At 38.5% G+C, this 222848-nt stretch overlaps 2 protein-coding genes across 11 annotated transcripts; one reads left to right on the top strand and one right to left on the bottom strand.

Moving 5' to 3' along the window:
- The first annotated feature begins 1451 nt into the window (after nt 1-1451).
- HELZ (helicase with zinc finger) lies at nt 1452-162041 on the top strand. Of its 10 annotated transcripts, XM_088138277.1 has the most exons (32): nt 1480-1524; nt 1939-2115; nt 31021-31248; nt 33398-33434; nt 35269-35393; nt 39764-39823; nt 43135-43186; nt 44300-44375; nt 50261-50459; nt 52358-52465; nt 53601-53898; nt 56386-56653; nt 61249-61582; nt 72923-73053; nt 77768-77947; nt 78741-78845; nt 88598-88776; nt 92979-93097; nt 98896-99041; nt 100917-101064; nt 105894-106077; nt 107252-107480; nt 113057-113261; nt 117332-117383; nt 122432-122634; nt 128071-128278; nt 135323-135399; nt 138081-138651; nt 139556-139790; nt 141350-141860; nt 153184-153436; nt 155513-162041. In XM_088138277.1, the coding sequence occupies exons 3-32, from the start codon at nt 31039-31041 to the stop codon at nt 155842-155844; spliced, it is 5835 nt and encodes a 1944-aa protein (XP_087994403.1). In that variant the 5' UTR covers nt 1480-1524; nt 1939-2115; nt 31021-31038; the 3' UTR covers nt 155845-162041. The 10 variants fall into 10 exon arrangements, with proteins under 10 accessions (XP_087994408.1, XP_087994402.1, XP_087994404.1 ...); XM_088138276.1 differs by lacking the exon at nt 1939-2115 and having other exon boundaries at nt 1456-1524; XM_088138278.1 differs by lacking the exon at nt 1939-2115 and having other exon boundaries at nt 1456-1524; nt 78744-78845.
- Nucleotides 162042-168686: 6645 nt separating this feature from the next.
- Nucleotides 168687-191620, bottom strand: CACNG1 (calcium voltage-gated channel auxiliary subunit gamma 1). Its single transcript, XM_007439023.2, has 4 exons — nt 191377-191620; nt 173727-173801; nt 170547-170684; nt 168687-168913 (listed from the first exon to the last, which is right to left on the bottom strand). Exons 1-4 carry the CDS (start codon nt 191618-191620, stop codon nt 168687-168689), a joined length of 684 nt encoding a protein of 227 aa, XP_007439085.1.
- Between the last annotated feature and the right edge of the window lie 31228 nt (nt 191621-222848).

Consider the following 222848-nt stretch of genomic DNA (forward strand, 5'->3'; position numbering starts at 1 on the left):
AGTTCAAGGTGGCACTCCAAAAGTGGATTGGGCCATGGTCCCTTTTGAAAGGGAATTTCAGGAGTTTAATGAGGTGACATGGGCGCCTCAAGTAAGGTACCCATTTTGGTCCTGAAAACCCCCACAACACCCCCTCCCAAATGCAGGAAAATTAGGGGGACAATTTAATTCCCTCACCCTCTTTTGGGAAAGGCTTTCAAGTCCACAGAAAGGATGCTGGGAACAAAGGATGTTTTGTACACCCCACACTAGCTCAATGGAATAAAAATAAATATGTTAATTAAAATCAATACACATTAAACAAACAAAAGTCTTGCAACAACCACATTTGCTAGTTAACTCCAGAGGCTACAATATACAATCATTTTAAGTAACTCTTTAAAATCTATCCTGTGTTTGTTCCGGATACTGATGGCTTCAAGATAATGATCTTAGTGACTGTTGCACTACCAGCTGTAGAATTCAGTAAAAATTTGAAGAAATATAAACGTATTCAGAAACCTCAGAAAATGCGTACCATGAGAGAAAATAAAAGGAAATGACAGCAGATACTCTCCCTGATTTTATTTATGTAAAATCATAAATGTAAAAAATAAACCATAAATTTATGTGAAACCATAAATAAGTAAACAAATGCACCAACTCTTCACTTGCATGAAACTGTATGACATCTAACAGATTAAGTGATAAGTCTAACATGCTGTTTGCCTTTAAAATTTGTTACTCATCCTTGGAAAGCTGGAGGAAAATAGCTGGAGGTGAGTTTTTCAGAGAATGGCAGGTATTTGCTACTCAGTTGTATTATTTGATATACGACTTGACTAAAATTATTTTTATTACCATCAACTAGAACTACTTCTAACTCCTACATGCAGTATAGCACAATAAAATTTTATAAATAGAAAAACCGCATCTAAGACAGATTCCGGATGGCAGAAAGACTTAATTGCTATCTACAATTTATACTGTACGAATAAATCACAAGATAGTACCAATTTTGAGTCTGCCCAAATTTCTCAGAATTGTCTACATTTAAAAAAAATAATTTTATTAATGTGCAAATCTCTGTTCTAAGAGTTATCTCTTCCTGGTCCTATCTAGACAAGGTAGGTCAAGATTGATTTTTGAGCGGTTCTGTAGCCACTTTTTGCTCGATAGGCTGCTCAGGAGTTGGTCCGAACCCATTAACTCTTTCTGCCCAGATAAACGGAAACAGTAATTTTAAAAACCGTGTAGAAACCGCCAGTTCCTGAGCCTACCAACCATCTTGCCTTCCCTCTCATTTTCCGACCGCTCCAGCAACAAACCGATCTCCAGCTGCCTTTCGCTCTTGCAAAAGAGATCCGCGCGCAACTCCCCCGCTTAGTCGCCTAAGTTTCTCTTAGCTCTGATCCGGGTGCGCGAGAAAGACCCGGGGGGCGGGGGCGGAGGAGGGTGGTGGTGGGGAAGAAGACACTTTTTACCCACAATGCTTTGTGAGGACGTTGACAAGTGGATCCAAGATGGCGTAGAAAGTAATGACAGGTAAGTCAGGACTTCCCTATTTTCCCGCTAGGAAGGCGAAGGACAAGGGGTCTCTGCCGGGGCAGGGACGGGCGAGAAGCCCCGGAGGCCACCGGAGAAGCGCAGGGTCCTGCGGGATTGGGGGAGGCTTCTGTCCCCGGGAGAGCGTGAACGGTGCTGGCTGGAGAGGGCCCTGTGCCTGCGGAGGGGCCTGCAGAAGTCGCAGCCTGGGGACTGTTTACACGGAGGCTCCGCCGGGGTCCTGGGGACGAAACTGCTGCGGGGGGTGAGCAGGTCAGTCGGTTGCGAATTAAGACGGATTCGGGTCCTAAGTTGGCAGGCGAGCGATGCTTTCAACGATTTGGAGGGAAGAGGCAAAACCCACCCTGGAGGCTGGGATGTGTGTTTCTGATTTTTTTTTTTTTTTTTTTGAAGCGAAGTCTAAGACTTGCCTCATGCGAGGCGAGCGAAGGAGGAAGCTTTAAAGGGCGGGGGTAGTAAAACGAATTCCTCGAGAATCGTCTGGGCTTTGTGAGGCTGCGAAACGAACAACTCTTAACGTTTAAATTGAAAGATCCCCTCCCCTCTCGCCACTAAGAAGCAGGCACGTAGGTATGCCCATTCTATGAAGCAGCACTTATTGGGTCCTGAAGTTGGAATTAAATAATAGAGGAATAGAGATTTTTTTTTTTTTTAGATCGAACATTTTGGAGACACAGCTGAGTTGTGAAGGAAATGCTTAGATTGATGACCACAGCTTTAATATGAATTCCTTTTTAGGATATTAACAAAGATATCTAATAAAAGAGAATATATGTATCTCACAGTTGAACTGTGGAGTCCTTGGTGCTCTCTGAGCTTGGTTGTTACAACCAAGCTCAGAGAGCACCAAGGACTCCACAAAGACATCTGAAAAAGTTAATATTTAAAAGCAGTTGCAAAACATGATAGTTAATTGCATAGGGAATAAGAAAAGAATCTATCCTGTCTGTATATCAAAGTTACTGTTTTTATATATTATTAATATATCAGTATATTAAATATGTTGATGAAAATACATGTGCAAAGAAAATTTCCTAAATGAAAAAAATACCAGTTTTTTAAAATTGGAATTTGTCTTTTGGGCATGGTTTTAAAAGCAAATAGTTTCACAATATGCAGAAACTTTTTGCAAACATAACTTTTTCTGCAAAACAATTTATGACTAGTGATTAATTTTCATTAAAATGAGATTATAACTTGTAGAACCAAAGCTTGAGAGAACAGACATCCACTATTACAATCAAATAGGAGGAGATGACCTTAATGTTTGAAACTCAACATCTTCAGTGATATGATTGATACCATTTAGTCTTTTGCAGCAGAAGACCAGCAAATGTATTACTGTGTAAACTTTCATGGATCATAACCCATGTCATCAGATTCATGAATTGATTGAAACCTGCATTACAGAAACAGTGTAAAGGATTTAAACATTACCTTTTCAACTTGTTCAATTTTGATTTAAATCAGAAGATTCTCCAGACTTTTTTACAGCATAAAATCAAAATAAAGGAAATATATTTAACGTTTTTCTTAAGGCTGCAGCTCACACCTAACTGAGAGTATATAACATTAAATTAGTTTGATCTTTTGAGTAAACATGTTTAGGATTATAGTGTAATTATTGTTTTGTAATTAAAAGGAAATGTAGAGACATAGCAAAAAGTATATGATGTTATTCCATTAGTACAATTTAAAATTATAAGAAATTTGTGGGTAGTGTTATGTGAGGGTGGGAAATGGAGTATTGACTACCTATTCAACTGTTTTGGAAGTGGAAAACTTCTCTTTTGACATCTAATCTTTAATTGTAAGGGGCAAACCTAATTTCTAGTAGATATAACTAGTATTTTTAAAATAGGTATCTTGTATTAGAAAAAAGAAAAGGCTTAAAACATTAGTTAATTTGAATTTGCTCATAATAGGTAATAGAATTTTAAGAAGAAGCAGAAAAATTCTTGCAGAAATTCCCAAATTTAAAACTGAGGAGACTAATAGTGGGATTACTTTTTTATGGTAAATGATGGTCTGTTTTCAGGACATTTAGTGCAATACAGCTTTTTCCTTTGTTATTTATAGATGGTGACCAACCCATAATCTTCTGTGATCTTTTCCAACTTTTGATGATGATTGTACTACTGCTTATATGTTTTATGAATCTAAAGCCCTTACATTGGTTGTATAAACAATATCTTATTTGCAATTTACCTGCACACAAATTTTGATAAATTTATGGATAAAACATGCAACAGTGCAACAAATGCAAATATATTATAATGAAAGAAAATTATTGTCATATAGTTGTAGAACTTTAAATTGTCTAGAGGGTACCAGATTACCTAAGCGACACTAGATGATCTTGGCAAGTTAATGTCACATCTATAGTCTCTACCTCCAGTTGGGGCTGAATATATTAATATTGATCTAATTCAGAGAACTGGTGTAAGGATTTTGAGAGAATATATAACATTCTTTCAAAATGTTATAGTTATATTATAATAACTATATATATAACTATAATTCTAAATTCTAAATTATAACTAAATTATAATTCTAAAATAAGTATAATTCTCTCAAAAATATATAACATTCTGTCATTCTCAAGCAGAAAACAATCAAGGAACTACCAAGGAGACAAACAAGCAGACAAACAATCAAGCAGAAAACAATACCCTAATCAAAACCACAGCCCCGCCAACACTGGCAGGGCAAGCTACTATATATAAACAGGGAGCAAACCTCACACTCGCTAGCACTAATGATGTTATCTAGCCAGGTAATGAAACATCTGCAATCAAACAACCAAGCTCAGAGAGCACCAAGGACTCCACAGTTCAGCCCTGAGCTATGTATATTCTTTTCTATTGATATATAACATTCATTCTTTATGAGGTTTTTTGAACACACAGAAGTACTTTGCAAGTGCTAAATATTTTATTGCCTGTTGTTTTCTTCAGCATAAGAAAATGCAGGACCATTTTAAGAGATACCACTTCTGCTATCTATCTATCTATCTATCTATCTATCTATCTATCTATCTATCTATCTATCTATCTATCTATCTATTTACTTACTTACTTACTTACTTACTATCTCAAGCTCTGCCTTCTCACTCCCCCACCCCTGCCACAGCAGCAAGAATGTGAGGTAGGTTGGGCTGAGAGAGAGTAATTGGCCTGCAGTCACCCAGTGAACTTACCAGGCAGCTTTCTTGTTTGCTTTGTGATAAAAATAAGTTCTGAATACATCTTAAAGAAAAGAATAAATTGAGGCCCAAACATTTTATGGCCCAAATATTTTTACTTTGAAAAAATTAAAAAGTACTAAATGCCCAGCTTATTTTAACTTGTAAACTCCCACAGAGAGAATGTGTTCTGTTTATTACAAAGAGCAGTTTATGAAGAAGAATGTTTTTTAAGCTGTTATCCCTTGAATACTAACTTTCTGAGGGGGTTTCTGAGTAAACTAAAGCTACGGTTTTAAACCTACTTATTGGCTATGGTCACATAGTTAGGTTCACACATGATCCTCAGCAATAAATCACAGTTGAAAAACCACAGAATCTGGGTTAAGATAGGATACTAGGCCAAAATCAAACAAATCATATCTGTGATCCCTGCTAGTAAGAAGTAAACCCAGTATATACAGCAAGACTTCTGTTTAAGTGTGCACAGTGTTGTATTGCAAGAAATCCTTTTTTTAAAGAAAGGAGTATTTAATCTCATTATGACTGGGGAAGATTTTCAGTTAAAATCATTCAGGCATATGATGGTCATCACTCAGCTTGAATAAAACTTAACTTACTAAGTCCCTGTTTGAGATTTATTTTGAATTGAGAGTGATTAATACATAATATGAAAGATTAAAAGTATTCCTCAAGTATAATAATTTTCAAAGTTCATACATATTTTTCTAGTTTTATAAATGTTAAAACTGAAACAAAATACAGCTCTTTTGCTGAAAAGATTGTTTTCATCAGTCAAGAGAGCTCCATTTTTAAAATTACATACAGCATCTCCATTCATTATGACACAAGTGACTGTGCTAGAACCACAAACAAATTGGTCCGTGGCAAATATTTTATCCTGAAATGTTACTAGTAAAGAGTGTATCTTGCTCAACCTATCAGAATTAATTGAGTTAATAACATTGTGAATCATCAGTGAAAAATACATACTGTAGAGTGGAGTGTTGCAAAACCCACACATTCTATATAAGTTTCTAGTATCCATGTTTCTTCAGTTCCTTCCTGACATAAAAATGTTTATACTGTTAGTGTATGTGTCCACTTTTACTTATAAGTATGCTTATCCTATGGAGTTTTTCAGCCAGATATTTTTAAGAACTGTAGTTACGTGCTTTTTTGGGGTGGGGTGACTTTGGGCCAGTCACACTCTTTCAGCCCCTGATGTCAGGCTCAGGTGACAAGCTGGTCGGTCAATTCCTGTTGCAACTAATGGATCAACATTTATTTGATCCGAAAAAAGTGGACCCTGCACCTGCGGGAAAAATGCTAGGAAGAAAAAAATAATTATGTGCTTTTGCCAAGTCTTATTGTAAATCTCTTATGGAGGAATCTGATTGTGTGCCATAGCCCAGCCAAACCTCTTTTGCTTATGTTGCCTTTTATTGTGTTGCCAGGCAATATCCCTCCTAATATATAGTTCTTGTATTCGGCACCTCACAATAACAAACTCATCTAACTTTTTTGGTTGGGAAATACAGCTGTCTTATCATCAGTGTATTTTTCTTCCCACTTCATTTAAGTGAGTGCAGTAAGGAGGAGGAGAAAATACAGTTTTTGGGTGTACAGTTCTCACTTTTGTACCCCCAGAGTAACATATAGGAAGCTCTGTTGGCTATAAAATTAATAGTCAATAATTTACTTCACCTACTCTTGACTAGTGACTCATGGTGTGTCTGCACTTGAATAGGCTTTTATGGAAAAGCCTCAGAAGGGGTATTCCAATTTTAATGTTTTCCCAATTGCTGTTTTCTCCTAGAATGTTATTACTTCGTATTATTTAAGGAAACAATGTGTTCAACTGCTGTGCTTTAATCACAATCTATAAGTGTGGATTGTTTAGTGATTATTTTACCCAGATCATGGTCCAGATGTTATCTGAGCCTGGACTGGTGACTAATGTACATTTAGGCAGCAGTTATTTTTTCAGGAGAAAAAGGTAAGGAGCAGAAGTGGCAGAAAGAGGCGGTTGTACAGCAGTGACATCACTGCGCCTGTTCTATGGGATTTTGTTTTGAAAAGATAAAGGCTGGGGAAAGGATTATTCTCTGTTTTACATTGTGTGGATCTGATTCCCCCTGGCCATTTTTTTTTTTAAATGTTTTTTTGAAGAATAATTCTAAAAATCCAGGAATTGCTTACCAATTGGGATACTAAGCAGAAGGAGGGAGGCTGGCAAGCCAAAGCCTGCCTTGATTTGCTGTGTTATCTGAGGCATGTTTGCTCATTTAATCCCTTAACCATAGTTAATGTTAAACCATGTAAGAGTGATCTTAGAATGGTAGGAACATGAACTTTACTAAGGCATGACAGAGTATATCCTGAGTTTCTTATGTACATAATAACTTTTTTTTTCCTTTTAAAAAACTCAGCATCTTTATCTATTTTAGGTAGAAATTGCTCAAAGAAAACTTGCCATTTCAAAATTAACAATGCACTTAGTTTTAGAATAAAATCATAACTCATACTTATTCTCCTAACATATATAAAAACCATGATAAGCATTTACCTTTGACCATCTCCTACTGACAGACATTCTGGAGTAATGGAGGGGTTTCCCCCTAATGTTTAGAGTAAAATGTAATGGCTGGTCTCTGTCCGATAATTGGATATTCAAGGCTGGAATTTCTTGCTGATCATGGAAGAGCATGAATTACAGTAATTTCTTTGAGAATTAATTTCTGCAAAAACAATCATCAGTAGGTTGCTCAGTATTATTGGAGTAGGAAAATGTTTGTGAACAAATGGATGGTCTCATGGACATATTCTAACATACTTTCATGCTTCATTTTGACTATTCTGGAAATAATGAATATAAGAAGAGTCCTCCTGGAGCAAGCCAAAGGACTATTTAGTCCAGCCTTTTATGTCCTATAGTGACCAACTAAGATGAATTCAGAGAGCTCACAGAAAGTAACAGGAGAACAATATTCCATTGTTGTTCCCAACAGTATTTAAGGTATGATGCATTTGATCAAGGAGATATGGAGACTAGCTTAAATTATCACTGAGAAATGTCTTACTTCAGTAAATATGTATGATCACAAATTACATATTTTCTGTTGTAAATGTCACACTACCACTTTTCAGATAGTGCAGCTTATGGTTATCCTCCTCTCTAGTAAATTGTTAAGTTGGAAAGAACTTTGCCAGTATCTTTGTTTTAATTATTATTGTGTGCATTGACTACAGTGGATATTACTTCTTTCTCTGGTTACCTTGAAGTAGTAACAGTAAAGGCAGCAGGGAAAATGGAGCATTGCATGTTTTTTTTAACATTGGTGAAATTAATGTCTTTCTGTTGACCATAATAAGCAGATAATAGATCTACAGAAAAGGAAGGGGAAGAAACCTACGCACAAACCCATAATTACTTAAATGGAATGTGTATGTGTCTGCACTACAGCGGGTTTAAACCTATTGGGTTAGAAAGGAAAGCTGTATATTTAGTAAGTGAATAAGTAAATAGATTCATAGGTAGCCAAAAAATTACCATTGAACACCTATGCTTTTATGGCACTGGGTTGATTAAAAAACATAACACAAATGCTTTTAAAACTGCATTATTTCATTTTACAAATAAGGGAGAAAGGCTCAAGTCAAAATTTCCCTAAGTAGTACCAGTAAAAATGGTTATCACTGCTGTTTATGTGCTTGGTTCATATCACCCACATGTGGTACATCTGATACCTGAGTTTGGGGTAGGGCTTTCCCCTCCGCCTCTTTTTTTTTTAAGAAATGGATGTGCTGTACCCACTCTGTACAAATCATAATTGTTCAAGAATAAATGAATATGGTTAATGTATGAATGGCTGAATAACTCTGTGATGTGTGAATGGCTGAATAACAGATAATTTCCTTCAGCAGGCTTATTAATATGTGTCTGTGTGTTCTTGCAGTGTTTTAAATATTAATTATTAACTTTTTTGGGTAAAACAATCCTTATATTTCTGCTAATTTATTCAATTGAAACCCACCTCATCTACAGCTGTTGTTCTCATCAACAAGTTTATCCTGTTAAACTCAATGTGGATTGTATGTAGCTGGGGGGAAAGGGTATTTAGTACAGCCCTGTGGATTGTCTTTGCTTTGCGCCAATTCCTAATAACCTGCACTGGCCACCACTCTCCTGCAGCATTGTAACCTTTACTAAATGCCACCATACTTCCTCTCCATCTTCTAGCTGGCTGTTTCCCCTCCACCGTTTATTGCCTCTCTTGACATTTTCTCTTTAATGCCTGTTTGTGCTTGCAGTTGCTGCTTTCTCCCAGTCCACCATAGTGTTCCTCCTCCTTTTCCTCCTCTTCTGTGCCATTTACCCTTTTTTTCTGCTTTCTCTCATGCCATCTGATTCATCCCATGCAGGTGAATAAAACAACAATAAATATTAAAAAGACTCTCAGAGTACAACCTTCAACACAGTGCACAAAGCTTGGTGCAGCTTTTAAGTAGATGGAAGTTACTATCCCCTGCTGTAGAGTTTTTCAGAATTCTTGATGACTATAATAGAATATTTATTTATAAGATTTGTAGATATAGTCTGAACACTGTGAATGGACAGTATCTGAAACCACTATTGGGGTTTGTACTCGTTTGTCCCTGGAGAGTCTTTTCTTGGGTGAGGAAGAATGGGAAAGTCCCTTTCTTTAGCTCTCTTCTACTTGTGATTTTCAGAGTCCAAACCTTAAACTTTCTGTGAAAAATGATCAGAGTAATGAACAACAAAAACCAGTTTAACAGTAAGTAAAAACAGCACACAACAAAAATTCTAGAAAGCAGGTATTACTTTCCATAATGGAAACTTTTTGCTTCTTTCTGAGAATTTCAGTTTGCATTGTAACTTTTTAAAGCATTTATATTCCCCAAGACATGTTTAAACACTTCTTAATAGATTTAATTAAAACAATGTGGTGTAATTGCTTAATAAAAAGGTTTTGACTTTAGAATTTGTGAGTAATGACTAGTGTAAAAATTGGACAAGCAACCATACTGATAAATTTTTGTTCCTACCTGCATAATTCCAGTTCTACACATTGGATGAAATTTTATGTACTAACTAATATTAAATGGAGATAACTTCCTAATAAATTTTTTGGATTAAAAGTTACGAATTTAATCCGTTCCGTGACTCTGGTTGCACCTCGAATTGGTCGCAACACGAGGCAAATTTTCTCATAAGGTTCAATGTAATTACCGTTAATCCATTCCGACGTCCGTGGACCATGCGTCAGGGGCGGAAAAACGGCCGCGGACCACGCAGCAGGGCGGAAAAATGGCTGCAGACCACGTGTCAGGGGTGGAAAATGGCCGTGGACCATGTGGAACGGATAGAAAAATGGCCACGGACCACGTGGAACGGGCAGAAAATGGCCGCGGACCACGTGGCATGGGCAGGAAAATGGCCGCGGACCATGTGGAACGGGCGGAAAATGGCCGAGGATCACGTGGCACGGGCGGAAAAATGGCCGCGGACCATGTGGAACCGGCGGAAAATGGCCATGGACCACATGGCATGGGCGGGAAAATGGCCGCGGACCACATGGAACCAGTGGAAAATGGCCGCGGATCCGATTCGTAAGTTGAGGCGAGTTCGCAAGTCGAGGTAAATTTTTGGGGCCGGAGCTGGTCGTATCTCGAAAAATTCGTAAGGAGGGGCGTTCGTAACTAGAGGTACCACTGTACTTGCTCTTTCACTAATATAAGAGTGTCTTCTGTTTGCAGAAGGGTCTTTGATTCAGCATTTAGAAGGTGACTCTAATTTTTCAGCAGCACCTTTGCTCTGTTCAGAGGGCCTCCAGTCTTGCAGAGGGATTTTCAGAGGATTGTTAAGGGGCTCATGTACTGAAGGGTAGGGTACTTGTGCTATAAGTCTTATTAGCTCCAAGAGTAGTCTTTCCTGTTTTAATACAGAAGCCTCTTGATTAACCATCCAACAAATATAACTTAAAGTGATCGAAGTATCAAATCCTGTTGCAAATGTTTCCAATGCAGTTTTCAGAAATGCTTCTTAAATTAAAAATAAATTGAACTGGCTGACTGTTATGTAATGTTTGTTTTTACGTGGTCTTGCCTGTTTATGTAAGGATAATGATTTCTAGCAGATAAAGTTTAACTGAAAAGAATAATTACAGATGTTTGCATGTCCAAAGGTACTAAGCCAGAAATTTGCTCCAGATTTATGAAAATAGGTATTACTCAGTAATCAACTTGCATACCACATTTTGTGTGCTGTTGAGATGAAATAGCATAATTCCAATTTTTTTAGGTACTGGTAGTTTTATGATAAGATGGTAGCATGCAAGCTTCCCAGGTATATTTATTAACCATGGACGCAAGGAATGAGAGGGACTTTGTGTTTCATCCTTCATGTCCAGAAATTCTTGGGTTTGTGGCTGCTTGTCAATTGTTGTTTTCTGAGATTTGATGTTCCTCCTGCAATGTTTCTTGAGGGAACTCCGGTGTTTTGCCTTTATTGTACTGTTGTGCTCATAGGCATTTTGTTGCTGATTTTGTTTCCCATTCCATTTGGTTCTAAAACTTTAGGAGGCTCTTCCACCTTAGTGGCTTAAGACTTTGGGACCTTGAGATTAAAAAATTTCTCTCCAGATAGTATGCTTATTAAATAAATAAAATAAAAACAAATGGTTAAAAATGAAATAGTTCATAACTTTTGGTTTGAAGAAATAGAAAAATGAAGAGTTGCTCAGCTAAATAGCTGCTTCTCCTTTGTCATCTTAGGTTTTCCCCTAAAATAGTTTCAAAATAGATAAAGCAATTAAATGCTTTCCCTGCTTTGCACTTCGAAGCAGACACAAGAAGTTTGGATGTATAGATTTCCTGCAGAGAAATAGAAAGCCATACATATGAAGAAATATTCTGTCAAACACTATCCTGGAATCATGCTGTCTATATATGCTACTCCCCTGGTTTAATTCTGGATCTCTTCTTCTCACCTTTTTGAATCAACTGCTGTGTAACTGCTCACTTCTCAGTTCTGAGGGTTTCTGCCCTCTATCCCTTGTTTACAGTATGGGTTTCTCAGGCATGAGAATCAGAGATTCCTGCCTCACTGGCTTCAATTCTTACACCATCTCTCTCTTTCTCTTTGTCCTTTTCTTGACTGAGCAATCACACAGTAGCAAGTTGCAACTAGTTTAATAATGGGATTGTGATTCAGACAACTAAGAAGACAGGTAGAATGCTCAGATGAGCAGTCACGCACAAACTTCTGGGAAGGTGAGATCTTGTCTGGTAGCCAGGGTATTGCACCAGCCATGGCAATGCAGCTTGAAGCAGAGAATCCAGGGATTAAGGGCCAGAAATTTACAGAGTGCAGCCCAGAGTTGTAGCCATAAGATACAAGAGGCAGAGCTAAGAGGCTGGCAGCCAGTGGCAATCAGGTCCAGGAAAATGGGGAGAGGCAGTGGCAAAGAAACAAGAGTGGTCTGTATCAGCCCAAGATTCAAACACAAGGGAGTTCCACAAGCCAGTCTGAGTCATATCAGAGACAACAGAATAAGAATACAGTTCTCAGGTCTGACATTGGGGACTTGTTTACAATGGAGCTGACTACTGCTAAATAGCTCCAGCTATGGACACTGTTCAGTTAGGGGCATTGTCATCCTTGCTTCCTGAGTAGCCAAGCAGATTGCCTAGCTCTGTCATTCAGGGTTGCTGGCATGCCCTTTGGCTAGGTGACCTGCCAGGACATGGCTCCTCATTTGAGTCTGCCATCATCTGCTCCTGCTCATTGCCTCTGTGATCTGCTTCAGATAATTGATTGCCTCCTGACTTTTGAGCCTGATGTCAGATCAAGCCCTTCAGCCACAACTTCAGAAGAACAGGAGCAGACCATAACGATCTTTACCACCTCCCCCAGTGGAACATCTGCCTCCTACTCCTTCCCATCGTGGGAGACTGGGAGATGTTGTGTCCTTCCTTCCATTTCCATTGTTTCATCAGTTGGAGCTATCCCTTCAGCCTTCCTTCTGAGGATCTGAAGGGTGTGTATGTGTGAATTTCCATTTATTTCTTCAGTTGGAGTTGGAAATAATTTCTTCTTTTGCCCTTTTTAACTCCCCTTTCAGCTGGAGAGCTCAATAGGGAGTGAATGTCCATTCATTTTTTTGAAGTTGGAAATTATTTCCCTTGTATGATCTAACTCGCCTGGAACTCTCACTATCCTAGAACTCTTCCTCTCCTTTCCTGCTGGGGTAGATATTGTATTGTCACCCTTTCCCTCCATAAACCAGTCCTCTTCCTCAAAAATCAGCATTGCTGGAAGGTACTGAGGTTGGGATATGAGACCAGTCAGGAAATTTATGCAAGTGTTTCAGATGGGATTTTTCCATTTCTGGGCAGCCCTTCCCGAAGAATCAGATACTCCAGATGGCCCTTCCTGTGTTGGGAGTCCAAAATGTACCAGTTGACTGTTAAGGAAGTGTGAATGGCTCCACACAGTGGAAGACAATTTATCTGACAAACATCTTTCCCAGCCTACTGATTATTGATAATGATCTTCTCCAGCTCTTTAAGGCATATTGGTATATTCTAAGAATCTAAGGTAATCCTATCAGACTTGGCTTGCTCTATGATTAATTGTGCAGTGGAGAACACATTCTGAGAATATTCTTTAATATTTAGAAGTTCCTCTGAAGGCAAGCCCATTGGAAAGGGTTCCATGAAGGTAGAAATCTTTAAAAAATTTGTGTTAAGATTTCTTATAAGTTTAAAGTTGACTGAGTATAGTAATTTCATAACACATTAACTTGTTTAAGCATTTCCTTGGCTTTTATATTATCTGGTTACTGAATAAATTGGCACTGGACATTTCAAGGTTTTACAATTTTACGTTTATATTATATTTCTTCTCCCCTTTAGAATCAGACATTAATTCTTTTTTTTAGGCCTGGTGGATATTTTTTAATTAAAAAAATGCTTTTCTAAATTAATTTTTAGAGTTTCAGATTTTAAATCAAAGAATAAATAAATATGTTGAAAATAAATATGTTGGTTTTAGAGTATGGTTTTTAAATATTAATTTAATTTGAAAACATTTGTACCCAGCCTTATCTTCAAGAACTTCTTTTAGGCAGCTTTTAGGATAATCACAATAAAATCATTTTTCATATTTATGACATAACATAAATATACAAAGAGAAAACCTCTCCCCCCGAAAAACAACAATTATAATATTTATAAGACTCAGAAAGTGCAGATACTTTCCTTTAAAATATGGTATTTTCCAGGTTAATGGGGAGATAAAATTGGCCTCCTTTGAATGGAAGCTCCAGAATCTAGAAGGAATGTCCTACCTATCCTGCTCTCCCAGTCTAAACTGGGAACCTACTGGTGGGACATAGAAAAAGAACTGATATCAAATGCCAGGCTTGTTCATACAGAAGGCTGCAGTTCTTCAAATATCTTGGCCTCAGCGGCATCTGCAGAGGAGATAAAAACAGGAAGTTGATGGTCACCATTGTATAGTCTAGGCCCTCCCCTTTTGCATATGTATCAACATCAACACATATACAAAAGGGCAGGGCTTGCATTGCACTGCAGCAAATGCAATCTTGCCCATTTTTTGCCTTTACCTGCAGACAATTTAAGGCTTTAAATATTTTAAGGCTTTAAATATTTTCAGCAGGACTTTCTTTGTGCCCAACAGCAAATTGGAAACCAGTATAACTATTTCAACAGTAAAATACTTTTAAAAACTAGCCTGTCCAGTGCATTCCATATCTTATACTCAGGGTACTGGAGGTCATTCATAAATTAATCAAAGCTGTCTTAATCCTGAAACCAGATTTAATGCTAGTTTGAAATAGATAAATTCAGAAAAACGTAGAGCTAAAGAGCTTCCACATATTAGAGCACTTTTCCCAAATATAGAAGTTTAGAGATTAAGCAGAAATTCTACAGTATGATGGCAACTGTTTGCTTTCATATTTTATCTAGGGTTCCCAACCTCTTTGGGGCAATGGAATAATTTGTAATTTTGAAAGCATTTTATGAACACTTTCACAAAATTATTGGCCATATCCATTGTAGCAATTGCAAAACAGGACTGGGCTGTAGCTACTTGCCACTAATTTTTTAAGCAGTGCCAGAGGCAGTGATGGAAATACAATTTATGCTTGAGGCTGATGCTTTGCAGCATGTTAGATTCCCATTCTGTGAATTAGGGAGGTGTATTAAATGACTGTAGAGTCTCTTACAATTGCTTGCATCTATGTTGTGGCTTCTTTGAATAACGTGTAGAGGCCATTTCATACCATCTTGTATGAAATGTAACTAGCTACTAGTAGAATTGTTTCTGTCATCTCTCTCCCCCCCCCCCTTTTCTAGAGATTTGAGGGAGTTTCTCAAAGCTGGCTGTGGGAGGAGGTGAGAGAATGTAGTGGAGGAAAAGTTCCATTATAGAAGTTGGACAGAAGTGTTGAAGATACTGGTGTAGAAGAAAGTTTTTCATATCTTGCTGGTGCAAGAACCTTGATAGTAAAAGAGCAAACAATGTCTTTGCTAGCAAATACTATTTGTGTCTTCACTGGTGAGATCGTGCAGTAGAGAGGAATATAATATCCCTCCTTCCTTTATGTCAGCCATCACATACATGTTTACCAGGTGAGTACTGTAGAATGCTGGAAGATGAAAGTCAGAATACTTACAGCACATTTCCCATTTTATCAAAAAGAGTGGGGCAAAAATTGAAGTGAAAATAGGAAAGCAGGAAAGACAGGCTAATTTCTTAAATGGGTTTTGGGAGATAATCATAGAATCCAGTCAAAGCCTGGAGTATATGGTAACCCTAAGTTGAGTTACTCTGTTATCCAGAAAAACATTATTAATGTTTGTTAAATTGATAACAGCAAGTACCCTAAGGCTGAAGTAGAGATGCAACTAAATTTATTCACTCTTTCCCTGGTTGTGCATAAATAACTGGTTAGTCTGTTCATTTCTTTCATTCTTCCAATACATTCTAATTAGCCCCCTACAAATGCAAATTTTCATTTTTATTATATGCTTAAACAAACATATTTGCTTGGTATCCTTGCTTGAGAGCAATTAATTTAATAATTAGAAACAGTGCAGGTCACTTGTGTGTGTGTATATATAGTATATATGACAAATAAATAGTATATAGTATATATAACAAATAAAACTAAGTACTTAGTTCTTTATTGTGTTATCTTAAAATATTGTAGTATTTTATTAAGGCCCATATCTGTATTTACATTAATGTTTTGGCTTAAAAATCGAGGGTGTCTGTTGCATGATATATTAAGTATTTTAATTTCTAGTACTTTATTCCTTTTTCCCAGTTTCTAAGATTATGTCACAATGAATTAGCTGTGTGGTTAGTGCTTGTGTTTCAAAACCATAAAGCCTTCAGCTATGAAATACTGAGATTTGTGGAATAACTAAGAAAATCACTGGGTTGTTCCTTCTAGCATTTTTTGTAAGGTAAATATTCTACTCTTGAAAGAAATACAATTTGCTTAGGGATTTCAATGGAAATGCCCTTGCATTTTAAATAAAGAATAAATATGCTGTAGAGATGGCAACAAAAGTATCAGAAACTTGCTTTTTATCTATTCATAATTTGATTTATTAATTTTAAAAATGTTAATTGGATTTATTACACTTTGTACGTAATGTGCTGCTATCTGGCCCATAGTTAAATTACAGATCTATTTTTATTTCTGTTTTGTGTTGTACGCATCCCAGTGAAATAATATAGGTGTTAAAGTGTACTTTGAAACTGTCTCTGTCATCCCCCCCCCCATTAAAATGTTGTGTATTAAAACAAGGTGGGGAGAGTTAATGGACAATTGATGGCCATTTTCCAGAAGTAGCCTAATGTAAATTCTGGAGTTTTCAGTTAATTAATTTATAGAAAAGAGATTGAAAGAGGAGATTCTTAAGTTATTTTTAAAAAGCCCTTGATGGTATGCCTAAAATTACCTAGAAGTAGCAAATAATTTTTCTGTGGAGTAGCCAGAAACTGCACCATATAAAACAAAATTGTTGCAATATATCAAAAGTCCTGCCTCTGCGGGACCAAAAAGCATGTAGTGGACTGTATGTGTGGGAGTAGGTATTCTTGCAAGCAACATTAGGTAGTCTTGCAAGCAACTTTGGCCAAAGTCCCGTAAAACTTTGCATATCAAAGTGAGCATATTTGGGATTCAGAAACAACAGGCAACTAGTATAGTTGTTTCAGTACAAGATTGATATGGTATGTCCAAGTAGTACAACTCACCACCTGGGCTGTCACATTGTGGGCTAGTTGCAATTTCCAGTATGTCATCAATGACTGCCCCACAAAGAACACCTTGCAAAAATCAAACCTTGAGATTATGAGCTCATCAGTCACTAGTACCAGGTTCTTCAGGGACAGACAGAGCTGGTTTATATTCGTCATGCTATAATTCTGTCTCACCAACAGAATTTGAAACTGCTTTGTTTTGTCTGAATTCAGCTTTGGGTTGTTGTCCCATAGCAAGTCTCTCACAGTTTGGAAACATGTGGAGACTCTCAATACATCTAACTCTGAGTTGCAGGAAAGGAAAAGTGTGGCTGAATATCATTAGCATATGGCCAACTGGCTCCAAACCCAGTTTGGATTATTCTTTCCAGCAGTTTCATATTTGTATTAAGTAGCAAAACCTTTTGGGACTCCCAAGGATCTTTTTGATTGTGGCAGATATAAATTCAATAAATAAATCAATAAAATCCCAAGTGGTCAAGTAGATGTCTCTCAATCAAGAAATCTAGGAATATTAATACAATTGCCCTCTGTGTGTCTTCCAATAGAGATCATCCATCTGATTGTGATCAAGGCCATCTCTGCACCAAATCCAGACTGCAAAGGATGTATGTAGGTGCAGTCTGGAAGGAAACCTATCATTTATTCTCTCATTGCCAAATTGCTCAAGCCCCTGTCCTCAAGCTTCATTGCTTGTGTCAGGACACAGAGTGGGGCACTTAAAAAAACAAAACGTGTATCAGGTGACTGGAGAGTTTGTTATTCCATGTCTCAACCAGATTGTTAATATGGTGGTCATTCAGGCTTTAGAAGTCATTCACCAGAATTGTCTGGAATCTGATTGGATCCATTAAATTTCAGAGGTGGAGCTGCCTATTTTAGTTTCTAGCCCTGTAGGTGAGAATTTGCTGTGACAGCATAACTTTCAGCAAGTAGTTATTTGTCCATATCAAGGATACCAATACCACTATATGCAATTATTTCCCTCTAATGTAAGAACCAGATTGAGGGTATGGGCCATCTCCATAGGTAGGTCCTGAAACTAAAGCCGAAGGAAACAGTGGAGGCCTTGAAATTTGGAATTGTGCCTGTCAAGATATCCTTACCATGGATATTGAAATCTCCCAAGGCCAAAAGCCTTGAGGTCTCCAGACACGTGATCCAGACCACTTAAGTCCACTTGTCTTCTTACGTATTTAAAATCTCTCTCCAGTCCATATAATGTATAGTCAGTGGTGTTCCTGCTTTTTCACTCAGGTTAGATGTTGTTAATTTTTAATAGTCACAAAATGAATATTTATTTCCTAGAGTTAAAGAATGTCAATCAAGCTTCATTCCCTCCTTTCTGGATTTCCAATAGATTAGAAGTGTAAGTGCAGCCACATGGCTCGATTTCTATTTTGCTTTTAATGAGCCAGGAATAGTTTACAGAGCGAGTAAGAAGCTGTGGAAAACAAGCTGGGTATACATATTCAAGTTATATGTTTGTGAATGTGTTGTACATAAGTAAATATAATTTTGAAGACCTACAGACTTTTTTAGTGATTCATTGCATCATTATTAAAAAAAATAGAAACAAAATATGTTTCCAATTAAACATTATGCTAGAAGCATACCAAATAGGAAATACTAAGGGATGAAAATATGTCCTGGTAAATCTTAATTAACAGCAGGGCATAGCAGGAGGCCAAACAGACTGCAGGGTGCATAAATATTAAATGGTATTTATCATTTCTGTAGCAGGGTAGATTGCTGTGTAGTTAACATTGGCGATCTAAATACCTACAAAAGGTAAACTATTTCTATTGCTCTTATGACTTTCCTTTGATTTTGTTCGATTTTAAATTTAGTTAAGTGTCTGAAGTATACCATGCCTGGGTATAAATTATATAAACAACATTAGTTACTTTTGAAGGTAGGTCAGTATCATCATTTTAATATACACATAGGGCAGAGACTGTAAACTCAAATAATGCCAAGCCCTGCGAGACTGGCAGACTTTCAAATAAGGACCCCTTGGGTTTCTGGAAAGACTTTTATTGCTAGTAGGGGAATGTAACAGAATCTTGAGAGCCTGTCAGAGCAATTCTCCCGCTCAATTTATACCTAGAGTGATTAGGGTGGAATTGCTCTGAATTTTTTTTACATGCGCCCTCCCCCCCCCGGGCTGAAGCATTCTTTTGCAAGTCCTGTTTCCTGCTTCACTTTCCCAGGGTCTGTTCAACATTCCATCACAAATAGTCACAAGTATTGTATGAGGACTACTTCATTAGCCCAAGAATTGCAATACTGAAATTTTTTCATACATTAATTCAAAAGGCTTTAATGAGTCAAAAATGAAGAATATAAATATTCTGTTAAACATAATTTTTTTTTAAATAAAAGAACTACTGCAAAACATGTAATTTTCACTATTGATTTGATTTGATTTGATTTGTATGGCCACCAATCTCACCTAAGTGACTCTTAGATATCATTGTTTCACTTAGCTGTCATTGTTTTTCATTTATTAGAACTCCAATATTTAGTTTGAGACAAAGAGAACTTTAGTGTTGCTTGCAAATGTTCCTCAGTCAGTCTTGACCTCAATACAGATTTGTTAATGTTCATAAAAAAGAAAAACTGTTCACATATATATGTACCCACAAAGAAATTTGTGGAAATATCAAATTCTAGCATTTATATACTTATATTTCACAAAAATGGAGCTCAACTAACTGCACTTGTGTTTCCTCTTCAGCATTGTCAATTTCCACAGCAAAGGATGTAGAAAAAAGTTGAAGTTGTGGTTTAAGTGCTATAAAATCATTAAACTGTAGAGCAAAACTGTTTTACTAATGTAAGAATGATATCTGTAAACTTTTTCAAAGATTTGCATTGAGCTTTACTTAAGGAATTCCAAGTGTCAAGGTCTTGGCAACAAAAAACAAGATTCTCATAAAATCTTTAATTGGATAAGTTGAAATGGAGAAATAATTAAGTTACAGAAATCTTGATAATTAGATACTTTCATTTTAGCACTCAAGTTATCTCTGTGTTGGCTATGGCAGGAGCTCCCTAATTTTCTTGCTTGCAACTGTTTCATGGACAGGGGAAGTGGCTTACCTTTTTCCTGATGTTGAAGGAATGCAGATGTTCTGAGCTAGTAATGTTTTGCAAATTGTTATCTGCTTACTCAAACTCTGAGAAGTCCATAAGAAAGTTGGGAGATGGATCAAATTGTCAGCTGTTCTCCCCCCCTAAAGTAAAAGCTTCACTTTGAATGATTTAACACTTAATATATCTATGCAATTTACCTGTTACCCTGAAATTTTAATTCAGTGCATTCAGGTGTTAGATATGTCTACTAGAAAAACAAGATTGCCAATAGAATTATTATTATTGTATACACAACAACGTGAAATCACAGCTGCCAGTTCTTTACCTGGTGTTGGCCTTCATTTGCATTGAGTTCTTCCCAAGTACCTAGGCTGTCGTAACGTATTGGCGTAGTATATGTGCGGATCCAAGCAGTGTGGCCTTTTGTAATTGACAGATGGAAATTTTGTCAATGCGCAGATTTTCTACGTGCTGTCCAAGGTTGTTGGTATGGCACCCAGTGTGCTGATAACCATTGGGACTACCACTGCTGGTTTATGCCATAGTCTTTCACCTTCAGTTTTCAGATCTTGATACTTTATGATCTTCAATTCTTTGTCTTCTATTCCACTATCCCCTGGTATTGCCACATCAATTATCCACACTTTCTTCTTTTCAACCACAGTTAAATCTGGTGTGTTATGCACCAAAACTTTATCAGTTTGTATTCAGAAATCCTACAGTATTTTAACCTGCTCATTTTCGACTACTTTTTCACTATGTGTTCCCATCAATTTTTCATTACTGGTAGATGATATTTTTACAGAAGTTCCAGTGAATCATTTTGGTGACTGTGTTATGTCATTGTTTATAGTCAGTTTGTGTGATCTTCTTGCACAAGCTGAGTATATGATCTACTGTGTCTTCTGCTTCTTTGCACAATCTGCACTTTGAATCATTAGATGATTTTTCAGTTCTGGCCTTGATTGCATTAGTTCCAATAGCTTGCTCTTGAGCAGCCAACATCAAGCTTTCAGTTTCTTTTTTAATGTTCCAGTTGTAAGCCATTGCCAGGTTTTATCTTTATCCACTTTATCCTCGATCTTTTGTAGAAATTGACGATGTAATGCTTTTCCTTGCCAGCATTCTGTTCGTGTATTACATTATTTCAATATTCATGTTTTGTTTCCTGTACAATAATAGTAGCATGTTAAGGAACCTCTTTGTTTTTCATTTTCATGAAGGAATTATTTTCTTTCTAAAGGCAAGTACCTTCAGGACATATCTCCAACTCAGCCATCTTATTTTGGTGTAATGTAGAACTTTGCCATACTTGTAGTTCGTACTTGCTAGGAAAAAAGTGAACTGCTTATGACTCAGCACTCATGCATCTATGAAATTAACAGTTTTAATAACTCTGTGTCTGGGATGCAAAAAGAGAAGTGGCACCCCAATGGCTACTCCCCCCTCCTCTTCCCAGACATAAAGAGGCTGGCCTGGAAATCATGTGGGTTTATTGTTAGGTAGGGGGGGAAAGGCAAATGTAGGTAGGCAGAAAGTGGGATGTTGGTTTTTTTGCAGACTTGTTCTCACCAGTCAAGCTGATTTTCCCTGCTCAGGGCTCTAGGATGAGAGAGGCAGTGAGGACTGCCATCAAAACACAAAGACTTGTGGGACTGTGCAGTTGTCTCTGACAAATTGTGCTGTCAGGATGTAAATATAGAGAGCCAGGGAAATGGCCTTGAAGTAAATATTCAGAACCCATTACGTAAACAAAAAGGACAGAAGCATTCCTTCAGTCCTGGGAAGGAAAATAGTATTACGAAGAGGCTCAGGCTGACTCCTCCCTGCTCACTGGGGAATAAGAGAGAAAAGCCCTAAATAAAGGATAGTCAGACTTGAAAGATTCTGTTATTATAGCCTGTCTTGATAAAGTATAGTTCTAGTCTTCCTGTGGATATGGTTTCCTGATCAAGTCTGCCTTGTAGGGCTGACAGTAAGAAATGAAACTGGCAAGGAGAAAACCTGCATTGCTCAGATCAGGCATGTAAATGCATAATGTAAATGTGGACAGGCACATTCCATTCTCAAAGCTGGAGAAGACCAAAAGGTCAAGAAGAAAATATTTGAGGTTTAAGCATGCTGATGGAGAAAGAAAGTGAGAGCCTGATTGATTTCTGTGTTCTACATCAGATAGATCTTCTGTCTATATGTTACTTTGTTCTTGTTTGCAATAAAGCATCTTATCTAACAGTATCAAGTATTGAACTTTCTTCTGTTATCCAGTTCCTGGATGTGGGTTGGAATTTCTGGAAGAATACAGATTTACAGTAGTGCCTGTCCTGAAACCTAATGCAAAAATTGTCATTTTGCTACTAAAATTTGGCAGTTTGATTCTGCAGGGTTTTACAGAATGCAGAAATTCAGGCCCATTTTGAGAGAGGAGTTCCAAAGTTTTAAAGGTTAAAATCTAAAAAATTCATTTTGCCACTTAAAACTGGTAAATTAAAAATTTACGGACCACCATAAATGCATAAAAAGGCTCACAGTTTAGTTCCAGCCATGTTAGGAGCGCTCTGGAGCTACAAAAAGGCACTGCACATTTTTTCCCCTTGTGCTATGATATCTATTTGTAATTTTTACCAGCCCTGCTTGCCTGTCCATGTGAAACAGACAAGCAGGGTGGATAATGAGTTCATTAGGCAGTTAGACATCATGATCTATAACTGAGGTCTTCAATTTTTGAGAAAGTATTTCATGGAACTCTCACAAAAAGGTTCCTACCAGTCACAACACTTATTTGCCAGAAGGCAACTTGGTGAGATTGCTCCCCCCTACTCTGCAACCCCACAATGCTCTCTACTCTTTAGGTGACCATTGTTTTTTCTCAGGATAATTTTTGAATAAAACAACTGGCCTTAGGTATCCACCATTTTTATTTCGTAAGAGTACTATGAAGCCTGTATTTTTAAAAGAAGGTGATGTTAGAGATGGTATTTTGCTTTAGAGTATGCTTGGGTCCCATTTAATTTTTGAAAGAAAAATAATTAAATGATTATGGAGTCCAGCAGACACCAAGGATATATCCATTGGCACTATGGGCATCCAGTGTCAGTTTGCAGAGTTCTGTCCCCCATTAGGAACAAATACATCAAAGACTCAAGAACTTTAGAGAAAGTGATCAAAGGAGAGGAAGAGTGTTCTGAACTACAAAACAATGAGCAGATGTGAATGCTTTTCTTTTAGTTCAGTAGTGGCTTAACATATGTTATTTAAATGGGAATCCTTCAGAACATTAATTGCCAATCTCATTGTGGTTCTTTCAGAGACATTTCTAATTTAATATGGAAACACTGGTATTGCTTTTAACTTTATAGTTAAAACTATTCAGGGGCACTATTTGAATGAACCAAATATTTCAATGAAACATGCTTTTTTCACCCTACCCTCTTCTATGAATTATGGTCAGTCAAAGAGACAATAAGTCAGCAAATATTAATGAATATTGAATAGGCAAATTAATACTTCTGAACTCTAGAACTACACTGGATTTAATACAGTAAAGGTTGCATTAAGGTATTGTTAAATTGTTACATTATGACAGTCTGTGAATGTCTTCTAATATTTTTTTATAAACAATAGAGATTAGTTTCCAAGCATTTTCACAAATTATTTTCATAATAGGAGTTTAGCTATTGATTTTAGTAAATCAGTAACTGAACTGTAAATATTGGTTGAAATATGCATTTTCATGACTTTTGCTGAGAACATTCAAGTAACTCTTTTAAAGCTGATTATGAATTCCAATAAAATAAGGACTTAGAATTATGAATCATTCATTGCCATTTTCAGATAAGCAAAATATTTAATGAATGACTGTGGCTTTAATAAGGCACAGTAAAGTATTAACATGGTATATGTATAATAGAAGCTTTTAAAAATGACATAATTGAGGATTATACTGCACAATGCTTTTGAGAAGTAAATGCAGTATCTCTCTGCCACATTAAAGCAGCCATTTCGTATTTTAAGATCTCACAGCTGCAGTGGAAACCTCTCTTGAATAACTGTGCAATCTTGGAAACTAGAACTGACTGCTTTAATGAGTCATAGACAGTTACTGTATTCACATTCCTGCACATTCTGAAATTTGTTTTTCCAATTGAGTCCAAAACATTTGTGGACATATAAGAAACAGATTTGTTAGCTAGGTGGTTGCAGCTTAGGGCCTGAGTGTCTGACTGAGTGCCTCTCCTATAATGAACCTACTTTGTTACACAGATCAGCAGTTGAGACTCTGTTGAAGATGCTCCCACTACTAGAAGCTCAGCTATCTGGTAAAGAAGAGAAAGCCACCTCCTGTGTAGTTCTCAGTTTGCAGAATTTGGTTCATTTGGTTCCCCCTCTTTAGAAAAATAAGCTTTTCCAAGTTTTCCCTCTTAATAGTTTTTAATTGTATTGATTTTATTATAATTCTATATTGTATAGAATGATATAAAATTGGATTGATTGTATTATAGTTTTATATTTTCTGTTTTGTTTTAATTGAGGGAAGTGCCTTAATGCTTATATTAGCAGAAGAGTGGGGTAAAAAAAATAATAAATAAATAGAAATAAATTAAGCTTGTTTGCATTTCATTGCAATAAAAAGTATGTGAGAAAATCTGTTAGAATGAATACACACACACGCAACTGTAAATAATTACACTGTATTTTTCAGTTCCTTCTGTAGTGATTATTTCTGTATTTTAGTTTTTTTAGAATGGAAAATTTTCAAGTGAGGTAATTATAGATGTCATTGACATATATGTCAGTGACAAAATAATTACTATGTGAGAGATATAAATATGTTTTTATTATTAAGTATTAAGTAATTTATTATTAAGTAACCCCCCTCCTCCTGCCATGTTGTTATTTTTTTATTCTGCCTTTTTTATAAATGACTCAAGGTGGTAAACATACCTAATACTCCTTCCTCCTCCTCCTATTTTCCCCACAACCACAACCCTGTTAGGTGAGGTGGGCTGAGAGAGAGGGACTGGCCCAAAGTCAGGCCTAGAACTCACATTCCCCTGCTTTCTAGGCTTGCACTTTAACCACTACACTAAACTGTGTCTCACTGGAAAGCTGGAAAGCTTCAGATCTTTCAAAAGATCTATGGCTCTTCTACTGTAGGTTTATATAGTTGCTTCTCCTTGAACCATACTAAGAATTACTCTGTTAAATTTTTTTTTAATCCTGATAACCATGATTTACACTGCAATCTTATGCATCCCTATTCATAAGTGAACCTCAATGGACATAATAAGAACGTATGTATGTATGTATGTATGTATGTATGTATGTATTTATTTAGAAAGTTTACATGTCAGCCTGTCTTATGTATTATAAGGCCTAGGCGGCTTACAATGATATTCAATAAAAACAGAATAAATATGTTTTTATTCTGTTATTTGTTTTATTCAAACCAAATCCCATATATATCCCAGTCACAGAACAACATCATCCCACTAATTCTACATTTGTATTTTCATTTCCTGGGATCACTTCTACCTTAGCGAAGAGCCAGGTCTTCCCAACACTCTGGAAGACTGATAGGTGGGGGTCTTCAGAATCTCAGGAAGGAGGCTGTTCCAAAGGGTCAGGGCACCCACGGAAATATGCACAGTGTTGCACTGTTAGGCTAGAAGAAGAGAAGTAGGGATAGTATGGGACACCTGTGATTTAAACCTGATCCACTATACTTGGTTGACATCAGAAATGTGTAAAGATTTACACGATCTGAAGAAAAAACAGCGTATGTGAAGGTTGTAATCTGCTAAGCTCATAGAGATCAGGATATATTTTCCACCACACTGTTGCTTTTCAAGATAATCAGTGTTATGCAGAGAAATTAGTAATAAGCCAAAGAAATTAAAGGCATGGGTTAAGAAAGGGAAAGATAATTAAAGTTAATTTATACAACACCATTCCTTATATCTGTCATTACTTTTCTAACCTTACAAACTGTCCTTGCTTCTACTACATCCATACACGACTTCATATATTGACTTTTGTTCTTTAAATTTATCACCTCTCTCTTTTTCAGGATCTCATTATCTCCATCCAGCCACAGCATTTTCAGCCTTCCCCTTCCTCTTGTTCCATCATATAATCTGTCTAACATAGGCTGCAAATCATTTGAGTTCTCAAAGAACAATACAACATCATTGGTATACAAAAGTACATCCATGTCCCCAATCAACCCACTTCTGACATCACCACAAGGATTCTTTATACATTTATCTATAAAAACATTAAACAACCAAGATGTCATCGCACAACTTTACTTCTTGCTGTATATTGAACCATTCACTAAACCTTCCAGTTATTCACATGCATACTCCTTTTATCACATTCAGCAACCAAATTTTAACTTCTTATTTGAGTAAAATATTCCATAATTCAAGCCTGTTCACTTTATCATAAGCTTTACAATTTCTCAGTGACCTGTTGAAGAACAAAATTTTTGTTTGCACATTTAGTGCCCAGCATAAATTCACACTGCTCTTCCAAAATATTGTTGATTGTCATGTTGTGTTCCTTTTCAGTCAGAACTTTGCTGAGCACCTTCCCAGAAAAACTTAACAAATTAATTTTTGCATTTCTTCTTGCTACCTTTCCCCTTATATTGGGGAACAGTAGTGACATTCTTCCAATCAGACACAGATACAGTTTTTTCACATGTACTAAACAAGTTGCACAGCCACTCCATAAATAAATGAGATCCATATTCTAACACTGGTTCCATTACACCATGTATATCTTCAGCATCCTCATAGCATTTATAACTTTTCTTTTTTTGCATAGTAACATTTATAGTTTGTTTCATTTTCACTCTTTGGTATATCACAGTCATTCCCATACAGATTTCTAAGATAATTCTAGCATTCCCTCACTTCAGTTTCATCCCAAATCATTTCATCACTGGTATTTTTAATTCTGTTCATTCTGTTGAAGGATCCTTGTTTATCTCTCTTCATTTTCATTGTTCCTTGAGTCCTCTGACTACATTCTTTGCAATTATGTTTTTCACTCTATACATATTATAAAATATATTTCTTTCATCCTCATCTTTACACCACTCACTTATGTGCATTATTCTCCTTTACCGCCCTTTTTACTTCATCATTTCATCAAGCATCCTTTTTCATACTTTCAATTAATGCAATTTCACACATTTCCAATGCACTCCATAATACAATTCTTTTTGCTCTGCTCCACACAGCTTCCTCTTTCCTTACATCCACTTTCCATTCATTCTGCTGGGAGCATATCTGTCTTAAAATACGTTTTCATAAAGAACTCATAGTTTCTTTTCCTGAAGTTGTTCCATTTTCAGTCTAGTTTCTTTCATTTCTTTCTGCCAGGTCCATATTTTGATGAGATCTCCTCTTGACATTATCAAAAAATTGTCTTTCCTGCATTCAGAACTTCATACCACCCTTGTATCTTTCACTAATTCTCTCAGTATTTCCTCATAAGCAAAGAAATCAATTATACTGTACATTAATTCCATATATATGGTTTATCCTTAAACCACATATTCAAAAGCAAACAACAAACCCCCAGAACTTTTTCTAAACATTATGGACAAAGAAATCATTGTTCTCATTTCTTCAGGCCACAAAATCCATATGGCACATTTGGGTCTGAATAGCCATATCTCTTTTTTCTGTACTTTCTCCTCTCATTTCCACACATCCATTCATGTAACTTAACAAAATATTTTTTCCTCTGGGTAGCATTCAGAACAGTTTTTCTTGAAACTCAATCTGTAGTTTTTCCATTTTTACCATTCACTAGCTCAACTATCATCAACCTGTGGATTCCTACTTTTATAGACACTCATAGCAACCTAGGTGACATATTTTAGCCCTTTCATTCTTTATTAAACCTACACTTTTACTTCCCCACATATATTCATCAGCTCTATTCTACAAGATCAGATCACCTTAATTTAAATCTATAACTTTCTCCCCTTTTACAGTGTGGAGGGTTAATGTCATGTATGATAATTTGTACATGGCATAAATATGAGGAAAAACACAGAAATAAAAAGGAGCAGGCAAACTGAAACTGCTTGATGACCCTGGAGGGAGAAGAAACAAATAATAGAAACCAGACTGTTGTTTTTCCTTTGGCTTAAAGGGAGGTAGTATATGGGCACAATAAATGCCATTGTTTATGGTACAAAGTGTTAGTATCTGTAATTAGGGCGGGTATAAAGTCCCACTAGCAGAATGTAGAGGTGCTTGGATAGTCCAAGTAAGGTCATCCCATAGTATTATCAGTTACTACATCTGATTGTAAAGGTCACAGTACGATTTACACTGTTTTCTTTATTATTTCTATGTAACGTTTCAGACAGCATATAACCTGTAACCTTGTTTAGTTTTGGACTATTTTGCATTCATTTGGCCAGGAACCTAGTGATCATTGTAGTTGTGCATGCCAATAAATAATATTTTGTTTCATCTGTCTCCAATCACTTGGTTCCTTATTTAAGTGGGCATTTTTCCCACAACAGCCTGGCATAGTCAGCAGGATTGGAAAGTTAAGAGCTGGGGCAGTCTGCCGCATTCAGAGCGACCCTGTTGTCTTCCCAGATTCGCGGTCCCTGCCTGTGCCCATAGTCCTCTCTGATCCAGAACCAGTTTGGAGACAGTTGGAGTGAGTGTTAGGCTGCAGGGAAGTGTTTTAGGAACTCTGCATGACCGAGTCTGGGGACTCTCTAGGAGCAAGTCTGGGTGAATCACCAGACACACAGATGTTGATTTCCCTTACTTTCATCTCATTGTTAATTCTCTTTCACATTTATTCCTCTTACATTGCAATCTGCAGTCTTCTACTGTATATGCTGTGGTCTTCAGCAGGTGGGCCAGTAGATATTGATCTCCCCTTCCCATCATAGCCTTGGTCAATTGAGGCTTTCATGTAATGCTTTTTAGAAAGATATATAATATGTAGACTAGGTTATCTATCCCACATGGATATGTTATGGCACATTGTGGTCAATATATGCCACAAGTGTAGCAGCCTAGGTTTACCCAATCTTGCTCACACTATTCTTTGTGAGGTAGGATCTCTACAGTAGAGACTAACTTGCAAGCCAAAATACTGTTGCTGCAGTGGTATGTGGGAATGACCTTAGGAGACAGGAGGGAGAGCTGCAGACAGGACAACCAGCATGTAAAAGATATCTTCACCCACAGAAGGGAGGATGGTGTGGGAAATGTTTCAGAAGGGACCCCCCAGTTTTCCAGAAAGTTAAAGGAAAGGAGGCGAGAAATACTTTCAGTCTTGCAAGATTCTGTTAATGTAACCGAACAATAAAGATAGAACTCGTGCTCCTGGATGTGCTTCTTGTCTAGACTTTCTTGCAGTGATGATGGTTGCCCACATCCCACCACCAAGAAAATATGCAATATACTGACATACTCAAGATTTAAGAAGGTCATTATAACAGGGTATTTCTATGAGTTACAGAAATCAAAATTACAGGCAAGCCAAAAGTATTGGTACTCCTTCACTTTTCCCCAAAGAATCCCAATTTGCCATGAAATGAGTTGAAACTGACACAAGTCATACATCAAAGGCCAAGTGTCTGCTCTATGACTATGGAATAAAGAATGGTGGATGCCATTTACTTGTGTCAGTTTCAACTTGTTTCACAGCAAATTGGGATCCTTTGGGAAAAACTGGAGGGGTACCAATACTTTTGGCTGTGTCTGTAAACACAGAGTTTAATGGATAGATTAATTGATTAATTTTTTAAACTTATAATGTAATTAATAATTCAAAATTAGCTTTTGAAGATGACAATAAAAAACATACATTGTTTCTTTGCCCATTTCTTGTGTGCCTATTTCAGTTTCTGATGTGTTACTAGAGTAGAAGATAAAATACTTCTGATTAGGAAAGTTTGGTATATGGTATTTATAGATTGCACCACTTTTTCAGAATACCAAAAGGACCTATATCCAGTTGATAACATTTATTTCATTTAATTGTTTAATAGTCACATCAACAGAAATGTTTAACTTCACCAACAATTTATTCAGACAGTATAATATGTTGCTTGTTCAAAGAATGATAATAGGTTTTAGAAGTGTAAACTCCTTGGCTTTATTGACATTGGTTAATAATATCAAGCAGTTTCTCAGATCAGTATCAGTTCATTTCTGTGGTGCAGACTCCTGTCCAGGTCTGGAAGCCCCAATTCTTTTCTGTTTTAGTCCAAATTACTTTTCCCCTTCTCCTACCATTGGCTGTTACTGCAGAGCGTCTGTTTCAAAACTCCCAGAAGCCCTAATTAGTTACGAAGATGTTAGTGACATGAATGCTCCTAGCAACAGTTCCTCAGCTCTCCTTGATGAACAATATGTAGGATTTCACTGAATCAAAGCTGGCATATAACGTATTAGGCCATTAGCTGTGTATTTTAATGGCAGCAGTTGTGGACTGTTTTTAACAATCTCAACAGACTTTGCAATTAGATCATTGCCTAAGTGGATTATGCCCAATCATATTTTACAATGGCATGAGAAGGATGGAGAAAACAGCTACATGAAAGTGATTGTGATTTTCAATTACTGCATCAATTGCAGATTCCAACAGCATCTTCTGTTGTAAAAAAAATAGGTACTTCCTTTCCCTAAACGGGAAAATAAAAAGAGAATCCCTTCAGTGGATTGGGAGAGGAATTTATTGAAGATGAACACAGAAAAGTACAATTACTTAACGTGCAAAACGGTGGGGCCAGATCCATGTGTGTGTATGTGTGTGTGTGGGAGTGTAGGTATTAAAGCTAACCTGCATTTGAAATGCTCCTGATTCATATTAGGATTTCTGTCGCTGAGTCATGGCAGACAGAAGACCAGAGAAGTCATGTGACCAAGCATGTGAATCACTCAAACAGCAGGAATACGAAGTGGCGGTGAAGCACTGTACAGAAGCCCTTTTTTCCCTCAGCCAGTACCCTCCCACTCACTTCTCAGAAGCATGTCAGGCTGAAATCGACTGCATCAAAATTGAAAGTCTTCTCTATAGAATCGCTTCTTCTTTACAACTCGTGAGTGTGATGCTTACAACAGAATCAAGTGAAATAGTTTAATTTGGTTGTATAAGCAGGAATTGAATTAAAGCCTTTCTTGACATCACACTCGTATGCTGCTTCTAGCAAACAGTTCTTTGTGGATTAATATGTTTGATCTGCTTGGCTGTATAACTGTAGTGTTGCCAGTCTTGTCTCCTGTGCTTGTAGGTTTCATAAGCATGTGCTTCCTAATATACTGCTTTCTTCCATATGAGATAAAATATAATATTTGAACTTCTAAAGACAGAAAAATGACATTAACAGAGGAAGTTGGAATTGGGGGAAATAAATGAATTAATCACTGGTAGAGTAATTCTTTAAGCAGAGATGATGGGGAAGCAAATCAGCATGGGTATCCAGTGGAAGCATTAGAAGTTACTGGACTGAGGTAATAGATCTGATACCGAGTGAATTTAAACATGATCTGCACTGAATAGCTTTTGAGATTTGGTCTACCCTTAGACTGAAATTTGAAGCAATTATGTAATATGCTTCAGAAAAGTGTGGGAAGATTTTAAGAGTATGAAACTTACTGGACAGCTTTTAAACAAAATTATCATCTTTAAATAGTTATTTAAAATAAGAGACATTTTATAAATTAGTTGCTGACCAGCAGGGATGTAAAACAGCTCTCAAATACCAATTATGTAAGTTTTGTTTGCCCTACTTTTTTTTTTCATCTGTCTTGTGTGGTCTCTGGGTAGAAAGACAAGCTATAGGTTGAATAAATTGGATCTCTGATTTTGATTTGTGACATTCTTGCTATTTCTTTTATTGGTGGTGCCTATAAGTATTCAAATTTAAAAACTGAAAACAGTTTAGAAAAAGATTTTCTTAGGTATTACATTTAAAATGTAAAACTCTTGATGCAGATTTTATGCATCAGTTTTGATGTTAGAATTCTGGCTATACCTAAGTTTGGGCTTTTCCATGTGATGTGTTTGTGCCACTCCCAGATCATCTTTGCCTTCCATTGTTTCCTTGTTGCTGTCTTTTTGGTATCTGAATTCACTCACTTTTGGTTCACCTGCAGTTCCAAGGGAGCTGCTCTGAAGCTCATCTTCAGCTGGAAATCTGAAGAGCTAGAAACTATGCCATTTTCTCATTGAGGGGAACTCTTGCCTTACTTCTGAGTTACAGTTACCCAAGAGGGCTGGTAAAGAAAATGCTGGCCTGACAGCTTCCTATCTTCCTTTCGGCAACCAAGGCAAAGTGAGGTGGCAGGAGATTGACAAGTTGTCATCAGTTTTCCCCTTCTCTTCACATCTGTAAAGAAAGAGGCCGCTTGGACTTTTTTTTTCTTGCTTTGAGTTTGGTTGCTATAGGAGCTGGAGCAGCTTGGGGTCTTATTCTTAATGTTAAAATAATAACAATCTTGGATCATCTTCAAATGATTATGAGGGATTTGAGTTGAGATGATGGAAGTGTAGGAGGAACCATAGTGATAAGACTGTGAGACTCATCAAATCAGTTTGATGAGATATTAGTCAGTTTACATTTTAGTTCTTATAGATTTTGGCAACATATTAATCCACAGTAAATTAATATTTTTTATTATTTTCAGAAATGATACAAAAAGCTGGTTTTTATTTTTGTTTTAGATTCAAATGAAACCTGCAAGAAATATGTGTGAAATGTTCCTATTTACTGTTCCTGTCACTCAATTATACCCTCCTTGGAACTCCAGTCTGTCCCCTCAGTTAATGTCATTTTATGGTCACTCAGCATGCTTAATCCTCATGGACTATTTTACGATGCCCCTCCCCCCTTTTTCTTAAAACTCTTACATACTTCTATAAATCTTGGTGTTTTCCCAAACCTGCTGATACCCACTTCTTGTGTGTGCCTGGTGCCATTTTAGCTATATTAGGTTGCATGTTTGAAGAATGAGTTTGTATGAGTAAATTTGATCTTCAGTTTAACAATCAGCAATACTCCAGTGCATTATATGTATATAATGTTCTCCTGAAACCACTGAAGCTTTTGTACTCTTAACACTTGACTATATTTATGTTTATAGGCTATGAAACTCTGAATAAATAAAAATGTCTGATGAAATTAATTTAAAAGCACAGATCTATTGGTTATAATTTTATGGCTAACCATTATTTTTTCTTTTTTACAGAAAAACTATGGAAAGGCAGATGAAGACTGTAGGCATGGTATGAATATTAAATTGTTTCTTACAGTTTCTAAACATTAAGAAATGATTTTGCACTTAATTTGCTAGTGAAATAGAATTGTCCAATTGTGGCTCTCGTCTGAGATGCTTGTTTGGATTACAGTTCTGCCTTGGACTCAAATTCTTTTGTCTGGCCATTGTCTTGGTAGTGGCTCTTCCTCCTGTTCCTCAAGCTTATTCTTTCTACCCATTACAATAAATGGTATTTGCACAGATGGAGGTAATCTATTAGGAATAACTTTGTTAATAGAATGAAATAAAAGTGGAAACTAAATATGAGACTAAATCTGGCAGTTAAAGACTGTTCTTGCTTTAATGTGCTATTTCCTTTACCATTAATCCAAAGAAAATATTATTGTAAAATAATTAATAAGTGATATTATACTCTGTTGGATTGCCCATTTTTTCTAAGATTTATAAAACAGTGCAACTTAACAAATTAATTAGTTTTTGTTATTAGCTGCTAGAAAGGAGACAAATCTGAGATATAATCTGTCTCTGTGTTCAAATCTGTGTTTTTAGACTGGTAAAAAAAGTCTTTGTTTCTTATTTCAGAATCCTATATGTAATTGATATCTGTACTATCTGTTAGTTGCTTATTCAAGAACTGTATTTACACAAGGTAGTCCTTCAGGTATACAGTTTTTCTAAGCTAAAGGCTACACTTGGCCTTTGAGTAGTGTATCTGGACCCACACTCCCTCAAAATGGTGGATGGATAAGTGACATGGGCTCTGTTTCTGGAACTGAGAATTGGGGAAGGTCAGATTGAGAGATGAATAGACTAGCTGTTGTTTTTGAGAGGAAGAATGTTGATACATGGAAGGAAGACTGGAGCCGTGGAGCCATTTGGAGGCAGAGAGCTCAGAACAGAGGCCAGGCCGTGGCTTCAGCTTGGATGTCTGCAGTGAGAGGAAAGAGCGTGTGGATAACACATGTATTTCAGCACATTCTTTACATTCATTTAGTTGTTAATTCTCTCTTCCTCTTATGCCCTTACATGTACATACATGCTGCAATTAGGCCTGGAAAAAGTCTTCTATTAGATTCAGTACAAGGTTTCCCTTTGAGACTGATTGTAGTGGGAAAAAGAGGTCTAAACTAGTCAGCTTCAAAGGCAACTCTGATAATGTTCCCCTTCCAGCTTTAGAGTTTCAAAAAGTCTCTATTCTCATAATGAACATTAGCAGTCAAGACTGTGCCACAGGCCATATTAAGTGCTGCAGTTGAATTTAAATGCTTATATTTGTTGATAGCACTTGTTCTGAAATGCATAGCTGTGTAACAGTATTTTGATTCTAAATTGGTTATCTTCATTCATTTGAATGAATAATGGATAGTGAACTGTGTGAATGCAGCCATGGACTGAAAAGAAGAACTGATTAATGTAATCCAGGATCCACATCTCCATTGTAAACATTGGGTTTTCATGTTTAACAACTCTTCATATATATCATTAGATTAGCTATGAAAAAGCGTGTGTAAATATTTGTATCACTTCTTTTTTTTTCCTGAAACATGTAACTGGAAAAAACTCAGTGGTCTTCGTGTACTCAGTGGTCAGTAGTGACCTCAGATGCACCATAACATTTGTGGACACCTATTTGTTTGTGGGTAGGTAAATTCATGAGAGTCAGGTAAAGTCAGCTACCATATATATTTCCAAAATATAAGGAGAATTGCCTAAGCAGAATTAAATTGTATATAATTAATAGGATTACAGTACTCTGCAAATTGTATTGCAGATTGTGACTTCTGTTGGCTGAGTGTTGTCTGTATAGTATGGCAAATAATGGTATCTGCTTTTGATTGCAGTATTGGGAGAAGGACTGGACAGGGAAGGGGACACTTTCCGTGCAGTGCTTGGCTGCGTGCATCTTAAAGGGAAGCTACAGGCTGTTTCTAACGCTCTTTCTAACTCACTGATGGGTGAATCACTGGTAAGTGGCATTGATTCTCACTACAGTTATCAGAATAATATACTTTAGATACATGGTAAGACGACTTGTGTCAACCTTCTACTGCTTTGTATTAAAATATTAAAATATTTTCATCTTTATAGATGAAGAGACAGGAACCCCAGTTTCGTCCATGACTTTGAGCTAGCAGGCTGGCAGTTGTTTCATGTGATAAAGGCATGGATTTTAAACACTATCAAGTAATTTTCTCAGTGTGCTGACTAATAGAACAGAGACACATGCTTTTCTGTTTTTATTACTGTATTTTTGTCTTTGAGATCTTGGTGGAAATAGGTTGAGAATTTTTCTTGAGTTTATTATTAGAAAAAAATGACTTAACTATCAATTTGCATTTATTGTGGTCACTAGAGTAGGGAAGCCATGTCAAGGCTGCTTAATCTGACTGATTACTAGGTGCCAGCAAAAACATATAGAGCCTCTGGCCCTTTGCTGCCATCTAGTGGTTGGCCAGAGTTTTGCAGCTGAGATATGATAGATCTAGGCTAGAATATGATTCATTTATAGCATCAATTCCTCACAATTTCTTACCTCACCCCACTCACCTCACCTCACCTCACCTCACCTCACCTCACCTCACCTCACCTCACCTCACCTCACCTTGTTACAATAACAACTTTGGAAGATTGGCTTGCTGCAATCTGAAGTGCTAAAATCCAGCATTAACTTATTTTCAAAAATGGTTCTTAACCCCCCTATAGACGTCAGAATCTTCTTATAAAACAAGACTGATCAGTAGTTGAAGCCCACAACTTTGTTCTGAAGGAGGCCAACAAACTAGGGCAATGGCAGGGAATATTTTGGAGTGGCTGGAGGGAATGAGGGGGCTGTTGACTCTTTTCGTTCAATGTGTAAGCTTCCTTTCTTTTGATGTATATGGATTACCTGAGTTCTATTTTTTGGTTTGCTATTTTTCTGGTTCTTTGGGATGTGTGTGTGTGTGTGTTTCTGTGTGTGTCTTTTCCTGAATAGTATTAGTTTGCATTCTGTGCAATTGCGAATATGGGCTTCATACTTTGTCTTGTATGCAGTTTCTTGGCAACATGCCTTTCAATTTGCATCTTTGAATGCAAGCAGAAATATACTTTCTCTTGTGCAGTGTAGTTGATTTCTCTTGATTTGCCCCAAGTTTCTTTTAATCCATTCCAGAGGGTTTCTCAATCTTCCAAAACAACTTTGTATTGAATTGAAGGAGGCAAAAGATATCATAATGGAAGAAAAGATATGAAAGAACTCTTGTCTGAGTGAAGTACTACTTTACTGACTCTAGATTTCTAACTGCAGTTCAGGATTTAAATGAAATTACCTGAGTTCTATTTTATGTATTTTATCTTATTCATTTGGGCCTATTTATATTAAAAACCTAAAGAAGTATATCCAAAGGTGATATTAAGCATGTCTGAATTTCTGCTTATATGGTCAGAATCTTATATTTGAACAGATTATATCAGTTTGTGCATTAGGGATAAGGGAACAAAACATTTGCTAATGGAAAAAACAGATTTAGAACTCATTTTTTCCCCAAAATGTTTAATGGTAAAGTTAATTGCGTTTTATATAATAAAAGAGTTAAACTAATCTTATAATTGAACATAGTTGTGGAGAATCTATTGATATCAACAAATATTGCATAATTGTGCTGTTGTGTAATATATTACATAAAAATTAGGTTGCAAGAGAATGCTAAAATGCCACCTGAATTGTAGTCTGTTGGATTGATTGGAAAGTATATTGGTTGTATTGATCCCATTGCTTTTTAGTTAGTTTTCCATTTAAAAAATTACCTGACACTAATCACATTCACACAGACAGAAGCCACTTTGATTATTTCTGAGAGAAGTGACTAGGAATGCATGGGGCAGCAGTAGACCATATTTGTCACTTAGCTGTTTTATAAAGCATTAAGACTATATGAATCATCCAAACTTCAATTCAAGTCATTGATTTGATTCAACAAGTTGATTTCATTTGAACTGTTAATTTAGTAAGTCAAATTGATTCAATTTGGAAAAACATGTATATTCAGCAAAACATGAATCACTAAGTTGATTCAGAAGTATGATTCAGTCATATTACCCTTTAATCAAATTCCTGCTCAGCTCTATTAAGCATGATATATTGGCTGTGCTGATTAAAATTGAAGCCAAAATTTGGCAAGTAATGTTATTATTATGGCTGAAGATCCATCTAGTTCCAGCTGGACTGCATTCGTTTTTGATATCTGGTAATCATAGGTCTCAATGATGGAAGAGCATCATCAGTAAATTATAATTGTGTGGTCTGTCCCCTGAATGTCTGTTATTTTCAGGGTTAGATAATACTGGAAAGGTCATCAAGCAGTGGATTTGACACATAAAGTGATAAAATAACTGAAGACAAACTACAGGGATTTACTGATCTCTTGGGGAAACTCAGAGCATTTTCCCTGCAATGTATTTGTCTTCAGTTGCATATTTGAAATACCTGTGGGCATTTTCTGGAACTTACTTTAATGTCCTCCCTTTGGCATTTTTAGAGGGTAAATAAAATAAATCCCAGTATCTCAGAGATTATGTCCCTGAAACAAAGAAGACCCTAATAAACATATCCTTTAATGCCAGAGGTTTTATGCTGATTCTCAGTTAAGGCTTATCCAGACTTTATTAACCAGTTTTCCAGGTCATACAGATGATTTTTTTATTAGTTGTTAAGGACCAGAGAGCTACTCAGTTGCAAAATATTGCCTTTTTGCACCTAAAACCTGGCATCCTTCAATATCCCTCAGGGAAGCAGATTGCTAATTATATTGCCTGGGATATAGAAGCTGATATTTACTAAATTTATTAATGTTACTATGTTTTTGCTGTTTGTAACATTGTGTTTGTTCTGGTTTAAGATTGTAATAAAATTATGTTGTATTGAATTAGTCATAGATAGATGATCTGGTTTACATCATAATGAGAGTTTGCTTGGTTTAGTATACGTGAATCCAGTAACTCCAGTTTGTCAACTTTTTTTTTCTTGGCCAGTTTTCACAGCACATTCAGTAAAATCAGATTATGGGATAGTATTTTATTGATATAGGCTATAATAACACAATGTTGAAAGCCTGACAGCATTTTCCTTTCCTCTCTCATATACCCCAGAGAGTTAGGATGCAGCCAGAGTTATACATGTTGCTAAAACTGTCTCTGCATAGTTTCTCCGTGGTCATCTCTGTGGCTCTCTATGTTTCATTAGATATTGGAAACAGCTACAGAAAACTTACCTATGATATGTGCCTCTTATGATATGGTAAACTTTGCCAGAAGCTGTTTGCAAGTCTCCTTCCTCCCCTAATACACATCAGAAATCAGGCCTCAGCTCTAGATTAAAAAAAATAAAATAAAAATACAAGTGGATAGTGGCCCAATCTCAGTTAGCACCAACATGCATGGGCTGGAGAAAAGCTGTTTAGTGAGTGATTTCTTAATTTTCGGAGACAGGTTTTCTGAGTGGAGATAAAACAGATTTGGAGCAATAGGCAAATTGCTACAGCATGGTTCTTCTACTTCATGGAGTAGTTTAAGTCTGAAGGGCTGCCAGTAGAGTTAACCATTTGTTTACCTGTTTGTTTGAATGGTACAGAGTCATGGTCAAGACAGATTAATTCGATGCAGGCTTCTGGTTCAAATTTTAGCTAAGGTTCTCTGCCTTAACCAAAATTTTGTCTGTAGTTCATATTTGTATCTGTGCTATACCTTAAGTTTTCTTCAGCAGTAAATGTTCAGATTAGTATGTACTTGTATTAGAAATTGTGGACAATTGCAGAAGGCTTAATCATAGTGCAAACCCTATATGACATGGCAGACCACAGTTGGCAGTGGTTTGCAGGCCTTTGCCCCCTCCTCAGTGAGCATGTAAGTGAATTCATTATGGTGTACTGCATAATAAGCAAAAAGGGACTACAGAAAGCAAAGTTAAGTTGCATAATTTATCCTTGGAATCTTATCCACTAAGATGGCCCATGCAGACTTCCAATCTGAAATATTAATGTAATGTTATTGCTAGTTTTTTAGGTTGCCACTGCAATGTCATGTTTGGAAGAAGCATTTTATCAAGCAAAAGGGGGAGGTAGTTTCAGCAAAATAGAAAAAGTACCCTCTTTAATTGAATTGATGGGTCATATTTCAAACTGTTCTATAGTAATACCAGTATTCAGCCAAATGCTGCGATAAAAATAACATTAAAAATTGTGTGCATCTCTCAGAACTAAATTTACATTAACCATGAAAAAATCTGATACAAAAAATGTTTCAGTTTTTATTTTCATAATAGATGACAAATAAGCAAAATGTGATTATATTCTTTCTTAGCAGAATGGGATGGTAACTAAAGATCTGACAAGGCTGAAAAACCTTCTTGTTGAAACAGAGGTAAGAATATGCCTGTTCCTGAAATAAAGAAATTTTTTTACCAGACAGTTTTGGTCTTCCCAGTTTGAAGGTGACTGCCATAATTTAACTAGCATTTTTAATATCCTCTTTTATCTGTTGTTTGGTAGCAATTATCCACTGTAGCCTATCTTATGTTACACAGTGCAATTATCATTATTAACAGTATTGCTAATTTGGGTTTACATTTTAAATATGTTTAAATATTGCAGAAACAAACCTATATTGGCCTTAGACTCATCTGCTCCCTTCTTTCCTACCTTTGCAGCAATAATGTTATTGGCAACATATATTTTTTGTAAATAAGAGCTCCCTGTAATGTTTTAATTGAGGATTTAAATTATTGTTACTAAATAAGCCAGCATCATAAAATATGATTTAAACATTGCTTGTTGGAAGTAACCATAGTTGAAATTAAAAGGGAGATGCAAGATAAGAAGCTTTAGCTAGTGAAACTTGATTTCTTTCTTGTGGTTGCATTAGCTTTGTTTACAGGTAGTCCTTGGTTTACGACTACAATTGGGACTGGAACTTCTATCACTAAGCAATGCAGTCGTTAAGTGAGTCATGTCCAATTTTATGACCTTTTTTGCCATGGTCATTAAGCAAATCACAGTGGTTGCTAAGCAAATCACATGATAGTTAAGTGAATCCAGCTTCCCCCTTTGTCTTTGCTTGTTGGAAGCTCCCTGGGAAGGTCGCAAATGGCGACCACATGACTCCGGGACGCTGCAACTGTTGTAAATACATGCTGGTTGCCAAGTGCCTGAATTTTGGTCACGTGATCACGGGGATGCTGCAATGATCGTAAGTGTGAGGACCAGTCATAAATCACTTCTTTCAGTGCCTTTGTAACTTCAAACAGTCATTAAATGAATGGTTGTAAGTTGACTACCTGTATATGATGCCAAGGTATAGTTTAGTATTATCCAAAAAGCCTTAAGAAAATGAGTTGCCTTTTCCTGGACATGCTTACTTGGAAGTAAGTTCTAGTGAGTCCAGGGAGTCTTATTCTCAAGTAAGTGTTCATAGATTTACTAGAAGGATGGGATTCATACAGCTGGACTATAATTCTTTAAATTAGACCAAATCTCAGCATCTTGCAAGATTTTATCATTCTTGTCCAAGATCTTACAAAATTTAAAATGGGAATACCATGATCATATGAGATTTGACCCTCTTACACAATTGACCCTCTTACACTTTTGACTGTTTTAATTTTAACTTATTTTTGAGGTCCCACAGATGCCATCTTGGGGAATTATGTATTTGATGGTGCTTGAAAAAACCATATAGCTGGTTCCTAGTTTACATTGATAATGATATAGTAAACTGCTTAAATTTAAATTTTGGGGACCACTGAATTAAGACTAATTCAGCATCAGACTAATTTGGGACATGTTTGATTTGAAGTATGTCTCTTCCAAAGGAGATTTAATTAAAGCCTGCTTTGTTAATAATTGGTATGGAAATGGAGATACAGACAGCCTTCCATTAAATATAAATAAATAAAATTCTTAATGTAACAAAAATGCTTGAATAGTGAGAGGAATAATTGAGGGGAGTATAGGTACTTTTGTGAATAACTTTAACTTCTAGAACAATTTAAGCAGTATCTTTAATCACAAAAATGTATCATAATATTGAAGTATTTAATATTTGCTGATTCTCTCGCAAGAGCAGAAGTGATAAAAAAAAAAGTATGTGAGATTAGAAGACGGTGCAGCATTAGTTGTTTGGTTTAAAAAGAAGATGTACCAGTTCTGTCTTGAGTCATTGTATGCTCTTCCAGAATCCATTTCTGTTTTATAACACTTTTTGTGATTTTGGCTTCAGTTTTGCAAAACAAATACACAAAGCTTTAAACTGTATTTTATTATAATTCCTCAGTTCCTTCAACTATCTTTCTGACATTTTTGAGAAATTTCAGGTTGCTTGCCTAAGGCCACTTCTCTGAAGTATGCCAGAAAAATCATAGCGAGAATACATTATTTTATTCACCCACATTTAAAATTTCCCATTCCACAAAATGCAACACCTATTCTTATAAAATTTCCATGAATCCAAGATAAAACTGCCTGTTACATTGTGTGTCTATTCATTACAACCGTCCACAAAAGTTTTAGGAGAATAAAGCATACTGTATATACATACATACATACATACATACATACATACATACATACATACATACATATTAGCCCATCTGCAAATAAGCCGACCCTCAAATTTTTAACCAAAATACCATGAAAAATGTGCCGCCCACAGATAAGCTGACCCTTGAAATTTTTGTATGTTTTAATTTTCATAATTGGCTTATCTGCAGGTGGCACATTTTTCATGGTATTTTGATTAAAAACTTGAGGATTGGCTTATCCATGGATGGGCTTATACTTGAGTATATTCGGGATATAGGATATACGAGTACTTTAAAAAAGCATTACCATATATACTCACTGATAAGCTAGACCCAATTTTTGGGGTGTATTTTGGCACCTAAAATTTTTGGCTTATCTGTGGTATTCTGAACACCATATCTTATATGGTATTCTGAAATGTAAAGACTCCTCTTCTATGTTCCTCTGAAATCTGGTAGATTTGATTCCCTTGGAAGGGGCAGTTATGCCTGAAATTATTGTCCATTTCTGCCAAGAAATAAAAAGATTATCATCAGTTTCCTTAAAAACAAACAAAATTCAAAGGTATCTGATAGAAAAGCTACTGTGCTGAGTTTTGGTGCTCTTCATGTTTTCATAAGAGACTACTACTATTAACTGCCAAATAGGCTTCATTTATTTGTAATTTCTAATGGAAGGCAAAAAGTGGAAGGCAGAAAGCCTCACCTTTCTGCATCAGGCTTATGTATTTGGGCTCCAAATGAAATTGGGCAGCCTGCAGATTATTACAGTGTGAATTCAACTTTTCCAAATTGACAGCTTTGAAGTCTTAGTTGAAATCTGTGATTGTTGGATGCCCATAGTAGAGAATATTGCTTAAATTACCTAAGGGCACACCTTCTATATAAAATTGTCTGTGGAGAATTTTATTCTGATATCTGCATTCTATGATTAGATAGGTAGCAACAAAGGCCACCAGGCCTTGAAATGCCAGGTTAATTCTTCAGGGACCTCTAGTCTAGTGCTCTTTTAGGGATGTCTAGTCCACTATAGATCCTCACCCGGAAGCCTAATATTTTACTTATTTTTATATTTTTAATTTTTATATACATAGTATTCAGAAGCATATTTGAAACTGATTTTGATCTATGCCAAATGTATTCTTTATGATTGCAGGCAGCAGTTTGTAAAATACCCTCAGTACATCATGTGGAAGAGGTGGAAGAAGGTACACTCCAAAATATTAATGTCTTAATTTAAGTAAAGACTGGAATTGCTAGTTAATATGTAGAAAAAGCATATTTCTCCTACCATTCTGTATCAGTCGAGTGAAAAAAAAAATTAATAGGATTAGGAAAGAAATTAACATTGACAGAGGCTTCAGTTCCGAATCACACTCATAGCTGGGGGATCCTCTGACTCTGAGGGAGGGCTTTCAGAGGTTTCAGGCAACTGGAAGGGATGGAGACATCAGGAAAGTTAATCTCCCACTGGGGCTTCTTAGGATCCCAAACTTAAGGTTTGAAATGTTACCATTAGATGGGATTTTCCATATGTTAAAAATAGTAATAGTAGAACAGTTTCCTCATTTGTTGGTTTATTTGCATATTTGCCTTTTCTGTATGGGATGAGTTCAAATATGTTTATTTAAAAATTAATCAAATGCATCAAATCTAACAGAAATGTTAACATGACAGCATATATTTCTTCTGACATTTCACAATTAATTTCATCTCATTTAATATAGTATTAATGTTTAATGCATATACAGAATATATGAAGCTGGAACAATATCTCTACTGTTGATTGAAAAAAAGGAATGTAGTTTTTAATATGGCTTCCAATCCAGAGCAATTAACTGGTAATCTTCCCTGCTTCTGGAATTGGGTTCTGGTGACAAAGGATTGCACCCAATAAAAATTTTCTATTTGTGGAAGTTGTGTCCTCTTCTGAAGTGCAACTCACCTTTTGGAAATAAGCTCCAGGAAAGGTAATGGTGGTAAAACTGACGTGCCAGGGTCCTTTTTGTGTAAGTGATTTCTGATAATTATAAGAAGATGATGAGCAAATGTTCATGGAAAATAATAGCTCTTGATTTTTGAAACTCCCTCTGGGTCATTTTCCTTTAGATATCACTTGATAGATATTATTGCTAGTGAGGATCACTGCTTTCTCTTTGCTTGGAATACAGCGTAACTTGTTAGTTGGATTGAACTGCCTGCTGTTTAGTTCAATATTTGTAATCAATTATGTGGCTTAGTTCTGGATAACCTATATATATCAGGAATTAAAGAATAGCAGTAAACAGAAAAATAATTTGCATTTTATCATCATGTGGCAGGATGTCAGGATGGCTGGCAGTTTCGCCCCCCACCCCGGGGAGTCACAAGTAGTGAAGAATACACATTATGCAAAAGGTAAAATAATAATTTTTTTTCAATATTTCTCAGTTTGTGTGATTACTGAAAACATCAGTAACAGAGAGAGATGGAGTTCAGATTGGTAGAGAAAACAAATTCCATTTGATATTTGGGAATCTTTTAAAAAATCAGATATTATTTGATGTTTTATTCATTTTCTGATATGTAAAAATCATCCTAGGAAGTAAGATACTATATATATTTATGAATGAATAAAAAAAAATGAGAACAAAAAAAGTGATAATATTGGGGAGGGGTATTCCCATAAATTATAGGATATTGTTTTGGATTAGTTTAATGTATTGTCATTTGTTAATATGTCATAAACCAAAAGCAAAATGTCTGGTCTATGGGCTATGGAATAAAGAATGGTGGATGCCATTTACTTAGATCGGTTTCAACTTATTTCATGGCAGATTGGGATTCTGTGAGGAAAAGTGGAGGGGTACCAATAATTTTGGCTGCATCTGTACTTTGGATTCGTACCAGATTTTTTGTGGATGGCAATATACTCATGAAATACTTTCACTGCAGGAACAGGAGGGGAGAAAGAATTAATGATGATTCTTACCCTTCTGCATCTTGAAAATCTGTTCAGCAGAGTTGAGAGAGTAAGTGGTGGTGGTTGAGATTCTGTCCCAGTGCCTGAAGGCTCTGCGGGTTTGGATGGGGAAGAACCATTTCTGACTCAATCCTAAAAAGACCAAGTTGCTGTGGATGTTGGGGCCACTTCAATCTGTGGATGTTCCATCTTTAATCTTGGATGAGGTAGCATTTTCCCATTCAAGGTTGGTGTGCAATGTGGGAGTCTTTCTGGACTCACAGCTTCTGCTTGATAAGCAGGTGGCAGCTGTGTCAGGTAGGCCTTTGCACAGCCTCATCTAGTGCACCTGTTGCACCCTTGCCTAGATCAGGAGTCCTTTCAGACAGTCAATTTTGCCCTAGTCACCTCACAGCTTGAGTACTGCAACAGCCAGTTTGATCTAGTGATTAAGGCCCCAGGCTAGAAAGGAGGAGACTGAGTTCTAGTCCTGCCTTAGGCATGAAAGCTGGCTGGGTGACTTTGGGCCAATCACGCTCTCTCAGCCCAACTCACCTCACATGGTGGTGGTTGTGGGGAAAATAGGAGGAGGAAGGAGTATTTGGTATGTTTGCTGCCTTGAGTTATTTAAAATGCTCTACATAGAGCTGCCCTTGAAGGCCACGCAGAAGCTTCAACTGGTCCAGAATGCAGTGGCACAGACAGTGATGGGCATTCCTCAGTATGCCCATATGACACCACTGTTTCATGAGCTGCACTGGTTGCCAGTTTGCTTCTGGGTGCAATTCAAGGCGCTGTTTACTTGAGGGTAATACAGAAGGGTGGTACCAGGAATTGGAAACAAAAGAATGTTATTTTTTTGGTACTTGTAGAAGTTGAAAACCAGGTGTTACTATAATTCATTGACAATGCAAATTGTGTATAAGTACAGAATTAACTAATGGCATTCTCCTCTACAGCTTAAGTTCTAAGCTACCCATATTTTAAATAATGGGAAAACTGGATAGATTATAGGGAGTATTCTTAGGTATGTGTCTTGGCTAGCTAAATGAGTAATTATAACATTAATAGAAATTATTAAATGGATGGCCACATTATGCAGTGATTTCAGATGATTTTTCAGTTTCTCTTACGCATAAAATCTTTTACAAATATGTTCAGATGTCACAAAATTTGTGCATTCTAAAACTCTGGCCAGGATTCTTATGCTTTATTAGATCAGTTTGTTACACAACTGGTTTTTCATTGTAAGTCATATAGAAAGCATGCCACAAGCTGATCAGCTGTCTAAAAGTGAGATTCATTTAAGAACCTTAATGTAAGGGATGGCTTTACTACTTTCTCTTACAATGTAAAATGTAATAAGGAAATCGTAATTTCTTTGCTTGTGGTGTTACTCTAAGGACAGAACACTTAAACCTTTAAGTGAAGATATTTTTTTTCCTAACTGTCCTTAACTTAGTGCTATTCAGGATCTTTTTAAGTGACAGAGGATGAAATGGAAAAGAATATTACTAAATTTTGAAGATTATAGCAAGGTGAGGGAATTGGCTAACATCTTAGAAGACAAGATCATGAACTAAAATGACCTTGAACATTGGGCAAAATCCAGTGGATTATGTGAAGATCCCACAATAGGGTAGGAAAAATTAAATGTATAGGAAGGGATTGGGAAGACATGGCTTGGTAGCAGAGCACCTGGAAAGTATTTAGGGTCAAGTGAATAATCAGCTGTGTGTGCAATGGGAATATGATGCAGTCACTAAAACATTTAGTGCAATCTTGGGCTACCTTAACAAAAACATTGGGTTCAGGTAACAGGAGGGAATACTTCCATTTATTCTGCAGTGATTGGGCCACGCTTGGAATATTATGTTCAATCTTGTGCCTGTGCTTTAAAAGTACTGTGGCAATGTTGGAGCAGGTCAGGAGGAGAGCTACCAGGTTAAGAGGTTTGGAAATCAAACCTTATAAGGAATGGTTAAAAGAGCTGGGTGCCTTTCCTTTTCAGAAGAGAAGACTGATGGGAGTTCTGATGGTCTATAAATATCTGAAAAGCTGTTAAGTGCAGGTGGGGTATACCTGTCCCCTATTAAATCGGAGGCCAGGAAAAGGACCAACATCTTGAGGTTAAAAGAAAGGAGGTTACCTCTGAAAATTAGGAGGGCTGTTTGTATGGTAAAAGCCATGAAGTGGTGGAGCAGTCTGCCTAGAACAGTGATCAACTCCCCTCACTGAAGATTTTCAGAGACTAAAAGGCCATGTAACAGGGTTAGGTTAGTAGATTTCTTTATGGAGGAAGTTAGAGTAGATAACTTGTAAGATCCGTTTCTACTCATATATCTTAACCATGTATAAAATCTACTGTTCTAGGGATAGAACTTTCAAGAGGAAATTTTCTGGAATGTTCTGTTTCTCCTCTGGGCCATGTCTGTTCTAGGAATGGTCTAGCAGGTTTCTGGAAGTTAATAACTTCCTAGAACAGTAAGTTCCTACTGTGCATATATTTATTGCTTAGTATTCTCAATCCCTGAGAGAGATCTTAAACTAGATGGAGTGGAGGAATGTTGCCAAGTTCTAAGTTTAATGTTTTTCTCTGGCCTTGTGTTGGAGTCTTTTCACTATCTTTCTGGTATTTTGGCAAATATTATGGATATGATCTAGCCATTGCTTTCAATAGATAAAGTGTAAATATGTTGTTTACTCCTCTCTTGAAACTGATGTGACATAAAAGACCTTTGGCTGGTCTCATGACATTGTTTATCACATTAGCTTTTTTTAATGTTAAGATGCTGCAAAGTCAAATATGTGCTGCTGCCAGAAGGATTAAAAGCAGTGATGAATTAGTCGAAATAGCTCCTTTTTTGGCCTCCTGAGTGAAGTTTCTTTTAATCTGTATTTGAGATAATAAAGGGATTTTCTTTTATCCTCTTAACTAGTAAGCTTAGAGGCATATTGGGTGATGATGATTTGACCCTTCAATTAGTGCCTAGTGGCTTTCTGTGTGGTAATTCATGCTTTTTATGCTTGTACCACATTGATTTAGTTTCCCTGCAGATGGTATCTTAATCCTAGAATGAACCGTGGCCATCAAAATCCTTTAGTTAAGAATGTGACTCTGAGGCACACATGTGCAATTATGGGCACCATACATGGTGTCTAACTATGATTGCTAGCCTTTGAGGGTTGCTGGCTTTCTTTTTAAAAGTATTCCTGCACCTTTAATAGCAGCCCATTATGCAGAAAATAAAGAAGGGAATCTTTTCCTTGCACGGTAATAAAATGTCAGGATAATCTCTTGTTTAGTGTTTTCATGCCATAGTTTACATTCCTAAAGAAGAAACTGAATAAGGGTCCATTCCCCCCACCCCTTTTATAGCTTAGCTCAGAGTGCTCCAGCTAGACAAATGTGACAGTTTGCCCCACTCTCTGTATAAGTGATTCTAAAATGTTGAATTGTAATCTTATAAAGTTGTTAATGAAATGCTAAATGTGTTTGTAGCCACCGTGGGGGGTGGGGGCTGATGGGCTTTTTGTATTGTGTATTTTAATTCTGTAAGCTTCCCAGAATCACGGTGTGTGAGTTGGGTGGCCATATAAATTAGCTAAATAAAATAAAAAGATAAAATAAATACTCCTACCTTGTGATAAAGTGTAACTATTGCTTCACCATTTTTATATTTACAAGCTAATTTTTAAACTTGTTTCCAGTTTACTGTTAATTTTATATTACAACTTGAGAGTCCTCAACTGTAATATTATCAACAAATCTTGATATATGTGTATATATATTCATTTAAACATATATATTTATCTGCAGTTTAACACAGCCTGAATTCTTACCTGTAATTGCTTTGTTTGTAAGATTAACAGAATTTGTAGTGTCTGTTTAATTTGTAACTATCCAAATTTAAGGTGATAAACCTATTTGATAGGACTGATAGATTTTCATGCATATCCATAAGTTTTAAAATATTATTAATGCTTGAGTTTAGAATTCCATAAGAAGGTGCTTTGTGATGATGCTTTTAGAGAAATGATTTTTCTTATACAGTATATTTCAGTTGGTTTAAAGACCAACACATTTGAACTTTTTAAAATGTATATTAAAAATGTTTTCATATAGTCGTTTTAAAACAAATCTACATTTTCTAATTGCTGAAATTTTATCTTGCCTTTCACAAAAAATGGTGGGTTGTAATTGATAATTATATCATTTAGAATTTTAATTAAAATATATAAATACATGAAAATAACAAAAAGTACTGCAATACTCTTCTTATTAATAAATTGTTCAAATTAAATTTATAAAATGAAGCACTTTTAATTGGTGACAGGCATATTATAAATTCCATATAAGGTGTAAAGAAATGGCAATATAGCAGTGCTTGAGGGCCTAAGGATTAACTCCTAGTTCTTAGAATCATAGGGTTGGAAACGGCCAAGACCCCAACTCCTGTTCAGGGCATGAATCCAAATGAAAGATTGACAGATGACTGTGCAGTGATGCATGTACACATCCAGTGAAAAAGAGCCAACTTCTGCTCTTGGTTCCATTGTGGAACTGCTTGTATATCTGTGCCAAAACAAAACCTATTGTAGGCTGTAAATGGGTAATAAATTACGCTTCCAGGTGATAGGCATTTATGAAGCAATTTCTATCCTGGCAAAAGTATTGGTGGGAAAATTAGTTTAATTACACAAATATAAATACAACCTTGGATACACACAGTAGTGTAGCCATTTGAACTGTTTGCTGGAAGATGACTCTACTGTGTCAGTATGAATCTGAAATAAGCAGAAAAGGCCACAAGGTGTCACTAAATTTCTAGAAAACTGGGAAGATCATGTACTGATCTCTTTCTCTTTCTTCCTCTCTCCCTCCCCCCACCCCATATCCATTTGAAAAACACTTCCATTGTAGTGCCCCTGTGAGTTTAGGATGTATGCTTTTGATATTAAAATGTGCTTTTGGACAGTGCTTTATATTTTATGATCAGGATAAAAGAGATACAATATTTCCCGAATAAACTAACATTTGCCAGTTTGAATCTTTCCTTAAGTATTCTGGGATAAATTATGCTATAGCCATGTTCTAAATGTTTAGTTTGACCAGCATACCCAGATCATTTCTGGCAGCCTCTTACCTTGCAACAGCTTTGCAACAGGTATAGCTGGAAGCAGATAGAATTAGCTGTACATTTTACAAATCAGGTTATGGTTAACAGTTTTAGTTAGTTGTGTTTGGGAAATTCAGAACTTAAGACTCAAAAAGTTATGCATTTGGAAGTTATTTTAAATTGGGAATTTAAGGAATATTTTTCTTCCCCATTGTATGTAGATTTTTAGAGCAAGGAATTTGCAGATATGGTGCACAGTGTACTTCAGCACATTCCCAGGAAGAGCTGACTGAATGGCAGAAACGATATGCTTCCCGCTTGATAAGGTTAAAACAACAGAAAGAAAACAAGCAATGTTTGGGAAGTTATATGGAATCCTTGATTGAAAAATGGATGAATTCATTATCTCCTGAGAAAGTGGTAAGAATAGACTGCATCTCTCAGTGTTCATACTTAAAAATAGGAGCTTGATTTTGACACTGCTAGATTTTGATGTCGTCAAAATATTATTTATATTATGCAATTGCATATTTCTGTTAATAAAAAATCACTAATCAATTCTGATTCTTGCATCTGAAATTGAAAACTTCATGGTGTTTATAACATATTTGTCATGTTTCACTCTATTGTCTTGAGAATGTTTCCAAATGGGGTTTTTATTTTAAAATCTTGCCACAGACCTGCAGAATGAGTCCAGATGATGTTATCTTCCATGTGTAACTGTTCTTATTTCTCCACTGCTGCTTCTGTATTTTTTTCTTACCACAGAAAAATCCATTATGGATATTGGTAGTGCTAGGAGCCATATATCTGGAAGTATATAGGTTCCTGCCAAGAGTGTAATGATTCAGTGTATTATATAATATTAACCTGCTTCTAGAATAGGTCAGGAAAGTGTCTAAAGAATATATACTTGGAGAAAATATTATTTTTGCTGTCATTATCTTGATTGGCAGCTTCAGAGTTAGTTTGCATATCCAATTATCTATCTGATTATACATAAATACAAAATGGTAGATAGGAAGAACATGAATAAGTCCTATAGATATAAATTGGATCTATATCCATACCATTGAACCATTTTGACTTCTTTCTGGCAGAAAGGAGATTTAAGTCCATGTATTTCTGAACTCTTTGACTGAAACAATCAAAACTAGATTCTGAATAAAATATAATTCTGACTTTGATGATGAGTTGAAACTGTTAATCATGCCAGAGGCCTATTTAAATATAGTAATTTTGTGCTGTGAAATTTATGGCCAGCTTCATTTCACTAATTACATATATAATCTCTATTACTCCATCAGTCTTTTTGTTATTTATTGTGTATGTGGCTACTTCTTGAGCTCTGTGTCTTTTGTACCACATCTTAAATAAAATCCTATAGAGCCTGATAGTATACTGTACAGGATTTAATTTAAGGGTTTTTCCATGCAGTTTAAAAAAATGGTTTAATAAGGTAGAGATATGTGACTGAAACAACTGTGAGTTTTGGGTATGTATACAGATTCCATTCCATTGAAGTTAAGGTTAGATTGATTCAGCCCTATCTTCTGGTTTTATTTCAAATGCCCATTAGATAAAATTGAGTCTTCTCTGAATTGTTTGCATGTATATATGTAACATATGTAACCTTGGGCAGTCACTCTCTCTCAGCCCTAGGAAGGAGGTAATGGCAAGCCACTTCCAAAATCTTGCCAAGGAAACTGCAGGGACTTGTCCAGGTAGTCAGCAGGAGTCAAGATTGACTTGAAGGCACAATGAATGAATGAATGAATGAATGAATGAATGAATGAATGAATGAATGAATGAATGAATGTAACAATCATGCATGCAAACTTGCATTAACAGAAGGGTGTACAAAATATTTCATCTTGATGTGTTCCGAGTACAGAATTTTCACAAAATGCCCCATTCCAAGTTTGAAAGTTATTTCAGGTGCAAGGCAGGCTGTTTCAAGTTCAAAATGCTTCTAGAAATGCTTGAAAAAGTCTGTTTTACAATGAGAACTGCAACTTTAAGTTTGAAAAGAGACATTTCATGAAATTTCATGTTTGAAGCATTTTGAAATAAAACAATTTGCACATCTTTACTATTCTATTTTTATTTATCATCCAGTTTGCATTACAATTACAATCCTTTGAGCTGGATTAGTTCTGTACTGTAGATTATAGTATATTATAACTATAATAAAATTATAGTTGATAAAATGACCATTCACCCATATTGGTCTTATTAACATGTAGGTCTTCAGTTAAACCCAGAATTTCCAGTACTGTTATTATCCTATAAAATTTCTAACATTGCATTTTCTCTAGCTTAGTGAATATCTAGATGGAGTGAGAGTTGAACATAACCCTGAACTGTCAGTTACTGTCACCACCAAAAAATCACATCAGATGTGGACGTTTGCTCTTACATGTAAGGTAGGATTCTGACCTCTTTTAAAAAAAAAATATATATATATATATATATAATGCATTGCTGGACTATAAATATAGATGCTTAAGCCTAAGATTTTCAGCAACTTCTCTTTTGGAATGTACATGCCCTTGGGGCTAGAATATGCCAGATTCAATTTGTGGGGTAGAAACTTGCAACGGATGGAAAAAACTCAGCCCACAGGACAAATGCTAGATTTAACATTTACCCGAATATCTATGCCCTGTTACTGCTGTGGTTTAAGAAAAATATCTAAATATCTATATATTGATAGATTTTTTGGTGATTTGGGCTTGCTTTACTGGCTTCACCTTTGCCTCCTGTTTATAAAGCAGAACCTTACAAAAAGGTTTAGTATTCAACTGAATACTGAGACAGAGTTTCATTAGACCATGGAGACATCAGCAGAGGGAAAAATCATGAGCAAATGCAGTATGGTACTGAAGACAGTCATTTTGAAGGTGGCGTTGGGTAAAACCTGCTTCTCCATATTTCTGATGTGGGTCATTTTACAAAATCACTATAAAATTCCTTCAATCATTTATTGAACTCTAAATTATTATTTGAATGTGAATTATTAAGTGAGACAGTTTTCTCCCTCATTTTTGAAAACTATTTCTTATTTTAATATAACATTTCATTTTTTCTTGATTAAATAAGAAAACTTGCAGTTTTAAAAATAAAAGTAAATGTTTTTGAAGTTACTGGAAGTGGCTGTATTCTGTGTAAAGATATCTCATATAGAAACATCACCACTGTATTGCAATATGTATTGGTAGCCTTCCGGGAGTCCCTCAAAATGTGGCTATGTCAACAGGCTTGGGGATCTCAGGGAAATGGAGAATTATTGAGATGGCTACATTGTCTATAACACTGAAGTTGCTCTCTTTTAGTTTTTTTTTAATAATAGTGATTTTTTTTATTATGGAATGCTTTTAATGTTTGTCTTATGGTTCATTTTTTTATTGCACGCTTCCCAGAATCACGTTTTGGGAGATGGGCAGCTATATAAATGTGAGGAAGGAAGGAAGGAAGGAAGGAAGGTAGTTTAGATTTATTCATCTACTAGTTGAATAGAAACATGTACCACAATTATTTAGATGCTTTTTTCCTTCACAGCCTGCAAGAATGCTGTATCGAGTGGCATTGCTTTACGATGCACACCGTCCTCATTTTAGTATCATGGCAATATCTGCTGGAGACAGCACTACCCAAATAATACAAGAAGTCCCAGAAACCTGCCAGGAATGGGTAGGAGGAAAGATGGCCCAGAATGGAACAGATCATTCAGTGTACAAAATCAGTATAGCTTTTAGTACAGAAATCTTTGGGACATTTCGTCAAACTGTGGTATTTGATTTTGGGACTGAACCAGTTTTGATGCAACGAGTGATGATTGATGCTGCTTCAACAGAAGGTATGATTTGCAGTGTTCATTAAAAAACAAATTTGTCCATTTATTAATATTTCTCAGCTCAAAATTTACTTACAAAATGTATAGCTTTGGGAGGTTTGCGTACAAGAAAAGTAAATATTTGGGCAAGTTGCATACAAGCATGCTTATTTTGGGGCACTGGATGCAAAGTGCATTAGTCGGGGACGTAATGTATAATCTTAAATGTCATTAGAGTGAAGGAAGGTTCTTTTAAATCTAATATTAAAAGCATTTTGAATCATTATTTAATCATGTAATTGAAGGCCTTCCTTTGTCAGTGGCACTTGAATCACATATTGAACATACTTATGTAGTCTCCCTCCCCCAAACATTTATGAGAATGCCATATAACTATCTAAGATTGATTATCTTGAGGACAGATATTGGCGAGAAGGCATGGGTTTCTTGGTACTGCTGAGGCCCCAGTCAGACCCAAAAGTTGAGATTTAAGCCAATCATTAACAATTTGATACCAGCACCTCTATTTTTTCATTTTTCATTTTTATACATGTCAAGTTTTACTTGAACTGTGTGTTGCCATAGATAAAATGTTCTTTGTAGAATATGAGTATTTGTGCATCTTGGTTGCACATATAGAGCAAGACTCTACGTTTTCCCTTGTTATAAAAAGGTTAGCGACAAATTTAAATACCTGCAGGAAAAGGGAGACAATGAGGATGATTTTTGGAGAAATATGAAAAGAAATTTGATTGGAAGAAAAAAATTACCAATAAAAATACCAGGCATCAAACAGGCAGAAAGAGGTGAAGTGAGTCAAGGGCTAGGACCATAATGCCATTGTAATTCCCTGAGTCAAAGAATTATACTACTGCAGTAAGTATGAATGGTGATGTTATTCCATTTTTGGCAAGGCCTTATATGAGTCACATGTGGGCAGAAGGGATATACACAAGGCAGGACAGAGCACTGGCTATATCAAATACAGTGGTATTTACCTTAACTAGATTAGGTTTTTTGTATGCAAAGGCAAGTGTACTATTGTACATAATGACATGTACAATATCAGATATCTAGGCTCATTGTTAGTCTTTGTCCCTCAAGCATAGGATGAATTTAGGTGCTTTCCAGATATTTTGGGCTTCAACTCTGTAACTGGTATATGGCTGAGGCTTTAAAGTACTAAAGTTCAAAAAGTCTAGATTGTACCAATTTCTCTACCCCTCCCATAGATAAAACAATCCATTTATACAATCGCTTTGTAAAGGTATAGTTTACAGATGGAAAGGGAATTGGATGGTGAGCAAGAGAAACTCTAAATGGGCTGGCTCTAAAATGGATGAAGTTGCATACTGCCAGTGAGTTTTCATGGGTGAAAATGAAACCTGAGTCTCTTGTGTCCTAGTCTAACATGTTAAGCAAGCTGATGAAGATGGTTATTATTCCATGCCAGTACCATGTTTTTGTTGGAAAAGAAATTACTGTATTGGCAAAGAAATTGGCAAATCCATTGCTGAGTTCTGATTCCTGCTTTGTTTGCCTAATTTGCATCTAAATTAGTCATGGAGGATTGGCCTTCTCTCCCTCAGCATTCAGGATGGAAGCAAAGTGTATTACTGAAGGAGTCAGACTTTTTTTATTTGTTTATTTTATTTATTCAATCAATTTATATGGAGATTGTCATTAGCACTTTCACAGTTCTGCTCAGTACTTACCTAAAAGGGATTCCAGAATTCCATTCAAATATATGTATGGCCACCCATGACTGGTCTCTGTTAGTGGTCTAATTGGAAACTAAAAACAAAACTCTGCTAGGCATATGATGCGCACCTGTTTTCAGATTTGTCTTCTGATAGGAAATGCCACGTATGTGATTTTAGTAAAATAATGCTATAAACACCGTTACATATTATATCCTAAGTATATCTTTTGGGATTAAAAAATTCCTGTCAATCTGCTAATTGTTTTAGTTACCATTACCAAATAGGTAAAGATGAAGTCTACTGTAAGCTTTAAATTGAGTAATTATAGAGTTATGAAGATTTCAAGAGTGAAAAATCATACTTCAGTGGTATTTATATGTTGATCCTCCAGCTTAATATAAATACAGTCCATGTATCATTATGCTAATCTTTTCTTTAAACACAGAAAAAGACATGCAAGCAATTAGTATTCATAACTTTACTGGATTAAATAATAAGAGTACAATGAAATAATATGCACTTATACAAACTGTTATAGTTTAATAACAAAAACGTTTGTTTCCATAGGTCCTCAAACACCATAAAAGTAATTTAATGCATACCAGTAATAAAGTTTTTTACTGCTTTTTTTATATCCAAAGTTCTGTAGCATAGTATTTTAAAATTATTTTAATCTGATTGTTAATCCGTCTATAAGGTGGTGTTAATTGTTGAGCTTTCTTTTAATTTGTGTTGTCATATGCAGTTTGATTGTTTGAATATAATTTAGTAAGGGTATCTATTTATTATCTTTATCTGCTGCAAACAGACCTGGAATACCGGATGAATGCACGGCAGCAACTGTTAACTACGGCCAAGCGTTGGGATTCCACTTCCAAGACTATTGTAGAATTTGAGCCAAATGAGACTACTGAATTGGATAAGAGCCTTCTGATCAGATATCAAATTCCTCTGTCTGCTGACCAGCTATTTACACAGTCTGTCTTGGATAAATCATTGACCAAGAGTAATTATCAGTCACGACTACATGATCTCCTTTATATTGAAGAAATAGCACAGTATAAAGAAGTCAGCAAGTAAGTAGTGTTTTTGCTTAATGTCTGTTTAATCAATTGATGCGACTGTTGCAAATGAAATGAGCAAATCCTATCTTATGCTATTCTATGAACAAAATTCACTCCTTGAAAATTCTCCTGAAAAGCAAAATTTTAACAGCTTTCCTAAAAGCTGTTTGAATGCTTGTTTCCAAGCCCCCACTGCTATAACTCCTGAAAAGAAGGAATTTTCAGCAAAATTTTTAGGTAATGATCAGCACCTGGAATTGCACTCAAAAGCAAAGAGGTAATCAATATTGTTCTTGCTGTAGATGTGTAACATGATCATAATAGCTCTCACCCATTAACGGGCAGCTGACCACATTTTGCACCAACTGTAGCCACATGTAGAACATATTATAGTAGTCTAGTTTTAAGTTTACAAGGGCATGAGTTACTGTTGCTGCTTAATTATTCTGTTCTAGTTTTTGAAATGATGCAAAGTTTACTTAGCAAAGAACATTCAATTTGAATTCAGGAATTCCTGGGTGCATGACTAGGAGGTGACTTTCACAGTTGGGCTGATCTGTCTCCTCATCTGCAGTTTACTTCCTTGGCCTGCCTGAGCCCTTCAGGAAGTGCTATTCAGGATAAATAAAATAACTACCCAGTATTATACCCATTTCCATTCCTGAAGATTGTTGGGGAAGCTGCAGTGAGAAGAAAGGATTGGAAAGCTTTGTTCAATACATGATGGTCCATATTCTCCTTTTTGTTATTGGAGCTTGGATACACTTATTATGATTACTCTTTTGTCCCAATCAGATATTGCAAAGAATTTTATAGACTTGAAAATGTATAAGACTATTTCTTGTTCTTAATCTGATATACTTTTGGGCCATTCTATATTTTAAGACTTTTTTCTGTTTGTGAAAATTTAATAGTCCTACAGCTCCATTCTCTGTTTGGACTCTGCTTTTTCATCTCTTGATTGACATTTTAGTGCCAGGGCAATACAACCTATGGAAAGTTGCTTGATCTTATCTATGTCTTTGCCAGCCTGGGGCTTTTTAGAACAGGAGAAATAGAATACCCAGGAATTTCATTTATTCAGGGGCAGCGGTAGAAAAGAACCTTCATGTTTTGTTTTGTGGGTTTTTGTGAGACATCTAGTTGCCCATTTTTGAAAATAGGATGTAGACTGGATAGGGCTTTAATCTTACACAGCAGGGAAGCTTTTATGTTCCTATTTGTTATTATTTTGAAATCAAGTTGTTAAAATTCTGCTGCCATTCTGAAACCCACTGTCTTAAAATGAGGGTTTTACATTCAAGCAGCCACTAAAGTTTGTGAATTTGTGCATGGCATACATTGAACCAGCAACCTACTGATTTGGAAATACTTCTGTTTCTGAAACTGACAACAGTTTTCTTGGCATCTTGTATGTTATATTATATTATATTGTTGTATTATATAAGGAGCAATTCTTTCATTTATGGGTAAATCCAGTGGTATGCTGGAGCCAGCTTGCATCAGCTCGCTACAGCAGATTGTTAAATTTTCTGGAATTTTGCAAGCCAGTTGAGAGTAGAGTTCTAGCAGCTCAGTGCAGCAGCAGCAATGGAGCTCGCAGAGCCCATTCTTATACCTTTGCCAGCATACCACTGGGTAAATCTTTTAGTGCATCAGCTTGCTTCCCTTTAGCATATTTATCGGGTGTGCGGGTATGGGGGAGGGGGACCCTTGGAGAAAACACTACATACTGAAAAAAATACATGGTTAAACATGTAACCACTGGTTCACTCCAACGTGAAGTATTTAAATTCAACCTCCCATTTATTTCACTGAGTTGCCTCCAGCCATTGACTTCATTGTATGTTATATGTAATAGCTAGGAAAATAATTATATTTCACTTTCTAAGTAAACTAATTTTTTAAAATATATGAAGACTTCATCATATTCCTACCTCTGGTTAGCTATTAAGTAAATCAGACATGGAGAATCTGTGATACTTCAGATGTTACTGAATTGTAACTCACAACAGCCTCAGTCAGCATGGACAACAATGAGAGATCGTTAGGGTTATGCTTTGTTACTATCTAGAGAGACCTATAGCTCCTCAGCCCTACCAAGAATAGATTATCTTCAGCTTTTAAATGTACAGTATAAAAATAAATTACAGCTTTTTATAATATGATTTCTGAGAGAGGGCATGATAAAGATGCTAATTTGGACTCTGTTTCTGAGTGGTTGACAGCAAATCCTTAAATATTAGACTGAAGCCAATTGTTCTCCTGCACAATGAAATTATTCTAAATATCGCAATGCATACTTCAGAGTTCCTGATTATACATTTTGAAGATGCAATAGATTGGCACCTTCCATATTTTTGAGCCATATTACAGTATCTGTCATCTAAAATAGCTAGTTTCTGAAATCAACTTTTATAGTTGATGGCTGATATATTTGATAATGGAGAGAAATTTGGGAGAAGAGGAAGAAGGCTTTTGAATGTATTGATTTATGGTAATAGACTTACCACAAGACCTTAAGAAAGTAAGCTTCAATTACAGTTGCTTTTAGTATTAACATTTATTATTTAAATTATTGTAGCTGATGACTGAAATGATCAAGTTCATAGACATTAGTGGAACCTCCTATTTAAAAGTTATGCCTTTCAGTTGAACAGAGAGATTAAGATGTTAAAAACTAAACTCTTTTTTTATAGAGTTTCATAAAGGCAATACAATCAGTAATATGTAAAAACATTTTTAAAATTTAAAATTAAAAGTCTTGGCCCTAGCTATAAACAGTACCTTTCCACAAGTTTTTGCATGGAATGAATAATAAAACATTCAGATACCCATATTTCTTCCAAGAAAATGTCTATGTTCTATATTTGAGAAATTAGGCTTCTTGAGTTTCTTATCCTTTCAGTTTTCTGTATGAATCATATTCATCAACTATAATTTTGAAGGGACGGGGTAAACAGCATAAAAAGCATATGCTTTTTGTGTTTAAATCCTAGAAAGTTGTGGCAATCAGCAGTTTGCTCAGTTGACAGCTGGTGAATGGATTATAATAATTAAGAACAAGTATAGCTGTTTAAGAAACCTATTGAAATACAGTTCTCTGGTACTAAACATACTTTGGATCTTAGACAATCAAAAGAGATTTGGCATTAACAATTATAAATCTAATCACATTTTGAAACAAAAAAAAGTCAATGTCTTGTAACAGCTTAAAGACTAACACATATATTGTGTCTTAAGCTTTGTGGACCACTATCTAGTCCACCTAAAGTATTAAGTATTTTGCTGAGTTACACATAATGCATACTGTTTTCTTGTTATAACTAATGGATATAACACATAAATTATTGCAATGCATAATGTTTTCAATCTAACATATTGATGGCACAGTGCTTTAGCTCTGTAGAACTGTTTGCAATGGTTGCTCCCATGGCCTTATTGTGGTTTATAATGTAATTAATTTTTATAACTTAATCAATGTTCTATTCCAGGATTGCAGTAGGAATGTTAAAAGAAACAACGAGCTATTTTCAGTAAATAATGTAATTAAATATCCTTAATAAAATCAATAAAACTAATAAAACATAAAAACAAACTTCAGGCATTACACTGTCTATAAGCATACATAAATACCTGGTAAAAGGGATGGTCTTAGCCTGAAGCTAAAACATAAATGTGATAGAGTTGCTGCGAGCTGCCTTTTTAGTGACTCTTTTATTAGGACACCATCACAGAGAAAACTCTGTCTCATGTCATGACTCCATGTCCCTCCACTCATGGTGGAATGAACCTCCTCTCCATTTCCTGCCCCTAAGGACACAGACATGATGGTACAGGGAAAGGTTTTCCTTGACCATATCCTGGAAACAAATAGGCAACCAATGCAGTTATTTCAGGCTTGGTGTTATATGATTCCTTACAGCTGTTCCACCCAGGCTCTGGCAGTCATGTTTTGTACTGTTTGTTCTCTCTGGCTCATTATGGGTACCCATATATAAAGCTTGTTAAAATAATCCAAACAAGAAATAACCAGAATAGGAGCCACTAAAGCTGAGCTGTCTCTGTCTAAGAACGATCATGGCTGTTGTATCTTTTGAATTTGGGTAGAGACATTCATTCCATGTCCCTGAGATCTCCTGGGCCTACAGTAGAAGAGCTCGAATGAATAATATTTCCAGTCTACCAGTTCATAATATTTAAAAATTATCTATGTAGAGAATACAGTCTGTTATGAAATTGCTAAAACGAAAGTTTGGAGCAGATTAAATTTATATATTGCCCTAAGAAAAACATAATAGTCTTTATTTGTATATATCTCCCAGTGGAAAAATAGTTGTTTGTAATAAGTTATTTCAATGGAGCAAATAGTACTGGGGAAAATAACTATCCTACCCACCCTATTTCCCAAGATCATCACAACATTCCACAACTTATTCTGTGGCTGTTGTTAAGACCATTGAAAAATAGGAGGAGATGCTAAGCATACAGTTGAAAAAGATTCTGAATATAGATTTTTCAAAACTCTATTTTGTCTTCAATTTTTATCTTGTTTCTACAGGATGCAGTTTCTTTTTTTAGAAGTAACTCTGTGTTTTCTGTTTTAGGTTTAACATCAAAGTACAATTGCAGATAGTAGCAAGCTTCATGCTTACTGGTGTTTCTGGGGGTGCAAAGTATGCCCAAAATGGACAACTTTTTGGACGGTTTAAACTCACTGAAACCCTTTCTGAAGATACTTTGGCAGGGCGACTGGTGATGACCAAAGTCAATGCTGTTTATTTATTGCCGATCACTAAAGAGAAGTCAGGACTGACCCAAGGAACCAAAGAGAAAGTGTATGAAGCCGTAATTGAAGAAAAAACAAAGGAATATATCTTTCTGAGAATATCCAGGGACTGCTGTGAAGAGCTGAACCTTCGAGCAGATTGTGAAATGCAGGTATGTTGGAGTAAAATCTTTTTCAGATGCTTTTAATTCTTTCTACATTTGGAGTCTTGGTGACCTAAGTCCCAACATAGATATCTGCATGGTATATCTGAAACTAATACAACATTTTAAAGGGAGATCTGAAGACAAGGAAAAGCTATGTGTAATGTTATAAAATAAATTGAGGAAGAATAAAGGAACTGTATTTCAGTGGTTTTGTTAGGGTAAATTTTTTTTGGTTCAAAAAATATGTACAGAATAGCTTACTAGAATTATAGCTGGGGTTATACATGGTATTATGAAGCAGGAACAGACAGTTGCTCTGGCCAGGGGTAAATAGCAGGGCAGAGTGCCCAATGTGACGTTCAAGGAAACTGTCACAACTGTTTTTAGCTTTAAATGGAAGTGTCTAGTTGTGAGCACAGCTGGATGATGTGGTCTTCTTATTTAGTATTTTCATTTAATATACACATTACTAAGTGTAGCATAAGACCTATTTTTCCCACAACAGTAACCCTATTAGGTTGTGGAGTCCTTTGTGGTCTCTGAGTTCAGTTGTTTGCTTGCAGATGTTTCGTTACCCAACTAGGGAACAACCAAGCTCAGAGAGCACCAAGGACTCCACAGTTCAACCCTGAACTACAGATATTCTCTTCTATTGGAACCTATGAGGTTGTGTTGGGCTGGGAGTGAGTGACTGATCCAAAATCCCCCAGTGAGCTTCCATGGTTGAGGATGGACTAAAATCTGGTTCTCCCCACTCCTAGTCTAATGTCTTTACCATTACACAAAATTGGCCTTATTAACTTGAATAAGAGAATGTCATCAAAATCACTGCTTCATCTTTAGCTTTTTAGAATTGGACTGCAAGAAATATATGGAGCTTTTAAATTATCTCATTATATTAGAAATAAGTAATTATCTAGTTTAATTTTTATGTTTGCTTTTATAGGTAATAAAATTTAATGGTCTAAATTAATTATCGGCATTTAAAAAATGAAAGTATGCATTTTATTTCCAAGTTAAAATCTGTTCTGATATAGAAAAATACACTGGGCTGAATCAAGTGAATCTGTATCCTCGAGGCTCAAGCATCAGCACCAGTGTAGTCTTTTTCAGTTTGTAGTACTCACAGATTATTGACTATGGGACCAGTGATTTCATTTTTTGTCTAAAAACCAAACTTTTAAAAATCATTCCGTCTATAACCCTGCTGTTTGTTCCTTTGGCTGTCATCTATCCTCACCAACTTTTTTTGCTCCACAAATCTAGCATGAGTCATTGAAACTGCTTTAAATGGTGTATCTTATCAACCACTTCACTGTGCTAAGAGCATTCTCATATCAAAAGTAAATGGAACTTTGAATATTATCATCCACATTGCAACATCACAACTTCCACCCCACTTGAAAAGGTAGACATTATTGTGTATTATCAGAGTAGGAGTGTGACGATTGCAGTCATCTGTAGACAGAGCATTCAAGGTGTGTATGATGTGTGTGTGTTTAAAGATCTATTGTTATGGCCTCAGATCTTTTAATCCACACACTAAAGCACTATGAATGCTTATTTTTGTTTTGATGATCACAAAGATGCTTTTACTTAGCATTTTCTATGCTTTCTTCCAACAAAATATTATTTGACACTGTTCATAAATAAAACGTAAAACCATAAGATATAAAAATAAGCAGAGAAAACCTGAAACTGTTGGAAGAGGATCAAAATAAAACTAGTAAGAGAAAATGCAAAGAACTTAACGTTGGAAATTTAGGAAAATTAAAATGTCTTCACCTATGACATAGCATCTTCTATGCTTCACAATTGAAGTGCAACCATAGAAGATGCCTTCTCTCTAGTACACATCAGATTTCCTTTGGAGGAGCACTTCGAGAAGATAAATTAATTATGGTCCTCTGGTTCATCTGCCCTACAACATAACTTTTAAAGAATATGAAATGACATTAAAAATACAAACAAACAAAAAAAATCCTCTGAAGGAGTTTTTGTATAAATGCCTAATTATAACATCCAAACTAATACATAATAATGGATTCATGTGATTGAAGAAAAAACTTGATAGAAATTTACCCAGTAACTATCCATTATACTAAATGTGATAACATTAATTGCATTTTGGGGAACTGTAAGTGAGAGAGCACTATGGTAGAAATAGTTTGTTTTGCAGAAAACTGAAAATACTTCGGGAGAAATCTGTCTAGACAGTAATGGCAAATAAGTCTTATTTCATTATCATGATTGAAGCAGCATAGTTCTCTCTTTAGTTCTCTGTTCAATAAAAGCTGCTGCACTCTGACTGTGATAATCAAATTAAACATAGGGCAGCTCCAATTTGGATACAATTAAATGTAATGTAATTCTGATGGAGGAGATAGTTGCAGCCTTCTTCGTTTATAGGGTGCATTTCAGCTTATTTCATTTGAAGATGTAGATGAGTGCCTAAAAGCAGTTGACCAATACATTCCTGGTTTGGTCCTGGATGACATCATTCCCTTCTTCATCTCATACTGAATGGTGCATTTGCCAGACTTTTATTAAAAATAAATCCATAGGTCTCCTAAAATAAACAATAAATGACCAATCCTAATAATTTCTTATAGAAAACTGATAAAAAAATAATAGAAATATTTAGAAAGGTGGATGAGACTGTTGAGAATCGTAGGACTCTGATTCCAGAGCCATTTTTGATAATGAGATACCTGAAAAAAATGTGATCTTGTTGATTCTTCATGACCTCTCAGTGCCTTTGAATTGTGTATGATTTCTTTTTGGATTTCATGTTTAGGTTGGTAGTGAAACACATTTCATAAAAATGGTTTTTCACTTATCCTGCAGATGTTGCAAAATCTTGTGTGCTGTGTTTAATTTTGCCTTCCATGGAATATCTAGTTTTTTTTTTTACTATGAATCTTATGTATGAGGCTACCTTTAATGTATGTCTAGAAACATTAACCAGTTCAAAATGATTTAATCGGTTAAATTAAATAAAATTACCTGAAGGGAACCTACAGCAACTGCCTTGACCACCTCTCCATCTGTTTCTAAGCAAAAGATATACATAATCTTTAAAGCCCTTAACAGCCATGGCACAGTTCCCTTAAAATAATGTATTTTCTTACCCTTTTTGTAAACTATAATAAGCAGAATAGAACTTGCTCCATTGTATCTATTTGAGTTTGTTGGATTAATGGCAATCAGTGCTTTTTCAGTTTTAGCATTCCTCTGTAGAACATCCTTTTCTGTTTTGTTTTGTTTTGTAAATTCTATCCTGTAGAACTGGGATCATCTAGAATTATTTCGTTCCTGCAAAGGAAAATGAGTTTTAATTATTTATGTCGTGGATAGTTGTTTCACAGCTCTAATTATTTATTTTTTAGTTTTACTATGTACATGTAGTCCCAAGTTTAAGAACAAGTTCTGTTCCCAGAGTCTGTCCTTAAGTTGAATTTGTATGTAAGCCAAAACAGTATTATTATATAATATTGGATAAATAGTATTGTGTAATTAACTTAAACTGTTGAGTATTTAACTTGAATCACTGTGTATTTAACTCGAATTTTGCTACAATACTCTGTTCTTAACTATGAGTTGTCCTTAAATTGGGTGTTCTTAACCCAGAGACTACCTGTATAATAGTCCTGAATGTTTTTTTTAAAGTTAAAAAAAAATTTTTTTTTTATCCGCACTCAGTCGTTACCGATTCTGTGGCGACTGCCTGGATGAGTCCCTGCAGTTTTCAAGGCAAAGTGTTTCGGAAGTGGGTTTGCCATTGCGTCCTTCCTAGAGCAGAGCCCAGCTGGCGAGCGCAGAAGGTGGGGTTTCCGTTGCTTTGCGCCTTTTTCAGGCGTGTGCAGCTTCCGCATTACCCGCAACTGCTCCCGTCTCCTTTGCAAGGCGCCGCCAGCATTTTTCCTCCCACCGGGGTGAGAGTACCCATTTATCTACTCGCGTAAGTTTTTGAGCTGCTGGGTTGACAGGAGCTAGGGAGGAAGCAGGAGCTCACTCTGCTGCGCGAAGCTGGGCTCGAACTGCTGAAGAGTCAACCATTTCTGGCCGGCAACTTTCAGCGTCATTAAGCCGCTGTGCCACCGCATCCCCATAAAATTTGTACTAACCTATAAAATTTGTACTAACCTATAAATGTAATAATTAAACAAATTAGTGATTTTTAAAATACTTGATTTCTGCTGTTCCCTACAGATTGTCCTTCCTTGTGTATATTTCACAAAAAACAAAACAAAACCAGTTTTACTTGCCAACCAGAGGTTTGTTTGTTCTTTTATAAAAAGTCCCTCAACTGTAAAATTAGACAGCCCAGTTCTTGTAATGAAAAAATAATGTATTTGACTAAATTGTTTATTTAGGAAATGTATATAAAAGAAAGAAAAGTGGCAGCTATAAAATGAATTCTAGGATATGGTATATATTGTAATCTACCATAGGGTGTTGATTGATATCACTAATGGTAGACCCAGATACATTTTGCTATCATCTCACCCTTGAGGATGTAATGGAAAACTTGTCCTTATATCATATTTTCCAAACAAATTTTATTTCCATTAAACACATTTAATATATGCTTCTATACACCATGAAATGATTTCTCTATCTCCTTTCTGTAGGCATGAAGTGACTGATTGGCTATTAAGTAGAGGAAATTTCAAATACAGTCTTCATATACAGATTGTAATAAATGAATTTTCATTGATGGAAACTGGCAGTGTCACTTTCTAATCAGTCAATTGAAAAATTATGTGAGAATCTTAATGTATTCATTTAACATGCATAATTAGTTGACATGCTGCTTACATCAGGGTTACTCAAGCTGTGTTTATTTTCTAAAAACAATAATCAGAACGCTAATTGGCTCTATCTGGAAATAGCACTGCAGTACAGAATGAAATGGTTCATTAGAGGTGGTGACAAGATTACTTTCAGAGGTTACTTGAAGTTGAACTTGTTAACATCATTCCTGCATTTTGTTAAAGGACACTAATGTATTATGGAGAGCATTGTGCTTTACATAATAATAAAACATTATTAACCAGCCATTCCATCTGTAGGTTTCCAGATTTTAGAGAAGGGGTGGTTGGCATGTGACCTCAAATTCATGTGGCTCCCAAATCCCCTCAGACCCTCCCTTTGATCATGGCTGGTGAAAAACCAAGGCAGTTTGCTCTCATTTTGGGGTAGGAAACATACGAAAGCTATAATGTATCCTGAATTAGATAAATCATAGTTTAAAAACCAATTAAAACCTCCAAATTCCACTCTGTAATCTGGTCCCATCCACATGTGTAATATGACCACACTTTGCTGTGGCCCTCACCACCTCCAAATGTTAAGTGTAGCCCTTGCCCACCAAAAGACTGCCTATACCTGTTTTATACAGTATAATGTGTTATATTTTATTCATTCATTCATTCATTCATTCATTCATTCATTCATTCATTCAACACATTTATAAGGCCACACAACTCAAGCAGTGTGACTCTGGGCAGTGTATAGCAAATTGTCATGTTTAATGAGAAAGGCCCCATTGAATTATTTGAACAAACAAAGGGAGTCACGCTGTAGGATTGGCTGGAGAATGTTTTGGTAAGAGGGAAGGTAGGAGGTTAGAGTGTGTCTCTAACCTTTTTGTAGGTCTTGTGTATGCCTGCCAGTTTTCCACAGATGGCTGCCCAATCATTGCATTTCTTGTTGACCAAATTGGCCTTCAAAGGGGATTAATGAGGCAATATGAGAGCTATGTGAAACTGATACAGTCAGATTTGCCTTCTTCCTCATGTTTCTGCTAGTTTCCTGTCTAGGTTCTGCCTGTCATAGACTTTTGCTTATATTTGCTTTAGCTCTTAACATTAGGGCTGTGCAAAGTATTTGAAAGAATGCCACAAATAGAGTGCCGTAAATGAAGCACCGCTCCTGGAAGTATTAAAGCAGCCACATTCTTTGGAAGGCTCACAGCTCTATTTTGAAGAATTTCTTCAGCTGTGTGTATGTGTGTGTGTGCCCATGTACAAGCAAGTGGCTTTGTTTCACTAGTGGTCCCAAGTTGATTTTCTTTTATTCTCTGTATACTAAAGATGGAAACAAGTTTGACTTTAAAAGATGGAATTTTTATTTTCTTGCTTCTTTTTTCCAGCAAGCTTTAAAGCAATGTAATCCTATTTCTTTACATGATAGGATATAATTTACATGTTTGTAGGCTATTCCAGAACTCCATCTAACACTGTAACCTGATATAAATGTGACATAAGCATCAGTCTGCCTTTCTCTTTTTGTCCAATGAAGAACTCTCACAATTTCAAACGCTTGAATGCTAGTTTGATTTGTAAAAGTATTGCCTTATTATGGATATTGCATTTTCCCCCCCTTATGGTCAAAACAGCTCCTTTTTGTTGTATGTACATAAATAATATAGGAAATAATTTAATATTTAAGTTTTGTAATACTTAGGAAAATCGTTCTGACACCATAACAGCATTTCAAGATATTTTTAATGTAGTACTCTGGTTATATTTCTACTGGGAATTGTGGTGGAGAACATGTTCTATTTCACTTGTGTTAAATTTTGTGGTTTTAAACTTTACATTTTGTCTTTTTAATTGTGTCTTTTTGAATATATCTGTGTGTATGTATATATAAATAAACTTATCTCAATATTATAGAATTGTTTGAACAGTGAAAAGCACCATGTTGTTGTTGTTCAGTCGTTAAGTCATGTCCGACTCTTCGTGACCCCATGAACCATATTGCGCCAGGCCTTCCTGTCCTTCACTGCCTCCCTGAGTTTGCTCAGTTTCATGCTCATTGCTTCAGTGATGCTATCTAACCATCTCATTCTCTGCCATCCTCTTCTCCTTTTGCCTTCAATCTTTCCCAGCATCAGGGTCTTTTCCAAAGACTCCTCTCTTCGCATTAGGTGACCAAAGTATCTGAGCTTGAGCTTCATTATCAGTCCTTCCAATGAACAATCAGGGTTGATTTCCTTTAAGATTGACTGGTTTGACCTCCTAGCAGTCCAGGGGACTCTTAAGAGTCTTCTCCAGCACCACAGTTCAAAGGCATCAATTCTTCGGCGCTCAGCCTTCTTTATGGTCCAGCTCTCACAGCCATATATTACTACTGGAAAAACCATAGCTTTGACTATGCGGATCTTTGTCGGCAAGGTGACGTCTCTGCTTTTTAATATGCTATCTAGGTTTGCCATAGATTTCCTCCCAAGGAGCAAGCGTCTTTTAATTTCATGGGTGCAATCTCCGTCTGCGGTGATCTTGGAGCCCAAATAAATGAAGTCTGTTACTGCTTCCATTTCTACCCCTTCTATTTGCCAGGAATTGATGGGTCCAGATGCCATGATCTTAGTTCTTTTAATGTTGAGTTTCAAGCCAGCTTTCGCACTCTCCTCTTTCACCCTCATCAAGAGGCTCTTTAGTTCTTCTTCACTTTCTGCCATTAGGGTGGTATCGTCTGCATATCTGAGGTTATTGATGATTCTCCCTGCAATCTTAATTCCGGCTTGTGATTCTTCCAGCCTGGCATTTCTCATGATGTACTCTGCATATAGGTTAAATAAGCAGGGTGACAGTATACAGCCTTGTCATACTCCTTTCCCTATTTTGAACCAATCGGTTGTTCCATGACCGGTTCTAACTGTTGCTTCTTGGCCTGCATACAGATTTCTCAGGAGACAGGTAAGATGGTCTGGTACCCTCATCTCTTTACGAATTTGCCACAGTTTGTTGTGATCCACACAATCAAAGGCTTTTGCATAGTCAATGAAGCAGAAGTAGATGTTTTTCTGGAACTCTTGTGCTTTCTCCATGATCCAGCGAATGTTGGCAATTTGATCTCTAGTTCCTCTGCCTCTTCGAAACCCAGCTTGTACATCCGGTAGTTCTCGGTTCACGTACTGCTGAAGCCTAGCTTGTAGGATTTTGAGCATAACCTTGCTAGCATGTGAAATGAGTGCAATTGTGTGATAGTTTGAGCATTCTTTGGCATTGCCCTTCTTTGGAATTGGAACATAAACTGACCTTTTCCAATCCCGTGGCCACTGTTGCGTTTTCCAAACTTGCTGGCATATTGAGTGCAGCACTTTAACAGCATTGTCTTTTAGTATTTTAAATAACTCAGCTGGAATACTGTCATCTCCACTAGCTTTGTTGTTAGCAATGCTTCCTAAGGCCCACTTCACTCTCTAGGATGTCTGGCTCAAGGTCAGTGACCACACCAGCATGGACATCAGGGACATTAAGATCTTTCTTGTATAGTTCTTCTGTGTATTCTTGCCACCTCTTCTTAATCTCTTCTGCTTCTGTTAGGTCCCTGCCTTTTTTGTCCTTTATCATGCCCATCTTTGCACTAAACGTTCCTTTGATATCTCCAATTTTCTTGAAGAGATCTCTAGTCTTCCCCATTTTATTGTTTTCCTCAATTTCTTTGCATTGTTCATTTAAGAAGGCCTTCTTATCTCTCCTTGCTATTCTCTGGAAATCTGCATTCAGTTGCTTATATCTTTCCCTTTCACCCTTGCTTTTCACATTCCTTCTTTCCACAGCTGTTTGTAATGCCTCATCAGACAGCCATTTTGCTTTCTTGCATTTCTTTTTCCTTGGGATGGTTTTAGTTGCTGCCTCCTGTACAATGTTACAGACCTCCGTCCATAGTTCTTCAGGCACTCTGTCTACCAAATCTAATCCTCTAAATCTATTCGTCACCTTCAGTGTGTACTCACAAGGAATATGATCTAAGTCATACCTGAGTGGTCTAGTGGTTTTCCCTACATTCTTCAATTTAAGCCTAAATTTTGCAGTAAGAAGCTCATGATCTGAGCCACAGTCAGCTCCTGGTCTTGTTTTTGCTGTCTGTATAGAGCTTCTCCATCTTTGGCTGCAAAGTATATAATCAATCTGGTTTCGGTATTGACCATCTGGTGATGTCCATGTGTAGAGTCGTCTCTTGTGTTGTTGGAAAAGAGTATTTGCTATGACTAGCTTGTTCTCTTGACAGAACTCTATTAGCCTTTGCCCTGCTTCATTTTGTACTCCAAGGCCAAATTTGCCTGTTATTCCGATTACTCCTTGACTTCCTACTTTAGCATTCCAATCCCCTATGATGAAAAGGACATCTTTTTTTGGTGCTAGTTCTAGAAGGTGTTGTAGGTCTTCATAGAAGCGGTCAACGTCAGCTTCTTCAGCATCAGTGGTTGGGGCATAGACTTGGATGACTGTGATATTGAATGGTTTGCCTTGGATACGCACTGAGATCATTCTGTCGTTTTTGAGGTTGTACCCCATTACTGCCTTTCCCACTCTCATTGACTATGAGTGCAACTCCATTTCTTCTAAGGATTTCTTGGCCACAGTAGTAGATATAATGGTCACCTGAATTAAATTCACCCATTCCCGTCCATTTCAATTCGCTGATTCCCGACGTTCAATCTTGTCATCTCATGTTTGACCACATCCAGCTTGCCTTGGTTCATAGATCTTACATTCCAGGTACCTATACAATATTGTTCTTTACAGCGTCGGACCTTCTTTTCGCTTCCAGATACATCCACAGCTAAAGTCCTTTCGGCTTTGGCCCAGCCGCTTCACTCTTTCTGGAGCTACTTGGAATTGCCCTCCGCTCTTCCCCAGTAGCATATTGGACACCTTCCGACCTGAGGGGCTCATCTTCCGGCGTCATATCTTTTAGCCTTTTAACATTGTCCATGGGGTTTTCTTGGCAAGGATACTGGAGTGGGTTGCCATTTCCTTCTCCAGTGGACCACATTTTGTCAGAACTCTCTGTCATGACCTGTCCGTCTTGGGTGGCCCTGCACGGTATAGCTCATGGCTTCACTGAGTTACACAAGCCCCTTCGCCACGACAAGGCAGTGATCCATGAAGGGGAAAAGCACCATAGAAATGTTATAAATGAAGTAACATTGCCTTGTAATGGCTGGTTTTAAAACAGTCAGGGGGTTTTGCTGATTTTTAAAACATTTTTTACTTTTCTAATGGGTTGATAAAATAGAGATTTTTATGTCTTTCTCCTTCAGAGTAATGTTTGTTTTTACCTTAATTAACAATAGATAATTTATTTGCATTGTATCAGTTTGGGGTATTAACTGTGTGGTTAAGTAGGAATGTGTTAATTATTAGTTATCATTCACGTTTCAAAAAGTTTGCCCACAAATAAATTATGTAGCTATATGGTGCCAGGCTTTGGGGATTCATTATTTGCATGAGTCTTAAAATGTAGGCCTGTGAAAGAAAACAAAACTCAATGAATATGTGAGAGAAGGAACAAGGTGGGTCATTTTGTAGGCAACACATTGTCACCTTTTATCTATTCTTTATCATTGGAGGAATAGGGCAGAACACTATTTTCTTGGTTTCCCCTGCAACCCCCAGTGTTACAATCTCATGCAGTTTGGGGAGTGACATTGGAAGTTAAAAATGTATGCCCCATACTGTTCATCTAGTGGGAATTTCCATTGAATCATGGTTGTCTTGGATAAATCCTTTCCTTTCAGAGAAGCAAGCTGGATCCAAACTATTTGATAATCACATGCAATACGTTTTAATATTTGTATAACACTATCATAAGTGGTACCTCCTGCAATTTATAATAATCACATCCTGCCATATCCTTTTCGCCTTTCCCTCTTCTCTATCCAATGGATGTACAAGTAGGATAACTTTTAATGCATTGTGATAAAGCAGTTTTGATCCACAAAAAGCTGTGTCACAATAAATCTGTTAATCTTATGGCATCTTATAGTTGATAAAACAGAGCTATCAATATACATAGAATTGATTTATGCAGAACTCTGAAGGGATTATTCACATTTTTAAAAAAATTGTCTTACTGATTCATATTTTATGCACAAATTTGTAAGAACCAATTTGTTCACAGTTTTGATTTTAAATCACTGCTTTTTGGACAAGAAAATAAATGTAAAATTAATACTATGTGTTTCAAACTTTGATAAATGATTTTATAGACTTTCTGGATAATTTCATTGAGAAGACTGGATTCTGGTTGTTTATAGAATTCATTAAAGTATGAAAGACCTAATACAACTGATTTTACAGAAGAAAACATTTTTAAAAATGAATTACAAAATGTCTTATTGGGCTTTTCAGTGTCCAAACTTTTCTTAAGCCTGTTAGTGAATACTTTTCTTAATAAGATTTATTTAATTGGTGAGTTACGTAACTGAAAAAAGTTCAGTATAACTACTTCTTTTAATTTCCTGTCTTCTGGCATTTCATTCATTCATTCATTCATTCATTCATTCATTCATTCATTTTTGCATTCATTTTGTATGCACTATAGGTTGAGCTTCAGTTTCAGTTAAACCGCTTACCCCTCTGTGAAATGCATTACGCCTTGGACAGGATCAAGGACAATAGTATTCTGTTTCCAGATGTCAGCATGACCCCCACAATACCTTGGAGTCCCAACAGGTACAAAAGTATTAACACTTTGATACCAGGAGCTGGTATATTAAAATTACTTTGCATTCCTTGTAGTAGATGATTCATATATGCTTGTCCACTTAAATTTCTTATGTAAAGTGAAGGGATGAGAAATAAATGAGTAATTTTTCCTATGAATGTTGGGATCAGGCAATCAACTAATTTATTATTCTTTATATCAAAGGCCAGTTTTAATCATTCACATATTTTATGGAAGAAATGCTTGAAAAATGAACTGTTCTTTTAAATGTGCATGTACTTAATTCAGTTTAAAGCTTTCTCTGTTGGAAGCATTCATGTTGGTTTATGTAACATCAAGAAAAGCTGGACCTGTATGGCACAATCACCAAAAAAACTGGGTATGAGAGGATTTTATGTGGGTAATATGCCTGATGATGTGATCTTCTGGTTGAGGTTATGGTGAGAGCCAGTAACATTTCCAATATCAAATTTGGCATATGTAGCATATTAAGCCAGTTTTTTTTTTTAATCTGACTATTAAACTAGCAGGTAATAGATGGCAAATTAAACTGATGAGAATTTTTATTATGCCTGTACAGTGGTACCTTGGGATACGAACTTAATCCGTTCCGTGACTCTGGGCATATCCCGAGTTGGTCATAACCCGACGCAAATTTCCCCATAGGGTTCAATGTAAATCCGGTTAATCCGTTCCGCCCTCCGAATTTGGTTGCACCCCGAAGCAAATTTTCCCATAAGGTTCAATGTAATTACCGTTAATCCGTTCTGGCGTCCACGGACCACGCGTCAGGGGCGGGAAAACGGCCGGGCGCCATGCGGTGCAGCACGCCGGGAAAACAGCCGGGTGCCATGCAAAGTGGCGGGAAAACGGCCGGGCGCCGCGGGAAAACGGCCGGGCGCCGCGCAGCGCGGCAGGAAAACGGCTGCGGACCACATGTCGGGCGGAAAAATGGCCGCGGACCACATGTCAGGGTGGAAAAATGACCGTACCCCGAGGCGGAGTTCGCACATCGAGGTAAATCTTTGCGGCCGGAACTGGTCGTAACCCGAAAAGTTCGTTAGTAGAGGCGTTTGTATCCCGAGGTACCACTGTATATTGCTTGGGCATATATTTTTTGTAGTTCAATAAATGCAAACATTTCTGAGATGTGAATAATCTACTGGCAATATAAATAGTATATACTTAAAAAAGGTAGCAAAAAAGAATTCAAGAATCAAAGGTACAGGCTGTCCCCAGTTTAAGAACAAGTTCAGTTGCCAAGGCCTGTCCTTAAGTCGAATTTGTATGTAAACCAGAACAGCGTTATTGTATAATACTGTATGAGTAGTATGGTGTAATTAACTCGAACCATTGTGTATTTAACTCAAATTTTGCTACAGTAGGCTCTGTTCTTAACTGTGGGTCCATCTGTAAACTTGGTGTTCTTAACCTGGGGACTACCTGTATTTTACCATATGAGGAAACAGTGCCACATACAAAGCCTTTCTGAGCTTGAATTTATACTGATTTCATTGTGTGAAAGTAAGGTACATTGTAAGCTAGAAAAGGAGCAGACAACCTTTTTGTGTCAACAGCTCTTTTTTATTTCCATTTCTTTAGTGTGCAAGATAATTATATCATTAGAGAAGACAAAATTAAGAATTTGAACCTGATATTTCTCTTTTTAGAGTTTTAAAAGCTTGTTTAGGTTTTAGCTTTATCTCCTAATGGCAGTACCAAGCCAACATTAGCTGATCTCAGAAAAGCTAAGCAGGTTTAGACCTGGGAACAAGGCAATGGCAAACCACTTCCATATTGTTGTTGAAAAAATGTGCAGTACATGTAGTCATCAGGAGCCAAATTCAACCAAAGGACTCTTCACCTTTTATCACAAAGACAAAAACATAGCAATCATTCTTGAATAGAGGTAGTTCTTGCTTAACAACCCTAATTGGGACCGGAATTTCCATTGCTAAGTGAAGCAATCATTAGGTGAAACATCACATGACCATATCACTTAGTGATGGCAGTTTCAGTAGTCCCAGTTGCAGTCGTTAGGCCAGGACTGCACTGTTGTTAGGCAAGGACCTCATGCTTCTCCTGCCCTGCCACACTCACCTCTGCTTTAACTCCCTCCACTCACCTGTTTTCCCCCTATCTCTGTGTTTTTGGCCTTCCTGTATTCTGCCGCTGCCCCCTGCCCCTCCCTGAGACTTTGCAGGAGGAATGCTGGGGCGAGAGTGAGCAGAGGGCCTGTGGGTAGGTTCTGTTGGTGCTGGGCTTGCCTCTACCCCTCACTGAAGCCCACAGTCCAGTTCTCTAGAACTACTTCCAATGTAGCTGCACAGCACATGCCTCTGGAGAACTGGTATGTGGGCTTCAGCACATTGGAAGCTGCTGGCCCTTCACAAGGCTTTGCAGGAGGCAGGTTGGGTCGAGAGTGAGTAGAGGGCCTGTGGGTAGGCTCTGCTAGCGCTGGGCTCGTCTCCATCCTTTGCTGAAGCCTGCAGGCCAGGTCTCCAGGAGCACTTCCAGTGCAAACTGCAGAGCGTGCACTGTGCTTCTGGGAGCCCTTGTCCCTCCCCTTCCTTCAGTTCTGCCAGCACCCCAAACAGCGCCTCCAGCACAGCCTCCCCCTTCACTCGAGGAGGCACTGCTGCCTCCCCTGCCTCGCCTGGTGATGGAGAGCACTGTGCCTTGCCATTCCAATCTGCTGCCTCTTCCCTGGCTGGTCCTGGCAAGCTCCCTTTGGCAGACAAGTTTCTGCTGCCCTGCCACGCTCACCATGTGCATCCCAGGGTTGCACCCTTGCCCAACGCCTGGATTCTGGGCCAGCAGCAGGAGGAAAAAGATGGTGAAAGTTGGATGGGGGCGGTGGTGGCAGGGAGCAGCAGGGGTATGTGGTAGAGTGCAGGGTGGCCAAAAGGGTATAGATGGGGAAAGATAGGTGGGTGGGAGAGTTGAAGCACCCCTGTGGTTGTAAGTGCGGGTGGGCTGCCACGTGCCTGAATTTTGATCACACGACTGGGGTAACTGCAAAGGCTCGAACTTCGTGGATTGGTTGTAACTACCATTCATTCAGCACCACCGTAACTTCGAATAGTTGCTGAATGAATGGTCGTTAAACAAGGACTACCTGTAGTTCTTATGCTGTTTTTTATGCCTTTCGATGGTGCAGCACAAAGAAAGCCTTGCAAGAGCATATCTCAGGAACAAATAGGTGGTTTGAAGGAAATACTTGACAAGGGGATGCACTCCTCCCTAGTATCAACTTCACTGCATTGAGTGAAGGACTGCAAGTGGCTCATAATTTATTATTATAAATGTAACATAAATGTAAATGTATACCTGTTATCATTTTACAGATGTAATTCTGGTGCTTCAGCGACTGGAGTTTTCTACTCTGTATGCCTACTTTTAAATCTACCACTGTCCATGCTAAAGCTGCATTTAAAAATCATTAACCTTCTATATAAGGTCTCGAGAGAATTTACTACCCCAATTTCATTATTTATAAAACCTATAGTGCCAGTGTTTCTCAGTCTCAGATGTAGGCTTTTTATACCAAAAATAATTAATAAAAAACATCTACCCAGTTGATTACATTTTTTTGAATTATATGGTTCATTTCTGTTTTTTTTTTTTTTGTAAATTCACTTGTTTTTTTTAGTTAATCAAAAATAATTATATTATGTTGTGCTAAACAGATTGAACAATGAATGAACAAGTATTATGCTGATGTAATGACAATTGAAATTTTAGTACAGCTTTTAAACTTAACTTTGATTATAAAAGCAATGTGAAGGAGAGGTTAATGTTAATCATAGGGATGCTCCCTATGCACTCCCAACTTTTCACTCATGAGCTATTTTGCATGCAGAAGAGCTGTTTTGGCCTGTGTCAAACCAGGTTGGGGTGTTTTAGGTCATGCCCAGAATGAAATGGGGCTATTTTGTTCCAGGCAAAAGTGGTTTGGGAGGAGCGGGCAAAAAGTCAAGGATGTCATCTGCTGAGGTGAGGCAGTAGAAAGGAGGAGCATGCTGGAAAGATGTGCGGCAAGTGGAGTGGTGGGATATGCTGGGATGGGACCTTGACAGGAGTGGTTGAAGGGATGGAAGGAGGAAATATCCTGGGAAAATCAGAGGCAGGCGCGCAGTCCAGTGGGACATGCTGCGCTGGGACATCAGTGGCAATAGCTGAGGGGAGGGGGAAAGGTGCTGGGAAGATTGAGGGCAGGTGGGCCAATGGTATACGTATGAGACATTGGTGACAGTTGCATAAAGGAAGAGAAGGTGCTGATAAGATTGGGAACAAGCAGGTTAGTGCGATATGTCCCACTGGGAATACTGAAGGAAAGAGGAAGAGAGGGGGAAGAACACACCAGCCTTGACCTACTCTGGCCATCCAGATTTTGTTTCATTTTAAACAAAGTGTTCTGGATTTTGGTTCTGGCTAACATGAAATATTTCAGCAGAACCTCTAGAATTCAGTAGTTTGTTCCAGGTTCAAAACGAATTCCACCCCCCCCCCCCGCATTTGATACACTCCCCTAGTTAATCAGTGTTAAAGTTAAAAACTAGTTGGACAGTATGAACAAATATTAAACAGTTTTAATTTTTTAAAAAAGGGATATCATTTATCCTGAGTATTATTTGAGATTATAAAAACAGTGTTACAATTTATTAATACAATATTTGTTTCAGATGTGTCTTTGATTGTATCCTGCTTTCTGTTGTGCAGGCAGTGGGATGAGCAGTTGGATCCTAGACTCAATGCAAAGCAGAAGGAGGCTGTTCTGGCCATCACAACTCCACTGTCAATTCAGCTGCCTCCAGTCCTTATTATCGGTCCTTATGGGACAGGCAAAACCTTCACTTTGGCTCAGGCAGTCAAACAGATTCTCCAACAGCAGGATACTAGGTGAGATGGGATGATCTACAGATTTTTAATCAGAAGGCAAATGCCTATTTAAAAGTTAGCAGTGTAGAATTTCCATTTGGCTTTACCCCCCTCCCCCACCATCCATCATTGTTTTATATAGATATTTAGGAGAGCATTTGTGAATCTAGTCTCTCCTTTTGAAGTATGAATTAAAATTGGCACCCTGTGAAGAAAAGCACAGTATTACGTTTAGAAATCAGTGATTTGTATAGAAGTATTTTAGTGGTCTTTGTTTTTAAAACTGTTACTTTTTTATTTACCCACAATTATATGCCACCTCTTCCTGTGACTCTAGGTGGCTTAAAATATATAAAACTAAAACATACATAAAATACAATAAAAGCAATTAATAATGAATAAAATTGTTAAATACTCTAAAAGGCATGAAGGTAGGGGCACATATGACCTCGGGGCCATGCTGTTCCAGGCAGAGGGGGCTGCTCCTGAGAATGTCATTTTCCACCCCATCCCCCAATTTTTTTCCAGGTAGGCACCTGAAGCATTGTCTTCCTGCTAGACCATGGAGCCAGGCAGGCAGGCAGATTCTACCTGGAGAAGACGGTCCTGAAGTAGTGCAAAGCAATTTTAAATGTTTTGTTGAAAAGGTGTACATTCCTACAGAAGTTAGGAACATCATTAAATCATAAAATTTGCAGATTAATTTCATTGAAAGAAATATGCAGAAAAGATGATCACTATTTTTTTGTAATTTTACTGCTTTGAATGATTTTCTGTTTCTTCATTGCTTTTTTATTTGCACCATTTATTCCAGCAGGATTCTCATTTGCACCCATTCTAATAGTGCTGCTGATCTCTACATAAAGGATTATTTACATCCATATGTAGAAGCAGGCAATCCCCAGGCAAGACCTCTCAGGTATTTTTTAAGGTTTATTATGTATCTATACAATATCTTAAGAAAAGGTGTCTGTTCCAAACTGTTTTTAAAAACCATAGAGCTTTCAAGTTTATTGGCATTTTAAAATGATGCTTTTGCATAACCTAGAGACTTTAACATGCATAATGAAAGAATGTCATTTGTGAGCTCATTTCATGCATTAAAGATAAAGACATCCTTTTTTAAGTTGTTCTTATGTGGATATTTGTGCTTTCCGAACTGAACAAATTTTGATATGGTCCTCTAAAAAGCTGCTAAAATATTTTAACAAAATATTGATTGAATTTTATTAGAGGTAAATAATGCTTCTTTAATTCAGAGCCAATTTAGAGTGAACAATTGTTTAAAAAGCTACATATCTGGAAAATCATAAAAAATTAGTTCAGTATCAATCTGTTTGTGTATTTAAATGAACTTGCTTCATGTATTTATGGAGTTAGCAAAAGAAAAAATAATCGAGAAATAAAAGATACATGATCCTTATGAGAAATTTGTGTACATTTATATCTGGAATATGTAATTTTTTCTTAAAATGTGTATATGTTTAATTTACAATAAGAGTTCATTTAAGTCCAAAACTTGCTATGAAAACTTCATCACTGCGTTCTATTGTCCTGATGTCAGGACTGTAGTTGAGCATGGATGGAATATTTCAGCAAAGAAATGTTTTATATTTAAAATGATATTAATGGGCATGTGAAGTGACAGCTTTGCTCTAGTGTCACCTGTAACAAAGATTACTCCATTCATAGCAACCTGAAGTGTATAAAATATTTCAATTTTGAACTGTCTCAAATTCAAAACACTCCATTTCAAATGTGAGATATTTTGAGTTTAAAACGTTTTGCGTATCACAGTGAGCTATCCTGGTTTCTCCTGTAATGTTTCCTTTCTTACTCTGAGATAGCTTAAAATTAGAATTTCTACCTTCTACCCATAAAAACAGAAAAGGATCCCATGCATCAAAACTATTCTTTTCCAAGGAACAGTCCTACCAAGAGTGTTCCTTTTCAGATGATCAGATAAATGGCATTAAGTGACTTCAAGAGATTTCATTTTCAGATCAAGGAATGTTTGAGTACAATAGAACATACCTCATTGTTTTCCTGCATCATTATTTTCATGAAACTATAGGTATGCTATATTTTCACCCTCTTCATTTGCAAACAAGTTATTGCGTTATATGAATAGATATCACTAGGGAAATTGATTCTGTTCATAACTGATCATATTTGGATAGAATCTTATTTGGGAATAGAATCTGTTTCTATTCAGTGTAATACAGGGGTTAAGCTATTTGGCTTGGATTGAGTAGATCCAAGTGCATCCCCATTCAACCATGGAACTCTCTGGGTGACTGGACCAGCTACTCTTCTTCCTGCCCAGCCCTGCTAACTCTCCCATGGTTATTGTTGTGGAGATAACTTTAGGAAGATTTCTACATAAGTTTGAACTCTACATAAAGATGGAAAATAAATGCAAAGAATAAAACAAATAGGTATTAGGAAGAAGTATTCCATGAAATCATATTGACTACGTATTCTTACAGTCTTTTAATTCCTTTGTAACATTGGCTTGTCTCACTGAAAGAAGTTATTTTTAACAGTTTGCTGCACATTTAGCCTTAGGGGGCAAGAACGTAGTATCACGGCTTTGCGTGCAGAAGGTCGTAAATTCAATCCCTGGCAATTTTAGTTGAAAAGGAACTGGAAAGCTAAGTTGCTGCCAATACAGATAGACAATTGATCTAAATGGACTAATAGTATGAGTCAGTATAATGCAGCTTTATACTGTATAGGGCTGCATTTCCATCTGGACATAGACTGGTCCCTCTAAGAGTTGAATGTTCATGCTGTGAGTTGATGGAAGTTTATGTTATGGTCATGACATGCGGATCTTGTAGTCTCATTAATTTCAGTAATTATTCCATTTGTGCAAAACAGGTTAGGGTTTAAATTGTAGCTTTTTATATTGACCTCTCCAAGGTTCTGAGAGTGTTGTGTTCTTCAAGCACTCATACTTGTCTCATTCAGTCAAATAATCCCCAGCCAAACTAAAACAGAATCTAATTCACAAGAAAGGTATTGTGATTTCCCTTGTTCCATAAAATCAGATAATTTAAACAAGCTACTTTTTTTACAGTTCCTTTGAATAATCAAATTGTGTATCTTTAATTATGAGGAGGAATTAGGGCACAAGAGAAATTGATGTGGGTAACTTTTTAGAGCTAGTAAGCCAAATCTTTAGATCATTTTTAGATTTTTATTTATTGATTTAATATCTTTATTTTTGTAACTATTTAGATTAAAGATTATTTTATCTTTAAAAAAGAAACTTAAAAAATTAAAAGTACAAACTAAAAATACAAACTATGAAGGAAAAGAAAAAAATTATACCTTATATTTTATACTTATCAATAGTCACTAGTTTACCAATGAATTCATTACTACAATATGAACAATTCAAGTTACTATTGTATGATATCACAGAATCTTTGTGATAGTAGAGTAGCAATAGTAACACTTATTGCTACATCCTTTGATTGTAGAAAAACAGATCACACATTTCCAACAACCATTCCTTGACTTCTGGAATAATATCACTTTTCTAATTTCTTAATATAATTCTTTTTGCCCCATAAACAGTCAAATTCCAAAGCTTTGGTATATAATTTAACATTATATTAATATATTTAACATTTAAAGATTTTCTCATAAATTTTCTAATATACATTAATATACTATCCCAAAAAGATACTAAATGATCACATGGCCATATCATGTAGATCAGCGTGCCCTCAAATTTCTTACACCTCCAGCATAAAAAATCTGATGTTCATCCTTTCACATATATTCTTTGGGGAGTCCAATATACCCTAAATACAGTTTTTGACGATTCAACCTTAATCTCAATTCTATAGGTACCATTTTAACTGTTTTTAGGACCTGAGGCCGTTGCTGTGGCTTTACGAGAAATTCCAGTTCTTTAATCCATGTTGAAATATCCCAGAAATGCCTACTTTAAAAATATTCTTGAGCTTTTGATAGAGATATGCTTTATGTTTTATTTCTGTAATGGATTTCATCAAGCAAGAAAGCAGCTGAGGTGCTTTTGAGGCAGCTAAAGCATCTGGTTCATATTGATCCGTTAGAACATGCTTAAGCTGAAGATACCTTCACTGTTGCAAATTGGGAAGACCAAATTCAATTTGAAGTCAAGAAACCATTTATAGAACTTATTTGTAATTTAACTATGGAGGAATTACTGGAGGTGTAAAATAGGAGTGCATAACAATTTGATATGGTCCATTGAAACTCAAGCTGCCATATAATCTTTTCAGATACTATGTAGGTGATTGTTTAAAAGACATGCAGTTTGGAATGCTTTGAATTTAAGTATTGACAAATCTCTCACTTTAGACCTTTGAAACTGACTATTTTCAGAAACCTGACCATTTAATACATTCAATAAGAAACTGTTTAGGTTTTCTGTCTAGCAGAGGAATGGATTCTGTTTGAAAAAGCAATAGCAAATGAGGTGCTATTTCTATTTTTAGAGACACTACAGTTGCTTAGAATGTTAATTTTTTACGCTTACCATGGTCAAAGTTCCACTGACATTCAGAAATGTTCAAGATTTTTATTTCACTCTATATAATTCCACCTTACCATTTTGAATACAAATAGAGAAGCAAGATTTATGTTCCTCATTTGCCCTTTGTTCAGGTAATTTGTCAAGCAGAATCAGAATTAATAGTTCTAGGAATGAATCACAGTAGAATTGTTTTCTTTTTTCATGTGCAAGAGAACAAGAAATCTAATGGATGTAATCCAGCTCCTTAATTTTCATTTTTGTGCTAGTGACTAGGCTATTGTTATTATGAAACATGCTTTAAGTGAAAACCCATATTTATATGGAATAAACTCCAGAGACTTTATTCCATATAGGGCACAAATTCATCTTCTCCTGCCTTTTCACATCTGCTATCTTGTCAGGTAACCAAGATATCATCTCATAGAGGGCTTTGATGCTTCTGCTAAGTTCTCTGGGAACTCATGGTGAAGCATATATAAAAGAAATTTAATATTTTTCAGTAACAGTGAAATTCTCTTTTTCCAGCTTCTAGTGTTTTTTTCAGCAGATATATCCAGGTTTTTGGAGGTTGATTGCTCAGGACTTCATAAAAATTGCTAGTGAGAGTAATGTCCCTAATCCAGTCTAGTCTGCTTTTTATTATTCTTCCACAACTAGCTAAAAAACTTTAATCGTGATTAAAGATTAGTAAAATAGGTTAAAACAGGATGAGGGAGGCCTCAAGAATCTATCTTGATTTGGCACTAGCATGATTCCTTCCCCTATTTTAAATAATTGCCTTGAGTTACATACATATGGGATAATTCAGATAGTTTTCATCTTTGGTATGTTTTTCACATGTATCTACTGTGTGTGTGTGTGTGTGTGTGTGTGAGTGTGTGTGCAAGACCAACTATAATCAAAGCCTTAGTGTCTTTGAAGTATGTTCATTTCTAAGTTTTGAAATGTTCACAAATGTTTTCAAAATAGCTGTGAGAAATAGCAAGGCAGTGGGAAGTGTTACATAACTGCTAGTTGCAAGACATTGTTATGCTAGACCTGAAGTATAAAATCACCTTGCTTAAATCACTCTTGCCTCACTGAAGGGTTTAATTTTTATTCATCATAGACCCAATTCAACTAAATTAAACAAAGCCAGTTTGAAAAGTTTTCTTATTTTCTTAAAATCTGAATTACAATTGTTCAGTGTTTGATCATTTTTTAAAATGAAGTTGTCCCTAAAATTAGTATGAGGGAAATAAAAACTTATGGAAGGAAGAATAAATCAAGGATATTATATGGCTTAGCACTTTCACTGTGTTTGACATAACTTTATTGATGCATGGTTCTGAGCTTAGAAAATCCCTTTTATTTATCAAACATAAATTATGAGGATAAATACATGTCAGTGAACTTCTACTTGTACAGTTCTCCCCCTTCCTCAAATCTGTTCAGAACCCCCCTCCCACCAGTTTGCAACAGATTTAGGAAAAGAAATTTGTTATATTAGCAAAGTCTGTTCTGCTGACAAACAGATAACAATGGATATCAAATATCCATAAGATGTAATTGATAGTCTAATTTCTGAATAAGAGTGCAACAATCCCCAGTCAAATTACAACAAATTTAATAAGAATGAGTTGTAATTTTTGTAAATTGTGTCATACTGTGCATAGCTCTTAAATGCTTTGCGGAAAATAGTGCTTGCTTTCATATGGGAATGTGCTAACTTGTATAGTCGGTGCTTCCTTGGAGTGGTGTGATCTGAGCATTGTAGGGAGGTTTTGTCTGTTTCCAAATGGAGCACTCAAATTAGCCTGTCCCAAAATGTTCTGGGAACAGATAATGTATTTTACAAATATCTCTTTCACACTGGCAGATACCTACTATTATTACAGATGTATTGTGGGGAACAACTTTAACATTTGTACAGATATATATCAGGATTTCTTGATCTTTTGGCTCAGTAGGTATGTTTGGAGTTTTGAGAACTTGTCCTAGACACACTCACAAGTGGCTGACGTAGAGGATGTAGTGTCTATGAAATGGTACAAAGCACCATTTCATAGACAGCAAACTGAAAAGTTGATCCATACCTTCCCCTCTAGTTCCCAAGATTCTCTCTATTTGTTTATTTTCTTGCAGGTGGGCATACCTCTAAATAGAGTACTAGTCACTGGATTTGTGGGATCCAGAAGTATTCTTGGAAGCAAAAATGATGTATCTGGGTGGTAGTTTGGTTTGGAGCATTATGACTCTTTGTTTATTTATTTTAACTAAAAGAAACTTTAAAAAAGCTCTACATGTGATAGGGTATGAAGCCTGGCAGGTGCAACAATTTTTTTAGCACTGTACAAGCTCAATGCCTTATCTGCCATTAATTTTTAGGTTCTTTAATTAAAATTTTTAAATGGAAAGCTAGCATGCCTCTGGGGTCATTTGTAATTCTAAAATTGTGCCTGTGCAATGTACGCATTAGAACATAAAAATATTGGTTCACTGCAGCCCAGTGGTGGTGGTGGTTTTGAAGTAGGCCCAAGAAAAAAGAGATAAATGCAGGCGGTAGGGAGCATCCTGGAAGGCAGGCACGATGGAAGAGAGAATTTTACAGGTTTGCTGTATGGTGAATAGATGTTTTGTGACTGGTAAACTTTTTGTGAATGTGTGTCCCCCCCATAGCTATTTTGTGATGCTCTTGAAATTCTTGCCTGCTGGTCCCAAAAAGTTGTAGAATTAAATGTAGCTACGGGGTTCTTTATCATTTCAAACTCTGGGCTTTTGGATTCATTGCACTATTAGTAATTTTGGCAGTCTGTTAAATAGAACAGAGTTGATAACACTAAGATAAGCTAGTATTGGATGAATTCTTGAGGAAAATGTTGGAGCATTCTGTTCTTTATGAAAAGAACGGATACTTATAATTAAAAAGGGTATATTTATAGACTGTCAATAAAAGATACAAAAAATCCCCAACTTTAAATTATGCGGATACTAATATATACTGATTAAACAGTTCACAAATAATTCATGATAATGCCTACCAATAGAAATACAAAATTAGTTGCAATTTCCCTGGAGGCTGGGCTTCAATACTGCTGGTGGGGTTTGTTTTGCTGCATGAGTTTGGGACAGCAAATTGAGTGCCTTCCTCCTCCCCTCCATCAAATAACATGGTACCAAAAGCTGAGTAAAATATTGCAATCCTTAAGGCAGGAAGCCCCACAAGCATCTCTTCCCACTATTGGAAGTAAGATCAAAATAATAAACTAGCAATTTGCTATACTGTTCTTTCATAACCCAATGTGCTGGTACTCGAATTAGCTACTTCATATTGTAGAACTGTAAGGGTGGGATAATTTTATTTTCCCATGTATGGAATGACACATAAGGAAGTTGCTCTTTATTGACTCAGGCCATTAATTAATTTGTCCAGTATTTTCTGCACTAGAAGCTGCTCTTCAGGGTTTCAAACAAGACTTTTCCAGTCCTACCTGAAGATGTTGGAGTTCAACCTCAGACCTTCTGCATGTGCTTTTTCATTGAATTACAGTCCCTGCGGATAGCAACTAAGCTACTGCATACAGTATAAGCAGCAGTGTTTCACTTGCTCCCTTTGCTTTCTGTACAAAGGAGCAAAGCCATCTAAATTTAAACACAGGTAGTAATAACTGTAACAAGCCAGCTTGTCTTAACTGCCAAAACAAAAGGAAGCAAATTTAAGGTGGTGCTAATGGGTTCCTTGCTATATCTTTTCTCTTTGTTTGTCCTCTGCTTTCCATTTTGTGTCTTGTACTTTGATTCACTAAGCTCTTTATGTATCTGTCATACAACATCCTTCTTCTATATATCTATTGCTGATAAGACTTTGATTCATTGTCCTGCAAGCTATATGCCTCTCCTACATGTACCCTCTGCTTCATTTTCTAATTATTGTCTCTTCGAATTTTTTGAAGCACATTTTGCATGGCATGCAAACATGTCCTACAGATCCTTGGAACTGTAGTTGTAGCCTGCAACTTGATTTTACCATATTGATTTATTTGTTTAGCTTGGGTTGAGTGTCCTCTGCTGTGGATTCATTTATTGCTTTTGGGACTATTCTCACTCTGTATTTCTTACTCATATGGATTTTTTTCCCTGAATGCTTCATTTATGTATAATAGTTCTGCATATGTATATGGTACATTAGTGACTATATTTATAGCCTGTGGTTGGTCTCCACTTGTAAGCTTTCTGTTCTATATGAATTTATAGTTACATTCTGAATTATGGTGAATTGATCTGTAGTGGCCTGATATGAAGTGTGGTATTACTTGGCAGCAAGGAACCTTTAAATAATACAATTGTTATATGCCGACCATCAACCTTACCCATTTTGGTGCATTCACAGCTTGGAAGCCACTTCTTTGTCATATCTGTGTGTGCAGCAATTAAGCTGAAAGGTTGCCTACCCGTGTAGTAGATCAAAAGTTAGCAACCTTTTGGTGGCTGGGTGCAGTTTCCAATGATGAAGCAATAATACAGAGCTGGCATATTGGGGCTTTCTGGTTTTTCTTAGATCTGGGGAGCAAAGGTTTATTTTGTTTTTTTAAAGAAACTATATTAAGCTACAGGTTTGATATATTCAAATTTAAATATCAGGAATGTCAGGAAATTGTGACAGTGATTTTCAGCATATGAAGTTGGAGGGGCTCCGAGGGCTGCATAACAAAAAAATTGGGGGATGGCATGGGACTTTGGGCCATCAGGCTGCCTAACCTTCTAGTAGATGAACAAAATACCTTCTGTGGAATCTACACTTTACTACACAGTACCTACCAGGTTCACATGCCATTTTGTGATCTGTAGGTACTTTAATTGTAAAATATGGGAAGATAACTTTAGTAGCAGATATGCTACTTTATGATGCAACTAGTTTATGTTAATAATTGAGTCCAGAATGGGCAACAGAGGAAACAGCAGCATAACATGAAATTTAATACATACTTGTAATCATGTAGAACTCTCTTTCCTTGTTCCTGTTTCTTCATGGGATGAGGAACTGAAAGTGGATTTTGGGGATTGGAAATGCAAATACTATAAGATAGGCTTTGGTTACTTTGGCTGTCACTCCTCTTAAATCCAGGAGCCTTATTTTTGACATAAAAAAATAGAAATACTGATATTAATCCTTCAAAAGTTGTATGTCGTGCACTGGAGGTAAATTGCAAGGGTGAGGAGTGGAATCGGGCTGTTAAGAGTGGGTTGGATTTTCCCAGTGATATAGTCAGGTCAAGCAAAGGGGCAAAATGTAAGCTGGAAAAGCAAGTTGAAAGCAATTTGTAAAAGGGCACATAGATGGCTAAGGCGAATGCAGTGAGAAAGAAGAGCTGAACCATTAAGGAAGGGCTCACATGAAAAATCACAGTGATAAAAATCAAAGAGCTTGAGCTATTACTTGGTCCACAGGAATTCTGTTTTCCACAAAAATATAGCAGCTCAAAGAGCAGAGTTCAGATCAGTTCCTTGAAAGCTGAATGTTCAAGTCTGTTCATGGGCAATGATGATAACATTGTGAAATTTTCCAGATAAAATTGAATGTAGTTTATTAAGTGGTTGGTCTTTTAAAAAATGATGGTAATGTTGATTAATGCAAATAACAGCTTTTATCAGTTATTAGGGCTGTATAGTGCTTCAGATTCTATCTCTAAAAAGTGCTTGAGAGTGCTTTTTCTTGGAAAAGGCAGGGCTGCTTTATGGTGTTTCAGGTAGGTGCTGCTGCATTCAGGCTTCCATGTGCTCTGAAGCCCTTTTGGGGGATGGAATCTCAGATATTTCACGGTCCTAGCAATTACCTTCTGCACTAATAACTTGACTCCAGTAACCTTCTGGTGGAAATATGATATATCATTATTGAAGCCAATTAAGGCTAGATAATCAGATGTTTGCATAAATGTAACTGGTAGACTATGATGACCTGGGACACAGTTGTATTGGGGAGAGGGCTAAGTAGTTTTACACTGTAAAAGTAATGCATATAATGTTAGGGAATTCAGTGTATAGTACATTCTTTTATAGTTTAGCTTGCTTAACAAACAATGTAAGAAAAGCAGGAGAAAAGTTAAAAATTCACTGCTGCTATATTTTGCTAAAAAATAAGATCTTTTCCTCTTTTCCAGGGTTTATTTCAGAAATCGCTGGGTAAAAACTGTCCACCCAGTTGTGCATCAATACTGTTTGATTTCAAGCACACATGCCACCTTTCAGATGCCCCAGAAAGAAGACATTCTTAAACAACGAGTAGTAGTGGTTACTTTGAATACTTCACAGTATCTATGTCAGCTAGATCTTGAGCCTGGTGAGATAATGTTTATGAGAAATGATTACTGCTCCATTCTTTTCAATATACAGTTCTTGTGATCTTTTTCTACAAGAAGTGAAAGCTATCACAGCTTTATTTTGTGTGACATTCTGTGTGAATTGAAAGCAGTGAGAAAGCAGAAATATTAGCTCATGTTTTCTCTATATAAAGTTTTATATGTATTAATTCATACTTATGCATATTTTATCGTGGATCTTATTTCTCTGTGAAGTAGATAGTAAAGAAAAGATACTGTTAGCAATTTGATTGAAAATCAGCCAAATCTCATCTCTTCCCCCCATAAATGAAATAATAGTTTAGGATTTAAAGGAGCCTGACATTAATTTGATATGGCATACAGGTAGTCCTCGAGTTACAGCTACAATTGGAACCAGAATTTCCATTGCTAAGCGATGTAGTCATAAAGCGTGACTGCATTGCTTAGTGACAGCAATCCCTGTAGTCCCAGTTGCCACTGTTAACTGAATCCCATGGGCGTTAGGTGAAGCAACTTCTTGCTGGCTACCCGCAACCAAAGTCAGTGGGGAAGCTGGCAGGAAGTTGCAAGTCCCAGGCCAGCAGGCAAGTAAGTGGCTGTTGCCAGGTGTTGGAGGGAGTGAGAATGGGTGCGGGGGAGGGTCAGGGAGGGTGCGCAAGGGTGCCACATGGGTTGGGAAGGGTGTGAGGTGCACAGTGGTGTGTGAGAGGCACTGCATGGGTCACGGAGGGTGTTCAGGGGTGCATGAGAGGTGCCATGTAGGTTGGGGAGGGTGTGCAGCAGTGTATGAGAGGTGGTCTGTGGGTCAGGGAGGGGGTGTGGGGGTGTGGCATAGGTCGGGGAGGATGCATGGGGTGTATGAGTGGCTGGCATGGCGCGAATGCAGAGGGGCTGGGGAGGGGGTGCAGATGGGGAAAACTTAGCGACTTGTGACGTTCCCTGCTGGCTTCCCCATTGACTTTCTGGGGAAGCCAGCATGGAAAGTTGCAAATGGTGATCACGTGATCGCAGGGTGCTTGGCAACTGGTCGTAAGTGCGAATGGGTTGCCAAGTGCCCAGATCATGATCACGTGACTACGGGGGTGCTGGGACAGCCATAACTCCGAGGATCAGTTGTAACCACCATTTGTTCAGCACCGTTGTAACTTCAAACAGTCGCTGAATGAATGGTCGTAAGTCGAGGACTACCTGTAGATTCATCTCTTAGAAAGTTTGCAGTTATGGAGGAGGGGGATTAATTAACAGACATGAGAGAGAAAAATGTTGCTCCTACCTTTACTTCCACTTAGTTTGCAGGAACTTGGTACAGCCTTGATTCTTCAGAACATCTGACATCAGAATGTCTACCATAAGTGAGGAGAGAGCCAGTTTGGTTTAGTGGTTAAGGCACCAGGCTAGAAAGCAGGAGACTGTGAGTTCTAGTCCTGCCTTAGGCATGAAAGCCAGCTGGATCAGTTTGGGCCAGTTATTCTCTCTCAGCCCAACTCACCTCACAGAGTTGTTATTGTGGGGAAAATAGGAGGAGGAAGGAGTATTAGGTATATTCACTGTCTTGAGTTATTTATAAAAATAAGAAAGACAAGATTAAAAAACTCTAAAAAAGGGGGGGATTGACTATAAATCTGTTTTTACTATACTGATCTGGCTTAAGGATTTTCTTTAAATGAATTGTGGGTGGTGAGGAACACAAATATTTCTTTAAATGAATTGTAGGTGATGAGGAGGAGTTGGTATGATCTCCTAATTAGCTATATTTAAATGTTAGATCATTTATTATATGGTTAATCTATAAGCATTATAAGGAGAGTGGACAGATTTGCTCTGTATTTTCATCACTTCTCTAATTTTTACTAAACCTTTTAATTAGTATTGTTTTTAATTAGTTCTTGTTTGAAGAGACCCAAATATTAACTAATTAGAATTATTCTACATGTAAACTGTTCACGCTTAGTTGTTTGAAGGAACATAAAAGCAGTTGTAATAAATAAGATAATGAATATGTTCATGGGAAATAATCCAGAACTGTAAATATATTTGTACAGGAGTTGTTTATGTTCAGTCTTACTTTACTATAATATCAAAGCATATCTGTAATATATTCAATCTTATATATTTCTTGCCATATATTATGAATTTAAAAATGGCTTCCATATACAGTAGTACCTCTACTTACGAACGCCCCTACTTACGAAAATTTTGAGATACGACCAGCTCCGGCCCCAAAAATTTACCTCTACTTACGAACTCGCCTCGACTTATGAACCGGATCCGCGGCCATTTTCCTCCCGTTCCACGTGGTCCGCGGCCATTTTCCGCCTGTTCCACATGGTCCGCGGCCATTTTTCTGCCCGTTCCACGTGGTCCGCAGCCATTTTCCGCCTGTTCCACATGGTCCGCGGCCATTTTTCCGCCCGTGCCACGTGGTCCGTGGCCATTTTTCCGCCTGTGCCACGTGGTCCGCGGCCATTTTTCCGCCCTGCCGCGTGGTCAGCGGCCGTTTTTCCACCCCTGACGCGTGGTCCGCGGACGCCGGAACGGATTAACGGTAATTACATTGAACCTTATGGGAAAATTTACTTTGACTTGAGACCAACTCGACTTGAGATCAGAATCACAGAACGGATTAAGTTCGTAAGTAGAGGTACCACTGTATTCCCATCTGATCAAGAAAGTACTTCAGTGTTGTATCCTCTGATTTGCTCTGATATTTTAGCAGGAGCTCTACCTCCTTTACTTGTTCATACATGAGTAATACTATTTTTTGTTAAGAAATAAGTCATTCAGATGTAATGAGCTATTCAAAAATAAAATCCAGCATTGGTTGTTCATAATAATAGTTGAAGCCCAATAAGCAATTGAAATTTTAATTATAATATCTTTTAAGATATTTTTCAATTTCTTGCAGGAATTTATTATGAATATCAGAGGTAGTCTCTTCCAAATTGAGGATTATCCTTTCCCTGAATGAACATTTTGATCAATTTTTGTATACTGTAGCTGTATGTTCTCTCTTTCTCTTTTTCCAATCAGAAATTTTTGTATAATCTGGCATTTTTAAATTTGAAAGGTGATATTTTTCTCCAACTGGATTTTATTATTTATTTGCATGTAAATTAATCTGACATTTTTCAAATCCATACTTTTCATTCTGTTTTGGCCCAGATAATTTTCACAAAGTATTCTATCGATCAATAAATAACTGGCATTTATATATTGTCAGGAAAAGAAAAGTGATTAACAATTAAAAATACAACACACTTTATATTTTGTTTGAGTCAGATAGCACCACACTATAAAATTTGGAAACAATATACTGGACAACACCAGGTGTGAGAGATTGATGGGAAGCATCCAAAATTATTTCAGTGTATCCAGCAGTAAATGCTGACACTCCATATCAGCAGTCAAAGAAAGCCTTGAGTGAAATGTGGATTTTCTGTAGCTCACAGGAACTCTTTATCCTCTACCTCCAGCAGTAATGCTGCACTGAGTTTTAAAAGGAGCATAGGTAGGATAGAGGACCATCTGATTGTGGGAAAACACTCATAAAGTGTACGTCTTTCTGCTAAGATGGTCTTTTAATTTCTATTAGTATGCTTTCCCCTCTCCTGGTGCACTAAAAAGGACAGTCACATCCTTCCCAGAATAACGAGTTAACTCTCAAAGTCTGTATCAATATCTCCAATTCAAAACATTAGAAAAGTAAGCAGGTGACAGAGAGCCCATGAATGTCAGTGGCAATAGGTCCTCTCCTCCAAGCTGTGGGTCAGAGCAACTGCTAATGAGGATTAAGGGCAACATGATTTAAAGTTATTTCCATATTCAGTATCAGCTTCTATCTCTCTTTCTAATATGTCAAGATCAGGGAAGGCAGAAACCAGTTCTCTTATAAATAGTGTGTTTCATGCACCTTGCCTTATTTCTTTCAGATTTGAGTGTAGATGGGGAAAAGGAGTTGCCAGGGGATATCTTTTGCTTGTCTAAAGATTTTTAATTTTTCCCTGCCTCACCTTTGATAGACTAGCAAGACAGAAATATACTGACTGGAAATAGCTTGTCAAAACTATCTTATCAGAGACTTTTTGTGTTGATTAGAGCTGAGACTGAGTCTCTTTCACAGGACCAAACCTAAATGTTTTCATGAGATTATCACAGCTTTCATTGGTTGCTACTTAACATTTTGCCTGTATCTGCTTTGTAGGGTTTTTTACACATATTCTGTTGGATGAAGCTGCACAGGCAATGGAGTGTGAGACTATCATGCCTTTAGCGCTAGCAAATAAAAATACAAGAATTGTCTTGGCTGGAGACCATATGCAGGTAATGATGTCTGTTACTGAACTTATCTCAATTTTTTCAAGAAGAACTAGCTTTGTTTGCAAATTATAAAGTGTAGATGCTCCCAAGAATTAATTTGGTGTAACAGTTAAGAGAATGAAGCATAAATCAGGAAGAGTTTAGCTTAAAATTCAACCATGAGTTTTCAAAACTATACTAAAAGCAATTGACAGGAATACAGTGACTTGCTAGACTCACTAAAACTTGCATCTATATTTATGTAAGGTAGGATAACATTCTAAAAGTGATAAAGAAATACAGTGGTGTATGCATGTTTTAACAGAAGGTTATTGAACATCAGCAAAACACAAATATTAAACTCCAGACTCTAAGAGTCTTTTTCATCATAATCAGTCCCATAAAAATAAACCTTATTCTTTTTAAAATCTAATATTTGTTGCTTAATATTAAAACCTGTATTTCCCTTAGAAAAAGGAAGAAAAAATTACTCTTTAACCATGAGTAGTGTGTCAGTGGACACCGGAGGAAGGCTGGCACAATGAAAGACAGTACATAAAAGAGTAAAAAGTTTTTATTCGGAGCAAAAGGAATAAATGCAGATGTAAATTCAGCGTTTTATGTCCCCTTTGTTAATTATTGTTACAAAACCTATATGGGGTTTAGAGGTAGACAGTGGATTGGTGGGAAATGTGCAGATTCCATTTTAAGTACAGGCCCTTTCTGACTTTCCAATGATTTCCTTATAAACTATTTTCCTCCCTATCAACTGCAAATTCCAGAAACATTTCAAGGACATCCCCCCACACACCATGTTGCAGTAGTCAGTATGGGATGTAACTAAGGTATGGATAATCATCCTAAGTCCAGTCAGTTTAGGAAGGAGTATAGCTGGCACACTAGATATAATTGTGGAAAAGCAAGGCACCCTACCAGCTTATCACCTGTGAATTAGTGACAGCTGAGGATGAAAAACCACTCCCTGACATCAAGCCTTCTTTAGGCATGAGAGAATACATCTCTCCCATAATATGGCATTGATTATCTCCCTTAACCAATGGGACAGTCTTGTATTGACCAGTTTCATTAGTCCTGCTTACTAGGTCCTTGCCCCTCCTGGCTGATTAAATCAGTATCCTTGGGATTTGCAAGCTGATTTTTAAATGGATGGTAGTGTGAAAAATATCTCAGTCCACAGCAAAATCTCTCCATGTTATGAAAGACATAACATCCGTTAATTGATTTGGCCTCAAAATCACATAGGGAAAATATTTATTGTAATACAGCTGTTAAGCTTACAAATGATAGTCAAAACTGAAATCACTATCTAAAAGTAAGATTCAGTGAGATTTAGGTAGAAAAGAGGAATTGGTATCAAATACCAATTTGGTATCAATACTGAGCTACAAAAAACAGTAGAAGAGAAAATATGGCTAATAAACTTTAAATAAGAAAGAATAAAAATGGGAAAGGCAGTATATGTAAACAAGGGCAGAGGCTTAGAATCAGTCCCTTTTTGTTATCTTGAGGTAGATGGGATAAGAAACAGTTTAACTATCAAAAGAAAAAAAGTGTCAAAGAAGAAATAATTTGAACTAAAAAAGCAAGCAGATCAGTATTAGAGGAGAACAGAAAGAGAAATAAAGGCAGAAAGGAAATCCTAAGGCTCTCCATGGGGAAAAACTGTTCTGGATTAACAGGATATAATTATATCTCAAAAAAGACTAAGGATATACTCAGCGTGATCAACTGTATATCCAGTGAATAGCACCTAAATTGGCTAGAAGTTCTTTATTATGTTCATTATCTGATTACCAGTTTGCGCATGTGATGAAATCTGCTCAGGAGCCATTATGGTATAATAGTTAAGAGGTTGGACTAGGAGCAGGAGATCCAGGTTCTAGCCACTCTCGTCCATGAAAGCTTACTTGAAGACTTTGGACCAGTTACTCTCTCTCACCCCTTCATGGATCACTGCCTTGTCGTGGCGAAGGGGCTTGCGTAACTCAGTGAAGCCATGAGCTATACCGTGCAGGGCCACCCAAGACGGACAGGTCATGACAGAGAGTTCTGACAAAATGTGGTCCACTGGAGAAGGAAATGGCAACCCACTCCAGTATCCTTGCCAAGAAAACCCCATGGACAATGTTAAAAGGCTAAAAGATATGACGCCGGAAGATGAGCCCCTCAGGTCGGAAGGTGTCCAATATGCTACTGGGGAAGAGCGGAGGGCATTTCCAAGTAGCTCCAGAAAGAGTGAAGCGGCTGGGCCAAAGCCGAAAGGACGTTCAGCTGTGGATGTATCTGGAAGCGAAAAGAAGGTCCGATGCTGTAAAGAACAATATTGTATAGGTACCTGGAATGTAAGATCTATGAACCAAGGCAAGCTGGATGTGGTCAAACATGAGATGACAAGATTGAACGTCGACATCTTGGGAATCAGCGAACTGAAATGGACGGGAATGGGTGAATTTAATTCGGGTGACCATTATATCTACTGCTGTGGGCAAGAAACCCTTAGAAGAAATGGAGTTGCACTCATAGTGAATAAGAGAGTGGGAAAGGCAGTAATGGGGTACAACCTCAAAAACGACAGAATGATCTCAGTGCGTATCCAAGGCAAACCATTCAATATCACAGTCATCCAAGTCTATGCCCCAACCACTGATGCTGAAGAAGCTGACGTTGACCGCTTCTATGAAGACCTACAACACCTTCTAGAACTAGCACCAAAAAAAGATGTCCTTTTCATCATAGGGGATTGGAATGCTAAAGTAGGAAGTCAAGGAGTAATCGGAATAACAGGCAAATTTGGCCTTGGAGTACAAAATGAAGCAGGGCAAAGGCTAATAGAGTTCTGTCAAGAGAACAAGCTAGTCATAGCAAATACTCTTTTCCAACAACACAAGAGACGACTCTACACATGGACATCACCAGATGGTCAATACCGAAACCAGATTGATTATATACTTTGCAGCCAAAGATGGAGAAGCTCTATACAGACAGCAAAAACAAGACCAGGAGCTGACTGTGGCTCAGATCATGAGCTTCTTACTGCAAAATTTAGGCTTAAATTGAAGAATGTAGGGAAAACCACTAGACCACTCAGGTATGACTTAGATCATATTCCTTGTGAGTACACAGTGAAGGTGATGAATAGATTTAGAGGATTAGATTTGGTAGACAGAGTGCCTGAAGAACTATGGACGGAGGTCTGTAACATTGTACAGGAGGCAGCAACTAAAACCATCCCAAGGAAAAAGAAATGCAAGAAAGCAAAATGGCTGTCTGATGAGGCTTTACAAATAGCTGTGGAAAGAAGGAATGCGAAAAGCAAGGGTGAAAGGGAAAGATATAAGCAACTGAATGCAGATTTCCAGAGAATAGCCAGGAGAGATAAGAAGGCCTTCTTAAATGAACAATGCAAAGAAATTGAGGAAAACAATAGAATGGGGAAGACTAGAGATCTCTACAAGAAAATTGGAGATATGAAAGGAACCTTTAGTGCAAAGATGGGCATGATAAAGGACAAAAAAGGCAGGGACCTAACAGAAGCAGAAGAGATTAAGAAGAGGTGGCAAGAATACACAGAAGAACTATACAAGAAAGATCTTAATGTCCCTGATGTCCACGCTGGTGTGATCACTGACCTTGAGCCAGACATCCTAGAGAGTGAAGTCAAGTGGGCCTTAGGAAGCATTGCTAACAACAAAGCTAGTGGAGATGACAGTATTCCAGCTGAGTTATTTAAAATACTAAAAGATGATGGTGTTAAAGTGCTGCACTCAATATGCCAGCAAGTTTGGAAAACGCAACAGTGGCCACGGGATTGGAAAAGGTCAGTTTACGTTCCAATTCCAAAGAAGGGCAACGCCAAAGAATGCTCAAACTATCGCACAATTGCACTCATTTCACATGCTAGCAAGGTTATGCTCAAAATCCTACAAGCTAGGCTTCAGCAATACATGAACCGAGAACTACCGGATGTACAAGCTGGGTTTCGAAGAGGCAGAGGAACTAGAGATCAAATTGCCAACATTCGCTGGATCATGGAGAAAGCACGAGAGTTCCAGAAAAATATCTACTTCTGCTTCATTGACTATGCAAAAGCCTTTGATTGTGTGGATCACAACAAACTGTGGCAAATTCTTAAAGAGATGGGAATACCAGACCACCTTACCTGTCTCCTGAGAAATCTGTATGCGGGCCAAGAAGCAACAGTTAGAACCGGTCATGGAACAACCGATTGGTTCAAAATAGGGAAAGGTGTACGACAAGGCTGTATACTGTCACCCTGCTTATTTAACCTATATGCAGAGTACATCATGAGAAATGCCAGGCTGGAAGAATCACAAGCCGGAATTAAGATTGCAGGGAGAATCATCAACAACCTCAGATATGCGGACGATACCACCCTAATGGCAGAAAGTGAAGAACTAAAGAGCCTCTTGATGAGGGTGAAAGAGGAGAGTGCAAAAGCTGGCTTGAAACTCAACATTAAAAAAACTAAGATCATGGCATCTGGACCCATCAATTCCTGGCAAATAGAAGGGGTAGAAATGGAAGCAGTAACAGACTTCATTTATTTGGGCTCCAAGATCACCGCAGATGGAGACTGCAGCCATGAAATTAAAAGACGCTTGCTCCTTGGGAGGAAAGCTATGGCAAGCCTAGATAGCATATTAAAAAGCAGAGACGTCACCTTGCCGACAAAGATCCGCATAGTCAAAGCTATGGTTTTTCCAGTAGTAATGTATGGCTGTGAGAGCTGGACCATAAAAAAGGCCGAGCGCCGAAGAATTGATGCCTTTGAACTGTGGTGCTGGAGAAGACTCTTGAGAGTCCCCTGGACTGCTAGGAGGTCAAACCAGTCAATCTTAAAGGAAATCAACCCTGATTGCTCATTGGAAGGATCAATAATGAAGCTCAAGCTCAGATATTTTGGTCACCTAATGCAAAGAGAGATCTCTTTGGAGAAGACCCTGACGCTGGGAAAGATTGAAGGCAAAAGGAGAAGAGGACGGCAGAGGATGAGATGGTTAGATAGCATCACTGAAGCAATGAGCATGAAACTGAGCAAACTCAGGGAGGCAGTGAAGGACAGGAAGGCCTGGCGCAATATGGTTCATGGGGTCACGAAGAGTCGGACACGACTTAATGACTAAACAACAACAACAACTCTCTCTCAGCTCAACCTACCTTATGAGGTTGTTGTGGGAGCAGTAAAAACTGATAAATAAATAAATTCAAGGTTATGAAAGTTTATGACTTCCAACCTTAGCCTCATAGGCACTATATGATTCTCCGATTTTTTGTTAAGCAATGCAGGTTAAAGAAAAATATTACTTGGGTTCAGCAGGGCTTTACAATTAAAAAATAATAAAATGATTGAAAATAAAAAATTGTGAAAATAGAACTATAAGATGCATCTCATCTAGGTTGGTTTCCTTATGTATGCATGTAGCAGTAAAGGCAGTCCATAATGTTTAGGTGTGCCCTGCCTCTCTTGAAACTCTCTTTAGGATTCATCATGTAGTGCTCCTCTCTCAGGCACTGAAATAGAGGAAATCAGCTTACTTAAGAAACCAGGAAGTTCAAAGAAATATCTCTATTGGTTTGTTACCCATAAATTGGAAGCAAGTGAATTCAAACAATTAAGTGGAGACTATTTGATATAGTGTCATTCTTTTTTTCTCCCACTGTACATAAATAATTTAATATCATTTTTATAGGTTGGTCATTGGTTTCTCTATTGAGATAATGCTCTACACAAATATTCAGTTATAAAATAATGCCTTCTTTTTTATTTTTCTTGGTTACAGCTTAGTCCTTTTGTGTACAGTGAATTTGCCAGAGAGAGAAATCTTCATGTTTCATTACTTGATCGTCTTTATGAACATTGCCCTGCAGAATTTCCTTGCAGGATCTTGCTGTGTGAGAACTATCGCTCCCATGAAGCTATCATCAAGTAGGTGTGAACTTTTTCACTGTATCACACTTTGCTTGGCTGGTGCAAGTGTCTAACAGAAGCACTAAAAATCTTTTGCCATTACACTCCCAAATTAGTTGAAAAGAGAAGTGTAATAACCTACCACTATTATTAGCATTATAAGACTACTGGTTTTTTGTATTGAAAATAAATAAGAATACTACATTACTCTGAGGCTTAGTAGGATGGCCTACCTGGGCTTCTTTAATTGTGGTTTATGTCACCAAAGCCACCACAATATTTTCTGTAATATTATTGCCAACCTAGGGCTCTCTCCAACTTTACACAAGCAGTCTTTTATTTTTACAGTGAAACTTGGCTTTCCTGTGCTTACACTGACAGTCGTATCTCCAAAATATTAAAATAGAGTTTGTGTGACATTTCATGGACTAAATGCAAGACAATATTGTGCAATATGTAGGCTGGAAATGAAAACGGTGCCATTGGCAGATGCATAAAGTTTGTAATTCCATTACCACTTGGATTTCAAGTTTTTTGCATTTATGAAAAAGTTAATTCTTGCTAAAATGATTACAATAGAACTGCCTGAATATGTGTAACAGAGGAATAGCCAAATTGGTTTAGATAATTTTCAAGTATGTGGACTTGTTTGCTGGGTTGAAGGCTGCTGTTATATGCTGACCTCAGTACTTGCTCAGTTTGATGTAGTCCAGGTTCAGAAGCAGTATCTTTACCATGCCACTAGTATAAACTGGCAAAACAAGGCAATGTGAAAGCAGTTATCAAGCAAGTCAGTTCTTAGGACTTTGAATCTAGACTGAAGTTTGAAACTGTGATCATGGTCTAGGAATAGAGACATTAATGCAGGAAATAGGCAAGTGAGAGAGAGTACAGATGCTCGGACAAAATAACAGAATTTATTGGTTAATCATTCTGCAAGATTTGCAGAGGAATGACAGAGTATGCTCATAAATTGAGTCAAGAGATGTTATGGATGCATTTTGAACATAGGAGCTTTCTGTCTATGCAGGTTTTCCACATATAGCTTCAAAAAGTTGCTGTTGCTGATATCACACCACCACCACCACCATTATTATTAAATAACAGTGTGTAAATAAGAATGATATCTTGATGGCTAAATTAGAGGAGCAGCTCTCCTCCCATTCGTAGTCAAGTAGAAATTCATATTTCATGTTGTATCTGTGCCCTCAAAGATTTTCAGGAATAGTCCTATTAACATAAATTCCACAAATGATCTGAGAAAAATAACTAGGCATACTATACTGTTCTGAATAAACAATGCACATTTTCTTAAAAGTGATTTTTAAAATGAATGCCAGGATTCTTTCTAAGGCTTTCTAAGGGGATATGAAAAACAAAAAGATGCATATCAGTTCTTTTCTATGAAATTTTGTCTTTTAACATATACAAGCAATCACTTACTGTATTATAGTAAACAAATAGTTGCTTATTGTATAAAATGTTACCCCTACCTGTTCTCATCATGGTGTTTTCCAGAAATGTTAGAGCTATAGTTTCTAGACTTCCCAGCTGTGGAAGCTGTGAGCTGGGATCCCAACATCTCTGCAGAGTACCAGATTGAGGAAGGTAGAATTAATCAAAACATCTTGATTAATTTTAACCTCTCTCAAAATGATGCTAAAATCAACATACATGCTGAGACAGCTGTTCAAGGCTTCTGTGCATTGCTGTGTATCTACATATAAAACATGTTGAAGTTGTAAAAGTGAATCTGATTCAGAGGTCAAAGCAATAACAAGAAAAATGTTTACATAATGATTCTCTTTGGCCTGAATACTGCTGGTTCCCACCCATCCAGCTTCAGCCCATCCAATGTTTCTACATTTCATTTTTTGTTTCTCTCCATTGCAGTTATACTTCTGAGCTTTTTTATGAGGGCAAATTGATGGCCAGTGGAAAACAGCCTGCACACAAAGATTTTTATCCTCTGACGTTCTTCACAGCACGAGGAGAAGATGTGCAAGAAAAGAATAGTACTGCTTTTTACAACAATGCAGAGGTAGCACTTGACTTTAATTAATTGCTTTTGTGATTATAATATTTTTTACTGCAGCCCTAAGAATGCTAATTTAGATATCAGTAGCACCTCGCTTAAGCAAGAGCTTTTTAGGAATAGCCTTACAGTTCACAATGGAGTGATTATGAGCTTGCCACTACTATGTCCAACTGAGTATTGATTTGGTTGTCCCATGCTAATCTAGAAGCTCATTGGCACTTTCCCATGATTGACCCACTTGATATATATACATGAAGAAGCCATATCTGCTTTTACATATCAACCTCTAAGCGTTTTTTTAAAGCCAGGATCCATAAATTATCCAAGTCTTAATAGAAATTATCATAAAAATTCAGCCTAAGCTGGTTCTTCAAACTCTTTTGTAATAAAATACCTCTGCAAGCCTGAAGATCTCATTAACAATTTGCTGTTCATACTCTATTGCAAAACCAACCAAAAAGTCTTTAAAAAAAACAACTAATTCCATTATGCAACTAGAACAGGGTTGGACAATTTTTTTCTCTATTGAAGATCATATTTCCTTGAAAGTAATATGTTAGAGTCACCAGTCAGTGATAATGTTAATTTAACCAAGCAATGGATTACAGCCTCCCTTTCTTTTTTTCTCCATACAGCAGTCTTGACTTTGCCAAAGGTGTAAATACAGGTGAAACTCGAAAAATTAGAATATCGTGCAAATGTTCATTTATGTCAGTAAGGCAACTCAAAAGGTGAAACCAATATATCAGATAGACGCATTACATGCAAAGCGAGATATGTCAAGCCTTACTTTGGTATAATTGTGATGATTATGGCGTACAGCTTATGAAAACCCCAAATTCACAATCTCAGAAAATTAGAGTAGTGTGAAAAGGTTCAATATTCTAGGCTCAAAGTGTCCCACTCTAATCAGCTAATGAATCCATAACACCTGCAAAGGGTTCCTGAGCCTTTAAATGGTCTCTCAGGCTGGCTCAGTAGAAATCACAAGCATGGGAAAGACTGCTGACCTGACAGTTGTGCAGAAAACCATCATTGACACCGTCCATAAGGAGGGAAAGCCCCAAAAGGTAATTGCAAAAGAAGTTGGATGTTCCCAAAGTGCTGTATCAAAGCACATCAATAGAAGGTTATGTGGAAGGGAAAAGTGTGGTAGAAAAAGGTGTACAAGCAGTAGGGATGACCGCAGCCTGGAGAGGATTGTCAGGAAAAGGCCATTCAAAAGTGTTGGGGACTTTCACAAGGAGTGGACTGAGGCTGGAGTTAGTGCATCAAGAGCCATCACACACAGACGGATCCTGGACATGGGCTTCAAATGTCGTATTCCTCTTGTCAAGCTGCTCCTGAACAACAAACAATGTCAGAAGCGTCTTACCTGGGCTACAGAAAAAAAGAACTGGTCTGTTGCCCAGTGGTCCAAAGTCCTCTTTTCTGATGAGAGCAACTTTTGCATCTCATTTGGGAACCAAGGACCCAGAGTCTGGAGAAAGAATGGAGAGGCACACAATGCACGATACTTGAAGTCCAGTGTGAAGTTTCCACAGTCTGTGTTGATTTGGGGAGCCATGTCATCTGCTGGTGTTGGTCCACTGTGCTTCATTAAGTCCAGGGTCAACGCAGCCGTCTACCAGGAGGTTTTGGAGCACTTCATGCTTCCTTCCGCAGACGAGCTTTATGGGGATGCTGACTTCATTTTCCAGCAGGACTTGGCACCTGCCCACACTGCCAAAAGTACCAAAACCTGGTTCAGTGACCATGGGATTACTGTGCTTGACTGGCCAGCAAACTCGCCTGACCTGAACCCCATAGAGAATCTATGGGGCATTGCCAAAAGAAAGATGAGGGACATGAGACCAAACAATGCAGCGGAGCTGAAGGCCGCTATTGAAGCATCCTGGTCTTCCATAACACCTCAGCAGTGCCACAGGCTGATAGCATCCATGCCATGCCGCATTGCGGCAGTCATTGCTGCAAAAGGGGCCCAAACCAAGTACTGAGTACATATGCATGCTTATACTTTGCAGAGGTCCGATATTGTTCTATTTCCAATCCTTGTGTTATTGATGTCATGTAATATTCTAATTTTCTGAGATTGTGAATTTGGGGTTTTCATAAGCTGTACGCCATAATCATCACAATTATACCAAAGTAAGGCTTGACATATCTCGCTTTGCATGTAATGCGTCTATCTGATATATTGATTTCACCTTTTGAGTTGCCTTACTGACATAAATGAACATTTGCATGATATTCTAATTTTTCGAGTTTTACCTGTACATTGGTTGTAGAAGGCTTTTGACATTAATCCAAAAGTTGCATGAAATTAGTCCAGGGACCACAGGTTACTTGCTTGTGAGCTAGAATGACATTATCAAAAGACAAAAAGGTCATCTCTAGAATGCCATGCCCATTAATTCTTACTTTCTCCATCTTTCATTTAAGCTGAAACACCTCTCTTCTCCTTTTTAAACACCTTTTAATTTCACAGTGAATTTGAAATAAGGGGAGCCTTCACTCCATCTTTTTAAAGACAAAGTGAACAGTGGACTAATTCTCTCCCAAATGAGAATTAGGTCTTGGGAACAGCTTGCCTAATGCAGTGGTTCTCAACCTTAATATTTGCACCAATTTTCCTATTTATATTCTCTTACTGTTTTGCAAGGTGCCTCATGAGCTATCATACCATAAATATGCCTGAGTGCAATTCAGGAATAATAAAGAGAGAGGAGGAAAGATAAAAAGATCATTTCTTTCTTGTAAGATCATTTCAGCAGCTCTATCAACCTACCCAATATGGGCATCCTCCAGATATGTAGACAAATTTCAGGAATTCTTAGCAGTGGTCATTCTCACTGGAGTCTACATATTTTGAGTGTCCAGGTTGTGAATCTGAGATATAGCATGGAAAAGGGGACTAGTTACATCAGCTTTTAAATTTCCAATATAACCACAGTGCTAGTAGCTATATCTCAAATATATATCTTTTATGGGCAGAACTGATTTCAGAATTTACTTTTCAGTGTCTTGTTTTCCAGAAAAATGACCTTCCTACAGTTATTGCAATATTAGCTATAAAATCTTTTTTCTATTACTATTCTAGGTATTCCAGAAAGTGAGAATGGAAAATTTATTAATAGATCTAAAGCATCTTAGTAAATGTATAGCCATCCAGAGTCACCTTGTGTGAGCTGGATGGCTATATAAATACGATAGATAAATAAGTAAGTAAGGTTAGGTTCTGGACATTCCATATGAAGTTTCTATATTCATAGATATAACTTTTCCACCAAGGCTATTATGTAGCTTTAAAAGATATATTTATGTCTAATAAGACTGTCTGAAAAGACATTTCTCTACTTTTGCTTCTTTATTATTCCTTGCCATATTCCTAGAATATTTGCCAGTGTACTGGTTATTCTAATAGCTTTCTACAGGAACGAGCAAGCCACATTACCATTTAATTTAGTCAGTTTGCATTATCAGAGCAAATCCTGGGGAAGTGCTCCAGTGAGCTGTTACAACACCAGTACCAATACATCTACTCTCATTCTTCATTAAAATTACCCCTTTTTTCAATCTGAAAAAGAGACTACTAACCTGTCCAGTCCATGTAATCTTAGATTCAATGTCCCTTAAGGTGTTCTTAGAGAAATGGTATAATTGGATTCTTCATAAAGCAAGAGAAACAAAGCAATGGATTTTCTGTATAAACTCCTGATTATGTGCTGTTAGCTAGACTAAGTAGTTGAAAAAAGTTCTGGAATAAGAGAGTGGTGAGCCACTTACATAATGCTGTCAGGAAAATTGCATGGATGCAGTCACCAGGAATCATACTGCTTTGAGGATGTCTGTATCTTTTATATGTGTTCGGTTCCTACTCGTACCTCTTCTCATTCATTATCACATACCAGTCACAACATATTGATTATAGAAATGTGTGTATTAAAGAAATTATTCAGAGCAAAGCTGGTTATCCAGTGATAAAATGATCCAGTGATAAAAATTTGCTCTGATTTTATGATCCAGATTGGTGGGGATTCTAGTACACAAAAGAAATACCCACATTGGAATCAAACTTTTATGAAGTATTTTGAAGTTGATTTTCATCAGAAGAGTAGGCTTCAGCTAAAAAGACTAAGGGAAAGTCTGGCAACGCTGAACTTAACAGTTAATACCTTCCTTCTTTTCTTCTGTCTGATGCCAGACAAAATCAATCCATTTTTCCTTTATCTTGGAAAGTCGATGCTCAGGAACAGGGACCTGCTGCCAGATGGGTCCACCTTTAATCTTACTACTTTTGCATTACAGGATGCCCCCTAATATTTATGTTGTACAAGTTCTTAAAAACGGAAAGTAATTTATGTGCTTTTTAAAATGTACATATATTGTTGAATTCCCTGACAGAACAGTGAATACAGTTTTATAATGCATGCTATATATTATTTCAGATAATAATGTTGAATAAAGAAACTTCAGTTATGAAATATGTAAAATGATTGCTGATGATGTTCATTCATCAACAATTAAAAGTTAAGGCTTCCACTCAGGGTTAGAGTTTTATTCCTTATTGATTGTATGGGGTATTCTGATTGCATATACAAGGCATTGCATATGCAGTGAAAATATTATTAATTGAAGTGACCTGCTTACAGATTATAAAAGTAATGTCAGGGATGCTACAGTTAAATGAATATTTTTAAAAAGACTTAGGTAATATGCTGCTGCTAAAACTGGCTTCTGCTAAAATCTGTATTGCTTTTCATTCAAGAATATAACAAAATTAAAAAAAAAAAAAGCTAGCAATTTCCTTAGTATGCTTTTCCCCTTTTAAGGTATTTGAAGTAGTAGAACGTGTTGAAGAATTGAGGAGAAAGTGGCCAGTAGCCTGGGGAAAGTTGGATGATGGCAGCATAGGTGTTGTAACACCATATGCTGATCAAGTGTTCCGGATTCGGGCAGAGCTTCGGAAAAAAAGATTGTCTGATGTCAGTGTTGAAAGAGTGTTAAATGTTCAGGGTAAGTAATATATGATTTGATTTGATTATGTGCCATAAAGTCAGTGTCAACTTTTAGTGACCACCCAGATAGATACCTACCTTTGAATGCAAGAATCTAGCTGAGAGTTGGAATGGCATTAAAGTATCAGCAGTTCATAATACTACTGGGATTTAAAAACTCAGTCCTTCAAAAATCGTGGGATACCCTTTGAGGCAAGGCACTAGCAAAATTCAGTGGCTGTGATCATTAATATCAGTAAATCTTTCCAAGAAACACTCAATATATGAAGTTGGAAAGGAACATAGTAGAATTCTGCAAAAGGATTCTATATAGAGGCAGACTGTGAAAGAAACAAAAATAATACCAAATCAGTGCTGGTCAAAGACCATAACAAATTTAATTTTTACTAAGATTGTGAATCTTAGTAAAGGTCTGAATCTTTGTTTCTTGTTTCTCCAGGAAAGTTGCCTTTCTTCCTATTTCTGTTCTTTTGATGGGTTCAAGTAGAAACTAGAGTTTTTAATAGTTCTTAGAACCTATGAAAAATGTAAGGATACTTAATTCTTAGGTACAAACATCATTTACACACGACTTTCTTTTTACCAACCTTAGTAGGATACCTGCTTGTCTCCTATCTATCATTATTTTCTTACTCCCTTATTTAGAGTTAGCTTTTTCTTTCCCAGGATTATTCCTATGCCTTTTGATTTTCCCAGTAATTTCCCATTTCTGATCTTTTTTGTAAATTTAATCTCTGTTGTCCTCCATTTGTATGGGTACAAGCAAATAGAAAATTACCTCCAGTGGCACCTCATGATTCAGAGCTAAAGTTCCCAACATGTGCCATTTATGTATTAACAGAGTATTATTGTACAGTTACTATACATATGTAGGTAAAATTATGGCAACATCACACACCCCGTGCCAATGTTTTTAATGCAACAGAATTTAATAGCTCTGAAGAAGTCAACATTTAAGCATGATTATTAATATTAAAGCAAATAATGAATGTTCTTGGTATTTCTAATTATTTTAGAATATTTATTTTCTAATTATTGTAGCACAAATATCTTCAGGTGAGCAGTAGTTATTCACTTGTCAGAAAGATGTAAACAGTCAATATATGTAGTCATGTAGTAGTGTTTCTAGCAAAAAAAGAGGCTAACATTACCCCATACTCTTCCTTCTTCAGGAAAGCAGTTTCGAGTGTTGTTTCTCAGCACAGTACGAACACGGCACACTTGCAAACACAAGCAAACAGCAATGAAACGGAAGGAACATTTATTGGAAGATTCAACAGAGGACTTAGATTATGGTTTTCTGTCCAATTACAAACTTCTCAACACAGCCATTACAAGAGCACAGTCCCTAGTAGCTGTGGTGGGCGACCCAATCGCTTTATGTTCCATTGGAAGATGCAGGTACACCAAATGTGTGGTATGACCAAACAATAAATAATAGTGATGAAAGGCTTACTGTGTTTTTGATAATTGATTCTCATATCTGCCCTGCTTCACCTGGCTGGAGTCTTTAGACTTCGATGGCTGGTGTGGGTCTTCCGGGCTGTGTGGCCGTGTTCTGGAAGTTTCCAGAACACGGCCACACAGCCCGGAAGACCCACACCAGCCATCGTATTCCAGCCGTGAAAGTCTTTAGACTTCCTCTCTCATCTTAAAATAGAAGTGAGCCTTAGGGGGAAAAAGTGTCCATGCCCCCCTACACACTATCTATAATGTATGTCTTATGCTTAATCTCTCCATCTCTTATTATTTTATATTAAAAGTATATTTATAATGCATTAACAGAATCTAGAACTGTTACTAGAATATGAAGATTTCTTGCAGTAGGTCCAAGTTAGTAACATTTTGGACATTTGCTGATTATATTTCATTTGTGACATAAAGGGGGAAACAAGGCTGATCTACAAAGGATTTGTATTGTAAAATTTTCTCTTAATGCTACAGATAGAGATGGAAATGTTATATTTTAATGCTCCCTTATGAAAAAGTTTTCATGCTCATAAACAAAATACAGAAAATCATTTTAGGCTTTCCAAGATGCTAGTTTTGTCTATTAATAGTATATTCCTTTAAATGTGTATTTGCATCAGTTTTATTCTTTTTTCTTTGTTTTTGAAATTATAATAATAAATGGAGGGTAGGAGGGAGAAATATTTAGAAATTTTGCTAGGGGAATATTTAAATATTTATTTTTCAGATTTTTAACACACTTTTTCTCATTAAAAACAAATGCAGAACTAGATGATTTGGGAATCTTCCTGTGCCCCCCATATACTCCTCTGGCCCCTATCCCCCCCCCATATCCTACACACACTAAAATCTGAAATTGCATAGTACAGAATTGTATCACATGATTCTTCTGCATATTTAGATCCAGTTTCAGGCAGACTTGCATTGAAGATACTGTATAATTACTGGCCACAGAGGAAAGAAGATAGTTAGGAGGCACATCAAACCAAATGCCAAAGATTGCTCTTTTATCAGTGAATTTGATCCATATAATTAAAATTGTTATTGTTCATTTTTATTTTTCTTGCAACTGAATACATGCAAATAGATCTTGTTGCATTTGGACAGTTGTATATTGCTCTACATGAACCATTTTTCTGCAAATACAAACCGTTTGTTGCTGTCACTCACAGTCAAAGCAGGAAGCAATGATTAACTCTGGTTTCCTGTTTTCTTTCATTTGGGAAATAATGATTAATATCATTGGACTGTGGAAATTGATTAGAATCCTGGCTTGCTTTGAAGCAAGTTATCATTCTTTCTCATTGCACATGATATGGAGAACTCTGATCAAGTAGACATGTCCTTATTTAATCACAGTTTGTGCAAAGGGGCACTGTGAATCTCCAAAAGGCCTGTGCTTAATATACAATGATTGGTTTTTTGAGATAAAAGAAAGGGGAGATAAAGAGAAAAACTGTTACCAGAATTAGTTAATAGAATCAAGGGCTCTGGATTCTATTCCTTTATTTCTGTTCTGTTTTATGGGAATGAGAATATAAATCAATACATTTAAAATAACCCAGTCTAATTCTATGGATTAGCAATTGGAATAGTTTAGGGTATACTGAGAGCAAGAACAGGGCTGATTTAGATATAATCTGCTGTATTTTTTTCATTGGTGAAAGCATGGGCTGTTAAGCATGGGAATTTTCTATATTATAGCAACAAGAAAACCAGATACTTTAATCTCTTCTTGTTCCCTTGTTGGCAAGATAAACTTTGGAATATTGAAGTGGATAATTTTGTAATCTATTTTCAATCTGTATTTTTAAATGTTTTAAAAAATATTATAATATGGTTATTTGATTTCAACATAAATTTAATATTGTCATCATGAAGAAGTTGCTAGTTATATTAACTAGATACGTTTTAATGAGTGAATTATTGCTAAGAGAATATATAATGAGAATTCAGTAGTATCCCAGCATGATTTCTTTGTACTAGATCTGGCTTGTAGGGGATAAAATTTTTGGATGTATTTTAATTTCATAGCAACTGCAGATTGCTGGTTATATAAAAGAACTGGTTTATATTTGTGAATATGATCCATAGGCTGTCATAAACAGATAGCTGGAGCATGATTTCATTTTTATCTAAACATGGGCACTTTTGCATAGCATGTTTTATGGTTAACATGTTAACATTGAATGTGAAATTATGTGGGCAACTACCACAGGAGATGTTGCTGGTCCTGTCTTATTTAATATCCCTTGTAAATTCCTGGGAAGTTAATTTTTTCAAAATTAAGGTAGTTCAGAAGAAGTGTATGTGGTGTGGTCATCCTGATTGGGATTGGACTACCACATTGCTTGAAATTTATTACAAGAGTTTTGTTTTGTTAATTCTGCTCTCATGTTGCTTTTCTTGGCCATTTAGCAACTGAAAAAGTACTTGTGATATGGCCCTCAGTGAGCAGATGTGCAGGATAATCATAAACTGCTGCAGTAGAATGCAAGCAAAGGTTTTATTAACAGTCTGTGGTGTGTTCTATGAGTAATTCAGGCACAGTTAATGCTAAGCTACAACCAATATAGTTTAGAGATATGCTTCCTGTCAGAGCTTCATGCTAGGCAAAGCAATAAATCTCTCTCTAGGAGTGCAAATGCATAGGCATGAGCTTAGCAGTGGAAGATTCAAGGACAAGGCTCAGAGAGATAAGTTGCTTTTACTGCAAATGTAAAAGAAAGTCTTAAAATGAGGAAATAGTACAGAAAGTAGGGATCTAATAGTTTTATGTCAATTCCAGGGTCTAACTCTTGCATTTCTTTCTCCTACCCTTACACAGTAATGGTCTTTTTGCTGCCTGTTTCTCATCCTTTGAGGTTGAAGGCACCTACACAGTTTTTTCTGTAATGTTCTTCTCTGGTCTCGGACACTTTATTTTCAACCTTGCCAGCTTTATCCCTCAAACTTCTTATCTAATCACAAATAATAATAGTAATGGGGATAAGTGGATAAAAATGCCAAATCCAGTCTAAACATCTGGCTGACTGCGTGACCAACCATAATAATAATAACAACAATAATAAAGTTGTATGCCACCCGACACTCAACGAATCTGGGTGGCTCACAACAATCACACAAAGAAATTACAATAAAATCAATGAAAGATGAAAGATAAAGATAAAAGATGGCAAGCACAATGAAGCAAGGGATCTCACTGTCCCTTGCCAAAGGCCTGGGTGAAGAGCCAAATCTTCACAGTTCTTCTAAACAATAGCGGCTCAATTCTAAACTATTTGTTCTTCCTACATTTTGAGAACTATTTCTGGCACGCTGTTACTTTTAAACAGTTAATCAAGTCTACAGGAATATACAGTGGGGCAAAAAAGTATTTAGTCAGCCACCAATTGTGCAAGTTCTCCCACTTAAAAAGATGAGAGAGGCCTGTAATTTTCATCATAGGTATACCTCAACTATGAGAGACAAAATGGGGGAAAAAATCCAGAAAATCACATTGTCTGATTTTTAAAGAATTTATTTGCAAATCATGGTGGAAAATAAGTATTTGGTCACCTACAAACAAGCAAGATGTCTGGCTCTCACAGAACTGTAACTACTTCTTTAAGAGGCTCCTCTGTCCTCCACTCATTACCTGTAGTAATGGCACCTGTTTGACCTTGTTATCAGTATAAAAGACACCTGTCCACAACCTCAAACAGTCACACTCCAAACTCCACTATGGCCAAGGCCAAAGAGCTGTTGAAGGACACCAGAAACAAAATTGTAGACCTGCACCAGGCTGGGAAGACTGAATCTGCAGTAGGCAAGCAGCTTGGTGTGAAGAAATCAACTGTGGGAGCAATAATTAGAAAATGGAAGACATACTGATTATCAAGACCACTGATAATCTCCCTTGATCTGGGGCTCCACGCAAAATCTCACCCTATGGGGTCAAAATGATCACAAGAATGGTGAGCAAAAATCCCAGAACCACATGGGGGGACCTAGTGAATGACCTGGAGAGAGCTGGGACCAAAGTAACAAAGGCTACCATCAGTAACACACTACGCTGCTAGGGACTCAAATCCTGCAGTGTCAGACGTGTCCCCCTGCTTAAGCCAGTACATGTCCGGGCCCGTCTGAGGTTTGCTAGAGAGCATTTGGATGATCCAGAAAAGGATTGGGAGAATGTCATATGGTCAGATGACACCAAAGTAGAATGTTTTGGTCTAAACTCAACTTGTTGTGTTTGGAGGAGAGAGAATGCTGAGTTGCATCCAAAGAACACCATACCTACTGTGAAGCATGGGGGTGGAAACATCATGCTTTGGGGCTGTTTTTCTGCAAAGGGACCAGGACGACTGATCCGTGTAAAGGAAAGAATGAATGGGGCCATGTATCATGAGATTTTGAGTGAACACCTCCTTCCATCAGCAAGGGTATTGAAGATGAAACGTGGCTGGGTCTTTCAGCATGACAATGATCCCAAACACACCGGGCAACGAAGGAGTGGCTTCGTAAGAAGCATTTCAAGGTCCTGGAGTGGCCTAGCCAGTCTCCAGATCTCAACCCCATGGAAAAGAACCCCTTTGGAGGGAGTTGAAAGTCCGTGTTGCCCAGCGACAGCCCCAAAACATCACTGCTCTAGAGGAGATCTGCATAGAGGAATGGGCCAAAATACCAGCAACAGTGTGTGACAACCTTGTGAAGACTTACAGAAAACGTTTGACCTCTGTCATTGCCAACAAAGGATATATAACAAAGTATTGAGATGAACTTTTGATATTGACCAAATACTTATTTTCCACCATGATTTGCAAATAGATTCTTTAAAAATCAGACAATGTGATTTTCTGGATTTTTTTCCCCATTTTGTCTCTCATAGTTGAGGTATACCTATGATGAAAATTACAGGCCTCTCTCATCTTTTTAAGTGGGAGAACTTGCACAATTGGTGGCTGACTAAATACTTTTTTGCCCCACTGTAAGTGACATTTTGACTGATAATGCTAAATTCTAAAATGTAAATGTTTGAAGGTTGATAAAGTGAATCAAGAATCCATTGCAATAACTATAAAGGCCTTTGTGAAATATGGCTGCAATACATATTTTTAAAGTTGCAGCCATATTAGACAGAGCTGTGGCAGATTTTTATTTTAAATTCAACAGCATGTTTCATATCAGAGCTGGCAGGATTTTATTCATTGTTCTTGCAGCCACAGTGTAAATGTGCCATATGTGAACAATCCGCCTGAGTGTTTTAAAAACAAAAAAAGGAGGCACTTTACAGAAGTTATAACACTAAGACTGACACTTGTATATGTTGCAGAGAACTTGGCTAATAAACCTTGCCACTGCTTCAGTGTTAAAGTTTATTTTAGAAGAATTCAAATGATGCTGTCTCCATAATTAATAATTATTGAAATGAAAGGGATGTATAGAAACACTGAGTTCAAGATTTACTTTGTATTTTTCTATCTAGAAAACAAACATTTCTGTGTTGTTTTTGTATTGGCTTGTAGGAAATTTTGGGAAAGGTTTATTGCCCTGTGTCATGATAATGAAAGTCTTCATGGTATCACATTTGATCAGATCAAGGCTCAGTTGGAAGCTCTGGAATTAAAGAAAACCTATGTACTGAATCCACTGGCTCCTGAGTTTATTCCACGGGCTCTGCGACAGCAGCATTCGTCAAACACCAATAAACCACAGCAATCTCCACCAAAGGTAACCTCTGAGAAAATGATTAAAAGGTTGCAAGAAGTTGTTAAGAAATACCATAAAAGCATACTAGCTGTTGTGCATACTAAAGAGCATGGGTGGGCTGGCAGGGGCCATGGGCAGGCACTATAGAGTGTGGGTAGGGTGGCAGGTGCCGCAGGCGGGTGCTACAGAGCGCAGGTGGGCCGGCGGGCTGCTATGGAGCACGGGTGGGCAGCTACTACAGAGTACAAGATCCCTGGAATCTTGTACTCCATAGTGGGGCTCCTTGGGAGAAAAACATCAGGAGTGATTTATGGAAGCAACTTGTGACTTCCTGCTGGCTTCCCCATTAACTTTGCTTGTGGGAATCTGGCAGGGAAGATCACAAATGGCGCATGACCATGGCTTGCTACAATGTCGTATTCACGAGCTGAGCGCCCAAGCCCTCAAATTGCCATCACATGATCGCAGGGATACTGTGACGGCCGCAGCTTTGCAGACCAATCATAAATCCCCCTTGTTCAGCTCTGTTGTAACTTTGAACAGTTGCTGAACAAGTGGTTGTAACCCGAGGACTACCTGTTAAGTGATACTGTTGTCATGGTTGTTTTGTTTTTATCTGTTGTATTTTATGAATTTTATTTGTTTATGATGTAAGCTGCCTTGCTGTTCGGTTTGGACAGAAAGTTGGGAGTTTGCATAAATAAACCTTCTTAGTGACTGATTAGCAAATTAACTGAGTGTCAAGAACTCGGTTTGGTGGGGTTGGAGATAAAAACAATATAGCTCTAAATAGTCATATTCTATATGGAATTCACTAATCAGTGGCATAGAGTAAGGCTTTTTCAAAGAACAAAATTGCATTATAAGTGTAAAGGTTTAAAAGCAATTATAAGCATAATGAATTTTAGATTCATTCTGATAATATAGTAATAGATTCCCTTAAAACAATGAAAAAGAGTCTTCTAAAACCATTTGAAGTCTTGCAGTTTATATTTGGGAGGGGGGAATTATTGTAATCAACAGTGATAGCCCTGGTAGAAAGCTAAAAAAACATTTATCTAACCCTAAATATGTGAAGAAGCTATAATAGCCCCCAGCCTTTTAAAATGTAATTTTTCTTTTAATACATTTTAGAGAGACTATCATTATAGAGTAACTACTGAACCAGTTTGTCATTCTTTCTCATTCATGTTATTCATAGGTCAGTATTTATTCAGGCTTTATAAACAGACTGATTAATGTGTTCAGACTGCTGGAAAACTGTATAGACCTTTCCCCTGAGGAAGTAATGTTCTTAAGCATCAGTGAGTTTTAAAATTTGGTGCTTGACAGCATATTGAAAAATAGGCATTGGGAAAATCTCCATCTTTTAGTTTCTTCCTGCCTCCCTGTTAGAGCTGTACTTATGGTAAACCTAGTGGATGGAGAATAAGAAACGATGGGTCTTTGGAGAAAGAGCACAAGTTGTCCTAGGCAGCCCACAGTGGCAAATCCTTCTACTGAACATTAGGAGAGAGAAGGGTAACTGTTTCAGATGAAGGGGCCTGGCCAGAGTGAAATGGAGCTTTGACATAGATGAGAGCCAGTTAGTTGTGGCCCTGGATCTATATATGTCTTACTTTTATTACCACACTATATTTTGCCATGTTTTCTTTTTCCACTGTATTTTTTCACTGTGGCGCAGTATTGTACTTTGCTGTTCTGAAGGCTCTTCCATTCTAGATTGTATAGCTGGGAGCCTTGCTGTGATGGGGATGAGGGGGCTGGCTTGGTCTCCGAATTAGTACAAGATCTCTTCTATATCTTCTACTTGCCTATTTCATTGGTTCTGTGGTTAGCATTGTTCTCTGGGTTAAAAAGCTAAGGCTAGTTAGCTGCCTCTTTTTTAGTCACATAAAGAACCCTCAGAAGGTAGACTTGATCTTGCAGAAATCATACTTACATCTCCAGGGGCAGGTTCAAATATCCATCTCCAATTTTCTCTTCATTGTACTTTTAAACTGAGACACCAGCTTCTGCTGTGAATCTACCAGTATAACTTCCATTCTTCCAAGTACCAGAGGACTTATCCTTCTTCCCTGCAAAATGCTTATTCCTCTTACAAAAGTGGGAGTACAAGTTTGTTGATGGTAATGCTACAGAGATTGGCTGTTTAAAAGGCATTTTCATGGTGGTGCTCTAACATTTGTCCTTTGGCAATGACTATTGTTATATATTTTCTACCATAACTATACTGTTAATTCTACTACTAGATGAGTATAAGTTTGCAAGTGTGCAGTTGGTACCTTATCTTGATTTTAAAATTACCTAGTGTACATGAGAGTGTAGGAGCAGACTGTAGATTCTACACTCAGGATATCATACTTTTTAATCAACAAGAGGAATTGGTGTATTTGCAACCTGCTCCATTTTTTAATTAGAATAACAAATTTTATGAATGCCTTTTGTTTTAATCTTGATTTGCTAAAGAGAAGATTATAGATAAATAGCTGATAAATAGATGATAGATCATCTTCTCTTTTCACTTTTCTCTATGCCAGTCTGGTGTATTTGTTAAAACATTGGACTAGATACCAGGAGACTGAGTTCTAGCCCTTCCTTAGGCATGAAAGCTGGCTGGGTGACTTTGGACCACTTTCTCTCAGCCTACCCTAGCTCACAAGGTTGTTGTTGTGAGGAAAATAGGTAGGAGTGCTATGTATGCTGCCTTGAGTTGTACAAAATAAAGGCGGGATATAAATCTAAATAAAAAATAAAAAATGTTTTAAGGTAACTCTTAGCTTATATTGGGCAGCAGAGTGAATCAATTCTGGGTTTGAAAATATGCTCAAGAATTCTGAGATGTGTCTAATAATTCTGTGGAAAACTTACAAATGTAGAAAAAGTTATTTGTTATTAGAACTTTTAACAATCACTGCTTTAGTATCTTCTAACAATTAAAAGATCCACTGCTCTAGTATCTTCTAAGCTGCTCTATTATCTTCTGAATTATTCAACCTTCTAAACCAATAAAGGTCTGTTGACTTCATGGGAAAGAAAGGTAGAGCCAAAAGTGACAGAGTTCGCAAATATCAAGATTTATTGTATTGTTCCACTCCACTCCTCACCCCCATCCTATAAGAAATTAAGCTAGGCGGTTAAGCTCTCGAGTTTTAAACGCCTGGATGATTTGAAAAGATGCCCATATAGTGGAGTCAATTGTATTTGAGAGCTCTAATTTTATATTTGAGATGCCTCCAACATTGACACCCTAATTTACAAGAATATTATGTGATCAGAGTTGATTTGCCATGTATACATTTTCAGCTGTGGAGTATAAAACACTCAGAATTCTAAAAATAACCAATACAACAGAGATAATACTTTACATTGGAACTCTTCAATTATATAGCTCTTTCATGTATTATTAGAGGGATTAGACTAAGTTTGTTCCCTGCTGTCTCTGAAATTGATCATATAGTATTTTCTACAGCCATCTAAAATTATTGTAAGGATTATTTTTTATTTACTTTTTATTTATTAATTTTGTACTTATGCCACTTTGTTTCTGCATGACACTGTACAAGATCCGCCCCCCGCCCCCCATTTAATGTTCCTGACAGTCCCGTTAATCTGAGGGCCAGTATTTCCCTACAAGTATTTCACCATAGTGTGTATTTGTATTGTACTGCAACACAATACATAATTAAACAAATACAGCATTTTGTTGCATTGCAATTAATAAAATGTAATCCTGACTCTGAGGCAGAGAGATTTTGGTTTGTGAGGGCTCAGTCAAATTACTCTACCCTCCCCCCCAGCCACCAAATATAAATATATATATATATATATATATATATATATATATATCCATCCATCCATCCATCCATCCATCCATCCATCCATCCATCCATCCATCCATCCATCAATCAATCATTTGGCCACTGAACATGTTGTTATTAGCTTCTATAATTTTCTGGAAACATATAGACATATATTCTATAGAAGAACGGAGAGACTGGTAGCTCTGAAAACTTTCTTAATTTTCTTTGCATATTTATATCATACTTAAAGGTAGAATAATTTAACTCCTGGTCAATCTTTTTTTAAAGGTAAAAAGCCATCATCATAACCACAGTGACCATTTTCACAGTGATGGAATTGGTAAGTATTTAGAAGAGTATTTTTAAAGAAATGTGAGATATGCTTGTTTTTGCAATGAAAATGAATGTTTTCTTAGGCAAAAATCATAGGATATCAGAATTTATGACCCTCTTTGGATTCTGGGCTCTCTTCCCACTAAAATTAATGATGGGGGTGGAGGGAAGGGATCAAGAATGTCCAAAAGAATGATCCTATACTATTTAAATTTAGGAGCTCCTCTGACTTTGGGAAATTAAATATTTTTTAAAATATAATCTTGATCTCCAAAGTTCAAGGGAATTCTGAACATGGACGATAAATCAATTATCTTTATTATAGTTTTTACAGTAGGAAAAGAGAAATAGTTTGGTACAGCAATTTATTATCAGGGGAAAAAAACAGTAAGACAATAAAGCAACATATCTAGTTAAAAGTTCTATGGAATTCTATGACTTAATGAAGATATTTGGCCACCTGGTATGTGAGTGTAGAGTTAACATCCCTTAAAAGTAATAAACATAACATTTGTCAGCATGACCCTCAAATTTAGAGATGATTGGGGAGATCAGAGCACATCTTGGGGCATCATAAAAAGGATACCATATTAGGTCATGGGCAAGAGTTTCTACCTCCCTGGATTCACAAGGGCAAAGTCTCTATAAATAAGGAGTCCCATGAAATCTTCCTGCCAGCAGTGCTGAAGGGAGGGCATCAAAGCAGACTCTGGAAAAGGCCCATTTATATTGCTTGGGATTAGATTGTATAGATACCGCACAGAAGGGGCTTGCGACTATCTAACATTTGGCATTAGAATGCCCTGATGATATCATTTTGGTGCTCAGTGTCCCTAATTCTTTCTTTTACTTTTGATTTGGCCGTCTCAAAGATTAATTGGCCTAAATATTCAGCAGAGAGGCCAAGACTGCAAAGTTCTTCTATACAGGTATGGTGCCAATGAGATTGGTAGCTGTCTGACAGCAGCAGAGCAATCAGGCTTGTAGGGTCAAACATGATTCTGAGTCCTATGATTAGAATCCTGGTCCAGGCCTGGGTCTTAATACTTGGCACATTAGCTTCAAGCCTCAAGACTGCATTAGGGGTGCATTTTGGGGTACCAAACAAAGTCCTAAGGAAATTTGATTGAATGGCTTCATAAGCCGTTAGGTTTGTATATGGGCCAAGTTGTATCCCAAATAATAGTTGAGCAACTGTTTTAGCCATAAACAATTTGATTGCTGCTGGAATGTAATTTGCCTCATGTTGTCTATAAAATTTTGTTATTGCTAGTATGCTCTTTTGGGCAGTAGAAGTGGCATAATTTACCTGGGCTGTTAATTTCATAGAGGCCTGAAATGCCCAAGTATTTAAAACATTTGACTTGCTCTAACTCATGGGAATCAATTGTCCAGTTGTGCCTTTGTCTTTTGCTGGAAAAAACTGAAACTTTAGATTTATCATAGTTGATTACTAATTGTTCCTCATTACAGTAGGATGCCACAGTTCTTAGTGCCCGCTTCATGCTTGCAGAAGACAAGGAGAGAAGAACTGCATTGTCAGTGTAGAGTAGAATTGGGAGATGTCTACCAGCTAATTTAGGTGCATGGATATGAACTCTCTGAAAGGTTTTAATCAGAGAGTTGGTATATATGTTAAAAAGCAGTGGTGCTAAAATACATTCTTGTTTCATCCCCTTGATAGTCTGGATAAAGTCAGAAAGGTCCCCTCCCTGGTTACATCTTACTCTAAGGCCAGTGTTATTGTATAGCTTATGAATTAGGAGCAAGAGTCTTTTGTCTATAAAGGATCTGCTCAGAATGTCCCAGAGTCTAACCCTTGAGATATTATCAAAAGCTGTCTTAAAATCAATGAAGGCTGCATACAGATTCAAGTCAGAGTGGTTTGTATATTTGTCTGCCAGATATTGAAGCACTAGGCAATGGTATATAGTGGATCATCCCTGTTGAAACTCTGCTTGCTCAGGGTGGTTATTCCCTCAACTATTACCTAGGTTTGGAGTTTGGTGAATAGGTACCTGGCATATGGTTTGCTAAAGATGTTCAATAAACTATAATTAGCCAGGTCATTCATATCACCCTTTTTATATATAGTTTCCCCCCAGTCCTCTGGAATCTTAGCTGTGTGGTTAATGTATGAAAAAAAGGAGGCCAATACAGGGGCCCACCAATTTGAATTGGGTTTAATTAGCTAAGGAGGGATACGGTCACTCCCAGGGGCTTTACCATATTTATGCTGGTTAATGAGATTTTTAACTTCCTTGCATGTGACTGGGGCCATTACGCTAGTGAGGATAAAGGTACATCCATCTCATAGGTGTTAGTGTACGGATCTCAATAAAGAGCTTGGAAGTGATGTACCCAGGTACTTGAGGGGATGCTAAAATGCAATTGTATAGTGCCATTATGGGAACAATTTGTTATAGTATGCTAGAATAGGGAAGGATTTTTAGACTTTGTAGCTTTGATTAGCTGTGACCATTTTTTCTTCTGATCTTGGTTTTTTCCTTTCTGAGCAGAGCCTTATGTTGTCTTTTCTGCTCCTTTAAAATTTGGATGGAATCTGGTGAATTGGCCTTCAGTGAGGTAGCATAGGATTCCAATAATTCTGCTTTGACAGCAATGCAAGATTTGTCAAACCAACTCTTAGAATGCCATCCCCTCCTGATCGGGTTGGTATTTGCCTTTGTTACAAAAGGTTGGAGCTTAGTTATGAGATTGTGATATACATCAAGTATTCTGCTGTGGGAAGGTCTTGTGGGATGGTTGGGTCTGAGTGTGCCCCAAAGGTACAGAGGGTTGAAAAGTATGCACTTCCTGTTAGTGAAACCATTAGGCTATCCTGTCTTCAAGGGAGCCATTCCATCTGACCCTGTAAGAGCTGTCTCCCATCAGGCATTTTAAATGGGCCTTTACTAGGTTCCTAATTAGGCCTTGTCAAAATTTTGCAAGTGAAAGTTAGAGGAATGTGGTCACTTTCAGACCTAGGGACTATGCCAAAGTGCTTGAGGCAAGGGGCCAGGTCTGTAGAAATTATTAAATAATCTATGGTGGATAAGTTATGAGCTGACCAAAATGTATATTGCCCAGGCAAATCATTTTGTATAGAGCCATTTAACATTTGTAGGTTAAGCCTATTTATGAGATGTAGCAACCTAAAGCCAGTTGGGTTATATTTTGTAGCTTTGAAGGATCTGGGCATAAATGGTGGTTCAATTACTTCTTCAGGAGGACAGGCATTGAAATGTTTGTAGAAAGCTTCATCATTACAACCAGCTCTTGTGTTGAAATCCCCACCTCTTAAGATATATGTACCAAGGAACTTATTCAGGCAAAGAGTGAGGAAAGAATCAACCTGGTTCCAGGTTTAGGTGATCTGTGAATGGAGCTGCTGAGGAGGAAGATAGACATAAATACACAGAAAGGAAAATTTGTCAAAGATTAACAAAGCTGATGCAGCTTTCTCAAACTGAGGTAGTTGTTTTACAATTTGAACATATAGTTGGAAGCTATAAATAGACCAAGCTTCCCCTTAGGTCTGCCACCTCTGAACCTAGGCTGTGCAGGGACTAGCAGAGAAAAGTTGTTGGGGATTGAAAATTCCCCCAACATCCATGTCTCCTGCAAAAAAATTATATCATATTGGAACAGAAATCCAAGAAAATCAGGGTCTCCTTGTTTTGAGGCCCTTCCAGCTATAGACTTGAACATAGACAACAATAGGATGTTGCAATTGGATTGGATTTTTTCTCTGTTTCCACAATGAGCAGTGGAAATACATGAAGGTAGAAGTAAGAAGGTACTTTCATATTCAAGACCCAAAGTCCCCAACATCATGTCTACAAGTGGTAGCATACTCACTGCAAGGTTCCCTGCCTATTTTATTTTCTTTTAATTTTAAAATATTCAAATTGGAGGATATCATGCTGCAAGGCAAAATGCCACCCTGAATCATAATTCAGTAATAATAAGTTATTAAATCTATAAGACCACCAAATATAAACACTCAAAGCATCATACAGAATTCAAAACATCATAAGAATATGCAACCGAACACAGAAATGATCGTGTATTGAGGACAAACAAGAAAATTCCAAAATCCATCATTAATCAGGTGGGATCATAAATCATTCCAGCCTTTGGTCTGTTTGAAAAGCTAAAGTTCTGACAGTTTTTCTAAAAGGGTGCAGAAGCACCAGCAAGGGCAGGGCTAAACAAATCTCAAGGGAAATGGTATTCCAGAGGGCAGGAGTGATGGGAGAGAAGGCATGCGTCCAGGATCCTACAGGATGGCACTGTTTATTTGAAAGGACCCAGAGCATGCTCAGCCTGCCTGATGTTACAGGTTAGGCAGAGACATTTGGAAAAACAGAGTCCTATAAATTGCTGTGAAGAGCTTTATAGAGGATAACCAGCATCTTGATTGTATCTGGAAATGAGCGCAGCTCATGAAGTAGAGTTATCTATGGGTACACTGGAGTGTGTTCATAACTAATTGTACAGCTGTATTCAGGACCAATTATAGTGTCAAGTGGTCTTCAAGAGCAGCCCCATGCAGAACACATTATAGGACACAGGTAATTAAAGTATGAGTAATTGTGAGCAGGGTCTGTCAGTCAAGGAAGTGTGCAGTTGGTACACACAATGAATCTGGATGGGGACCTGACCCAAGACTCTTTCCCAGTCTTATCTCATTGGACAGGCTAGTGGGTAGGAATAGCATTAAAAAAAGGTTCTCAGAGCATTATGATGGTTAACTACAAAAGGGCCAAAATAAGAGTTTTAGACATTGCTAGTATAATTGTAGAGATTATACTTTTATCAAAAAAGTATATTTATATTTTGTATTTACCAAAATAAGGGTTTTAGACATTGCATAATTGTAAAGATGGTACTATAACTTCTGACACAAGAAAAAACTGAGATTATGTGGAAATGCCTTATATCACGCTTCTAATATTTTCTGATTTACAAAGTATTTAAAAAATAAATGTACACTGAAGGCTGAGGAAAAAGTGAACATTCGTAACTTTCACATTCATATTTCTTATGTAGTTCAGCCAACTGCTTCTGTCTTAATTGGAAATCCTGTCAGAGCATATACGCCACCACCGCCACCCCCTCCTCCTCCTGGGCCTCATCCTAACCTTGGGAAGTCTCCGAGTCCTGTACAGCGGATAGATCCTCACACTGGGACAAGCATCCTTTATGTACCTGCTGTTTATGGAGGAAATATGGTCATGTCTGTGCCTTTACCTGTAAGTATACATTGCCATGTTAATGAAGCCCCCCCCCAAACACTTATCGAAAGAAAGTTTGAAGAATATTATTTTGCTTTTATTGGAAGAGCTACATATTGTAATACAGTAATAAAAGAAAAAAACCCACTAAAATAAATTCCTTCAACTAGTTGAATCTTTGAGCTGACAATCCAGATAGTGCCCAATGAACTCTGCAGGCTGAAATTTGAGGCTGCAAAAATAAGTGATGTTTTCATGTACAGCAAATGTACTTATTTGATATATCAGTAATTTAAAATAATTTAGAGTTCTTTTCGAAGATTATACTGTCTTGAAATATTTCAAAATTTGCATGGGTATATATTGAAGGACTCAATATGCATGAATCAGAAAAAGTTCTGCACAAAAATGCACACGTGGCTGGATGATAAAGCAGGAGGCGGTAACTTTTATGATCAGGAAGTACTACTTCTTTTTTCATTTCCTGAACTGGAAAGTTGTATTGTAGCATCTCTGAAAGAAGAGGAGGCAGGATTTTTCATCCATTTTCTGCATATTTAAGGAGTTGCATCAGCTTGCACATTTTGTAGGGATAATGTTAAGCCTAGTGGAAGACCTCAGGAGAGGACTAGGACTAGTGTTTTGTAACTATTTCTTATAGGTTGGGAACAGGCTGTGCAACATTCCTTCCACATTCCCTTCTCTTCTCCTGTTTTCTTGTATTTGCAACAAGGGTGTAGTGGAATATGACCTAGCTGATACTGTGCTTTGAATTTAAATATTCCACTCTGTTTCTTTTGCATGAATTTCTCCTTTGTTCCCATGTGAATGTTAACCATCATTTGATCTTTGGCAGGTATTGCTTTTGGCCCATAATTACAAATGGCTTCCAACACTAATTAGCATAATGGTTAATTCTAGTAAAGAAACAGGGGTAACTTTTTAATGCAGTCTATACTAAATCTACTTGCATTTGTTTTGTGCTTGTCCAGGATCCACTATAGTTTATTTATTATTGAAATTATCTTCAAACGTTTATAATCACAAATTACATGCAAAATGTACATTGTACATTTAGTACAATGGCTGTATTAACACAAAATGAAAAGCCAGAATTGTTGAGACTTCCAAGTTATGGAAATGTGCCGATTCAGTCTGCCCAATCTAAATTCAGATTCTGTCTCTACTTGAAAGAAGGAATGGATACAGTAATAATAGAGCTATTTGAGGAGCAGGTAGCAGTCATGGCCATAGGGGGCTTTTGCACAGCTTTGTGTTGTGTACCAGTTGCTCCCTTTCCTGGACTAGGACGCACTGCTCATGGTTAGTCATGTTCTGGTTGCCTCTCGAATTGACTACTGCAACACACTCTATATGAGGCTGCCCTTGAAGAGCATCCAGAACCTGCAGCTGGTCCAGAATGCAGTGGTGTGGGCAATTATAGGTATTTCTCAATTTGTTTGTATTATACGTTTGCTTCATGAACTACACTACACTGACTCCCAATAAACTTACAGGCATAATTCAAGGTGCTGGTTGTCGCTTATAAAGGTCTTCATTGCACAGGCCAGGATACTTGAAGGACCACCTTTCTCTGGTGGTCTCTACCTGGACTATCAGATCCAGCAAGAGGGGCATGCTTCAGGTCCCATTAATTAAAGAATACCATTTAGCAGGACCCATGGACATGCCATTTCAGTTACAGTGCCTGAGCTCTGGAACATCTTACCACCTGACCTAAATATGACTTAAAACATTATCTGTTCTCCAGACAAATCCTAAAACAAGACCTCTGAAATCTCCTTTGTTTGAGCCATGACACACTTCCACATTGGGGATGAGGGAATTAGTGAGGTGGCTCCCTTATTTTTAACTTCCTTTTATTCTCTGTTTTATTTTGTTTTATATATTTTTAATGTATTTTACTGTTTTTAGCTTTGTTGTACACCACCCAAAATCACCTGTGGTGAGATGGGCAGCTATATAAATTGATTTAATAAATAAATAACTGTGTTGTGAGGATCAGCCTTTGATAGTGAATACCCTGTTCTGTAAATAAGGCAGGACCTCCCACACTCATATCTGATTATCATCCCATTGACTGAAACACCTGACTCTAATTTCCCTTTCAAATGAACTGATAATCCTAAAGGTTCACATACTTTTGCCACACAAAAATACAGGTAGTCCTCACTTACTGACTGCGATTAGGACCGGCAACTCTGTCACTAAGCAATGTGGTTGTAAAGTGAAAAATCACGTGACCGCACCCGATGTATGACGACAATTTGTCATTTCCAGCTGCAGTCGATAACTGCGACATCATGCAACTTGTGACTTCCTGCTGGCTTCCCCATTGACTTTGCTTGTTGGAAGCTGGCTGTGAAGGTCGCAAATTGTGATAATGTGATTGTGGGATGCTGCTACTGTTGTAAATGCATGTCGGTTGCCAAGGGCCCGAGTCACAATCACATGACCATGGGAAAAGTGTGACAGACTGGTCAGAGGACTGGTTGTAAATCTCCTTAATCAATGCTGTCATAACTTCAAGTGGTCACTGAACAAATGGTTGTTAAGCAAAGGCTACTTGTATGTTGCTTTGGATCATTTTCCTCAAATTAATGAATGAGTATAATGTTTTTGACTAATTTATTTAATTGGGTTCTCTTTATCTAGTTTTAGGACTTGTGTGGAGAATATATCAAGTTTATGTCATATTTATGCAGAAATATTGAAAATTCAAAAAGGTTCACAAACTTTTAAGCACCATTGTACATGAAAGAAAATCTCAGTATTTTTCTAGGGGCACACACACCCGCACACAGACACAGTAAAATGTCATGCAAAGTTCTGTATTCACAGTTTTTTATGATTCTGCTAATTCTAATTTCAGGGAACAGATGCCTCAAAACTAAAGTTTATCAATGAAAATTTCATTTTGTTTTTACTGTATTAATCAAAAAGGGGACAATTTTGAAAAAAGCCAATGGATTATTTTATACATTTCTTCACAAAATTGTGATTTAAAATAACATTTTAAAGCAAACTTCAGCTAAAGAGATCATCCCTTATTTGAGGCAGTGAAGCTGCCGCCTTGTTGTTTTGTAATCGTCATTAATAAATGTAGCAACAACACCCTGTTTGCATGTAATCCTGTCATCCATAGCCTTTGTTTTCCCTGGAATGAGCCCCTTTTGCCTAATAAAGTACAGCTAAACAGTTTCTTGGCACCAGTATAAATCAAAGTTGAAGTTAACTAAAATTATCTGTGAGCCAATATCTGAAATATATTGTAGCATATAGGTATAATTTACTCCAGGAAAGAGAGATCTGTGTTTACAGAATCACAGGTGTCATCAGTTGCAAGCAAGACAGATTCTCCTTCTCCTTTACAGTCTCCAGTTGGACCTCCAGAGGAGAATGTGCTGAGGAAAGAGAGGAGGGAAAGTCTGTCCCTGAGGTTACTCTGTTCATGCAGTGTTAGATTTTAATCTTTGTGTCTCTTTCTTGATGCACATTTCACCTGATATAGAAGTAGGAAACTTGATCTATAAACAACACATATCACATAGGAACTTGATCAAAGTTAATATTTTAATTTCTGGTTTTAGTTAAAGAAACTGTATTCCTAGTTTCTATGTTATATTTTTAAATTAAGGACGTATAACATGAAATAAACATGTTAAAAAGGAATAGATATATATTCCCCATGGTCTAATCCTCATATTTAAATGTTTCAAGAATTGATTCACATTTTTCCATTTCTAAATAAAAAATTCAAAGTAATTATGCTACAAAAATAGATGTAAAATATTAATAATTTAATATGATTGCATTAATAATAAATTTGTTGACTATCTATGGCTTGGATTCTGTTGGGGTCTGCCATACAGGTAGTCCCCAGTTTAAGAATGAGTCCCATTCCCAAGGTCTGTCCTTAAGTTGAATTTGTATGTAAGCAGGAACAGTATTATTGTATAATACTGTATAAGCAGTATTGTGTAATTAACTGAAACCGTTGTATATTTAACTTGAATCATTGTGTATTTAACGGAAATTTTGCTACTGTAGGCTCCGTTCTTAACTATGGGTCATCCACAAACCAGGCATTCTTAACCCGGAGACAATCTGTATATGGCCAGACTGACCTGTCCAGAAATAAGAGCTGGATAAATGAAATACAGTGCTGTAAAAGTTTTGTCAAAGAGAACCAGAGGGAGAGAATTATAGGTGTGAATGATAACAATCAATGAACCTAGAGGTCATCAGTAGGAACATACTTAATCTGGTTTGCTTCAGTGAGAAGAAAGGAATGTTATGTAAAGAAGTGAGTTGATGACCCTTCTGGACCATTCAAATGTTATTTGATCAAAAACCTGATTACAATTTCCATATTTGCCACATATCTTGAATGAAAATGGTATTATTCCTCTATAGCCACAGTAAGTCTGCAGTTCATTCATTGATCTGCTAATATAAACTTTGAATTAATTTGAAGCATCCCCTGTTTTCATGGTTTATTGTGTGACTACTGTACATATTCTAATAAATAAATAAATATATAAATGCATTCCTGCAAATTAAGTATACATTGTTTTGGTTTAGAACGTTTTGGTTTATAGGTATTTGTAGGTGTCAAAAGGAAAATAAGAATAGTTCAACAACTGTACTTTTTCTGGTCTTCAAAAGGAGAATTGTTTCTCTGAAAGATAAATCATTTACAGTCAAAAAGATTTGCAATTCCTAAAATGTGACCTTTATTACAGTCACATAAAGCAGCATCTTCTGTATCTTCTTGGTTGTCTCTGTCAGCATCAGTAGAAATTCCCAAAGGTTTAATGTCAAGAATCTTTTGGAGTCCATAGTCTTTGATTCACCCTCAAGCTTAGGTTGTTCTATTCAGGAAGCTGTCATAGAATTGACTCATCAAAAGCTATGAAAAGATTTGACATTTTTACTGTTAACATTTTACATCTTTTCCTTCCTTTCCCTTTTTATTTTTATTCATTTCTTTTGTAGAAAATAGGGTAATGAAATATTTATACATTTGAATTAAAAAAAAATAGATTTTTTTCTGTTCTGAATTCTTCTGTTTAGATAAACAACTCATGTTCTTTTTCCAGACTAGGTTCTTTCTACTGTCCTGTCACAAATTATCTGTGGAATTTTAAGTTGCATCCCGTAATTGAGCTTTCAGTGTTATGTTTAATATTATTTTGTATAATTTGTACTACGTGTCATGAATTTATTCTTAGAACTTGATTATCAAGAGATTTATTCAGTCTGAAACTTACATTGTACTGGTTGTTATTCAAAATATCTTGTTTGTCTTATGTATTTACCTCTTTAGGAGAAATTGTATAAACATTCCAGTTTTATTAGTACACTAGATTTCTTTTAAATGTGTAGGTTAAAAGTTGTAAGCAATACTATGTTTATATCTTTATTACCTAGGTACCATGGACAGGGTATCAGAGTAGATTTGCAGTTGATCCTCGAATCATTACTCATCAAACAGCCATGGCATATAATGTGAATCTTTTACAAGCACATGGACGTGGATCCCCCATTCCCTATGGTCTTGGACATCATTCACCAGTTAGTATAGGACAACAGCAGCTTCATCATTCAGATAAAGAACAACTTGAACTAAATCGAAACAGTGAGTTAAATCTCTTTTTCTTAAAAAAAATGAAGTGGGGTGTTTCGTTTGCAGTTTAAATGTAATTAATTGTTTGGTATAATTGTAACACTGATATGTATGTTGTAAATGGTATTGACAAATGTGTTTATAAAACTGGCTTTTTTATAAGGAATACAGTATATAATCAGTACATTTTATTTACCTCCTAGTCAGTGGGATGTGGGTAAGAGTTTATCAGTTTGCCCAGTAACCTCTAGAAGAGAGGTCCCAGCTTTCATTAAGTAGTAGGAGCATGCTTGGAGTAAAATTGGGCTTTGGATGTTCTTGTGGCATACTTTCCAAAATGTGCCAAACTTGGCCTTACTGTTAGCAGAGAATGCCATATGTGGCACAGGTGCAGCTAAGGCTAGTAATCTAGTCTACACCTTCCCGATGTGATTAAAAAGGGTTATGTGAAAGCCTCAGTTGCCCAAAACCATGATGGACTGCAGAAATCAATATCTATGGGCCTATCTGAGGATAACCATGGCATATGGAAAATTGCAGCATGGAATATAAGAGGAATCAATAGTAAAGAACATGAATTAATGAATGAATGAAAAGAAGAATAGGTAGGTTGTGTCTTTAAGAAACTGAGGGAATCTCGGGGGAGATGGCAGCATATAAATTAAACAAACAAACAAATAAATAAAGGAAAGGGGAAGAATGTAATGGATCTGAATTAAGGTACCCTGATCTTGTGGGGTGGAATTGACAAATACATTCAGGGAAATTAATGCATAGGTTTAATTATGGATGAAAGGCCATATGTCATGCCACAAAGTATGATTTGGTGTTGGAAGTGCATATGAAAGTGGAATCCATGGTTGATGAATCCAGTGAATGCTTGAAAATAGAAGAACCACATATGAGCTTTTGGAAAAATAATACAATGTTTTTAATGACTGCAACCCAGGGAAAGACATTATTCTGCTAAGTGACATAAATGGGTGGGTGGAAATGAGGCAAGATAGTTCAGAAAAAATGATTGTGCTATTTGGAAACCTAGGAATGAATGAGAACAGTGACTGTTTGATGAATAAAAAAAGATCTTTTTCATTTCAGTGTGTGGTTTAAGCATATATTCACTCATATGTACAAATAGCAGAAGAATTAATATGATTATAAAGCTCAATAGATGTTATTGTTTATGATGAAAGAATAACAGAATTAGTGAAGGATACAAGATGATGAGAGATTGTAGTACATTCTTTGGTACTGTGAAAAGAGGATTATGGAAAAAATGGACATGGAAGAAAATGAAAGGAGTGAAAGAAGCAAGAGTGATAGTAGAAAGACAGTAGGAAAGGGAAACGGAAGTCCTATATGCAAAAGGATTAGAGGATAATCTTCCAAAAAAAATGAATGGAAAGTGGACATAAGGGAAGTAGGTATGGGAGCCTCTTGGAACAGGATGTATGATGTCCCCTTCCTTATTTAACAAGTAGTAGTAATCTAAAGAAACTAATGGCAGGATTTAAAAGAAAACAAAATCTAAATCTAATTTATACCACTATTCACTATACTTTTCCATGCCTTTCTGTCCTTGCAAACTATTCTTGCTTCCACCAAATAATAATAATGATAATGATAATAATAATTTATTAAACTGGTATGCCATCCAACTGTCAACGACTCTGGGTGGCTTACAATAATCAGAAATTACAATAACATTGATAAAGATAAAGATGGCAAGTGTGACAGACCAGATGGAGGATATATCAAATCATATGTTGTCTTTTGGTTTTTAAATTTCTTATCTTTCTCTTTTTTGAGGATCTCAACTCCATCTAACCACCGATTTCTCAGTCTTCTCCTTTGACTCTTCTTCCTTTATTTGTTTACCACTTCTCGGTAGATGACTAAACCACCTCAGTGTACTTACTGGATTCAGCTCACTCACTTTGGTGTTCAGTCCATATTCTCATTATCCATTTATTCTTTCCCACACTTCTTAAGTTCCTTGTTCTTTCAACTTACTTTTGTGTTTTTCTTGACATTCCCAACTCTAAATTCATAAAACAAAGTTGGCAGAAGGGCAGGCATTTTCTTTTCTTTTGATATTCATTTCTTGCAACAGACCATATACCATCTGCTACCTTTGTACCAACCTTTCCACATCAAAATTCTCCAACCATTTCTCTCATTTTTGGGAAACATTCTAGTAAGATAGTCAAATTCATCTACTTGCTTTATTTTTTTCCATTATATATAAATTGCTATTGTTTACTTAATTTTTACCTGTTGGACATAGCTATCTTGGTCTTTGATAAATTAATTTTGAAATCCATGTTCCTCATTGCATCATACAGCCTATCTAATATTTGGTGCAAATTATTCAGATTTTGGCCAACAGCTTGACATTAAATGAATAAAAAATATCCACTTTAATGTCAACCCAAATATATATTTAGCACAAATATTCCTTATATATTTATCTATAAATACATTAAATAACTAAGGGGACATAGCACATCATTGTCTTAGATATTTTTCTTAGGCAGCAGTCTTTCTGGGTCACTTCTTTTCAATCAGCTTGCGACTCATAAACTCAGTTCATATTATATACTTTAGTATATAAAACAGTACCCGATCCTTCCTTCCTTCCTTCCTTCCTTCCTTCCTTCCTTCCTTCCTTCCTTCCTTCCTTCCTTCCTTCCTTCCTTCCTTCCTTCCTTCCTTCCTTCCTTCCTTCCTTCTCACTGAAATCATCCCATAGCAGGGATGATGATGGTGGTGATGAGGATTAGATTTATTAGATTTATATCCCACTTTTATTGTTGGGATATAAATTTATACCCCAGTTAATGCAGCATACATAATGCTCCTGCCTCCTATTTTCTGCCCAAATGAAATTATCTCTTTAATTGATATGCCATATTATTAGAGAGTTTGTTAAACTGTTTTATATTTGACATCAATAGAACTGGAGTAAAGAACATATACATGAGAAATGGTGGTTCTCCCCTTTGGATCCTCTGCTATACTTCTTGTTGCTGTTTGGATTCTCCATTGTCACATCCTTCAGAGAGGAGTGCAGCAGTTATAATATTGCTGATGTTCTCCCATTCTGTTATTTAAGGAAATATTGAACTGGGTTTTCTGGGAAAGAGGTGTGCAGTATAGTTATCAGACAAAAACCTCAGAAATTGCAATGCTGTATGGATACTTAAGAGTTCTCCACATGCAGATGTGGTCCTTTTTTTGTTGGAAAGTACATCAAGTGAGCAATAAGTTTCTCTATTTGAGTGCAGAATATTCTCTGGTATTTTAAGAGAACAGAGTGGATTTTGCCGCTACAGACATTCTTTGGGGCATCAGAAGCTTCATATATCCACCACTATCTCTATTACAGTAGATAGTACATTGATGTGAAAAATACATAAAGTAAATTATCTTAAATAAAAATGAGAAATTGGGCTCTGTGCTTATGCTAGTAGCTTTATTGCCTTTCAATCAGCAGGTTTCAGCTGAAATTGGAAAACAAATCCGACAGATCCATTAGGAAACAATAAGCGTAGAATTCTATAATCTCATTAGCATAAAATCTATTTCAGAGCAAGGCATCTTTTTAATGCTGAAGGACTGACGACTGTATCAACACTGAAATTGCTCTGATTTCATTTGTGCTGTTTGAGTGACTTTCCTTACAGCTGTGCTGTTCAAAATCTGCCTCATTATCTGCCTGAAAAGCAGAGTAATTACTGTGTACAGTATTGAGTGCCAAGATAAATTTCCCAATATTGTAGATGTATGAGCTGTCACCTTACTATGCCAGACAATGATGTCCTTCAAGAGATAATTGGATACTATCTAGTTCATGGGTATAGCCATGAAAGAAACTTACTTATATTCATGAAGGTTTGGGTAATTCCAAAAACAAATATGGCATGCCATCCTTAATTTCTACTAATAACCTGAAAAGTGGAAGAGCACAGAATGTGCTAGAAGTTCAGTTTCTAGGACTTTTAATAATGTAACTGAAAGAGAATAAATAAAATATTGTGAAATTCACTTAACATAATTTTCTGTCTCTCTGAAGAAAAATAGGATGATTGGGTTTGCCTATGAAATGTGCTGATACTTTCAATTTATTATAAAATAACCTATTTTCACAAAAGCCAAATGCAATCATGTATTAACTTAATGTGTCATTAAGAAGGAAAATGACCAATTAAACATTAAAGTTAGCTGTTCTTGTTGATAAAAATTAACAATGTGAAGTCATTATTGAATCAAAGTGGTCACGTTAAAAGGAAAAAAAAACGGTTGAAGAAAAAACTTTGAGGAGCTTTGTCTTTTAAGTATTTTCTGATTTTCATCTTGAGATGTATGATGTGGTATATTCTGCCCATCTTCAGTTATTTAGTGGCTGCATTTGGTCCTTACTAAAAAGAAAAGATATCTGGACCTCCCCCTTGGCCATCACCATGAAGAATTTAGAAACATTTTGCAATTTTTGGTAAACTACAGCTAAGCCTGTTATCTGAGCCAAGATGGGCAGTGAATCTTAACTAAAAGCACAACATGTGGTGAGTAGCTGCCTTGTTCCAAATAAGCCATAGCTGAGATTAACTCTAGCTGATTGAGTTAATCAAAAACAGAAAGGAGAGCTTGAACATCTTTGTGGCCCCAGCAAGAAGAAGAGAGGGGTGGCAACTATGATGACTCCTGCCACAATAAAATATGTTTATCATTTTGCATGAATGTAGCCAGTGGCTTTAGATATTCCAAGGGATACCACAGCCAAGAAACTCGCCCTTGGACAGGCAGAATTCCCAAACGTCAAATTGATTCAACTATAGGGTAAAAATCAAGGGCTTTTCTTTGCAGAAATTGGCTTGAAGAAATTACCAAGTAAAGTTTTCTTTAAAAAGGTTATGTTTATCCAGGTCCTGTAGGCTGAATAAGTTTTTCCTCTGGTAATGCTAAGCCTAGGCCAGCAGCCCAGGCATATAACAGAACCACCCCAGACCTCCACATCAGCTACTATGGCCAGTTACATTATCTCTCAATAGATGCAGCATTACCCAGTAATGTTGAAAATGAGATATATTGCTTCTTATTCCTCTGGGAGAAGGACTGAGAGTAATTATTAGAATGCTGATTCATAATTAGCTTAAACATGTGAATCCTGCAAGTTTTAATATGGAGAGTTAGGAAAAGCAAAATATTTCCGCATTCAATTACTGCTGAACATTTTCATGCTCTATAACATTTTGCACAAAAACATTCATTTCTAAAGATAATTCTTTTAGTCTGACATTACGAAGATGAACTAATACATCATCATTCATTATCAATATCACATAATGTATGCTGACTGAAGAGTAAGAAACAAATTCATTTGTATGAAATTTTCATAGCTGCTTATTATTTCAGAAGTTTTGTTCTTAAGTTTTAAAATACCCTTTTACGAGCAAGCAACCCAAATTACACCTATTTATTCTGGCAACATTTTAAATTTATCTTTATCAGCTGGGGAATGTTTCTGGTTTTACCATTCCGTAGTTTTCTAAGGAGATGGCTTGACAATGGATAAAGATATTTCTCTTAAAGGGATGGTCAGAAAATAGCAGAACAGTGTATCTGATGAAATATCTGATCAACTGTGTGTCTTTGCTTCATGATAGATTTGAGTCATTGATGATTTTCTAGTTATTTCTCTAAATACAAGTTTTCAAGGTTTAAATCTGGAGCTATATTTTCCTCTTTTATTTTCCTATGTAGATAAGAGGAGCCAAATGATTTTGTACTCTTTGGATTATCTAAGAGTAGATTATAAATTAGTAATTGGTAATCACCAGAAACTATTTTGCTTCATCACCAGTCAAATAGTTCAGGAGCAGCAAATCGATTGAACTATTTGGTCAGCTCTCTCATTGTATGTTAAGTAATGTTCTGTACTTGATCTAAAGAAAGAACATTGGAGTCTTGAATCAGCAGTGGTATTTGATTGATCAAATTGCAGTGTAATAAACTGAGATATCATCTGCATGTTTTCTTTCCCTTTCTTATGATCATACCACTAATCACAATTAGCTATAATATTACATCTGAATGAATAACCATGTTAATGACTTCCCAAGAAGCTATTGCATAGAAACCAATTTAAAATCATGGCTTCATTCTCTGTTTTTTTGCCCATGGTTTCTTAGTTCATAAGTAACCAAAAAAACACATCTAATGTCCTATTGAGCAAAGATTGTGTTCTGCTTTAGAAAGCTCTTGCCTATTTTTGTTTATTAAGCAGAAATTTGATCATTCAGTCTGGGTGACTACAAAAACAATGAATATTATTAACCGGAGACCTGTTTTGATGGCTCCATTGCTGAAGGGGCCATTTTTATTCTCCCTCCCCTATGGTTTATATCTTGGTTTTTATGATATTTATTAATATGGTTTTTATATTTTTCATGTGGTTTTTATATTTTGTTTTTTATCTGATTGTTGTACACTGCCCAGAGTTGCTTTTGGTGAGATGGGCAGCTATATAAATTTTCTAAATAAATAAATATGGATATATCTGAGAACAACAATCAATTACTGCTTTTAATCTGTATGTGCCTCTTATTGTTGATTATAAACTGATAGACTTATTTTTTAGATTCACAGTTACTTTTTTATGGTTACCTAAAATACTTTACTGAATTTTTCTTCTCAGGCATCTTAAAAGATCACTTTTAAATGGACGTCACTATTTTTTCACCTCTATATTATCTTACAAAGCATAGGTATCTTGTTTTATACAGTAATTTTTAAGGTAGCTCAGTTGACTGTCAATGTGGAATTATTTTTAGAAGCTGAAATGGAAAATAATTTTACTTAAAAAAATATTTTCTTTTCCTTATCCTTCTAATATCTATCCTTCTGCTTTAAGTTTTAAGCTATAATATTTTAAACATGATCACCAAAGTAAGATTGAAAACACTAGGTTTAATAACTTACATTATGATTATGGCTGGATATAAATTAAGTTGAATATTAAAAATGAGTTTTATATGAGGTCTTTATGTTATTTAGGCAAAAATGAACCTGGTGCTGGACCTGAAGTCAGCAAAATGCGGACAACTGAGAAAAACCCTTTAGAAGCCAAACAGGTACATGCTCCTTATTACTCTTTCCTCATGTGTGATGCCCGTGAAACTTGGGTAATGCAGGCACTGTAGAAATATGGCCATCCTAAAAGAATCATGATGCAGAATAACTAAGCCAACAGCAATGACTCTGTCTAAATAAAAATAAGTAAAGATCACACTATGTCACAACATATTACAATTCAAATTACAAAACAAAAAAGAAATAAAATACATTTGTTAAGACACTGTTCAGCTATAACAATCCCTCTTCAGTTGGATCCCAGAGCAATAACACCAATCCCCCTATTTACTTTTGTGATACCTGATAGGTGCCTTCCCTTTCAGTTTGCCTTCAGTGCCCTTGAAGCCCCATTATATTATTTTGGAGCAGTTTGGGGGTCAAAAATATTATGGGGAAAATACAATTATGGGTGTTACACAGACCCACGTAAGCAATAGTGTTGGGAGAAGTAGTATGGTGAAGTGGTTTTAGTTGACGTTTTGGGTTGTTTACAGAAGGTAACAGGCCATTCCTAGTAATCACATTGAGTGATGCCAGGACTACAACTGATCTGTTTCAGGAAATTTTTGAGAACCCATTTCAGTAATACTGAAATCAGTAATTCTGAATTCAGGAGGGTTTTTTGTTTTGTTTTTATACAGGTAGTCCTCGTCTTAGACCATTCATTCAGCAACTATTCGCAGTTACAGTGGCGCTGAACAAAGGGACTTACGGTCCATGCCTGAAGTTACGGCCGTTGCAGGCCCCCACAGTCATGTGATCAAAATTCGGGCACTTGGCAGCCCACCCACACTTACGACTGCAGGGACAATTCAGTTCCCCCCACATCTCTCCCCTCCCATCTATGCCCTTTTGGCCTCTGCCCCCCTGCACTCCGCCACCCAAGCTGACTGCCACCATCTTGTTCCTGCTGCTGACAAGGCATGCCCAGTCTGGCTGGGTTTTGCACTACAAAAAAAAAACAAAACCAAAAGCAGCAAAGGCAAAGGGGCTTTTTGACATGCCACAGCTCAGGGACTATTTGGAACTTTTTTTTCCCCTGCAGCACAAAGCCCCGCCCCACCCAGGAGCTCTTTGCAAAGGGGCTGCTTTTGACTTTTTTGTTTTTGTTTTTGTTTTGCAGTGCAAAGCCCAGCCCCAGCCAGGCCGGGTACACATCAGCAGCGGGAGCAAGAAGATGGCAGTCAGCTGGGGCAGCGGAGCGCAGGGCAGCAGGGGGTCTCAGAGTGCAGGGTGGCGAGGGCGACTGGGACTGGGCTGGGATGGCTGCAGCTTCCTGGAGTCTCGCAAGCAGCCCCAGAGCCGCATGGTTCTGGGACTGCTTGCTACTCAGCAAGGCAGGGTGCAGGGCAGCTAAAGGGCAGAGATGTGGGGGAAGATAGGTGAGTGGGGGGAATTGGAGGCAGTCCCTTACCTTACTGAGGCTTGTGGCTGGGAGGGACCTGGCCTGGAATGGCTTGGATTGGAGTGGGTACTCACTTAATGACCCATGATTCTCAGTTAATGATGGCAATGGGAGTGCTGGGATTGTGGTCACTAAGCGATGCGGTCATGTGATGTCTTGCTTTACGACTGCTTCGCTTAGCAATGGAAATTCCAGTCCCAGTTATGGTCGTAAATCGAAGACTACCTGTACAGCCCGTCTTTCTAGACTTTTCATAATACAAAAGCTTGATAGACAATGCTTTAGAACTTACCAAAGCTTAACAGGGAGTTATTCTTTTGAGATATTATCTTTTTTAAAAAGGGAGCAGGATCATCAAGGCAAAATGTGGTTACTAGAGAATTTTGACTCATAAGCTTTTCTATGCTGATTTGTTTTGTGAATCAGGTCTTTTGTTCATTGGTGATCAAAGTCTATGTATGTGTCGGCTTTTTGGATCATGTTATTTTACAACATTGTGGCAAAATATTTACATGATTTTGTTGTTCAACTTGAAAACTATGGATCATGTGGGAGTAACATGATAGTATGATATTAGAAAATATATTTCAACATTTTAATTGCAATTTAATTTAAATATCTGCAGTTAGATGAAAATTTAAAATTTGCTTCTGGTTGTCAACATCCTGCTTTAAGGAGGAATCTTAGGTGGAGGTGATGAGAGAATTTGCTTCTAGGAACAGTGAAAAAGTCGTCAGTGAGAGGGTGGAGGAAAGACTCAAAGCAAACACTTTGAAACAAGGAGTGGCATTTCTTTAGAACTGATCATTTATATAGTTGTTTCTCTTTTACTATGATAATAAAGGAGAAGCTAGTAATTCATTTCTTCTATAATAGTTTCTGAAGTGGATTTCAGTGATTAGGTCTTAATATTCAATTTAAAAATAGAAGTATAAGACCACAAATCTTAGTGATTTTGTAGTTTATAATAATCAAAATAGCTTTGAAATAATGCTTTGTGTAGAAAATGTAACATTTAAAAATATATATGACTTATGTATGTCAGTATATTTATATTCATTGGTTTTTAGTTAAGTATATGTTAAAGGAGAAAACGTATCTAAGCTTTACAGTAGTTTTTATTTTGGACCTTGTTTTTCCCACCTTCTTTAGATATCACATGCTTGAGTTGATGTTAAAATATTTGCTTGGTACTTTCATAGCTTAGGGGGATTTTGTTTTATTCTGTATTCTTAAATGATTTTTAACTAAAATAATTTGTATAATTTCCTCCAGGTTGACTTAGAAGGAAATTCCCAAAATAGAAGCCCTGAATCGCGTTCCAGTACTTCTTATCCTAATTCTAAATTTCACCGCAAAGATAATCTTAACCCCAGGCAGCTGAACATTCATCTCACTCCTCCCCATGCCCAGTATGCTGTTCCTAGCCGCCCCTTCCAGCACTTAACCCAAATTTCAAGGCATCCATATCCTGTGCAACAGCAACAAAACCTCTTAAGTCAACAGCAGAATCATTTGTCTGAACAACAAAACCAAATGCATCCTCCACAGAGCCAGATAGTCCAGCAACACAATCATTTAAATCAGCAGCCACAACCACCGTCTTCACAGCTCTCTCCCGCCTTTCAAACTGGCCCCAACCAGTCTTTCTTTAAAAATCCAGTTCCACATAGACCTCATTCCCCTGGTACAGACACTTCAGTTTTAGAACAGCTCCCTCCATCTGTGCTGCAAGATGTCAATAGCCCCCTGAGACCCATTGCACAGCATAACCTCATGATGCCATCCCATTTGAACCACTTCATTGAAGAGAATCCTCCAGGAGTGTCTATAGGAGAACCGTTAGGTATGTATCCATGGCTACATTCAAGGGGACTAAGTTGGGGCAGTTTTCTTAGGTGAAAAGGGAGCATATCATATGTAGTGTGAAGAATTTTTTTTGGTATATTGTATGCATTCGTTTAGTGTTTTATAGCCACTGTATAGTATTTATTATCCTCATTTTAAAAAAAAATCAATTTATGTTTGCTCATTGAACAAAAATTGTTTATTTTTCATTGTTCACAGAACTGAAGGTCATTTACTCCACAGCCTTCAACCATTTAACATCTGCAAGCATTCTTCATTGACTAGCCCATTCTCAGATTATGTGCTATTTTGGATGTAGTGATCTGTTTCTTAAACTGCAGTAAAGTTAGGTGTGAGCATTGTGTTCATGTCCTACTCCTATCCCTATTTTACCTTCTTATGCAAGCTTTAGTGGTTTGATTTTGACTGCATTAAACTGTCTTTCCTTGTTGTATCTAAAATGGAACTGCAGTCTAATATCAGTTTATCAACTAGGATCTTAAACCAGGATGAAATTACTGTGGCTAATCTTCCTTAGATGTGATAAGGAATAGAATCAACCCACCAAAGCTGATACATGGTGGGAGGATTTGAGGAGTAGGACCTCTTCAAAACTTTCATTTCAGGAAAAGGACCATAAAGTATAACAGTGCATTCTTTTCAAGTTATTTATGAATATGACATAGATAAGTTTTCATTTAGACATACGGGACCCTAGTTGCTGAAATATTTCTTAGGATAGTATAATTTTAGCAAGGAATCTAATGGTTGATAGTTTCTGTATGTGTGTGTGTGTATGTGTGTGTGTATAGCACATACAATATTGCAAAATGCAGTTTTTTTAAGCATAAAGCTCTTAAATATAGAAGCTGGGTAATTATGCCCCCCAAAATGTTTTACAGATCGTATTCATGGAAATTTAGCTTTGGAAACCTTAAGGCAACAGCAAGCAAGACTCCAGCAATGGAATGAGCATAACGCCTATCTCAGTCAGGGCAACATTCCTTATTCTCACCATCACCACCCTCACTTATCCCACCTTTCTCAGCAGTCGATGGGATTGCATCAGCAGCCAGTTAGGGCAAACTGGAAACTTGCCAACAATATGGAAGAGGAAACTGAGGCAACATATTCAAGGTAATTATAATTTGGTCGAAATTATACACAACAACAGTGACATATGTTCTATCATAGAAGGAATAAGAATAGCTAAAATTTTCTTTCTGCTGAGGGCAACTCTCAAAGTTTTTTCAAGCATTCCGCATTCCCCCCAACAGACACAAAAAATACCAAATCCAGATTCTGGGAGTACTGCTTTGTTGAACCATCTTCAGTTGAATCAGGGATGGCAAACTTTTGGGGCCTAGGGTTCCATGTAATATATTTTTTTACAGCTGATGAAGGCAGGGAAGCAAAATGTACAGGGCTGCATAGCACACATAGATTTTTCTCTGGGCTTTTTTGACCTCTGTTATGCCTACTTTAGGGCTTATATTGCAATGTTTGTGTGTTTCTTACCTGAAAATGGAAGCTATGCCATCCCAGTAATCATGGCCGTGGGGCCACAAAAGGGGAATCAGGAGCTGCAAGTTGGTCCCCCATGTCTTAAAGGAACTAGCATCCAAATGAGCCAGATAGACATAACCCTTTTCAAAGTGTTTGGGTCTCCTCATGAGCATCATGATGTGGGGAGCACTCATTCTGTTACACACGCTATATATCTTGGTTGTCATCCTAGGATTATTTTCCATTTGAGTACATGATTTGCGACCTAGTTCCATGTTGTTTTTTTAAAAAAAACATACTGGGTTCAATCATTCTGTGATTATTTCCATCAATATTAAATTAATTTGTTTATATACTTTAAAAAATCACTTTTTACCACATGGAAAAAATAACCCTGGTACCTTTCTACATTTCAGAGAGGGGACTTAAAACAGCATAATTGCACTTGCAGTTACATGAAACTTCAATTATGGAACATTTTTACTATCCTAAAAATACTGCTTTTTGCCATTGTGTGTACATTTTGCATTTACAGTGAAACTTTGATTTAATGGAACCTCATTTAGTGAACCTTGGATTCAGCAGACAAGATTTCTCCCTGGATTCCAAGCCCCGCCCCCCACCCCTGCCAATAATGGATAAGTCTGTTGCATCCAAAGTAGTCTGGATGAGGGAGTTAAATTTATGTTAACTTTTAACTATTCACATCAATTTATGTTATTGGCATAATGCCATCATTACACAAATGACATAAATAGCCATGAATGACATGATTTTTGATTTAATGGGTATTTAGGAGTAATACCCCATTAGGTCTGCCATTTGGTCTGTTAAATCCAGGTTCGCTATCTGCTGAATTGTTTTGTTTTATTTTTGCTGCTATATTTCTGGTTGATCACTTACTATGTTTACAGATGCTAATACTTTTTTTTACGAGTGTGCACGCACAAGTGCATGCACGGACACACACACACCATCCACACACATTACAACTCTTTCTTGACATTTGTAATTTAAAAAACATTTGGTAATTTCACTCTTGAGATATCTACTTTCTGTGAAGTATATGCACAGCACGGTTGCTTGGATAAATGCATTTTAAAAGAGTGTGTGGTGTTATTCTTGTAATATTACTTTTTAATTGGATGATATTTTATTTCACTTGAACAATCATTATCTTATTAATACAGATTCCAGGATTTGCTTCGAGAGCTCTCACACCGTGATCAAACTGAAAACAGGGACCTCGTTGAAATGCCGCCACCTCAATCAAGACTTTTGCAATACAGACAAGTGCAGCCCAGAAGTCCACCAGCACTCCCCTCTCCTACATGCAACTCAAACCACAGCGGCCACTTTCCTAACTTCTCTGAGAGTAGAGACGTTGAAATATCTAACAATCCAGCATTTCAGCAGCATTTGCCTCAAATGTACAATCCCCCTTTCTCAGTGCCATCTGAACACATAACCCCACCTTCCTTGAAATATCTGCAGCCAGATGGATCATGGACCTATGCTAATTTACACCAGAGTCATCTCATGGGGCAAGGCTTTCATTATGGTATACCTCCATTGCCTCATAGATCACAACCGAACCCTTTTATACAAATACAAAATCATCAGCACGCGGTTGGTCAGGAACCATTTCACCCCCTCACTTCACGAGCAGTATCTGCTTCTTCGCTGCATAGCTTAGAAGAGGTATGTAGTTTGTGGTGTTTGTATACTTGTTTCTTTTGCTCTAGCACCAAGCTAACCTTAGCTGTGTTTGAAGAAAGTTAAGTGGGGTTGGACTTGGTTAATACTTGGATGGGGACCACCAGGAAGTTCCAAGACTGTAGGCTAGACTGGGAAGTCAGAACATTTCAAAAGAAGGCAGTGGCAAATCATTTTTTGACGGTTGCCAAAAAAAAACCTGCAAAGAAGTGTCCATGTGGTCAGCAGGAGTTGAGTGTGACTTGGAGGAATCTTTACTTTTTGTTTATTTTGATCTACAGTGAGGAGTTCTGTAGTGGAGTTCTGCTTAATGGTAACATATACAAGCTGGGAAAAGAAAGGGGGGTAGTCATCCTGATAGTGACTTTGGACAAGATTCCATATGTACTTTTCTTTTTTTCTTTGCTTCACTATGCTGGTTGAGTATCAGGTGTTATTGCTTTTTATGCCATTTACTAGATGGCCAAATTGTTATTTTGAGATACTGAAAACCCAACTTTAGCAATATAATTTTATTTATTTTTACAATGGTGATTTTGGATATGCTTCTGAATGATAAAAAGCTGTAAAAATCAGAAAACCAATTTCCCTAATTTCAGGGTGTCCAATTTTTTTAAGAGAGCCAGTTTGGTATTGTAGTTAAAGGCACTTGAAACTGGGAGACTAAGTTCTAGTCCCCCTATCTTAGGCATGAAAGCTTAAGACCCTGAGTTAGGGCCAGTCACTCTCTATCAGCCCTAGGAAGGCATTAGTAAACGAGTTCTGAAAATGTTGCCAATAGAACTATGTGGACTTATCCACATAGTCAACAGGAGTCAAAAATGACTTGAAGACACCAAACAAAAAGACACCCCCCTCAAAGAAACCCATAACTTTTTAAAAATAGTACTTTTCCATCAGCAAAATAGATACTGTTGGTAGATTAATTTTTCCTTCTCCCTTGCAGCCCCCAAAAGAGGTATTGGTAACATACCTGGAGTTGCAGGGCATGAGTGGAGGGGAATTCCTGTTATGGGAGAAGTCTATTCAAGTAACATTGTTTCTGGTTTTGATCATTACAGGTTGGGTTTGTTAATTATGCAGTAAATCTTATGTAAACCAAAACAAATCAGTAAAACAGCATGATACATCACTTTAATCGGTCCCTCAAGAGCAAAAGTTGACTTCCATGTGGACATGTAATATAACCTACATCACTTTGAGTTGGAACATCAAGTGTAGATAGAACACTATTCTTGGTAGCTATTACACATAATTAAACATATCCTGGAAGCATTTCTATTTGGCTGTTTCATAAAGCACAGGTAAAATAGAACTTTCTCTGGGCCAGGTTAGATTTAAAGGTGCAGTTCTTCATGAAAGTAATGTATGTCAGTCCTTTTTAATGGTTGTTCAGGGGCTTGCAGATATCTTAAGAATTGTAGCATTACTCAAATATTATAGCAGTATGTTTTATTTTTTGATGAAGTATAGATAGGCTTTTGTAGAATGCCACTGACAGTCATTTTCTTCACTCTCTTTGGAGACTTCCCCAGGATGTCCAGAAATTCAGGGTACCAAAGTATCTACCTCCATAATTATATTTTGTCTGTCTGTCTATTTTCATCCAAGTTAGGGAAAGGATTCCAACTTTCTTAAAGACTGAGACCTCCCCTGCTAGGTGTATAGCCAAAGAAGACCAACTGATTTCTGGCTCTGCTTTTTATTTTTTCACTCCTATATATGCACTTAATCTGGTTATCCAGATTCACTCATGCTGTGTTTCCAGATGACATCTTGGTGGCTGCTTGTCTGCCCCTTGCTCATATATTTGACTTGGTCATTGAGTTCCTCTTTTCAATTTGTGTCTTTTGCCACATCCCAAGCATTGTAGCTATCTTAGGGTCGATGTATGCTGGCTGATGGAACTACCAGCCAAATAGAACAGCTTCACTAACTTCTTGAAAACTTACTTTGTATCCAGGGGAAGGTCTGGATCCAAAAGAACCCTGGCTTCAAGGTGAGCAGATTCTTGATTATCAAAGAAAGAATGAGCAGGAGGAGGTCATGGGAAATTCAGCTCAAGTGCCCACCAGGAATCACAAAGAGAAGGACTGGGTTTGGTTTCTTTGAGCTTTAGGCCCAAATGGGGCAAAAATGGTATTTACATTACCAAACAAATGCTTAGGTGGTGGCAGAAGACAGATTCTTAAATGAAGACTTAAGGGGAGCGGAGAGTGGGTCTCATCTCTTTTAATTAGAGTTTTTTGAAGACGTAAAGCTTGGTGTTCTTCCCCCATATTAAATCTGAGGGAAAGAGAGAAAGTCTTGCTTTTTGTGAATGGCACCTATCCTGAGGATCAGTCTCCCACCAGAAATCCAGGTGGCTCCATTACTGACTTTTAGAAAAAATGACAGAACTATTCAGATGGGCATTAATTTAATATCTACCATCAATATACTTATTTTTTCTTTGTTTTCTGGGGTGTATATGCTGCTCCAATCCAGCAGGACTCTTGAGTGCCTTTCATTCCATTCTTACAATAAGATTAAAACAATAAAACAAAATTACAAAACTAGCAAAACTAACCATAATAGAAAGAGGAGCAAAAAAAAAAAAAAAAAAGGAAGAAGAATGCTGTGATTGCAAAGGACCAATAAATATCCAAACACAACCCAGGATGGGGGTTCCCAACTTACATTACATCCCCTCCCAGGGCTTTCTTAAAGAGTGAAGGATTTATTGCTGTTCTAAAACTGAGCAGGGTGTGAAGAAGCTGCTTGGACAAGTAGCGAAATGTCTCTAACCAAAAAGGAAAAGAAAAGAAGTCCAGTTGCCATGACTCAACCTCCAGACAATTCCACCTGGATGACTGAGAATCTTCATAAACATATCAACAGGGTGTGGGTTAGTCTAATTTTGGGAGGAAACTTCCAAAGAAGGAGGGCTGCTACAGAGAAGGCTCAACCCTGTAGATGACAGTCCCTGTGTGAAGGGAGTTGGAGCAAGCCTGCCTGCTTGATTTTATTGGATGGGCAGAGGCCATTTATGATATGGTTTAAAGGTTTTAAATATTAGTATTTTTAATATTTTTATATTACTATTAATTTTCTTTTGCTTTATTGCATGCCATCATGAGTCCATTTGGACATTGATAGAGTAAACAAACAAATAAATTGGGGTTAGATGATGGCTCCTTCTATTTTCCTCCCCATACTTCAAATGCAATCACAGTGGAGATGATACTGTATGTCCTCTTGTGAGCAGAACTCACCACCTGGGGATAGGGTATACGTTTAGATCCCGCATCAGATATTTGAGCAGATGTCTGCTTATGCAATAGAATTGCATTTTGCTGTTCTCCTTTCTCCATTACTTTAATTCAAAAATACTCCCAGATAAAAATGAAAGATAATAATTTCATGTAGGCTTACAATAGGAAAAAGGAACAAGGGGAAAAAGGAAATGTAATTTGAAGTCACTGATAAGCTTATACAGCTGAGTTTTTAGTGGTGAAAAGTTTGACATACTCCACAAATTATACAGCTGCTTAACTCATATTGAGTTGAACAAGACATGTGACTTGAGTATTGAAGTGTTAGGCATTACATGTGCAGAAAAGTTGCTCAGGTTCATTCTGTTGTTGGTATATACAGTAGAGACCATGTAGAGGCAAGATTAATAATTGTGTTGATTGTTGCCATTGTCGGAACCACAGTGATATCTGTGAATATTGAGTCATCTCTCTTGAGAATCTCTGTTTTGTTAAGAATTATAGCTGCTTATATATGAACCTTACATCTCTGTTTTTTACCCATCAGTGGGGTACCCAACATTTGCCAAAAATGGGAAAGAGAAGTTAGTAGTAAACTGGGCAAAGGAACAAAATAACTACTGTAAGCGCTGTTAATTTTATGTTTTTTCAAAAACACAGCTGGAGATCAGGAAATTAGTGTTCAACAGACTTTGGAACAACCATCCAACAAATCTTTGATTTATGTTTAGTGGGACTCTGAAAATAGTAATGGAAATGCTACAGATCTTTTATAGCTTTTTCTTTTGTTTTCTTCTAAAATTCAAGACTTTTTTTAGCAGAATCTGTGGAGAGTCACTTTTTAAAGGGAAAGACAAAGTTAAGCTTTGTTTTTTTATTCATCTATACCAGCATTTTCAAGATGAAATGTTTCAAATAAATGTATTATTCAAATGGGTAACTCTGAGGAAAGAATAGAATTGATTAGCTTTTACTAATTTTCCACTACAGAACTATAAATATTAGAAAATAGCATGGCTTAATTAATCTGAATATCTGTTCTGATACCAACTTTACAATACCTGTTAACCATCAACACACATCTGCTGTGCTATTTTGTTTCATGAAATAACACAGTCGTAACAATCCATCTTATATCAAGGGACCAGTGAGTTATTTCTCCTTCTCTACTTTTGGAAGCCATGTCTTTAGTGTAGCATAGACACTGGTGGTGGAAGACGACCTGCTTAAAATGTAGATCACAAACATGAAGTTTTGGTACTGAAGGCAGCTGAGAGATCAAGAAGGACCAAAAGACTTGCATTCTCCCATCTTGGTCCAGCCCCAGGTCATCCATAAGAATGATCAATGTGATCTCAGTTCTGTATCCCGGCCTGAGGGTGAGCTGAAGGGGATGTCAATAATCTAAACAGATTTTGATGGGAGTGAAAGTGATCCAAATGCTTGCCTTCTATTCTGAAAGCATCTACTGAACTCTGTTAAGAAAATTAGCAGCACTTTCAGGCAGGGCAAAAGGCAACAGTACTTTTATTTTTAAATTCCAGAATTAGCAGAAGCTTAGTACTCTTTGCCTTGCTATGTCTTTACTGCTTTACAGCATTTTGATACAAGCTTTTGAATAAATTTTTGGGGCGTAGATAAGCTTTAATCACAATAGGACAATGCAGACAAAGAAGAGGAAGTTATAGAAACAGTCATAGAGACAGCATCTTGATGCGCTTTAGTGTCAGGAGATTGAACTATTAACAGCAGTTAAGAGCAGTGCTAGATATCATTCACGGTACTTATTCAGTTATAGGCAATTAACAAAAGCCTTGAGGAAAGTAAACAAGAAGAATTTCAAACAGTATATACTTGTGGTCAAGTTAAAGGACAATCTTATTTGAACATCATCTCAGAGAATCTCTTTGGTGCCAGGAGAAAGTTCCAGTAAAGTTGAGGATGCATTTGATTAACAGTGAAAAAGAAAGAAGGAAGGGAAATTCAAGAGTAGAGGAATAAAAGGGAAGAAAATAGGAAGGTAGGTTTGTCTCTTTTTAAAAATCCAAGATGGTTTTCAAAAGATGGGAAGAGGCTTTCCTTCTTAAAGCTATAGTAGCATGAATAAAATCTAACACAATGTAATGGGGAAATTTTATATTTCTGTATTTTTTTACTCTATCATTTCCCTCTGCTGAGTAGTTCATTCCCAAGGCTTTTAATAGCATTCACAAGGGAATTTAAAGCAGACAGTTGCCATGAATTGAAAGGTAGAAAAGAATTATAAATCACAAAATATTCTTTTTTCTGATTAAGAAGTTTGACCTTCTACCAGCAAACCTGTTTAATTTTTCTGTTCAACCATGAACCTGGCAGATTCACGGCATTATCATCTCAAGGTTAGCTTCCATGCTTTCTCATTTATCAACTCCTCACTGAAAACTCTGGGCAAGCATAGAAAGAAACCCCTACCAGTCAAGATGGATGAGCTTTCTGTTTCTGGGTAGCAAGTATACAGACTTCCTGTTTCGGGGTGGTTGGTATCACCCAGGCCTAGCTAAGCTGCATTTTCATTGACTTGAGGGCATACAAGCCCCCTTTGAAGCTAATAGATTGGTAGATGCCGGGGGAGGGGGCTGTTTTTCATGCAAGGGAAGCCATGTGAAAACTAGGGCTGATCTGGAAGAGAAATGGCATAAGTTTTCCCTTCTTCATTTGAGAATATCTAAATATCCCCTCAGTGGGCTACTGTATCAGTTACTGTTCTGGAGGGAATTAGACAAGGCTTGGAATTTAAATAGAAATTAAATTGTTAGAAATTAGGATCCTTTGTTTGCTGTACATTTTTAAATTTCAGATTGAGTATTCTCTACATCAGAACCCCTATGCAAGGGACTTGTAAAGGGAGCAGTCAGGTCATGGAGACAACCAGAGTAATTTTATAAACTCAAGTCAGTTGGTTGGCAAAAGCTTTGGTCTGGGAAGTCTTAACTCTGTCATGCTGTGATGAGCCACATTCTCTAGAGAAAAATATATAGAGTAAGATAGTTTTACAAACAACTCCAACTGTGTTTAACATGGGAGTTTAGTTTAATATGGGAATTTAGTGAACTGGGACACATACAGTGATATGAATTCAGAAAAGCAAGCAGTGACAAAGTAGTTTCCTGAACTTCCACCACAAAGAAAAAACTTCATTTAAAAAAAAAATGCTGCTGCTTTAAATTATGTGGGATATGCATCCTTTATAAGTATGTGGGAAATTAAAGTATCTGTTAAAATACTTTCAAAAAACCTTCAGTTGTGAAGTTTCATAAATGCCAGTCATCTAGGATTTCAGAATTAGAAGGCATCTGTAATATGCACGAATATGCCTATTCTGCCAAAGACTTACTTAGGAAGACAGTCTAGTCATACAAAGATTATGATTTCAAAAAAGATTCAAGTTCTTCTGGATTTTTTCCTCATTATTAGAGATAAGGGAGAAGTTAGTAGCATGGATACATTTGAAAAATAGAAATAACGGCTTGGTTTGTAAAATAAATTGATATAAATAAGACTTCAGAAGAAAGTTCCCTGTCCCCAAAAGTGTCTACAATGTTTTAGACACTTGGAAACCATCCGTGGAATGTCAGGGCTCTCCTGAACACAATTTTGGATGGAACACAGAGGAAAAATAGCTGGAGACAGGAAATTCATTCTGATAGATCTATAGTCTCTGGAATGAGTTCTAAGGAATCCTCACCCCAACTGCCTATTTACCAGCTTTCATAACTGGCTGTTCTAAGTTGGGAAAATCCTTTTATCAGAATGCTGATACAATATCAGTGTGCTGAACAAATCAGATTGACCAGGTAGTTTGCAGGCCTGAAAGGTTTCCAGGAAGGAACCACCCTTGTAGGTTGTCTGTAGCACTCAGGTCTGTCTGATATGCAGTAACTCTTTGGTGGATCTCAGCTTTTGCTTTCTCTAGGGTTTGCTGAGGTAGCAAAGAGTGGCTAGAAAGGCTACAGTGACATAGTTCAGCTGAGATTTTTCCATTTTGATGCAGAGTCATCAAGAAGAATTAGTGCAGCTAATGGGCCTTCAGAAAATAGAGCCAATAAGAGAGTTGGCAAACATACACTCTTACCTCCAGTGGGGTCATTCCTGTTTCCATGTGAATTAGAACATTTGGGATGCAACATGGGACCTGGAAGAGTGCTCATAAAAACTTAGATTGAACAGCATCCAGAGGCTTTTAATCATTGTAGATACATATCTGTGGGCTGTGCAGCATTTAGGATATAGATTTAGCTTTGAGCAGCTTAATGGCAGCAGGTATGCATCTTACCACCCTTAAAGTAAAATAAGCCCAGGATTGCCTTGGCACTATTATTGGCTTTGACAGAAATGACTCTAGCTTCTTCCTGCCACCTTCTAGGTGTTTGAAAATTTGCTGCAAGATGTTTAAAAGCTGGAACTTGTTATATTTTGTTGCAGGTAATTCACATTTAGTAACTGCAGTTGGTTCCAGCAAAATGGTCACTAAGCAGCATGGTCACTAAGTGAACCATGTGACAGAGAGAGAGACTGCAGAGATTGCTGGTTGCTGCCATCTCATTCAGACAAATTCTCTCATGCAGTGTCCCATGCCTGACCCATTTTTTCACCCTTTTTTTGCCCCCTCATAGGGTGGAGAGACAAGTTACCTCTTCCTGAGCTGCTTTTCTCCCCAGCACAGTGCTTCCCTAAAAAGTGCTCATGGCAAGTTAACAAGCTCAGCTCTGCAACCTTAATTAGTTGATTAGAACAAGGCCAGCTGGCAGCTGCTGCCTGAAACTGATCAGACCTTAATCATTTTCACACTGAAGGCTTTTGTTGTCCTAAATGCATGCATTGGTCATAAAATGACTTTTTATTACCATTTATTACTGTCATATTTGCAAATGGTCACTCTCCAAGGCAGTTGCTAAATAAGGACTACCTGTAATTCCTGTTTGCCATTGATGTTTATGGCGACTAGGTTTTCCTGAGAAAACCATAGTCTTGGAGTAAATAATTGTAAGCCCGTCCTCCTTGCAGAATTCTGCTAAGGCCCACAAACTTCTGTGTAAGCAAGAGCATTGATGTGTCATCGGCATACAGCAGTATTGCCAAATGTCTGTCCTTGAGCTTGGGGGGGGGGAATGTTTTTTTTGGTAAGAGCAGCAAGCACTGAATTTGTATAGATATTAAACTTAATTTTGGATTAGTATTTTTGTACAAATGCTTTTTAAAAGCATTTAAAAATGAAGAGAATAGAAAGGCAGACACAAATGCAGGTATAATCATTATCTTCCTAACAAATGTGAATTTTGATGATGTTTAAATATCAAGCTATTGGGAAAGGAGTTTAATTGGGTGGTCCCCCTGTTTTCCAAATGTTTGCTTAGGGGTCTCTGCAGAAAGTTTGAGAGACACTGGTGTAAACCAACAGGGTGTTGCCTAAATATGATTCCTCCAACTGGGTGCAGTAGATGGGCAGTGAATACTGCTGCTTCATCGTTTCCATCCTGTCCTTGTGTCATTGACAAGGCTATATTTTGTTAGAATGTTCTGACTTCAATTTAGGATTCTTCTGTTAATTTACATCTTTGAAGTAAACTGTTACATACCAGTAAGATGGGGACAAGTATATTCACTTTCTATCACACAATATGCGGTGAAGGTGGCGTATGTCCTTGAGTTTTCTAGTGCTTCAAGCTGACAATAAAATCGTGAAAGGACTATGACAATCCATTATGACAATTGTTTGAACATATTGCAGCATTGCAAAGTTTTGGTTTAGTGTGAGGACAGATAATTTTATTTAATAATAGCTGAATATTTTTATGATATGCTCTATTAAATATGAGTACATCTACATCTGACCTTGGATTGATAGAGAAAGTAATAGCCATTTTGAGAAATGATGTAAAACATGAACATTTAATAACTTCCAAGAATGAGAAAATGTCATTTGGTAAGTTTAACAAGAGAACTGTAGTGTTTTGGATTCAGTCTTGTCAAAGAGCTCACAATCCTGGGAAAGAAAGTGCTGTATAGCCTAATTAGCAAGCAACTATTACAATTGGTTCAATCAGGAACCAACACCACCAATCAGGATTGGGCACAAACAAAGAACCAATCAGAGACCAGACCTCACCAACCTGTACCAATTGGAAGCCAGTTCAACTAAAGGTCAATCAGAACTCAGGACACCTGGCTATAGAGGGAGGAGCCCAGTCAGTCCTGTTGAGTTGCCTGTGCAGTAGATCCTTTTGCCTGTGAAGATGCCAGTCACAGTTGCTAGCAAAATGTCAGGAAATCTGTTCTCTAGACCACAGTCACTAATCCCTGAAGCCATTACATATTTGCTTTCCAAATGGATCCAGAGAAGAAAATACTCATAACAGGTCTTATTCTAATTGTAGCATCACCAATGCTTGTATAATAGGTTGCAGTGCTGCATCTTTGAAACAGATATTTGATGCTTAGTGAATAAGAGAGAACACTACTGGGAGAAATCCACTAGGGATATGCCTTCTGTATTAGAAGCAGGGCTAAGTATTAGAACTATTGACTATTTCCTTAAAAAATATATATTATTTTTTTCCCTTGAATCCTGGGATCTACTAATTAAAGCCTGGTGCAAAAGAAACTCTAACTTTTGGGATTCTAAACCCAGGAAGTGTGTGAAGCTCCACATTCTCACACATCGCAGTTTAATCCTGGATACTCCACTTTCTTCCTTTCAGTCATGTAATTTGGTGATAGTGATGGGGAGTTGTTTTGTTACTACCACCATTAAACAACTGGAGAAATTCTTTCTAATTTATTATAAATCACCAAGATGCCTACTTATCCAGATAAGCCTCTGCTTGCTGCTGCTTCCATATGTTCCAACACCATTCTGTTAATGGTATATTTTCTGTATGGGATATCCAGCCAAGCCTACTGAAAAAATGATTAGTAAAGTGAAGAGCCATACTCATTTGTTTTTCTATATATTAATAAACATCAATGTTTTCTCAGTTCTTACCTCATCCACAGAGAAAAATCACCTTCAAAAAGTGGCATCAATTGAGTTTGTGTCTTCGTTTCCAAGTAATATGGGTCTATGTTTTTGTTTTATAACCTATTCAACTTTCTGTAGTTTTGATAGTCTTAAAATAATGAAGTTATGAATAGTTGCTCTTTTAAGTGTAATTTGCATAATGGTTTTGTTAATTCCTGGTTGTATTCATTAAGTACTGACCTGTAAACCATTAAAATATTCAGGTTAATCAACAAGCACATGAAGGTAAAAAATAGTATTTTGCATATCACATGATGGTTCTGTGCACATGCAGAGCTTTTTGTGACCCTAGATTACATCTGTAGTTTCTGAATACAAGTTTACTTTCCTCCCCCCGCCCCGCCTCCATATTTCTTTTCTTTTCTTTATCTTATTTGCTTTGCCTCTGGTAGAACAGAGCAACAGTTAAAAAAACCTGAAAAGCTCAGTATAAACATAAAAAGTATTGCAAAACAGGTTTATGTAGACTGTGTATTATGGACTACCTAAAAATTATTTTCAGGGGATGAATTAAACCAATATAGATGAGTCAGTAGTGCCAGAGGAGGACAAAATTACAACTGGCAAATACTTCGTATAATTGCCCTGTAGAGGAAATTTTGTAGAAGACAAACTTAGATGTAGCCAACAAACAATAACTAAAAGTTCAGAGTGAAAAATTAGGAACCAAAAGGGACTTATAAACAGAAAAGTCAGTATTGCTGTGTAATATACAATTAACTGTTTTGAAAGAAGCTGGGTCTGACATTTTAAAAGGTGATTTAATCCTGTTACATAGATATATAAAAAGAAACTTGAATGCAGTGTTTGTTTATCTTCATATTCTCATATTGGGATAGTGAATGTTAAGAATAGGATTTCCTTGTGTTAGTGAGTAAAATCACGCCAAGTAAAATATACATGTTATTTTGAAGGCAATTTCAGAATGTACCTGTTGACAATCAGGTGGGACATTTAACACAGACATAGGTGCAAGTGATTGTTTTCTTTTATGCAGTATGAACCAAGAGGACCTGGCAGGCCATTGTACCAAAGAAGAATGTCATCTAGTTCAACCCAGGCTTGTTCTGAAGGTTTAAATACTCCTCCAGATAATCTTGGACAGTGTCAAGAGCTTCAGGACCAGAGTAACCCATCCGCTTTCAATTATTCACCCCCTGAATGGTGGGTCAACTCTACTTCATCAGCCCCATATCAGAACATTCCATGCAATGGATCCAACAGAGCAATCCCACCAAGAGAACAGTTAGGTGAGTGTGTGGCACTTTCTTGTCCTTTTAAACCAACTCACATGACTTAGATTAATATTTCCCTTCCTCTGCATCCATACCTTGCAGATTTTTTATCTGTTACTCCCAGTACAACATCACAAACACCGTACACTATCAATTTGACTTTCCCAGGATAGTCTGCCAATTATTCACTGAGATATTTTTAAAAAGGCAGTGACATAAACAGACTTCTACTCTCCCCCCACTAATTGACGAGCTGATTTAGTCAAACCTTTGCTGAATCAAGATTTAAGATACTGATTTGTGAATTAACTCTGGTTTGACCAAACAGCTCTTTTCCATATTCAGATATAAGAGGAAAGCACAATTTCTTCAGCTGTGCTCCGTATAGATTTTTTTTCTTTTCTAAATAGTACTGTAGATGGCAGATAACATTTTGAAAAGAGCATAAAGAACTGAAATAATAGGTTTTGCTTGCCTTACGATAATCTGAACAAAGCTACATAGGAGCAAGAAAGCTTATGTATCTTCCATAGGGATTTTTTCCTCAGCTGGTGGAAATTTTAATCATGAATTTTCATTTTAAGCTGAAACAACAAAGAGGACTTTTGAACCAGTAGATTGAATTCCAAATGAGACTGAAATTTTACAAAACTCATTTGAGACATTGAATGTCATCTTCTTAAGTGGTTGCTGCCTTCTGAAATTTCATCACCTTGGGTTTTAAAAATAGAATGAGTGATCATTCAGATTGTTATTGCCTTCTGGTAAATTTCTAGTCCTTAAATCATTGTTCTCAACAGATTTGGCAAGTTTGTATTTTATTTATTAAATTTATATACTACCCATCTTTCCCAGAGGGTGACTCTAGGCAACTCACAATTAAAATCTAAAACAGTAAAAACAATAAAAACATAAATATCCATATTAAAATTAATAACAATTCTATATAAAAATACTATATACAATTCAAGATGATGGGGGGAGCAGGATCAATCATCACACCAGCCAATTCCAACAATGTGAGCCCCCATCAGGCCCCCAGGCCATCTGGCATAGCCATGTTTTCACACTTTTTCAGAAGGCCAGGAGAATGGGGGCGGCCCACACCTCAGGTGGCAAGCTGTTCCACAGGGCAGAGGCCAGGGCAGAAAAGGCCCTCTTCCTAGACCCTGCCAGCTGAAATTCCTTGACTGATAGGGTCCACAACATGCCCCTTCTGCTGGACCAAGTGGGGTGGGCGGATATAACAGGTGAGGCTCCTCAGATAACCTGGTCCTGTGCCATCAAGGGCTCTAAAGGTAATAACCAACACCTTGAATTGGACTGAGAAGCAAACTGGCAACCAATGCAGCTTGCGTAACAGAGGAGTTATACATGCCATCCTAGGGGCATTCAGAACTGTCTGTGCTGCTGCATTCCTTCAAAAAGAGCAGCATTATGTAGAGGAGCATTTTATTTTTTTCTAAACCAGCCATGGCTTCCTTTAACACCTTCTTGCACTTAATGGGCCATATTTTAAGGGAGCTATTAGTATAAAGAAGGGAGCTTAAGGCTGCAACCTTTTACTCGAATATAATTCAATATGAGTCAGTCAGACTGCAAGATATGTTTCAGAGTAGTTCTTCACCCTTAAACAATACATCCCCATATTGTCAGGGATTTTCTTTCCAAGGTTTGGGGCCTTTCCATGGGGAGATGTTGTTTGTGTCACAAAGCCCACAAAGGTCTGAAAGAGATGCTGTGATTCCTTGTATGCTCGTTCTGATTGTGCATGGTTAGAGTACACCAACAATATGTTTTTAACCTTGACCTTAAAGTACAGTTTATTTGTAAAGTATTTTGGCTGCCTTTATAAAACCAATTGAAGAACAATTTTAATTGGTTTTATAAAGATAGTCAAAATCCTTTCAAATTAAAATGTCTTACAGGACTGGAAGCAGTTGACAAATTCCTGCAGACTTTATTTAGCTTTTAAGTAATGCTCCTTTTACGGCTTCTGGAAGGGAAACCCGAGAAGTAGCTTTCCAGTCTGTTTGTGACCATCATTAAGTTAAAATGGCGATGATGATGATGATGTTCTTTTTTTTTTAGTTCCTCCGAAGACTATCAAATCCCCCGAGGAACAGATGAAGGTTGAAAACATCCCATTGTCCAGTTCTTTTAACTACAGTGTGCTCCAACATCTTGGCCAGTTCCCACCCCTCATGCCCAACAAGCAGATTGTGGAGTCCAGCAGCAACAGCCAGCCCAGTGCTGGGTTGAACAAACCTGCCATGTCCTACGCAAGTGCTCTGAGGGCTCCTCCAAAGCCCAGACCCCCTCCAGAGCAGGCAAAAAAGAATAGCGACCCCTTGTCTCTGTTTCAGGAACTTAGCCTAGGTAGTTCATCAGGTAGCAATGGCTTCTACTCCTATTTTAAATAATCAGACTATTTTTGTAGAGACATTTTAATTTTTATTTCTGTGAGTAGATTTAAGATAGCTGGGGCTGCTCCTGCAGGCACCATCGTTTCTCTTTGTTTATACTAGTAAATATATCTTGGTTTAATGGCTTTGCTGCTAGACTTGAAGCTAATTCTTTTTAAATTATATTCCACTATTTTACTTTCTTTTTGATGTGGGTCAGAAGTTTGGAAAAAATCCCTAGAAAAAAACTTTTAAAAATTATGTAACTTTATCTATGTGTTGCATTAAAGCTAGCAGCTGAAAAGTTAACTGTGCAACTTTAAAAAATATATAAACATTTTAAAAAAAAGTTGTCTAAATTGTATTTAAAAATGTAAGTAGCATTTACATTTATTCAATAACATTTAGCATACTGTGCTGGGTTTCTGTACCAGAAATGGCCAGTTAATGTACAAATGTATGTTATGTCTGCTTAAATTGTTTATTTTTTTTTTTAAATAAAGATGCAGCATCTTATATTTACATCCAGTTTTATCAGCTTTCTGTGAAGGGATGCTGCATTCTAAGACTTTTATAGTTTTAGAATCTGTACAATGTGGTAATAGTAATTTCCTTTGTAGGACGAAGTGAAGGCCTTTGCTGCAGACCCAGATACCACTCCTTTGCGATTAAACAAAAAAATAGTGATCAACCTAAAGATGAAAAATACATGTTTTATTTTTGGACAAGCTACTCATTCAGCTTGTTGGAGGGATTAATTTAATAGGTTTTTAAACAGAAATCATGAAACGATAAAAATTGCTACATTGGGTGCTTGGTAGTTTAATAGCTATTTAAAAAATCCAATTGAGTAAATTTAAGAAAAAGAATTGGATCCCCCTCCCAACTATGCACGTTAAATGCTTGTAATCTGGTTTCTTCCCCTCTGACTTTTCTAGTGGCTTTAAGGGTTTTTCTTTTTCTTTTTTTCAGTAAAATATTTTGGTACCTTATTTGATGTTTACAGTAAATGTGAAATTATCCACAAATATTCAAATATTTTGCTAACTGTTTTGTTTGAGGAACATCATTAAAGAAGATTTTTATGTTTGCCAAAGCTGTATCCAAATTAATCCCAGCCTTGGGGAGAAGAATTGTGGGGAAGGTGTGGGGAAGCAATATGAATGACGTGGTTGTTTATATTCTTGTATCTTCTGCCAAGGCCTTTGGCCACTATATATTGAAAGAAAAATCTATACAAGACTGTACAGCAATATGTTACAAAATTTGGGGGGGAAATAGGGTAATATTTACCTTCAAGGTTTTGGTCTTGTACACTGTTCATACTTTTGAAAGAAATCTTTTTTAACTTCAACAGAGGCATGTCCTTCTTTACACTTGAAAAGATCTCTTTGATCAGGGACATTAATTTTTTATCAACTATTTATTTTAAGTTCCCACTATAAGACACACAAGTAACATTTTCAAAAACACAATAAGTTTTAAAGTTTCTTCCCATAACTGTTGAAAACGGGGCTTGCTTTACTGGGATGTGTGTTTTTGTTTTGTTGGGCTACTGTATTTGCTGCTGTATTGAATCTAATGTTTGCTTTTGTTTCGGTCCCTTCATTCCTGTTGGATTTTATACATTGTGATGGTGAAATCTCAGTTTGACTGAAATCAGTGTCACTTTTCTTGCTGATTTCAGATAATTAAGGAACTTTCTATAAAAGATATGCATACTAACTTAATGTGCTGCAATATTTTAATAGCTGCTGGGTTCAGAAATGGGTAAAGCTAAATAAAGCTGTTATAAAACCAAACAGAATGAAAGCAGAAGATTCTGCTCAGTTTTGTTTAGCACCCTGAGGACACATTCAGGGTGTTAGCATTCAGTTAGTCAGCTCATGCTGTCCTCAGGTTATATAAACCAGGATTTTATTAGTCCCACTTAAATATCTGAAGTTATTTCTGTTGATTCTCAGTCCTGCCCTGATTACTACTGATAAAAATTGTTGAGGACAATTTGACCTAATGAAGAATTCTTAGTAGCATGTAGAAAGCTATAGTCGTGGTTTGCTTATAGCTCAAATACATTCACTTTCAATCTAGCACTCTAACTTCAGAGATTTCAAATTCTCACACTTAATAGTCTTACTATTCTGTTCACCTGGTCTGAAACTTAAACCAATCAACACTGCTTGGTCAATTACTTTGATCTGTGAGTTAGTGAAGTTAGGAAGAAGGTGTAGTCTTCAGTCTGTTTAATCTATATCATAGCTTTTCTCAAGAGTTAATGTGGAGTTAATAGGTTATAGATTGCAATAAGATGTGGCATATATGCGGATCCCCAGGAAGGTGGTTTCTGAATTTTCTATCACCAAATACATCAGTATTGTGGTGTTAGCAATTTAAAAAAAAAAGAGTTTTGCAAGTGCACAAAAGCTCCATGTTTTCGCAATTCAGTTCCCATTTACATTGGATCATAGAAAAATTCTTATATTCTGTGTTCAGACTGCTGGTTTGTTATGCTAATATTGGAGAAATTTTACTTTAAAAGCAGATCACAACATTCTCACTGACTTTAGGCATGATGGACCTTGATTTTTCAGATCAGTGAATTATACCATTACAGTAATAAAAGGCATACATGTAATCAATTATTGTAACATCTGATTATCCTGATTATTAAGAACATATTGTTGGAGCTATTCTATATTTACGTCTCTGATTCTTATTCAAATTATATACTTTTTATAAATCCCTCTTTTCTCCCACTTCAAAGAAGGTTTTCTTCATTATTTCATTTCACAATTACTTTATCACTGTGGGAACAAACAACTACTTTAGGAGCATGTCATATATCACACAGAATGTTAGAATAGATTAGTAAAGTTAAAAAATGTAATTCTCTTATACTTGGTACTACATAAAGAAAAAAGCTGCTAAAGTTTGATATATGAACCATGTTGGTTGACATTACAATTGAAAAGCTAGTTAGAATAATAAGTACATTTCTTCTAGATGAAGGATTCATTTTGCAGGAAGTATCCAGTCCTGTAAATTCAGAAATACGAAACTGAAAACTGCTTACTATGACTTGAAGCTTAAAGTTAAATGGTTCTTGAAGACAACTTCTCAGCATTTATTTGTAACTCTGAATTCTCAACCTTCTGGGTGTGGGTGTGTAGGTTCCATGTTCAGAAGTTATTTTATTTATTAGCTGTTGATGTTATAATCCTTGGCTGTATCTGAGGGTACATCTGATACCCATTCCAGTCAATCTACTCTCAGTGACTTTGGGTCTATTTTCCAGCGTAAAGAGGACCTATGGTTTACTTATAAAATTTCAGTAAAATAGAAAGAGTCGTGTTTTGAAATGTCACCGATTGAGAGTCCCAGCAGATGGCCATTCTCTATGGCTTCTACTTTATATGAAAGGGCATTTTTAAAAGGCCCACACCGTGCACTGCAGGCATGGGAGCATTCCTGCCTGTTCCTTAGGGGATCCCAGCCTCAGCTCCTGAGCGCATGTGTGTCTATTCAGCCTGAAGTGTCGTGATAAGTACTTGCTGGGGATGACAGAGCAGAAGCACACAGGGGTTCCCAGGATAATCATGCCATTTTAATTTTAGTTGTTTGCTACACCTAAGCCTGTCTTTCAGAGCTGTGTGAAAAGTGACCCTGAGTTATAAAGCTTCAAAATTAAAGGCAAAGAGTATTTAGAATGTCAGTGAGCAGAGAAAATGTCTGCGTTGAATAAAATGTCATAGGTTTGAGAACATACTTATCGTATGTTCTCATGAATAAGTCAAGAGTTTTAGGTGTCAAAATACAGCCCCAAAATTGGGTTTGGTTTATCCACAGATGGTCTTATCTGCAAGTATATATGGTAATACTTTTTAAAAGCACCTGAACGTCCCATATATACTTGCAGATAAGCCCACCTGTGGGTAAGCTGACCCTCAAATTTTTAATCAAATATATTGAAAAATGGATAATCTGTGGATTACCCATGGATAAGCCAACTGTGAAAATTAAAACATGAAAATTTTGAGGTTTTGCTTATCTGCAAATGGTGTGTTTTTCATGGTGTTTTGGTTAAAAATTTGAGTGTCGGCTTATCCGCGGATGGGTTTATACGTGAGTATATATAGTATTTCAGGAATACTCATCCAAGCCAGCTTCTGTTTAAAAAAAAAACAAAACTTGAATTTTCAAGGGCACAGGGGCAGGCAATAGTTTTGTAAAATAGAATTGCCCTTGGTTTTGCCCACTGAGGACCATAGTGTTTAAAGTGGAAACATCACCAGAGGCAGGTTTCTCACCTCTCCCTCCCTCCCTGTTTTGTGTGTGTGTGTGTTCAAAGTACATTAAGTCTATCAATTCCTTAAACCATTCTTTTTATTTTATTTATTTCCAGTGGAGATTGTTCCATCATTCAGCTGCTGGGGCGGGGGAATTACAAGAAAAGGTCCTAGGGTTTGCATGTCCATGGATAGCCACCTCTGCTCTAAGCAGATGATCAGTGTTAACCATCAGCCAAACTAAGTTTATTGCACCTAAGCTGCAGGAGCTAGTATGGCTTGATACATTTGTCAGTATATGGAATTGCAATATTTGCTGAAGAAATCTATTCTCCCTGCAGATTTGCAGCTCGAGTCTTTGTACGGCTACAAATTCCTGATCCTGAAGACTCCAGAAATATTTTTAATTAAATAAAATGTGAATTTGTTACCCTTTGTGTTAACTGTTTTAATCCTAGTAGTGTATATGTAAGAAAGTGTGTCTGCATTTGAGACATGGTGAAAAAAACGTTACCAGGCACAGTGCTGCAGCGTTAGTAGAGTTACTTTGTAAGGTGATCCAAATGACAATTAATTAGGAAGGAAAAATGAGTATGGGTAGATTGGAGTAATATGTAACGAGAATGGTAAATTTGCCTCATATCCCATCCATACTAATGTAAATAGTATTATTTCCACTAATAATTAATTATATCAATATCAATAATAAATAATAAATAATGTAATGATATTAATTAATAATTAATAGTATTAAGTCCTGCTTACTCTTCCTGTCTAAATAGGCCTTTTGTTTATTGTCTCATGCAAGTCTGAATATTGTGTTTTTATTCTATTTGGCTTTGCTGCGGGTATTTACCACCCTTATTGGGACACTACATTAATTACCTACTTAACTATCCATGTTTGTGTAGAAAAGAGCTACTTCTAGACCAAGGTATAATCACATCACATTTGCTCATGCTGAAAGACACTGTGGTGTAACACCACGTGGCATATTAGCATAAATCTATTTGCATCTTTTTAAAGCAACATTTTCCCCCTCCCCAAACTCCCCCTGCTCTTTACCCCTTTGCAGTCTGTCACTGTTGAGTGTCCAGGGATATTTCACTGAGTCCCCAGTGTATTTGACATGTTTACCTCAGATTAAATAGAGGTCGATGTCAATTAGTGCCATTGATGAATCCCACAAAATGGTCCCATGATTCGAATTCACACTATTCAAAGTGATATTTCTATGGAAAATACGGTAATTGGTTCCAGCGTGAAGGAAATAGGCAATGAAAAAATTTAAACATAAATGTTTATAGTTGTATTAATGGAATATTACAGTAAAGGATAAAAATATAATTTATGGTTAACAGAGTCATGGAGTAATTTTACAAAGCAAAATAAAAGCAAAACAAATTCTACTGGAGATTCAAGGCATTCCAAAATCTTGTCTTATTTTATCATTGTTACGACCACGTTTATGTTCAATTACATCAGATTTTTGCTCTATTATTTGTAATAATAAGCCTCTTCTTTTTTAAACTTGTACTGTTTTCCTCTGACGGAATCTTCCTTTTCTCCACTTGGCACACATGAAGATTAGCAGCATCTAAAACCGCAACAGCATGCACTCACCTTGCATTAACTGAATTTTAGGTTGCATTAAATGCAACCTGGCATCAATTTACAATTTGCACTAAATCGAATATCGTATTATTCAAACTCTCACGAATTGCAACCTACCTGTATAACAATAAACCTTAGTCAACATGTGCAGTTTCTTCAGTGTCAGCCTTTACACAGACTGCACTTACTCATTTCTGTTAAACCAGAAATATGATGTTTGTTAAACACACCAGAGAGGCTTGGGTCGATATTCAGTACTAAGCCATGATGGGTAGGCTCGCACTTCACAACAGATCAAAAGCAAACAAATCATACAACTACTAAACTGGTGTTTCTCAACCTTGGCAACTTTCAGATGGGTGGACTTCAACTCCCAGAATTCCCCAGCCAGCAAGGCTGGCTGAGGAATTCTGGGAGTTAAAGTCCACCCATCTGAAAGTTGCCAAGGTTGAGAAACACTACTAAACAATATGTAAAAATAAGACTAATTTCGCCAGAGTCATCTCAATCTACATGAAGTTGCCATATAAGAACTATTCGAGAATTAAAACTTCAAATAATTTAAAACCTGTCTATGGCCCAGTTTAAACAACCAATAAGCTTTAAAACAATAATCTGGCTCTACACAGGGTTCAAAAGAGTTGAACTTCTTAGCATTAATCAGATATATTGTATGAGGCTAACTCAAAAGAGACAAATTGTGGTTGATATATAGAACCTATATACAGCAATACCTCGGTTCACAAACGCTTCTGTTCACGAACAATTCGGTTCACAAACGGCACCGTTCGGAAAATTTTGCTTCCGTTCGCGAACTCCGCATCGGGTGACAAACCCGACCTGCGGCCATTTACCCTGCTGTGACGTGGTTGTGGCTTCCTGTAGGGAGGGGGACTCTCCCTCCAAACAATAACCGCCTCCCCACCCGCCTTCCTGTCCTCCATGCCAGAAGTCGCCTCAAGCAAGGTTAGTGTTCTCTCTCTTCATACTGTACTGTACTGTACTTTGTTTCATATTTTTGTGGTTTAAAAAAAAATACATATGGTTCAGAACGGATTAACCGTATTTACATTGAACCTTATGGGAAAATTTGATTCAGTTCGCGACCAATTCGGTTTGCGACCAGAGTTGTGGAATGAATTAAGTTTGTGAACCGAGGTACCACTGTAGAAGCAATATTTTACACAACATACAGGTATTCAAATCGGGAAGAAGCCAAGCTCAGAATTGGGAATGGAAGTCCTTGGGGATATGAATCTTCAACCTTGTACACCCAAGGCATCTTGGAAAAAGCTGATACAAATTTTGTCATGAATCAAAGCCCCAGAGCACCCATCCAGGTGGTACTTTGTACTGCTCAAAGTTTCATCAATACGGTGGTGAAAGTATGAGGGAAATTCCCACAGGAGTGAGCTACCAATTAGCTTTGGAGGGGAGGTGTTGGTTGGTTGTGTATTATGTAGTCGGCCCTGGCTTGAGAGGTCCCACGCGTGCAAATCTTTACACGTTTCTGATCAATATTTTGTACAAGCAGGTGTCAAACCTACATAATTGTGGTAAATCAGCTTAATTAATAAAAAGACCCTTTGTCTAGAGAACTACCCATTCATAACTTTAGCGTGCTTCACTCTCCCATCCATTGCTGACCGCGTTGTAGATAAGGCATATCTCCCGGGCTCATGGAAATCAGGAATCCTCCATCCCATCACTGAAGGAGCCCTCCATCCAGATTCCATCCGCTTTGGCCCAGATCGCTGTCCCTTTCCCCCTTAGACTAATCCACAGATTACAGCCAGGTAACCCAGATGAACCAGCAATGTAGTCGGCCCTAAATTTATGTGCTCTTGCAGTGGATGGCCAAGCAGTTAGGTTTGTGCAAATACACACCCAATCAATTGTAATAAGACAAAAGTGTGCCTAAGTGTGCACTTTGGGGAAAAGGAAGAACTGGACTCTGACCAAGATGCAAATGTTGAATGATGAAAACCATTTCAAAAAAATCTCTTCCCATGTGTATGGCGTTGTGTGCATGCACACACAGGTGAGGAAATATCCTTAAAAAAATAGCCAAGATCGTTGTGTTTCAAATGACACCATCTTTAAAAAAGAAAATGGCCTTATATGCAATTAAAAAGAAAAGTAAACACGTCTAGTAGTAGGGAAAATCTCCAGTCGTTGCTCAGAAGAGTTGCAAAGCACCAGGAATAGTTTCTCAGCATTTTAACTGCATTTGCTGTCTCCTAGTGGTCACAGTTGTAAAATCCAAACGGTGCTTTTAAATATATTTCAACAACATTTGTGATTGTAAACTGCATTGAGGACGGGGTCTAATAGTATCTATCTTCAAGTGTAATTATTGTCTTGGTGCATTCTTTATTTTTCAATGGTAACACAAAATGTATTTTATTGCTACATTTAAAATGTATTCATAATGAAAATAGCTTCTTAATAAATAATATTGAAATCTTTCAGTGCATTATGTTTCCAGTACAAATATCTCATGTCCATGGCAGTGAACTGATCTGGCTTGATTCAAAATGTCCATATTTTTAAAGAAATCATTTTTGTGCTTCCTTTTGGCTGTAGGGAAGGCTAAGCTACATCTAAAAGCAGTCAAGTCAATTATCTAGTTAAAATGACTCCATGGTGCTCTTCAGGCCAGTGGGAGTTGGCAGAACTAGGGCAGGAATTCTGGGAGCCGCAGCACCGTCCCACGGAGAGTGTGACAGATGGCAGAGACAGCCCCATCCATAAACCACTAGCCATGGCTTGTTTGGTTTCTTGCAAAAGGTGAATACACGCATGCCCACGTTCATTCCTGTGTTTGGGTATTCAAGGCATCAACCATGTTTACCTTTTTTTCTCTGATCTTACTCTTTTAAGGAAACACCGTGTTAGAAACAGCTCTTAAAATCCTGTTTTCACGTTACCTGAAATGTGTCATAATTTTCTTTTTGGGAAATGCAGAAGTGAGGAGATTGGTTCTTGGATACAACTGACAAGACATCGGTGTCTTTGTGTGCTTAAGTGTGATTGGAGGCTTCCGATCCACATCTGTCATGTCACCTTTAGTTGGAGCACATTGGAGATGAAAATGCAGACCTGTCACGGCGACGCCCACCATCCTTCATTTCTTACGTTTCCACTCATGCAGCCCTTTCTTTTGGCTCAACTGCAGCTGGGCTGCACCACCGATCTGACTGGATTCTGCCATCAAATATGCTTTTTCTTCTGGTGTGCTCTCAGAGTCCCTATCTTTGTTGTAGAATTAACTGTAAGCGCTATACAGCTTCTTATGACTGATCTTTAACTGAAATGTTGCTAAATGTTGTACATTTCAGAATATATTTGCAGATTTCCTTCTTGCAAAATGCAGATAATCATCTTGTCAGATAAGGCACCAAAGAGCTATGGGTAGCATCATATCTTCCAGGTATATGGAGTACAGCAGCCATTAGCCCTGGTCAGCAGGTCTCCCAGGGAAGCTCATGTTGATCTAAAGTGATGGGGAAGGCTGAAATCTACAGCAGAGTACTTGTCAATGGTTAAATTCTTCTCTCAGCTTCTCTTCAAGTTTTGACAGAGGACCCAGCATCTCTAAAGGGAGGTGCGATTCCATGATCAAGAATGATTTCTTTAAAAAGCCACAGTATCATGTCATGCGAGATTTGTATGTGTGAAATCCATTGCTAAAGCATTTTCTTTCCCATGAAAGAATTTCTTCCATTCCAACAATGATAAAGATCTGAATAGCGTGGCTGAAGCTTGGTTATCTTGCCAAGTAAGTGTATTTCTTGCCTCATTAATGGCAAGCAGATTTTATATTTTCTCTGTAAAGGTAAAGTAAATCAGGATTAGCCAATACAGGGAGGAGGAAGGAATGGGTAGGTTGGAGAGATGAGCTGGACAATATAGAAATTATGGAAAATTAGAATCTGTCAGTTCAGTTCAGTTGTGTTTTGTTCTGTTCTATATTTTTGCCATCCTGAAGTTCATTTTGTCTCACGTTCACATTACCATATAAATTGTTTTTAAGAGCCTCCATAAGGAAATATAATGCACTTTGTTTCTCTCTCCTAAAATATGCTTTTTGGTATGTGATTTTTGCCTACTGTTTTGACAAAGAAAATTTCTGTAATGCATTTTCTATGCTATTAGCAGTAATCGGCACATTCAGCAATTTTAGGGGGTGAGCTGATGACAGAACTGCAATATGTGGAAAACTCAAGTATTGAAACAGATCTGCCTTTTGGGGTATGAATCAGGGCAGGTCACTAATACATAATCCTTCTGAGCTATATTGGGCAGAACTTCTGGAAGCTGTAACAAAGCAGCTGGTGAAGACTTTTGAGTTCCTAAGATGACACCTGGGGCAATCCATCAGCTGATGTGTTCCTTGGTACCCTCCGAACTCTCTATCCTATCTCAAAAAAAAAAAAAAAGCTTAATTTTTAAAAAGCAGGCAAGAAAGGGCAAAAAGAGGAACAGAGGAAAATAACAATCAAAGAAAAATAGGTGTTTTTAAAACAATCAGAGAAATCACAGAAAAGGGTAGGACTACCCAAGTGTACAAATAAGGTTAAGGTTAACAGGAATTTGCCAAGGGAGTTGAAGAGAAGAGAGGAGAGCGATCTGCGTGTGTTCTGAGTGTGGAGTTAGGAGGGATGAAAAGATCATCTTCTTGAAGAGCTGCTAATTGCCCATTGTGGCTGATTGAGTGACAGCTTTCTGCTGAGTAGGCAAAGACTGTAAGAGGGCTATAAGGCAGCTACATTCCAGGAACAACATAAATGAATGAATAATAACAGTTAACGGGAATTTGCTTGAAGATTCCATGTGGGGTAGGGGGAATCCCTAACCATCTTTTTTTTCTGTAGTACATCAAGCATTTATTCTTGGCTAATCTGAGAGCCTGGGAAGGGAAAAGCTTTTCAATAGATTATGCCATAAGAAGCAAAAGTGGAAAAGGACAGAGAGGAGTCTGTAACTGTAAATTGCAATGCTTATGGCATGGCTTCCTGCCTGAAAATAACCTAGTATATATTTGCAACAGACGCAAGTTTGTAGCAGTCTGAAGAAATGTCAAAGGATAAGAAGAATGAATGGCCACATATCAGCTAATGAGAAAAGATGGGGATTTATCAGTTCAAAGAAAGAAGATACTACAGTGTAAACTATCAGTAGAAGCAGCTCACCGTAAGGAAAGCAAACAAAATTGTTAGTTTAGGAAACAAAAGCCATATGCACAACTATTGGATGGGGGATAGTAGCATTGGTAATTATACTTGTGAAAAAGGTCTCAGAATAACAGTTGATTTCAAACCGAATATGAGCCAGCAGCATGACGTGGCTGCAATGAAGGCAAATACAATTTTAGGCTGCATCAACAGAAGTATAATTTCCAAATCACAGGAAGTAATTGTTCCACTTTATTTCATTTTGGTCAGACCCCACCTCACATATTGTGTCCAATTGAGATTTTTATATATGCCAGTATTCACTGATATTAAAAATGCTGCATAACATAATTCTATCTGCTTTATTATAGTTTGTTTAGTGATTTTTATACTGCAAACTGAATCCATATTACACGGGTTGGCTGTTAAATTATTCATTTCTAACTTGTTACAAAAGCAACCACGATTATATTTTTGAGAATAGAAAGTTTATCTTCTGGCACTTGCTTTCTGGGACAGGTGTCTCTAATTCAGTCCTTGTCTTGCAATTCCTTTGGTTCGTGGACCTCTAGTTTTGGGAGATTCTTGGACAGATGCTCTTCTACCACCTGATCGGAACCATTTATAGCTTGTTACCTCCTGCACTCAAACCGGTTTAATGGCTCCTCACCCTCTGCAAACCCTAACCATGCTGCAAATGCTATTAAATACTAAAAAGTACATACTGTATCTTCCTCCTGCTGTAAAGCTTTTGTTTATTCCCTCTGCTAAAAGCATGCTTGCTGTTTGTGGAATGTGACTGCTGTTGTTCTAGAACCCTTGAAGACATAGATTAGCATTCCCCAATCTGCCACCATTCATAATTCACCACCAGCAAAGCCAGGGAACACATCTGGACAGTGGCACACTGGGGAAGACTGTAGTTAAAAATATGAGTGATGCTTGAAGCAAATCCCTTGCAGGCTTCTGTCTGTATAATTTGATTTTTTTTTAAAATACAATTTCCTCATTTCTGCTATTTCCCAATCATACCAACTCAACAAATTACTAACTGACATATAAGAAGTATAATAAAAATCATCAGTGTTGACTCTAAGCAGCAATGTGTTCACAATATGTCTTAAAAGACTCTTCTTTCTTTATGTTATCCAAAATCCTTGTTTAGAATCTATTTCTGTAATGTGCTTAATAACATTTGGAGTTCTCCCAAATTGATCGTGAGATTATTTACAGATGGAGAAAAATTTTCTACATGGACAAAATACGATTTTAAGTTTTTTTGCTTTGTCATTCCTAGTGTTAATCAAATGGGGCCGGGGTCCACCAGATGTTTTGGATTACATGTCCTAGAGGCCCCTGTTGACACAGCCAGTTGTGAAGGATTAATGGGAGCCATAGCCCAAAACATCAGGTGGGCATAAGGTGGTTTGTCCCTAAAAGAGTGGCCACAACCCCTGCTTAGACAGAATTTCTCTTCCTTAAGTTTGTATTTCCATTCAGTTAAATTTATACCAACTCTTCCGGGCTGTGTTACAATCTAGCAGTGCTATCAAGCCAAGTCTTTGTACATCTTGTCAAAACCGGTAATCCTAATCACGTGTTTTATCTCAGGGTTTTGCATTCACCTCCGAGTTGATTCTCTCAGGAGGCATTATCCAAAGATGGTTCAGTGTTCCGACACCAACTCCTGTAGGTCCGTGATAATCTCTCTCTATATATAGCTGACCTTTGGGGAGCAGGAGGGATATGATATGGCTCAAGTAGCAACATGAGCTGGCAAGACTTAATGCTCTGGCTCGGCATCCATGCAAGTCTCCCACGGGTTCTGTGGCATGCGGGGCAAGGAGATCAGCAGGAGTGCCACTCCGCAGAGGAACAGCAAGACGAAAGAGGCACAGGCACAGGCGAAGGACCAGGAGTAGTGGTAATCTATCCAGTCTGTCTCGTCGCTGGCAATCATCTTTTTGACTGATTGCCTCATAACCTCCACAGATATGATGATACACAGGCCTGGGGAGTGGGGAAAAGAAAGTGGTGAGCAGGGGAAGAGAAGTCAGAGCCACTGACTTGCTGCTTCTCAATTTTCTGCTGATCTGAATTCCAGGGCAACTGCTAGATATTCCTAGACCGCTGGATTAGACCAAAGGCCTGTTTCATCCAGCATCCTCTTCTGCACCAGGGCATACAAGGAACCCTCTTCCCCCACACTTGTTTCCCAGCAACTAGTACTCAGAGGCATTTTTAGGAAGCCCTAAACTACCGTGGCTAGTAGGTCTCAATGGCTTTACTTGGCAAATGAGCAGCACTTGGCACTCAGAGAAGCATTTGCGCAGTGCCTGTGGGCAACCCCTTCAACCCCTCATCTTTCCACTGGGTTGCACCGCTGCCCTCTGCAGCTGCAGCACGATCCCAGGAAAAGATGGGATCTGGCTGAAGGAACTGCTAGTGCCCACCTGTCCTTGGAAGTACCTTTCCTCTTCAAAACTGACACACCACACAAGCTACAGATGAACGTGTGTGTGCAGATAGCTACAGTGAAGTTGGAAGGGCAGGGTCCTAGCTGGCTGTGGAAAGGTGATCTGATATCTACCACAGCTTATCAATTAAGCGCAGGAACAGGCAATCGGGTGCCTCTGGGGACTAAAGGGCTGTAGTGTCTGTCAGGCTCCCAGCCCCACCTGATTTCCTGGACCCTGAAAAAGAAAAGAGAGTGGCAGGGGAGTGCTGGAAAGCAAAAGACTAGCCTCCTGCATCCATCTTATTACCAAGCATGCCTTGGGGGTCTGTCTGGATCCCAGCGGCGTTCTTTGGAAATAAAAAGGAGTGAGTACCACAAATGAGCGTTTTGTTCAGCACTAGGTGAAGGAGGGCTGGAATGGCACAGAACATCTCAGCGGGAGCTAGAAGGTGAGAGACGGAGCGATCTCATTTGCTCACTTTTTGGGAAATGGGTGTTTCATGATCAGCCATGCCTACAGCATCCTTTTGGTGAACATGCATAGCATCATTTTTATGGGAGGGTCCCTAACATGACCTCAAAATGGCAAAGGTGCTTGAAGTCCTGGAGAGGTATCCATCCTTGAATTTACAGGAGGGGGAATTTCTTAATGTGAAAAGGAGCAACAGGAACTATAGTTCACGAAGGAAGATATTTGAAGGTGGCAGGAAGGTAATTAAAGGCTAGGAAGCCTCTTTAGGGATCTGATGAAGGATAATGGTTTGCTGCTTCAAGTAGCCTTAAAGGTTTGCCCTCTACTAGTACTAGTTACTCTTAGGTAAAGAAAATATCATGGAAATGCCATGACTTTGTTTATCCTGCAAAAGAGAAGCCAAAACAGGCCCATACTGCCCTAGAATTTCAGCTCATCCTGAAGATATCAGGGACTTGTCCAGCCACAAACCTCCATGAGATGAGAAGGAATATTTACAAATGGAAATAAGCCTGTGGTCACTGTCCTGAAAGGAGGGAGAATTGTGATAAAATGGATTCTCTCCCAGGTAGGAAGTAATTATTTTCTTGATTGGCAAAGCTCTTTGCACCACCGTCCCCTTTCTCCGTTGGTCTTCCACCAACTCCATTCTTCCCATTCTTCCTAAATTTGATCCATGCAGTAAAGTTGGCATCCCTGTTCTACCTCCCCACCTGAAAACGTATAGAACATGGCAGCTGGCCTCAAGAGGTAATCCATCTTCTTCCGGAAGGATAAGAGGACACAAATGGTTCCGATGATGGAAAAGCCCACGCTGAAGATGGCAATGGCAGCTGCAGAAATGCTGTATTCTGGAGAGGCAAAAAAGGGAAAAGGTCATAGACAAATCTTCCAATCACAGTGGGGCTGCAGTTTCCGTGGGGAAGCAAAGAAAAAGCAAGAACACCAGCTATCAAAGATTTCAAGTGCCTTCGAAGGCTACAGATGCCCCTTCAGGAGTGTCCACAGAGTACAGTCCAAAAAGTCAAGATGGTGGCCACAACAGTGCAGTCAAAGCTCTGCCTAGTTTTTATGTGTGCCAGGAAGGACATCCCTGTGCACCTTCTGCCCTAAGAGCAATGTTTCCCTCTGGGCAATCAGAAGGGAAGGGCTTCAGAAATAGGAGCAAGTAAGCTAACTGTGCAAGGCATGATGGGGGTCAAGGAAACAATTTAGCATTAGAAATGTAGATGGTGGGATAGTGAACATATGAATGGAGTTGTGTTGTTCCTGGGTTCCCTTCTTCCCTGTCTGATTTTCCAGGAAAAATCATAATCAGCTCCAGAAGACACATGCTTGCTTCTGCAAAAGGGCAGTTGTGGTTTACTTTCATCTCCCATCCTTTTTTGTCTTGTATGGATTTCTGAGAAACCAAAGTAATATGGCAGGAACAACTCTGTGTGTTCTGAAATACAGCACTACTTACCAACTGGAAACCATGGAAAACAGAGGTGGTGAATCCCACCTTTTTTTTTTAATGACAAAAAGGGTGAAGATATCATAACCCACCCAATGGTCTGCTGGTTACCTTTTCAGCTTTCTTCTTCAACGTTTTTACTCAGCTGAACTTCAGTATTAGGCATAATCCTAATTAGGAGAAAAGCATTTGGGAAAAGCTGCAGGAGAACAGGAGCAAGATTTCTGAGCTCCCCATTTTACAGCCCTCCTACTGATCAGGCAGTTTTATCTGTTTGGTATGATTTAAACAGGATGAAAGCACCTGGGGGCACATGACATCTATTAAATATACTTTTGGACATCTTTTTTTTAAAATGTTTTTGAGATGGTTTGAACATTTTCTTCTTCCTTTCCTTTCCATGCATTCTCAGGATTTCCTCTGAAGTGAATAATAACAGATGGTTATGATCAAATGGGTTACTTCAACAGTGACTGTCTGTGCCTTTTCCTGGAGACTCTCAAGACAAATCCTTGCAGTTTTCTTGGCAAAGTTTTTTTGGAAGTGGTTTGCCCTTGCCTGCTTCCTGGGAGTGAGAGAGTGACAGGCCCAAGATCACTCAGCTGGCTTCATGCTAAAGTGGGACTAGAACTCATGGTCTCCCAGTTTCTAGTCTGGTGCCTTAACCACTAGACCAAACTGGCTCTCATTTCAATAGTAGCAAGCTTATAAATGCTAGCAGTCTATTGAATATACAGACTTGAATATACAAAGGCTTGAAACATCTGAAGGAGATTCTTGAAGTGCAGCAAAATAATACAATGAATAAGGATGAAGTTGATCATTTCCATAGAGTATAAAACAAATTGTTTTAGTGTACAAAATTCAACTAGATGATAGTTTGCTTCTTCCTCATGTATGTGAACCTGATATAAGTGAGCCTGTCATCTACTGTTTTATTTCTAGAGTCATCTGCTACAGAAGATAGCTAAATTAGGGAGGAGAGAAACCTCATAGAAATCCCTAATTTTTCTACCTCCCTATAGAGATGCTTGTGTATCCAATATGAAGATTTCAAAGAGATTTAGAAAGCACACTCTACATTCTAGAATAAAATGTGCTTGTATCCCAGAGGGTTTTGGTTTCAGGTAAGATTGGAACTGCCTCCCGCAGTCACATTGATCAACTCTTTGGTCTTTAATGTCAGCCAGGCATATGGGGATGCTGAGGGCAGGGCTTGGCTGCACCTTCTCAATCTCATCCTTTCATGATCCAGCTCTACATTACAAAAGAACAGTTGCAAGGGGCAGATAACTTCCAACTAGACTCCTGCCATAGGACAGGACAGTAGCAGTACTAAAAACATAGGAGTCCTTTGCTAGATAATTCTTAGGACTAAAAATAATGTTGTACAACATGCATGTGGCAAGTTTATCTGTGTAGAATGTATCATTCCAGAAACAAATTATTAATCCAGAGGGATAGTTAGAGCACATTCACTGTACAACTGCAATAAAGGTGTTTCGATTCCCCAATGCCATAACAAAGAAGTGTGTGATGGAATGTATCTACGAAAAGGAGGGTAATGTGAGAGAGCAAGGCTATCAGGAAGGAGGAGGTGCATTCCAGGAGGGGAAAGGAGACAAAAGACAATACAGTCTGCAGGAGGATCGTGGAAAGCGAAAGAGGTTCAGGATAGCCGCTCTCGAGAATCTCCCAGGGTATATCCACTGGTTGCAATAGTATAGATTTAGTCTGGCAAGATTCTGTCTATATGGTATAAGCAAATAAAGGAACTTTACTCAACTGGACTTGGGCTGGGCCTGACATCGTGGACCATCAAGTACTACTGCTGAAAAAGGCTGTAAAAATCAACTTACTAATGAAAGGCTAGGAAGAGCTCTCTTAATGAGAGAAAACCAGAGGCTCCTCTCCCACACTGAAAGCAGCAAGAGCTGGCTGTCACTCAGTTGTTCTGAGTGAAGAGGAAGAACTTGGTGAATTCTTTAACTGATCTTCTCTTAGAACAAATGGAAATGTTTCTCATTATACTTGGGACTTCAGGTTTGGGACTTTCACCACCCAGGAAGCCTGTCAAGTAAGAGATTCTTATGTGAGTGTACTCTAAGTTTTCCCCACTGGTGTCCACCTGATGTGTTGAGCCTACCGTTCTCAGAATTCTCAGTGTTGGCACCAACACAAGTGGAGGGCATCAGAATAAGGAAGACTATTCAGTATGTTCCTCCAAAGTTGAGGGGGCTGACTTCAGATTCATCTTTCCATAAGTATGCCATATGAATCTTCATCTCTTTCATTCGTACCCTTGGATGTTTTCCTCTGTAGCTCATTTTACTATCCCATTTTTGTTTGAAGCTGGGTCTGATGAACTGGATATATTTTGCCATGAGATGTATTGCTCTTGTGATGCAGAGGCTGCCTTCTTACCAATTCTTCTTACCTCGTTGTGTTGATACTTGAAATATCTCGGTGCTTTCTCCTGAGACAAAGTGTGTGAAATAGGAACAGTTGTGTTCTGAAAGAAAGGAGGGGAGAGGAAGAAAACAAAAAATTAATACTTGCATCTTTTAGCCCAAATCTATTCTGATTTCTATTGAATGCTGAAACAGACAAAGAATACAGAAAACATGCAGGGTAATCCTATATATTTTTTATTTAGAATTCAGTCCCATTGAGATCAATGGTACAAATGACAGAAAATAATATATGGTGTTTTAAAAAGCTGACTTTTCATTAAATAAAATTAATTGTTTATTCCTTCAAATAAACCACCATGACAGGCAGCTACTCTGCACATACTTTCTCAGATGTTCACTCTATCAATGAGGTGCGCGGAAACTGAGACCTTATACAGTATATTCAACATGTACATTCAGACATAGAGCAGTGGGATCCCCCCACCCATTAAATGTGACAAAGCATAGTAATTTTTCTGGAGCCTTTATATTTTATATAGATTTCTCACTTGTATCTTTCAGCCATGTCCACAAGATTGCAGCATGTAATCCATGGCAGCACTAACCTATGCATTTTGGGCAATTGTGGATCAACAGGTTTCACCCAGGACATACCACCAAATCTATAGCCAGACTCTACATTACAACCACATTTGTTCTGACCCACTTGACAGAGATGCTCAACTGACACCATTAAACCAGGCATTCAGGAGATTGTACTACCCACCCAATGAGATCAATAGACAAATCAATGGAGCCAGATCAATTCCTTGGGGACAAACCATGGAAACAGAACAACAGAATACCATTGGTTGTCACCTATAGCTTACACCTGAAACCACTTAAACACATTATTAATAAGCTACATCCCATATTGGACAATGACATCACGCTTTCTCAGGCACTGAGTGGTAGGCCCATACTTACATGCTGACAACCACCCAGTCTGAAGCAGATTCTCACAAGGAACATGAAATAACAGGACAATGTTGCTAACGTGAGAACCAGATGCTGGAACAAACCCAGACGTCTACTTTGCCTCCACACCTTTGCCTCCACATCAAGAGTACCATCACAGACCCCAACAAGTACACACACAAGATCAGAGGCAACTTAATATGCTCTTCCTTTAATGCCATCATCTTCCAGTAATCTGTCAATATGGAACAAACAGGACAAACTTTGCATAAAAGAATTAATGGACACAGATTCGACATCAGGACTCAAAACAAGTACAAAGAAGTATCAGAGCATTTCAACCTCCCAGGACACTCTGTGGCAGACCTCAGAGTGACTGCTTTGGAAAATTGGAATTTTAACTGTGTCACTGAGTGAGAAATTGTTAAGGTTTTAGGCAATCTCAAAAAATCTCAGCAAGCACAATGGGCTTTTAACAGATTAGAATTGTTAATTGATAAGGTAATCTGTCTCATATGATACCTGCATCTGCATAACCAACCTATCTTCCCCTCCCTCTCCCCTCACACCTCAGCCCAATTTAAATCCTATATCAGTCTAGCTACTCTGTGCACCTGATGCAGTGAGTTGCAACTCAAGAAAGCTTATGTCTTTTAATAAAATCTGTTAGCTGGAAATGGTGCTACAGACTCCTCCTGTTTGCCAGTGGGTTAAAACTGCAACAAAATAGTTTCAAACTAGAGGTCAGGAGGAACTTCCTGATGGTATGAGCTGTCAGCCAGTGGAACAGGCTGCCACATGAACTGTGAGTTGTCCTTTGCTGAAGATGATATCCAAACAGAGGGTGGATGGTCATCTGTTAGAGATGCTCCAGTGGCTCCTATAGTGAGCAGGGAGGTGGAATAGGTGACCTCCAACCTTGTAAACTGCTGCAGCTGAGGGTAGAGATGAACCTGGATTCTACAGTGCCAGTCGGATGCCTTACCCTACATCACCCTGGCTACCATGTTGCCATCAGGCTTTCACTCTGGCTACCTTCATTGGTTTGTTTTGACTGCTTTTGTTGTATGAGCCCAGATAAGTAATTTTGCATCTTTGCAGATGTGATTTTCTAGGATATTTCCTTGGAGTGATTTAGCACAAGTCATTGAACTTGACTGACACCTTCTCTTGCTGATGTCATCTCCCTCTCCTTCCTTCCCCTTCCCTGTTCCAGAACTTCTCTTTCCTGCTGAGACATGTGTGTCACCTTTTATCCAGGACGGAACTTCTGTTCCATTAACAGAGTACGGGGGGGGGGGGGGGGATGGCAGATTCTCCTACCCTGTTGTTCTGTACCTGATGCGTATAACAAGTCTATGAACTTGTTAAATAATGTTTTGTTCTGGCCACACAAGACTTGATGTCTCCGTCTTGATGCCTTCAGCTTAATGCCCAGTCTTTGCAGGCTATTTAGCAGCACTGCTGATTGTCACAAATGCACTACAGGGTACTAAAAAGAAGATCTGCTGATTTCTGAATTTGAAGTATACAAACTGATGTTTTTATCCTATTAATTGAAACTTTCTTTGAAATGATGCTTATATTGCTAATATTCCCAAGTTCTTTTCACATGTTATACATAGATTAATGTTTGCTTTGGACAGGAATTTATCAGCTAGCTTCCTTTTCACCCAGTGTACTAAATCATGGTTTGATTATTTACAGTTTAGTGAATAGACTGCAACTGACTGGGACCAAATTTTTCATCCTGGGGACTGCATTTCCTCCTTTTCCTCTGCTTGGGGGCTATAGAGGGTGTAGCTAATGGTATTGCATAATGAATTATGACATCACCAACTAATTTTTTCAGACTCATGTTTCTCTTTAGGGCACTTTCTAAGTAGTTAAAGAGTAAAATCAGTGCGTTATGATTTGCAGAAAGTTAAGACAATCAGTTTGCCCTTAAAACCAACCAAGAGAGCTGGGCAGGGTTAGGGGTTATTAAGGGATGTTCTGCAAGGCTTTAAGCTTCTATTTTGCCTTTCAACTTCCCTCTCCTCCATCAGAACAAAGTAAAAAAATATGCCCAACATATATTTGTTTCTGTTGATTCTGTTTTTGATTCTGTTGATTTTGATTCTGTTGATTCTGTTAATGTAACCTTACAATAAAGATAGAGCTAGTACTCCTGGTTGTGCTTCTTGTCTGGGCTACCTTGAAGGGCTAGCATCAATCTTGCAATTCTGAAAGTACCCCTCCCGTCCCTTACTTTTACTCTCCCAAAAACTAGGAAGGGTCCGTTCTGAGACACTTTCTCTACCCCTCCTCCTTTGGGCTCAGATTTCGTTTATCAGACTGGTGTCTAGGCTGCAGCTCTTCCTGCTGTCTCCCAAGGTCATTCCCACATACCATTATAGGTAGTCCTTGTTTAGTGACTGCCTTGTAAAGTGACCGTTTGCAGTTACAACAGTGATGAAAAGGTAACTTTGTGACCAATCCTCACATTTATGACCTTCACAAGTCTGTAAAGCAAAGGAAAGCCTATGTAAGATCATAAGCACAGTCACAGTTTCACTTAGCTACAACTTCACTTTACGACTTAGTTGCTGGTCCCAATTGTGGTCACTAAATGAAGACTACCTGTACAAGCTCACATGGAAGGCAGCAGTATCTTTCCTACCCTGCTCTAAATAAGTTCAGGCAAAACAGTTGACACAGAGAATTGAGTCCCCTCTCAGACTGCAGACAAATAGCCATTCCTCATTCTACTTGGAGCCAAAGCTACAGTGATCACTCAAACATCTTCATAAACTTGCAGGAAGCAAATCTACATCTAATGACCTTCCCAACCCACAAGCAAGACAGAGGGAAGCTGAAAACCTCCAGCTCCAGAGACTCAATCAGTGAAGAGAAGAAAAATACCTGCTTGTGGAGCAGATGGAGGAGGTTAGGGTTTATCCTTGTTACTGTGGTTGCTACTTTTCTAGAAAGCTTCATGATCATGGAGTCCTCACTTCCAACATCCATTGTGAAAGGGCTCGGGGGCACTGAGCTCAACTCTTCAAAGCCCATTCCCTGCAAGGCCTCAAACCCTGTAGTTTGCTCAGAACAGAAGCCAGAGGCTATGGGTTAGATCTCTTGACTTCTGTCCACAGAGGACACTGTAATTGCCAGGTATTAGCAAAACAGGGACTTTTATGGAATTAGCTGTGGTGGCAACAGTGGTAAATCAGGAGGACCAGCAGAAGAGGTAATGGTATACCCCCAGAAGACCATATCAATGGCCCCACTCTGTTCATCCCTAGTTTGGTATGCCAATGAGAAAACCTGGAGAAAAGGCAGATTAAGCTATTCATATTGTTCAGCTGAAAAGTTTGGAAACAGAAAACGTTAAACATTATACACTTCACCGCAGTTAGGAAGATAGTTTCCTTTTTAATATCAGAGCAACTGGAACTGGGCAATCTTAAATGCCTGCATGGACCCCTCCTTTGAAATAGAAAGATAGTGCCCTCTTGGTTAGGAGACATCATCACCTTCCATCCACTTGCCCGAGAATGTGTGACTGAGCTGTCCAGCAGAGAAATCGATGGAGATTTGTGGTCTACTGTTCTACTGTTCCATGAAGCTCTTCCTTATGAACTTGCATTGCAAGAACAAAGGAGAATGAGTTTGTACTGGTATGATTTGTGGAAATTATGTTCTTTCATGTTGTAATTCTCAACATGCAGTAGTAACAATAGTTTTATTCCTTCAAGCTTTGGGCCAAAAGAAATGAAATAGAAGTGCAGAAATAAATTAAAAGCTGACAATAATCACTAATCATCCAAATCTATCATGGGGGGAGTTAAACACTTAGGGTGGGTGCTTGCCACCACACAGCCTAGAGGAACATTTGGTGACTTTCTTAATGGGAGGTGGGTTGGGGAGATGAGCTGGCTTTTCTAAAGAAGAGAGATCACTTTTCATAAAACATCTCCTCTGGCAAAAGACAAGAAACAGAAGAGCAGCAGGTTGTCCATGATGCCTTTACTGCAAATATAACTGCAACTGGTATTTTATTTTATACATTTTATTCCCACTCCCCCAGATAGACAGACTTTATTTTTTCCCAAAAAGCAAAAGTGGTCATATTCAAAGCTGGGATCACAGAGCACATCCTTGCACGTCCTTTATGAAATGAATCCAATTGCCCAACTTTGCCCAAATCCTGCCATGGTCTGGCTACCAGATTGAGTTGACCACATTTGAACTAGAGAGCTGTGCAAACCCAGCCTTTGTTTACTACTGACCAAGATAACTTATGTGCAGAATTGGCAGCTCTTGATACGAAATGATTGGCCTGTGAGAATGAGTATTTTACCAACACCACAATTAGAATTTTTTTTAATTAAAAATGTATTGCTACAAAGGCAATCAACACTATAATCTACACAGAGTAGCTCATGCTCAGATACTGAAAAAGAAAATAATACAGTAAAATAGCCCAACATCCATAATCATAACAAAAGAAGAAAACACATCACTCAGCAAAGGCTATATAATTTTGATGTGTACAAAATTATGTATGGTGTGGATAAAGTGGACAAGGAGAAGCTATTTTCCTTTTCCCAAAATGCTAGATCCAAAGGAAATTGAAACTTGGAAGAATCAGGACAGATGAAAGGAAATTTTTTTTGCACAACACATAATTAAATTTGGAATTTGCTACCATGAAATGTGGTGCTGGCTACCAGCTTGGCTGGCTTCAAAAAAAGGACCAATTCATGGAAGTCTTGGGGATCAGTGGCTATTAGCTTTGATGGCTGTGTGACTGCCCCTGAAGGCCATCTGCTGGGAGACCAGTGGGCTTCCTTGTGCAGTTAGCTGGCCACTGTGAGAACAGACTGCTGGACTAGATGGGCCAGGGGTCTGATCCAGCAGGGCTCTGCTTATGTTCTCATATAAAATTACAAATAATTACACAATTAATACTAATATACCTCTAATAGATGACTACCCTAACAAATCAATCCTTAAATCACCAGGGGTTTGGATATTCTCAGCCTCACTATTAATAAAAACCAAAACTTTGAATCATATTAAAGAAAAGTTATCCTTACAATAAGACAATTCTATTCCCCCCCCCCTTTGATTAGTTAAAAGTTGTCCCCATAATTTTATTTTATTTGAAAATCTTATATGGTGCCCAGCTTTTTGATGGGTACAGGGTAATGCAACCCTCTCTATGGAGTTCTGAAGGGCCTTTCATCAGACTCCTGTTGTGCAGGATTAACACTTGATCCTCCATGGCTGTGTAATCCTGTCTGTTCCAGAACAGCATCGTGCCAGGCTAGTGTTGTAAACGTGGGTCCATCAGGCAAAGCCAACTGGGGTTTTAACTTGGGCAAAATACCACAAGGAAAGGCTGAAACACTTGCGGCAACTAACTCAAACACAACACACAGCACTGTAGTATTTTGCATCCCAAACAGCCTGTCAACTGATTTTTATGGATGAAATACAAATTTATGCTCCAAAATACAACTCCAGTTTTAAATTTTGAAAGATGCTGGAAAGCATTTTGCTAATGCAGTATTAAGCAGAGTTATGATCTCTTATTTAATCTCTGGGGGTTCAGCTCATCTACAGGAGCTGAAGAGCACCATGGTTTGCAAAACAGCCTGGGGATTTTGGTGTCTGAACACAACATATATTGTTCTACCTTAGGCAGCCAGCTTCATCCACAGAAGGAGACAGCGCCAGTGAAAGAGGCCTCAGCAGAGGAAGACCCCTCCTGTTGTTCCCTCTGGGTCTTCGGGCCGGTCCACCTGCTAGAGTTAGGGAACACAGCACTGAGTTCTCCCACCTCCCTGAATCTGACTGCAACCTCAGGAGCTTGCTATCCCCATCATAGCACTGAAATCGGATCCAGCTCTGGCTGCTGCTGCATTTGGAGTGGGAAGAGGAGGACCCTGTCTTTTGCACAGGCAGGCGACAGAAGGTCTTGGGAAAGGGATCTTAGGAGGCAGCATCTCTGTAATGTTGGGAGACGCAGGGCCTGTGTCTTCCAGGCTTCATCAAGTGACAGTGGTAATGGTGATAGGACAGTAGAATGTGGCTTATCAGATAAGGAAAAGCATTTGAGGGACAGGAAAAGTATCACAGCCAGGATTCAAAGAATGTTACTTAGATCTGTTAAACCAAGAGCTGCCAGGATATATAGATAGCTAGATGATGATAGCTAGATGATAGATAGATGATAGATAGATAGATAGATAGATAGATAGATAGATAGATAGATAGATAGATAGATAGATAGATAGATGATAGATAAATTTCAATCAGCAGTGCCCTGCATCTCCTAACAGGCTGCTTTTGAATTTGATTTGGGATATGGTATGGCAGTGGTATGTCTGTGTGTGTGTGTGTGTGAGACAGAGAGTAAACAGAGCACTGGCCTTGTGTAAGCCTAAGGCTGCAACATACTTTTCTCTTAATTTTCTCTTTGTAAGTGCCACCGAGCACAGGGTGGTTTATTGCCAAGTGGGGGCAGACATGCAAAGGCTGGAAAGAGCTATTTGGATTTCAGCCCATGCTTGCCTGGGAAAATCAAGGCAAATTATGACATGATCTTATGCTTTGCTTACCTTATTAAAACAATATAATGGTTTGAATAGCAATGTCATCTCTACTTTATGCAAATACATATACTTAAGAGAACAGAACTTAATTTAGTTAATACATATTTGAAGCTATGTTTTTTGAGGAGTTGAGCTTCAAGGAAAATAATACATGCAACTGAGAAAAATCATAATGCACAATTCAGAAATGGTGGGCCCAACTCCTTTGCTCAGGTCAGGGCCCAAGCAGCCCTTTGGGTCCAGTACAAACTTGAAACACAAGCCCCTTGCCACCACATTCTCATGAAATACCACTTTAAGTTTTAATTCTAAAATTAACACAAACTTTAATTCTAAAATTAATACAAACTTCCATCTATTATTGCTATTGTAGAGTCATCACTTAAGGCCCTTCCGCATGCCTGTTCTCTCCTCATAGGCCTCCTCAGGTAACCACAATGACAGATGATGTCACAAAGCATGACAGAAGTAATGAGACAAGCATGGCGATGTCACAAAGCATTGAATGCAAATATGTAAATCACATGGTTTGCATTACACTATGACATGTTTCACCCCCCCACCTTGACCCACCCTGCAGATGCTTAAGTTTCAGTATCATTTTCACATCAGCTTGTGGTTCTTGTCTCATAGCAACCTCCCTGAAAGTGCAAAGAGCTCCAGAGAAATCAGCCAATATTCCCCTTGACAAGCAATGGGGGAATGCAAAAATCAGCAGCCCCCTTGTGTCAATCTCTTTGGCCTCATCCTCATCCTTGCTTTGCACTGGGTGATTAATGGCTGGCTGCGGTCAGGATGAACTTTAAAGCCACCTCTTGACCTAAATTAAATGGACCAGGACAAGCATAGTGTGATGCTTGGAGTAACATGGGAATTCCTGCCAGCAGGCAACTACTCACTCCCAAGCTCCACCATCTGTGTTGCAAAAGGCAAAAGATTGATATGATCTAGAGAAACCAGCTTTACCAAAGCACTCTTTCTTTTGCTTTTATTGATTTAAGGGCAGCCTCATGAGACACTATGGAGGAATTTAGCCCAACATCCATTGATAATTGCCTTCTCATGTTGATAATTTAGTTACAACAAAATGCTACTATGCGGATTAAAGGCAGTTGTAATGCAAACGGAGACTGCAGCCATGAAATTAAAAGATGCTTGCTCCTTGGGAGGAAAGCTATGGCAAACCTAGACAGCATATTAAAAAGCAGAGACATCACCTTGCCAACAAAGATCCGGATAGTCAAAGCTATGGTTTTCCCAGTAGTAATATATGGCTGTGAGAGCTGGACCATAAAGAAGGCTGAGCGCCGAAGAATTGATGCCTTTGAACTGTGGTGCTGGAGAAGACTCTTAAGAGTCCCCTGGACTGCTAGGAGGTCAAACCAGTCAATCTTAAAGGAAATCAACCCTGACTGCTCATTGGAAGGATTGATAATGAAGCTCAAGCTCAGATACTTTGGTCACCTAATGCGAAGAGAGGACTCTTTGGAGAAGACCCTGATGCTGGGAAAGATTGAAGGCAAAAGGAGAAGAGGACGGCAGAGGATGAGATGGTTAGATAGCATCACTGAAGCAATGAGCATGAAACTGAGCAAACTCAGGGAGGCAGTGAAGGACAGGAAGGCCTGGCGCAATATGGTTCATGGGGTCACGAAGAGTCGGACACAACTTAACGACTGAACAACAACAAACAGTGATTTAACCACTCTCATCACTATCCTCAGAGGAATCAAACAGGGCTTTATTCTTACCTCCATATTGTTCAATGCCTATAGAAATGACATCATTGTGGCCCTTTCTAAACCAGAAGTTCACTCTCCAACACTTGCCTACTATGTTATTTCAATTCTCTTGTATGCAGATGATGTGGCCATTTTATCCGTAATCCAAGTGGGCCTTTGTAGACGCGTAGTTGCTTTAGTCTCCTACTGTTCTAGGGATTTTCTGAAAATCAATTAATCGAAAACTAAGGTCCTTGTTTTCTTTAGAACACACTTATAAATGGGACATTGAGAAATGATCAGTTGATCAAATTAAAGACTAAAGGTTGGAAGTGGAGACCTAGGTCTCCACTTCCAACCTTCACTTGCTGGAAGTGAGTCAGTTTTCTATTCAAAACGTTTCTAACACAATCTTAAAATACTACATTCCTGCAGCAATGAAATTGCGAAAAGCAAAGGTTCTGAACTTGTTATATGGTGTGCAACTTTGTGCAACTTTGTATTTATAAGGATGCCCCTACTTGAGAAGCTGTTCCATCTACATTTCTGAAAGCCATACTTCATGTCCCTCGCTCAACTTCAGATGCCGGCTAGAGCTTGGCTGCCTTCCTCTTGAGGCCCACCTGAGACTTTGCCATCACAGACTTTAGCTGAAACAATCTTTCACTCAACTGGATAGGTTTTCTGATCAGGATAGATTCTGATCTGGCATATTATGGCCTTTCACTCCTGGCAATCTCCTCACTTAGCCCAGATAAAGCCTTAATCAAACTTAAACAGAGGATTTGGGTTTTAGATCTACAAAATGACAGAACTAAAATCATTCAGTCCTATTATGGTGCAACTGCAGGTTCTCTGTGGATAATTCCTAACTACCTTTGCAACCTCCTACATATTCCACACAGGAGATTTTTCTACCTTGGCTTGAATTAATGCACTACCTATCATGGAGACTACAGTATGGGCAAATGCACTAGTCTCCCATTCCACAATCGTACTCGTCAGTAATCCATGGCATCTGGCACTCATAAACCCAACTGTCAGAAGTTCTAGTTGTCTCTCTGATCAAGAAATTATAATCTTTCTTCTGTAAGACTAATCTTGGACAACCAAGCGGGTTCAACTCCCCTTCTCATAATTAATTGTTTCAGCACTGGTTTTTAATGTATTTTAAAATTTGTACTTGTGCTTTATTGGTCTGTGACCATCAAACACTTATTTGATTTTGATTTTTTGTGTTGCAACATTTTTCTGTTGCAGTTATTATTATTTTTTTTTATGCTATAGGGGAGCTGGAAGTTAAGCAATTCTGCTCTCTAAGGGATACTGAAGGCATGTGATCATGGATCCCGAGACCATGTTCAGATAATGAAATTTAATCCCATTTTTGTTACTTGGATATAGGGAAAATAAAACTTTTTAAGATTCTCCTTGGAAAGCACAATCAGACTTTCCTTATGCAGTGATAATATCTGTGTAAGTTCACAACAAACAGTATCTCACTGTCAAAGGGATTTATTTTTTCCTAAGTATGGATTGATTGAAAAGGAAATAAAGAAGGGATATTTGTTAACTGGTTGGCCCGGAATTATTTTTTGAGCTGGAAAGTATAGGACAACACATTGGCAAATTGTAAATATCCATTGCATTGCCCCTTAATGATTATTTAATACTTACTCTTTTTAAAAAGCTTATTCTCTTCTTACGAGATATCCTGCTTCATGTTATAATGCATATTGATGTGCTACTAAAATGTATATCAATGTATCTGCCTGCTTTTGGCTTGCGTACTTATCGCCATGTTGCCTCTATAGCATACCTTAACAAGAACAAGAACAAGAACAAGAACAAGAACAAGAACAAGAACAATATACATTAGCTGGAAAATGTGGAGAACATTCTGAGTCAGAGTTCCTCAACCTTGGCAACTTTAAGACGGATGGACTTCAACTCCCAGAATTCCCCTGGCTGGGGAATTCTGGGAGTTGAAGTCCACCCATCTTAAAGTTGCCAAGGTTGAGGAACCCTGTCCTAAGTTGTGCAATCAGGCTTCAGAAGACTCATTCATCTTCTGTTCTTTGCATATCACTGTGCTCCCCGTTAGCTGGAGTCCTCCTAACCCTGAGGAGTTAAAGAGTCGCAAGAGGTGCTGCAGTGGAACGGGAATGGCCTTCTCCCTGTTCTCATAGGCGGGATGGATTAATTGTCTACCTATCTGTGTAGAGGATGGCAGAGACGCTGTTGGCAAAGGAATACAAGAACCGTTAGGGGAACTGCTAAGAGAGAATAAAGGAGAGAGTAAACAACACCACAGTCCTGAGAAAGGAGGGACCCTGAAAAAGAGACTCAAACAACTCCAACTTGATTCTGTATGGTATAAGAGAGGCCAGAGGAATGCCCTGTCAGGCTTTCAAAATGCTGTTATACCTGACAACACTTGTCTTGTTCATTTCCTGACCTGGCCTATCTTGAAGGGCTACCTATCTATGAATCTATGAATATCTATCTATCTATCTATCTATCTATCTATCTATCTATCTATCTATCTGTCTGTCTGTCTGTCTGTCTGTCTGTCTGTCTGTCTGTCTGTCTGTCTATCTATCTATCTATCTATCTATCTATCTATCTATCTATCTATCTACCTATTTATCCATCCATCCATTGAAACGTCTGTGTGTGCACACATTCTACGTTAAGCATTCTTGTTGGGTGATCACACTAATCTACTTCCATAGCACATTGTTGGATAAATGTAAAGCTCGTAAATCACAGCTGTCTTAATAAAGCATATCCATAGCAGTGCAACTGAAGTGTATTTGCTGCCTTTGATGGATGTCAGCATGTACCTGCATAGGGGGGACTGAGAGAAGAGATTCACGGCCCTCCATTGCCTTTCAAATCTGCACAGTAAACAAAGAGGCAATTATAGAGATGGTGAGTTAAGTATGAGCAGCGTGACTGGAATTGATGGTCCGTAACAAAGATCGGCCTGCTGGGAGGTGGGGGGGCAGGGGCAATGAGCATGCCCAGAGAGCAATTTGATGGGCATTCTTGGGATTTTAGTAAAATGGGTTGTAAATAACAGCACTGGATGTTTTTCTTGGCTTCCTGTCATCCGAGACTCTCGGAAATTCTCACATTTCCTCAGAATGGCAGATCCTGTAATTTGTTACTCACAGCAATTATCTTTTATTATTTTTATAGTGCTCTCAAGACACTTAGTGCTTTGCAAAATTAAATTAAAGGGCTGAAAGCTTTGCAATCATCTGCTCGCTTTCCTGCTAACAAATGGCAAGCATTCAATTTGTCTTTAGACTAGCTTTCTTTTGATAATCACAGGCATTCGGAATGGGAAAAGGCAACGTTCTCGAAGATAAATAGGAACTCCTGTGGTTTTCCCCAAGCTGTGTTGAAAAACAATTACAATGTTCCAGCCCCTGGCCACGCAGGCTGTCACGGAATTCCAGGTACCCGGGTGCTTGTTTTTAAAACTCTTCAGAGGTTGTGTTTGTGGTTCTCATTACTAGATGATTGGACCACAGTGAAATAGCTGTCTCCACCTTGATTTATAGATTAATTCACCTCTAGCCATGGCTGCTCAATTTATTTGCTCAGCTTTGACAAAACATCTTTTCCTGGAGCCACATCTCCCTTTCAGTGTAACTAATAATTTCAATAGCGTGAATAGAGCTTTCAGTTGCTGGAGATCTGAAAGCTATGTTATGCATTTCAACTCAATATTAATTTATTAATCACAATAAATAACCAAAACATCATTTGGTCCTGTAGAAAAAATTATTTACATGCAACTGAATGATTGATTAATAGACTTGTAGATTCCCAAGCACATGAGGAAGCCTGGTAGATTGGTGAGTGGGTGCCACAAGCAACAAATCCCCACTATTTGGACTGCCACTTTCCATTCTGACTTATGAGAATACACAGTGAACTTCCTTCAGATCCTGGGAAAGAATACATTAATTAATTTCTTGGGTTCTTTCTCAAGGTTATTTATTACTCCCTTAAGCTTTACAGAGGAGGGAGGAAGTTGTGTGGGATAATCTCGTCAAGTTGGATATTTTGATACTGGTAGGAGTATCAGCAAAGCAGACCTCATCAGTTCAGCCTCAAGCAGGGCTGGAGAAATTACCTACATACTACCAGAATAAACCTTGAACCTGACTGTTGGTCAGTAAAGACAATAAGAAGAGAACTAGACCAACTTCTGTTGGACTAAGGCCTTTTCCTCACTTGCCCCTCACCACCACACATGCATATAACCTCTCTTTTCTGCCATAAACTGATGGTGATTACTCTTCCCCAGCCTATATCTGTGGCAGTTTAAAGTTATCCATAGCTCTTCCAGTTCTAAATTAGAGTTTTCCCTCTTCCCCCAATGCAATTTTTGCTGTAGATGTGATGGCCTGTTCCATTGACCACTTGATTGCTGAAGTAGTCAGGGTTTGGGTTCTGTCCAGCTCCTCTTAGCCCCCTGAGACTTCTTTGGCGGCTGGGCATTGCCCTCCATGGCTTGAGCTTCCGGAGAAACTAACACCAACTTCTGCAGAGGCATCTGCACTTCAGGCTCCTTATCAACATATATTTATAGTATGGGCCTGTTTTCTGAAAGGGCGCCAGCCCCGTGCTGCACAGAAGATTGAGAAAGTAAACCAGGTTCTGATGGCTGGTGTGGGTCTTCCAGGCTGTGTGGCCGTGTTCTTGAAGTTTTGTTTCCTAACGTTAGGAAACAAAACTTCAAGACCACGGCCACACAGCCCGGAAGACCCACACCAGCCATCGTATGCCGGCCGTGAAAGCCTTCGACAATACATTAAACCAGGTTCTGCCAGTTTTGTGTGTTGCTAGGTCAATTACTATTGGAGCTACTGTTGGTTTTCTGCTACTTCTGCCCACAAGAGGCTTTGTACAAACATGCTTTTACTGTTTTTATTCTTTTTCATTTTCTCTGAGGCCACCTGGAGGAGGGCTATAGCTATTGCCTTGCCTGGGCAAAAATCTCTGGACCAGTCTCATATGGTTGCAGTTCCTCAGGCTGTCTGCACAATGCTATGCAATGCGCCATGCTTACTTCACTGCAAAGTCATACAAAGCTGGCCCCAGATGAAGGTTGGGGACTGAGGGCAAAAAAGTTGGCTGTGGACCAGGAATTCAAAATCAGCTCCAAAGGCATCACTAGTAGGGCAAAGATGCTGAGGGATTTGCAAAGACTGTAGTTATTAGTGAGGAGAGAGAGAAGGAAGAGGTTCACAGTGCAAAAGTGGTAGGCTTTTGGGGGGGTTCTACTGGAGACAGCTGGGTGTGGACCTAAGTGGCAAGGTCAGGACAAAATAAATCCAGAATAAGCCCTGGCTTCTGTCAAGGCTAGCATGTTAAGCAAAGACAATTTCCCTTGACGGGAAAACAGTGGCCATGTGATGGACTAATGTATGAAGTCACATCCTGGCAATCACTTGATGGTAGAATTTTAGTCCCAAAGGAGGAGAAAATGGTTCTGATGCCTGACATATGAAGATAGGTGATGAAGTTGCCCAACACAAGAGGTTTTTCTTGAAAATAATTAAGAGGAATACATAATGCTGACATGACGCAGCAACAGCAGGAGGAAAATGGGTGGGAAGAGGGGTCTCATTAAATTGGCAACTGCTAGGAGCCCTTAGCGGTGGCTGCGTTTTCCTGAAGCCTAGGGCTTTCTTGGGAGCTACTATCGAAGCAACTACTTTACAAAGCAAATGTCATAATTTTCCAAAGTGAAATCCATCAGATCTGTACATTATGCTAGTTGTCCATGCCACCATTTTATGTACAAGTGCTCAATTGCGTTTACCATTTAAAGCCATGAAAATCTTTAATGTTTTTAAGAAAGCAAAATAGAATGTGACCTATCAAAGTCTACTGTACCTCACTAGCATGTTGGAATCCAAGGAAAACACTGGATATGGAAGTTCTGGAAGGGGAAGAGGAAGTCTGCATGTTCTATTACAGCTTTCCTTGTGGGGCTTTTTGCTACAAGGCCTTGCTCAGTTTTAAAAGCAGCACAGGTCACATGACTTAGGTGAAATAAAGGCCTGCATCAACATTGTCATGGCATTGAGCACAATGCTGGATAATCCCAGATACAAAAACAAGGCAGCACTCCAGAATTTCTTTTTTTAATTGAAGGAGTTTGGGCAGGCACATCAAATAGTAAAGTGAAGGAAAGTGCACCTGTTGATACTATTATTATTATTATTATTATTATTATTATTATTATTATTATTTTAATGTATTGGCCGCCCAACTCCAGTGGACTCTGGTGGCGTGCAAAACTAGGGAAAACATAAAAACAGCTAAAAATATTGAATCACACAGACAGCCCAGACTAAAATACTCTGCTAACAAAACCCACAAAACAAAACAGGGGCCACTAAACAATGACAAACATCAACCCCAGGCCTGGGACCAAAAGCCAAGTTTTCAAGGCTTTCCGGAACCCCAGGAGAAGGGGTGCCATCCTTATCTCTTGGGGGATGCTGTTCTAGAGGGTGGGGGCTGCAACAGAGAAGGCACACTTCCTAGGTCCCACAAGATGGCAACATTTAATGGAAGGGACCTGGAGTGCACCAACTCTGCTGGAACATACTGGGTGGGCAGAACCAGTTGGAGATAAGTGGTGTCTCAGATATCAGATTTTCTTCACAACTATTAAAAGAATCAGGGACAGCACAAGATGTCCAGTTGCTCCTTCCCTTCCCTTCCCTTCCCTTCCCTTCCCTTCCCTTCCCTTCCCTTCCCTTCCCTTCCCTTCCCTTCCCTTCCCTTCCCTTCCCTTCCCTTCCCTTCCCTTCCCTTCCCTTCCCTCCCCTCCCCTCCTCTCCCTTTGGCTTAAATGTGAAAACAGCCTGGGTGATCTCACCCATCATTCATTCCCTCTGAGGCATCCTCCCTCAGGACAAGACATGGCAGTCTGAGTGGCCACCTGGGAGGCTGCAGCACCATAGGTTTGGCCGATGCTTGGGCCACCTGGTAGATGCTGTTCTTTGGAACATCTACCCGATGCACCCCTCCTCCTAGCAAGATGCTGGTGCTGCTGGAAGTTCTAGTGGGTCATCAGGAGTCCTTCCCCTTTGTAATGTTTGTGACAGCAGGCAATGAGTGGTAGGGGTCCTCTGGCAGGGGCAGAGCTTTATAAAGGGCTGGAGCTGGCTGGCCTCAGCTGTTGCAGGACAGAAAACCCAGCTGGAGGCAAGGGTCTCACGCTACCTGAATGGAGGTTGGGTCCTGAAAGGAATAGGAATCCTCTTCCTTGCTATCAGACATCCTGCCCACTTGTAAATGCCCCCTTCCTGTCTTGCCGCATTCATTCTGGAAATACAGTTGCCCTGGGTCTGATTTTACTGAAGAGAGTTATCTGTTCTGAAGCGTCTTCTGTAAATCTGGTTAAGTGGTCAAGGACCCCAAGAAAGAGAGCAGGCCTTGGAGGTTTCCATCATCTCTCTGCACTTGGGCAAGAGATTGAGTGGGTCTATAGGCCACTTGGTCATGTCTTCCCCATTATGGTTAAAGTATCATATCTCCATTTCAGTAATTGCAATTATTCTAAAATTATAGCTGCATGTATACATTTGGACATGCACATTTTATACAATTCTGCCTGAGTCCTTGTTTTTTTGTTATGTAAGTGACCACCCTATCCCCAAATCTCTAGTCAATTCTGTAGTTCTTTTTTCACACATGGTGTGGTTACTCTACCTAATTAGACTATCATGTTCCCAATGCAGAAATCCTACTCTAGTAGCCTGTATTTTCTCTGCCTTGACATCGCTGTTCCAGTCTAGTGGAATAGAAAACACCCCCATTTTTTTTCTGAGGCCAAACCGGCAATATAAATATACAAATGAGTAGGTTGGGAATGAACTCTATTCCTGGCATAAGGACCCTTGCGAATAATCAGAACAGATTCCATGTATCAACTATACACAATATGGTTCAAACACCGTCCTTGCATGTCTACACTTTTAAGTATACACTGTATAGGATCTGTTCAAACCTTGATCAAATGCATGAGAAAGGTGGAGATATTTTACCAGAACCTTTCTTTGCACTTAATCACATTGATATTCTTGGAGTTGTATGCCAATACTCTATTAGGTTTGCAACTGCCCGTTCTTTCTGTTCCCTTTTATTGCATTTTTCCTGCTAAACAGAACAGCCAATGAGCATGGTAGTAAACAGCCATATAATATCTGCCAAGAGAGATGGAACCTCAAAGAAGTGAGAACAAATAAACCAGGGCGTTAACCTGAAAACAAAAGTCCTGGCCGAGTCGCATGCCCTCCAGAGTTCTAAAGCAAGTCTGCCAAGGTGCTTACATAGGGATCAGAGCAACATACCTCCTGGCAGGCTTATTGGCCCACAACCCTGTTCCTTGTCCATCTTGTTTTCTTCCATGAAGATCCGTTTTATACAGATCCGCCATAACCCAAAGTGAGCTGCCTCACAGGTAGTGTTGTATTCCTCCACCTTGGGACTCAGCACAGCCCAGTGATCCGTCACCACTGCGGTAAACATCAAAGCAACACCTATCAGAATAATAGCAAAAGTCACCCGGACTTTGAAGGTCTTGGCTTCAGACATGGCTGGAAAGTGTACGGCTATAAAGAGGGGCTACTGCTGGTTCTGGACCGACTGGCCTCTGGCAAGGAGCACCGAGATCTGTTGGAGTCGTCTTCCAAAGGCTTGGCGTAGCTAAGCATTTTCAAATGTCAGCCCTGCAATACCAAAGGGGAGGGGGTTGGGGGCTGGGGGAAGATGGGCAGCCGGCTGCACGTACAGCTGTTGGGATTTATCAGATGACAGGCCTGGCTTGGACTGAGGAGCTGCTATTAATGTATAGAAGGGGTGAAGTCACCAGGGCTGTTTCAATTACAGTTTACGTAGGGAATTCCAAACCTGGACTTGAAGCACAACTGTGTGTAATGACTAATCCCTCCCCACGCCCCCCAAGTTAGCCCGATGCTGGAGTTGTGTGCATAGTCTGCAATAATAGTCATGAATACTATCTGGAAATACCAGCAGAATTTGAAATGTCTGCCTACTCCCAAGCTAAGTCAAAGGTTGCCTCAGGGAAAGCTGGGTTCTCTTTCTAGACTTAAAGTTTGGCTTGTATGCGTGGTTGCTTTTGGATCAAGGTAGCTTGTTCTGGCTGCTCACAAAGAGGGGCAAGAAGCTGGAATGAACATTAGGAATTTGCCGGTTACTGCTTAGTTTTTTTTCTCTCTTCTCAGTACCTTGTGCCATCAAAAGAAGCTTTTAATGTAGCTGATTTTTCTTATTAAATAATAGTTTGCAGGGAGAGTCTAGACAGGGACATGGGAAGGGATGGGAGAGATATTTAACCCTTTCTTCCCATGCTCCAGCTCCTTGAGAAGAAAACTGCCTTTGCATTCACATGAAAAAGAGCAGGCCCCAGCTGTCTCCCTGCTCTGTTTGCTTTTTAAACAGCAAAAGTCAGACACATTAAATCAGCCATTCCCAATATGGCATTGTGAAGTGGACTTGACTTCTTCCTATAACTGATGATGGCTGAAAAATTCTGGCATACCAGGAGCGGCCCTAGGTTGAGAAAGAGTGGTCAGCTGCTTCAGCTTCAGCCTGGGAACTGTAGGGGCTTTTCATGGCTGGGTCTGGTGTCAGAAAGCCCCAACATCTGTTGCTAAGGCCAAATGAGAGGGTGTGGTGATGAGCGGGCAAGAGGAGAGGCGGGAAGCCCTTTAAGTCTAGATTCTACAAGATTCCAAACCAACCCTCCATAGAAAGTGTAAATCCCTTCAAGGAAGGTGTTGAAAGGAGGGAAAGAGGGAGAAAGAACAGGAGTCACCTTCCTGCCCTTCCACTAAGCCAGGTTTTTGGAGGTCTGCCAGGATTTGAAATGGAGTTTCAAACAGGGGGCGGGGCGGGGCGGAGCTCTTCACCTCAGGAAAGACATCCTGATTGGTCTTTCTCTGGTAGTTGAAGATGATTTAGGATAAATAAATAGTCGTTAAATGTATATCCTGCCTTTCCTCCAGAAGATCAAGATGGTGCTCATAGTGCTCCTTCCTTCTATTTCCCCACAACAACTACACTTTGAGCTAGGTTGAACTGAGAGAGAATGAGTGGCTGAAAGTCACTCTGGGTCCCCTTAACCACCACATCACACCAGCTCTCTCATATGCTTCCTGCAGAGTATGTTCTCGTCTTAATTTATGCTCCTCTTCTGTTGTTGAGTCTAAAATGATTTTTCTTGTTAATGTGTGATGTGAAGTGCATTGAGTGCTCTGCGTTGAAGTGGGAAAACTGCTTGAAAACTTGTTGCTGACTAATTTTCTGACAAACCAGAGATTTTGCTTGTGTTGCTTTTAGAATCAGATGGCAGCTTCTATCCCTGAAAAAGCTTGCACACCTGGCTTGTAGTAGCAGGCACAGAAGTCGGCCAAGGAAAGGTGAGCAGAAGTTGCTCTGAAGAGAGACCGAAAGCAACAAGACCAACCAACCTTTCCAAACAATTTCTGATTTCTATTCCAGAATCAGTTTGTATATAATTAGAGCACAATATTAGTGTATCCCTTGAAGCAAGATATAACTTGAAAGATCTAAATATCACCTACCATCTATCTATCTCTATCAGCTATCATCTATCATCATCGTCATCATCTATAGTATATCTCTATCTCCATCCATCCATCCATCCATCCATCCATCCATCCATCCATCCTCTATCTCTATCTCTATCTCTATCTCTATCTCTATCTATCTTCTACCTGTCTATCTATCATCATCTATCATCATCTATCTATTATCTATCTATCTATCTATCTATCTATCTATCTATCTATCTATCTATCTATCTATCTATCTATCTAATATAACTATCTTCTTACATTCTAATAACTGCCCTGTTGAATTAGGGCAATAGCTAGCATTCTGCATAACAAAATGGCCAACAAGTGGATCCAGAAAGCTCATAATCTGATAGTCTTTTGCCATTATTGCTTCATAGCAAGAAGGATGGACAATATGTTTCAAGTGGCTCAGGGACTATATTTTATATTTTATTTTTATTGAGCTACTCATCAAGACTCTATGACCCTTTCCTACATCTGTCACTACCAGTTCAGTTCACACTATTGTATATTTCAAGTTTGGATTTTTAGAGATTTATTTATGAATGAAACATCTAAAGTGTATGTCAATAAATATGAAATGATGTTATCTAGATTGTTGTAGGTAAGTATGAAAGTAAGAATCCAGAGGTTGGTGATAGTTACATGTTAATGCTCCCATAAATGGGCTACTGAAAGAACTAGAGATGTATTTTGGCAAGAATTGTTCGATGTTCTGAATAAATGGGAGTTTCAGGAGGAATAATTATTATGGATGGACAGGAACAAGACAAAAGAGTACAGAAAAAGTGATTGGATATTTTGGAGACCCAAGAACAAGTGAGTAGCAACTAGCATCTGCTTAGAAACAGATTTGTTTGAAATAGGTGGCTTAAACATGTCTATTCATATGTACACAGAGAAAAGGAACACTTGCACCACACAGAGATCAAAAAAGGCAAGATGGCAGTTGTGATCATGTGATCACCCTCTTGCCCTCTTGTACATGTGTGGATGTCGCTTACACATACAGATAGGTGGACCTTTGATAATTCAGTTACAACAAGCATCTGGCCTTTTGACATCCTCAGGAGGATGCTGGTACAAAAAATGGAATATACATACAAAAAAATGATTGGTTTTATGGTTTATAATGAAAATTGAGAGAATTAGTGATGTACATAAGCATGGTAAAAGGTGGTGAACATGGCACAGGCTATTTTTTTGATAAAGAGTGGATCTTGTGATGAAATGGATATGGAAAAAAAGGAAGTGAAAGACTTATTTATTTATTTAATAAATTTATATGGCCTCCCATCTCACTGAACATAACTCTGGACGGTGTACAACCAACGCTTTAAAAAATGTCACACCTGTTAAAAAAACTTAAAAATAGAAATGAAAGCAAGATTGCGGGAGAAAAACATCCATCTAAGCACAATGCAACCATCGCACAGGCTCCCCATGGGACCCTCAAGGCTGCTGGAAAAGCCACATTTTCAGGGCCTTCCGAAAGGCTAACAGGGATGGAGCTAACCTCACCTTGGGGGTGGGGGGAGAAGGATGTTCCAGAGGGCAGGAGACCCAGCAGAAAAGGCATGCCATCGGTGTCCTATCAGATGGAACTCTTTAGCAGACGGGACCTGCAACATACAGTATCCCTCCTGCTGGACCTGACGGGATGGTAGATGTGATTGGGAAGACGTGGTCCCTCAAATAGCCTGGCCCCATGCTATCTAGGGCTTTAAAGGTCAAAAACAGTACCTTGAATTGCACCCGGAAGCAAACCAGCAGCCAATGCAGCTCACAGAACAGAGATGTAACATGTGCCATCCTAGGGGTATTCATAACTGTCCGAGCAGCCACATTCTGCACCAGTTGAAGCTTCTAGATACTCTTCAAGGGCAGCCCCATGTAGAGCGCATACAGTAACCCACTCTGGAGGTGACTGGGTGTGAGTGACTGTAAGTAGAGCCTTGTGATCCAGGAAAGGGCACAACTCGTACACAACACAAAGCTGTGCAAAGGCCTTCCTAGCCATGACTGCCACCTGCTCCTTGAGCAGGAGTCATGTGTCTAGAAGAACCCCCAGATTGTGCACCGGGTCTGTCTGAGGTAGTCCCACCCCATCCAGTACCAAAGAGGATAAAGTCCCAGATCCAGAAGGCCCCAAAACCCAGAGCCACTCAGTCTTGTCAGGGTTCAGTTGAAGCCTGTTGTTCCCCATCCAGACCCCCACAGCCTCTAGGCACTGGGGCAAGAATCAACAGTATCGCTTAGTTTGCCTGGGGCAGAGATGTATAATTGGGTATCATCAGCATACTGATAATACCTCACCTCATGGTGATGACTGATCTCACCCAGTGGCTTCATGTAGACATTAAATAGGAGTGGAGAGAGTACTAAATCCTGTGGCATCCCATATAGTAGGATCCATGGGCAGGACCTCTCACTCCTGATCAATACTGACTGTACTGGCCCCATAGGAAGGAAGAGAACCAGCCCAATACTGTGCCGCTCACTCCCAACCCACAAAGCTGATCCAGAAAGATACGATGGTCGATGGTATCAAAGGCCGCTAAGAGGTCAAGGAAAGCAAGGATAAATGCACTACCCTGTCCTGCTCCTGCCACAGGTCATCCAAAAGTGTGACCAATGCGGTTTCCGTCCCATGTCCAGGCCTGAATTCTGACTGAAAAGGATCCAAGTAATCCACTTCATCCAGGGCCCACTGAAGCTTTTGTGCAACCATCTTCTCCACAACCTTCCCTAGGAGATTAGATCCTGGATGAAAATTGTCCAGTATGGTGAGATCCAGCAATAGCTTCTTGAGGAGGGCCAAACCAAAGCCTCGTTAGGGGAAGCCAGAACAACCCCCTCTCTCAAGGATGAATTAACCACTGCTAGAACCCAACCACATGACAGAAAAAAATGCAGAACGATAAAAATGGTTTTAGAAGTAGGTGAAGATAGTTAAATAGGGAATCTCCAGCAGAGTGAATTTAATTAATAATAAAAGGGATGAACTGATTTGGGATGAAACTGAAGTGATGAAAAGGAAGTCACAGACGCTAGGAAAATGTTGACAAGTTATATGGCTGCAGATGTATGATGGAATAACTGGAGAAATGATGTAGTTTGCTTGTGGAATGGTTGTACAACTTGTTTAATGTATGTATGAGGACTGCATTTGTGCCTCATGATTGGAATTATTCTTATTATAATATTTTTATCCCGCCTTTTTTAATATGTATTTTGGTCAACTCAAGGCAGCATACATAGCTCCTCCTATTTTCCCCACAACCACCACCCTGTGAGGTGGGTTGGGTTGAGAGAGAGTGACTGGTCCAAAGTCACCCAGCCAGCTTTCAGGCCTAAGGGAGGCCTAGAACTCACACTCTCCTGGTTTCCAGGCCAGCACATAGAATAACAGAATGCTGTTATTGCTTCCCTACACAATGGAAAGCATACATGAATACAGAAACTATTGATGGATTGGTGCATTAAATGTGCCTACGAAAATGTTTTGTAGAATTCTGATAAAAGGGGTACAAGATGTGACAAAGAGCAACATTTGACCAGCACAGGGTGACTTCATGCTGAGTAAGAAGGATGTAGGCTAGCTGCTTGCTCTTCAGTAGGTCACTGAGAAATGGATGAATGTGAAAAAGATTACTGCACAATTTTTGGTCCAGTAAAAGTATATGATGAAGAGAATAGGCTTATTAATATTTTATCTTTATTGCTTTTATTAGATAGATAAACAAAATGAAGTTACAACAGTACAAAAAAGAGAAAAAAAAGAACTAAAAGAAATACACCCCCAAACATGTACACACATATGATAAAATAGATATCTTATAAAAATCTGTTTTTAAATTAATCCTTGAACACACAGAATAATATTGGCCAGTCTTTCTTTCACATTGGTAGGAAGTAAGGTCAGAGGCAGAAAGTGAACTCATCTTGTCAATCCAAAATTTTAAATGAGGTCTGGTGTGTGGCAGAATATTTCTATCAGGCTACTTTTTAGCTACTGTCCGTGTGTCATAAATCTAGAGTTCTTCATTAATGGCTTAATTCCAAATCTTTTGATAAATAGTTCAACATCACATCAGCATCTTTAAACATTATTTTTCTTCCTAGCACCCTATTAAAAAACATATTAAATGGCAAAAGGACCACCAAAGAGGAAGCTCATAGCATATATGTCGATTTCCTTTCCACCATATGGCCACACTTCCTACATGCGGCACTTGACGCTCAACCTTTGCTGTAGTCCTCTGGGGTTTCAGTGCATAAAGTGAATAGGCTTGAATTGTGGAACAGTCTGCTGAATATAACAGCAGTATATTCACAGAAGCTCTGGAAGAGATCTTCAGAGCACTTAACTGGGGAGAAAGAGGCATTAATACAAATGGTGAAAAGTTCACTCACCTTTGGTTTGCTGACGACATTGAGATGATCAGTCACACCATCAAGGAAGATGAAAACTGCTTAAACAAACTCAATGAAGCGAGTAATGCAGTTATCTTGAGGATCAATATAAACAAAATTCAATATATGCACAACTGATTTTGCCAATACCATGAAATGAAACTTGGAAATGAGCCAATAGAAGATGTAAGTTCTTCCATCTGTCTTGGTCAGGAAATCAATAACACACACAAAACTGATCAAGAAGTATCATGCAGAAGAACAGCAGCACAGCTCAGCTTTAATGACATAAAATGACATTTCTCCAACAGATGGGAAACACCAAGACAAGAACAAATACTTTCAACACCCTGGTCTTTGCAGCAAGGATCTATGGAACCTACAGAAATCAGATGCAGAAAAGCTTTGAGTTAAGCTTGTTTGGAAGACTGCCTACAAGATGGAGAGATGGACTACAAAGAGATATTGGTTCCCAACTGGAACACTATAGTGAAAGACCAAAATAAATATAAATATTTGTTGAAGTTGTCACTGTGGAGACCAACACTGTCCAGATGAATACCACTGTAAAGTGATAAAGTGAAAGTGAAATATGTGTACTTTGTATGCAGACAATGCTGTGTAATTGTCTGAAAACCTAAACCTAAAAAAATTTGGAAGGAAGGTTAGAGAGGTTGTATGATGCAACAATGAGTATGGATCTAAAATTAATGTATCGAAGAACAAAGTCGTGTTTGACAGTGAAAATGGAGTGAACAGTTGCAAATTATACACAAGTGGCAAAAACCTAGAGGAAGTAGGTAAATTGTGCACGTTGGTAGAATGTTTACTGAAGATGAGAAAATGGTTGGAGAAATATGAAGTGATGAAATGCTGGTGGAAAAGTAGTGGGTAATAGAATAGCTATTCAAAAAATAAAGAAGCAATAATGATTGTGTATAGAAGCGTCTTCTAATCATTTTGTTAAATGGAAGTGAGTGTTGATTATGTCAGAAGCATAAAAATAAGTTGGATGAAAGTGAGAATGGACTACAAAGAAGTGTTATTTTAAAGCAAGAAAAGATAGAGTCAAGAGTGAATGGGTGATGAGTGAAGGTAGATTGGACACAAAAATGACCAATGCATATTGAGAGAATGACTGAGTGCAAAACAAATGAAGGAAAGAAGAGTAAATGGGTCAGGAAGAAAGGGAAGACTGAGAAAGTCATGGTTGGGTGAAGTTGATGAGATCCTGAAAAAGAGAAAGGTGAGATGTTCAGAAAACAAAAGAGAAAGCATGACGAGGTCGATGGACATGGTGGCAGCAAGGATGTTTTTCAAAGATAGAAAGGCATGGAGAGGTATAATGAATCTCTATACGGTAAGAACAGGTATTTCATTGGTTTGGATTAAATATCAAAATGAAAGCTCCAAGAAGCAACAGCAGTAGCTTGGTTTGGGTAAAACCGAATTAATTTTTGTTTTAATGTAGAAGTGATCTTGGGCACAATTTTAATTATTAGGTTTTGGGGATGAAATTAATTCTGTTGCATCAAATATCAATCCAATAAAGACAGAAAGAAGTGTTCGGGAACCGCTGGCATGATTGTTGGCTAGTAATGGAGAATGCACTGACAACAGTTGCAGCTGGAAAAAATAGCCAATGTTTGAACAACAAATGCCACTTTGCATTGGGCCTGAAACCAGACTCACTCTAAGTCTATATTTTAAATGCCAAAACGGACACTGTGTCTGTAACTGCAAAGACACATTAACATCAGCAGGACTGGCTTTCAAGCCTCAAGGGCTATAAAAATGGAATAGGGCATGGAAATTTGGTTTACCAAACTGACTGATGTCTAGAAAAAAAAATTAACAAGGGGTTAGTTTGAACAATGCCATAATTCAATCTTTAATGAAGTCTTATTCTCTTTAGATCTCCTTCCCCCTGCCCCCCCACCGGCTTTCATGAAACTCTTAGCTGTAGTTAAAACACACACACACACACAATTGTCAAGTGGCTTAATATTCTCGGCATATCTTGTATTGGTTCCATTTTTCTGCTTCAAAAACCAACAGGTTATTCCATCCATTGAAACTTTACTGCCCCATGGGGAAGGGCAAGGGTTCTGGATGTACTCATGGAGGGTCACCTAAACAATGACCCCAACTGGCTATCACAGGGACTGTTCCTGCCTCTGGTACAACTGGAAGTTCACCCCGATAGATTCATATTCCTTCACCTCAAGTCCTTAGGTTATGATAGAAACTGCAGGAGAAAATATGACATTGGATAGGACAAGCAAAACATCTCCTTTGCTGAATTACCAGCCCAGGGACTTGTAAAAAAACACACCTTGTCAGTTTTGTCATAAAACTCCCAAGGCCAAGGGATGTTGATAAAGCTGGGAGAAGATACTAGGAGGTGAACAAAGGCTCTGCAAAGCAAAGGCCAGTATAAGACACCCCCATAAAATAACTTCTTAGAAAGTAAATACGTGTATGAAATCCTGCCTCGTGGTTCTCTCAATACACCATTTTTTTTTACTTCCACTTCATTGTTTCATAGATTTCACCCCATATCTGACCTCATTAACCAAGGGGGACATTGGGGGGCCTAATAGTCCACAGCTGCAACGCGATCACGAGGCGGGAAAAAGCGCAGGAAGGGGGGAATATAACAAGTGATGCAATTGTACCAAGCCAGTCCTGGCTTTGCTTGTGACTACTACGTTACGCATGAGTAAACCTTCTTTGTGAACCACACGTGTCACGAGAGTTTCTCTGTCGAACAGGGCAAATCTTACATAAAGCCAGGACTCACCGTCAGCGCTACCCGGTACCACCGAGGAGCGTTTTCTTTCTCAATACAGGCATGACCAGCGACGAGGAATCCGTGGGTCAGCTGGAGCGTGAGGAATCCAGGCTCGCGGAAGGGCGGTCGGAGCCACCCGGGAGCGACGGGGCAGCGGCCAGGGCCGGGCGCCCTCCATCCGAGCGGTGGTTGATGGGCGTGAACCAAGGACCAGACGGTTCAGGCGTTACGATGACCCGGGGTTCGGGGTTCCGGAACCGTGAGTGGAGCGAGAAATTCGCCCGACTAGAGGAGAGAGTCGAGCGACGCCTAGACGCCGTGGAGGCGATGCTCCAGACCCTACTACAGAGAGTGGGACCACCGGCGGTGAACGAGGAGGCGAGCGACAGGGGGGGCGGTCCGGTACCCCCGCCGGCACCACCCACGGCGCCCCAGTCGGAGGACCAACGGGCGGCAGACGCCCTGAGACTTCGAGGTATCACTGGGAAGTTCTCAGGGGACCCCGAACAGCTGCCGCACTTTCTGACGCACGTCAGGGGGTTCATGCGGAGGGGTGGTCACCTATTCGCTAGAGACGAGGACAGGGTATCCTACGTGGCCGAGCTGCTAGATGGCCAAGCAGCCAGCTGGGTGATCGGGCTGTACGATGCCAACGCGGCGGAACTGCGGAGTTTCCCGGACTTCATGCAGGCGCTCCGGGACAGATTCGAGGACACATTGAGCGCCAAGCGGGCGGAGGACGACATCCTACAGTTCAGACAGCGGGGCAAATCGGTATCGGAATATGCCCTGGAGTTCCGGAGGTTGGCCGAGAAGCTCGCGGACTGGCCGGAGTCCCTGAAGGTGAAGTATTTTAAGAGGGGACTCAACCCAGAGATCCTGGAACGGGCACTGGGGCGGGACGACCCGTCCACAGTGAAGGATTGGATCTGGCTGGCCGGAACGGCGGAATCGGCGTGGCGGCAGATCCAACAGAGCACAAGACGATGGGACCAGACGAGGGACCAGCCGAGGGAGAGGACCCCCGAGGAGAGGCGGAGCGGTCGACGGCAGTCCACCGGGAGGCGAGAGGCGACCAGAGCCCCGAATCTGTGTTTCCGATGCGGAGGCAGAGGCCACCGAGCGGCGCAGTGCCCGATGGAGCGGGAAGGCGCCCCACCACGACCCGAAGTCAAAACCCCGCGTGCGAACGGGAAAAGGACCGGTGACCGACCGCGGAAGGGGGCAGTGGCGGCGGTGACCGAGAAAGGACGCGGGGGGTGGTCGACCCCGGAGACAGCATCCTCCGGAGAGGACTCGGAGCCGGCGGGAAACGAGGCGCGCTCGCACTGAACGGCGTCCCAGTGCGAGCAGGGGAGTCGAGGCGCGCGGACCCAATAGGAGACGAGGACTGCCCACCGTTCCGGGTGAGGATACACGTCCGGGGGGTGAGATCCGGAGGGGAGGCGCAGCTACGGGCGCTACTGGACTCGGGCTGCACCCACTGCTTGATGCACCCAGCGGTGGTCTCGGGGCTCGGGCTACAGCTGAGGCGCCTCCGGGAGCCCATTTCATTCAGCCAGCTAGATGGCACGCTGGCAGGGGGGGGGCCAGCTCAGTATTACACCGAGCCGGTCCAGATGACGATCGGGAGTCACCGGGAAGAACTGAGGTTTGTGGTGGTCCCGGTGGCCGACTACGCGGTGGTACTCGGCTTGGCGTGGCTGCGGCGGCGGAATCCACGAGTCGACTGGACGGCGGAGGCAGTGCGGTTCGGGGTCGACAGACCGGCGAGGGGCGAGAGCAGAGGGGACCGAGCCGTGGAGACGGAGGCAGCCGCAACCACCGGCGGGCAAGCGGAGGGTCCGGGACACCGGGAGACGGGGCGAGAGCAGATGGGGCCCGAGACCTGGGCGGCAACAGCAGCAGCAGCAGCGCCGGGACCCCGGAGACCCGCCATGATCCCGAGGCGAGGGGAGGCAGCGGCGACTGGCGAGGCGACCGCAAAGCGAGGGGCCGGACCCGGGGAACCCCCGACGGGCGGCAGAATCCCGAGGCAGTATCGAGACCTGGCGGCAGCGTTCGGGGAGAAGGAGTCCGACCAGCTCCCACCACACCGGCCCAGTGATTGCGCCATTGAGCTAGAGCCAGGAGCGACCCTGCCTAAGCCGAAAATGTACTCCCTGTCGAGGAGGGAGATGGGGGCCCTGCGCGAGTTCATAGACAAGAACCTAGCGCGGGGATTCATCCAACCCGCGAAGTCACCATTAGCGGCCCCGGTGTTATTCCGGGAGAAGAAGGATGGCTCGCTCCGTATGTGCGTAGACTACAGGGGGCTGAACGCAATCAGCACGGAGTACAGATACCCCCTCCCCCTGATGAAGGACTTGATGTCGCATCTGTCGAAGGGGAGGGTGTTCACAAAACTGGACTTGCGCGAAGCCTACTTCAGAGTCAGGATCCGCGCAAAAGATGAGTGGAAGACGACGTTCAACACCCCGCTCGGAAGCTACCAGTTTTCCGTGATGCCGTTCGGATTAAAAGGGGCCCCGGGGGTATTTATGCAGCTAATTAATGAGGTGCTGCACGACCTACTCTACCGGGGCGTCCTGGTCTACCTGGACGACATCCTCATCTACACCGAGACCCTGGCGGAGCACGTGAGCCTGGTGCGCACGGTGCTCCAGAGACTGCTGAAGGCACAGCTGTACGCAAAGCTCTCGAAATGCGAGTTCCATCGAGAGCAACTAGACTACCTCGGCTACCGAATATCCAGCCGGGGAATTGAGATGGACCCGGCGAAAGTAAGGGATGTCCTGGGCTGGGAAGCGCCGCGAACCCGGAGGCAACTCCAAAGCTTCCTAGGGTTTGCGAACTTCTATCGTCAGTTCATCCCGAACTTCGCCCAAATCGCCCTTCCCCTAACCGACCTGCTAAAAACCAAGGGCACTGGGAAACCCCCCAAGCCCAGCATGGCACTCGCGTGGACTGCAGAATGCCAGGGGGCGTTTGAGGAACTAAAATGGCGGTTCACCGCGGAGCCGATCCTGCGCCATCCCGACCCAGACCGGCGGTTTATAATCCAAGTGGATGCATCAGACGTGGCAACGGGAGCAGTCCTGCTCCAACCCAGCCCGGAGGGGGCCATCCACCCGTGCGCCTACGCCTCCCGCAAATTCACCGAGACGGAGAGGAGGTGGATGGTGTGGGAGAAAGAGGCGTACGCGGTCAAGTGGGCGCTGGCCACGTGGAGGCATCTACTGGAGGGGGCAACTGAACCGTTCGAGGTGTGGACGGACCATAAGAACCTCGAAGCCCTGAAGACCCCGTGTAAGCTATCCCCCAAACAGGCACGGTGGTCCCAATACTTCGGGAGGTTCAGGTTCACACTGAAGCACATCCCCGGGAAGCGCAACTTCCTAGCGGATGGACTGTCTCGCATGCCCCAACACGCCAGCCTACGGGAGGAGATCGTGGACTCCGTCATCCCCGCCAGCAGGCTGGCTGCAAAGGCGGTGACCCGAAGCCAGACCAAGGGGGAGCGACGGGACGCGGCGCCTGAAGTAAGGCAAGGGTTCGCGGAGGCGGCGGAGCGGGACGCTTGGCTCAAGCAGAACCGAGAGGCGCTAACCGGCCAAGAGGGGTTGTGGTGGCACGAAGGAAAGCTGTACGTGCCCGAGGGTTGCCGACGGGAGGTCATGGAGAGAGCCCACGACAGCCGGAGCGCGGGGCATTACGGCTTCGTAAAGACACTCCACTTAATCCGGCGGCAGTTTTGGTGGCCCACGCTCCGGAAGGACGTGGAGGCGTACTCGGGGGGTTGCCCGGTGTGCGCAACAGCGAAAGGAGCGAAAGGCAAACCTAGAGGCCTACTCCAGTCGGTAGCGGAACCCGACGGCCCTTGGCAAGAGGTCGCCATGGACTTCATAGTGGAGCTCCCGGAGAGTAAGGGGAAGACCGCCATTTGGGTGGTCATGGACTTATTCTCCAAACAAGCGCATTTTGTAGCGTGCCGGCGAGTCCCCACGGCCGAGGGGCTGGCGAAACTGTTCGTGCAACATGTCTACCGACTCCACGGCGCACCTCGACGTGTCGTCAGCGATCGGGGCGGCAACTTCATCGCGCGGTTCTGGCGGGAGTTCCTGAAGCGGGTGGGGACGAAACAAGCCCTATCCTCCGCGGCGCACCCGCAGACGGACGGAGCCATGGAACGCCTGAACGGGGGGCTCGAACAGTACCTGCGCTGCTACGTGGGGCACCAACAGGACGATTGAGCGGAGCTACTACCATTCGCGGAGGTGGCATACAACAACGCCGTCCACAAGAGTACCGGGTTCTCTCCGTTCAAAGTAGCCACCGGGAGAGATTTCGTCCCCATGCCGGAGCTGCCTCAGCCGGAATCCCAGATCAACTCCCTGGACGCCTGGTTCGCCCAAATCGACGAGACCCGGCGAGCGGCGCACGCGGCATTGCAAAGAGCCAAAGCCGACTACAAGAAGCACGCGGACCGCAAGAGGCTCCCCGAGGAAAAATGGAAAGTGGGGGACCAGGTGTATCTGTCAACCAAAAACCTAAAGATGCACCAGGTATCGAAAAAACTCAGCCCGAGGTTTGTGGGGCCGTTCCCCATTACGGAGGTCATCAATCCGGTGACCGTCAGGCTGACGCTCCCGAAAAGCCTCGGGAAGATCCACCCGGTGTTCCATTGCAGCCTGCTAAAGTTGCACCAGCCGGGGAACGCCTGGCACAAGGCGGAGGGAGTACCGCCACCCATCATGGTCGGGGGGGAGCAGCATTTCGAAATCAACCGGATACTGGACGCCCGGAGGCACAAGGGGCAGACCCAGCTCCTAGTGCAATGGAAACATTTCCCCAAGTCCCACAGCGAATGGGTGAGTAAAACCCACATAAGGGCGCCGGACCTAGTGCGGGACTTTTACAGTAAATACCCCGGGAAGCCGAAATAGAACCGAGGGGGGGGGAGTTGTCTTCAGGGGGGCGGCATGTCAGGTTCGGTCAGCACGAGGTTTCAGGGAAGCACGGGGCTGCAGGGAAGCTCGCAGCCAGACCACGCGGAATCCACCGGCGGTAGCTAGCGGGGAAAAGAGGAACCGAAAGCGCCGCTAATTAACGAGCCACCTGCGGCCAGCTAAACAGGAAAACCGCAGCGGAAGCTTTTAACTATGAACTGATAACGGCGCGAGCATGCAAGGAACGGGGCCGCAGGGCAGCGAAACAAGATCGCAACGCAGCACAGAACCCGCGGGTCTGCACGTAGCAGGGAGGGACCAACCCAGCCGGAGGGGGACTGGCAATCAAGGACAATGGACTCTGACCGACCCTGCCATCATGAACGATCAAGGGGGACATTGGGGGGCCTAATAGTCCACAGCTGCAACGCGATCACGAGGCGGGAAAAAGCGCGGGAAGGGGGGAATATAACAAGTGATGCAATTGTACCAAGCCAGTCCTGGCTTTGCTTGTGACTACTACGTTACGCATGAGTAAACCTTCTTTGTGAACCACACGTGTCACGAGAGTTTCTCTGTCGAACGGGGCAAATCTTACAATTAACCACATGCACCAATCACATGTATGTTTAGCCCAACCATATGTGTATTCTAATTTGTATAACTCTGTAAAAAGAGGCTGAAGTCCCACCTCTTCTGCTGGCTCCAATATGATAACAAACAATTTGTGCTTCAATGGATGGGCGCCCTGGTCTCCGTCAGCAGTGAACTCTTGGGGGAATTTAAGGCAGAAACTTCTCTTGCCACACTGCACAGCACCTTTGATCAAGACTCAGAAGAAGCCTACACATATAAACCAACTCTTGAAAACAAAATGATATCCCCAATTTTCAGAAGTATACCTAGTGATCAGAGTTTTTCCCTGGGAGGGGATGGAGCACGCAGACTACAAGTGCATTAATCCAGGGATGTGTGTGGTGAGAGGTGAGATGTCACCAGGCTGCCTTGCCAGCAGGAGCTAAGCTTGTTATTCTCATGGAGCAAAGGAGACGGTGGCACTCAGACAGCTGCCGCCGCTGCTGCAAGAGGCCAGAACGGTGTTGGACTCACAGCTGAGTCTGAAGTATCCTGCTCCTCCTACATACATTCAACTGAACATACTGAGGTCGATTTCACAAAGTCCATACTGTATACGGTTAGCACAGGCAGCAACTACTGAAGGGCAATTGCATCAGGAAAAGGGAGAAAATATAACTTAGTGGTGTTGGGCCCTCTCATGCTCACAAGAATCTATCTGCATTGTGTTTTGTAGTCCAAAACTGGCAGAAGGCTAAAGCAAAGCATTAAACAAATATACTAAACTATTTTGCTGCCTGAAATGAGGAACAAAATGTCCCCGTTTGATGCCGTGTTCAAAAGCTGCCTGAGAGTTGAATCTTTCTTCATCAGTGCCACTGGGGCAGGGTCTCTCTCGCTAACCCCCATCCTGAAAGGCATGTAGAAAGCGGAGTGATTGGCATGTAGTTCCCTCCTCCAGCACCTGTGAAGGGGACAACCTTGTCAAACACTTTCCATAAACGAGTGAGATGGTGCAACATGATCTCTGTATATTTCTGAATTGCCAAGGAGCTGTAGATAGTTATCTGGCCTCCATATATGCCCACTAAGGGGGTGGGGGAGGTATTTGTGAAAAAGGCAGGGCCCTTTCAAAGTATGCCATCAAATATCAGTTTGGGAGGAGTATAGGTCTTCCCTCCAGGGACAGTCCCCTTCTCTAGAGTGGAGAATACCAGGCAATACCTCTGGAGTTTTAGAGCAGAAGCAATTTAAGACATAATTGGCAGAAGAGGGCACTGGAGGGAGGGAACAAAGAAAATCAATGGGGATGCTTGGAAAAATCAGTTCATTTAGTTTACAAAATACTAAGTAAAAGCACCCTAGAAGAAAAGTATTGTTTCCTTTTCCTCCTCCTCCGCCTCCTCCTCCTCCACATTTCACTGTATTTGTGAGGGTCCTTTGTTTTCCAAGGACTGGACACACCATAGGATGGAAAATAACTGTACAAAGTATTTTATTGTAGCACACACCTTTCCTGTTGCCCTGGGTTAACTCCACCCTCCTAGGCTATGCAAGTTGATATAGCCATGTAAATCAGTCTTTGATGGTTAACAAACCATCATGGTTTGATGTTTATAACAAACAAAAGTCTTGAAGTCTGTAAAGTGGCCTACAACCTTTGCCTCCCTCCAAAAGTTCTTGCACTGGTTGGGATGAGGCACTGCCTCTGCGTGGCTGCTCCTCTTCTGGTTGCTGCCAAGCTCCAGGCCAAGCTGTGAGCCAAGCTCCAGGCAGGAATCGGGCCACAATGGGCTGCTTACCGTGGCTGGTGGTCCTGGCAGTTGACTGACAGCCCTCTTGCTTGCCATAGTAGTTGTGCATTCCCAGATGTCATCTCCCGCTTCCTCGTCTGCTTGCCGGTTTCTTATCTCCTTTTCTCCTACACGCCCATACACACACTATCTTAGCACTCGCTTTTGTAAGCTAAGGGCCTGGGTAAGGTGAGGCTGCCTATGGATGTTGGCACGTGCCTGAAAATGCCAGGATGTGGCTCAATTAGCCAGGCAGCTGGAATGCTGGCGTGGATGCTTGTGAGTGAACTGTGAGTGAGTGAGTGAGTGAGTGAGTGAGTGAGTGAGTGAGTTTCCGGGGTTGTAAACTTTTACAACCTTTTGAAAAAAAGCATGAGCTGAGCTGATCCTTGGGGAAGTGGGGATGGGAAACATTTTTGCTTAGCTGCAGCTGCTTTTCCCAAATGTATACAGCAACCCCAGCTTCATTCCCTCACAATACGGAAGTACTGCATCCTGGCCAACCTGCAGCTATGATAGGTCATGCAGACACAGCTTTTATTTATCTTCTTAGAAGCAAGCCCCATTGCATTTCATGGGACATACTCCCAAGTACTCTCCATTTAGATCACAGCTTTCAATATAGAAAGCAATATGTGAACAAAGTTATAAGGGTATTTAATAAAACATTAGTAGTTCAGGAAACTGTTATTATAGGTATCATTGTTGATTATGATATGATTATTACTGATTTTGATTATAACAAAACTCCTACCATGGTAATACTCCTTTCTCTGTTCCAGTGTCCATTTGAGATGCCTTTGGGGAGGAAGATACTCAGTTCAAAGCCTTTTCTGCAAGATTTGGAGAGCGGCCATAGCCAACTCTGTTGACCGTGATAGAATAGCCACCCAGTGATAAGTTATGCTAGAGAGACTGGCAGTATGTTGACAGATCCTCTGCTTCTTAATTTCAAAAGTGCTTTGTCTCTAGCTCTTCAAGGTATTATTTTGGATTTCTGAAAGGGCAGCATATCTTGTGCCCCATAGAGGGCTATGTGAATATGGCTTTTATTTTGAAAACAGAGTTTCTGTTAGGAAGCAAACCATTTCCCCAATAGTTATAGCTCAATGGAGTCAGATCCATCTTATATCACGTCTTCAAAGTGAATTCATACCATAGACACACAGCGCAAGAGACACGTCTTCAAAGTGAGTTCATACCATAGATACACAGCGCAAGAGATAGGTCTGACTCTTTGAGAAAGCATTGATCTTCACAAGAGCACTTGGCCTATCCTTGGCTGGGAAGTTAAAACAAACTTTCTGGATGAAGACAAGGCAAACCACTTCCATAGTCTTGCCAAGAAAGCTACAGGGACTAACTTGTGAAATCACCAGCAATAGAGGTCAATTTGAAAGAAACTACTCTTAAATTTACTTAGAGCATATATAAGAGAGCCAGTTTGGTCTAATGCTTAAAATACTGGATTAGAAGCTGGGTGATTATGAGTTTTAGTCCTGTCTTAAGCATAGAAGCCAGTGGGGAGAATTTGAGCCAGTCACACTCTCTCGGTCCTAAACCACTTCCGAAAAATGTTGCCAGGAAAACTGCAGGGACTCGTTCCTGTAGCCACCAAGAGTCAGGGTGGCTTTGTTTGTCAGACCAGAGCTTGTTACACTGAATTGTTGGAAGCCCACCTTTTGTGCAACAGGACAACGGGAAGCCATATTGTTAGACCTTAATGATAGGCTAGCTTTGTTGGAAGGAAACAAAGCAGAAATGCAGCAGAACACTATTTTTAGGGAAAACCGTTTGTTTATAGAATCCTGAAACAAGGCATCAGTTTAGTATTATATATCTGTTTAATAAGTTGCAAAGTTTAGCATAGATTTATGTTAAGCGATGGTTATATTTAGAAAAATGAGGTAATAATAAAGTAAAGAAGGCACACTATTTTTCCTAATTATAGATGAAAATGTGAAAATGCAAGAGAGGATGCAGAGTGATTATTATTGTTGTTCCAGATGTGATGGACAAGAGAAGCATTCTACTTGGTTCCTCCTTCTTGCTCTACTCTTGTATCTTAGTTTTCCTCAATTAATTGTTTTATTGCATTATAAAATACAAATAATACATTATAGAATGCAGACAATAACTGAGTACAGCAGTATTTATACAATAGACACTGGAAACTGTTAACATTGTGATGATTAAGATAAATTAAACCTTAAAAGATGAGAAAAAAATATATCGATGTTAAATATGATTCCTAAGATTACATTGAATGTAAGGTTGCTTACAATGTACAATTAATGCTAAAGATGACTTTGATAAAAATTTGCAAAGTGCATTACATTATTTTATAATATGAAAACATTTAGATAAAAAGTACTTATTAATACTAAATATGTGACACCAAAGTCTCCACTATATTTTTATTTATTGTTATTTATGAATATTAAAAGAAAGAAAAAAGAAAAGAAAAAGAAGCTGCTTGGAAAAAGTAGATAGGTATTTAATCTCTAACTTCCCCCTTGTCTATACGCCAACTGATCTACAGAATGTATGCCCCTTTAAAAACCATACCCTTGTATCTTATGAAAAACATAGTGGGTGAGTAGATCCTGAGGCCTAGGATGATTGAAAAGTAATGCAGAGGGAGGTGGGGGTGCCTGTAGTGACTGCCTGGCCCTCCGTCCTCTTCATCCAGCTAGAAACCTTTCCTGGATTCCAGTGCTTTCCACGAAAGGGAAGTGCCCCTCCCTCCCTGGAAAGACTTCTTCCATTAATGGAAGGTTCTGGGATCCAACAAGAACCCCTTCTGATCTTGGAAGGGCAAATTTGGATTCCACTCATTCTGCTCTTCCTTCTTTAGTTTCCCTTTCTCAGGAAGAATGAAAACCTTGGTTGTTTTACAAAGCTAGTCTTATTAAGTTTAACAAACAGACTTCAAATACCGAACAATCTTGTCTGGAGCAGTAGGCAAGCTGAACACCAGATTTCGCCATGTGGGAATGGAAGAAATCTAAATTATTTAATCTCTAGAAAATTAGGATTGATGAAAATATGTTCCAACTAAGCTTTGACGAAGGAGGGCCAGCCAGATTGTGAAACACAGACAGACTGTGGATGGCTTGCAGGCACAGCGTCCTTTGGGCTATACTCTTAATTTCAAACGTATGCCAGCCCTTGGATAATAAACTGTAGAATCAATCATTATAGCCAGACTAAATATTTCTTTCTGCTAGCTTGTTTAAATTTGGTGTGCTTACCACATTTCATAAATGCAGAAAATCAGGATCCTGTAAGCATACTTGCCAGTCCTCAGTGCCATTTATCATCAGAAATTTTCTTTCTTTCTAACTCATTCTGATAGTTCCGAAACTGTCTGTTACCTTGAAAGTTGAAAATATGAAGAAAACTGCTTATTTTAGTTTCAGGTTATTTATTTATTCAAATATTTCCAACTAATCATATATCATACATCTCAGGGTACAATGTAAATTCTGTGGATTGTTTCTGATAGCAATCTAAGCTTCACATTCAGCCCTAGCTGTGGTTTTCACACCACTCTCAAGGGTAGCACCATGAATTGCGTTAGAATAATCTAGATGAGATGATCCCGGAACATGAAGTCCTATTGCTGTCCAGGAAGATTCAGAGCTGGTAGTCATCCAAAGCCAGCCAAAATTGTTTAGGACCACCAAGATTACTTTATTCTGGTAATAAAGATGAATCAGAGCATTCCCATGCTACACACTGGCTCCTTCAGTGGGGGTGAGATACAGTTCTATTCAGAATAAATTGTTTACCTAATATTTGGATCTGGGAACCACAAAATCTTGGGTTTTCTGCTTCTATTTCTTGGTCCAAATCCTGGCAGGAAGTATACCATAGCACTTAGTTCTGATGGCAGGGAGAAATAGAGCTAAGCACCATCTGTATATTGATGACAAAAACCAACTCCAGACTTCTGATGACCTAGCAGCTTCAAATAGATGTAAAGCAGAAGGGGATGGAATGGAATCCTGTACCATTCTGGAGCTTAGCAGCCCTGAGCTAAAATGAGTGGTGGCTTGTGTGCTTCCAAGAGTCTTAGAAGAGACTGATCTTGTGGACCCACAATTTGGGCTTTAACAGATTAATGCGGATGGGTGTTCATCCAATGATCCCATAGGACTTTTCTATTATTCTTCCATGATTTCTTCAGAATACCTTATAGGACCAATATCTAATATTATGAGCTGCAAAATTGGAGGTGTAGGACTGATTCCACTTTTCTGTACACAGATAGCTCCAGAGGATAGTATAAGAGACTTCTGTTCAGCTCAAAAATGATTAAGAATTGGCAATCTGCTGACTTTTCTAGAACATTCTGGAAGAAAAATTGCCATGATGATGATGATGATGATGATGATGATAATAATAATAATAATAATAATGATCTTGATCATGATGATACAAAACCCCTGAATTTTCCTCATTAAATACTGGAAACTGAATAAGAAGAGTATTACTAAGATGAAGAAGAAGAAAGATGATACACTGAAGACTTTAGTTGGGAGTGCCAGAAAGCAAAGAATTCATGGGACAAGAGGAAAGTTTAGCAGAACAAATATAACTGATGACTCTTACCAATGAGTCAAGGGATATGCTGACAAGGAGGGGATATTACAGGCCAATCTAGGATGTGGTGAAATTCCTTTATAAAAATAATCTGTACAGAAGAATCAGCCTTGCTAAAAAGAAAACAAATCCCCTCTTAATAAGGTGGTTCCTATCCCACTAGTCTAGACTTTTTTGATAGTCACTAATATAAATAGAAACATCCAGAGTCTTATCCTAGTAAGGAAACAACTAGAGAGAAAGTGAGTTTTGTGTCTGGTGCCCTAAGGTATGTAGGAAGTGCCAACTGTCTTTCATCTCTGCTCTTTCTTACCTATGCACACAAAACTCAAGAAAAGTCAAGAATGATGGATGTCTTTTAATGTTATTTAGGTGGTTTTGCCCGGGAGGTCATTTTTTAAAAAAATTATGCATTTTTAAACATTGTAAGCCACCCAGAGTCTTTTTGGCTTCAAAATCCAATCAATCAATAAGCAAGCAACCAAGCAAGCAAAGAAATGAAACTGTCTGTGAGACCAGCAGTGATCTGATCCCTGTCTGTCTTTCCCACCACTCTAATAACTCATTCAGCCCCTTAGCATTCATACCCAACTGAATGTCCCAGAGATTATTGGTGAAGTCATGCCTGTCTGAATGCCTCATTCAGAGACAGATTCAGCCCCACTAGAAAAGCTGGAAGTGAAATGTGCCAAACTTGAACCTTAGAGTTTACACCGGACCACCTCTTATAGGCCTGATTCTTTGTGAGAGGATTGTTTTCTTTGACAGTTGGACTAGACTAAGTTAGGAATATTCTGACCCCACAGAGCATCCAGGAGTGCTCCAAAAGTTTGAGACTGTAATTTCCACCCCTCTCACCCATCAAGGAGGTGGGAATTGTCAGTTCTATACTTGTTCATATTTTAATATTTTAGTGTAACTGTGGGGACTACTTAAGGTTGTTGCAGAGTGAATATTTTTCAAAGTGTCCCTCTGAGTAAATCAGAGCAGGACGCTGCAAATGAGAAATGGAACATTGATCCGATGATTGCGGTTGTAAATCGGCCTATGAGCATCGCTACAGCTCCCAGTGAGCACTTGCTATTCCAGCCTTTTCCACAGGTTGGGAGCGTTGCACACTCCCTAGGAATTCTGGGAGTTTTATTTTCAAGCCAGGCACCAGGTTGGGAATGGCCCATGCTTATGTGTGTGCTGCAGCCTTTATAACCTGACAAATGATGCACAAGGCAGCCATGCTCTTGGCAGGACCAAGGTATCTTTTGTTCTAACTATTAAATATAAGCTTGAAACCCTTGGATTTTTCTCCACCTATTTTAATTGAAATTGATATGACAGGGGCAATAAAAAGGCACTTTGCATTCAATGGGCTTTCTTGCAAACCACTTGCCTTTATTCGTTTTAGGGTTATTTTTCTTCTTTAAACAGCCTGACTCTTGCTTTTTATTTCCACTAGACCTTTTCTCCCTTTTACTCCCAAGCCGCTTTATTTAAAACTAAAAGCAGAGATTTACTGAATTTGAAATTTTGCATTTTAAAAAAATAATCAGACCAAACTTGGTTAATATCATGGGAGGGATCATGCACAGAAATTAACACTTTTTCCATTCCAAATTTCTTAGGTCCATTTCCAAGGTTTCCAGTATGATTGAGTTAGGAAAATACCTTTCCTAAAAAAAAACGGTTGTGGCATCTTAAATAAAGAAGAGCTAATCTTACAAGTATGGGGCACTCATTACTTCTTGACTGTGATGGAAGGCTTGAGCAGGGAGGATTCTGGAATGGAGCTTCGAGGTTACAGGGAGGGGGGAGAGACATTCCAAGGATCTCCTCAGCCTCCAGCTGGACGTGTGAAAGTAAGGAGGAAGAGAGTGGCCCCTCCCTAACGGCTTAGCGGTTATAGTTGCTTTTGTTGGGGAATTAGAGTTAGTCTGGCGAGATTCTGTCCTTTAGGTGCTAGCAAATAAAGAAGCGGAACTGCTTTACGGACTGTCTCGTGTGATTCTTGGGCTGAACCTGACACTGACAGTGGGAACACATGACAGAGAGCCAATTTGGTGTAGTGGTTAATGGGCTGGCCTAGAAACCAGGAGACTGTGAGTTCCAGGCCTCCCTTAGGCATGAAAGCCGGCTGGCCAGTCCCTCTCTCTCAACCCAACCCACCTCACAAGGTGATTGTGGTGAGGAAAATAGGAGGCAGGAGTATTAGATATGTTTGCCATCTTGAGTTATATATTAAAAAGGCAGAATAAAATCATCATCATCATTGAAGAGCTGAAGAGGCACCAACACACCATAGCCCATTCTGGAAGTGCCTTAAAGGCATGCTGTGGAGTCAGTAGGATTTATGGCTCCGTGATTTCTTCTGGCTCTAAACCCAGAGGATAGCACAGCAGAGCAGCTGAGTGGATGAGCCCATAGTGTTTGGGGAGGAAGAGGATACCATGCACTCCGGAACATAATTCTCCATTTCCGACAGACTCAAGTTCGCATTATTTGAGTTTTCACTGCCCGCGGTTTTACGCTAGAATAGTGAAGGCCATCTGCAGCAGTCTACCTCTTACTGGTCTCCATTGACAAGAGGAGTTGCCCTGGCCCTCAAAAATGTAGTTCGGAAGGAAGGCTGGTGATCAGGAATTTAAGCTGGCTAATGTCAGATACAAGCAACCTGTGATCTGAAGGTACACAATAGACAGCTGGTCAGGATAGGCTGACGAGAAGCTAAGATTCAGAAACCTGTGACTTAATGAGTGGCCAGAGTTTGACATCGTGCAGCACTTTTGTGGATTTGTAATGTTAAAGAGTAATGGAAAAAAGGATGGGAAAACAGGTGGTTCCTAATGGAAGTGGACACCAGGGAAAGTCCCTATCAGATTCCATGAACAAGGGAATAATCAACCTGCCTTGAGAAGTACCCTCAGTATCCTTTTTCTGTGACTGAATTTGGAAAACTGTTCAGGAAAACAGGCAGCTGGAGTTTCATGTGTAAAAGAAATGCATCTGAGGCTAACCCTCTTATCTTCCTCTTCTGGGAAAGGGAGATAGTCAGGTAGTATCTATAAGGAATGAATGCAGAGCGAGGGAAAAAACTCCATCTTAATATTCTTGATATGACATGCTGAAAATTAGATTTGTTCTGGACAGTCCTGCTGGCTGGAAGAGATCAGATAATGGCGAAGGTTATTATGGGGTGAAAATCAATTTCTTAAAGGACCCTGTAAAAACTTGAAAGAGCGAAAACAATTAGCACTGCTGTGGTCCAAGTGTGCTGTATATTGGATTATTTAGATTCAGAGAATGTCACTTCTTCAGTATTGTCATTTAGACACACATACATCCAAACATACATTTTAAAATATTTTTATTTTAAAAATAAGCACAGTAAACACATTGTGATTATATGGAGAAAGCTGAAGCACATTTAAAACACAGAAACTTGGAGAAGAGCTTGCAAGCTGAACGGAAGAGAGGAACAAGCTCTTACGGATAGTACGAGAAAGAGTAGGAGGGGGGCCTCTCAAACAACTGGGTGCCAACAAAGCTGATGCCATGCAAACCATGGCACAATTTGCTTCTTTGGAAGACATCCCTCCACCGCCCCAGGTGCTTCTGCTTTCCCTGCTCTGAAATGCAGACTGAAATAAGGCTATTTTATGAAACACAGCAAGCCCTTTTTCCGCAGGCACACATCACACAAATCCCGTAAAGCTGTGCCCAGCCTGTCCCCACTGGCCCTGCCTTTGTCACCATGAGTGTGGTTTTGGATATGCCCACGAGCACATAAAATCTTCAAAATGACCTACGGATACATTGGTCCTGGAAATTGCCAGGACCACTTTTTTCCTAGCTATGTTTTCTCTGCTAAGGAAAATGTGTATGTATCAAACCATTTGAAGAATAGCATATTCTTTTTTAAGAAATTAAGCTCTAGCATTATAGTAAATATCTATATCTATATCTTTCTATCTATCTATCTATCTTGTTACAACTACCTTCATCTAGAATATTATGGATTGCATCAGGAATAAGTGAGTTAAATTCCACACAGGACAAATCTAAAATATTTAAGAAGATCAAACACATGAAGCTCATCCTCTCCCCATTTCAACGCTCACAAATCTGTGAGGCAGGTTAGATTTGAGAAATAGTGACCAGTCCATACATCACCCTATGAGTTTTATGGTTATGTGGAGATTTTTAGTTGGCTTTCTCCAATTCTAATTTAGCATTTAGAATCAGCCTTCCCCAACTGCATGCTTTCTAAATGCATTGGAGCACCTATCAACCTCAGCCAACATGACTTCATTAGAGAAGGCTGTGCTAACCATCATATCACAATTGCAAACATACCTAACTCTGATTAACTTACTGGAATCAAGAGAACGTGTGATATATTCCTTCCTATTCTGTCTAGGTTGACAGAGAATGGATGACCAAGTCCTAAACTTTGTATTTTCATCTATGATCCAGAATACGTATAAATTATAGCCAATACCAGAATTATCAATAACATGATTAATAACAATAATTAATTAACAATCATTTCTAAAGCACAGTGTGCCAGACACTGTACATAACATTTTTCATGCCTCCAAATTCCATACTATCATTCTAACTGTGCCTTAAATGTACAAAATTGAAATAAAAACCTCAGCAATTAGTAATACTGCAAACAATTACAAACGTTTAGCATCTGATCCTAAATATTCATGCTGGATGGTAGACTAGGTTACCATATTATTACAAGGATATTATAGCCCCATAGGGTGTACCAGGGTCTCTCTAACAGTCTTGAACCATATGGCAACATGGTCTCTGCATGAAATGGATAGGAACCTCTGTCAATTTGTTCAGTGGAGAATTAAGGGGTGAAACATGGCCTTATTTTTATGAAAAGGTGAAATGTTTTCATAAAACAATACAGAAATTGTATGGGAAAAGGTTTGAAAATATTTTACTTTTCCCCATATTCTATAACAGGAATGTGAAAGGGATATCGCAGCACACTGTAAGGCCATTCTATGGAATTATTAAATTTCATCCATTGGATAGCATTTTGTTTTTATTGATGCAAATATATCTGGTGGTTCCTTCTCTTTTGAAAAAAATTACAAAACATATACAGTACTGTGAGGGGAAGGGAATCACTCAGAAAAGATGATCGATGAGACATTTAAACTCAAGGAGATTTCATTGATAATCTCTCTCCCATCGGAAGAGAACAGCTAACCATTGCTAGCTGCTTCCATGTTTACAGAGGAAAAATACCAGTTTCAGATATGCATTCTTTTTTATTCAGAAAAAAAGAAAAAATACTTCACAGCAATAGATTTATTCCAAAACCAAGTGCAACACTATTAATCTTCTTTCAAGTGTCAGGTGCCATAATCTCAGTTGCTAAAACTTCAGGTGCTGTCAAAGAACTACAATATTCATTGGATGATCCATCATCACACCAAAGTCTTCAGGGGCAACACCTTATCCATTGAGGATTAACTCCTGGCATGGACAGCTTCCAAATAATGCAAAATGCCATAATATATTCCAAGGGCTTACAATTTTCAGTTACAGGATCACGATCAGAAATTCCAATCCAATAGACACATATAAATGATGCACCTGGAAATTCTACAGTTGGGCTTCAGTGTACACATGCACGCATATCCACAAAGTTATTGATCCAAATAAGTTTTTTCCCCTAAAAGGGATGTAATTGATCTATTTTAAATTAATCTTTCAATTTTTCTTTCACCCTTGGTTAATTATTCCTGGCCTCACATTGCAAGAATACTGGGGTTCTTCAACGATACATAGTTTAAACTGTTTCCAACAAGCTAATGATATACACAAATTTATTTTGTCAACTGAAGATTGTTCTTCCTGTGTTACATGCTGTGACATTCCCTGGAAGCAAAAATTAATAACCAGGAAAGCTGTTTAGAACAGAAAAAAGCAGGGCTTCTTTCAGGTTGGTAAGGTCATCTGCTGAATTATGACTTCAACTCACTCCCAAGTGAAGTAGCAATCTCATTCTCTTTTTGACTGCTTAAGCAGAGACATTTTCCTCTCTAAAATTTTGACCAGTGATGTCTCTTACCTAATTTATAATATGTCCAGAATTAAGAAGACAGAGAAAATAAGAATCTTTCTCTCATTTGTGGAACAGCAATCAAACTAAGTTTCTTTCTACTTTCAAAGCTGTTTCTCTTGATCTATAGGCTTTTAAATAACTTTATGTAGATAAAAAACTTAGTGATAATTTGAATCAGAAATTTGAGGATTTGAATGAGATTCAATATTTTAGATATAAAAATTGGTGATTGACACGAAACAAGAATTACTTAACCTGAACTCTGATAAATAACTTGCAACATATGTGACAAATGTTTTGACAGTAAACAAGGAACAGAACCTTCAGGAACTGAGTGGCATAAATAGCAAAGTAATGAACCTTCAAGTTGCAGTGACCTGTTTTTGGCACAAAAATAATTTATCCCTTCTAAACATTCCTAGCACTGCTAAGAAAGATCAACTTAAAGGAATTTTCATTGAAAAAGTTATATGTGAGTTTTTACCACCACAACCAGAATATAAGCTTGAATTTGCTTAATATAGGATTTTCATTTCCATTCAGTTAAAAAACTCCAGTCCCATTGTTATGAAATTCCTGAGATTTAAGGTATGGAACCATATTCTGCCTTTTCCTTTGCCAAGTGAGAACCCTTGAATGGAGTTGGAATGTCCCATATTGATAAATCAATGGCTAAGAGTCTTTATTTAAAAAAAATTCCCTCTCCCCTCTACATCTATTGGGCAGTTAGAGAATTTTTAAAAAGGGTTGACTGTCAATCTCAGTATATTGGAAATATAAGGGGATATGGCTTTGATGCTTTGTTGCTGTTGTTTTGGTTTAACATGCATGTTTTTCATTTGGTGTTACGAAAATCAATACAGTATCAAAAATTATGGAAAATCATCACAGTATCAAAAATTATGGATTTATCAAGTATTGGGAGCAGCAAAAGAAATTATTCTTTCATGTTAGAAAAAGCGTGTACCCAGTTTTACCATCTTGGATGGCTAATACATGTTTATAAACAGACAGTTTATTGGCTGTCTATCTCAGGAAAGAGTGATCAATATTATTCCACGTGGTCAAGGTTTAATGATTTATTTAAAAATTGGATTAAATTATATCCTGTATAACAAAAGAAAAAGAAAGCAGAAAAGGACATAAGTTAAAATGAAGTAGAAAATTTCATAAACTTCTCTTGTAACTCATGAAGGATTTTCCCCAGTCCCACATCAGTAACTATTCATGTACATTTTCTCCATTTTTAAAATGAAAGTACTATAATCCTTCCTTTCATTCTGTAATATGCTTGATGGAGGGCTTTTAAATACAACCTCTTTTAAAAATTCACTACTATTGTTGGCATTTGACTTTCAATAATTCTTTCTTTTGGGATGATGATGATGATTGCACATTTTTGATTGAAGAGATTTTCTTCAATAGTAATATCTACCCCACTGTGAAGTCTGAAAGAATGACCAACTTTATTTCCTGAAGAATTCATAGCAGTATTCTTTTTTATCCCTACCTGAGCCATATTTTTATACTAATTAATTATCTGATTTATGGCAACCCAATGAACATAATTTTTAAAATAGATGGTTGATTGAACTGGCTTTTCCTCAATAGTTTTGAGTTTATGGACCAAATTAGAATGAACTGTTGCAAAATATAATTGGTGAGAAATAGATTAAGACTGTACAGTTTCCTCTCAGGCAGATATGTTATATACATAACAACTTAAAAGTCTTTGAATTTTTCAGCAGAATACTATATGGGAAAATTAATGTGTATTCTTTGTCATCCATTAGGGATTTTCCTTTCCTCCTCCTCTTCTCAGTTTTTGAGCTAGAAAGTAGTGCTTTATAGTCCAAGATTAAGAAGTAAACACTTAAGCTCAAGATTGTACAATTTCAGAATAATTAACGAACACTGCATTTTAATTAAGTTCATCATAAGCTTTTTTGAAGGCTTGCTTTTAGCTGACAATGCAGGCAAAGCATTACAGATTGGCAAAAGCTGCCATTTTACACTCAGTTATCTAAGAGTAAGTCTAACTGAACTCAACATAGTGTAGTTCTGAACAGACACACATCAGTTTGTATTGGAAGAGATGAAATAGCCCACATATCAAAAGAGGGTGTTCAGCAGCATTCCTTGTTTTACTGCCTAGGTCTGTATGCCATTTTGGGCAATACTGGGGATAAACTCTTTTCAAATTAGCAATAAGATAAACAAATATTTGTTTTTTTACTTCTCATGTATAATACAAAGTTGCACAGTGCCAGGCGATAACAGTGTACAAAACATGATACAAATATAAGTATATGTATATATGTGGGGAATGTTGCAGGATCTAGACAAATAGTAATAAAAACATAGTCACTGGAAGAATATGGTCTGTTTGTTCCTTTTTACCATGCAACAAATATCCAATCTTAATGCAGAAAATTCTTAGATACCGCCCTTTTCACAATCTTCCATTTCAAAGGGGGATAATTCCAGTGGATATGTATGAAGACTCTAATTAGAGCAAATACAAATGAGAACTAAATTCTACCTGTTAGTTTATTAACACAACAGGAAAAACATAATTCAGAGAAATCACACTTGAAAATACAGCAGTGAAGAGATATAAGCACTTAATTATGACACACTGACACAAATTGCTTCTTTATGTACTCTTATCATAGCTTTATACTACCCCTTATCAACACTTTATTTTAATTTTAAGACAACTTCTCAAAGAAGAAATAATTTACCATTTGTAAGAACGTAAACATGTATACAGACACAAAAAACCTCTCTAGCGTTTTAAAGTAAATCTTGCAATAAATGTCACCTTCGTGCAGACTCCATTTTTTGTCACACAAAAAAGGGTTAACAGATAATTAGCATCAATTTTACATAAAATGTAATTGCATCCAGTTGTTTAGATGGTTTTTCAAAAGGCCTACAAAGGTAGGGCAATGTATGTCCCTCCAGATGTGGCTGAACTGCACTCCCATCATGCTTTACCATTAAGTGTGCTGGAAAGGGCTGATGGGAATGGTTTGACATTTGGATGGCATTCATTGCTCATCCCTGAATGTGTCAGATTCATGGTGGATCAATCAATGGCTAATATCTAAATGAAGCCTCTTGACACCAGTTGCTGTAGAAGTAAAAACAGGCAATCATGTTGCTAGGCCTTGGTCTTGCCGGTACTGGTTAAAGCCTGAATGCTGGAATCAGTGGACCTTGATTTGATTTGGAAAATGTGTTTTACATTCTTAAAATGCACCATCCTCCAACATTTATTTCAGTCCCCTTTTTCCTCTCTTTTAAAAAGGACTTTCTGAGCTGTCAAAGTATTTTTGAAAAAAGTAACATTTTTTTAAAACACTAACTCCACAAATATAGTACTGTGCAAAAGTTTTAGGCAAGTGTGAAAAAATGCTGTAAAGTAAGAATGCTTTCAAAAATATATATTGTAATTGTTTATATTTATCAATTTACAAAATGCAAAGTGAGCAAACAGAAGAGAAATCCAAATCAAATCAATATTTGGTGGGAGCACCCTTTGTCTTCAAAACAGCATCAATTCTTCTAGATACACTTGCACACAGTTTTTGAAGTCGGCAGGTAGGTTGTTCCAAACATCTTGGAGAACTAACCACAGATCTCCTGTGGATGTAGGCTGCCTCAAATCCTTCTGTCTCTTCATGTAATCTCAGACAGATTCGGTGATGTTGAGATCAGGGCTCTGTGGGGGCCAAAACATCACTTCCAGGACTCCTTGTTCTTCTTTACGCTGAAGATAGTTCTTAATGACATCGGCTGTACGTTTGGGGTCATTGTCCTGCTGAAGAATAAATTTGGGGCCAATCACACGCCTCCCTGATTGTATGGCATGATGGATAAATATCTGCCTGTATTTCTCAGCATTGAGGACACCATTGATCCTGACCAAATCTACAACTTGCAGAAATGCAGCCCCAAACTTGCAAGGAACC

This window comes from Python bivittatus, unplaced genomic scaffold, assembly GCF_059951505.1.
Source record: "Python bivittatus isolate LINGU-HERP-01145 unplaced genomic scaffold, Pbiv_v1 ctg000220_np1212, whole genome shotgun sequence".
Lineage (NCBI taxonomy): Eukaryota > Metazoa > Chordata > Lepidosauria > Squamata > Pythonidae > Python > Python bivittatus.

What these genes read in the sequence shown, in the direction of transcription:
- CACNG1 (XM_007439023.2), bottom strand. Translation starts at nt 191,620, where the DNA reads ATGTCTGAAGCCAAGACCTTCAAAGTCCGGGTGACTTTTGCTATTATT. An exon ending in TCAAGTATCAACACAACGAG is followed by an intron (nt 170,685 to 173,726) that starts GTAAGAAGAATT and finishes TTGCCTCTCCAG; the next exon opens with AATACAGCATTTCTGCAGCT. An exon ending in CATGTTCTATACGTTTTCAG is followed by an intron (nt 168,914 to 170,546) that starts GTGGGGAGGTAG and finishes CCCACTCCCCAG; the next exon opens with GCCTGTGTATCATCATATCT.
- HELZ (XM_088138276.1), top strand. Translation starts at nt 31,039, where the DNA reads ATGGCAGACAGAAGACCAGAGAAGTCATGTGACCAAGCATGTGAATCA. An exon ending in ACCCTTTAGAAGCCAAACAG is followed by an intron (nt 135,400 to 138,080) that starts GTACATGCTCCT and finishes AATTTCCTCCAG; the next exon opens with GTTGACTTAGAAGGAAATTC. An exon ending in CCCACCAAGAGAACAGTTAG is followed by an intron (nt 153,437 to 155,512) that starts GTGAGTGTGTGG and finishes TTTTTTTTTTAG; the next exon opens with TTCCTCCGAAGACTATCAAA.